This window comes from Chlorocebus sabaeus, chromosome 19, assembly GCF_047675955.1.
Source record: "Chlorocebus sabaeus isolate Y175 chromosome 19, mChlSab1.0.hap1, whole genome shotgun sequence".
Classification (NCBI taxonomy): domain Eukaryota; kingdom Metazoa; phylum Chordata; class Mammalia; order Primates; family Cercopithecidae; genus Chlorocebus; species Chlorocebus sabaeus.
Window position 1 is genome coordinate 3,066,029 of NC_132922.1, and position 288,358 is coordinate 3,354,386.

General features: G+C 45.2%; 1 long non-coding RNA gene across 1 annotated transcript; it reads left to right on the forward strand.

Annotated features, from left to right (window-relative positions):
* Positions 1 to 279,015: 279,015 nt before the first annotated feature.
* LOC119627123 (uncharacterized) lies at positions 279,016 to 280,972 on the forward strand. Its single transcript, XR_005243163.2, has 2 exons — positions 279,016 to 279,088; positions 280,440 to 280,972. It is a non-coding gene; the product is annotated as an uncharacterized lncRNA (long non-coding RNA).
* Positions 280,973 to 288,358: the final 7,386 nt, after the last annotated feature.

Here is a 288,358-nt window from a genome sequence, read left to right on the forward strand (position 1 = left end):
CATGGGTTAGATGATACTTATTTCAGAAACATTTCCATGATTTGTGAATTTTAATTTCATTAATATTTTTCAGTTATTCAGAAGGTTAAATATTTTGAGGCTAACCTATTTTAATTTTCTCCATGATTTCTTGAAGAAATTTATTTCTTTCAAATGCCTTTTATACTCTGATATCAGCTGTTTATTTGCATCCATATTTTACTCACATTTCTGTTTGCTTTAAACATGCTCCATTTTTAATACATGTGTATGTTTTGCTGCACAGTGTTGAGCTAAGATTATTTCTTTCAACTAGCTGTTCTCATCAGTACCATTTGTTGTTTATCTGTATTATGGTAGTCACCTCTTATCCACAATGTAAGAGGTGACTTACATGGTCCAAAATATTACATGGAAAATTTCAGAAATAGACAATTCCTAAGTTTTAAATTGTGCACAGTTCTGAGTAGTGTGGTGGAATCTCTCAATGTCCCACTTTATGCCTCCTGGGACATTAATTATCCCTCTGTCCAGCATGTTCATGCTATCCACCTGTCAGTCATTGACATTGTCTGCTGCTACCATCCAACCATGGATGTTGTCTTGGCTCAATGATCCAGGATCACCTAAAGCAGATGATCCTCCTGACATCAGGTCAACAGTAGCCTAACACGGTGTCGCAATGTCTTCACCATTTACTCGCTTCCTCTAATCACATAGACATTTTATATCTCACCTCATCATAAGAAAAAGAGAGTATAGTACAGTAAGATATTTTGAGAGAGAGACCACATTCACATAACTTTCATTACAGCAGATCACTTTAACTGTTCTATTTTATTATTATTAATTTCTTATTGTGCCTAATCTACAAATTAAACTTTATCATAAGCATACATGTATAGGAAAAAAACATAGTATCTGTAGAGTCTGTGTTATCTGCAGTTTCAGGCATCCACTGGGAGTCTTGGAACATATTCCTATAAATAAGGAAGAACTACTCTACTCAGATTTTCTTGCAGGAATGTTGCTTGACATATATCAGTAGCCCGAATATCAGTAGCCTGAAACAACAAACATTTATTTCACATCAACTTCTCAGCTCCAGGCAGAGGTGAAGTTCAGGCACGCTCCACGTGGTTTTTGATTCTAGGACCCGGGCTGAAGAATCAGACACAGTCTGAGCTGTGATATTCTTGTGGTGGATGGTAGAATACAAAATAAACACTGGAGACTTGTAAAGTCTCTTTGAACCTTTGTTTGGAACTGCCATACTGTCATATTTGCCCACATTCTACTGGCCAAAATAAATCAAATTACCAAGTCCAATATTAATGATGCAGGAAAGTATACCCTTCTGGGGCAGGGGAGTGGAGCAGAGTGCTGGAAAAAGAGAGTGCGTATTTTCTGAACAGTCACAAATAAGCATTTTCCTTTCTCCCTAACATTTCAAAAGAATCACCCAATCAAGGTGCGGCAATTGAAAGCTCAAATGTTACAATTTTTTCAACCGGTCTCGGTGGGACTTCCCTTGGTCTGGAGACCTAAGGATTTTTTCAAAGATATGTTCCTCTCACAGAGCTGAAAAACAATGGTGGCATCGAGCAGGACAACTGCCTTGAACATTTCTATTGGAATGGGGAAGAATAGGGAGGACCCTGCAGTCGCTGGCCCATAGCAATTCTGAAACCCAGTTGGCTGGTGTTCCACAGTTCCCTATTGTCAGGGAAAGAATGTTGGTGGGTTAGGCTGAGGTTCTATTTCACTGGTCTCCATCGCTCCTGACTTCTCTTTCAAAGAGTTCCTTCTGTTATTCCTTCCTTCCTTCCTTCCTTCCTTCCTTCCTTCCTTCCTTCCTTCCTTCCTTCCTTCCTTCCTTTCCTTCTTTCTTTCTTTACTTTCTTTCTTTCTTTTTTTTTTTTTTTAGATGAAGTCTTGCTCTGTCACCCAGGCTGCAGTGCAGTGGCACAATCTCAGCTCACTGCAAGCTCTGCCTCCTGGGTTCACCCCATTCTCCTGCCTCAGCCTCCTGAGTAGCTGGGACTATAGGTGCCCGCCACCATGTCCAGCTAATTTTTTATGTTTTTAGTAGAGATGGGGTTTTACCATGTTAGCCAGGATGGTCTCGATCTCCTGACCTCGTGATCCACCCACCTCGGCCTCCCAAAGTGCTGGGATTACAGGCATCAGCCACCACGCCCAGTCCTGTTATCCTTATCTTTCTAGGCCATGTCTGAAGAAGGCGTTTAAAAACTATCCCTGAAGAAACCTTTGGAAACTATGCCCTTGATGGTGGCTAAATAGCTTTCTTCTCCTTCTTTCTGCCTTTAGAAATGTGGCTCTTAAAGGCCATTTTACACCTCAAATCTTACAGGAGGTACTTTGAACTTATCTGGCATCTCAGGAATCACACTCTTGAGACATTTATTCTAACTGAAAGAATTCATCAGGAGCCACTTTTACCCAATTGAATATCTTAAGAAAGATATGAGATCCATGGCCTTAATGACTGACTACTCTTGATGTGGTCAGAAAGAAACCCATTCTCTAAACTTGTCAAGTCCAAGAACATCTTAGATTTCTCTGTTCTCTTCCTTTTCTGCTTGTAAAATGGCCATTTGTTTCCTTAACTCGTAACTTCCTAGTAGAACCCCGTGAAATGCAACTCATGCTTAACTGACACTAGTATGGTCTGTCCTGAAATATCTTTGCCCAGAGTCACAAATTCATTAGGTTTTCTTTTTTTTTTTTTTTTTTTTTTTGAGATGGAGCCTCATTCTGTTGCTAGGCTGGAGTGCAGTGGCGCCATCTCAGCTCATTGCAAGCAAGCTCTGCCTCCTGGGTTCAAGCGATTCTCCTGCCTCAGCCTCTCGAGTAGCTGGGACTACAGGCGCCCGCCACCATGCCCAGCTAATTTTTTGTATTTTTGGTAGAGACGGGGTTTCACCTTGTTAGCCAGGATGGTCTTGATCTCTTGACCTCATGATCCACCCACCTCGGCCTCCCAAAGTGCTGGGATTACAGGCGTGAGCCACTGCGCCTGGCCCCATTTTTTTTTTTTTTTTTTTTTTGCCTTATAAATTACTACAGGCTAGTACTTTGCCAAATATTTTACTACTGCACAATATAGGTTGTAATTTTTCAGACTAATTTTATGGTTCCCATGCTACCTGCTGCTCTGTCTGCAAAACAATACCAAGAAACAGTGTATTTTAGGTTTCTGTTACAGTAGCACTCCATTTCTTTATCCTAAATTCTGTATCAGTCAGCTTTTTCTTCAACAATGCTTCATAATGAACAATTCCAAAAACTCAATGACTTAAAACCATGATCATTTTTCACTCTTGGGCCTGTGCATCGGCTCTGACTGCTCGTGTCTAGGGTGGTGTCAGTTTCAGCCCTTCCCTAGAGTCCAGGGTACAGACTGAAGATTTAACCTGTATATTGCTATTCTCATGGTAGAGAGAGGAGCTCAGAAGATGTGGAGTGAGCTTAAATTACATTATAAAGCCACTGTTTGGAGCTGGTATATTGTTGTGTTTTCTCACATTCCACTTGCCAAAGGAAATCATATGGCCAAATCCACCATGAATATATCTATAAAGTCATTTCCTCCCAGAGAGGTGAGAACGTTAGAACGCATATTGTTAAATAGTAAGACAATCTACTGCAGTATCCTTTTCTTTTTGGTTTTAGGCAAAGGTTTTTATGTATAGCATACAGAAAAGTCATAATCAAAATATGCCCTTTAATGAATACTTACAGACTTCTGTAAACAGACTTACGAAGACACCACCTTATGCTATTTCTGTCATACATTTTACTTCCATATGTTACAAACCCCACATGTTTGCTTTAAAAAGCCAATAATCGGCCGGGCACAGTGATTCATGCCTGTAAGCCCAGCACTTTCAGAGGCCAAAGCAGGTCGATCACCTGAGGTCAGAAGTTCAAGACCAGCCTGGACAACCTGGTGAAACCCCATCTCTACTAAAAATACAAAAATTAGCTGGGTGTGGTGGTGCGTGCCTGTAATCTCAGCTACTCGGGAGGCTGAGGCAGGAGACTCACTTGAACCCAGGAGGTGGAGGTTGCAGTGAGCCAAGATCATGCCATTGCACTCAAGCCTGGGCAACAGAGTGAGACTCCATCTCAAAAAAGAAAAAGAAAAAGGAAGAAAAAAGCCAATAATCTGTTAATAAAATGTAATACAATGAAAAAACACTTTAAATTTAGGGCAGATTTACTATTGTGTTGCTCTTTATCTCTTTATGCCAAGTTTTAGTATTAGTTTCCTTCCTGCTAAAGAACTTTCAATAAAACCCCCGTGGTGTGGGTCTGCTGGAGATTATTAATGCTTTCAGTTTTTCTTTCTTGGACAAAGTCTTTGTTTTGCCTTCCTTTTAAAGCGTATTTTCACTGCATGTAGATTGTATTCAAGATTACATTGTTCTTTCTGCATATTAAATCTGTTCTTCTGTTGTCTTCTAGCTTGCAGTTTCATGAGAAATCTGTGATTTTCTTATCTTTATTGCTCTATATTTCATTGGCCTTTTGTGTCATTGCTTTTAAGCTGTTTCTCATTATAACTGTTTTTTTCCAACAGTTTTATTATGATATGTCTTGGTGTGTGTGTGTGTTTGGTGTGTGTGTGTGATTGGTGTGTGTGTGATTGGTGTGTGTGACTGGTGTGTGTGTGTGTGTGCACACTTGTATTTTTCATGTGTCGGGTCCACTGAGCTTCTTCTTCTGAGAGTTTATCATTTGCATCAAACCTAAACAATTTTTGGCCCTTTTCACCTCAAATTTATTTTTGAACTTCCACCCCTTCTCCAACGCAAATTTACATAGTTTAAACTGCTTAATATTGCCCCTAGCTCAATTAGGCTCATTTTCTTTCTTTTCTTCTCTCATTACTTCCTTTTGCATGTATTCTATGTCTGTCTTCAAGTTCACTGATATTTTCTACTGTAGTCTCAAATCTGTTATTAATCCAACCCACTGAAACACTCATATCAGATACATGTTTAGTGTTTAGAAGATTCATTTCATTTTTATATATCCCTTTTTTAAAAATAATTGGGTATATTTATGGTAGGTGTTTTAATGTGCTTCTTTTCGACTTTTATCGTTTTTGTAGTGCCTGGGATTGATTTATGGACTTTTTACTTCATTGTGTGTCACATTTCCTGGCTTTGGGGGATGTTTAGTCATTTGATTGAATGCCTGACATGGTGATGTGTGCTGTCTTCCTTCAGAGAATATTGAGCCTACTCTACTCTGCAGAAAATCAAGTCAATTGTAGTCCAGTCTGATCCATTCAGGTTACATTTTAGGCTTTGCTGGGGATGGTGGAGAGGAACCTTCAGTACGGGGATAGTTCCACCTGACTGCTAAGGTGTGACTCCACAGAGCCTTCCACTGAATACCCCAGGTAACCTCTGAGGGCCCTCCCTTCTAGCTGGTTGGAGCTTGAATGTCTTCCTCCCCCATGTGGGTTCTCAGAAATGTTAATGTTAATGTCCTCAGGCATCCTTTGCCTGGCTCTATGAAGTTGCCCTCTAGGCATGCATGACTAGTACTCAGCCAAGACCCACGGTGACTCCCATATAGACTCCTGGGCACTTTTTCTGCTTTTTTCTATAGCACTTCCCTGCAAAGTTTAGATGCCTCAGCCTTTCGCTGACTTAATTCTGACACTCCCAGACTCTTTTGCATTTGTCATTACCACATCTGCATAGCAGGAATTGTCTTCGGGAGGAAATACGGCACATGTGAGACTCGCCTTTACTTCTCTTCTCTTTGAAATCACAGTCCTGGGCTGCCTGTTGTCCAATATTTGGAAAGAGTTGTTTCAAATGTTAAGTTTTCAAATTTCTACTTACTTTTAAATGAGAAATTAGGTCTAATCCTTGATATTCCATCCACAGGAAGCAGAAGTATTGGTGTACGCTTTAGGTGGAGTCAATGTATTTGCTTTAAAATGTTTTCTTTGAACTGAGCTTTCTACTTCATACTTTTAGTGAGTATAGAATTTATCCAATGTTTTTACTGCATCGAACAAGATGATCAAATGTATGATATCCTCTTTATTCTATCACTGCGGTGAACTACGTTAGCTGACTCCTGAATGGTAATCCAAGGTCGCACTGCTGGAAAAATCCAACTTCATGTTACATTGTACTATTTAGATTTTGCTATGTTTGGGTTACTAATATTTTGCTTAGAGTTTTTCATCTAAGTCTGAGAAATTTGCCTGTAATTTCCCATTCTTGTAAAGCCCTTGTCGGGTTTTGGAAACATGGTTACGTTGACCTTATTAACTAATTTGATGGTATTTTCTTAGTTTATGTTCCCAAGATGATGTTGCAAAAGTTTTCTGTCATTTCTTCCTTATATTTGTTCCATTTTATAAGTAAAACTATGAGTTCATAGAGATATGAAAAAAAAAAATAGTTTAAATAGGCTGGGCGTGGTGGCTCATGCCCGTAATCCCAGCACTTTGGGAGGCCAAGGCAGGAGGATCACCTAAGGCCAGGAGTTCGAGACCAGCCTGGCCAACATGGTGAAACCCCATATCTACTAAAAATAAAAAAATAAAAAAAATTAGCCAGGCGTGGTGTGGGCGCCTATAATCCCAGCTACTATGGAGGCTGAGGCAGGAGACTTGCTTGAGCTGAAGAGGCAGAGGCTGCAGTGAGCCAAGATCACACCACTGTACTCTAGCCTGGGAAACAAAAGCAAAAATAAACTTAGTCTCAAAAAAAAATAGTTTAAATAATTTAATAGATACATAAATATTAAAATATTCCATTTCTTTTTAGTCAGTTTTAGTAAGTTTTGTGTTTTGTAGAAGTGTCCATTTCATCTAAATTTTCATATCAATTTTAAAAAGCTGTTTATAATTTTCCCTATGCCTTTTTTATATCTATTGGACTACAGTGATTATTTCTCTCTCTTTTCCAAAATTAGCGATTCGTGCCTTCTCACCTTTATTCTTTAGTTTTGCTAAGAGTTTATCTTATTTTGGGGATATTAGCTTTGCTTTCATTGATTTTCTTTGCATGTTTGTATTTTTAAATTTTAGTTTCTTAACTTCTCTCTTCTTATCATTGTTAGTTTCTCCTTCCTACTTTATTTGGTATTAATTTGTTGTTTTTATCCTTTGATTTTTAAATATTCATATTCAGATGAATAGATATGTATGTAGGTAAGTGCAAAACTGAACTCTGGTCTTTTTCGTATGCAGTGTTATGCAGTGTTCTATATGTGTCATTTAGATTGTTTGCTAATCATATTCAAATCTTCTGTATCTACATCTACATATCTCTATTTAGACATCTTAACAGTTGTTTCAAGTATCTATTTCTATAGCTAAATATAGATATGAATATCTAAGCATAAATATCTAGATATAGGCAGGTATCTAGATATGGATCCAGATGGATGGGCATAAGTTTCTTTCTAAGCACAGACTTAGCTGCATTCCACACATTTGTACGTTATATTTGCACTATCATTTAATTCAACATATTTCTGTTTCATTTTCAAAGTAATGTGTTTTTTGTATTCATGGCTATTTAGAAGTGTATTGTTTACATCCCAAATATTTAGCATTTCCTGGTCACCTTCCTGTTCATACTCAAAATTATGTCAATTCTTTGAGAAATTCTGGACTTGCTTTCTGTCCCAGCTGTAGTCAGTGTTTGCAGATGAGCCGGGTGCACTTGAAAACTGTGAGTATGTCATTGCTACAGGCAGCGTTCTGTGTATCCCACTCAGGCCAAACGTGTTGACCTTGTTGAAATCCTCTGTATTCTTATTTGTTTGCTTATTTGACTCATTATTAAATAACTGTGTAAATCTTCCACGATGATTTCTGCCTTATGTATTTGATCCTTTTATTGGTGAATGTTGCTGTATTTTTTTGAAACTCTGTTATTAGACACTAGCAATTCAGTATTTTTACCACTCCCTTGTGGGTTAACTCTTTCACCATTATGGAAACAATGCCTTTATATTCCTAATAAATGTTCTTGCCCTAAACCCTACCTCGTCTGTGTTCTGCTCTACCAGCTTTCTCAGTTATTCTTGTGAGACAGGTAACTCACTCCATCGTTTTACTTTTAACCTTTCATATTTAATGTGTGTTTTTTGTAAACATTCTATATTTACGTTTTACTTTGTTTTGGTTTTTATCCAGCCTGACAATGTAGGCATTTTAATTGTTGCTTTTAGTTCCTCTACATTAAAAGTAGTTGCTGACATGTTTGATTTTGTGTCTACTATTTTTTTTTATTTTTCCACACATTCTATTTCCTTTTTAACTAGCCTCTTGCCTTCTTTTGAATTAGTTAAATATATTTCACCATTCTTCTTTCCCCCTCTAGCTTTTTCCCTATACTTTTAATTTAATTTCATTATTTACTTCTAGAGTCAAATTTAATACCGTAACACCTCTGAGAAAACGCGAGACCCTCGTAGCCCTTTAATTGCATGTGACCTCCTTCTGCCTCATGTTTTGTCATTTATGTATCTCGATGACATATATATGGTGTTAAACAACACAGCCCAAAATGAGGATTACAATAGAAGATTACTACAGTTAAAATTGTTATTACAGCAATAACAACACAGAATAACCAATTAGTATATGTCAAGTATGGTTCTAAATGTTTTACATCAATTATTTTATTTCTTCCTTGCAGCCAACCTGTGGTATAAATGCCATTATTTTCCCAATTTACATACAAAATAAATAAGGCACAGAGAGGTTAAGACATTTTCTTCAGGTCACACAGTTGGCAGAGCAGGGATTTGGAATGAGAATCTGGCCTGACTCCAGGTTCTCATCCTCTGGCTCTGCTGCCTCCCATGAGCCCCAAAGGCTGAAAACTCATGATGTGCTGAAGATTCCAATTTTGAAATATGGTCTTGGGTATACTGGGAAGTTCATGGAACCAATTTTCTAACCAAGATGATACCTCTATATAGTCCTGCTTTAAGTCCGAAAATATAAAATGCAAACATTTACTAAACACATTTATATGCAATCATAGTTTTAAAATAGAGAGTTTAATGACAGCCAAAGTTATTTCTAATCCCTGTCCTTATTGCATTGACCATCAACGGAAAGACTTTCATCACAACTTTGACCTGTAGCTTTTAATTGCAGTTGTCTTTAAGCAGGACCTGCTAAGGAAAGAAGAGCATTCCAGGTGCCATCTTGGTCTGGACAGTCAGAGACAGCTCTCTGAAGGCCGTGACGCTGCCAGGCAGCCCTGGGTGGGAGGCGAAGAGCCATCGGTTGAACTGGCCTATGCGAGGGATATAAGGCTGGAAGGACCTGGCCCATCTGGGAAAAGGGAGGAAGGTCAACTGATTGCTGGCGCCACATCCAGAGGAAAACATGGGGCAAAACGGAGGAAAATTTAGCAGGGGCCAGGTCAGGCAGGACGGTCCAGGCCAGGCTACAAATCTGAGATTTAACTGAGGAATAAAGGAAAGCTCTTAAGGGATTACAAGACAATAATAGCATGATTCGAATTGTTGAATTCCATTTTTAAAAAGATCTTCCTGACTGTGTTATAGAAAATAGTTTAAGGAGACTCAGAGGTGAAGCAGTCAGTGGCCCCAGAGAGCTGGTTTCCCCAGTAAGGAGTCAGGGTGGCTTAGAGTAAGGCATTGGCAGTGGTGATGGAGAGAAGAACTGTGCAAGAAAAGATTTGGGAAGGAAGTATTGACCGTGTTGAGTAATTGAATCTGAGCTTTAAGGAGAGGTTCGTGTGAAAAACCCTCTCTAGTTTTTGGCATAAGCAACTGGGAAGTGGGGGGATATTTCTCCAGGAAGGTGAGCCTGGGTTTCAAAGGAAAGTCTCTAAGTTTGTGACAGATTGAGTCTATGCTATTTGGGAGGCATCCAAGTGGAATTTTCTACTAGGCAGCTGCAAACACCTGTTTGGAGCTCACGGGAGAGACCTGAGCCAAACACAGACATTCAGGAGTTGCAAGTGCAAAGACTGTAATTTAAGCCGTGGGAAACAAGGAACTGTCTCAGAGAGTCAGAAGTGGATGCAGGAGTGCGAAGATACCAGCAACCTGAGAAGATCAAACTCGTCCTTTCATCTCGGGTCAATGGCTACGGCCGCTAATCAGCGTCACCTCTGGGTATCTTTCTGCTATTTTTTTTTTTTCTTGGTACTTCTTGAGGATGAAGGACTGGGGCACATTATTTTATCCATTCTTCCTTAACTCCTCAGTGACCCTTCCCTGAAACATTCCGGCATCCAATTTGTCTCCCGAACTGAAAGGTTTTACAGCCATCTGCTCGTGTCCACCCCATGGTCCCTAGATTTATACCCCAAATCCAGACACCCTTTTCCTTTACAAGAACTTCTGTGTTAGGCTCCTAAAAAGCTCGCCACCTCCAACCTTCTTCATACCTCACCGCCAGAATTCTCATCCTTAGATCAAAACAAGCCACACCTTCCTCTGCTCCAACACCTTCGTTGCCAACTACTTACTGCCTAGAGGAAAAGCCCACAGGGTCTGTTACTTTCTGAGAGCTCTGCGCCCTCCTCCTCCTCCAGTCCGTCTTCCTCTTTTCTCATTCAACAATTACCATCTGCCAATCAGCACAGCACGGTTCCACCTACACATCTGGTTCTTTTGTGCCCCTGAGTCTTTGCCTAGTTTGTTCCCTATGCTTGAAATGCTCTCCCTGACTTTTTCAGACCTAATGCCAAGCACATGTCTAAATTCTACCACCTCCAGCTCTGGGCCCACAGGAAGAACACATTTCACACTCAGGGCATCCACGTGGGGCCTCGTGATCACCTCTGACCAACAGGACAGACATAATATGACTCTTCCATGGCCTCCCTTACAACAAAGCTCCACGTCCATCCTCCTGCCTCTGCCCCTTCCATGGCAACCCTGGAGGCTGTGTGTTGAAACTAGCTCCATCCCAGGAGGACAGAAGGAACCCTGGTCCCTGAATAGCTGCCTAGAGGACTGTCCACTGCTTCTACCCACCAACTGCTTGGGGTATGATGTAAGCAGATCAATTCTTTTTTGTGCCAAGCATCTAAGAGTTTATTACTTGTCACCACAGCACAGCATCCACACCCTGACTGATGTATCTATTTTCTTCACCTCTCAAACCTCCATTCACCCTGCAGATGCCAAAGGAGTCACATTGCTCTGTGAGCAAACCTCCCAGCTCCCCCAGTTTCTCTTCCTTTTGCTTCTTTTTACTCAGGGAGTCTTTTAAAATAGCCTTCAGGCCAGGCATGTTGTCTCAAGACTATAATCCCAGCACTTTGGGAGGCCAAGGCAGGCAGGTCACGTGAAGCCAGGAGTTCTAGGCCAGCCTAGCCAACATGGTGAAACTCTGTCTCTACTAAAGATACCCAAAAAAAAAAAAAATTTAGCCAGGCATGGTGGGTCGTGCCTGAATCACTTGAACCCGGGAGGTGGAGGTTGCAGTGAGCCGAGATCACACAACTGCACTCCAGCCTGGGCAACACAGCGAGATTCTGTCTCAAAAACACAAACAAAATAGCCTCAAACCTGTTGTTTAACTCTTTATGTTTATCTCTTCTTATAGGACGCAAAACCCCGAATAGGGAAGTGTCTTCAGCTCCTTTACCTGCAGATCCTCAGTGCTCAACTCACTTCTCTCCACAGAGCAGCTGCTGCGGCCTGCAGAGGCGCTAGGGAAGTGGGCATCTGTGGTTTGATTTGCCGAAAAGCCTCCTGCCTCTGATTCTCTGCTTTGGTGCCTACAGGGAAGCAGGAGCCCAGGAGAGTCAGAGTGACACCATTTTAAGATTTTAAGTTCAGCTCCATCTTGTACCTTTTTTTTTTTTTTTGAGATGGAGAGTCCTTTTTGCTCCTGTTGCCCAGACTGGAGTGCAATAGCACCATCTCAACTCACTGCAACCTCTGCCTCCCAGGTTCAAGCAATTCTCCTGCCTCAGCCTCCCGGGTAGCTGGGATTACAGGCATGCACCACCACACCTGGCTAATTTTTGTATTGTTAGTAGAGACGGGTTTCACCACATTGGCCAGGCTGGTTTTGAACTCCTGACCTCAGGTGAGCCACCTGCCTCGGTCTCCCAAAGTGCTGGGATTGCAGGCGTGAGCCACCACACCCAGCCTTCTGTCTTGAAACTCGCCAAGGCACATTCCTTGCCAGTCACCACCCATGGTCCTCAGATGTTGACAGCTAAGGAAGCAGCTTGCTAATGCTTACAAGGACAAAATCCTCCAACAACAGAAAGTCCAGATGTCCCAGTACCCGTAACAATATACGCTTTCAAGATAATTACAGTTATGCTTTGATGTACTTACACACTAGAATGTCAAGGATAGTTTTCTTTACATTAATAAACTACTAAAGTTTGTCATGCTGCCTGCCCATCCACATATAGGACAGTTTAGTTTATTCTTTACATAGACAAGACTCCTACATAAGGAGATCTGAAGACAAAGATGGTGCGTTTCTCTGCTTCTGTGGATGCCTCTCCTCTGTAATGGAATCGTTTTTAACACACCATCTCTTCTCACTGCACTCCACAACTCACCTTGAATTCCTTTGCATGCAAGATCCAAGAACCCTCTCTTGGGGTCTGATTCTGACCCCTTTTCTGGTAACAGTGCTTCTGCCAGGGCTGTGAATTCCGCTGTGTCCCCTCCCTACTCAATGGTCCATAGAAGCACGCAGGGGACCCATGCTGTCTGCCATAACCCATATTCCTCCTAGACATATGATCAAAGCAGCTCACAGGAAGCCTCCTCCAGCCCCATGACACACTGGAGAAACATGTGTTTTTCCCCGCTCGTGGGCTGTCCCGTGCTACCCCAGTGCTGTCGGTGGCCCTGTCCCCAGCAAAAGGAGGAGTCAAAGAATTGGGCTTGATCCCATAAAGAAGCAAAGATGATGGTGGTGAGACAGTCCCAGTCGCACAGTTTTAGTCTTGGAACCCCTGCTGTCTTCTCCAGGTATCTAAGAAAATGCTTCCCTCCCCTCCCCAAAGGCAGTCAGAGTCAGGTTATTTACAACGCCGAGTGGGCCTGTTTGGATTTTGGAGGCAACACGTTCCTCATTTGGGTGTGTTGCTCCAGCCTGTTTATTGAGTGACCTGAAAGGCTGCCAGTTTTGAGTAGGGTCTGGAACAGAAGGCTCTGCAACAGGTCCAGGCTGCTGTGCAGGCTGCTCTGCCACTTGGGCCGTATGACCCAGCAGATCCAATGGCGCTTGAGGTGTCAGAGGCAGATAGGGATGCTGTTTGGAGCCTTTGGCAAGCCCCCGTAGGTGACTCACAGCAGAGGCCTCTAGGATTTTGGAGCAAAGCCCTGCCATCTTTTGCAGATAACTACTCTCCTTTTGAGAGACAGCTCTTGGCCTGTTACTGGGCTTTGGTGGAAACTGAGTATTTGACTATGGGTCATTAAGTCACCATGTGGCCTGAACTGCCCATCATGAACTGGGTGCTTTCTACCCATCTAGCCATAAAGTGGGTCATGCACAGCAGCATTCCATCATCAAATGGAAGGGGTATATATGTCATCGACTCAAGCAGGACCTGAGGGAACAAGTTAGATGAGGAAGTGGTTCAAATGTCCATGGTCTCCACTCCTGCTACCCTGCCTTCTCTCCCACAGCGTGCACTGATGGCATCATAGGGAGTTCCCTATGATCTCTCTCTCTCTCTCTCTCTCTCTCCCCCTCCAGTATTCCCCAAATATTTGTATGGACCTGGAACTCTCATTATTCTTTTTCCATCTAGACCTCAGGGTGACTTCTCTCTGGACATACATGTCTTCCTTCTCTACTCCTTCTCTAAAATCCATCACTTGGCTTAAGTTGGCAGAAGACACACGTCCTTCCTCCTCCCCGTGGTCAGTGTGGTAGACACACAAGCGTCCTACCGTTCCCTCTAAATGAATCTCTCCTTTTAATCTCTCACATGGCCCATCATCCTGAGTTCTCTAGCCTGGAGATGGATAATGGATGCAGGTGTGTTGAGAACCGCTTCTCAGCCCGGTTTTCATGGTTGGCTGGTACCTCTGAATGCAAGGTGGAGGACGTAGCACTCTGAGTTCCTGGCTGCCATTCTGGGAGAGGACACGTCCCATTTGAGTATGGGTTACATGCACATTTGTACCAAGCTTCCCACTAAAGAGCAAACTCCTCCGTGCTGGAGGACGGTGTTACTTCATGCTGGTTTTTATGCTGTGTCCCTCGTTCACACAGTGGGGCATTCCAGACAGGGAGGCCTAGATCTGAGTGGCTGGTGTATTGGGTTGTTATGAGCACAATAATGTGGGCGGGAGGGGCCTGGTGGTTCTGACCTCTGAGCCCCTGTTTTCAGAGAGCACAGGTAGTATTGTTCAGCATCCCCATGTGAAAAGTATTTTTAAATGTACTGGGTGAGGAGTACAATTGTTATTCAGACATAGTCTATTTTCCCCCTTGAAAGACTGCCTCTGAACACTGAGTTATTTTCCTGCTCTTTTTCAGTAAATCAAAGGTTTCGCCATCATGTAAACCCTTGGGCGACAGAGTCTCCCTGTCTCCCCCTGATATTGTTCTATGAGATTTAGATGCTATCTTCGTTGCCAGCAGCCCTGACAAAGATGCATTGCAGACGGTTAGCCTCCCAGGTGAGATTAGATTGAACCCTCCTTATCTCTTCATTGTCGTTTTATCACTTTCCGGAGAAGCTCTGTGGTGAGGCTTTGCATTGTGGTTGCTGTTCTTAAAGGGAACACTCCCTTTGTTAGGAAAATCTGACAGTTGGAAGCCGTGAACTCCTGGCCCCTTGCCCTGAAGCAAGAGTGACCAGGCCTCTCTCCTGGGGGACGGCCTTCCCAGGTGGGGACATGGGCCCTAAAGTGAGAACTGAAGCGTTGTCTACTCCCTCTTTCACGACACGTGGACGGTTCAGCGAATGTCACGGGAACTCAGCTGTGCCCACCCCTGCTTTGTCACCCCGGTGCTTTGGGAAACAACAGAGTCCAGCAGAAACTACTGAAGTTTTGGGCTCAGAGGAATTCCAGTTCAAGTCCTGGCTTCACCACCTACAAGTTTCAATTTTGGTCTAGGAATGGAACCTCTCTGAGTCTCAATTGCTGTCATCAATATTATGTTACTGTCATCATTATTTATAGTAAAATAATCACCTCTCGGACTCGATAAGTCTATTTGCGTGCCTGACACAGTGTTAGGAGTTTATGCCTTACTTAATGCCACCATCCCAGGTGGGTAAATTAGTATCATCTCATTTGGTAGTTGAAGCAGCTGAGGCTCAGGGAGATTAATAATTTGTTCAAGACACCACAGCTAACAAGTGGTGGTTCTAGAAGGAACCCAGGGTGGCTGCTCCAAAGCTGCCATCAGTCTGGGCATCTGCCAAGGTGCCATCTCTACTGGGGCAGCCGCCACCTCCCAGCACCTGGAGAAAATGTAGCAGGCTGGTGTGTGGGGTGGGAGGTGGGGCCGTGTGGCTCACTCCGCACATGAAAAACCTGTGAGTGACAAGTGCATATGAAGCAGCGCTTCTCACCCGGCCGGCCGTCACTGTCCACAGATCGCCTGGCATTCACCTTCTCAGAAGAATGAGTCTCAGGCCGCAGGGTTCTGAGGTTCTGTGTTGATGCGGTGGCTCAGCTTTGCTTGGGAGGTTGCAGAGGCTCTCTGTGAGCCGGGCACTGCACACTTGACACGTTTATGTATTTAACACTTGTGGAAATCCTTTGAGGATTGAGGTCGCTGGTCATCCCTTCTGAGTGAGACCTTTGGGGTGAATTTGCTCCAGTTGTTTTCAACCTTGTTCCAAAGCCCTGCAGGGAGAGGCTGAGTTCAGTCAGTCCCAGAGGGAGTGGAGCTGGGGGCATCAGGCATGGGCCTGGCAGAGCAGTGGGTGTGGAGGGGCAGGTCCGGGGGAAGCCGCTGTGGGGCAGGAGGTTGGGCGGCTCGGGGCTCCTCAGCTTCCTCCCACCCAGCTCCTGCAGATGCCTCCGTGGCAGAACTCCCGGGTATGATCTGGACCTGCTGGAGTCCAGAGAGGCCAGAGTGGTTTCCCAGTCTGCAAGGCCCAGCCTGAGGTGGGGGCGGATGCTTGAGATTCTGCACAGCTGACCTTCTCCAAGGTGGCTGGGGCCGTTGAGCCCCTGGTGGGGCACTGGGGGTCTCTACGGGCTGACCAGCTCTGCGCCCACCTCGCTCCACCCCACAGCTGTGCCTTATCAGGACAAACTGCTGCTAGCTCCCGAGATGTCCTTGGGCCTGTGGCCTTCTCGCCCCACACTCCCTATTCTGACTGTGTGGAACCCTCTCTGTCATTCCTCCCTGGGTCAGTTCCTCCTCCTCCAAGTCTCTCATGGAACAATTATCTACGGAATGCTCACCCGTTCCAGTCATCAGGATGCAGTGGGAGTAACGCAAGCAGTGGCCTCCAGAGCCCGAATCCTCCAAAGCTCCTCACCCAGTCCAGTGCCTCCTGGCTGTAGGTAGGGCCAGGGCCAGCTCATCTCTGTGCCCCACAGTGAGTCTTGCTTGGAGCCTGACAAACCCTCCGTGAAGGTCTTTGAGTCCAATGGGGCTAATCCTCAGCAGGCAACCCCCTGCTTCCTGAGAGCCGCACCATGCTCTAAGCTCGCTCTCTGCAGCCAAGCTCGCTGAAGGTCTAGAAGGATGGCCAGGACCCATCCCAGATACCCAAGTGATCCAAGAAGACCCCTGTGGGAAGTGAGGCTGGGCCAGGAGGTGCTTTTGCACCTGCAAACTCAATGTGCAGCTGTGTCTTGGCAACTCCTGCCTGATGCTGCAGAGCCTCGGCAGCTCACCCGCCCCCGCCCATTCTCTACTTTCTTCCCACATGGACCTCTGTGTGTGACACGTATATGTGAGTCCAGACACAAGCGGACTCTCCCGCAACACCTGTGCTGGGCAGGTAGCAAAACCTCCGAGGAATGTGCAAGTGTCTTTTTTTCAGTGTCTCCTCTGCTGACTACAATTCAATGTCCACGTCCAAATAGAGCAATGCCGTTTTCTCTTCCTTCCAGCCCTCCTCTGAAGAAGAAAGCTTTTTCCTCTTCCTCCCTCCTTCTCACCATTGCTTCCCTCCTATGTGTAATAAGCTAGTGGGTTACGTACTGCAACCACCTTTTGTTTCCTAACCAGAATCCATTTTCTTTGCTTTTCTCTGTTCCCATTAATTGTGATTCATAGGAACTTAAAAAGCTCTCATAGCAGCATTTATATTTGGAAGCTGTAAATCTCAGAAACTAACTTTCTCTTGGGATACACACAGACACACACACACCCTCCCTGACCTGTGAACAGCACTTTCGAGATTACAAAGCCTTTTGGCAGTGACTGCCACGTGTGAGTGTCCCCAAGCCCTGGGGAGGGGCAGGGCAGCTGTTCCTCTCATTTTCTGAATAAGAAGAGAGACCTCCTGTGTGTGGTGGCACAAGCTGGGGCGTGAGCCTTTCAACTCCCTGCTTTCCTCCTTCTGCCCACAAACCCGGCTGAGAATTAGCAGCAGGGTAGAGGGCTTCCAGCTGAAGATGGGATCCAACCTCCTCCCCTCTTAGTTCCTTGAGCACAGCCAGGAGCTCCTGGGACTATCACACAGGTGCCCATTTCAGCAGCAGAGCTAGGACTTTGTTGAATGGACTTGAGGAAATGACTCCTGTTCTGAGAATTTGCAGATGTAACAAGACCATCAACCAGCCCAGCCCACGGTGACTGGACGCACGCCATATCCCCGAGGCGGTCAAACTCCTTCAAGGACTGTCACAGCATTTTGTAGAAGGTGGAAACAGGATTGGAGATGTCAGGTGTTTTCTCTGAGGTCACACTACTGCTGCATCTCAGCTCAGCCTTAGGGCCTGGGCCTGTCCTGCTCTGGAGCCCTTGCCCTTGAAGGGCAGCTCGGTAACCAGTAGCACAGGGCTCTCCTCCAGCTGTCCCCTCCTGCTCCTGCCTGGGCTGGTTTTTTTCTGCCACGTGGAAATTCTGGCTTGCAGATTCCTTCCTGCAGCAGTCCTGCTCCACTCGGAGCCCTCAGACAATCTGCTTCTCTCACAAAGACCCTCTGGGCAGCCCTGAGAGACGGCTGCCCCTCCAGAGGGCCTTCCCTCTCCCACTGGACTCTGGTCATCGTTGGCATGTGTGTTGTTCACTGTCAGGCCTGTATTCGCCCCCACTGTCTGTGCTGTGAGCTCCAGATGGCAGGGCCTGAGCCCATCACCACCCTTCTACCTTTGTAGGGCTGTTTCATATACGGATGAGTTAATATATGTGTATCAGTCAGGGTTCTCCAGAAAAACCTCTCCCTCTGTCTATGTTCCGAGAGATCTATCTACATATATAGAGAAATTTATTTTAAGAAATTGGCTCGGCTGGGCATGGCGGCTCATGCCTGTAATCCCAGCACTTTTGGAGGCCGAGGCAGGTGGATTGCTTGAGCTCAGGAGTTCCAGACAAGCCTGGGCAACACAGCAAAACCCCGGCTCTACAAAAAACACAAAAGAATAACCGGGCAGGTGACATGCACCTGTAGTCCTAGCTACTTAGGAGGCTGAAGTGGGAGAATGGCCTGAGCTCAGAAGCTTGAAGCTGCACTGGGCCATGGTCATGCTACTCCACGCCAGCCTGGGTGACAGAGTGAGATTCTGTCTCAAAAAAAAAAAAATGAAATCACAGGATTGTGGGGCTGGCAAGTTTAGAATCTGGTGGGCAGGCTAACAGGCTGGAAATTTGAAGAAGAGTTGATGTTACAGTCTTGAGTTTGAAATCTGCAGGCTGAAAACTCAGGCAGGCTTCCTATATTGTAGTCTTAAAGCAGAATTTCCCTTCAGGAAATCTCAGTCTTTGCTCTTAACTCCAACTAACTGGATGAGGCCCATCTATACGATGGACAGTAATCACGTTACTCAAAAGCTACTGATTTAAGTGCTAAGCACATCTGAGAAATGCCTTTACCATAACACCAGGACTGGTATTTGACCAAAGAACTGGGCACTGTGACCCAGCAAAGTGCACACATAAAACTTACCATCTCAACAAATGAAACCGTTAGAATAGTGTGGGGCGAATAGGGCACGTTCAGTAATTGTAGCAATTATTAGCTATCAGCAAGTGAATACTCAATGTCTACCGAATCACTTAATAGATGTAATAATTTTTAGAGTTCAGAGAATTATTTTTTGACACGGAGAACCTGATACAAACTTCGCACAACGTTGTACGGCATTTCAGAACATTCGAAGACTTGTCGAACCACAGGGTTCCATCTGAGTAGAGAACTCATTCAGGTCCCCCTGGTTTTAATTTCTATGATGTCACTATTTTATTAGTCTTCTTAGGCAAAACAAAAAATGTTGTTTGCCTTTTTGTAATAAAGTAACACCTAGGAAGCTATGAGATTATGAGCATAGTTGAGGATTTCTATTTGGAATCATTTTATATTCATGCACTTTAATTAGAAAGCGTGTAGCTACCTGGCTGGAGGTTTATCTCAGCCGGCTTGATACATTCTCTGTGGTTATGAGCAAGGAAAGCCGCCTGGAGAAAGCCTATTTTTACAGAATGTGGTTTTTCATTTTATCTTTTCACAAAGATAAAATAATTGTGGTGAGATGGACAGAGAGACTCCCGCCTTTTTGTTTTCCGTTTTCAGGCTTGTTGTAGTAGACTCCTAAAAAAGTCAAAACAAATCACCCATTTTGATATGTTTATTATACTTTTTCTCATATTTATTGAGAGAAAACACTTTTCTTTTTAACCTGAAGAATTACACGGGCAAATTTCCACAACAGATGTTTACTAAGAAAGTATGGTACTGACACATTCTAGAATAATGGCTTTTACTAGATGAGTGGTTGATGGCACTTGGAGTTGGCATGGTGAAAATGGGCCTTTCTAACCGGTCAGATGGTCCTCCAAAATGCACAGAGGCAATTTGGGAACTATTTAATATTGTTGGAACCATTGTAGCACTTAGAATAAACAAATGCTTGCTTAAATTAGACAGAATTTATTTTTTTACCAGTCATTTGTGGACATTTCATAAATACATTTCACGTATCTGGATAACTTCCTTATTCCGATTATATTCCCTAGCTCAAGATGAAGGCTTTGCATGACTCTCAGACTCCTTTGAAATGGATAGAAATGCACCATTATTCTTTGGAAACTTTAGCAATCCTTAGGACTTGTACAGACACGAGCACATTCTAGATCTGTTTCCATCACAACGCTAAAGAGTGAAATGAAACAGTGAGGAATTCTGGTGGGGCTTGAACCAAAGAGGTCTGAAATCTCTAAAAACTATACTTGCATTAAATAGTTGAATTTTTATGCTGTGCACATTGTACATTTTGTAAATATGTCTTTAATATAATTTACTGAAATACAGCCTGACAACCACAGAGGACACACGGGACCGGATATCCTGAGCAAATGCTGTGCTTTTTCTCATCTGATAATTTTATTATGCGCTATTATGTGTACATTTATGAGAAATCTCAAATCACTTTTTTTTTTGAGACTGAGTCTCACTCTGTTGCAAGGCTGGAGTGCAGTGGCATGATCTCGGCTCACTGCAACCTCCGCCTCCCAGGTTCAAGCGATTCGCTTGCCTCAGCCTCCTGAGTAGCTGGGACTACTCAGGCACACACCACTATGCCAGCTAATTTTCGTATTTTTAGTAAAGACAGGGTTTCACCACGTTGGCCAGGATAGTCTCGATCTCTTGACCAGTGATCCTCCCACCTCGGCCTCACAAAGTGCTGGGATTACAGGCGTGAGCCACTGCGCCCAGCCTGGATACATTCTTTTAGTAGAGAAGGGGGTCTCACTATGTTGCCCTGGCTGGTCTCAAACTCCTGAGCTCAAGTGATCCTCCCACCTTGGCCTCCCAAAGTGCTGGGATTACAGGTGTGAGCCACCACGCCCGGCCTGGATGCATTCTTTTAGTAGAGAAGGGGGTCTCACTATGTTGCCCTGGCTGGTCTCAAACTCCTGAGCTCAAGTGATCCTCCCACCTCGGCCTCCCAAAGTGCTGGGATTACAGGCATGAGCCACTGGCCACACTGCCTGACTTGCTTCCTGACGCTCTTACTCAAAGTTTATGCGTGGTCCCCAGGGTCTCCCTGACCACAGGCCAGAGCCTCGCCTGCCCTGCTCAGTGCCGCCCACAGACCCAACCTCCCTGCATCCTTGTTCTCTCTGTTTTACCTGAATTTCTAGAAATCTAATTCAGTTTTCACTATTCAGTTATTTTTTTTTCCTAAATGCAACCTAAGTGTGACTCACGCCAGCAGTAAATTGAGCTCGTCTACTTGGAGATTTGTCCCTTAATTTATCCTCCTGACTCACCCAGAATTAAAAGGCATAGCTCAGAGACTACCCTAACTCCAGCAGGGAAAGTGGCCCACCCATCTCTCCCTGGAGCTGTGACGTGGCTGCCAGGACAGAGCCCGGGAGAAGGAGGGCATGGCTCAGCACCTGCCTGCTGCTGCCGGAGCCTGACTGGAGGATAAGCTAAGCAAACTTCTGTGAAATCACTCTTATTCTGAGAGGAGACTGGGATCCTACATGAGGCAAACTGCCAAGTGGCTGGAAGCACCCGGGAGTGTGTCATCCTTAATTCTGCACCTTCATGCACGTGCCCAGCACCGTCCTGCTCAGCAAACCACGCCAGCAGGTTGCTCATCTCACTCTCCAGGGAGAGTGCTCAGCAGGGTGAGTTAGGGTGAGAACGCTTGTGTCTTTTTATTGAGTACAAATGGAATATTCCACTTTCTCTGGTGCCATGAGGGAGGAGCAGGTGTGAATGTTTTTCTATCAACACCTCAAAAGCTCACCTCCTGGCCCACCTGGAGTACCTGGTTTCAAATGATTGCAGCGGGGGGGGGGGGGGGGGGGGGTGTGGGCAGCTGACAAGGTGGACGTTACCTCTCATTTCTGAGATGGAGCTACTGAGAACAGAGATGGTGAGGAAGAGGTCCAGGTGGCCACAGGCTTCCCTGCCTGTCTCTACCTAGGCTAGCCCTGTGCTTCCAGGCAGGACCACAGGCAAACTCCAGTTTAGTGATTCTGCCTTGTCCCTTGTTGACAACTGAAGGGCTGGCCAAGAGGTCCAAATTGATTTGAATGGGTTCCCCAGCCGCATCCCCTGCCAATCAGTCTCATACCTAACTGTCCAGATGGTGATGCCAGCCTGGATGGATTTTAACAGACCCATCTGACCCCCAGCCTTTGTTGTCCAATTTTGCAACCAGGTCTTAGGCGACACCAGGCCCCCACACCCCTGTCCTTTTGCAACGTGCCTGTGCTCCAACTTGGAGTTCCCTCACCGGATCCGTCTACCCGGAAAACCCCTTTGCATCCCCTGAGACCCAGGGTCGATTGGGTGTGGGCCGTGTATTGTCAAATGAAAATGGAGCATGAGAGACAGCGTCCAGGCATGTCTGTAAGGTACATGTAGGGTGAGCAGGTGACTCCAACTCACCCAGCACCGCCTCCTGTGGCACTGCCTCCCCCCACCCCAGGAGCCATGCCCACAGCTTCTCAAGGTGTCTCTTACACCAACTGAGGAAGAACCAACTTCAGCTGAACACACTCATGGAGCTGCATGATCTCCTGCTACCCCTGAAAGTGGACAGCTGGAGCACAATTGCCTGACTCAGGGTGACCCGGAGCACAGTGGGGAAGGAAAATCATTTCCGTGGGCAGAGCTCCGAGCACTATGTAGGTTTCAGAGTGAGAACTGGCTAGAAACACAGACCCACACTAAGGTGTGTGCATTTGCTAATGGTTTGGAAACAGCAACACTGGAAGATTGCTGGCTATGAAGAAGTTTGTGGATAGACCTCTCAGAATGGAAACACACTGTGAAAATACGTGTGTCCCATGTGAATAAACGCCCCCGAAAGAACAACCACCTGGAAGAAATTCTTAATGCTCGGTGGACAAAATAACCTATTCTGTGGATACCAGGCAGCCACCTTCCCAGTCATCCCTGTCATTGTCCAACGGGCTCCTAAACAACGTGGCCATGGTGGCAGGGATGGAGGCTGTGCCAGCACTTGGCATGGACTTCCCTCATCAAGTCTGGCTTGGCTCAGGTCACTTCTGGGTGCCCAATCTGCCGGCAGCAGAGACCAACACTGAGCCCCCATGTGGCACCATTCCCCGCGGGGAGCTGCTGGCCATCTGGAGGCAGGTTGATGACACTGGACTTCTCCCATCATGGACAAGACAGAGATGCATCCTCACAAGAAGAAACACCTGTGGTGGACACGGATGTGCCTTCCCTGCCTGTGATGCTTCCACCATCACCAACATCCTGGGCTCGTAGAATGTATTCTCCACCAACATGGCGCTCCCGCCGGTGCAGCCTCTGGCCAGGGAACTCATTTCACAGCAAAAAAGGACAGCAAAGGACTCCTGCCCAGGGAATTAGCCGATCTCACCGCATACCCCATCACCCAGAAGCAGATGGCCTATTCGTGAGGTGAACTAGCACGCTGAAGACTCAGTGACAGCACAGAAGGTGAAAACGCCCCAAAGAATGGGTTAAATCTTACAGGGTGCATTAGATGCTTGGAATCGGAGACTGCTGTGTGTGGGTTTTTCTGTGTTTAGCCAGAAAACGTGGGTCTGGGGGTCAAGGAGTGAAAGTAGGAGAGGTTTCCCTCACTATTACATGGAATCATCTGAAGTTATATTGAACAAACTTGTTTACCTACAAGTTCACTGATGCTTGATATTGTCAATAAAAAAATCGCAAAGCTGTTGAGCTAAAATGTTTCATTAGTATTTTAATTCTCATGTCCATGGCTATTCATAATAGTGACCTTTTATGTTATTCACGATTATTTTCTGTTTCTTCAAATGAAAATAACCTGGCCAAAGGCTTTGCACATTCCCAAGGGGGAAGCCTGTTCCTTATTAGTGAAAAGGTAGTGTGCTTTTTACATCCCATAGAATAATCATTTTCTCACAGTTTGAAACCTTCTTTAAATTTTGTTTATGATGTGTTTCATTATTAAAGTACTTTATTTGTGTTTCAATTAGGTCAAATATCTCTGTATTTCTTACTTCCTCATGGCTTCCAAATTCCGCACCTTGTTTTGGAAAAGATTTTAGATACCAAGTGATTATCATAAATTCATACTTTTTTCTAATAGATCATGATTTAATATTTAGCATTTACTGTTTAATGTCACCTATTATGATATTATGCTTTCTTATATGGTTAGATATTTGTTCCAATATCATTTCCCTAACAATCTATTTCATCATGAGTTTGAAATGCCTCTCTTATACACTTACTATATGCTGAAATCTTACGTTTACATCAATGTGTTTTCCCCCTTATTTATTCAATTTATTATTATTTTTTTGGCACCAACAGTATGCTGATTTAATTACTTCAACACCACACTATAATTTCATGTCTTGTGGACAACTCTTCCCTTGTTTTGCTTTTTCAAACAAAAAAAATGATTTTATATATTCTTCTTTTGCAAATTTTCTTCCACACAAACTTTAAAATTAGTTTGTCAAGTGGCACAAAGATTTCACTGGATTCTTTTTATTGAGACGGAATTTTGATCTTGTTGCTCGGGGCTGGAGTACAATGGTGCAATCTCAACTCACCACAACCTCCACCTCCTGGGTTCCCGCAATTCTCCTGCCTCAGCCTCCCAAGTAGCTGGGATTACAGGCATGGGCCACCACATCCAGCTAATTTTGTATTTTTAATAAAGATGCGGTTTCTCCAGGTTGGTCAGGCTGGTCTCGAACTCCCGACCTCAGGTGATCCACCCACTTCAGCCTCCCAAAGTGCTGGGATTACAGGCATGAGCCACCGTGCCTGGCCAGATTCTTTAGGGTGAGTTCATTGATTCTATAGATTACATTATGGAGCATGTACCCATTTGAAATAGGGTGATAATCATTTAATCCTGGTCTAACTTTCATTGTTTTTATTATCCTGTTTTCGTTGGTATTAATTTTTTCTTCTTTTTCTAGCTTCTTAAGGTAGACCATTAGCTTTAAAACTTTCTTCCCTCCTAATTACACATTAAAATTTATGGATTTCTTTCTAACCATTATTTCAACTCCAGTTCATAGTTTGTATATGCTTTTATTTTCATTTAGTTCAAAGTAGTTTCTAATTTTCACTATGATTTATTTGACTCATGGTTATTTTTTTTTTTTACTTTAATTGCCAACTATTTGGGGTTTTTTTTTTACTAATTTCTAATTTGTTTGCAGTGTCTTTATCAGGCTTTGCTCTCATAATATCAGGTTGGTACAAAAGCAATCATGGTTTTTGCCATTAAGAGCGAAACCTGAAAGTAATGGCAAAAACCGCAATTACTTTTGCACCAATTTATTAAAACGACTTGTAAGGTGCTCCCTTCCTCTATTACATTTGATTGTGACCAAGAAACATATCATTCAAATTTCACTCCTACAGAATTTACTGAAATATATTCTATGCTACAATGTATGATTGTTTTGTCATGGCGAACTTTTCCTATGCACAGGGAAAGAACGTGTATCTGCAATTGTTGAATACGGTGTGTTACAAACGTCAGCTGCATCTGGTTTGTTGATAGATTTGTGCTCATCTTCTGTGTCCTTAAAGATTTTGTGGCTACTTCTGTCACACCAAAAAATGAGTGTTATCACCACATATAATTTTGGGTCTATTTCTCCATTTAGTTCTGCCAATTTTTTAATGTATTTAATTTGTAGACAATATGATCCTATGTGCTGAAACTCCCAAGGAACATCAGAAACCCGACAGAGCAAATCAACAGATTTAGCAAGGTCATACAATACAATTTCTGATACAAAAGTCAAGTGTATTTCTACATGAGTAACAAGCTAACTAAAAATGAAATTTAAAAACACTAATTCCATTGAAAAGTAGCATCAGTGAGAATAAAATACTTAGCAATACATTTAATTAAAAAGTGCTAGACTTGTACACTGAAAATTATAAAGTACTCTGGAGATAAATTCAGGATCTATATAAATAGACATCCACGTTTATAGATTAAAAGACTCAACACTGTTAAGATGGTAAGTCTCCCCTAAATTGATTCATAGATCCAATGTAAGCCCAAACAAAACACCAGCAGGTTTTTATTTATATGATGATGTATTCATCTTAGTACGTGTATTTAACTACAAAGGCCATAGAATAGCACAAGTAATTATGAACGAGAAGAACAAAGTTAGAGGACTTAACTCTTCCCGGTTTCAAAACTTACTTTAAAGCTACAACAATCAAGGGAATGTGATATTGGCAGGAGGATGGACATATAGATCAGTGGGACAGAATTGAGAGTCCTTAACATTTATGATTCATTCAACGAAGGTGCCAAGACAATTAAATGGAAAAAGGAGAGTTTTTCCCATAGATGGTGCTGAAACAATAGAATATTCACAGGAAGGAGGAGGAGGTAGAGGAAGTGGAAGGGGAACACAGGCGGAGAAGGAGGACTTAGAGCTTTACCTCACACCATATACAAAACAAATTCACTCAAAATGTGTCATAGACCTCAATGTAGTAATTATAACTTTAGAACTTCTAGAAGCAAAAGGAGAAAATCTTTGTGACCTTTGGTGAGACCAAGATTTCTCAAATACGACACCCAAAGCATGAGCCATAAAAAAGAATTTGATAAATTGGTCTCCTTCAAAGATAAAAATATTTGCTTTTCAAAAGGAATCATGAAGAAAATGACAAGACAAAGCAAAGGCCGGAGAACATACATGCAAATCATATATCTGATAATGGACTTGTATCTAGACTCTATAAAGAATTTTTGCAAATTAATAAGAAGGAAAACAACCCAATCTTAAAAAAAAAAAAAAAACAGGAAACATTCAAATAAACTGTTCACCGGTACAGATATGCACATGGTTTAAAGCACGTGACAAGATGCTCAACATCATTAGACATTTTAACAGTGAAAATTGAAAACCCCAAAGAGATACCATTTCACACCTACGAGAATGGCTCCAATCAAAGGGGAAGACAATAACAGCTGTTGGTGAGGAGTGAAGAAATGGAACCCTTATGGGTAACTGGTGGGAGTATAAAATGGTACAGCCGCTTTGGAAATAATTCTGGCAATTTCCTAAACAGGTAAGCACAAGCTTACCACAAACCCAGCAATTCCACACCTCAGCATCCACTTAAGAGAAATGCAAACATGTGTCTACACTGGGATGTGTGTTAGAATCCTCACAGTTGCTCTGTTTGTAACAGCCACAGCTGGAAGCAACCCAAACGTCCATCAGCCATTGGATGGATAAACAAAATGGCATCTCTCTGAAAAGCAGAACATCTCTCAGCAGTAAAAAGTGTCCCTAAGATTATTCTTTGCTCTCAATGTTTCATTCTGGGTAGTCACTATAGCTGTGCCTCAAGATGACTAATATTTCTCCTGCAGTGTCTGCTCCGCTGTTCATCCCATCCTGCGTGCTTCTCATCTTGCACATCACACTTCTTATCTCTGGACGTTTCTTTTTTTGTTTTTTTGTTTTTTTGTTTTTTTTTTTGAGACGGAGTATTGCACTGTCACCCGGTCTGGAGTGCAATGGCGCCATCTCGGCTCACTGCAACCTCTGCCTCCTGGGTTCAAGTGATTCTCCTGCCTCAGCCACCCGAGTAGCTGGGATTACAAGTGCCTGCCACCCTGCCCAGCTAATTTTGTGTATTTTTAGTAGAGATGGGGTTTCATTATGTTGGCCAAGCTGGTCTCGAACTCCTGACCTCGTGATCTACCTGCCTCAGCCTCCCAAAGTGCTGGGATTACTGGCGTGAGCCCCCGCACCTGGCCTCATCTCTGGATGTTCCATCTGCGTCCTTTTCCTATCTTCTCTGCCTCTGCCTTACCCTTTTCAGCATAAGGATTTCAGTTGTAAAACTGTTTTGATGCCCCCATACCTACCATCTGCTGAGGGACATCTCATTAATGTTTCTCGTTAGAGCCAACAAATGGGCACAGAAAGCAAGACATCAGTTCCTGGCCTGCAAGCAAACCACACCACATGTCTTTGTAAATCATCTCCAGATTCTGTGGAGCCAAGTGTGCTCTTCCCGAGATCACACTATGAAAGAATTCCCTTGCAAGTGAGCTTTGAACCCAAAGTGGTTGGACTCACATGGAGATCTGTGGCCCGCACTTTGAGAAGCACTGGTGTAAAGCAGCATCTTCATATTCATGCATTTACTACAGGTCTAATCACTCAAGACACACACTGCCGAGCACCTATGCTGTCTATCCCACAGGCAGGATGAGGTGCTAGGCATAGGCCAGCAACAGTGAAACAGGCAGGGAGGAAGACACCTGACTTGGACAAGGCCCAGGAAGACGTCTGAACGAGGGGAGGCTCCGAAACTGAGTCTGGAAGGGGAGTGAGAGTTCGGTTGCCCACAGAGGGTGGAGGGGTCCCTGGCAGAGGCTACAGCCTGAGCAATCCTGGGGCCAAGAGAGCACACCAGCTCTTCCAGGAACTCTCGATCAGAGCTTCTCCCAGTGTGGTCTGCAGACCTGTGCCAGTCCAGCCTTTGTTGCAGTCCTCGATGAGATGAAAACAAAAACTGAAAGTAAGTGTTTGGAAATGTTTGTAGAAAACTGACAGAGTAATTTTATGTCTGTTGAAATTAATAATAAAAAATGAAGTCTGGGCCGACTGTGGTGGCTCATGCCTATAATCCCAACACTTTTGGAGGCGAAGGTGGGAGGATCACCTGAGGTCGGGAGTTTGAGACCAGCCTAACAAACATGGCGAAACCCTCTCTCTACTAAAAATACAAAAATTAGCCGGGGTGGTGGTGCAAGCCTGTAATCCCAGCTACTCGGGAGGCTGAGGCAGGAGAATCACTTGACCCCAACAGGCGGAGGTTGCAGTGAGCCGAGATGGTGCCACTACACTCCAGCTGGGGGATAGAGCAAGACTCTGTCTTCAAAAAAAAAAAAAAAAAAAAAAAGTGGCGTCTGTATTTTGTATGCTGTTTGCTTTCAGTTTTTGAGTAACTTCTTTTTCGCTGTAATTTTCAAAATACCATCTGTGATGGACAGAAAAATACCAATTCCATCACCACAGATGATTAGAGATGCACCAAATAGTTCCATCTGGAGGGACACGGGGACAGGGTGGGAGGGATGAGGTTGGGCAGTGAGAGCAGGGGCAGGAATCAGGCCAGGAGGCGTCACATGGACCTTGTCAGGAAGTCTGAGCTTCCCACCAAAAGCAAAAGGAGCTGCTTTAGGCTGTCCAGCAGGTGGACTCCACCAGGCTTGCCTTTCAGGCGGTCTGAGTCCAAGAAGACTCCTGAGGAGGGAGTGTTGAAGTTGGGTTTTGTAGTATAAATAGGAGTTTGCCAGGTGTGCACAATTATATTGGGTAACTATATGAAGGATAGGCTGTAAGGAGGGAAACTAGGGGTACATGGAGAAGTGATACTAGTCTTAGGAGAAGTCAGTAACATTTTCCAAGAGTCCCTGAAGCTCCTTCCCGGCAGCTTAGTGGGAAGAGCTGCTGCCACTGCCTGGTCATGAGGGCAAGGGCCTGAGCCCAGGACCCCAGGCTCTGGAATTTCTCTACTGCAGGGATACTGGACTGCAGCGGGATGCAGATCTGTAACAAGGCCTGGTGTAGACAGCACACTTCACCCACACCAGAAAGGAAATGAGAAAGAAGTTCCTTTTCAGTTTTTTGCATTTGAGGTAAGTTTTTGTGATTTTTTTAATTCTTAAAAATCAGTGATTTGGCAGTGGCGTCCAAAACAGCCAGGCCATCTGTCAGTCACCTGGTGGAGAAAAGCTCGATGGTGAAGGGAACATTTGAACGGGAGGCTGCAGCAGGGCGTTTGGTGGCGGGGGTCAGGCGGGGGAGGTGACTAAGTGAGTCACTGCAACACTCTGCTGGCTACAATTTAAATTTTAAAATAAACACCTTCTTTGCAGCCGTAGAGATTTCAAGGGAAATAAATAAATACGTAACAAATCCGTCCTGCATTACTATGTGCTTTAACTCTCTGCAAAGTCAAGACTGGGGAGTATGTGGGAGAAAAATAAATGTCAGGTTCAATCTCAGAGTGAAGCGTCCTTCTTCCAAGCCCCCAACACTTGCCCGGACCTTGCTGATGGCTCCGGGGTTCAGTCAAGAACAGATGCTCTGCAGGCTGTGCCTCCTCTCTAGCCAGGCACAGCATGGGGGGTACATCAAACCCAGGACCCCAGGACACCCAGCCTGCTTCTCAGGAAAGGCTTCTGTCCACCCACTCAGAGTGGGGATTGATTACAATCCAAAGGGCAACAGGAGAAAGGTTATGAATTCTGCCTCTTTGGGTCCAAGAAGACTCTTGAGCAGGGAGTGTTGGAGCTGGGTTTTGTGGTTTGAATAGGAGTTTGCCCAGTGTGAATAGCCAGAGAGGAAGTGCCAGCTGAGGGAACAGCATGGACAAAGACACAGAAGTATGCAAGGGCATGGCATCCAGAGACACCTGTGTGCAGTTCAGGGTTCTGGAGCACAGAGAGGGAGGCTGGCAGGAGATTCGGCCTGAAGAGGTCATCAGAGGGCAGAGTACAAAGCACCAGGATAGAGATTCTGTCTTCTAGACATGGGAAGCCTTGGGCTATTGTAAGTAAAAGCGCAGTGATGAACAGGGTGGATGTGTGTGCCTGTGGCGTGGGGCAGATGAGGCAAAATGGGGGGCCAGGGTGTTTGCCTGACGGTGATTTCCATCCCTGAGAGGAGTGAGAGGCGTTCGTGCACCAGGGGCTTTTCACGCAGGCAGGAGCAGCGTCCCTCTTACCGATCTCTGCTGCTGGACCCACACAAAGCCACAGTGACTCAGGGAGGAGGTGGACAAAGGCTTTTGGGACTAAAATACTCTGGCCTGGGAGAGCCCGTGCCTTTCCGAGTGACGCAGACCCTGCAGGCTCCATTTCCGAGATGCCGGACGGCTCCTCCTCCCTTCTTCTGCAGACGGGCACGCCCAGGCCACAGGAGGAAAGGACCCTGGAGGACCCCCCTGTGCTGGAGTGCGGAGGAGGACCGGACCGAGGGCAAGAGGCGCAGCTCCAGTGGCTTCTCCAGAAGCCATTCCCCACTGTTTCACACGGGCCTGGAGCCTACTTCTCAGACTGGCTTTGGATTTCTCCCCGCTGACCCTGACTGGGCTGGGCGCCCATCACCCATAAACCCCAAACCCAAACAGCCAGGGCCTGAACCTGGTGGCCTGCAGAGGAAGGGCCTCGATGCCGGCTGTCATCATGGCTGCACCTGCCCAGAAGCCTCTAAGCACGTCCACTCCAGTCGGGGCCACTTTCAGACCTTGTGGTCCAGCCTGGCTGGGAGTCCTGATAGTGAGTCTGAGGCCAAGAATCCACCCTTCCTCTCCCGCGTACCTCGCTGCCCCCACACACCACGCTTACCTCCACACACCCCCAATCACAAGTCCCCTCCTGGCCCCTGGTGGCAGGCCCCGCTCCACCAGCACACCTGCCTTCAGTCCCACCCCTCCAGTTCCCTCCGGCCACACCCATGCTGAGAAGACCCACAGAGTCCCTTCCCAGCCTCCACATCAACACCTCTGGTGGCTTCTCCACCCTCCCTTCTCTTCCAATCCCGTTACTCACACGAGGACACCCCCTACTCACCGCACACTGGTCGGAGGCCTTGCCCCAAGGTGCAAACGTGGGTGGGTGAATGGACCTGTGACCTCACACTTGCTGGCCTGGTTTAGACGCAGCTTCTGCCTGTGATTGTACTGGGTTCCTGCCTCACCCGCGTGTCCCATGGGCCACACCCCCAACAGAGGGCTCCCGGCTCCCCAAGGCCTGGACACTAAACCCCCACCTTTCCCAAGGGCTGGTTCTCCTTGTCTCACCCCCAAACAGCCCCTGGTTCCTCGACCTGCCTGCACGAGGCCTCCACCGTGCAGGCACGAGGGGCTCCTCCTGGGAAAGCCAGTTCCCACCAGAAGCCCCAGCCTGGCTCAGAGAACGTTCCCTGCACTTCCACTGAGCCATATGGATGCAAATGATGGAGACACTGAAGCTGAATGATAACTAGCAAAAATATTTTTTTAACATCCTTGCACATTTTTGTTTCTTTCTGAAATTAAATTAAAATTAAGCTTCTTTGGGAGGCAACGCTATAAGAAAATCTGCTGTCCTTTCATTCCATCCTGTTAGTTCAGTTTACAAAGCTATTATGCCCTTTACAGACGAGGAAACCAAGGCTCAAAGAAGGATTAAAACTATTCAGAATTCAGCTTCCAGAAACTTCCATGCCACCATCCGACTTAAAAGAATTTCAGTAGTGAAACTTGGTAACTCAGAATACTGCATTTTACACATAAGACCGAGTTGGTAAAATATTCACTCGTCCAGGATATAAAGTACCTGACATTTTATGGGAACATTTTCTCTAGTTCAGAATCATTTCCTAATTACTCCAGATTTTCCACACGACTGATGTTGGTGGACATCTGAGCACATGATCATTAGGGTTCTCAGTCTGCCAAGTTCTGTGGTTTTTTGACACTTCAGTGTCCAGGCCTCAGGAGGAACAAAAGCCAATCAGGGGACCACTTAAAGGGACAGTTGTTGCTGGTCAGGACGATGGCACCACCTAAGGGACAACTGTCGCTGGTCAGGACGATGGCACTGCCTGAGGGACAGCTGTTGCTGGTTAGGACGATGGCACTGCCTGAGGGACAACTGTCGCTGGTCAGGATGATGGCACTGCCTGAGGGACAACTGTCGCTGGTCAGGACGATGGCACTGCCTAAGGGACAGTTGTTGCTGGTCAGGACGATGGCACTGCCTAAGGGACAATTGTCGCTGGTCAGGACGATGGCACTGCCTAAGGGACAATTGTTGTGACTAGGACGGTGTCATTGCCTAAGGGACAATTGCTGCTGGTCAGGACGATGACATTGCCTAGGCAAACCTCCCATTCTTAGACTCAGGATTAGAACTAAGGAAAGCATGTCCCCTCAATGAGAATGTGATGCCAGTCCCACGGCAGCAGTCACGGAAATCCTTATAGGATGGGGACAGAGTCCAGGCCTCTGGACACCAGCAGGATTTGAAATACCACCTGGAATTGAAGGAGAAATGGTGTCTCTCTAGACAGCCCATGCCCCTGATGTAAGGGACACCCCTTCCCCCCATGCAATGTGCCCCAGCCCCCAGTGCTAATGTCCCCAGGTTTCATTCACCTCTGGCCTGCTTACTTCTACGATTGTTCCAGGAATACCGACTACTGCTCCACCCTGGAGATAGCAAATTCCACCTCCCCAAGAAGACACAGCCCAGGCCGGGAGCTGTGCATGCAGCTGGGAAAATCCAGCTCCAGCGGTGAAAGGAACACAGAAGCTTCTGGTTTCCAACAAATGACAAAGCAGCCCAGGCCTGCCGGCAACCTGCCCTGAGCCAAGCCCTGTAGGCACCATAGCGGCCAGAGAGAGGTGGGGGCTATGCCGGGTGACCACGCACAGGCCCTGAGGGGCCCTGAGGTCGCAAAAGGTGTCTGCTTCCTAGGGTGGAAAATGCAGCCGTCCACAGTGGAGAAAAGTGAGGGTTTGCAGGGGGGTGTGCAGGCAGAGAGGGGAGCATCCTTTCTTCCCCTTTCTTCCCATGTTGTGTTGAGTGAGCCAATGCCAGACAAAGACCTATGAGGGAGAAAGGCAGCTGCTATCACCTCGGCGGAGGCTGGGTCTCGGTGACATGGGGACGGCTTTCAGCAGACGTGCAGGGGAGCACGCTAAAGAGCTGAAAGCCTTCCCCGCCCCAGTTCCCACACGCCCAGCCTCTCCTACCCTCCACTCACTCTGCGATGGAAAGTGGCTGGGCCTGCTAAGCTGTGCCCTTCCTCCCTGGGATGCGGCTGGCCCATGGAGGCCACAGGGAAGAAGGTCCCCCTTCTCATGGGTTCAGCTTGCAGGTCCCTTTAGAGCTCTGGCCTCTAAACAAGCCTCTAACATGAAGGCAACGTTTTGGTCTCCATCTTTACCCTTTCTCACCTGTCTAGGCCTGGGGGCCACAGGCAGGGAGAAGAGTGCTGTTCACTGGAGACCCCATGGAGACCCCAGGAGGGAACAACAGATCTGATGGTCCTGCCAACCCCACGGTCTCTCCCCTGCCCCACCACCCCCAGATCTGGAAGATTACATGATTAACACTAAGAGTAAAATGAAAATCTTTTTCAAAAAGCAGTGCAGGCTGGGCACGGTGGTTCACACCTGTAATCCCAGCACTTTGGGAGACCGAGGCAGGCAGATCACCTGTGGTCAGGAGTTTGAGACCAGCCTGACCAACATGGAGAAACCCCGTCTCTAGTAAAAATACAAAATTAGCCAGGCGTGGTGGCAGGTGCTTGTAGGCCCAGCTACTCAGGAGTTTGAGGCAAGAGAATCGCTTGAACCTGGGAGGCGGAGGTTGCGGTGAGCCGAGACCACGCCATTGCACTCCTGCTTGGGCAGCAAGAGCAAAATGCTGTCTCAAAAAAAAAAAAAAAAAAAAAAAGGCAATGCAAGGGCGAGATACATAGACTAGCCCTGGAGACTCCTTCCTGAGGCATCTCTCCTCTGTGTACAACCCAGGAGGAAAGCCGAAAGCCAGGCCGAGCTGCCATCACATCCCCAGGGACGCATCCCTGGCCACCGTGCTTAATGTCCTCAGGGATTCTGAGCTCACTCACAATGCAAAATCATGGCATTTAGGGGCTCTCATCAATATGTTTTAAACAAAACTATATCAAAGTAGAAAGGAGAGATATTATAAAAGAGAAAAGACAAAGACATGCAGCTGAAGTAAATTATAAAGAAGACTACATTGGAGATGATACATTTGGAAGAAATAATAGTTGGTGTTTAAAACTGAGTGGATGAGTTGAGTGACAGAATAGGTACAGCTGAGGACACATCAGTATGTGGAAGAGCAAGATGGGGCCAGCACCAGGAAGCACGAAGGGGGAATGGAGAGACAGAAAATGCAAGGAGGGACCTGGAGGACGGAAGTGCCAAGTGCATGCAACAGAAGTGCCAGAAGGGCAGAGAAATGAACAGAGATTAGAGGATGCCCTAAATGAGCAAGAAATAAAGAAAATGCAAGACCTTGAATTGAGAAGCCTCCAAGAGTCCAAAAAGAAAGAAAGAAAGAAAGAAAGAAAGAAAGAAAGAAAGAAAGAAAGAAAGAAAGAAAGAAAGAAAGAAGCAAAACTAGACAAAGGTAAAATAAATTTTTAAAACATCAGAAATAAGGAAAAAATCTAAAAGTTATCAGGAAAAAAATGCCAATAAATATAAATAAAAATCAAGTTGGCATCACAATTGTCAACCATGGAAGCCAAGCGATAGTGTAACAATAATTTTTAAATATTAAGAAAAGAATGATGCCCACATTGTTATATCAAGCTAATATATTATTTAATACTGGGGTAAAATAAGATTTTCTCAGGCATAAAAAAAAATGGATGAATTTGCACTGCACTGAATTTAGAAGCCTCTGGTCATCAAAAGACATTAGGCGAGAGTGAGAAACGAGACACAGAGCAGGAGAAGGTAATTCCAGCATTTCCAACCAAAAAACAGAGCTCATCTCCAAAGCACATATATGTGGTTTTGTTTTTGTTGTTTTCGTTTTGAGACAGGGTCTTGCTCTGTCTGCCAAGCTAGAGTGCAGTGGCATGATCACGGCTCACTGCAGCCTCAACCTCTCATGTTCAAGTGATCCTCCCACCTCAACCTCCTGACTAGCTGGGACTACAGGTGCACACCATCACGTCTGGCTAATTTTGTTTATTTTTAGTACAGATGGGGTCTCACTATGTTGCCCAGGCTTGTCTTGAACTCCTGGACTCAAATGAGCCTCCCTCCTTGGCTTCCCAAAGTGCTGGGATTACAGGTGTGAGCCACTGCACCCAGCCAAGCGTTTTATTTCTTTAACTCACACGAATCAATAAAAAGACAAGCAACCCCAAAAGGTAGACAAAAATATGGGAAGAGATACTTAGAAAGAGAGGATAAAAATGATTAACAAACTAATCAGGGAAGGCAAAATAAAGTCATGCCAAGACGTGCCTACTAGACTGAAAAGCAAATGAATGTATTTGTAACTTATTAGCCCTTTAGTAAACAACTGGAAATATGAATATCAGTGTGGTCACAGAACAATCACAGCTCACAAACTGTGGTGGTGAGAGATCTCATTGGAATGTCAACTTTGGGACACACTTGATATTATTTAGTCAAGTTGCAGGTACACAGCTCCTACCCAGCAATGCACGATTAAGTACAAACCCTAGGCAAACTCACTGGCACACCCACTAGGACACGTGTGAAACCTTTCCTGGCAACCGGGCCTGTAACTGCCCCAAACTAGAAACCAACTCCAGTGTCCATCGACTGAACTGTAGAAAATTAAATGGTGGTACAGCCATACAACAAACCCTAGGCTGTGCAAAAATTAGTAAAGTACAGGCGCATCCAAAACTATGCATGAAACCCAAAACATCAAAACATAATGTTGAGTGAAACAGGACAGGTACAGTTCCACTGATGTGAGACTCACCTATGATTTCATTGCATGAAACAGCACAGGCAGAACTGAATGTCCAAAGCTAAAACCATAAAGAAATGCAAGAAAATGAGTCCACGGTGATGATAGTTGTTACCTAGAGGCGAGTGAGATAGAAAGGACTGCAGACAGCTGGGGGCACACAGGGCACCCCAGGTTGCTGGTAATATTCCATTTCATGACCTGGTGTTGAGGTCATGAGCACTTACAGGGGAGTCTCCCTTTCCTTACTTATCAACAGGTGCAATGTTTGTGCCATTTGCCATATGTCTGTATTACCATTCAGAGAAGGAAAAGAAGTAACATTCAAAGAAGGAAGGAAGGAAAAAGGGAAAGAGAGAGGGAGAGAGGGAGGCAGGCAGGTTGCAAAAGGAATCTGCATCACACAGCACTGGGGAGAAGACAGGGGGCTCTTCCCCTGAGGTGTGGCAAAGTTGAGTCCTCATCACGGATGCAGACCTGGGTCTCTGCAAACTGAATTCTCGGCACACAAAGAGCAGAATCTCTAGTCCAAGAGTTAAATTCAGAATACCAATTTATTGATTGATGATGAGAAATAAAAATGGCTATGAAAACTTACATAAATTAATACATGAAATAATGAAAAGGAAAGTATGTGTGTAGTTTCCAAAGGTTGTTTCAATAAGAATTTTTTTCGAATACAAGGTAAAACTTTTTAGTATTGGGCTAAATGGGTTTTAAGGTGAAAAACATTATGATGACAAAAAGCAGTGTTATATACTGACACAACAGTGTGCTAGATCAAGAAGATATAGTAGTTATGAATATATATGCCCTTTAAAATAGCCCATCACAATATATAAAATAACAACTGACAGCATTACGAGAGAACAGAGACAACAAAATTTATTGCCCAAGATCTTAACAAAGCCCTATCAGAAACTGGTAGATTAGAGGGACAAAACAAAACAAAACAAAATAAAAAAGCATAAATACATATAAAATTTGATTGACAAGATTATTAAAAATCCCAGAGCAAAATATACGTCGGTGTGGAGGGCAGCTTTCACAACCAAGGACGATGGATGAGGTTGGAAGCTACAATCAGCCCAAACAATCCACCCAGCTTAGTCTGTTCCCTGAGCACAAAGCAATGAAATTAGAAACCAATAACAAAAATGATTGCAAAAAATAAAATACCATATGTTCAAAAACTAAAACGTCATTCTGCTAAAAAGACTTTAAGATACAGAGTAAAAAATAAGAGAATTACAAAATAATGGAGCCACACTGTAATGATAGCTGCATATGTTTAAATGTATTTATCAGAAAGTAAGAAAAAATGAGCTAAGTATTCAATTCAAGCAGAAAACAAACAAGAAACAGAAGCAACCCAAAGGGGAAAAAGAAGAAGAAAATAAAATAGATAAGGACATAAATCAATGAAATAGGGAAGATTAACAAAACCAAAAGCTATTTCTTTAAAATATTAATAAAATATACAAAAAGCTCTGGCAAATCTAGTCAATACAATAAGGGGAAGATGCAAATTTAAAAAACAGAATCCAAAAGAGGAAATAACTGCACAAACAATGTAAAATCTTTTTTATAAAGTCATCAATTTGAAAACACAGGCAATATGGACACATTTTTGGAAAAGTATAATATTCCAAATTGGAGCAAGGATAAATAGATTTTCATTTAAAATTCATAATGGTAATTAAAACCTCCCCCAAGAGGAAAAAAAAAGGCAGTAAAAAATCAGGCCAAAAACATTCCACAAAAAAAGTTACATCAAACTTTTAAACAAGAAAGAATCTATGTCTTACACAAATCACAAGTTGTCCCAATGACAGAGAGACAGAGAGCTTCTGTTAACTATAAAATTGTTTGCCTGATTCCAAAGCTGGTTTAAAAAAATAAAAAAACACTTTAAAATGCGAAGTATAGGCTCTCTTCATTTATGAATAATCTTACATACATATTTGCTAACTGACTTTAATGTTGTGTTAAAATAATACATTATAGAGTTCATCAAAAGAATGAAAAAAATTTTAACATCAGAAAACCTATGAATTTAATTCACCACTTTAAGATACTAAGGTGAAGAAAGAAAAAAATATTGACTAGGTCAGTAGAAGCAAAAAAAAAAAAAAGCCCTTATAAATATCCAACATATTTTTAAATAAAATTATTTACATCACATTATTATTATTACATACAGTATTTCCAGAAAACTACAACTAAAGGAGAATGTTCTTTATCTGATAAATAACTATGCTTGTCTTTGACAAATACCATATTCAGAGGATGGACTTGAAGCATGGCTCCTTTAAGACCGGAAACAAGAAAAACACAATGTTATGGCTACTGACAAAGCTGTCCAATGGACTCATCAAGAGAAAGATCAACAAGAGGTAGAAGAATGTATCAAGACAAGTCAAGGCTATCCTTATTTGCAGATGGTATGATCACCTAAATAGAAAATGCCTCAGAATCAATGCACGCAATGTTGGAATTAAGAGTTCTACAAAAATTAAGAGGTGTGATTTCAACTGTACCATGATGTTTCTTCACACTGGTAATTTCTAATTAAAACATATAATAATAAAATAATATAACATTTACAATAACAAGAAAAACTTAAATATATCTAAGAATAAATCTAACAAAGAATTCATGATTCTTTAGAAAGTTTTAAAATTAAAGGATATAAAAAAGATTAGAATAAAGAGAAAACATACCATATCCCATAATGAGATAGTTCAACATTTGAAGAAATGGCGGTTCTCCCCAAAAGCCATACTTAAATGAGATTCTGATAAAAAAAATTTAGGAGCAATTTTTGAAGACTTCAACAGTCTTATTCTGACATTTACATGAAAAAATAAAATTCTTTAAAAAATAAACAATTTCAGAAAAAGGGAGAATAAAAGAGACTTGGCCTATAAGATATGAAAAAAATTCCACAAAATACTGCTTTAAGAAAAAGTGCAGTTTTAGTATAGAAATATTAAATTCATAAGTGGAATAAAACAGAAAGCTCAACACCAGACCCATGTGTGTTTAAGGATCTGTTTTATGAGAGAAGTGATACACGTCAGCGAGACAGCAATAGACTTTTTTTAATAGATGGCTTTGGGTACCACTGGCTTGCCTGATGGGTAAAATTAAAATTGGAACTCTTCCTTACATCTTAAATAAAATGATCTCTAGATTGATTAAAAACTCAAATGAAAAGGAATAAAAATAAAGCTAATAGAAGATTGTTGGAGAAAACTTTTTATCTTGAACTGAATATGCGCATTTTATGTAATACCCCAAATGTACAAAATCTAAGGTGAAAAAAAATTGGATTTTACCATAGCGATGTGGAAGGGGGGCAGGGAAGTGTTCGGTAGAGTAGGGGGTGGTCCCTGGCTATGGCTCCACCCCAGGGCCTGTGCCCATGGACCTAGGTGGGGACAGGCATTTCTGTTTTCCTGCCCAAATGTTGCATTTCCTAAGACCACCCTGGCCCACCACACCCCCATCTATGCCTATGACCCCATCGGACACACACACGTGGCTGGACTTTAAGAGGAACATATCAGTGGAAGAAGACACAACAGCTGGATGTCAAGAAGGCCCCAGCGGAACAGCACACTGACAGACACAGGCACAGGCTTGGCAGGCCATTGACCTGCAGAATGACGTGGAGTTCATGGAGTTCAGCCAGGGAGGTCAGAGGAGAGCCTGGGCCGCTGAGCCGCCTGACTCTAAGGGAAATCCATCTTCCCACTCGATCTCCCTTCTGGCTCCCTATCCATCTGCTGAGAACTTCCACTCAATAAAACCTTGCACTTAGGCTGGGCACGATGGCTCACGCCTATAATCCCAGCACTTTGGGAGGCTGAGAAGGGTGGATCATGAGCTCAGGAGTTCAAGACCAGCCTGGCCAATATGGTGAAACCTCATCTCTACTAAAAATAAAGAATTAACTGGGCGTGGTGGTGAGCGCCCATAGTCCCAGCTACTCAGGAAGCTGAGGCAGGAGAATCTCTTGAACCCGGGCGGCAGAGGTTGCAGTGAGCCGAGATTGTGCCACTGGACTCCAGCCTGGGCGACAGAGCGAGACTCCATCTCAAAAAAAAAATAGTAATAATAACAAAAGAAAAAAAACCTTGCACTTATTCTCCAAGCCCACGAGTGATCCGATTCTTCCAGTACACCAAGGCAAGAAACCCCGGGATACAGCAATCCCTGTGTCCTTGTGATAAGAAAGGGTGTCTAATTGAGCTAACACAAGCTGCCTATAGATGGCTGAACTAAAAGAGTATCCTGTAACACACGCCCGCTGGGGCTTCAGGAGCTGTAAACATTCACCCCTAGACACTGCCATGCGGTCGGAGCCCCACAACCGGCCCATCTGCACGCTCCCCTACAGGTGTGAGCAGCGGGGCACTGAAGAAGTGAGCCACTCCCCCATCACACGCCCTGCGAGAGGGATAAGGGAACTTTTCCCCTTTCAATAGCAACATTAAACATCTGGGTTTGAGATAAAAAGGCATCATTAAAGTAAACAAGTGACAGACTCGGGGGAGAATGACTACATCTTTTAAAATCAACCAGATATTGGCATCTAGAACATGCAAGGAAATGGTGAAATCTGACAAAATAAAAACAATAGACTATTAAACTGGTTAAGGTATATGAATAAGAGCTTCACAGAAAGGGAAACGTGAATGACTGCTAAGTGAGGAGGAGACGCACAACTTTCTTGGCAACCACAGAGGTGCAGGTTAAAACGATGAAAAGATTACATTTTGCACCCATTCGTCTAATTGACAAAACTTTCAAGGAGTGTAAAAATGCTGGTGAGGGTGTAGTAAAACGAACCCCTCACGCACTGCTGATAGGAATGTGGTCTGCCACACAGAGCAAACTGTCTGTGCCAAGTGGAATTAACGGGCATCTCCTAGGATCCAGCAGTGCCACTCCTGAGTGAAAACCCAGGGAAATCCATAAAGACCCCAGTGTGTGGATGTTGCAGTAAGGTGTGTGGTGGGGGGAGCCAGAGGCAATTCAGGGGCCCATGACAAGAGGAACGGGGTAGGTGAAGGCACGGTGGATGCACGCTGTGAAGCGAAGGTTGGCAGAGGGTCATACAGAAATGTCAGTGCGTTTGCACAACAGTGGTGAGTGAAGAAAATTAGGAAACAAATGAGATCTATACATAGTAAAATAACATGTATGGAAATGTAAAACGAACACATAACCCTTGACAAATTAGATTTTTCAAAGCTACACAAATATTTAGGTACAGATGAAAACCCATTAGAAAGAGTGATTCTGTCGGAGGAGTGGAGAGGGGATGGGAGTTGGGATCCAGGATGAAGGAGAAACAGAATAAAACAACCAGAAGTCTTGTAGGGCATGATGATGAGAATGGATTGTCAGTGACGAGTCGGATGAACAACTCTATGAACCTGTGAAAGAAAAGTACAGCTACGGTTACTACTAAAACTACTACTAATGACAATAGTGTGTAAGAAAAGCGTGGACTTTGTTCAGAACTTTAATATGCCAGCCAGTGAATGCGTGACCCTGGGAAAGTTACTTGCCCGTCTGAGCCTCAGTTTTCTCAAGCATGGAATGAAAATGCGAACAAAAACGTCTTCGTTTTTCCAAACTCAAGTCCAAAGAAAGGTCCAAATTCAAGAAGACTCTTTAACCATGACAAAAAGTCACTACCAAAACTGATTTTAAGCCCTGACACATTGAGACAATTTTTTTTTTAATCAGTAATCACATTTCTGAATGACAGCCAGTCAGTGGCAGCCTCACGGTCCCAAGCCCGAGTCCACGGCCAAAGTCATCCAGTCTCTAAATGTTCCCCCTCCCAAGTCTGCCAGTCTTGGAGCTCCACGAGCAGTCTGCTCTGTTCAGGGTGACCACACTCTACAACCACAGCTCTCCCTTACTTAGCAAGAACTACCTTTCAGATTTTTGGTTTCAGCATTTCGTTTGGCAAGGATAATCAAGTCCAGCTTCTGGAGATCATGTGATGATCAAATGAGGCCATTTAGTAAGGGCCATTGAGAAGCAGTGTCTCAGCAGCCAGCCGGTCAGAGTTGGTCAAGCCTGAAGCCTCATCTGTAAACCACAGAAAGGAACAAGAAAACTGAGAAAAGATGCCTGATAATGTAATGAATTGTTCTCATATGTGAATATACCTTTGTTGGCAGCCCAAGTCATGCCCGTCTTTGTATTGACAAGCAAGTGGAAAAGTATACATTTAAGAGAGCCTCTCTAGTGCACTGAGCCCCAATGTAACTAATGAAATAATAATAAGGAATGTATAACTAAAAGCGAATAGAGGTAGGAATAGGAAACGTGACGGTTATCTGATTATCACTGTCACACATTGAAAAGAATGTGAAAGGCCGGCAGGGGGTGGCTCACACCTGCAATCCCAGCACTTTGGGAGGCCAAGGTGGGCGGATCACCTCAGATCAAGGGTTTGAGACCAGCCTGGTCAACATGGCGAAACCCCACCTCTATTAGAAGTACAAAAATTAGCCGGGTGTGGTGGCGGGCGCCTGTAATCCCAGCTACTCCAGAGGCTAAGGCAGGAGAATCGCTTGAACCTGGGAGGCTGAGGTGGCAGTGAGCCAAGATCATCCCATTGCACTCCAGCCTGGGTGACAAGAGCAAGACTCCATCTCAAAAAAATAAACAAATAGTATAAAGAGAAAAGAATGTGAAAAGTAAAAATAAAAAATAAAGAATAAATGGAACAAATAGAAAATATAAGGTAACAAATAGAAAATTTAACTATGTTACCTTAGTTAAATACCTAAGAATAGAATTAAACTTTCCCCTCATTCTGAAAAAGAATGTATTTAAAAAGAAAAGTCACATAGCATCATACTTTTTGAGAAAATATTGCAAAATATTTTCTCAAAATATTGTAAAATATTGTAAAATATCAGATTAAATTAAAAGTAATGGGACTGTGTTTTCCAAATAAAGAGTAAAATTGTCAAATTGAATGATAAAGGAAAATTCAAATATATGCTACCTAAGAAAGACACATGTTAAAAATAAATATACAGATTGCATAAAATATAGTGGGAAAATATACACTACACGAATGTTAACTGATAGAAAGCTGGTATGCTTATCATTAGACAAAATGGAATTTAAGATAAGAAGCGTTACTAGAAAAAAATAAGAAATATTACTAGAGAATAAGGAGAAACATTTCACAACACTACTAGAATTAAATCTCAATTGGAAGATGTCACGATATAAGCAAGAATAAAAAATATTCAAATAAAAAGGAGACTCAGGCTGTGCATGGTGGCTCATGTCTGAAACTGCAATACTTTGGGAGACTGAGTAGGGAGGATTGCTTGACCCCAGGAGTTTGAGAGCAGTCTGGGTAACATAAGGAGGCTACATCTCTTACCTAAAAATTATTTTTTTAAACTTTTTTTTAAAAAGGAAACACAACTACAGATTAGATAGGTCTTAAAAGAACAATAAGAAATTTTGAATTACTTTATGCCAAAAAAATTTTGAAACTTCAAATGAAATGTACAAATTCCTTGGAAAACACAACTTCCCAAAAGTTACACAAAAATGAATACCAAGTCTAGTCATTAATGTATTAGACAGTTTTAATCCATAGTTTTAAAAGTCTCATGCACACACACACAAAATTTCAATGGCTTCCTGGTAAATTCTTCAGAATACCTAAAGGTGATACAACACCACTGGGTACAAAAAGTACAAAGGATAAACATTAACATTCATACATGACACAACTAGCACCTAACTAAGAATAGAATTAAACTTTCCCCTCATTCTGAAAAAGAATGTATTTTAAAAAGAAAAGTCACATAGCAAGCATCATACTTTTTGAGAAAATACCGTAAAATTTCTTCTGAGATCAGGAAAGAGAAAAGGATTTCTGTTTTTTTCTATAAGAAAGAAACAAGTAAGTAAATGCATAACAATTGGAATGAAAAAATTAAAAATGTCATACTTATGTAAGAAAATCCAAAATCAATAACTGAAAAATTTATGAGTAGTATTAGATTTACTAAGGGATCATGGCAGAATTCCTTAATTTTAAGTCAAAATACTGAACAAATTACGTTTTTATCTCTGCAACAATAATTAGAAATTTTTTTTTAAATTACCATTTAAAATAGTACCAGAAAATAAAATCTAGGACCTAGGAAATAAACCATTTACATAAACTGCATTAAAAACTACTATCATTGTTGACAAATATTTCAAAGCAGACCTAAACAAATGTATTTATAGATTTAAAGACACAATACTCTAAAGATATTAGTTTTCCCCAACTTTATCTAAAGATTCCATGTAACTCCAATCAAAATATCAGGGGTGTGTGTGTGTGTGTGTGTGTGAGAGTGTGTGTCTTCTTCCTCTCGTCACCCGGTATTAGGAACCAATATAATCCACTGTCTAAATAAAAGACAGTATGAAAGAGAATTCTTGGAAGATGTCCAAGTAGAAGCACCAGGAATCCACTTTACCACAAATTGTCCTGGCAGAATCTGTCTGGTGTAAGTATTTTGGAACTCTGAAGTCTATTTGAAGGCATACAAGTTTCAAGGTAAGACTTGCACAGTAAAATTGCAGTCAATTTTGGTCAGTTTCAGCTCTAGCTTAATGGCAAATACCTGTCTTCCACTCCCCATGCCTATGCTAGGCATCCATGCATGTGTTCCTGAGGTAGCTTGTGTGTAGCTTGTAGGAGTCAGAGTGAGCAACAGGGATCCTGCTCTCTAAATATGAGGTATCCGTGTTCTGATTGCTGATTGCTGGTTCTGATCACAGAGGTGCAGACACAGAGGAGGGCAGTCATTGTCGCACAGCTCTCCCACCCACTGCGTTGCTGCGATCCTCTTCCCCGTTGGCTGAAACAACTTTCAGGGGATTTAAAATGGGGTACCTTTTATTACTCCTCTTTATTTTCCTATTTTTCCCCTTTGGGGAGCCAGCAATCTAAGGACTAGGACATTCAAAGGCAATCATATATACAGGGGAATTCAGAAAATCACTATGCAGGCCCAGGGAAAGTCACAAGTTCAGAACAGAGATACCTTAAAACAGTTTTTTAAAGCAATTGCTGGAAAAGCGGGGGATTCAGACCTCTGACAATGCCACAGTATAAGATTAAAATGTCTAGCTTTAAAGAAAAATAGGCCGGGCGTGGTGGCTTATGCCTGTAATCCCAGCACTTTGGGAGGCCAAAGCAGGTGGATCATGAGGTCAGGAGATCGAGACCATCCTGGCTAACACGGTGAAACCCCATCTCTACTAAAAATACAAAAAACCTTGGCCAGGCGTGATGGTGAGCGCCTGTAGTCCCAGCTACTCGGGAGCCTGAGGCAGGAGAATGGCGTGAACCCGGGAGGTGGAGCTTTCAGTGAGCTGAGATTGCGCCACTGCACTCCAGCCTGGGCAATAGAGTGAGACCCTGACTCAAAAAAAGAAAGAAAAAAAGTATAAGACACAAAAAGAAACAGAAAAGTATGGTCTATTCAAAGGAAAAATAATCAACAGATATTGTCCCTGAAAAAGACCTGGTTGCAGATCTACTAGATAAAGACTAAATGACTGTCTTAAAGATGCTTGGCATTAAAAGATATGGACAAAGATAAGAAAATTCTAAAGCTGAAAAGTACAATAACTAAAATAAAAAAAAAAATCTAGAGCGATTCAAAAACAAATGTAAACAGGCAGAAGAAAAAAATAAGTAATCTTAAATATATGACAACTTGAGTGATTGAGTCTGAGGAACAGAAGAAAAACAAATGAAGAAATGGGAACAGATCCTAAGGGACTTGTGGGTCACTACCAAGCAGACTAACATATGTATTGTGGGATTACCAGAAGGAGAGGAGAGATAAATGGGCAGAGAAATTATTTGAAGAAATAATGGCCAAAAACTTTTCAAATTTGATGGAAGATACGAATATAAACATCCAAGAAGCTCAATGAACTTCAAGAAGTATAAACTCAGAGAGATTCATATTGAGGCACATTATAATCAAACTGTCAATAGACAGAGAGAGAATCTTAAAAACAGCAAAAGAGAAGCAACTTAACACATGCAAGAGACTTCCAGTAATATTAATAGAAGATTTCTCATTAGAAACCTTGGAAACAAGAGGCAGTGGGTTTATATATTTCAAGTGCTAGAGGAAAAAATCATCAATGAAGAATCCCATATATGGCAAAACTGTCCCTCAAAATGAGAGAGTAATTAAGACATTCCCAGATAATGGAGAAAGTTCCTTCACTAGATCTGCTCTGTAAGAATTGCTGAAAAACTGCCAGATGAAAAGAATGAACCCTGGATGGTAACTTGAAGCTGAGTGAAGAAATAAATACCTCAGTAAGGGTAAATACACGTGCAGTTATAAAAGCTAGTTTTACTGTAACTTTGGGTTGTAACTCCACTTTTTGTATTCTACATGGTTTAAGAGAATAACACATTAAAAATTATTAGTTTATGTCTTTGGACACATAATGTCTAAAGGTGTAATTATGTGACATCAATAACTGAAATGATAAAGGACAAAGATGTATAGGATCAGACATTCTTATGTTATTGACATTAAGTTGGTATAAGTTCAAATTAGGCTATTATAATTTTAGGAGTTAAATGTAATCTCAATGATTTTGAGAAAAATAGCTATAGAATATACAACAAAGGACATGAGAAAGGAATTCAAACGTTTTACTAGAAAAAAAATCAAGTAAACACAAAAGAATTAATGCAGGGAATAAGGGAAAGAGAAATTATAAGGCATATGGAAGACAAAAAGCAAAATGACAAAAGTAACTTCCTTTTTATTAGTATTACTCCACAAGAAAATAGATCAGACTTTCCAATCAAAAGAGATAAGCAGAATGGATAAACAAATAAAAACAAGCATGATCCAACTGTATACTGTCCATAAGACACTTACATTAGATCCCAAAACACAAATAGATTGAGAAAGGATGTAAAAAGATATTCCATGCACATAGTAATCAAAAGAGAATAAGACGGCTATACTAATATCAAACAAAATAGACTTTAATCAAAAAAGTTTAAAAGAGACAAAGAAGGACAATATATATTAATAAAAGGCTCAATATAGCAAGAAGATAAAATAGTAAACATTTACACACCTACTAACAAACCATGGAAATACATGAAGAAATTCAGACACATACTATAAGTTGGTTATTGAACCTGGAAGAAATTATGCTAAGTGAAATAAGTCAGCCACAAAAGAACAAAGATGGTATGATTCACTCACATGAGGTCCCCTACAATAGTCAAATTCATAGAGCAGAAAGTGTTACAACTAGTTAGACTGGCATGAGTGGGGGCAGGAGAGGCTCTCCCCAACCCACTAGGAATGTCAGGTGACGGTTCAGCAGTGGTCACCTTGCCTCTCTAAAAGTGATAAATTGGCAGCTGGTGCCACGGAGAGGCTATTTCCTGATATCCACACCTATTGCACTAAAGTGAGAACACAAGTGCCAGAGAGAAACAACTTCCTGGGCATGCACAGTAAGAGACAAAATGGCGGAGGATGATCTTCCGGGGCAGTCCACAGGAAAAGGGAAGAAAGCCTCAGTTGGGCGTACACACAGCTTCCCCAACACACTGCACATGCTCATTTCCCAAGGTAAGCCGCGCACTGCGCATGTGGGCAGCCCAGCCTAAGGGAAGAATCGAGGGAAAAGGATGCAAGACGCCGGCCTATAAAGTCCTAGGATCACAGTTAAGCAGGGAATTTGTTCTTCAAGTCCCCCGCTAGGATCTCTTCCAAGTGTTATTTTCTATTCTAAAGCCTTTTTAATAAACTTCCACTCCTGCTGTGAGGCTTGCCTCAGTCTCTTTTTCTGCCTTATGCCCCTCAGTTGAATTCTTTCTTCTGGGGAGGCAAGAATGGAGGTTGCTGCAGACCCGAACGGATTCACTGCCGGTAACTCAGATACTTTCCGCAGGTAACAAAAGTGGAATGGTGATTGCCAGGAGCTAGGAATAGGGAATCAGGGGTTAGTATTGAATGGGTAGAGTTTTACTTTGGGAAGATGAAAAGTTTCTGTGAATGATGGATGGTGGTGATGGTTTCATAATCGTGTGACTATGCTGTAAACCAAAAATACAATTACAAACACTCCAACTGACTGATGGGTCCTGCTGTCTACCAAAGACACTCGGAAGAAACCTGCCATGAGAGGAAGTGGAAGGTTGGGCGTGCCTCATTTTACCCTCCTCCCTTTGGAGTTCAGACACAACAGACCAGCGATACCATGAAGACAGAGACCTGAAGAATGAAAAAACAGACTCCTTGTAGCAATAGGACACCAAATTCCAACCTTACTGCATCACATGACGAACCGCAGGCTCTGAAAGAAATGGAAGTGTTTTACCTCAAAATATATTTCTTTGACATATTTTGCAATGACCCTGCAAAGCTGTCTCTTGTGGGGGACATCTGCATTCTGTAGAGAATCCCTTTCCCTTTCCTGGTCTTTTCTCTGATCCTGGACAGAATTAACTAAGAGTCTGGCACCTTTTTAAGTCTGATAAGAAAGACTCACAACCTGTTGTATCTGAAGCCTGCTCCCCACAGCTTCATCTGCATAATAAAAACCTTGGTCTTCACAACCCCTTATCTTAACCCAGACATTCCTTTGTATTGATTCCAGATCTTTAGATGATAACTTAACTCTTTCAACCAATTGCCAATTGGAAAACCTTTGAATCCGCCTATGACCTAGAAGCTTCAATTGTCCCACCTTTCTGGGCTGAACCAATATGCAGCTTACATTTATTGATTAATGTCTACCTGTAACTTCTGTCCCCCTAAAACGTAAAAACTCCAGCTGTAATCCTTGGGCACATGTTCTCAGAACCTCAGAACCTGTGTCAAACATCATGGGCCTTACATTTGGGTAAAAATAAATATCTTTTTTTTTTTTTTTTCTGAGATGGAGTTTTACTCTTTTTGCCCAGGCTGGAGTGCAATGGTGTGATCTCAGATCACCGCAACCTCTGCCTTCCGGGTTCAGGCAATTCTCCTGCCTCAGCCTCCTGAGCAGCTGGGATTACAGGCCTGCACCACCATGCCTGGCTAATTTTGTATTTTTAGTAGAAACAGGATTTCTCCATGTTGGCCAGGCTGGTCTCGAACTCCCGACCTCAGGTTATCCTCCCACCTCGGCCTCCCAAAGTGCTGGGATTACAGGTGTGAGCCACCATGCCTGGCCCAAAATAAATCTCTTTAAATATTTTACAGAGTTTGTCTCTTTATGTCAATACTGCCTAATGATACTGAATTTTACAATTAAAAATGATTAAAATGGTTACATCTATCCATGCATATTTACCATAATCCTAAAAATTGTATATATTTTTTAAAAGATCAGTGATTGCAAGGAGTTCAGAGAAAGGGGGAGGGTTGAACAGGTGGAACAAAAGGGATTTTTTAAGGCAGTGAAACTATTCTGTATGATCTGTAATATATGAAATGATGCATTTGCTAAAATCCATAGAGTGTATAACACTAAGTATAAATCCTAATGTAAACAATGGACTTTAGTCAATAATAATGTACCAAAAGCTAAAAATGAAAACAAACAAACACAAAAGACTGTGGAACAAGCATAGGAGAGAGAGAGCACTGGAACAGAACAGAGTCCAGAGGCAGACCCCATGTGGCCAGTCACAAACCTGCCAGGGTGCCATGGCAGTGCAGGGAGGAAATAGCTGAAATTTTTTTGGCACATTTGGAAAATGTGTACCATGTAGAAAAACCTGAACCTTGATGCTTAACTTACCCCATCCACAAACATCAGTTCCAGGTGGGTCACAGCCAAAGTGTGGTTGGAAAAATGCTAAATCTAGAAGCTGACATAGAAAAATATCTTCATGACCATAGGAAAACGGGGAGACTTCTTAAAGAGCACACAACAAAATGCTAACTACAAAGTAAAGATCAATAAAATGGACTGCATTAAAATTAAGGACTTCTAAGTATCACATAAGAGCTTCTTTCATCAAAGGATAACTTTAAAGGAGTGAAATGGCAAACCACAGTCAGAAGAAATATTAGCAGTATGCTTGCAATATGCATGGCTAATATATAAAAATAAGTCTGACCATTTTCTTAATAGAAGACAAATAGCCTAATAAAAAATAGGCAAAAGACTTGAACAGATACTTCTTCATAAAATTAGATATCAAAATGGCCAATACATATGAAAAGATGTCCAATTTTATTAATCATCAGGTAAAAGCATTTTAAAACCACAAAGAATTATGAGTATATAATCACTTAAGTGGCCAAAATTTTACAAACTAACCATCCCAAGTTGATAAGGTTGTGAGGATGCCCAGACAGTGCTTTTGAAAGTAGAAATTGGTGGCCAGGCACAATGGCTCATGCCTGTAATCCCAGCACTTTGGGGAGCCAAGGAGGGTGGATCACCTGAGGTCAGGAGTTCGACACCAGCCTGGCTAACATGGTGAAACTCCATCTCTACTAAAAGTACAAAAATTAGCCAGGTGTGATGGTGGCCGCCTGTAATCCCAGCTAGTTGGGAGGCTGAGGCAGGAGAATTGCTTGCACCAGGGAGGCAGAGGTTGCAGTGAGCCAAGATCCTGCCATTGCACTCCAGCCTGGGCAACAAGAGCAAAACTCCGTCTCAAAAAAAAAAGAAAGTAGAAATTGGCACATAACTTTGGAAAATTACTTGGCATTATCTACCAAAAACAAACATATACATATCTGTATCTATTCAACAGAAATCTTTGCATGTGTACAAGAGACATGTATACCATTGAAGCAGTCTTCTCATGGCCAAAGACCAGAACCAACTGAAGTGTCCACCAACAGTAGGACAGACACATGGATTACAGTAGATTCCCACAGTAGAATACCATCTGGCAATGAAAGAGGGAACCAGTGCTTTGCCCGACAGTATGAGTGAATGTCACCGACATACTTGTCTCATTCAAGGGGTCTTGGATGGTCCTAGTGAACTACCTTCCCCAGGGGAGATGTCTCCCTTCAGTCTGGGTCAATTACCAGGTGTTTCTTTCATAAACGGAGTTTAAGCTATTCTTGTAAGGGTAAGGTTGGTTTTAAGCTTCAAGAAGGTTGCATATGTGCTGAGGAGGGCTTGTCTCTAGGGCAACCAGATTTTTTACGTCCTGTTGTCATGGAGACCTAGTAATTCCCCAGACCAGGATTGGAAGTCTCCAGACCAGGTTACAGTATCTTGCTAAGTGATACGTAGTGCATCAGCCCCGAGGGATGTCAGAGTGGGCCTTCTGGCTGTCCTTAAACTTATAGCCACAGTCTGTATCTTAGAGTAGAGGCCTCCACCCCCAGACCACAGAACGGTACTGGTCCACCTGAGCTCTGCCTCCTGTCAGATCAGCAATGGCATTAGATCCTCATAGGAATGTGACTCCTATTGTGAACTGTGCATGTGAGGGATCTAGGTTGTGTGCTCCTTATGAAAATCTAATACCTGATGATCTGGTCCTGTCTCCCATCACCCCTAGATGGAACCGCCGAGTTGCCGGAAAACAAGCTTAGGGCTCCCACTGATTCTATGTTATGATAAATTATAGAATGACTTCATTATATATTATAATGTAATAATAATAGAAATAAATGCACAACAAATGCAATGCACTTGAGTCATCCTGAAATCATCTCCCACCCTGGCCCTGGTCTCTAGAAAAATTATCTTCCATGAAACCAGTCCCTGGTGCCAGAAAGGTTGGGGACCACTGCCTTAGAACATGCTATGGTACACTATTATCTGAAAGAAGCCAGACTTGAAAGACTGCTGACTGAGTGATACTATCTACACAAGTTTAGGGGGAAACATCTATGGTGATACAAGTAAAAAGAACAGAAACTTTTGCAGGTAATGTCTGGGGCAGGCCGCAAGGGAGGCTTCTGGGTTAATATACTTCTGACTTGAGTTGGTAACATGAGTGTATCTTCTTTCCACAAATCACTCATTCATTCATTAATTCCAGCCCTACACTTTAATATTAGTTTCCAGCATTAAAAAAAAAAAAAAAAAAGCTTATCTTAAGAGGAATAGGAAAATGTTACTAAGCTCACAAAGTATATTAAAATCCAGAGAATTAAAGATGCTTCATATTTGTTAGCTTAACTTATTAGATTTACAAGCACTGTTTAAATGCTTGGAAGGTCTGTTTGCTAGCCAGACAATTGAAATACCAAAAAAAAAAAAAAAAAAAAAAAAATCAAATATATTACATATATTAATTCCATTTAAAATACTTGAGGGAATTTCATGGTCTAAGTTTATAAATAGGATCAAACATTAATCAAAGTTGAATTCAAAGAGATAAGGAAGTCATTTTTTAATGTGTGATTTTCATACATCAAATAATATTTTTTAAATGTAAGTTCCTAAGTGACCCTTGAATCATCTTTTCACTGGACAAAAGCCGTTATGCAAGGTATTGAAAGTATCGTGGTGACACCATGCGATGCGGTCAACGCAATCCCTAGGATCAAATAAACAAGGAATGCCAGGTGTCATCATCGTGATAATTCTGTTTGCCCTTGCTGCAACTGTTGTCATTTGTCATGCTGTGTCAGTACAATCTGCAACACAGATTCTTTTCTGCTGGTGGTGTCTCTCAGCCACGCAATCCTACTTTCCCAACCCTGCAGTGTAGACAGACACCACAGAACCATCATGGTGCCCTGGGGCGGATGGATTTGTGATCAAGACCTTCAAGGCCAACTCCGCCCTGAAGCCACCCTGATACCCTGGGGGTCAAGACGTGTGCTGTGGCAGAACTCGTGACTCCTGCACCCACAGTGCCTCTTTATCCCCCACCCCAGGGGAAGACGTGCTTCTGCAGACCCTCTGGGTCTATGTGAACAAAAACACATGTGTGAGCATGGTCTCATGTAGAATCAGTTGTGTATACGGAAGCCCAGCAGGTTCCTACCTTATGGAGAGTGTCACTGGCCAAGGCAGCCCCCTGAAAGGGACTGGGGGCTGGGGCGAGTCGCAGCTGCTTCCCCATCCACAATGCTAACAAACACCTGTGACTTTGGATAATGAAACCAGGAGCTCAGTGGCCTCCCACAGTGGACAGTCTCTTCCCACTGAGTCCTGGAGGAGAGGGAAGTGCCTGATGCATCTCTATACCCCACAATCCCTGGTAACTGAGGAAGTAAAAAAAAAAAAAAAAAGAAGAAGAAGAAGAATTAAAAAGACATGGCTGTCAGTCAATGGGGTGTTGAAAACACTCAAATAAAATCAGTTCCATGTAGTGCAGTGGTAGAACCAGGGAGGATGCCCAAAATCTAGACACATGTTTTACATCAAGTTATTGCAGGAGCCTGAGTGAGAACAGTAACCTCCCTGGCACCATTCTCTCCTCTGTGGTACAGGGGTTTTTCCTCTGCTGCCCTCTTATGCCCTGGGTCACACGGGAGGTAACGTGATCAGGATGGTGAGCCAGGAGTACCAGGCTCCTGCAGAGATGCCCTGGAAAGACCCCGGAACAATGGAGGAAAGAAAGTCTGAGAGCACATGGGTCAGCTGTTCATGCACTCACCAGCACCCTGCAAAGACGCCTCATTGTGCACAGAGAACGCAGAGATGGCAGATCCAATGCAGAAGCCGATAGAAACGCCCTACAACCAGGGACACCGTGGAGGGGATCAGATGTGCTGCTGCCTCGGGGGAACAAGTCCCAGGGGGGAGTCTCCAGGAGACCTCCCTCTGCCAGGTCTGGAGCAGAGAAGGGGCCAGGCCTTGACAGGTATCTCTGATAAAGCAAGGACTGGAGCCTCCTTGCCCTTGATGAACTGTGGAGGCAGCTCTGAATGGCTGGAAAGACTGAGGCTCCAACCCCCTGCCCAGAAGGTCTGTGATGTGGAAAAAAAGATACATCACCGCGTTTCCATCACAACAGCAGAGCGAAGCTACAATCCTTCCACCGATATACTGCTGATGGCTGAATCTTCACCCAAAATGCCTTTTACTTTCGTTTTATGTCCAACTCCATAAATACTCACTGAATATGGACAACATGCAGGATACCAGACCTATGTGCTTATTTGTAACTAAAGAGGTATTTTTACAGAAAATGCATAGGCCGCCCGGGATGAGTCAGGGTTTGCCAGAGAAACAGACCAGTGGGCTCTATATGGTAACACAGAAGAGATTTTCTAAGGGATGTGGAAATCTTCTCTTCTGTATTACTTTTTTTTTTCCTTTGAGATGGAGTTTCGCTCTTACTGACCAGGCTGGAGTGCGACGGCATGATCTCAGCTCACTGCAACCTCCGTCTCCCAGGTTCAAACAATTCTCCTGCCTCAGTCTCCCAATTAGCTGGGATTACAGGCAAACACTATCACGCCTGGCTAATTTTGTATTGTTAGTAGAGACAGGGCTTCTCCATGTTGGTCAGGCTGGTCTCGAACTCCTGACCTCAGGTGATCAGCCCGCCTCAGCCTCCCAACGTGCTGGGATTACAGGTGTGTGCCACCGTACCCGGCCCTCTTCTGTATTACTATACAGAGCCCACTGGTCTGTTTCTCCCTTTCCAGCTCACAGGATCATGGAGGCTGAGAAGTCCCAGGATAAGTTGTCTGCAAGCTGGAGCCCCGGGAGAGCAGGTGGTGCACGCTCAGTCCTGGTCTAAAGGCATGAGTACTGGGTAGGGTGGGCGAGGATGGGGGCCAGGGCAGTAATGTGAGTCCTAGAGTCTGAGGCCTGAGAACCAGGAGCACAGGTGTCCAAGGGCAAGAGGAGACAAACGTCCCAGCCCAGAGAGGAAGAATGTGCCCTTTCTCTGCCTCCTTGTTCTACCAGGGCCCACAGTGGATTGGACGACAATGCCCGTCCACACTAGGGAGGGGTCTTCTTGAGTCAATCTGTGGGTTCACATGTGCTCTCATTAAGAAACACCCTCTCAGACACACCCAGGAATAATGTTTCACCAGCTGTCTGGGCACCCCATGGCCCAGGCAAGTTGGCACATGAAATGAACCACACCACACACTCTGCCAGCCCAGGAATCTTCTCCACAAAAAGAGGTTTGCCCTCCTAAGAAGGCTGCTCCAGGGCCTGGACCCCTCAAACTGGCTCCTGAACCCCGACACACAAGGAGAAAGCTTCTCATCAGTGCAACCTCGGTGATGATAAAATCACAAATACCATGTTTATGTTTCTGGAGAAGGGAAATAGGCCGGCTAAGACTTGTGGACAAGAAGACCATGCACGAAATGTACAGAAACATGCAAGCATGGCTGTTCTGGGCAGGAATGCTGGGCTGGCTTTGCATGGCTCGTGCATCCTGATCTCATCCAAAGCTGCTCAGGACAAGAGGCTGGGTGGGACCTGGAAGTGGATGCAGCTGGAGGCCTCTCAACACTTCTGATGGGATTTCATATTGGATGGAAGAGTGTCTCTGTCTTTCTGAGCCATGCACTTCGTTCTCACACAGATGAGAAGACCTGTGAGTAGGGCTGTCGCTGCTCTCTCTTCTCTGACAAGTTCAATCGTGATATTTATTTGGAGTGATTAGCAGTGGAAGAACAGAGCTTCTCTCTTAGAATTAGTCTCCCAGGGTGGACATCCTAAGGTGGTGTTTTTTCTTGTTTTTTATTTTGTTTTGTTTTTAATTTTTAAAAAAGGAGCAAGATTGGCTTTTGCTATGGTGTCATTATGTCATGTTTCCTTCAATATAATCTGTAGGAAATAAGGACAAACCAGATCTCGGTGAACCTGGCCCTCTGGAAAGCCACTTTGAGGGGAAGGTTTGAGCTCCTTACACAGAAGTGGTTCCCAAGCCCCCCACTGCTGGGGCGACACTGGGTGTAGCGTGAAGCCTGGGTGAGCCGTGCACCATTTTGGCTGGACTGTTTCCCTCTCAGGAATGCAATTGTTCATTTGCTCAGTGGTATCAGCAAACGAGCAGCATCCCGTGGGTGAAACCCTACACCCCTGGCAAGGCCTCCAGCCCATCTTCTAGTAAGTGTGTGAGTCTCACGCTCAGCTCACAGGGTCACCACTCAGGAAGGTCAGGGACAGGGCCTGCAGGGCTCTCGAGCCCAGTGGAGCTGGGGAGGGAGGGAGGGATTGACAGAGAAGGAAGCTCAGTCACACAGCCAGGTGCCTCAAGCCACAGAAGCATGGGGTGCACATGGCCAGTGATGTCCAAATCCAGGGGACCCTGCTGTCTTGGAAGTTGAAGAAAGCCACCAACAGGTTCTCCACTTACTCTCAGGGCCAGCCATCAATGGTCCTTAAAACCCCTTGACAGTGGGTCCTTTGATCCACCCCTTGCCAAGGCCACAACCTCATCCCTTCTCCCACAGCAGGGGCTTCAGCCCTCCTCCTGCCTCCCAAGCCCTCAGCCTGGCCCCTGGTTTTGGCAGGCCCTGATCTTCTACTTCAGTAAAGAGATGAAGGCATCAGGCTCAGCTCCTTCCACCTCCTATTGTTTTTCCAACTCAGATCCACTGGTCTTGACCATCCAGGCCCATAGGGAAAAGCATCCTTAGCTGTTGTTTGCAGCAACCCTTTGGATAAATCATACCATCTTCCTGACCCCCTGTTCCTTATCTCTAAATATCAGAGACACCCACACTTACCACCCAGTGTGATCTCATCCCAGGTAAGTCCAAGGTAATTGGGGCCAAGGGCTGTTCTGAGGTTAAATAATGTAATCTCTATCAAGAATATGACAACACGAGGCTGCAGTGAGCTGTGATGGCACTGTCGCACTCCATTCTGGGTGACAGAGTGAGACCCTGTCTCGAAAAAAAAAGAGAGAATACAACAACAGCTCCTTTATCCGATAAACACAGAGTTACTGTATGACCAATTCTCCACTCCTAGGCATGTACATAGGAGACTTAAAAGCAGTGTTTAAATACATATTTGCATAGGAGTGTTCTAGGCAGTATTATTCATAATAGACAAAAAGTGGAAACAACTCAAGTGGTATATCACAAAATATGGTAAAATGTGGTATATTTATACAATGAAATACGGTAGTGTTCCTCCATAAAAAGGAATGAAGTTTTGTTTGCTTGTCTTTTCGTTTGTCTAGACAGAGTCTTGCTCTGTCGCCCGGGCTGGAGTGAATGGCGCGATCCTGGCTCACTGCCACCTCCAACTCCCAGGTTCAAGCAATTCTCCTGCCTCAACCTACTGAGTAGCTGGGACTACAGGTGTGTGCCACCATGCCTGGCTAATTTTTGTATTTTTAGTAGAGATGGGTTTTCACCATGTTGGCCAGGCTGGTCTTGAACATCTGACTGCAAGTGATCTGCCTGCTTCAACATCCCAAAGTGCTGGGATTACAGGTGTGAGCCATAGCACCCAGCCAGGAATGAAGTCCTGGCACAGGCTACCGTGTGGCTGAGCCTTGAGAACGTTATGCTCTGTGAAATAAGCCAGACACAAAAGGCCACATGGTGCCAGATTCCATTTACATGAAATGTCCAGAATAGGCAAATTCATGGAGATGAGAAGTAGATAGATGGTTACCAGGGGCTGGGGGAGAAGGGTATGAGGGGTGATTGCAAATGGGTGTGGAACTCCTTTTTATAGGGACATTATAATATCCTACGATTAGGTACTGTTCACCCATTGCCAACATACTTAATGCCTCTCGGCTCAGCCACTTTAAAATGACTAATACCATACATTTTATGTTTTGTATATTGTTAAAACAATTAAAATGGAGGCCCTCAGACTAAGGGCACCCTAATGCCTTGGGTTCTTACATAAGCAAAATTAAACTTAAGGCCAGGTGTGGTGGCTCATGCCTATAATCCCAGCACTTTGGGAGGCCGAAGTCAATGGATTACTTGAGGCCAGGAGTTCATGACCACTCTGGCCAACATGGTGAAATCCCACCTCTACTAAAAATACAAAAAAATTAGCCAGGCATGGTGGCGGTCACCTGTAATCCCAGCTACTCGGTAGGTTGAGGCAGGAGAATCACTTGAACCTGGGAAGCAGAGATTGCAGTGAGTCGAGATTGTGCCACTGAACTCCAGCCTGGGCAACAGTGAGACTGTAAAAAAAAAAAAGAAAGAAAGAAAGAAAGAGAGAGAGAGAGGGAGAGAGAAAGAAAGAAAGAAAGAAAGAAAGAAAGAAGGAAATGGAAGGAAAGAAAAAGAGAGAAAGGAAGGAAGGAAGGAAGGAAGGAAGGAAGGAAGGAAGGAAGGAAGGAAAGAAAGAAAGAAAAGAAAAGAAAAGAAAAGAAAGAAAGAAAGAAAAAGAAAGAAAGAAAGAAAGAAAGAAAGAAAGAAAGAAAGAAAGAAAGAAAGAAAGAAAGAAAGAAAGAAAGAAAGGAAGAAAGAAAGAAAGAAAGAAAGGAAGAAAGAGGGAGGGAAAGAAAGAGAAAAAAAGGAAGGAAGGAAGGAAGGAAGGAAGGAAGAAAGAAAGAAACTTAAGCTCAACCAATCACAGGCAGCCAAGTAAGCATGAGTTCTATTACCAGGAACTCCCCCTGGCTGGAGAGTTCAAATGAAAGGACTGTTCCACTTTAACCAATTAAATACTTTCTTTATTCTGCTTCCACATGCACCCTATAAAAGCTTTCCCTCCAAGCCCCTGCAGCAGAACTCCCAACCAGCTGGGATCTGAAGCTGCCCTATTCATGAATAGCTTTCTGCTGACATAAACCCTTTAAAGTTTTGATGTGCCTAAGTTTATCTTTTAACAGTATCTTACCACAATTTTTTAAAAACAAAGCAATCTCTGGTGATTCAGCTCCTTCCTGCCCCTATCCAAGGTCTCCCATTAAACACAGATTCTATGACATCCTAATTACTGGCTTTTCCTTGACCATTGTGGTGGGCAGAATACAGCCCTGCAAAGATGTTCATGTCCCAGTCCTTGACCTAGTCCACATCCCAGTCCACGTTCCAGTCTGCATCCCAATTCCTGGAACCTGCAAACATGCCACCTTACATGGCAAAAGGAACTCTGCACGTGCAATTAAGGAACTGGAGATGGGCGTTGATCTTGGGTTATCCGGGTGGGTCCAAGGTAATCAGGGTCCCTATACAAGGGAGGCAGGAGGGTCAGAGGGAGAGATGTGTCCTTGGAAGCAGAAGTCAGTCTGAGAGAGATTGGAGGATGGCATGCTGCTGGCTTTGAGGATGAAGGGGACCATGAGCCAGGGAACACAGGCGACCTCTAGAAGTTGGAAAAGGCAATGAAATGGGTCCTCTTCCAGAGCCTCCAGAAGGAATGCAGCCCTGACCACCTATTTTGCATGTAAATCTGTATAATTTTAAGTCACTACGTTTCTGAAAATTTCTTGCAGCAGCAATAGACAGACAAGTCATATGCTCTTCCGACATGTTTGGTCCCACCACTATTAGTCTATACTCCTCAGCCTTGATCCCGCCATCCAATCTATCTTTCATTCCCTCTCTCCCTCATCCTGACCAAGAAATTCCTAGGGTTGTTCTCCCGCCCTCACCTTCAGGGAAATCACCTTGGACCTTATGTGCGTGGACACAGCCACAGTGAAGCTGCATTTTGAACACTCTCGCAACAGAGAAGAATTCTTGCCTTTCCAATGGCTCCCAACAGGAGGGCCAAGGAACGGATGGTAATCATGCTCCATTGCTGCAGAAGGCATTATGGAATCTTCCAATTAAAGGTATTTTAATTACTCCTAGTCCCACAGCCCCAGCTTGGTCTCCCCGCCTTCTGATAAGGATGTTACAGGAGTGTGAGAATGGGATTCGTCCCAAGACGAATTCTCTAAGGCCTACCTGAGCCGCTGTCTTTCCCTCTGGAATGCACTTTAATTACGCGCTGCTGGTCACAACACTTTACATCTGAGGAGGAAATTGTATAATCCCTTTAGTGACAATTAAAAGGAAGGATTTGTCTGCAGGTCATCGAGAGCATCTCAGAAACATTGCCTGGTTGTTCTCTCCTTTTCTCACTTTAATCCCGTTATCTTGTTTCCTTGGGGCATCTTCTTTTATTACTTTCAAAACCTTATCAGAGAGGAAGAAAAACAATCAGAATACTTACACGATGGTTATCTTGCAGTGGTTGGAATCCATGTAAGGCATCTCAGAGAACTTTACACCCAGAAGGGTCCTCGATATAGAGAAGAGGCACTGATGCTCATGCCCCTGGCTTCTCCGGATCCTGAATCAGAAGGGCCTTGCAGGCACAGATGGCTCTTTGGAAACTGGTTCTGTGATTGAGGGCTGACGTCCATCCAAGGGCAGGATCAGACAGGCAGATACCACGAGGACCACCTGGCACCCACCCCTCACTTCACAATGGGATCTGAAACCCAGAGAAAAGGAGAACTGGGCCCAAGCTTGAGAGTCCAGGGCTCGGGATCTGTTTGCTCAGAGGGGCAGCCTCTGTGTGGAGATCTCAGTGTCCTTTTAAAAATTCATAAAGAAGGGAGGCTTGGAGAGAGAGAAAGAGCACACATAGGAAGACGATGTAACTACAAAAGTCAGTACTCAAAGGGGCTCAGGTGAAAGTGGAAAGCAGAACAAGGAGTGTTTGCCTGAATTCGGAATGAACATCATCCATCAGATGTGCATGCTCCAGGAGTTTGCAAAGTGCTTGTCCACACAATGGGCACCTTTCTAGGGGGTCCCATGCCTCTCTCCTTGCCAGAGAGTATTCATGGCCATACCTCAACGTCCCAGCACTAAATACAGACACTGTGGGCAGCAGGTGCTCCATCAATGCATAGAAGGGCAAATCCATGATCTCAAAGAACCCTTAGGGTTCCCCCGCCTCAGCTGCCTGTTTTGCAGAAGAGAAAAGGCCACTGTCACACAGGGAAGCTTCCAGTCTATTCCAAATGCCTTCTCATGGACCTAACTGCCCAGCATGTTGAGCTGGATGGGACTCTGCCAGGGCTCAGTGAGGTATTTGATATGGTTAGGCTTTGCATCCCCACCCGCATCTCATCTTGAATTGAATCACCAGGTGTTGAAGGAGGAACCTAGTGGGAGGTGATTGGAAAATGGGGATGGTTTCCCCCATGCTGTTCTCCTGATAGTGAGTTCTCATGAGATCTGATGGTTGTATAAGTGTTTGGCAAGTTCCTCCTTCACTCACTCTTCTGTCTCCTGCCGCCATGTGAAGGAGGTACCTTGCTTCCCCTTCCCCTTCCACCATGATTGTAAGATTTCTGAGGCCTCCCCAGCCTTGTGGAACTGTGAGTCAATTAAACCTCTTTCCTTAATAAATTACCCAGCCTCAGGTAGTATCTTTATAGCCATGTGTGAACAGACTAATACAGCATTCTATGTATTTTTTTCATCCTCTGAAAACCCCAGCACCTTCCATTGCCTTATTCATATCAAGTATCAGGCATGAACTGGGCCGATGTCCAGATGGGTCATTCCAGCCCCTTCAAATGCTTCATGAAACTGAAGGCACAGACCTGGCCTTGAAAGGCCACATGATCTTGGACACCTTTTTAACCTCAGTTCCTCCCCTGCAATGGACTGACAGTACCTGCATCTCAGGGCTTCTATGAGCGTTACCCAAGACAACAAATCGGGCTCTGCCTGAAAACTGAGGTGTGGGGTCATTAAAAACCTCTTTCTCCCTCGATGATGTGGCCCCTTCCCTCAAGGAGCTCAGTCCCTCAGCATGCTGAGACAGTGACTCTGCAAAAACAAACAAACAAACAAACAACCAAACAAACAAACAAAAAACCACGTTGAGAAACCTGCGTTTGAGGCATCTATTGACTCTTGGGTGGGGAGAGGGGAGAAAAGTAATCTCACCCAAAAGCTTCACCCCCTTTAAGAATTATTTTGCAGGAGAGCACAAAACTCAGAGGTAGGCAACAAATACTGCATGATTCCACTTAGGTGAGGTCCCTAGAGGAGTCAAATTCACAGAGACAGAAAATAGAATGGTGGGTGCTAGGGGCTGTGGGGGAGAAGGGGAGTTAGTGTTTAATGGCTATCGAGTTTCAGTTTGTGAAGATAAAAAAGTTTGGAGATGGACGGTGATGGTGGTTGTACATGAAGGTACCAAATGCCACTGGATTTTATATTCAAAAACAGTTAAAATGGTAAAGTTTTTGTTATGTATATTGCACCATCAAAAAATGGATGAATAAATAAATAATAGATAAACAGTGGTAGTAATTACATGGTAAGAGCTACCACTTATGTAAGGTTTCTTGTGTGGCTTTTGGTTACCAACTCATTAAGTTCATGAGAGACAGGAAGCTGTTAGGAAGAGGAAGCAACACCAATGGGAAATGTGAGTATTTGTTAGCTAAGGCTACGTAACAAATTACCACTGAGTGGTTATTTCCTTATGTTCTGGAGGCTGGTAAGTCCAAGATCAACGTTCCAGCTGTGATTCCTGATGAGGACTCTCTTTCCAGCTTTCAGGTGGCAGCCTTCTCAATGTGTCCTCATGTGGCAGAGGGAGAGCTCTGATGTCTCTTCTTATAAGGATGCCAGTCTTATCAGGTTAAGGCCCCACCCTTAGGACCATGTTTAACCTTAATTATCTCCTTAAAGGCCCTATCTCCAAATGTAGTCACTTTGGAAGCTAGACTTTCAACACATAAATAGAGAGGAGTGAACTTTGTTCCTAACAGAAGGGAAAGACGGATGAGATATGGGTGGAGACAAAGACTGGCTCCACTTTGCCATGTCAGGGCTCAGGGAATACCGAGGCATTTGAGAAGCAGAAAAAATAAGGAGGGAAAGTGGTGTCTTGGGGGATGAGGGGGCAATTATAAGCTTTCTTTCCTATGCTGAGTTTGAAATAAACCCAGGACAGTCAGTAAGACCACCCTGGAGCTTTGTATATATGCCAGGGCTGGACTTGAAAATGGGGAGCCATACATTCATGAGTTCACCCAACTTTGACTCTGTGCCTGAAGAGTAGCCCATAAACAAAACAAGAGGGCTAAGCTCATCAGGCTTAGAGTCAAGGGAGAGGAGGGTCACTGACTACAGCTGGGCAGGGATAAATCAGCAGAAGAACATTGAAAAATGGGAAGGAAGCATTTAGAAAGGAGGGTGGGGAAGGAAGAGGGAGGCCCAGATGCTGTGAGCAAATACGTGATGGCTGAAAAGAGACTGAGGCTGCACAGCTGATGTAAATTACCTGAAAAAATATATAACACTAAATGCTGGAGTCTTAAAAAAAAAAAAAAAGTACTGGTCAGACTTAAACAGGCAAGGAAGATTTTATCCAAGACTAGTGCAACCTGGGAGAGAGATTGAACTCAACTCAACTGAAACAAGAGGTGGGAGGTTTTTGAAGCTTTGGAATGAGATAGGGGTAAAGTTCTGGAGGACACGGAGGGAAGGTGGGCTGATGTGACAGGGTGTGTGTGTGTTTGCCCGTCGCCTCTCATCAACATCAGGCTCCCCTCCCTCAGGGACTGGAAGCTGGGAGCACCATCTTCCTGATGATCATGTTTTGAAGGAACCACTCCCAGGTCCTTGAGAAATACATTCCTGGGTTGTAGAGGGTTTCCATCTCAAAGGGCCAGAGAGAGACTTACAACTGCAATTTTTCTGAAGCAATGCTCTGAGCAAAGGGAGGTCAGGTGCCTCGAGTCAGGAAGAAGCCTGCCCAAGCAGCATCAGCCAAGCTGATGGGAACATTCAGGCCGTCCTGGCCAAGTCCTAGAATCATCTGAAGGATGAAGAAATGGAAGCTATGAGAGGAAGAAGGAACTGTGCACCCCTGAGCACTTGTGGCTCTGTTTGCAGCGTCCTGGCGCACCAGCTCCTGAAGTCAGGAAGGAAGCAGCCGAGCAGCTCCAAGGCTGAGCAGTGGGCCCAAGGGGCCCTCCCTACACAGGCACAGAGAAGGGCCATGGGAGGGTTCCTGTCCTGTGCACCTGCACGTTCAGCCCTGCAGCCACTGCACTGACTTCTCACCATCACAATCTCCATTGTACAGATGAGGAAACAGCAAAACAAACAACTTTCCCAAGGCTCCCAGAGCTAGAGCCATCTGCGTTTTCCTCATTCCTTTGCTGCCCTCTCTGGGAATATCACTCTTGCTTGGATCAACAAGGATGACCCAGTAAGGAGCAGCCTTCATAATAAGCCCACATGAAAGCCTTGTGCTTACAGGAGAGTCTGTGTGCAGCTGTTCACATCTGGAAGACTTTGAGATTTGATCCCAACTTTTTTGCCCTCTTCCTTTCTATGCAATTAAAATCAATACCATAAAGCCTCAATAGCACATAAGGAAGCAGGAAGCCCTCACCCGATGCTGAACCTGCCTGGTGTCTTCTTTTTGGACTTCCAGCCCCGAGTTCGTGGTATTTTGCTATAGCTGCCCAAATTAAACCAAGACTGCCAGGGTCCTCTTGCCAGAGCCAGCAAGCACCTGGGTTTACAGGTGAGTGGGAAGAGAACCAGGAGGGCTGTCTGACGAATGTGTCCTCCAGGTCCAGGGCTGTGGGCTTAGAGAGGGGAAGCAAGCACCAGGCTTCTCCCAGGCTGCCCTGTGGGATAGAAAGGGTCATGGCAGCTGCCCCTTGGGGCAGGGGGAAGGCGGATTGGGCAGCTCTGCCTTGCTTTGAGTCTCAGGCTCCAGGCATGGAGGGAAGAGGCCCCATTAGGGAGGAACTGGGCTTGCTTTCCTCATGAGGGTGAGAGCAGGACTGCTTGGTGCCCATCGGCAAGGGTGGCACTTGACTTCCCTGCATCCAGAGTGCCATCAGGGCAGCCTGACTCAGCACGGCTGCACCGAGGGCCTCAGGTGAGGCTCTTCAGAGATGCTGGCAGGATCCGGGGGACATGGGGCTGCTTAGAATACATGGGCTGCCTTCCAAATCACGGAGATTTGAGTGGACAAGATGACCAGGCTCCAGTCCAGTGCCAGACGGCATGCGTCTGAGAGGTGACTTGGCAGGCAGACACACCGACGGATGGTGACGGCGACCAGGAGTTGCCACTCAGAGCCCAGAATGCCCAGCAAGCCCTGTTCTGGAGGCTGTCATGCCCCGGAGGCAGGAGTAGCCACTGGTCCCAGGACAAAGACTCCCTGAGAGCAGAGGCCTGGATAGGACAAGGTGGTAGGAAGGCCACCCAGCCCCATGCACCTCGCTTGGTCTCCTGTCTGCCTGTCCCCTGACACTCTGTGGGTTCCAGCTCCACTTTATCTCCCAGATGCCCACCATGTCCTGCTGAGCACGCACCTGACCACTCAAGCCTGCTCAAACCAAGCATTGCGGCCAGAAGCCGCAGCCTCTGAAGTAGAGATGGTAGCTGCCTCCCCTGCCAGCTCTGAGTTTTCATCGATTCATTCTATAAATGGGAATCGATGCCTTTTATGGCCCTTCTCCCATCACTGCCTTTTCCGTAGCTTTGGCTTCAAGCCAGCGGCTATGGAAAGTCTTCGTGACGCTGAGACTTGCCTGCATTAATATTCAAATGTTGTTGTAATTACCCCTGACACTTATTGAGTTGTGGCTGGGCCAAGCACTTCATATGTAGACTTCATTCGATCTTCGAGACTGACCTGCGATGTATGCACGATGACGGGCCCATCCCCTGTACTCATCTTCAGATGAGGAAGCCCAGCTCAGAGCAGGAAGAAGGGGCAATCCCACAACCACCTGCGAGAGGCAAAGGTGGGATGTGAATGTGACACTGCAACTCCAGAGCCTGCCTCTGTTTTAAAAAAAATCATCCAAGACTTGCAGATAAGCAAAAGGATGGCTTCTGACGCCACATGGGGATACTGTCTAGCAGCCCACACATGCAAGAGTTGGTTCTTTAGGGATGCTCCTTTCCTGCTGTTGTTTCCTACTGATTCGTTCCCAGACTCTGAAATTACTTGTCAAGCTGTGGATTTCTGCCTAGCAAAGATGCAAATGACTTCTACCTGGTGAAGAAGATAACCCCACAGGTGATGACTTCATTGCCCCGGAGGACAGCGACCAGCTTTGCCTTTAACGTAGCAACCCGATTTCAGTTCGCCTTCCTGGCTTAAGGTGTGAGCACCTGTTCCTCAAATTCTCCTTTGAATGGGGTTCACTCACCTGCCAGCTCCCTGTTCAGTGAGGTAAGTTAATCTTTGAGGAGTGTTCATTCCATATTCGCAGGAGAGTCCTATTTTTAACTGTTCAGAGGGATGTTTTGATGGCTCTGAGCTCCGGCTCTGCTGGAAAGCCTGCCCCTCCTCAGAGGTCTGGCTCCAAAGCCCCTCCTCTTTAAGCTTTCTCAGTCCAACTTTATCCTCTGACTGTTCCACCCAATGACACTCTTCCTTAACTGCACCCCCACCTCCATAAGGTGTGTACTGTAAAAGAAAAGAAAATATCAGGACCCTCTAAGTGTATTACGCCAAGGGAGAGGTTAAGCCCTAAAGACTGAGTTATGTAGTATGTTCGCAATTCTGCTTCTTAGATTATAAATGAGGAGAGATGAATTATCTTCCTCATTACTCTTGTACCAGACCTCCCCATTCCAATCCAAGACTTTGCTATGGATTCACTGCCTCCTTTATTGCCCTGTACCCAGCTCAGCCCAGATGGTGCTCAAGACCCCATGATCATTACATCTTCTATGTAGAATGTTAAATATACCTTTTCTGAAAGAAAAAGACTAAGTCAACTAATCAGATTGTTGTAACTATACATTTAGCCTTATATAGAAAGATAATGAAATTCTGTTAGTCTTCCCTGAACTTTGTTTATATATGCAGTCCCAAACTTCTGCACTTTGGAATACTGACTTCCATTCTTTGGAATCTGTGTTTCCCGGGTGGCTCATCCTCAACTTTGCAATTGAATGAACTCTCTTTAAACTAGATTCTGACCCTTTTGTTTACCTTAGGTTTACAGTGCTTATAGCACATGCACAGCCCGGCTCACCCCCACCCCCAGCCAACAATGGCTTCCAATTAGGTGACTTTCACTCATCTTCTCTCCTGGAGTCCCTGCAACCCCAATGGAGGATATATATATATATATATATAGAGAGAGAGAGAGAGAGAGAGTTTCATGCCTTTCATTTCTACCCACATGCAATCACAGGGACGGCACACCTCTCTCGGCTTTTGGATGGATGAACAGATGGATGGATGTTGAATGTTGAATGGATGAATGGATGTGTGGATTGATAGACAGATGAAATGGTAGATAGATGGATGTGATTGATGGACGAATGGATGGATGGATGGGTGTGTAGATGGATGGATGGATGGATGAATGGTGAATAGATGATGGATGACTGGATGGTGGAGAGATGGATGATGGGTGATGGAGTGATTGACGGACAGATGGTTGGATGGACAGATGGGTTATGATAGATCAGAAGACAGCTTGGCCATTCTAAAAAGTTGCAGCTTAGCCTCTGAGTCCGTGAATGACCTTGGGCAGACTACGTCTTCTCTCTGGGCCTCAGTTTCCTGATCTATTAACTGTGGGAGCAGACTGGCTGATTCCAGAGGCCTCTCCCAGCTCTCAGTCTCTGATTGTATTATGTATACTGTAAATTGATTCACAGAGAAATCTTTGAACGTCAAGACTCTCAATGACAGTAAGTTTAGAAAGAAAAAATATTAATGACGTGAAATTCAAAAACAAAACAAAAACTCTCCCATCACAATCAGAGTTCTGTTTGCAGAAGCTGAAACTGACAGGGTGGAATCATCCACCTGCTCATTATTTATTCATGGGGTGAGCTCCAGCAGCAGGGGAAGCCTCCTCTCCACCAGTGCTGGCTGGGAGGGCTAGAAAACAGGGAAGTTTCAGGGCTGTTCAAGCAGAACTTGACCTTTCCACCTTCTCCTTCCCTGAAAGGAGGGCAGGTGGCCGGAGCCGGCTGGGCATCTGTGAGCAGGGGGAAGGGGTGCTGGGCCCCTGCAGATGACTGAAGAGAGATGAGCTAAGAGGTTGGGTAATTTGACAGTTTTGACAGAGAAGGGAATTTCCCCTTTTCCTCAGCCTGGGAACTTGGCTTTCCAATACCTAGGCGGTGGCATTTATTCCCATTTCAATGCAGACTGATTTTCAGCTGCCAGGGACCCCTGCAGCTCTTTTCTATCGAATTTGCATTGCAATGATTGGAGACGGCAGGGGACTGGGAGCCAATTTTTTAGCTGTGAGCTTATCAATGCAGGAGTCTGCCCAAAGTTAACTTCATCTTGTCCCAGGAAAAGCACCTGCCTCCTACTCCACACCCAATCTGACACCTACTTCAAAATAAAAAGAAGAAAAGTTAATAAAAATCAGAGGGTTCACTAGACTAAATACTTAACATCACTGCGGTGATAAAAAATGTGTAAGGATATCTCACGGAAGATGTACATGGAGTTCAGATTAAGAAATTCCATCCCTGAGAAACAGGCAGCTTTCTTCTTCAAAGCTCCTGTGTATCAAAGTCTCCTAGAGAGAGAGAGAAGTGGGTGGGAGATGGAAATTGGGTTTTGAAGACTCTTCTAGGAAAACAGAAAAATGCCCTCCTAAGTGATAAGGAGTTCTCACAGAAACAGCAGCTTCCCGTTATCTGCAGTAACAGAAGGCCCTTGAAGGTCAGGACTGCAGAGTGCTGGGCCCAAGTTCTCACTGAATCTTGGGTGAAGAAACAGGCACGACAGAGTGGGGGACCGACCCACAGGGAGAGTGCCGGATGCAAACCCTGCCAGGGTGTTCATTTGCTGATGAGGCAATTCGGCTGAGTAGAGACACTTCCTGGATGTCAACTGATACTCAGAGCAAGAGGGAGATCAGTACATTCAATCCAAGAACAGCAGCCAATGCGGGGAGCCCGGCCGTCCTGGCTCCGGCAAGTAACCACACAAAGCTGTAGGCAGAGCTGTCCATGGAATCTGACTAACTCCAGACGGCCCAGCACTCTGTGCAAATGTATAATACAGCAAGTGAGAGATGGCCTCAGAGACAGGCCAGGTCTAGGTCTTGGGTCAGCCAGCCTCCAGTCAGGTGACTTTGGATGTACTTGAACTTCTTCTCCCCGGTTTTCTCATCAGTCATCACAGGTTATTAGCTCTCTATCAGGAGTGCTGCTGGGATTAAACTCTAAAAATATGCACAAAGGTCGGGCTCAGTGGCTCACGCCTATAATCCCAGCACTTTGGGAGGCCAAGGCAGGTGGATCACCTGAGGTCAGGAGTTTGAGACCAGCCTGGCCAACATGGTGAAACCCCGTCTCTACTAAAAATACAAAAATCAGTCAGGTATGGTGGTGCATGCCTGTAATCCCAGCTACTCAGGAGGCTGAGGCAAGAGAATTGCTTGAATCTGGGAGGAGGAGGTTATAGTGAGCTGAGATTGCACCACTGCATTTCAGCCTGGGTGATAAAGCAAGACTCCATCTTAAATAAATAAATAGGCCAGACGCGGTGGCTCACGCCTGTAATCCCAGCACTTTGGGAGGCTGAGGCAGGTGGATCCCAAGGTCAGGAGATCAAGAACATCTTGGTCAACACGGTGAAACCCCGTCTCTTCTAAAAAGACAAAAATTAGCTGGGCATGGTGGTGCGCACCTGAAATCCCAGCTACTCTGGAGGCTGAGGCAGGAGAATCACTTGAACCCGGGAGGCGGAGGTTGTGGTGAGCCGAGATTGTGACACTGCACTCCAGCCTGGTCAATGAGTGAAACTCCGTCTCAAAAAAAGAAAAAGAAAAAATAGATAAAATAAGCATAAAGCATGTAGAACACCTACCACGTCTGTGAAAGAAGACAAGCCCTGCTTGCTCACGCCCTAAATCCAAGAGACAGGAGCAGGCCATGGCAGGAGGGGCCCACAGGGTAGCTTCTGCCCCTGCAATGGAGCCACAGAAGGTCTGGAGGCTTGGGGGCCCGGGGCTCTCCAGGCCGGGCTTGCACCTACTCACACTGACATGGAGGGGTTTGTTGGGAGGGGAACCCTAGCTAGTCCCAGAAGGGAGAAGAGGGGACATGCACTGCCCCAGCTGCCTCCGGCAGCCACACCAAGCACAGAAGGCTGTTGATGCTCCACAGATGCGGCAAAGCTTGCAGGCCCCACCCAGACACACACTTCCCAACTTCATACAATCTCAATCAAAACCTTATCAGACTATTTCTACAACCTGACAGAAGATTATTCAAATTTACCTGGAAAAATAAATTGCCAAGAACAGCCAATAGATACTGAAAAAACAAAAAAAAAAACAAAAAAGTGGGGGTAGGGATGGAGAATAATGGAAAAGAGTATTCCATGTCAAACACGAGGTTATATTATCATTCAAAACAATTGTGACAAAGTAGTGGTGGGTGGGACAAGGATGCATACAGATAGGAATAAATCTCCCAGAACCAGATCTAAGTAAATGTAGAATTTCAAGGGAGGGAGATGGTTTATTTGATAAACAGCAAGGAAAATTTGATGCTTAAACATTTCAATAGAAACAAAATCCAAGCTTTACTCACAGTGCACACCAAAATTACTAGAAGGTTAAAATTCTGATAGCAAAAATAAAATAAAATAAAATCATGAAACTTAAATAGAACAAAGCATACGACACTATTGACCTCATCTCAAAGGAAGCCAAGTCATCAGGAGCAAAATAGAAAGAATAGCAAATACATTTGGAGGAAAAGTTTGTATCTTAAACTGCATAAAGGTAAAAAAATAAATAAATAAATTTTGCTAGAAAATTAACACTAACAGAATTCAGAGACAAAAAAAAAAAACAAAAACAAAAATTTCATCACAATATGTGACAATGTCCTTCATACATAAACTGCTCTTAAAAAAAAGAAAAAGCTACAAGAAAATAAAATAATAGCCCAAATTGAAAAATGGGCAAGGAGGATTAGCTGGTAATTCATCAAAGAAAAAGGAAAAAATACCAAAGAAAACATGTAAAACAGTAGCTTCAAGAGTAATCGAATGCATGCTACTTACCACAATGAACTATTGCATTTTTATTTTCTTGATAAGGATCACTTAGCTTAAATGAAGCTTCTAGAACCACCATGAGAGCAGCCTGTGAAGGAAAAACCAAAGGGTAGAGAAACGGTCCTGCTGGAATGGAGCTGTTACTACCAGCCAGCCCTATTACCGTTTGATGATGGAATATACTTCATCCTAAATGACTATGTGATGCTTATCTCAAATCCAGATGTAACTGGGCACCCTTTATTTCATCTGGTAAGCCTACGCGTGAGGCTTCTGGATGATATCCAACCAATGGGGTCCTCCTCTGTCTTCCAGGAAGGGGAGTGAAGCACTTCCGTGACCCAGCTTTCGGGGGAGCAACACGCTTTGCAGCATCTGCCCGGACATCCCCTGCAGACTCCCGGAATCCCATGCCTTCCCTATCAGGGCCCCGACCCAGGGGAAGCAGACTCTCGAGGTTTGATACTCTCGTCTTCTCTCAAGTCCTCCCTTTTCACAACCACGTTGGGCCTGATCTCCAGCTCATTCTACCGCAGACGCGAGGATTCCTTTAAAGAGGGCCCCAGACTCCGGTGTTGCCTTAATTGGTGATTGATCAACTTGAGTCTGTCATTGTCTCTCTTCCGAACACATTTCTTTCACTTTCTATTTCTCGGTTCCGGGAAAATGGCAGAGGTATGACACAAGCCAGTATAAACCTGCTTCCGATCTCTGTTCACACAGGTGGAAGTTGTCACAACTGACAGTTCCCAAGCACTAGGGATGAAGGATTCCCCACCTCTCCCAGCAGTGGGGCCCCTGTGGCCAGACAACTGGGGAGAGAGACCAACTCCAGAATCCCATCCTCAAAGTGTGCATCCTGGGAGGCAGCTTCTGCAAACTGAGGGCGATTTGTCAGCAAAGAGGCACAGACACGGGCTGTTTGCAAACCTCCTAATCCCAGCAGCATGGGGGGTGAGTGGACGGCCTGGCTAAAAGGTCTGTGTGTCCATCACAGCATCTTCCACAGCCACTGGGTGAACAGAGGTGAAGATGATCGCGACGACATGACAGGGGCCCCATACATCATCATTAATTACGATCTTCGACGTCAGGCTTGATTTTTCTCAAGTGGGAGGGGGTGTCATGGCATTGCTATGGCATAAACCTTTATGTCCCCCCCACAAATTCGTGTGTTAAAATCCCAATCCCCAGTGTGATGGTATTAGGAAGTGGTCTTTGGAAGATGATGAGGGCGTGAGAGCGGAGCCCTCATAAATGGCATCAGTGCCTTCATAAAAGAGGCCTGAGAGAGAGACCCTTCCCCTTCCCACTACGTGAGGGCACAGTGGGAAGGTCCTGTCTCTGAACCAGGAGGCCTCACCAGACACTGCACCTGTGGGTGCCTTGACCTCGGGCTTCCTGCCTCCAGAACTAGGGGAAATGCATTTCTAGGCTGCTTTGTTGCGGCAGCCGAAACAGACCAAGACGAAGATCCACTGAGAAGCCTCGTGCATTTGTATCTTCACCTTCTGAGCATTCACAAAACAAACTCCAGATTCAACCCTTGGAACATCTTAGAAAACCTGGTGACAACCTCCTGGTACCAAGGTCTTCCTCAATCATGCAGAAGTCAAGAGTTCCTCATGGTGCTGGATCCTTTTTTTTTTTTTGAGATGGAGTCTCGCTTTGTCCCCCAGGCTGGAGTGCAGTGGCGAGATCTCGGCTCACTGCAAGCTCTCCCTCCTGGGTTCACACCATTCTCCTGCCTCAGCCTCCCGAGTAGCTGGAACTACAGGCGCCCACCACCACACCTGGCTAAGTTTTTGTACTTTTAGTAGAGACGGGGTTTCACCGTGTTAACCAGGATGGTCTCGATCTCCTGACCTCATGATCCACCCGCCTCAGCCTCCCAAAGTGCTGGGATTACAGGCTTGAGCCACCGCGCCCGCTTCCCCCTTTTTTTAAAATTAAATTTATTTTATTTCACTTTCAGTTCTGGGATACGTGTGCAGAATGTTCAGGCGTGTTACATAGGTACACATGTGCCGTGGAGGTTTGCTGCACCTATCAACCCGTCATCTAGGTTTTAAGCCCCACATGCATTAGGTGTTTGTCCTAATGCTCTCCCTCCCCTTGCCCCACAACCCCCAACAGGCCCTGGTGTGTGTTGCTCCCCTCCCTGTATCCATGTGTTTTCATTGTTCAACTTCCACGTGTGAATGAGAACATGCGGTGTTTGGTTTTCTATTCCTGTGTTAGTTTGCTGAGAATGATGGCTTCCAGCTTCATCCACGTCCCTGCAAAGGACATGGTCTCATTCTTTTCTGTGGATGCTGGATACTTTTTGCAGATGCTGGAAGCTGAAAACCACGCTGCCCAGACCCTCTTGCTAGCAGGCTTTTAGAATTCTGCCAAGTTGATCCTCATGTGAGATTCTGAAAGCAGACAGGAACACCCTGATTTTCCCGGGTGGAGGCAGATGTGTGGCTAGAGGAGAAGCCTGGAATCTGCACAGATTCAGGACAAGCTTCTGTGAATTCCCTGCTAGGTGCTAAGGGGAGCTGCGGTCACAGGTGCCAGCTTCGCTGCAATGCCTGCACTCCCTGAACTGCCGGGAGCCCGCAGTTCCTCCTCCTGGACTTTAGCCCCCAGCCCTGCAGACGGTTTGAAAAACACCTGATTTCGGCCGGGTGCGGTGGCTCACACCTGTAATCCCAGCACTTTGGGAGGCCAAGGCGGGTGGATCACGAGGTCAGGAGATGGAGACCATCCTGGCTAACACGGTGAAACCCCGTCTCTACTAAAAATACAAAAAATTAGTCAGGCGTAGTGGCAGGCACCTGTAGTCCCAGCTACCCTGGAGGCTGAGGCAGGAGAATGGCGTGAACCCAGGAGGCAGGGCTTGCAGTGAGCCGAGATCACGCCACTGCACTCCAGCCTGGGCGACAGAGCGAGATTCCGTCCAAAAAAAAAAGAAAAACCGCTGATTTCCAGAATTAAGCACTCGTCTCAAAAAACTTCAAGTCGTTTCTGTTTTTCTTACCCGACCCTGATAAATACAACCCCCAACACTCCTCTCCATTCCCCTAAAAACAGTAACGACCTTTAAGAAGGGTTATGAATTAAGAATCTTTGGCCGAACTAACTATGGGGATGCCAGTGATGTCTAAATAAGGTGGGTACATCCAAGGGTGTCCAGCCTCAAGCCAGAAGGCAGCAATCATCTGTGAAAAATGGAACATCCAACCAAGGGGGACGTGGCACTCTGTGTCCAACCGGGACGTGGCCCTCCGTGTCCAACCAAGGGGGGCGTGGCCCTTCATGTATTGGCTTGAGGGTCACACCCTAGCACGGTTTCTTGAAGAGGTCATCCCTTTTAGAATTTTGGGGGGGTCTTGAAATTAATAATCATATGATCATAAGTGTCACAAACAATGTACGATGATCACCCTGGCTGCAGCCAGTTCATACCTTCTGACCACGGCTACTTACAGCGACCCTGAACCATCCAGGCCCACACCATCATAGAGGGGCTGGCACACAGGGCACACCCTTGGAGCCTGTCGCTGCCTCAACTTCAGCTCTGTGATGACCTGTAAGTGCCAGCGTTGCTGCCTGGTCAGACACCCTGAAGTCTGAATGCTCCTGAGCTGTGTGCAGAGAAAGCAAAGCGCTCAGGCAGCACGACTGCTATGGCTGGCTTGGAAGGCACACCAGGTCCCCAGGGGCACACCACTGTGACACTGTGGGAAGTCACCCAGCGACTGGGAGCCCAGGCATCCTTTGTGTCCTTCCCAGGGCCTGGTGTGCCACCCACGGTGGGGACATGCTAGCCATGCCGGGCATAGGCCTGTCTGGCAAGCGGCAGTGCAGCCACAAAGCCGCTTCTGCTGTCCATGCCTAGAGGTGGCCTCCGTGTGTAAATGACCCCATGCAACTCCAAGGACAGGAACAAAGAGGGACCAGAACACGGAACAGGTTCTCCACAACGAGAAAGCATCTTCTCCATCAGACTCCGTTACAGACTTGGACTCAACTGGCCAGGCAGCAGGAACTGCTTAATGCAGGGCACCCAACACCACCTGGCAGAGCCCCTAACTCTAGTGGTGGACAGAGGTGAGAGCTGCAGACAGGGATGAAGCTGTTGTGTCAGCATCATGAGACCCCCTAATACTTTAAAACCCAGGTAATTATAAGATGTGTAGGGTGCAGTGGCTCATGCCTATAATCCCAGCACTTTGGGAGCCCAAGGAGGACGGATCACCTGAGGGCAGTAGTTCAAGAACAGCCTGGCCAACATGGTAAAACCATGTCTCTACTAAAAATACAAAAATGTGCTGGGCTTGGTGGCACATGCCTGTAATCCCAGCTACTTGGAAGGGTGAGGTAACAGAATCACTTGAACCCTGGAGGCAGAGGTTTCAGTAAGCCAACATCATGCTTCTGCATTCCAGCCTGGGTGACAGAGTGAAACTCTGTCTCAAAAACAAACAAACAAAAAAAGATGCGTAATATAAAGTGTCCAGCATTTAAAAAGAGCAGGACATTGCATCAGGTCGCAGCTGAGACTGGGTGGTCTGAGGATGACACAAAGGATTTAAGCAGGTGGCAGGTGCTGTGGGCTGTCCCTTGGGGTCTCTGTGGATAACCCACCCCCAGCACTGACCTGTGAGTCTATAGCACCCAGGAGTTGGTGGGATCCAGAGGCCATTATTATGTATTTAGACAGTAGCATCCGTGGAATCCTTGCACATGTCGGTTGTGTATCCTTGGAAAAGTCTTGGTGCCTTGCTGGACACTGGAAGGGGTCTCAGAACATAAGATTTGGACTATTGCTGTAAGAGGCATATTGTACTTTCAGAACCTGTGGAAATAGGCCAGAGTATTGTTCTTGGGTGGGGAGATGCCTACGCTGCTACTTTAATGACTCCAAGGACCATAAGCTCCCTTCCCCTGTCATAACCCTAATCAAGGATGCCTGCGGCTCTTCACATATTCCCTTCATGTATACAAAGGGTGCGGCAGGAGACAGGGCTCCTGGTGCAGTTGGATGTCTCTGGTCCATTTGTACTTGCCATTGTGATTGACTTGATGACTTTGCCTGCTTCCTAGATTATAAGATTCTCCTGACTGTTGGAACCACGCATTGATTTTTTTTTTTTTTTAAGATGGAGTTTTGCTCTTGTTGCCCAGACTGCAGTGTAATGGCACCATCTCGGCTCACCACAACTTCTGCCTCCCAGGTTCAAGCGATTCTCCTGCCTTAGCCTCCTGAGTAGCTGGGATTACAGGCATGGGCCACCACACCCAACTAATTTTGTATTTTTAGTAGAGACAGGGGTTCTCCATATTGGTCAGGCTGGTCTTGAACTCCCAACCTCAGGTGATCCGCCAGCCTCGACCTCCCAAAGTGCTGGGATTACAGGCATGAGCCACCGGATCTGGCCATGCTTTGAAATTCACTTAGTGTACACCACCATTATCCAACACCATCACCACAACCATCACCATCACTACCACTATCATCAGAATCAGAATCATCAGAATCTTTGATTTTTACCTTGAGTTTTTCTGCCTTCCAGCATTCTGTTTCCTTCCTGTAAAGTCTGCCATAGACAAATGACACCCTCACTGAGAACAGGAGTTTGTTGTAACCTGCACTCTTTCAGGCCACCAAGGTCAAAGCCCACTGCTCCTACATTCTCCGTGTCTAACCAGCCATCAGCCATGATGCCGGCTTTTCTTTTATCCTTATCTCTGTGTTTCTCTCTTTCCTATGACTTCTGCCACATTTGTTTTGTATTTGTTTTTGTCTTTTTTTTTTTTTTTTGAGATAAAGTTTCACTCTTGTTGCCAAGGCTGGAGTGCAATGGTGTAATCTTGGCTCACCCCAACTTCTGCCTCCCAGGTTCAAGCGATTCTCCTGCCTCAGCCTTCTGAGTAGCTGGGACTACAGATGCCTGCCACCACATCCAGCTAATTTTTTGTATTTTTAGTAGGGATGGGGTTTCACCATGTTGGCCAGGCTGGTCTCAAGCTCCTGACCTCAGGTGATCCACCCACCTCGGCCTCTCAAATTGCTGGGATTACAGGCATGAGCCACCGCGCCTGGCTTGTTTTTGTCTTTATGTGAACACTCTGTTCCACAAAGGATTTGAAGTCCGAGCCCATGGTTTGACCAGCTCATGCCTTGATCTTCCTGACCTTCTCTCCTCAGAGACACTGCTTGTTTTGCCACTGTCTGGGCCCTCCTATGTTCCTTCCCCTTTGGGACCAAGAAAGGCAACAGAAAAACTTCAATGGCTTCTGCTGTCTCTGGGGAGAAGGATCTGACCTGCGAGAGTCCACATCATACCATTAGTTGTCCCTAATCTGCATTCGCAGCACAACTAACCTTCTGCCCATCCACACCTGAGGACCTCATAGCACACAGGACTGGGGCACACCCTGATACGGTTTGGCTGTGTGTGTCCCCACCCAAATCTCACCTTGAATTATAATAATCCCCATGTGTCAAGGGTGGGCCCAGGTGGAGATAATTGAATCACGGGGCTGGTTTCCCCCATACTGTTCTCGTGGTAGTGAATAAGTCTCAGGAGATCCAATGGTTTTATAAATGGGAGTTCCCCTGCACATGCTCCTTGCCTGCCACCATGTAAGATGTGCCTTTGCTCCTCCTTTGCCTTCTGCCACAGTTGTGAGGCCACACCAGCCATGTGAAACTGTGAGTCCATTAAATCTCTTTTCTTTATAAATTACCCAGTTTCAGGTATGTCTTTATTAGCAACATGAAAACAGACTAATATAGGTCCTTAGGAGATCAGCTACCCTCCCAGACCAGTTCCTCCAGGGCCACTTTCTTCAGATACGGTTTATTTAAAGGCTGTTCCCTCTTCAAGCGTGGCTTGGAACATTGCATCTTGCACATAGTGGGTACACGCCTTGGGACATGCCTGACCAGATTTGGGGGCCAGTTGTACCATTTAAGAACTGGGTGACTCCAGTGAAGTAATGAACCTTTCTATGCTAAAGTGTCATCACCTGGAAAATAAGACTCACCATAGAACTAACAACAACAAGTTTCAGAGGTTGTTGTACAGAAACCTCTGTTACTTTAAAAAGCTTTGACATATTTCTGCCATGAAATTAACCTTTATTTGATCAATGGTACAGGAGTGGCCTTGGGTTTTGTTATAATGAATTCCTAGACCATCACTGGCTGAATTATTCTCAGCCTCCCACCGACCACCTGGAACAGGTGTTTATTTTTCACATTGTGGCACTATTGACCCTGAACATTCTAAAGAGTTCCCTGAGGGCAAGAAGCCATGCATTGCATGGCCTCCATCATCATTCCTCACAAAACCTCACACATATTAGGATGCATAAATATTAGGCCTCTAGTTCATCATCTATCATGGTGGCCCACCCTGGAGACGGCAGAGAGAACATCTGGGTGTGTATTTTGGGATATTTGAGGTGGAGTATCCCTGAGCAAGAGTCTCAGGAAATCATGTTGATGACTGGTGTTTTCTCCTGAACTTTATGGTCTCCACAGTTGATTACAAAAGAAAAACAAACTAATTAACCTTTTGAAAACATTCCTCTAATCAATGACATATTTTATGGTTTCATTAGCTATGGGCCCAAACTCAACACGCGATCATATTTAATTCCTTGCATACCAATTGATAAAGGATTGTTTATGGCCACCTGTTCACAAGCAGTGTAAAGTAGGATTCTCACTGCAGGTTAATCCCCTTTTATATTGAAGCAACATTAGGACATCCCAAAATATCACAGAGCCCTTGACGTCCTGTGATGAATGGGAGGTCTGCTTATGGCTTAGAACGTTTGGAGAGGGCTGCTTTCCCCTTCATCCTTTCCTGGGCAGTCACTGGAGTTTCATTAGTGGCGGCTGTCTTAGTCCATTTGCTGTTGCTATAACAGAACACCTGAGACTGCGTAATTTACAAAGAAAAGAGGTTTATCGGGCTCATGGCTCTAAAGGCTGGAAAGTTCAAAATCAGGCCGCTGCATCTGGTAAGAGCCTCGTCCTGTGTCATGACATGGCAGACAACATTGCATGACAGAAATGCAAAAGGCAGCTTCGGTTTATAACAACCAACTGTCATGGTAACTAATCCAGCTCTGCAAGAGGGAGAACTCACTCCCTTGAGAAAAGCATTGATTCCTCTTAACGACCTAATTTCTTCTTAAAGGCACCATCTCCCAGTATCACCACATCGGGGATGGAGCCTCAACATGAGTTTTGGTAGGGCCAAACCACATTCAAGCCATAACAATGGCTTTTCTTGAGTTGTTGAGCTTTCTCAGGCTGCCAATGGAGACTCTTAATTAGGCAGTTGTTGACAGGCTCAGAAACACATTGCACATTTAAGCAGAGTTTTCACTGAGGATAAAGCACAAAGCTGGGGTGCATGTTATGATTAGAATCTTCTCACCCTCAGCACCCTCAACATCAGGTTTATCACCATCATTGCCACCATCTAAAGGCCAATGACTCTGCCCTAACTTTGATACCATCCTATGACCGTCATCCATCATCCCCACCACCTCAACTCCAGGCACAAAAGTGCTGCTTCCAGTTGTATTCTCATCCAGCCGCCTTTTGCTTCCCTGACTCCTCTTTGCATAAGAAAAACAGAAGAGACCAGGCACAGTGGCTCATGCTTGTAATCCCAGCACTTTGGGAGGCTGAGGCATGCAGATGACTCTGTTTCAGAAAACAGAGAAAAGGAAGAAATCTTCCAGATCACTCCTATAAAGGTGGAATTATAATAAAACCAAAACAGTACTAAGAAAACACAAGAAAGATACTAATCAGGAGTTTGAGACCAGCCTGGCCAAAATGGTGAAACCCTATCTCGACCAAAAATTAAAAAAAAAAAAAAAATTAGCCAGGCGTGGTGGCAGGTGCCTGTAATTCCAGCTACTCAGGATGCTGCGGCAGGAGAATCACTTGAACCCGGGAGGCAGAGGTGAGGTTGCAGTGAGCCGAGATCATGCCATTGCACTCCAGCCTGGGCAACAGAGCAAGATTCTGTCTCAAAAAAAACAAAAACAAAAACAAAAAACAGAAAAAGGTAAAAGCAGAAGAGTAAATTCATCCCTGCTTTGGTTTTAAAATACTAGAACAGGAAGGAAATTTAGAGGGATAGAACTCCAAAATAGTAACCAGGATTTCCAATTGTTTCATATCCCTTTAGATGGATCTTTCCCTGTGTTCAATCAGAGGCAGCCAATTCACTGTGGGAGAATTAGGGGTTTTTATAGCTTAAATTTTTTAAAAAAATTAAAACCATAGTAAATATCAAAACCTTAAGAAAAATGTCTTTTGGAGTTGTAAGAACTGGCATATTTTAAGTACAAAAAAAATTTAAAGCATATGGATGCTGTTAATTTAGGAAGGAAGACTGATTCTATAAAAACTTGTTTTCCTACCAAAAAAGAGATAAAGTTCATCAAGTTATGAGAAGGAAGAGAAGAAACAAACAGATGAGAAACGGGGCTCAGAAGCCTGTGTGTGGGTCCCTAAGTCACCCCGTCTTCATCTCCCTTGTACCCAAGTCACACGTAATCAAACAGCCTCGCACCTGGATCCTCCTAAAGAATCCCTGGCCAAGAACAGCTTGTAAAGTACCAGGTGACAAACCTTCCTGCTTGCCCAGAAATGAGAGGCTTCCCAAGTTACAGGATTTCCTCTGCTAACACCAGGAAAATCTCGGATGATCAGGAGGAGTGGGTCACCCTTTAATAGGACTCACCTCATGAAAAGATGATTCGTTTTTCACAAAGGGAACTGAGCAGGGTGTAGACAGAGCAGAAGAAGAAGAAAAAAGGAAGGAACAAGGGAAGCAAATGGAAGATGAAATGTCATAGATGTGTCGCCGAGGGCCTTAGAATCGTTACCTGACCCATCACTATGAATTCAGAGAACATGACGAACAAAGAGCTAAGTCAGAGCGCAGGTGGCTCAGGAAATCCACGGAGGAGCACAGAAAGGGGAATGAGACTGTGGCTCATAGAATCCAGAGAAGTAGTTGAGGAGGAAAATGTTTCCATCACCAAAATGAATGCCAATGTGGAAGCAGCACGAAAACAAACACTCCTGGGAATCGGTATGGGGCACACAGTGGATATGGCCGAGAAAGCAACATGAAGTGAAACTGAACGAAGCCAAGAATTTAAGGTGATTAGGGAGGAAATAATAGACAATAAAAACAAAACAAGGACCAGGCAGGAGCATAACTGTGTTCCTAAAGAACAGGAGAGAAATAGTACACAGACCTAATTCAAGAACATTTTTCTGAGATAAAATAAAACTCAAATCTAAAGACGAAAAGCCTCACTATATTCCAAGGAAAAAGGACCATCTATAACAATCAACACCAAGATATAGACTAGACTAGTAAAATTACTGGAGTTGAATAATCACAAACAGATCCTTTGAGCGTGTAGGAAAACATACCAAGACACTCGTAAAGGAAAATAAAAATCCTAGCCAGCCTTAGCCTTCTCCAAAATATTATTCAAAAAACCGTTCCTACAAAATCTTCAAAAAATGTTTTTTCTCAACTGAAAACATTCAGCTATCAGAGCAAGAGACAGCTACTTTTTGTACATTCAAAGATCAAGGAATATAATTTTGGTAGGTAGACAGATAAAGTGCAACAAAAGAATGGACGTAAAAATTGAATGTGCTCCGTTGCAGTTTTAAGACCAAAATAAGTGTGGGAATTATGTCTCTATAACAGGAGGCAAATATGATCAATCATGTCAATACAGAAGTAATATAACCAAGAAAGGTGATAGGGTAAGAGAGAGAGAGAAAAGCCTACTGAAAGGAGCTGTTTAGGGTGCTAAGTGGGAAAAGTACATTCTAGTGTTTCCATATTATTGTTGTTGGGCTCAAAAGATATTTAAGCTGATGATACAAGTAAAAATATAGAATTAAGCACATAAAGTAAAAGAGCGAACCCATAAAAGGACCAGGTCCAGTCAGTTTCAAAGACTGATTCTTTAAACTCTGTAAGGTTACATTTTTATGACACTGCTTTGACTGTTTCAGAAAACAGAGAAAAGGAAGAAATCTTCCAGATCACTCTTAAAAAGGTGGAATTATAATAAAACCAAAACAGTACAAAGAAAACACAAGAAAGATACTAATCTCACCTATGAATACAATAGCCATGTAAATATGTTAGAAGCACCGTAAATATCAGAAAACAGGGTCCAAAACAAAATAAAAGAACCCCACAAAAGGACAAAGCAGAGTTTATTCCAGGAATTCAGTGATGCTTTCACAATTGGAGAATCAAATAACATGACTCGCCATACTAATTGATGAAAAGTGAGAAATCATATGATTAATTCCAAAGATGTTGAAAAGTCATTTAAGTATACTTAATTCCATTTTTGATAGGTAAAGCTCTTAATAACACAGCTGTTAATGAATACTTTTTTGCCATGATTTTGTTCCTTTATATGTATGATGACAGGAAAAAAAAAATCTCCTAGACAATTCATTTGTTAAAAAAAGAAGATGCAGAAGAGTGTAGGTTTTATAAGAGAGAAGTGTAGCCAAGTGCGGTGGCTAACGCCTGTAATCCCAGCACTTTGGGAGGCCGAGGAGGGCAGATCACCTGAGGTCAGGAGTTCGAGACCAGCCTGATCAGCATGGAGAAACCCTGTCTCTATCAAAAATACAAAATTAGCTGAACTTGGTGATGCATGCCTGTAATCCCAGCTACTTGGGAAGGTGAGGCAGGAGAATTGGAACCTGGGAGGCGGAGGTTGCGTTTAGCCTAGATCACACCATTGCACTCCAGGCTGGGCAACAAGAGTGAAACTTCATCTCAAAAAAAAAAAAAAAAGAGAGAGAGAGAGAAGTGTAGTGAGTGGTGGGCTGTGTATGTGTGAACATCTCTGTGAATACAAGCAAGCAACAGGTGTGAGTAATAGCCTTTTGGAGCAGAATAGGGTAAAAAGAAATACTTTCTCCTGTATTCTATTCAAACATTAAAATGCATACCTTTTAATAAGTATATTTTTATAGATATAACTAGTTTACAAAATTGTTATTTTAGAGCAGTGACTTTCACACTCAGGGACATTGGCAGTGTCTGGAGACACTTTGGGTGGTCACAACTTGGGGGCAGAGGGTAGAGGTCACCAGGTGCTGGAAGTCAGGAATGCCACTCAACATCTTGCACAGCCCCGGAAGCCGCCTACAACAAAGATTTATCTGGTCCCAAGTGTCACTGTTGCCAAGGTCAAGAAACTCTGTTATAGAGTGATAATTTCTACCACAGAGGTAACTACGAGGCAATCAAAAGTGTATGGAACTTAAATCAGGAAATCTAAAGTTTCCTCTGTCATTTATTAGCTATTTGACCTTGGGTAAATCATTCCCCCATACAAAGCCTCACTCTCCTCACCTATAACCGTAAGGTGATAGTGTAAAAGCAAATGATGTAATATCTGGGAAATGGCCATGTAATGCCAAACAACTGCATTCAGCGAGCTTGGCTGGAGCAGAAGGAAGGTAGATCCATTAGAACCCTGTCCTGGGAACTCACCGCCTAGTGGAAGCGATGACAAGTAAACAGAATTGCAATGTGTATTTACGTGATAAGACAGAGACTTGCAGGGAGCTTTGGAAGCAAGGCTTGGAGGCTACTTCAGGCCAATCGGATATATGCAAATTAGAAAGCCTCCAGCATACTGGGCACCTCCAGGTACTCATCACCTCACATGGGACAAGAGCAGCTGTCCACTAGCTAGGGCAGAGTCCTCAAGCAGGTTGCCTGTTTATCATGCACAAAATACATTTTCTATTCCGTATTTGTCAGTAAACACACAAATCATACACACACACACACATTTTTTATATACATACTGGCATGCCTCAGAGGTATTGTAAGTTTGGTTCCAGACCCCCATAATAATAAAGCAAATATTGCAATAAAGCAATTCACACAAATATTTGGTTTCCCAATATATGTAAGTTATGTTTACACTATACTGTAGTCTACTGAGTGTGCAATAGCATTATGTCTTAAACAGCAATGTACATACCTTGATTAAAAAACACTTTATTGCTAAAAGTGCTGCAATAGAGATGGGAAGTGAGCACACGCTGTTGAAAAAATGGCACTGATAAACCTGCCCAATGCAGGCTTGTCACAAAAATTCATTTTGTAAAAAAGTACAACATTTGCAAAGTGCAATAAAAGCAAAGTGCGATAAAATCAGGTGTGCATATAAATATTTAAAAGCTTATGAGCAAATACTTCCCTTTACTACAAGTTTACACTTATGTATCCTATTCAGTGGGATGACTTTATCTAGAAAATGCTGATCTCAGCCCCCTCAAATGACCTCAAGATCCATCAACGAGCCACTGCTCAAGTTTGACACACATGATGCTTCTTCCCCAATGTGATCACCACACTGCAGCGAAGCGACCATTCTGGGACACAGATAGGAAGTGCCAGTGCTTAGAGAGACATCCTTCTTGGCTCCCTGTTGCCATAAGCAAAAGCTGAGCTTCACCTCCCAGCACACAACCTCCCTGTTTGGACCCTGAGCACCCACCAGGACTTCCCCTTCTCTCCAGCCCTCATTCTGCAAGCACAACCCAGGACCTGGTTTAACCCAGGATTCTGTCATGGAACACACTCGAGTGGAGCCCAGCAGGACAGGTGTTCCTCTTCACCTCTATTTTGCTCTTCTTCTAAAATTGAGATAGAAGAGGCTCTTTTCAGGCTGGAGCCATGCAGAATCTCAAAGAGGAAAAAAAGAAGATCTCTGCTGTGATAGAAACCCTTAAAAAAAAGTGAAGGAATTTCACAGACCTGAACATCAACTGCCGGAGAAAGAAGTTTGCCCAAAAAGTGCTTCAAAAGGTAAGGAGGAAGCTTATCTATGAGAACACTGTGACTACCACAAAGAACACAGAAAGAGGCACAGAGCTGGGGTCTGGATGGCTGGGATGGCAAGGAAAACCCTGTGGGTGCCTGCAGAAGCCAGGCTGGCCTTTGTCATCAGGATCAGCAGTGTCAGGAGTGTGAGCCTGAAGGCCTAAGAGGTGCTGCAGCTTCTTTACCCTTTTTTTTTTTTTTTTTTTTTTTTTTTGAAATGGAGTCTTGCTCTGTCATGAGGCTGGAGGGCAATGGTACAATCTTGGCTCACTTCAACCTCTGCCTCCCAGGTTCAAGTGATTGTTCTGCCTCAGCCTCCCGAGTAGCTGGGATTACAGGCACCCGCCACCATGCCCAGCTAATTTTTGTATTTTTAGTAGACATGGGGTTTCACCATATTGGCCAGGCTGGTCTTGAACTCCTGACCTCAGGTGATCCACCCACTTCAACTTCCCAAAGTGCTGGGATTACAGACGTGAGCCACTGCGTCCAGCCTAGCTTCTTTACCTTTGCTGTGTCTTCAAAGAACTGTTGTTAAGCTCCGCAAGGCTTCAGTTACGCTGAGACTGGAGGGCTCAGATGCTGTCTTGCATGGGGAGACCTAAACGCAGAGTCAGTAAATGAGCTGATCTATGGGCATGGTTATGGCAAAATCAATGGGAAGCAAATTACCTTGACAGAGAGCTTTTTGATTGCTGGACCTCGTGGGAAATACAGCACCATCTGCATCGAGGGTCTGATTCCTGAGCTCTATGCTGCTGGAAAACGCTTCAAAGAAGCAAACAACTTTCCAGGGCTCTTCAAGTTTTCTCTATGAGCTGGAATGAGGGACCACCTACTTTATGGAAGGAGATGCTGGCAGCAGGGAAGACCAGACCAACAAACTCATTAGAAGGATGAGCCAAGGTGCCTTCCGTGGTTATTGTAAACTGGTCAGTTAGAAAACAGTGACTACTTTCAAATCGAAAAAACATTGAGATGCAGGAAAATACTTGGGTTCTAGTTAGATACATTAGCTTTGACGTAGGTGTGTACTAATTAAATTAATAGCTATGCAAATATTATTCTTAAAGTTTATCTTTGCATGGAGAATTTTTTTTTTTTTTTTTTTGAGACGGAGTCTCGCTCTGTCGCCCAGGCTGGAGTGCAGTGGCCGGATCTCTGCTCACTGCAAGCTCCACCTCCCGGGTTCACGCCATTCTCCTGCCTCAGCCTCCCAAGTAGCTGGGACTACAGGCGCCCGCCACCTCGCCCGGCTAGTTTTTTGTATTTTTTTAGTAGAGACGGGGTTTCACCGGGTTAGCCAGGATGGTCTCGATCTCCTGACCTCGTGATCCGCCCGTCTCGGCCTCCCAAAGTGCTGGGATTACAGGCTTGAGCCACCGCGCCCGGCCTGGAGAATATTTTTAAATAGACTTTTAGCACCTAGATAAATTTTTGTTATTCCTTCAAGACAAGAATTCTGTTGTACAAAAGTCTCTGTCCACAGAAGCATTGATTTGTCACCAAAGTGTAGCAATGTTTTTGCACTGATGTCAAGATTATGGAGCATGGCTTCCTTAGACACAAAAATTGAACAATAATCTCTCCCTTGTTTATGTTTAGGAGTTTTCAGTTATATGTGACTTTGAAGTAAGCCTGTAAGGCAGTCAAGTCCTCAAGTCTTACTTGCCTAATTTTTTTCAAGTGAGGAAACTGCATCTGAGAAAGCTGAAGTGGCTTTACTGCTGTATCATAGCTCCCTTGGTGACCTAAAAGTGGACTCCAAAGTTAACATTCAGATCGGAAACTCTTGGCTCAGAGCAGCCCATGCAAGTACCTGAAAATGTAATATTCAAAGACATTTAACATTAAAGTATGTTCAATAAAGCCAGTCGAGAATATAGAACCCATCTAGACATCATCTTCATCAGACAGTGAAATTAAATTAGATTTCCCTGATAACCAGCTTTAGTAAGCCCATTTGCATTACGAATGTGAGATTAGAAATGGAGTAATTCAGTAATGAATCTACCTGCAGAATTTCTGAGCATGCATTTGGGTTCAAGTCAGTCTTCATTCCAATTCAGAGTAATAAAGTTTCAGCTTTAATGTGGACCTGAAGGTCACACGGTCTAAATCCAAGATTCAAGTCTAAACCACCGAGCTTCCTCCAAAATGGCCATCCAGCCACTCTCTGAGCAGTCTTCTTCCACTGCCCCTGGGAAGGGAAACTGACTGTAGTCCAAAGTATCCCTTTCCACATGAGATTATTCTGTTCCTGAAGACCACACAAGACTCCTTGATCACCACTTGACAGCTCTGTATATTTTCAAAGCTTGCATCCTTTTCCCCCTTTGACTCTTACCCCCTTCCTGTGCCTGTTAATCTAGCTTCTATTAATTGTAAAATAGTTTGCTCTTGATGAATGGGAGTTGATAGATTTGTTCCGTTCTTAACAGAAAGACACAGGTCAGGCCAGGTGGAGAAACTTGCAAGAATGGAAGTGCCCCTAGGATGGGGCTGAGGCTGTACAGGAGGGAGAGTGGGGCTCTGAGTGAGAGCAAAAACTAAGATCAGAGCATTTGAGTCCAAATCAGACCTTGCCACCAAGTTTGGCTCCAGAGGAGGCTGAAGTCAAGAAGGGATCTCTGGCTAAGGTAATGTGAAGCCTGGGTACTGCAGGACCACAGGCATCTCCTGAGGACCTATGTCTCCCAGAACTCGACATTTTTGGGGTCACAGGCCATCTCAAGCCAACATTTTTCTGTTATCCTCTCACTTCTCCTCAACCACTGCCACCAGATCTCAGCAGCATCTTCCTCATAATTATTTTGCCAGTTTAATCAAATGAACTAAAAGCTATCTTATTGAAATATTCTAGTGTGTATTGCCAGAGAGAGGGGGGAAAGATATGAAGAAGCAGAAAATTAAGGCAATGAAGAAGATGAGGGTGAGGAAGCAGGATGAAGAGGAGGAGTTGAAGGGGATGAAGAAGACGAAAAGGAGGAAGAGGAGGAAGAGTTGAAAGTAATTAAGAAGGAGGAAGAGGAGGGGGAGATGATTGTGATGAAGGTGAAGAAGAGAAAGAGGAGGAGATGATGGCAAGGAAGTTGAAGAAGGAAGAGGAGGAGGAGTTGAAGGTGGTGAAGATGAAGAGGAAGGAGGAGAAGGAGATGAAGGTGATAAAGAAGATGAAGAAGGAGGAAGAGTAGAAGGAGAGGAGTTGATGAAGGTGATGAGAAGGAGAAAAAGGTCATGAAGATGAAGAAGGAGGAATAGGATGAGCAGATGAAGGTGATGAAGATGAAGGAGGAAGAGGAGATGACAATGATGAAGGTGAAGAAGAGAAAGAGGAGAAAATGAGGGTGATGAAGGTGAAGGTGAAGAAGGAAGAGGAGCAGGAGTTGAAGGTGATGAAGATGAAGGAGAAGGAGGAGGAGATGAAAATGATGAAGAAGATGAAGGAGGAAGAGAAGAAGGAAGTGAAGGTGATGAAGATGAAGAAGGAGGAAGAGGAAAGAGGAGGAGATGAACTTGATGACAAGGAGGAGAAAAAAGTGGTGAAGATGAAGAAGGAGGAAGAGGACGAGGAGATGAAGGTGATGAAGAAAGTGAAGATGAAGATTAAGGGGAGAAGAGATGAAAGTGATGAAGAAGAAGGAGGAAGAGGAGAAAAATGAAGATATAAATGAGGAAGAGATGAGGGTGATGAATAAGGAGGGGAATTAAGAGAAGAGTTCATTTCCAATCACTACTTTTGTAAAACTTCCAACTGCCTACAGCCTGCCCTAACTGGGGGGGTCACCACACCCTCACTGGATATCCTGAGTGATCCTTGAAGAGAGGCAGAGTGGAGTTCTGCTAGCCAGGCTTTTGTGAGCCCTTCAGAGAAGAACAGTCCAATAGACTGGGCCCAGACCCCCATCCACCAGCACAGTAGTCCTGAGCTGCTCCTCGCTCGGGGCAGGATTAGCTGCACCCCAGAGGGAAGCTCATCATGCCAACAGAGCCTGCAGGAAAATGAGCTTATGTTGATCTTCTTTCTTTAAATAAATGCACATTATCTACACATGTGGAAAAGATAGGCTAAGTATTTATTTAGCCAAGAAGTCCATATGCAAAGCGCAAGCAGAGCCAACTCCTGAGTAACAACCACAAACATTGTTTATCAAAGCAGTCAATGAGTAGCCACTTGACTAGAGTAGTTACATCCTAAAGGAGAGGATAATAGAGTTCTCCAGATGCATTGTTGTTCTTTAAAGGAACAATGCCCTTTCATACTCTCCAGGGAGCATTTGATAATCCACTCTCCTGTAGTGCTGGCCTGCTGCTAGTTCAACCCAGGGAGGAGGATCCAAGGGCACACAGCTGTGCGGCTCTCCAGATGCCATCTCTCTTCTATGTCAGGGAGACAGCAGGGTGTGCCAGCCTGGCCCTCAAATGCCCAGGAGCTCTGAGGTTAGGGGAACACCTGATGAAGAGGGATTCAACTCTTGGGATGCAGAGAGAGGACAATACAGACTGAGAAGCTGCAAGTATTTATTTAGCGTGAGTTTTCTTTGCCATGGTGCAGAGGACTCAAGAGCTGGGATGTAGAGAAATGGACCTTGCCCAAGACCATGGGAACCCACCTCTTGCATCAGTGTGACATGGATGTGAGACCTGGAGTCAAAGGAGATCATTTTGAAGCTTTAAAATTTGACTGCCCTCTTGGATTCCAGACTTGCAGGGGCCCTATAACCCTTTTGTTTTGGCCAAATTCTCCCATTTGGAATGGCTGTATTTACCCAATCCCTGTACCCCCATTGTATGTAGTAAGTAACTAGCTCGCTTTTGATTTTATAGGCGTGTAGCTGGAAGGGACTTGCCTTGACTCACACAAGACTTTGGACTGTGGACTTTTCAGTTAATGCTGAAATGAGTTAGGAATTTGGGGGACTGTGAGGAAGGCATGATTGGTTTTGAAATGTGAGGACATGACATTTGGGAGGGGTCAGGGGGTGGAATGATATGGTGTGGTTGTGTCCCCACCCAAATCTCATCTTGAATTCCCACATATTGTGGGAGGGACCTGGTGGGAGGTAATTGAGTCATGGCGGCAGGTCTTTCCTGTGCTGTTCTTGTGATGGTGAATAAGTCTCACGAGATCTGATGGTTTTGAAAAACAGGAGTCTCCCTGCACAAGCTCTCTTTTTGCCTACTTCCATCCATGTAAGACGTGACTTGCTCCTCCTTGCCTTCTACTATGACTGTGGGGCTTCCCGAGCCACGTAGAACTATAAGTCCAGTTAAGCCTCTTTCTTTTGTAGATTGCCCAGTCTCAGGTAGGTCTTTATCAGCTGCATGAGAACAGACTAGTACAGACCTCTACAGGCTTATCCATCATCATGATCATAATTATCCATAGTGTTACCATGGGCTGGCACCGGTGTTCAAGAGGCTACCATCAGCACCTGCCACTCATCATCCCAGGCAGTCCCTAGCAACTCCAGGAGAAAGAGGCAGATTCTGTGTCAGAGACAGCAGGGTGCTCATAGCACGATGTGGGCAGAGTCAAGAGAGTAGATGTAGCAGACAAGGAGTCTGAGATGGACCTGGCCATGCACAAAGGGGCAAAGGCATTCCTGGTGGAGGGAGCAACTTGTACAAAGGCTTGGAGGTGGGGGACAGTGCCCATGCAGCCCGATCACTACTCTTGGCTCCATATGTTCACCTCCAGATCTAGACTCTGTGCAAGGGCGAAGCCCTCCCTGAGCCATCACATGCTGCAGGAAGACTGCCCAGCTCTGGGCCGGCTGGCCTGGCTCAGACCCACCACCAGCTGTGTCTCCACTATCTCTGAGGCTTCATTTTCTCCCCTGTAAAATGGGAATAATCTTATCTACTGTAAAAATTAAGGAGTAGAAATAATGCCCATTAAGAACGTATTGGCTACAACCAGCAATGCAGCAATATTGTTTTTCACCCAACCAGGAGAGGAAAAAACAATCGAGGCATAGACTCATATTCAGAAAGCCAAGAGAGGAACATAGGTGCAAATCTGTTAATGTTATGATGATGATAATCACCCTCCATATCATCATCTTCTCTATCAAATATCAGTTCATACATTATAATAATATATATTATCCCTAGTAGAGCTGAGAGGAAATTATAGTGGGATTCCTGAGGATAAATTAGTTTTCTTTCCAGAACACTATGCTTAACATAGAAGTCATTTTGCATCTACGGGTAGAAGCATTCCTTAAATATAACCCAGTAAATATATGTGATGTTCTCCATGGCTATTAATAGCCTAACTCTATTTATTAAAGGAAAAAATGAAACAACAAGAAAGAAAAGGTAATTCTAGACTAGCAGAGGGTTGATGCACTTAGGCAGAAGCCTGTTTATAAAAGTCAGAGAAGCCCCACTTCGGAGTATAGCCCCTAAGGGCCAGGCGCCTCCTGCTGACCCTAGACCTGGCCTCAGCTCAGGGTCAGGTGAGTGGTAAACCACCAATAGCGGTCAGATAAAACCTCCACTGGAAGAAAATTCCCTGCCACCCCTCTCTGCACAGGGCCTGGCACAGAGACAATATTCAATGCATGCACATTAAGTTAACAAACATTTCTGGGAAGTGTCTCCTGTCCTCACTCTGTCTTTGGCTGGCATAGAATCCTATGTAACTCCACAGCACACAAGGGTAACCTGGGGGCCTGTGACAGCAGAGGGGAGAAGCAAAGGGGTGAATCTTCTTTCCCAAGAGGAGTTTGAGCCACTTTCCCTTCCAAGTTAAAGGGAAGGGAGGGCCTCCCAACCCCCAGTTGGGATCCCTATGCTCCAGCATTTTTCATCACCTTCCTCTTCCCAGGATGGGCCCCCGCATGCCTTCACGAAAGGGCAATATTGTCCACCTGGTATCTGTAAAAGCCAGACACAATGGCGGGAGCCCTGCCCCGGCTCAGTTACTCCTTTGTGGCCAACACGCCCACACCTGAGTCTCCTACACTGTGGAAGTGGGGAGTGGAACAGGAGACCCCAAATCCTACTCTTGCTGTGACATTCAGGACTCCCCAGCAAGGATGGCTGTATCGATCCACCACTGAGTTGAGCTGCGGAGACAAAACTCCTGCCACAGGTGCTTCAGCCATGTGTTTGGCCTCCTTCATGATTCTCTGAAGGGATGTTCTCCAGATGGGTCTCCCAAGTGAGTAAGCAAGGGTCACCCAGTTGCTCACCCTTCTCAGAGGCATGGCTGCACATTCTGTCCTCAATTTCAAGGCATGGCTGCACATTCTGTCCTCAATTTCAGGATGTTCATGAAGAGAGGACAGAGCAAAGGGTCCAGCAAGCGCAGAAAATTACACCCAGCTCTAGTTCAAGCTGAGAATAAGCATTCATGAGTGTTTTTCACAGGGTGCCTTTCTAGCTATTCTGGGCATTTCCGTGCATGTGTGCGTGTGTCCGCTGATGATTCCCTTCAGTGATGATAGTGATGACAGTGAGGGTGGTGATGATCATGGTGGTGGCGATGATGATGGTGGTGATGATAGTGATGATAATGATGATGGTGATGGTGGTGATGATGATGGTGATAGTGATGATAGTGATGACGGTGACAATGATGGTTGGTGATGATGATGTGATGGTGGTGATGATGGTGACAATGATGGTGGTCATGATGGTGATGGTGATGATGTGATAGTGATGATAATAATGATGGTGATGATGATGGTGATAGTGATGACAGCAATGATGGTGATAATGATGGTGATGATGGTGATGATGGTGGTGACGATGATGATGGTGATGGTGATGATGGTGATGGTGATGGTGATGATGGTGGTGATGGTGATGATAGTGGTGATGGTGATGGTGATGATGGTGATGGTGATGATGGTGGTGACAATGATGATGGTGATGATGGTGATGGTGATGATGATGATGGTGATGGTGATGATGGTGGTGATGGTGATGATGGTGGTGATGGTGATGATGATATGGTGGTGATGGTGATGGTGACGGTGATGATGATGGTGACAATGATGATGGTGATGATGGTGATGGTGATGATGATGATGATGGTGATGGTGATGATGGTGGTGATGTTGATGGTGTTGGTGATGGTGGTGATGATAGCTAACATCACTGAGATTTTTTAATGTGCCAGGGACTCTGCTAAGAGCTCTACTTTCAGAAACTTATTGAAGTACATAAATTTGATTTTCACTTGTTTAAAGAGTTTTTCTTTGAAAAAATTATACTGAAAAAATATGAATACACTTTCCTAACTATTTAAAATATTCTTTGAAAAGCGGAAATCACCTTAGACCCATTCAGAGATTTGGCCCAATTCCCTGGGTGTTTTGAAAAAATGTGTTAGGATATTAGAAGCAGTACTGTCACTGTTCCTCTCTCTCCTCTGTGTGTGTGTGTGTGTGTGTGTGTGTGTGTGTGTGTGTGTGGTGCAGGTTCTCTAGTGTGAGTGCCAGCTCTTCTGCACACCTGCACTCTGGTCCACGTGCCTGTGCCCCTTGCAGGTGTGTGGCACCAAATCCAGATCTGCCTGAAAGCCTTCCCTCCACTCCCTTTTCTTTTCCTCTGCTTAGTTGGGAAGGAGGAATGGCAGGCCTGTGTGTTCCAGGAGAGACAATTTAAAGCAACGCTGGCAGAACAAAACCCTGGCCTAATACCTTTCCAAAAAGCATATTGCTTTTTGTAGCTGCAGCAGCTGAGAGTCCAACAGCTATTCCCCAGACAACCGAGCACAGAGCATGGCTATTTTTAGACTGTATCACACCTAAGAATCTGTGCAGAAAAGATACTGCGCCAAGCAGGCATGCTCTCCCTTCCTCCAACAACCACTTAGCCTGATGCAGAAGGAGCAGGCTGCCTGCATTTTTTCTTAATATATCAGATTCCAGCAACAATATGCCATTCTCTTTGAATTCTTTTCAAGTGTCTGGTATATGTTTGTACCTCTTGATAGCTATTATTACAGTGCCGGAGTCAGTCCAATGCCAAATGACAGAAAGAAAACTGAAAAAAATATAACCATCACGTGTACTTAACTTTGTGGGCAGAATATCACTACATCTGGATGTCTGAGCGCATTTTGATGTTTGACTGCATTTTCAGTTTTCACTGAGATGTTTGGCATCAAGTGGGATATTCACACCCAAAATAACATTAACATGGGGATGTGCAAAAGCTCTTTACATTATAAAGTAAAAAGCACTGGCACTTTTCAAATGTTGGAACCAATACAATTTTTCCAGGGATAGGATGCACTTGCTGGCAAATGTTCATTTTTGTTAACTTTATTACCTTCATCACCATCGCCATCATCACCATCACCATCAACACTATCATCGCCATCACCACCATCATCATCATTACCCTCACCATCATCACCATCACCACCAACATTATCACCATCGTCATTGCTATAATCACCATCATCACCATCACTGCCATCATCATTCCACTATCACCGTCATTATCAACACCATCATCCCCATCATCGTCATTACCACTATCACCATCACCATCATTATTATCACTATCACCATCACCACCATCACCATCACCACCACCATCATTATCATCACTATCAATTACACCATCATCCACACCACCATCATCACCACCATCCTTATCACCATCATTATCATTCTCCTCACCATTAATGACTATCACTATGACCACCACCACCATCATGACAATATCATCATTACTATCTGCAGTCAGTAAATGGATGCCCAGTTCTGGGCTCAGTATGTTCCACAAATTATCTCTAATCCTGACAGCAACCTTGCATCATAAGCACTAGATCCTTTTTATGTATTTAGTTTTCAAATAAGGCTTAGAGAAGTTATCGTGACTTTTTTTGAAACTAAATAGCTGTAAGTGGTTGGACTGAACCCAGTTTTGTGAAACTCCATAGCCCTTTCCATCACATCGGCTTGTTCTCTAATATGCTTAACTACCTCAGAATCATGGACTGGACAATGATGAGGCACCTCAGTAGCCAGCACCCTCTTGAATGAGGCACCCTCTTGAATGGCTGAGGGAGTTGCTTCTGCATCAAGTTCTTCTCCCAGCCCTGTCTCCCCTTCTTCACAACATAGCCTCCTGTGAGTGTCCCTGCAAAGCCAAGCCTTGTCTGGGATCTGTCTCCTGGCTGTGGACTCTGGACAGCCTCGGGCCAAGACCTCCCAGCTTCCTGCATTGGCATCTGGCTCTTATAGACGCTTAGCAAGTATTTATTGGCATAAGCCTGTATTGACCTAATCTCAGTATGGAGCATGCTTTGTATGAGGAAATAGCTGCCTCTGTGCCAGGGAGGCCATGTCTGAAGTAATGCTCCACCACAAACTGTCCAGGTGGCCTCAGAGCCCTTGACATCTGGGAGTCCAGTTGGACCCCTCTCATCCCTCACCAAACCCTACTGATATTACCACTAAAGTATTTCTCAAACTCACACTCTTCTTTTCCAGGTTGTCTTGGCATCATTTTTTCAGAATACATATACCAATCTCTAAATATGTGCCTCGCTTGGTCTACCCCATCTATGGAAATGGCCTCACTTTGGACTCAGCTTTTCACAGGAAACAAACACATGAAACCTTGCAACTGTCCTTGACTCCTGCCTCCACTTTTTAAATTTTTTTGAGATGGATCTTGCTCTGTTTCCCAGGCTGAGGTGCACACTGGAGTGCAGTGGCACCATCACTGCAGCCTCAACCTCCCAGGGTCAAGTGACCCTCCCACCTCAGCCTCCCAAGTGGCTGGGACTATAGGCACACACCACCACACTCAGCCATCTAAAAAAAAATATTTTGTAGACACAGGATCTCTCTGTTGTCCAGGCTGGTCTCAAACTCCTGGGCTCAAGAGATCCTCTCATCCCAGACTCCCAAAGTGCTGGGATTACAAGCATAAGCCACCGTGCCCCATGGCTCTTCCACTCTTTCCCCAAGCCCTGTACACAAGAACCATCAGGCCCTATTAGTTGCAGCTTCACCATAGAGCCTGACCTACTGCTTCTCATACACTCACTCTGCTGAGGCATCCAGGCACCTCTCTGTCCCCTGGCCCGCTGCAGTAGACTCCTGACCAGCCTCCTGTAGTGCCCTCCAACATCTCTGCCATCTGTCCTCCACCTGGCTTATAATTCTCCTGCTTAAAAGCTGCACATGTATATTCCATTGCACATCATATCAATCGCAAAACAGCAAATACAGTCTCCAAGGCCCTCAGTGGTCCAGCCCTTCCCATCTTCTTCATGCTCTTTTTGGCCATCCCCACTTCCTTCTTTCAGCAAATGCCACACACGACTCCAGCATGCAACCATTCTTTCCCCACTTGGAGCTTCACTGCTGCAGCCATGACAGCATGGAACTCTTTCACATCCTGCCTTGCCTGGCCGTCTCCCCATTGTCCCTGGGTCTCAGTTTGAAAATCGCTTTCCTGCCCTGGGCATCCCAACCCCCACCAAGCTGAAATCAGGTTCCTTTCTCATCAGTGGTCACAACATGCATCAGAATGTGTACATGTGTATCTACTTGTCTTTTCACTTCTCTGTCTCCTTCCACCTCCACCTGGACTGGAAGCTCCCTGGGGCACAAGCCTGGCCTTGCTCCTCGCAGAGTTCCCAGCCCTGATGGCAGCACCTGGGACCCAGCAGGACTCAGTGCATATGTGCTGGTTGGATGGATCAGCGACACAAGGAAACAGTCCCTGCCCTGCTGTCCTTCCAGGTCTCTCTGAGGCTCATGTCAGGGATGTTTGTCACATTAAGGCAATGTGTGGTTCTAAACCGGTGAGGAGTCAAACTCTAGAGCTAGCACCCACGTGAGGTCAGATCTGTCCCGCTGGCTAAAAAGAAAGGGACCTAAAGTACACCACACATTACACACAAGTTCCCATGATCAATGCCTTCACCAGCTTCTGAGATGGTATTTATTTGTACCAATGCATGGATGAGACACTGAGGCTCAGGCGACAATTTCCCCGGGGTACAATCCAGCAGGAAAGTGAAGAACCAGGACTCACAGTGGGTTCAGCCTGGAGTCTGGGCTGCCCTCCTCCCTTGGTGTACATCTTTTCCTTTCCAAACTGTCTCCATGGGCACGTGGAGAGAGAGAGGCCATGCACAGCTCTGCTCAAGCTGCCCTTTCTAACTGCAGGTGCTTCACTGAGACATCACTGCAGCCTCGTAGCCTCCTCGTCAAGGGCAGCACCTATCCAGCATGCTCACTGGACATCTCTGCAGCACTGGGACTCATAGGTTCTGCTTGAGAAACTTCCAGCATCCTCCCCGCAGCTCCATCCTGGACCTGCTGCTCCCTCCCTCCCAAGGTAGGCCTTGGACCCCTCCCCCCCCACCCCCGTGTAGGGCGGTTTGCAGGCAGATTGCTCTTCCATGTGGTTGGCTCCCTTGGAAGGCCAGGGAGACAAGCAGTCCCTGAGAGGCCCCCGGGGGTGGGTGATGGACAGGGTCTTGTCAGTCCTACGGTCTCCCACTCCACAGAGGCGGCCCTGAGTGCAGAGCAGGAAGCCAAGAGGATTTCAGGAAGCCTGTCATTCACCCAGAATGACAGCTAGAGGGGTCTGCCTATATACACAGAACCCGCTCTTTTGTGAGGCCTTCATGTGGGGCACTTCACTCAGCAACTTTGGATACAGGAGCTGATTTTGCCTTAACAACAATGCATTGTAGGAAGAAACATTTACGGAGCTTCCATGGGTGCCAGGCATCATGCAGGCACCATCGCAGGCAAATGCGCCGAGGCGTTTTAATTCTAAAGTGCAGGCTCTGCAGCATGAGCCCTGGGGGTGGAATCCCACTGTGCAACCTTGCAAAAAGATTATGATGATGACGATGATGATTGATGATGATGACGATGATAACGAGAATGACACTGAGGACATCAGCCCCTGGGCTCTGCTCCTACATTGTAAAATAGCATTGCACTTCCCTGCCAGTGCTTTACCTCACAGGGAAGTTGCTGACACTGCACAAATAATTCAAATAAAACCCTTAAAAGAGTACCCATCACATACTGAGGACTGGATCAAGGTTAGCAACGAGCAGTTTCTCCTTCAAGGTGAAGACTCTGGGTCCCAGAGAAGTTTAAAATGCACCCAGAGTCTGTAATCCCAGCACTTTGGGAGGCCGAGGTGGGTGGATCACTTGAGGTCAGGAGTTCAAGACCAGCCTGGCCAGCATGGCGAAACCCATCTCTACTAAAAATACAAAAACTAGCCAGGCGTGGTGGCACGTACCTGTAATCCCAGCTACCGGGGAGACTGAGGCAGGAGAATTGCTTGAACCCAGGAGGCGGAGGTTGCAGTGAGCCAAGATCATGCCACTGCACTCCAGCCTAGGCAACAGAGCAAGACTTCATCTCAAAAAAAAAAAAAAAAATGCACCCAGAGCCCAATGCCGGGAATGGTGCAGAGCCAGGATTTGAACTCTGGTTCTCTGGAGAGCTCTGTCCCCACTTCTTCAGCTCTTCTGACTGTAGGCCCAAGGGACAATGTCCTGAGAGCATTTGTAAAGGTCATGTCACAGCAGAGACTAGGAAATATAAAATATAGGAACGTCAGAAGAACATACTGGGGGGAAATGGAATAAAAAATTTATTTCTGAACACGTGGATCCTACTGCAGAAGTGGGTGGCCGTGCACATTTGTTTAGCGTGGTGATGGGAGGGTGGAAGTGGAGCGGTGACCCCACAAACCCTGAGTTCCAGCCCTTCCCCAGCATCGGCTGGTTTTGAAATCTAGGATGGAGTCTCTGCTCTTCCGAAACAACCACAGCTGCATGAGAGATCTCTAAGATCCCCCTCTCACTTAACACCCTGCAGAGTTCCCTCTGATCTATGCGCATTGGCCCCAAGGCCCCTCCCGCCAGCCAACCCCGGAAGGAAGCCCCTGCCCTCTGATAGGACAGGACAAGACTGGAGAGGAAGCCTCCACCCGCAGAAAGGCTGCCACCCAGCACCAACCAGCCTTGCCCGTGGCCTTGCACAGGGGAGGATGACATCACTGCTGATGACCTTCAGTTCCAGCTGTCCCATCACCCACGGGCCACCCTGGGACAGGCTTTGGGGCACATCAGGCCTCCCATCGCAATGCCAGACCCAGGTGCGGATTCCTTACTCCTGCTAAGGGAGCTGTCTCCACGGGCCTCCTCTGGTGACTGTCCTGGCGCCAGCCCTGTGGCCCTCCCGGCTGGCAGCAGGTACTCCCACGGAATGCACTCACCTTCCCCCTGCTGGGGCGGGAGCTCACTCCCAGGGCTTTCCACCATGGCCCAACCCGTGGTTCTCTGGCTGGAAGAAGGAAGCAAGTTCTTCTCTTTAAACCTTTCAGTTTCTCCCTTTAAATCAATAGAAAGGTGATTGCTAGATTGTTATAGAAGATATTGATAGATAGATAATAAAAATGATAGATGAAACATAGACAGATAGATGATAGGTAAATAGGTGATAAATAGATAACTGATGGATGATAGATTGACAGATGAAAGAGATGATAGGTAGATAAATAATAGATATATAGATAATTGATAGATGATAGATACATAGAGATGATAGGTAGATGATAAATATATACATAATTGATAGGCAATAGAGATGATAGGTAGATAGATGATAGACAGCTAGGTGGATAGATGATAGACAGCTAGGTAGATGATAGAGATGATAGGTCGATAGATGACAGACAGACAGATGTTAGAGATGACAGGTAGAAAGATAGATGATAGACAGCTAGGTAGATAGATGATAGAAAGATAGATAGATGATAGAGATGATAGGTAGATAGATGATAGATGATAGGCAGATGATAAGAGATGATAGGAAGATGATAGAAATGATAGGTAGATAGGTGATAGGTACATAGATAACAGAGATGATTGGTAGATAGATAAGATAGATGATAGATTAGATAGATAGATGATAGATCGATACATAGATACATAGACAGATGCATAGATACATAAATAGAGATAGATAGACAGAACAACTCATACATCCATATGCCAATAGCCAAGCCAGCCAGCTCTTGGTCCTGTGCCCTTTGACCACCCTACCACCCTGTTCTTGCCCTGGCCTCCTGGAATCCATTTCCCCATCCACACATTTTTCACCCAGCTCACTCTGGCTCCTGCCCTATTGCTCCACAGAACTCACCGTCACCATGGTCCCTGTGGCCGCTGAGTTGCAAATCCTAGGGTTCTTTTCAAGCACTCACATGCATGGCATGTGGCCTCTGGCCCTGCCTCACCTGCTCCTCCTTCCCCAGCAGCTCTGCACCCGCCTACTGTCCAGTCCTGGACTTCAGCAGCACCCCTTTAAGATGCCCAGTAAGTCTTTCTCCAATTTCTTATGAAAAGTCCTGGAAAGATGTGAAAATGTGAAAACCCATATCACCACTGAAAAACAAAATTGACTGTCTGGCAAGAAAAGAAGGACTTTAGACAAAGTTGCACAGAAAAACAGTCATGGGATGTTTGTGGAAACAGAAGGAGCCTGCTCACATGGTGCGGGTGGGACGCGCTAGCAACAGATCATACTGAACCACCTGTGTAGGCCGCACTGGGAAATTCATTTTTCCAACACTTCTATCCATCAAGCACTGTTATTATTTCCATTTTATAGAGGAAGAGACTGAGGCTCAGAGAGGTTAGATGCGTGGCCCTAGATCACATAGCATGCAAGGACTGAGGCAGGGCTTGCTTGGAGAGCCTGTGTCTTAACTCTTGAAGCACCTGCCATCTGGGCCATGAATGGCCATGTGGAGAGGGGAGGTCTGATCCCTCCACCAGCTTTGAGTCTTCACCTCAGGTGCCCCTGATGCAGAAATGCAGCATTTCCACCATCACAAAGCCACACCCCTCTGCTATGCTTACCATCCACCTTCTGGGGCAGCCAGACGTGGGCCTCCTAACTCCAGCACAGAATTGTGTTTCTTTCATGGCCAGGTAAAAGTTCCCAGGCAGAGGTGGGGGAGGCACAGCTGGTAAGGGCTGAGGACTCAGGAGACAAGGCTTTGTGCGGTGCAGAATCTGGATGGGCCTCTCTCCTGCAGAAGGCAGCCTCTTGCCTTCCTTTTCTTTCCTTTCTTTTCTATTTCTTTTTCTTTTCTAAAGTAAACACTATTTAATATCATGTATATTTTACCTATAAATATCTTACTGTGCATCTCCAAAAGAAAGATCTTTTAAAAAGCATATCCACAATATCATCCATATCCAATAAATGCTTGCGTGTTACCAACTATCTACATTTTAATTTTGTTAGTTCACATCTGAATCCAAATAAGACCCATATTTTGAATCTGGTCGATACGTCTCCAAAAGCTTTTCGTTTTTTCAGTCCCGAAGTCTCGTACTCATGCCCTTTCTTCCCTTTGTGTTACAGGGATCAACAAAGCAAGGTGGTTTTTCCTATAGAGGCCCCTGAAGTCTGTATTTTTAGTTTTACTGTCCCAGGGCTCCTGCAAACTTGGAGTTAGATCTGGGGGCTTGATGGGATTCAGGCTTTGGGTTTTGGCCAGACGACCTCCTACGCTGTGCTGTGCCTCCATGGGGGATTTGCAATGTCTGAGGAGCTTCTGTTTTTGTAATCTCAGCAGTCACTGAGGAGTATAACACGTCATTAATACAGTAAGGGTGGAAAAGGATGATACTTTGATTCCAACATTAATTCTTCATGTGGCAGCTGGACTATTTATGTAAAAAGAAACCTCCCATTTCAATTATCTGCTTACTTAGAAATGAAGTTCTTATATATAAAGCAGGGAGAAACACTTATTTATTTCCAAGTTTTTACAATAATGAGTAGTTTCCCTGACATACTCCAATAGTGACCAGTTTTTTACTTTTCATTTTAATAAATGCAAGGATTAAACCATATTTAATGTGTTGTATCCATTCAAGGCAATCAGGCTAATGATGCTAACATTGGCCTATCTTTGGTTGAGAGAATCTCTTCAAGTCTGGCTGAGTTCTTTTTTTTTTTTTTTTATTCATTCATTCATTCTTTTTTATTTCTTTTTCTTAGGTTTTTAAAAATTGTAGTAAAATACACATGATGTAAAAATTTACCATGGTAATCATTTACAATTCAGTGGCACTAAAGCAAATGCACTATGCCATGTGTCTATCACCATTACCTAATTCCAGCATTTTTCATCGCTCCAAACAAAAACGTATACGCACCTGTTCCTAGCAGCATTGTTCCCAATAGCCAAAAGCTGGAAACAGCCCAAGTGTCCATCAAGGGATGGATGGAGAAATAAAATGTGGCATATCCATGCTTTAAGAAGAATGCAGCTCTGACACCTGCTGCAACATGGATGAACCTTGCAAACATGCTAAGAGAAAGAACCAGACATACAAAGCCATGTGTTTTCGGAATCTTTTCGGCACGGCCCCAAGAGCTACGGCAGCTTCCTTACTTTCTGGTACAAGATATTTGGGTCTCATGTTGTACATTTTCTAATGCATACCCAGAACTAACCGTTTATCCAAGAATCCCTGGTTGCTTTCAGTGGTAAATTGGATTTAGCAATCACAGCCTGGGGATAAGGGTTGTTCCTTCACACGGAGTTGTCATTTGCCTCCTTGTTTTTGAAGAAAGTTTTTTTTTTTTATCCTTGTTGCTGTTATATCATCAGTCTCCTATAGGTCATATTAAATATCCTATGTCCCACGGCCCACACAACTACTCATTTACTTTGCCCCATCTCTCTCTCTCTCTCACACACACACACACACACACACACACACACACACACACACAGGTGTCCGAGTAATAGCATCACCACCTCCACCAACACACTGATGGCTGAAAAAAGCTTGAGATAACTCATGCAGCTTATTTTGTGTTTCTGGTACCAACCCCTAGCAGTGCACCGTCAGATCAGGGTTCCCTAAAAGTCACTGGATGGAAATATTTCTCTGTGTGACTTCCTCATCCACTGCATACGCAGCTAACTTCCTGCATTCATTGTGTCGTTAGGTCTGGTGATGGCCCTGTACATTTATCTTCATGGTAAGTGGGGAGGTTCGAGGGCTGTTTTTATTTCTTTTTCATTGGATTATTCATTTATTTGTATTGCCCATTTACTCATTTTCCTGTTGGATTGTTGTATTTGGGGCCGTATCTATAGAAGATGTGCTTTAATGTTTTGCGTGGCTGGCACCCTCCCCTTGTTCTTTTTCAAGGGTTAACTGGCAATTTGTAGTTACTCTTCCCACTGTGTTCTTCCTAAGGAAATACATAACCAAGTGATTTAGATCCAGGGAAAATGTATTTGGACTGAGATACTTTAATATTATGGAATAACTTAAGGAGGCGTGGCCAAAGCCTTCCCATCTAAGAACACAGCGTGTTTTTTCCTTTGTTCAACTTTATTTTACTGTCTTTAAAAGAGTTTTACAGTTTATCGCATATAATTTTGGGACAATTTTTAAAAAGTCTATTCATGGAAAATGTGTGTGTGGTGTGTGTATGTGTAGTTTGAGTGTATGTGTTATTTTGTGTGGGGTGTGTGAGTGCTGTGTATGTGTGTACATATGATGTGAGTCTGTGTGTGGTATAGGGAGTGTGTATATGATGTGAGTGCATGTACATGTACATGTGTGTGGTGTGCGTGTAGGTGAACATGTGTGTGTGCATATGTATATTGTGTATGTGTCTGTGGTGTGTGTATGTGTACATGTGTATAAGTGTCATATGAGTGTGTGGGGGGTGCATTTATGATGTATGTGTGTTGTGCATATAGTGTGAGTGGGTGTGTGTGGTGTGAGTGTGTCTGTGTCTGTGGTGTGTGTGTATTGTGCATGTATGTATGCCTGGTGTGAGTCTGTGTGTGTTGCATGTGTGTTGCATGGGTGTGGTATGTGTGCTGTGAATGTGTGTGCATATATGTATGTAAGCATGTGTGTGTGTATTGCACATGCCTGTATGTATGGTGGGAGTCTGTGTGTAGTGTGTTGGTGTGGTATGTACAGTGTGAATGTCAGTATGTGCGTGTGTGTATGTGAACATATGTGTGTGTGTATGTATTGTGCATGCCTGTATGCATGTTGTGTAGTGTGTGGGTGTGGTATGTGTGGTGTGAATGTGAGTATGTGCATGTGTGTATGTGAGCACATGTGTCTATGTATTGTACATGTCTGTATGCACGTTGTGTAGTGTGTGGGTGTGGTATGTGTGGTGTGAATGTGAGTATGTGCATGTGTGTATGTAAGCACGTGTGTGTATGTATTGTGCATGTCTGTATGCACGTTGTGTAGTGTGTGGGTGTGGTATGTGTGGTGTGAATGTGAGTATGTGCATGTGTGTATGTGAGCACGTGTGTCTATGTATTGTACATGCCTGTATGCATGTTGTGTAGTGTGTGGGTGTGGTATGTGTGGTGTGAATGTCAGTATGTGTGTGTGTATGTGAGCATGTGTGTGTGTGTATGTATTGTGCATGTCTGTATACATGGTGTGAGTCTGTATGTAGTGTGTGGTGTGGTATGTGTGGTGTGAATGTGAGTGTGTACATGTGTGTATGTGAGCATGTGAAGGGTGTGTGTGTGTGCGGGCATGTGTGTGTGTGCATGGGATGTGTATATGGGATGTGTGTGGACACTGGTGAGCAGCCTCTAAGATGGCTCCAGTGATCCCTGCCTCCTTGGAGAATGCTCCTCTTCTAAATGCAGGTGGAACCCAGTGACTTGCTTCTAATGAATAAAAAGCAGAAAAAGTTGATGGATATCACTTCCAAGATAAGGTCACAAAAAGATGATGCCTTCTGTCTTGGGCGCTCCATCAGCCTCTCCACCTCAATTGCTCTAATGGAAGCCAGCTGCCACACTGTAAGGTGCCCTGGGGAGGGACAGGTCTACGACTCTCCAGCAGGCAGTGAGGACCCGAGGCTCCAATAACCATGTGATTGAACTTGGCAGTGGGTCCCACAGCCCCAGGCAAGCCTTGAAGTGCCAGCCTGCCCAGAGCCTGTGAGGGCTCTCCCTTGAGCCAGGGTGCCTGGTTCTGCCATGGCCAAATTCTTGACCCTTTAAACTGTGAGTTAGCAAATGTTTTGTTGTCGTAATTTGGTAAGTTTGAAGGTAATTTGTTACAGAGTGATAGATACTCTAACAGGTTTTGGCTTATATCCATGGTAATTATTGATTTTGTCCCTTTCTGTTTGGAACTGGGCTTTTAATTCTGAGGTAAGTACAGATTTACATGAAGTTGTAGGAAATAATACACAGTGACCTCATGTGTCTTTTACCAAGTTCCCCTCCATGGTAACATCTAGCAAAAATATGTATACACTCCACACAATGCAACAAGCATATAGTAAAGTGTAACAATCAGGATATTGATGGCAACATATGCAAAATACACGCTAGTTCCATCACTACAGGGATCCTTCCTGTTGCCTCTTACAGCCACATCCATAATCACTGGCAACTAGGAGCCTTCTCTCCATTTTTGTAACTGTGTTGATTCAATGTTATAGAAATTGAATCGTACAGTATGTAACCTTTGGGGACTGACGTTTTTCACTTACACAACCCTCTGGAGACTCTACCAGATGGTTGCATAGATCAGTAGTTTGTTCTTTTATTGCTGAGTAGTAAGTGTTCCATGGCATGGTTATGGATGGACCACAGTTATTTAATAATCCACCCACAAAGGCCACGTGGGTTGTTCCCAGCCTTACCCATTAGTATGACTATTATCAAAAATGCAGAAAATAACAAGTGTTGGCAAGGATGTGGAGAAGTTGGAACCATTGCACACTGTTGGTAGGAATGCAAAATGCTGCAGCTGCTATGGAAAACAGTATGGCAGTTCCTTAAAAAATAAATATAGAATTATTATCATATGATCCAGGGATTCCACTTCTGGGCATATACTCCAGAAACTGGGAAAGAGGGGGACTCAAATAGATATTTGACAGCCATGTTTATGCCAGGACTACTCCCAATAGCTAAAAAGTGGAAGCATCCCAAGTGCCCCTCATTGGATGAGCGGAAAAACAAAATAAGATACACAGACAACGAAATACGATTCAGCCTTTGAAAAGGATGGACATTCTGGCACACGCTACCACATGAATGCACCTTGTGAACGTTACGTTAAGTGAAATCAACCAGCCTCGAAAAGACAAATATTGCATGATTCCACCTACCTGAGGTCCGTAGAGTACAGAAGTCCCCTTTTATCTGCTGTTTTGCTGTCCACGGTTTCAGTTACAAGCAGTCAACTACAGTTGAAAAATACTAAATGAAAAATTCCAGAAACAGGCAACTCAGAAGTTACGTGTGCCATTCTGCGTAGCATGATGAAATCTCATGTTGTCCCAGCCCAGATGTGAATCATCCCTTTGTCCAGCATAGCCATGCTGTATATGCTACCCACCTGCTAGTCACTTCATATCTGTCTCAGCTATCAGATCGAAGAAACGGTATACATACATAGGGTTTGGTATTATCTGTAGTTATAGGCATCTACCAGGGATCTTGGAATGTATGTCCTTCAGATAACGGGGGACTACTGTAGTCAAATTTATAGACAGAAAACAGAATGGTGGTTGCCAGGGGTTGGGGGCAGGGAGGATTCACGAGTTGTTGTTTCATAGGTATAGAGTTTCAGTTTTGCAAGATAAGAAGAATTCTAGAGATTGGTTGTACAACAATGGGAATACAGTTAGCACTACTATACACTGGAAAGTGGGTAAGATGGTACACTTTATATGTTTTTTATCACAATTAAAATGAAAAGAAAATTGGATAGACTTGTTCCTCTCACTTTGTTCCCCTTTGTAAAACTGTTTTAGCAATTTTAGTCTTTGCTTTTCCATATATATTTTAGAATAATCTTGTCTATATCTACAAAAAACATTGCTGAGATGGATAGGCATTGCATTAAACCTATATATCAATCTGAGTAAAATTGATATCTTTACTACATTCCACTTTTTAAAAATTGTTGCTCTTATCTTCATTAGTTCTTTCTGTGTGTGTGTGTGTGTGTGTGTGTGTGTGTGTGTGTGTGTTTCTCTTCCATTTTTCAGTTCTTGAGCTAGGAGCTGAGGTTACTTATTTGAGATTTCTTGTCTCTGTTAACATATGCATTTAGTGTTATGAATTTCTCTCTTATAACTGCTTTAGTTTTCCCCCAACAATTATATTTTCATTTTTATTCGGTTCAAAGTATTTTTATTTCCCCTGAGACTTCTTTCACGGAAGTATGTTGTTTTGTTTCCTAGTGTTTGGAGATTTTTCTGTTATTGTGCTATTATTCATAATCTAGTTTGATTCCACTGTGATCAAAGAACAAGTGCATGACTTTAATTCTTTTTAAAATGGTTGAGATTTGTTTTATGGTGAAGGATACATTCTATTTTATAACCTGCCCATATTCAACCTGCCTATATTACAGCATTTGAAGTGAGTTTCTTGTAGACAACATATAATTGGGTCATGCTTTTTAATCCATCCTATCACTTTCCATACTTTAGGGTATTCAGATTATTTACACATTAATATAATTATTAATCATTTAAGGCTTAACTTTGCCAATTTAATTCTTTATTTTTTTCTTTCCTGTTTTCTCTCTCTCTTCTGGGTTCATTTACATTTTTTTACCTTCCTATGGGTTACTTGAAGATTTTTACAATTCCATTTTGATGTATCTGTAGTGTTTAAAATGTGCCTCTCTGTACAGTATTTTTAGTGGTTGATGTAGGTACTATACTATATTTGCACAATATCACAGACTATTGGTGTTATCCTTGTATTAGGTGGAGTGAAATAAAGAAATCATGCCTATCTTTAAGACTCTTCATTTCCCCAGTTTACATTAGGTTGGTGCAAAATAATTGCAATTTTTGCCATTACTTTCAATAACTGTCATAAATATATCCTCTGCATATATTTAGGACCATATCAAATGATATCATAATTTTTGCTTCAACCATCAAATGTAATTTATAAGACTCAAGAGGAAAAAGAAAGCCTACTATATTTATTCGTATTTTTGTTTACTTCACTCATCATTTTTTCTTCTTGATGTTGTAAGGTTCCTTTTTATCATTTCCTTTCTGTTTAGAGAACTCTTTTTAGCTATTTTATTAGGATAGGTCTGCTGCTGATAAATTCTCTCGGTTTTCCTTCATCGGAGAATGTCTTCATTTCTCCTTCCTTCTTGAAAGATATTTTTATGGGTATAGAATTTTGGGATGACAGTTCTTTGCTCTTAGCCGCTGAAAAATATTGTGTCACTTCCTCCCGGCTTCCACGGTTCCTGATGACAAATCCACCGTCATTCTAATTGTTTTTCCCTTCTAGGTTGGGTGTTCTTTTCCCCTGGCTGTTTTCAAAATTTTTTTCTTTGTTTTTTGCCGTTCAGAAGTTTAATTATGATGCATGTTGGCATAGATTTCTTTAGGCTTATCCTGTTTGAGCATCTTTCAGCTTCTTGAATCTGCAGGTAGGTTTATGTGTCTTAACAATTTGGGTCATTTTCAGCCATTATTTCTTCATGTACTTTTCAGCCTCTCCCCCTTTCTCCTCTTCTGCAGGGACAAAACGACACCAAATTTAGACTTTTGTTATAATTCCAGAAGTCCCTGAGGCTCTGTTCACTTTTTGTTGTTGTTGTTGTTGTTGTATTCTTCTTCTTCTACTTTCTCCATGTTGGTTGGATTGGGTTATTTCCATTGTTCCATCTTCCATTTCACAATTCTTTCCTGTGTCCATTTCATTCTGCTATTGAGCTCATTCACTGTACTTTTAAAATTTCAATTATATTTTTCAGTTCTAAAATGTCTATTCGAGGGTGGGTGTGGTGGTTGATGCTCATAAACCCAGCACTTTGGGAGGCTGAGGCAGGTGGATCACTTGAGGTCAGGAGTTTGACACCAGCCTGGCCAACATGGTGAAACCCCGTCTCTACCAAAAATACAAAAATTAACTGGGCTTGGTGGCGGGTGCCTGTAATCTCAGCTACTCAGGAGGCTGAGGCAGGAGAATCGCTTGAACCTGGGAGGCAGAGGTTGTGGTGAGGCAAGATCACACCACTGTACTCCAGCCTGGGCAACAGAGGGAGACTTCATCTGAAATAAATAAATAAATAAATAAATAAATAAATAAATAAATAATAAAATGTCTATTCATTTTTTTTCTTTATAACTCCAGCCTGGGCAACAGAGGGAGACTCCATCTCAAATAAATAAATAAATAAATAAATAATAAAATGTCTATTCTTTTTTTTTTCTTTATAACTCTGTTGCCTTGCTGAGGTTTTCTATTTCTTTGCTGAGGCTTTCTTTGTTTCCATTTATTTAAGTGTGTTCATAATTGTTTATTGAAGCATTTTCATCACTGCTGTTTTAAAACCATTGTCAAATAATTCCAACATCTTTGTCAATTTGTATGCCATGCAGTGGTTGTCTTTTCATCCATTGTGTGATCCCCTCCATTTTTAGTAGAATAAGTGATTTTCTATTGAATCCTGGACATTTTTGTATTATGTCATGAGATTCTGGGCCTTACTTAAGCCCTCTGTTTTCGCTGTAGGGTAGATTTGCTGGTGATAAATTATTTTCTTTGTCCCAGCGACATCACTCTGGCAAGGAATGGGAAGGATGGAGACACCACTCTTCCCTTCCAAGTGACACCCAGGTTTCGCACTCACTCACCCTTGATGCCCACAGTGAGGAGGGCTCCTTGTTACTGCTGGGCAGGGATGAGGATCCCAGCTCCCATACGATCTCTGCTGGCACTGTGGTGGGTGGGGCTCCATCACTGCTAGGTCGGGGTGAGAGTCCCTGCTCTTCACTAGGGCTCCCTTCACTGCTAGGTAAAGGTTGTCTTTGCTGATGTACCTGGGGTACAGCCAGATTCTTCTGTGGTACTGCTGGAGTGCAGTGGTTATTTTTTAAAAGCATTCTGTCTTGATGGACTTCCCCTTTCCTTGTCCTCTGGCTGGAGCGAACGGGCTTTTGAGGTTGTTTATTTGTGTGCATCCACCGACGTTTCCAGATTGCTTGCTTCCTCAGTTTCAAATCTAGGAACTATGAAGGCAAAAGAAAACCCAGGAAACTCACCACCAAGCTGTTTCTTGGGTGCTGAGGTCAGTCTGGTTTTCCCTCTGCACCTTGAGAGCCTTCCTAGGTTTGTTCTGTGTGTAATGTCCGCAGTAGGTAGTTGAAATGAGTAGAGAAATAGGGAAAATTATCCATCTTTCTGGAAGCATAAGTTCTTACTGACTTGCAAATCTTGATTTTATAATATGCCATTTTTGGCAATTCGCTCTCTCTCTCTTTTTTGGGAGTGGTAATAGTTCCCCTTTGATTTTGGGGGGGGGATTTTCAAGATGTATAATTTTCTCATCTGCAAACAGAGATGGTTTTATTTTTTCCTCTGCTTTTCTAGTACCTATTCCTCTGATTCCTTTCTCCTGGCTAATTGCACTGTCTAATATTTTCAATACAATCCTAGATGGCAGAAGAAACTCGGGCATTCTTGTTTTCCTCCTGTCTTTAGCCAGAGGACATTTTTGTTTGCCATTGAGTAGTATGCTAACTTCTGGATACATCAATTGCTATTTTTATCAAGTGTTTTTAACATGAATATGCTTGATTATGTAAAATGCCTCTTCTATTTTTGAAGTGACCAGATGACATTTCTGCTTAGCTATATTCATTTGATGGATTATATTAATATGTTTTCTCGTATTGAACCCTCTTCCTGTTCCTGGTGAAACAACCACTTGGTCTTGATGCATTATTTTGTTACCTGCTGTTTGCTTCTGTTTAATTACATTTTAGCTAAGACCTTTGTGCATCTATGCTCATAAGCGAAGCTGGTTAGTACTTTTGTTTTATAGTAAAAGTTCTGTCATATTATAGAGGTTTTACTTGCTTCATAAAACGAATTTCGATGTTCTCCATTTTTCCCTATACTCTGGAATTATTTAAGTATCATTGCTATTAATTGATCTAATTAAAACTTGGTATGTTTCCTCTGTGGTAATGGGGTCTGAAAGGAGTTAGCAACTCTGTAACTACCTCCTCTGTTTCTTTAATGGTAACTGGCCTGTTTAGATTCTCGCTTTAATGGGGTCAGTTCTGGTACTTTGCAGTGTTCTAGAAAATTATCCTATCTTGGTGTTTTACTTTATTTACCTACAATTCTACAAAGTAATCTTATGATTAAAAAAAGTAAATTCTTCTGGACTTGATGCATTTGTCATTTCTAAGTTTTTTGTACTTGTGCCCTCTTTCTCCCAAACCTCACCAGAATTTTTTTAGATGGCCTCACAGTTTGTCTACAGACAGATTTTGGATGTATTTGCTAGTTCTATTGCATTTGTACCAACTCATTTGAACTCATTAGTACTTTTGTTACTTCTTTTTGCTGCTTTCTTTGTGTTTACTGTGTTGTTTCTTTTCTAGCTTTTTGTGTTGGATATTAGTTCATTTATTTTCCTTTCTGCATTTTTAATAATATTCATTTTTATTTGTCTAAAATTATTCTTTTATAACTGCTTTAGCCATATTCTATAAATTCTATTTTATGAAATTCTGTCATTTCATTCTTTATTTTGTTTTTTATTCTTTATTTTGTTTTATTGTTCCAAGAGTTATTTAATAACATGTTTAGTGGGAAAATCTTTTTGTTTTGTTAATGCTATAATTAGCTTCTAGTTCTATTGCTCGTGGTAGAAGAAAGCTGATTGTATTATTTCTATGCTTTGGATTTAATGAGATTCTCTTTGTAGCATAAGATATGGTCAATTTGGGAGAAATTTCATGTGCTTTTAAAAAGAAGATGTATTCTCAATTATCAGAGTTCAGAGTTCAATATACTTCTGTAGGATCTGCCTCATTGGTCATGTCATTGAAGTCTTCTATCTTCTAACTAACAGTTTGTCTTGGATAGAGTGGTGTGGTAAATTCTCCTGTCCTGAGTGTATTTTTATCCATTTCTCATTGTATCTCCTGCACTTTTTACTCTTTGAAAGTGACTATATTATTGAGCACATGTATATTAATAACTGTGATGCCTTCATGTTGAATTGTAGCTTTAGTGTGATGAAAACGCCTCCTTTTAAATCTCTTTCAACGCCACGTGCTCCAACATCTACTTTGTCAGAGAGCATGGCTGTTACACCTGCTTTCGTTTTGTTTGCATTTTTCCCGGATATCTTCATTTGTACTTTGTTTTCTGAATTTCTTTATCTTAGGCAGGTCTCATGTATATAGCATAGAGTTGGATTTCACTTTGTTCATCAATCTGAAAATAATATTTCTTCCATTTATTTTAAGCCCACTTTGTGTATTATTTATCACTGTAATCAATGTCTTTGCCTTCAGTCTGCCACAGTCATATGACACACGCCTATATATGGCATGTCACACACATACGCAGATATTCACTCACTGCGTACAACACTCAACTTGCTTTTTTTCTCACATGTCTTTCAGTATCTAGAAGGGCAAGAATTTTTGTTCTAATGGACATCTTTACTCTAGTAACTTTGTATTTTCATCATCCTCTCTTTTCTTAAAGAATGGCTCCCGGGGTTCCCTGCTGTCTTTCTACTCTCCTTCTCCCAAAAGAACCAATTTGAAGTTACTTCTTTTTTTTTTTTTTGAGATGGAGTCTCGCTCTGTCACCCAGACTGGAGTGCAGTGGTGCAATCTCAGCACACTGCAAACTCTGCCTCCTGGATTCACGCCATTCTCCTGCCTCAGCCTCCCGAGTAGCTGGGACTACAGGCACCTGCCACCACGCCCAGCTAATTTTTGTATTTTTAGTGGAGACGGGGTTTCACCATGTTAGTCAAGATGGCCTTAATCTCCTGACCTCGTGATCCGCCCTCTTTCTCAGTTAGTACTTATAATCAGTCAGATTACTCCACTTTTTACATATTCTCCTCTTCCTTTCACCCCCAGTTTTGATAATTTTTCAGGTATTACATTGTTAAAGCATATAGCCATTATATACCGCACTGCTTTCCTCAAAGTCACCATTCAGTACTAGTTCTCTGGGTGCTGTTACACCATGCTAAGTAGTTTTCTGGGTGCTGTTACACCATGCTAAGTAGTTCTCTGGGTGCTGTTACACCATGCTAAGTAGTTCTCTGGGTCCTAGTACACCATGCTAACTAGTATCTCTGGGTGCAAGGACACCATGCTAACTAGCATCTCTGGGTGCTGGTACCCCACCTTAACTAAGAAACAGCTTCATATAACAAAAATGAGGGCAAAGTGGTGGCAGAAGTATAGATAGTTAGTGTGGGGTACTAGCCATTTCAGGAGGGCTTCATAGTAATAATATTCTCTGAGTTTTTATATGGATGTATGCCTGAAGGTCAGTCTGGCTGGTTGGCTCACATTGTCTTTCCTTGAGTATCTTAAATCTTTTTCTCCATTTCTTTTTCTGGTATAAAGACTTGCTGTCAAAAAGTCTGATGCAGTCTGATTTTCTTTCCTCTGTAAGATTCTGGATCTTTTTACATGAATGCCCAAATAATTGGATTTCAATCTAAAGCCCAATAATTTCCTATAATATGCTTTTGTATTGGCCATTCAGGTGGACTTTCCCAAATGGGGTATGTTCTTTCCCAATATTTAAGTCTTTTTTTTTTTCATTTAAGGAAGCTTTTTTTCGTAAGTACTGGCTTTAGTATTCATTCTGTCCTGTGTTTTTGCTTCTGTCTCAGCATCTCCAATTATACATATGTTGAATCTTCTAGTCTATATTATTACTTTCAAATATTTTCAATGTCTTTCTTAATTTTCCTTCTTTTAAAATACTTCAATTTTTACATTTTATATGTATCTGTTCATATTATATGTGATGGTTATTTATTTGTGTATTTCCTCTGATTTCATCTCTCTTGTTCTAAAACGATGTTTCTTTTATTTCTAATCATTTACTAAATTCTGTGAGCTCTATTTGTCATCTACTTATCCAGTCATCTTATTTATGTGTTATTTTAATTCTGATATATGCTATTCTTTCACAAATTCTGTTATTTGTCATAGAACAGTATATTGTTTTTGAAAGATTAAAGTCTTTGGTTTATTGTGACCATATCTTTCTGTTGTGCCTTAGCATTTGTAGGGATATTATTATACTAATTGTTCCTTTTTTAAATGCTAACTTTGCATTTAATCACAAGCTTTTATTGCTAGTTTAAGTGAGATGATTTTCCAGTATTATTAGAAAGAAAGAGTGGGTCAGAGTACCTCTGTGGCTTCACAGCTCCAGGGTTTCCCCTTCTGAGGTTAACATCCAGCGTCTAAAATTACAGCCTCTTTCTTCTGAAGATCTGCTTTCCCTACTTCCTTCCTTCACTTTCATCTGGGCCATCTTTCTTCTTCTCCCCTAGAGTCCTGTCTTAATCAGTTGAGGCTGCTACAGTAAGACAATACAAACTGGGGAGTTTAAACAGTGGAAATTCACTTCTCACCATTCTGGAGGCTGGAAAGTCCAAGACCAAGGCATCAACAGGCTTGGCCATCAGGTGAGGGCTCCCTTTCTGGCTCACAGACAGTTGCCTTCCTGCTGTGTCCTCACATGAAGGAGGGAGAAAGGGTCTTGTCACCTTTCAGAAGGAAACTAATCCCACTATGGGGATCCATCATGGGGACTCTACCCTCAAGACCTCATCTAAATCTGATTATCTCCCAAAGACCCCTCCTCCAAATACTGTCACCTTGGGAATTAGTGCTTCAGCATATGAATCTTGGGGGAGACACTCACAGTTAGTTCATAGCAATTCCCTTTCCTGCTCCATTTATGTTCCTCTCTGTCTTAGTCAGTTCTGGATGCTATAACAAAATACCATAGACTGGCAGCTTAAACAACAACCATTTATTTCTGACAGTTGTGGAAGCTGGGAAGTCTAAGATTAATGTGCCAGAAGATTCAGTGTCTGAAGAGAGCCCACTTCCTGGTTGATAGATGGCTGTCTTCTTGCTGTGTCTCCACATAGTGGGAAAAGGGCTAGAGAGCTCTCTGGGGTCTATTTTACAAGGGAGCCAAACCCATTCATGAGGGCTGCACCCTTATGACTTAATCACCTCCCAACCCTTCTACCACCTCATATATCACTTTGGGGTTATAGTTTCAACATGCGAATTTCAAGGGACACAAACCTTCAGACCAAGCACCCTCCCAGCAGTTTCCCTATAGTGGAGTCATCTTTAGCTCTGGGCTAGAGAGGAAAGTCCGCCTTCCTTCATTCACACCTGTGACCCCGGAGCATGAAGTCCAAGGTGCAGGGGAACATGCCACCCAGAGCCACAGCTCCTCTCACAGCCACACTCAAGCTGACCTGGGACTCTCATTCACTGCCAAATAGCCGTCGATCACTGCTTCGCCACCTGGAGACAATGATCAGATCTAGCTCGTGGGGACTAAACTGAATGATGACTTTGAAAATTGTGTAAAGCGTCGTAGGCTGCTCTGTCTACGTCGCTTATCACTGATGCCAAAGTACAGCTGTGACTTGGATTTTGACCCTTGGGTCCTCTGTACATTGAGTTTTGCCTAAGATCTACTATCAGAGTATTGCCACACAGGGCAATGCACATCTAAATAAATGGATGGAGAAAGCCAGGCCGTGCAACCCACTAGACCCACCTGTCCATCCTCTTACACAGGCACTCAGCAAGCATCCACAGAGCACTCTGTATGCACCAGCCTGCAGTGCACCACAGCAGGCTCGATCGGGAAAAAGAGAGGCTTAATATACAATTGCAAATATTAACAAAACACAAAAGTGCCTATAAGACAAATGACTCCAAGGTGGGGAAGGTGCTTTCGACAGGGTGCCAGCAGAGTGCTATGGGATCCCACAAAAATAAAACATGCCCTTCACACTGAGTGTAGACTATGCACCAGGCTTGTGCTCTGTGCTTTTCTTCATTATCTGGGTGAGTACTGAACTCCAAGTCATACTACTCACTCCAGATGTGAAAAACAAGATGCAGAGAGGCTAAACGACCTTGCACGTGACTCAGCTGGGACTTGAAGTTGGTCTGACGGAGCCCCAGACTCATTCATTCATTCTGCTACACTTTGACTCCCTGAGCTATAGCTCTCTATCTCTCTCTCTCTCTCTCTCTCTCTCTCCCCCCCCCTTCCCTCTTGACAATAATTCATTTATTTGCATCAATTCCAACAGATATGGAATTAAGTATCTACTATGTGCCAGGTGCTAGGTTCTGTGAGCTGACATTTATCTCAAGAAAACACATTTAAAAAGGCAATTTAGTCAGTAAATACATGACACGTTGGAGCGTGATGAGCACATTAAAGAGACAATAGGTAGGAGCTGGGGTTAGGGGTGTCTGCAGGGAGAGCGCTGGGGCTAGGGGTGTCTGCAGGGAGAGCGCTGGGGCTAGGGGTGTCTGCAGGGAGAGCGCTGGGGCTAGGGGTGTCTGCAGGGAGAGCGCTAATCCATTGAGGTGGTAGATGTGAGGGGCATCAGGGCAGAGGGCCCAATAAGAGTTGCTTTGCATTACATCCTGATCACATGTCCTACGGCCCTGAGCGAATTACATAAAATGTCATTCCTTCAAACTCCCTCATGGCAAAACTTGGAAATTGGCACCAGCAATTTTTTTTTATTTATACTTGCAAACATGAGTAAGTTAGTATGTTAATCCAAATCTATAAATGTGAGAACGTGGTGGATTTAGTGCATGCATTCAGAATGCCGGGCATCGTATCATCTGCATGTGTATTAGTCAGGGCTCCCCAGAGAGGCAGCACCAAAGGGATACACGGAGAAAGAGAAGTTAAGGAATTGGCTCACACGATTGTGGAGGCTGGCAAGTGTGAATCTGCAGAGCTGGCCAGCAGGCTGGAAATTCTAGCAGGAGCCGATGCTACAGTCTTAAGTTCAAAGACAGTCTGAAGGCAGAACTCTTTCCTCCTAAGGCACTTCAGTTTTTTTCCCTTGAAGAATTCAACTGATTGGATGAGGCCCACCCATATGACAGAGAGTAATGTGCTTCATTTAAAGACTACTGATTTAAATGCTAATCACATCTGAAAATTGCCTTTACAGCAGCATCTAGATTTGTGTTTGACCAACCAGCTGGGCACCCTAGCCCAGCCAAGTTGACACATAAAATTAATCATCACAGCATTAAAAAGCGAATGCCAAAATGACAACAGTGGCATTCTAAGACCAGGACGAATACGAAGCAGGGGCAACTCACCTGCTTAACGTTTCACAAAGTCATCTTTCCGCTCATTGCGATGCAAGGTCATTTCGGTGGTGACAAAGCTGACATTTGAAGATGTCAGTGATTTCATCTCTAAGTGACTGTCCCTACCCCAGCCAGACAGAGTTGGGCTGGCCACCTCCCAGGCTCTGCAGCAAGCGTGGGGGGCCTATACTTAGAGGCAGAGGAGCGGGAGGAGGCGATCCTCATCTTAAATGTCACAGTGATTTATAGACTATATTTCCCAAGAAAAGTGCAAAGATTTATTTCCAGGAGACAGGCCGTTTGTAAACATGCAACTCACAGGTGCAGCTGGTGGGTCGTGAGCCCACAGAGGCCTCTGCCTTTTGCTAGGGAAAGGAACGCCAGTGGGTCCTGGAGGCAAGAGCAAGGGCTCGGACCCAGCAGAGTCTTCAGAATAATGGCTCTCATGTTCTTCATCTCCCCAGAGGAGCTAGGATTAAATCAACTTGCGGTACCCTACGCCACCTAGCTGAATGAAAAGTGATGAAATTATGAGCAGGTAAGGTGATGGACACGTTAATTAATTTGAGTTAACCTTTCTCCAGTGTATGCACATATCAAAACATCCCACTGAGCCTCATAAATACATAAAATTATTTCTGAATCTAAAATACTGCTTTTAAGTTTTTTAAAAGTGAAAGGATGAAAAGAGTATTTTACCGGGGAGATGAAAAATGATCAATTTGTATGCTCATAATAATTTAGCTTAAAAATACATAAAGCAATCACCAACATTAAGCAAGAATAAGCTAATACATCTAAAATCAACCGTGGAAATAATATTTCTTTCCCAGTCATTCACAGCTGGACTGGAAATTACCCCCCACGAAGCCAGGAGTCGGGAAGGGCTAGAGAGAAGGAAAAGATGAGTGGGAAAGGAGGAACGGTCCGACAGAAGCAGAAAGCCATGAAAAGTGTCTTTCTCAGCCCTGGATTTGGCACAAGCAGAAAATTCTCCCCAAATATTTGAGGCCCTGTCATGTCCTGAAAAAGCTTGCTTCCCCAGAGAACTTCCATAGATATCAAATCCATATGAGTTCATAACTAAAAAATCACACAATTGTAGAAATAAACTAGCCAGCCAGACACAGCAAAACTCAGCCAACACAGGAAACAAGGAGAAAAGAACAAAGTCAGACTTCAGATATGTGGGCTGTCGTGCACAATATGTATAGCAAATATTTCAAAAATATGATGGAATCAAAGACTTGCCTGCAATAAAATGGATAGGTTCAAATAAGAATGAAATGGAATTTCAATGAATGAAAAATCTAAGCAGTGATCTCTTACTACTCCTACGGATTTGTCTGGAGAAGTTTTGGATTCTTGCATCATCATATCATCTACACCTCGTGAAGTAACACGAGAAACTCAGGTGTCAGCCAGGGTCTTTCTGCCTCTCTGAATTTGGGAGACATTGTTCAAAGCCCCTATTCCTGGCTGCCTCTCTGCATTCATGCTCACAGGCATGGTGAGACATTCATGCCCCCAGCTACACCCGAAGGCTGGAGCTCCCACCAGTTTCTCTGCAGACCCACTCATGGCCAAGCAGGCTGGAAATTCGGCAGCCTCACAGATATCGGGTGTGATAGAAGGGGTGACTCTGGGGTGTCGGTCACCTTCTGCCACCTCTGGCTCCCCCTGCCCCCATGTCTCCTCCTCCCTCCAGAAAGATGGGTGAGTTGCTTTCTCATCATCTCACACAACAATCCATGCAGAATTATGCTCACACCTGTACCCTTCAGATCCCCACATTCTGCCCCAAGTAGGCTGTCAAGAAACTTCTGAGCAACAACAACGTCACCCCTTCGTCACTTCGCCTGGAAAGAATTCAGGAGATTGTGAAGAAGGAAACTTCTCTACCTCATTTCAATAGATGCCCCAGCAAATCTAGGTGCTTTTCCTGCCGTGCCGTGGTAAAATAGTGCCTGCTGTGATGAGAGGGTGTCTCATCATCTCTTTTCCTGTCTGTCTCCCTGCAGGCTGTGGCTCCGGGGGCCAGCTCTTTGCTGTGCTGGCTGCCCCAATCCAGAGGATAACAGAGGCGGGTGCAGGAAGCTTGAGGCCTCCTACAAGCAGCTGCAGGTTTTACCTCCTGTGAACCCCAGTTCTGATGTCCTCAGGTTCCCTCAGCTACCTGCTGCCATGGAGCTGCGGTTAATGGCAAAGCTCTCCCTTGGTGCCATAAGGCTCCTGGAGCAGTCGATAATGTATATGTAAAGCAGTTGCTTTTAAAATCTTTTATGTGCCTATCATATTAAAAGCAATCCTTTGGAAATTACCAAGACATGATGCACACCTGCCTGCAATTTTTATGGCTCTGTTTTCCCCCCAAGTGAAGAATGCAAAATACTCAAAACTGAGCTTGTTTCTTTTCTTTCACAATGGGTCCTGCAGGTTCTTTGCCCTCACAATCTCTCCAGCTGGGCCTGATGCCTCCACCTCCAGGATGACTTCCTCAGTTCGGATCCTTACGGTCACTTTCCTGCGCTCAGACCTCCTGGAAGGTTTTCTTTCTCTGATTTTGCTATTTACCCCAAACTTATTCAGTCTCTCCTTGTCCTTTCCACCAGAAGCATTTTTTCTAAATGTAAGCCCACTGTGTCATCCCTTGGCTTAAAACCCCGAAATATCCTTGGTACTCCCAAAGCTGGCCCCAGGCTACTGCTGTTGCTGCGCACCCTCTGTAAGCAAACAAGCAACACTGCTGGTGTCCTCCTCCTTCCAGTGCTGTGCCGTCTGGAGGCACCAGAGACTGGGAGGGAGAAGAATCTGCAGGATCCATTCCGAAAGAAATACATCACAACCACCCACCAGCCTCCGGCTCACTCCCGCGGATGCTGGAAACATCTGATGCTGAGCCAGCTGCCTCCTTCCGCACCTTCAGTGTGGCCATCCTAGGAGGCTCTGACACCCCACGGACGATGGGTCACTGGGCTCCATCATCGTCATCAAACGCACACACACTCCACCCATGCACACGCACGCTGGCACAAGTTCACACTCACACTCGCACGCTCACCTCACTTTCAGCTGAGGCCACACTTCAGGTTTCCGAGAGAAAGCAGGCGAGGCAGCAGGAGCTCTGAGGGGTAACCGGCTTGTCAGCTTGCCTGTGCCCCAGGGCACCCGGAGAGTGGGTACGTGACTTCCCGAGTGTCTGTGAGGGCGTTTCTGGAAGAGCTTAGCGTTTGCATTGGTGGACTGAACACAGCAGGTGGCCCCTCCCCAAGGTGGGTGGGCCTCGTCCAATCTGTGGAAGCCTGAATAGGACAAAAAGGTGGAGGGAGTTTGGATTCTCTCTGCCTGACCCAGGGGAGACATGCATTTTCTCCGACCATTGGTACTCCAGGTTCTCAGGGCTTCAGGCTCTGACTGGAGTCCACACCACTGGATCCCGGCCCTCAGGTCTTGGAACTTGCAACACCAGCATTCCTGGGTGTCCGGCTGGCAGACAACAGATCATGGGACTTCTCAGCCTCCAGAATCGCATGAAGTATCTTCTTACGAATCTCTTCCTATGCAAGTTTATCCTATTGGCTCCGTTTCTCTACAGAACCCTGACTAATACAAACCCCCTCATCTCACAGCAGTGCATGTACAAACCCACTCACCTCTTCCCCTCCCCCAAGCTCCCTCCGACCAGAGGCCAATCCCGCTGTGGTGCCCAGGACCCACCCTCTGCACCAACCTTCCTTCTTGTTTTCTAAAAGCTCGCCTTTTCTGTGGGCTTCCAAGGCTGTTCTTCAGCATCCTTACATCAGACCCTTCCAGCTCCTTCCCATCTCTCAAAAGCATTTTCACGGGGACTGCAGGCTCCTTCTCTCCCCTTAATAACCAAGTACTATACCCCAGGTCCCTACCTCACAGCCCAAAGTTGTCCTAGGTCGGGTCCCGACCTCAGTGTCTTCAAATCCAACAGGCCGTCTGCTCTCCTGTGACATGCAGCATCCCATGGCTTTTCCTAAAACACCCCCTCTGTCAGCCTTGCTGTCACCCACCCTCCAGGGCTCTCTCTCACAGGCCCGCCCTTTGCTAGCATCTTAGCCTCTCCACCTCCTGGTGGTCCTGTCTGTGATATCCCCTCTGTGTATCCCAAGGCCCTCCAAAGGAACAGGTCTGTATCAGGTACAATTAGATTGAGTTACAATGCAAGGTCTTGAGTTGCAAAGAGGTTCATTTTTCTTTTTGTAGAAAAGTCTGAGACCAGCTGTCAGAGTCTGGTTTGGCCACTGCATGGTCACCAGGACCAGGCTGTGTCCATCTTTTCTGTTCTGACCTTTTTCACATGGGCCGTTGTCCACGTCACCTCTGGCCACCAGCTGCAGCAGTCACATTCTTGCTCCAGGCAGCAGGAAGAAGGTGAGACCAGAAAGCAGAGGAGGCTAGTCCTGCCTGGTCAGCCCTCAGGGGGCTTTGCCCAGATAGCCCTTCCCCACCCATGACTCTGATGATTTCTCTATAGCTGCCACCCTCTGAAAGGGGAGCTGGCAGAGTAGTTCTTGGGCATGGCATGTGGCCATCTCTGTGGCTGAAGAAGTGGGGGATTGAGAATTGGGGTACACATCTGACTGTCTCCATACAGTGTCCCAAAGTGGACCATGGACTCCACACCACGCTGTTCTCTGAGTTTTCTCACCTCTGTCCAAGTGGCTGCAGAAGCCAAAAGCCTCAGAGCCCAGCTCCCCTTCCCTCCTTTCTCCCAGATCCCATCTTCCATCCTTCTGTCCTTGCATGAGCGTGCCCCTCATCCTCCTCAGGACTGGAACTGGCTGCCGGATTCCTCGCTGGCTCCATGGGGGCTGGCTCGGGAATCTGAGCTGCTGATGGCTCTGTGGGGCAGCTGGGAGGATTCACGCCCCATTGGGGCTGAGAGGAATGAGGTGAGGGCTGTGGGATTTGCCCAGGATCTCCTGAAATGTCAGGTCCAGGAACCGCAGCAGGACTCTCATTCCGCCTTCTGGCCACTGTTGGGAGTGACGCTGGCAGGATCCAGGAGCTCTGGAAAGCTCCAGGGGAAAGTTAAGGCATAACCCAGCTTCTCTGAGAGGGAACTCAGGGAGCATCTAGCTCAATCCTACGGAGGCAACCCCAAGGAAGGACCTGCCCAGGGTCACTTGGAGAGCTGGGTGGGAGGAGAGAGAGACTTTCCCGGTTCAGAGTGACAAAGACCCCTGCCCCAGGGATGGCTGAGATTCAAGTCCTCAAAAACATGCCACCATCTGGAGGGTGTGAGAGCCAGGTTCGTCCTCAGCATCGACGCTGTAGTGCACACTGTTCGGTGCCAGATGCTGGCTGACCCTGCCCTGGGGGAGGTGGAGAGCCCCGCAAACAAGGGTCCCTGTTACAGCAGAGAAGGAGAGCGCCTGATAGGACGCCAAGCACCGTGGCCGGGCTGCAGAGAGGCCTGCGAGTCCTGTAGAGAAGATGCCATGGAGACGGTGGAGCTCCCAAAGGCCTTGCAGGTTTCAGCAAGCAAGAGTGGAGAAGACACAGGCTGGACAAAGGGAGGTGGATGGGACAGCCAGCCATGCAACAGCCTCACAGGACATAGCTATGAGTCAGGGAGGGGAGCCGTGCCTCCGTTTGCCCTCCCAGGACCCTGGTGTAGATGAGTGGGGACACAGCTCCAGACACCTGCACAGGCAGCTGTGCCTGAAGTCCTCCTCACCCATTTGGGCACACCCAGAGCATAGGCTGCGGTGCAGAAGCTCACAGGAGGATCAGTGCATCCAGAGTCTCCCCAACCTTGAATACGCACATCACACACATGCACCCATGGGCCAGAGTCCCTGGTGGTGAGCACAGACATGCCTGCACATGCAAAAGCACACAAGCACACGCAACTGTGCAGGACCACACAAGCTCAGTCACACACACGGTCACACACACACACTTAGGCACACTTATACACCCTCCACACGCACTCTCACATACGCCCACAACACACACGCTCACATGCACACACTAACACACACGTTCACATACACGCACACTTATACACCCTCCATGCACACACTCATACACCCCAACACACATGCTCACGTGCACACACTAACACACGTTCACATACACACACACTCATGCACGCTTATACACCCACACTTATACACCCTCCATGCACACACTCATACACCCCAACACACATGCTCACGTGCACACACTAACACACGTTCACATACACACACACTCATGCACGCTTATACACCCACATACACTCTAACACACCCCCACAACATGCATGCTCACACTAACACACATGTTCATCTACACACACTCATGCATGCTTATACACCCTCCACACACACCCACAACATGCACGCTCACATGCACACACTAACACACATGCTCACATGCACACACCCTTCACACACACACACCCACAACACACTCATATGCACACACTACACACACGTTCACATACACACACCCTTCACACACACCCCCACAACATGCACACTCAGATGCCTTCAGACACACACCTCCACAACACACATGCTTACATGCACACACTAACACACACATGTTCACATACACACACCTTTCACACACAACATGCACACACTAACACACATTCACATACACACCCTTCACACACACCCACAACATGCACACTCACATGCACACACTACACACACGTTCACATACACATACTCATGCACGTTTATACACCCTTCACACACCCACAACACACACACTCACATGCACACACTACACACATTTACACACGTGTTCACGCTCACGCATACATGCCTGCACTCCCTGTGGGGTGGTAGGCTCACCTGTCTCTCTGCGCCTACCAACCTGTGGGAGCTGCGGGGACTCCACCCAAGTCCCCCAATTACTCTCTTCAGAGAACCTTTTATTAAGATGATTTGCCAGGCCCATCTCGAATTTCACGGGACTAACTAGCCCCGTCTCTGACACCTCTCAGGCACCCTCTGATCTGACAGAAAGGAATATGCGCGCCCACCCCAGAGCCAGCAGCTCCCCAGCGCCCTCCCCGCGCCGCCCACAGAAACCAGGACTCCATCTCTTTGATGTGTAGGTCGCTTACCCTGGCACCCAAGCTTGCCTGAAAGTTGGGAATATGATGACTCACTGTATTTGGCAGCTCGTATGTGTCTATATTTCAAGACATTCATGCTCATGCTCATTACAATTAGGGCTGGAGAATCAGCGCAGTCAGCTGCCAAAATCAAGTGCACAATTCACATCAACCTTTCAGACCAGACAGAGAGCACCGGCTGACATTCATTCCTCCAGCAGCGGGAAATGCCACAGCAGAAGGGGGCCTTCGAGATGGGCCAGCTCCACTCCTAGCATGGTTGCTGGGCGTCTGCACAGGCCAAGCGTTTCTCTACGGGTCAGGGGAGCTGCAGCAAGATCCCAGGTCCTGACCCAAGGCAGTCCTGACCCATGGTCTGTCCCCATCGGCCATTCCCTGGAGCTGTGCCTCAGCCGCGGAGGTACTTCTGGAAGGCAGGTGGAGGAGAGGAGGTAAGGCTCCTTCCCAGCCTGCAAGTCTGCGGTTTAGGTGGCCTGTACTAACCGACACTCGTACAGGTGCAATTGAGAACTCAAACCCACAGAAGTGACAAGTCCAAGTGCAGACCAGGCTTCAGGTATGGCTTGACGGAGGCACACACAGGCTATCTTTCCAGCTCCCAGTGCAGGGTGTCTGGGTGCCCACAACTGACAAGATAGCAGTAGGAGCCAGGGACCTTCTGTCCTCTCAGTAACAAGTTCAGAGGGAAAGCCAGGGTCCCCGCCAACGTTTCCTGTCCCCTCTGTGTACCTGGTCCTCAGGTTCATCTCTCTGTGGCTGGAGGAGTGCAATGCCCAGAGCTGCTCAGGTCTAAATCACTCGGGCCTCACCTGCCAGGAAAAGTGCTCTCCCCAGTTTCAGGGACCAGGACGAGGGGGAAGGCTGTCCTGGGAAAATGTGAGTGGAGGTGTCCAGCAAAGGGTAACCAGACACTGGGGCAGCAGGGACCTGGGTTCACCCCAGAAGGCTGGCTTCCACCCAACGATGACATCACCACGGGAGACAGAGACAGACTGGGAGGAGGTGAGAGGACAGAGCCCAAGGGTCCTTTCATGGCCCCAGGGGGAAGGGAGCACTGAGTCAACAGAAAGGAATAAAAAGGGAGTTCAGAGGAGATAGGGCTGCACCGGCAGACATGTGGGGGGACCCCAGGCCAGCGAGGGGCTGGCAAGGCACGGGGGAGGGAGGCTGTGGCCAGAGTAAGCAGGGCCTCTTCCCCTCCTGGGAGCTCAGCCCGACTGCCTGTGTGCCCTGTGGGGACTCCGTGGGGAGTGGAGATCATGTCATGAGTCCTAATTTGGGCACTGCACCCCTAAGTCGCTCTGATCGCATCTGTGTGTCCTTATTTGGGGGCTGCCCCACCCCAGTCGCTCTGATCACATCTGTGGCTGCTTCTCCCACAGGCTCCCACAGGTTCCTGTGATTAGGTCATTTGCCACCAGGAGAGCTTGGGACCCTCACCGTGCACCCCTGCCCCCTTGCCACTGCCGGTGGAGTGCACGGCACAGCACCCCTCGAGGGGCAGGTGTTGAACTAATATGCACTTGAGGGGTCCTTGACCACGGGAGGAGGGAGGGAGGGACAGGCAGGCAGACACCAACAGCCGCTGGCAGTTCCCAGGCTCTCACCTGAGACAGGACAGGGAGGTAGGGCGAGCCTAGCATGAACGCTGGGTGGAAATGCTCAGGGGGCCACAGGGAGCAAGAGATGGACTCCAGGAAGATGGTGCTCTGGTGGGTGGGAGCATGGAGCACAGAAGGCAGGGCGGCTGGGCTGGACCCTCCCCAGCGAGGGCTGTTGCAGGGACGCAGGGCGAAGGTGGGACAGGGAGATGGTGGCTGTGGAGGGACACGGGCAGAGAGCCAGGCAGCCTGCGGCAGGCTCACCCCCAGACAGGCTGGCAGAAGGGGGTCACCAGCAAAGCGGGAGCGGGCAGAGAGGCGAGAGGTGTGGAGGGTGGAGCCGTTCCACCACAGTGCAGCGTCTGATCAGCAGCTGGCCAGCAGCTGGAGGCTACTCTCCTCTACTCCGCAGGTCCAGTTCCTCTCCAGAACTCAAAATCCCATCTCTGCAGGTCTCAGCCAGTCCTGCTTCTGCCTGTTTTTATTTCCTGCCCAGAGTGAGTACAGAACCAGGGGCCATCGATGGGTGAGAAATCACCATGCCTCCAAGCCGTATTTTTCACAGTAACAAGTCATTACTTTGTGCCTGGAGTCATTTCTCAGGATCTTAATGCATTCGTTTATCAATCAATACTTAATTGACGTCTATAAAGCATGTTCAAAATCAGAGGTGAGAGCAGCTCGCCAGGTACCGACTTCGTGTCTGGAGCCGCCTTGTTAAGGAGCAACCCCTGGCACGGGTGCCGTGTCTGCACCCTCAGTAGCTCTGGGTGGGTACACTGGGGTCCGCACAACCCCTTCTCGCCACTGCAAATGGAAATCTCCATCTGGGAGAGGGACTCAGCCGTGCCCATCCGGGAGTCTGGGGCCTACCAGCAGCAGAAGGTGCAGTGTGGCCAAAGGCAGAGACATTTCTATCATCAGACCTGGTCCCCAACCCGACTCTGCTGCCCACGTACTCCTGACCAGGGCGAGTTCATCAACCGTGTCGAGCCTGGCTGCTTCTCCAGCCTACCAGGAGTCCCAGTCTCGACAGGACTGAGTGGGGTGAAGGCGGCCAAGTGCTCAGCAGGGACCGTCCCTCCGGGAAGTTTTCACAAATATGGGCTGTTGAACCTGCTTTCGTTCGATCTAGATCCAGTTCTGCGACCACGTTCATGACTGAGATCAACACTGAAGTGCGGGTCAGCTGAGGCCGGGCCATTTAGGGGTTTGGCTGCTAATGCAAGGACACCTGGGTTTGGATCCCAGAGTTGCCTCCAGATCCAGATGAGGCCTCGGGCAGGTGATGGGCCTGCAGATGCTGTTTCATCTTCTGCAGGGTGGTTAAGGGAGATCTCAGGCTTGTAGGAGACAAAGCACATCGCCCCGAGGAGTTCAGGAGGCGCAGATTACAGCCACCCTCCTTATCCACCCTGTCTCCTGTCACCGCCCTCACGAGTGCTCAAGCAAGGCTCAGAGCCTGATGGACGTGGCTGCCTCCTCCCAGAGGACAGGTATGTCTCGGGTGCCTGCACCAGCCAGCGGCCCTTATCCCCGGCCAGGAGATCCTGCAAGGAAGGCCAAGGGCTGAGGAGTTAGGCTAGGGATGGGCTCTGGTACATGGGCCCCGTTCCCATGATTGGAAACTTCCCAGGTGCCATTTGTCACCTTGACACGCTGTTTCGAGTCTGGCTCTCCCCAGGGCGCCAGGAGTGGGCCCAGGCCCTTCCGAGAGCCAGCCCGCGGCCGTGCCGGTGACTGACTGGGGATGAGGCCGCTGTCCCTGCCTTCCTGGGAGTCAGAATGTTGATTGAATGGCCATTTCACTCTCTCCAACAAGCAAGTAACAGTATAAACTGGGGTCTAATTTATCAAAAACAGTCACTTGTATTCCGCGTGGCCCATGTTCTGCGCTGAAATATAGCCGCTGCCCAGCTCCTGGCCCATGCGCGTGCGATTTCATGATATTTCAGTTTTATGGAGGACATCTCACTGATGAATGTCTCTTAGTGAACGATCATTCTGGAATCTATTTTGCCTTCAAAGAGGCTTCTCCTGGAATGGGCTGGGAGGGGCGGGCACCGTGTTATATATAAATTCACTGCCAGGAGCGCCCAGCAGGGGAGGGAATGAGATCGGCAGGAGACGAGAATGAAATGTGTGCGGCTGCGGCCAAGCCTGTCCTGCCTGCCACCGTCCGAGGGCTGCTGGGATGGGCGGGAAGTCCGGATGTGGGATGGGTGGCCCAAGTGGTGCCCCCAGCTCCACCACCTGCCACTGCCTGGCCTTGGGCAGTTCACTCCCTCTGGGAGCCTGGGCTTCTCACGGGGCATAATTATTTACAAATTGCTGCCACTTTGCTGCTTGTTCTCAGCTGTCATTATATGCCAGGTAGGGCTGGGACTGGGGGCTGAGCTGTGTCCCAGTTACAGGTGACCGTGCCAGAGCTGCCAGGGATCCTGAGGCACAATGAGAGCCTTCCCTCCACCCACCCTGTGCTTTCTGCCTGGCAGGTGGCCGAGACATTGCAGGCTGTCGGGTCCTCAGCACTTAGGCTCCCTGTGCTCTCTCTCCCTGCATACCTGAAGCTCCATTCTCTCTTGCTGGTGGCCTAGAAAAAGTCTCTGGAATGGAATCACTCAGACTCTGGTGCTGACGCTGGCACCGCCTGTCCAGGGGGCCCCGGATAAGTCCCTCCCACTCTCTGGACTTGGAGGCCATGTCTGCAAATGAGGCTGGAGAATGAGGTAGTCCCTACAAGGCCTTCTGGTACCTGGAGGGACTGAGTGTCCTGGCCTGGGCCTTGCAGCAGCCCTTCCATATCGTGTAGACCAGGAACCCTGAATCCTATCCCAGCACTAGGAGGGCTGCTCTCAGCCAAGAACAGGATCGTCATCCCCTCCGTCCCCTGCACAACGGAGCACAGTTGCCCCTTTCTAACACCTTTGCTCTGGGTTGAGGTTCTCAAAGGGGAGTCCCCGGCCGGCAGCATCAGCCTCACCTTGGAGTGTGCTAGAAATGCAGATTCTCAGGCCCCTCTGCCGTCTATGGAATTCAGAAGTCAGGTGCTGGGGCCCAGGAATCTGTTGTAACAGTGCCTTTTCTGCAGCTGCTGGAGCAGATACCACAAACTCAGTGACTGCAGAGTGCACGCGCTCCCCACCTTACAGTTCTGTAGGCTGGGATCCCACTGGGCTAAGAGCAAGGTGTCGGGAGGCTGCGTTCCTGCTGGGTGCTGCAAGGAAGAAGTCATTTCCTTGTGGGTTTTTTTTTTTTTTTTTAATTTCCTTGGCCCATGGTCCTTCCTCCACCTTCAAAGCCAGCAGCCCCGTGTCTTCTGACCTTCCATCGTCATATTGTCCTCTGACCCATGTAAGGACCCGTGTCATTAGGGTGGGCACGCCTGGGCGATCTTCCCATCTCAAAGTCCTTGACTGAATCACATCTGCAAAGTCCCCTTTGCTGTGTAAGGTCACATGTTCACAGGACCAGGGATTAGGACTTGGACACTTTTGGAAGCCCATTGTCCTGCCAACAGCACAAGACCTCCAGGTGACCCTGCCGTGTAATGCACAGTGAGAGACAAATGCTCTAACGGACCCCCAACAGCAGAACGTAAGCAGAGACAGGGACCCCGCCTTCCTCCCCAGTCTGGCCCTGTGCCTATCAAATTATAGAACTTTTGTAAGCAGACAAGTTCATTGGTGAATAAGTGAATGACTGGTGAGATGAAGAGCTGGGAGTAGCGGCCACAGGTGGGGCTGCCAAATAAAATGCAGGATGCTTGGTTAAATCTGAATTCCAGATAAATAACAAGTAGTTATGTTTTTTGGTTTTTTGGTGTTTTGCTGGGTTTGTTTTTGTTTTTGTTTTTGTTTTGAGACAGAGTCTCGCTCTGTGGCCCAGGCTGGAGCACAGTGGCGGGATCTCGGCTCACTGCAAGCTCCGTCTCCCGGGTTCACGCCATTCTCCTGCCTCGGCCTCCCAAGTAGCTGGGACTACAGATGTCTGCCACCACGCCCGGCTAATTTTTTGTATTTTTAGTAGAGATGGGGTTTCACCGTGTTAGCCAGGATGGTCTCAATCTCCTGACCTTGTAATCAGGCCGCCTCAGCCTCCCAAAGTGCTGGGAGTACAGGCATGACCCACCGCGCCTGGCGAACAAGTAGTTTTTTACCACCAGTGTGCCTCTAACAGAGATACACTTTTTTAAAAATTATTTTTTATCTGAAATTCAAATTTAGCTGATATCCTGTATTTTTCTTTGCCAAATGTGGCATCTCTAAGCATCAGTCCAGCCACGGCGCAGGTGGTAAACCTGGGAATTCGTTGCTCCCTCCAGAACTCTGTTTCCCTGTTCAATGTTCTAGAAAGCATCCTCTTCTCTTGCAAACCCTGTTCAATTTCTCAGGGGGGATGAGGCCTCCTTCCTCTTTCTGTCCTCCATCAATTGATATTCCCAACCCACCGCCCTCCTAGAATATGGTGATCTGGAGTCTGAAATCTTCTACCAGGAGTTCAGGCCGTGATGGGCTGATGAGAAGCCTGGTTCTCACATGAATTCTGCACCCCTCCTTCGGGAACAAGGAAGACCCAAGCTTGCTTCTCTCTAGATCCTGCGAGGGGGTTTCAAGAATCCCTGGTTTTGAGGCTGCAGGATGGAGCTGCACGGGAGAGCCAGGAGGAGACCCTGGCACAGCGCGCTCTGAGTGCAGGGTTGCTGCTGGCCCACTCCATTCCCTCCACGCTCTGGATGATGTGGGGTGGACACCGTGAGGGTGCAGCCACGTAGAATGGCTAGGTCTGTTCCTGTGTCCTCATGCGCAGAGCTCTGGGAGGCAGGCAGACGTCCTCACACATCTGTGAGCCAAAAGGTAAAACAAAAAACAAAAAACAAAAAACAACCAAAAAAACCCACTCCAATGTTCTTATGCTTATGGGTTCTACAGACTTGTACATATATATGCATATACATAATGTAACAAAAATTCTTGATTTCATCTTCAGAGACATAAATGGAAGAAAATGTACATAAAAGAGAGTCCACTTAAACGTGATCCTCTCAAAGGAAGAAAAGAACGGGGCTCTCTCATCCACATCGACCCGGCGAGGCCCAGACACCCCCACCTCCTCCTCTTAGAGCTCTATTGTCCTTTGATCTTCCTAATAATGTGTTTCTTCCCTGGTAATAGGTTTTCATCATCCTCACAGCCTATTGATTAGAACTCTTTTCCAGGGTTTTGAGATATTGGCTAAAATAAGGGATGAAATGATTCAGTCTTCAGGTGATGTTTCAAAGGAGGCGTGTTGGTAATGTCCTCCCGCGGCGAGGGACCTGGCCAAGATAAACCACGCAGGAGGCCCGGAAGGCAGAGCCTGCTCCGGGTCAGCCTCACTGCTGTCCCTTCTGGCCTCTTGACATTTTGGTTTTGGCATGGTGAATGGGGCTACCACAGTGGGCGGGCCAGCACGACCCCCTGGCCAGACCTAAGGGCAGGCAGAGGGAAGGGGAAGGCCAGGGATGGGTGGGTGGCCGTGTGTGTCCCCTTTGCTGAGGTTGGGGCACTGTGGTTCCTGCAATCCTTAGCCCAGGGACTTCTACACAAGATCTGCACCTTTAAGGGGGAAGGAATGACCCATCACAGGCTGTCTTCGACTGTCGGGGCTCCCATAACAAAATGCCATAGACTTAGGGGCTGATAACCAACAGTCATTGATCTCCCATGGTTCTAGAGGCTCCAGCAGAACGTCTGGTGAAGGCCCTTCCCTGATTCCTAGACAGCACCTCTTTGCTGTGTCCTCACCTGGTGGAGGGCCAAAGGATCTCTCTGAGACCTCTTTTTAGAGGGCACGCTCCCCATTCATGAGTGTTCCACCCTCAGGACCTAATCACCTCCCAAGGGCCCCACCTTTTAATACCATTGCATTAAGGATTAGGTCTCAACATGTGAAACTGCAGGACACACACACTCCGCCCACAGCAGAGGCCCTGACGGGGCTGTGAAGTGTCATGAGTAGAGCCCCAGCAATGGTCTGGAGGGGTCTGGAGGGGCACATAGGTCCAGCAGAGCGCAGGGACAAGGTGAGAAGCCAGAGGGGGCTGTGTGGGCTGCACTGGGTTAAATCAGGAGGCCTGGAGATGCCTGGTGAGGAGCCCTGGTCCCACAATGTGGGGGAGCCTGTCGGCACAGGAGTGTAGGCCACTGGCTTGTGGGCAGCCTCCCTCAGGAGGGTGTGGAGCTGATGAGCAGGTGTGGGAGCAGGTGCAGGCATCAGGAAGTGTCCCCTGCGGAAGCAGCTCCCGTAGGATCACTTCCCCCACCAGTGGCCAGGAAAGGCATTGCATTCGGACTCTACACGACTCCAGCTTCACTCATCGCCAGCTGAGGCCTCATTTTCTCATCTAAGACACAAACACCCACACCCCTCTTCCTAGGAACACACACACACACACACACACACACACACACACGAGATTCTGCCGCTCATAACTAAACGCCGTGAAAGGTAAACGAAAGTGCCCCTCCATGGAAATGGACCCCAATTCAGCCTCTAATCCTGAGATGCAAGATTCAGCACCAATATGTCAAGGAAAAGTGTTCCTCTGCATTGATCCTCGAGGATACTAAATGCATATTTTAAAAAATAAATTCTGTCTCCAAGTGTTCGGTGAGACAGAGAGAGAAACAGCCGCTCCTGACACGAGCACAAGGACGCGGCTTTTCTGGAGGCTTCCTCACTGCAGGGCCCATCCATCACCTTCAGGGGTTCGATGAAACCGTTGCAAATATGATCAATCATCTTTTTATTGAATTAAGACAAATGGCTGGTTATTAATAGTCTAAGACTTAATGAGGAAAATGGATAATGCCGCACAGGGAAAAGGCAAAGGACTGAGCACACAGCCTCTGCATTTTTTCTGGAAAGATCTGGAAGTGTCTTCAGTGAGAAAAGCCCCGGGCTGGATGACCTCTTTGATTCCCACTAAGAACTCAAGGAAGCAAAAACTCCTAGGTTGACCCTTTCTCCACCGCCTTCTATCTGTGCGATCTCCAGGCAGTGACTTGACCTCACTGAGCTTCTGTCTCTTCATGAAGGTGCTTGGCTTATGATGTTGTGCCTGGCAGACACAGAACGAGAGAAGCAGAGTCCTGGCCTCCAACATCTGAATTGTGTATGGGACAGAACGGCATGCGTCACCTGCGGTTCTGAGGGGGCCGACGGGATCAGATGCTGGCACAGGACATGGGAAGAGGGGTGCATGTGAGGCAGAGCCGTGCAGCAGGTGCACAGCTGTGCAAGGTGCCCTGATGGCCCTGATGGGCCCTCTCTGCTCCGTGTTTCCAGAAATCCTTGGAAAGGAGCTCAAGTGGCGCAGTATCTGGAGCGTGTTGTGGACTTGGTTGGGATGCCTGGTGTCTGTTTATGGCAGCACTTCTGGGGAAACAGATTGTGTTTATGTCAGAAAGAAAAGACCATGTTTCGGGGCAATCCCTGCAGCTTGTTAGGTCAAATCAACACCCCCAGCCCATCTGCCTCAGCAGGGTGCCTCGGCCCCACTCAGTGCCGGCAGACAGGAGCCTCCCAGGGAGCAGCCGAGCTCCAGGGAGGGGGAGCCCCACCACCGAGCACAATGGTCAATCAGCCCCTTCCTAGAAGCAAGTCAGGCTGCCCGGAGTGCGCTCTGTCCGTCGTTCCTGCAGCCTCCACGGGCACCAACCCGGGTGGTCCCTGGCTGGATGGTCAGAACTCAGAGCCCTGAGCTGTGGCTCCTGACTCCCTCCTGAACAACAGGGTCCAGGGAGACAGGCAGACATGGAAACCTCAAGTGTAGTGGGGGCTGCGGGCTGGGGGTGCCGCATTGGGCAGTCAGGGGCACAGCAAAGAGGACATGACCTCAGGTCCTTGGCAGCATGGAGGGAAAGCATGGAGTACAGGCTGAGACAGACGCAGGAGAGAGCTCCACAGAAGGGCCCATCAACAACAAAAGGGTGTTCATTCTCAGACCGAGGGTGTGATGGATCCCCCCGTAAACAGCTTGGATGAGAAGATGCAGACCCCCTGCTTAGGCCTCGGGCATCCATCCACACTCTGCCCAGGCCCCTCCCGTGAGCTCTGTCCTCAGCACTGTGGTCAGGAGCGCCCACACTCCGTGACTATGTGTGCCCGCCTGGCCGCATGCAGCCCTCTGTGCTGGGGCGCCTGCTGTATTCTTTCTGTCTTCCTGGGAGACACCTCCTCACTCTGCAGGAGTCAGCTCAGAACATCCCATCCAGAGCAGGCGTCTGCTGTGATGTACCCAGTGCTGTCTCTGCCTCCCGCAAGAACCAGCTCCTCCTCTTCTGAGAAGGGAAACAGCTTCTGCACTCCATGGGTTAGCCAAGCACAGAACCCTGCCCTGGCTGCAGCCGAGTGACCCCAGAGAGCCAGCGGATCCTTCCAGCGTCTTTTTGCACCCGAGTCAGAAGACGGACGTTTCCCCTGGTGGCAAAGCTGGATTGCGGGGGCTGGGCCCGCTGCCCATTCCAGTGAGGAAACGCGGCCACACAGGCCCAGCAACTGAGAAAAGGCAAACTGTGCACAAGGCCCTGAAGGTATAATTTATCCACTAAAAAGGTTGTTTTTGGCCAGGCACGGTGGCTCATGCCTGTAATCCCAGCACTTTGGAAGGCTAGGTGGGCGGATCACAAGGTCAGGAGGTCAAGACCATCCTGGTCAACATGGTGAAACCTTGTCTCTACTAAAATACAAAAAATTAGCTGGGCGTGGTGGCGGGCGCCTGTAGTCCCAGCTACTCGGGAGGCTGAGGCAGAGGAATGGCTTGAACGCGGGAGGCGGAAGTTGCAGTGAGCCGAGATTGCACCACTGTACTCCAACCTGGCAACAGAGTGAGACTCCGTCTCAAAAACAACAACAATAACAACAACAACAGAGGTTGATTTTTTTTTTTGCTTTTTTATATAAGTGTTTTAAATAAATTGCACAAGAATTGCATATCTCTCTTATTCCATAAAAAATTCAAATAACGCCTTAGTCTGTAGAATAAAATATACTAACATCAGCTGGCAACCCACCCCTTTCCTCCACTTACACATACATAGATGTGCACATATTTTCACATCACGCAATCCTGCTGGGTGTGTTATTCCCTGACTGGCTTTTCCATATAAAATCTAGTTTGGAGGGTTTTGCTTATTAGCACACATTAGTCTCCCATACTCTTATGAGCATCGGTGTCATGGTGTGATCGGATGGTTTTTCATGGCATCCCTCCTGAACAAGGTCTAGGGAGACAGGCAAACACAGAAACCTCAAGTGAAGTCAGGGCTGCGGGCTGGGGCTGCTGCACGGGGCAGTCAGGGGCTCAGCAAAGAGGACGTGACCTCAGGTCCTCGGCAGCAGGGAGGGAAAGCATGGAGTACGTGCTTTCCTCTGGGAAATATTCATGTCTGATTCACGTGATATTGTCCGCAGTGCTGAGCCTGGCAGATCTACATATTCATCTTTTTGGTGTATTAACTAGGATTTTTATTTCTCCTTTAATGATCAATTCCTAAAATTATAATACTTAGGTGAATGGTACCAATTCTTAATATTCTTGATAAAAATTTAAAAACTGAGCTCCAAAAGGGAGTCACCAATTTATATTTCCATCATCATTATGCACAAGTCGCTATTTATTCACATCCTTAATTACATAGGAAAGTATCAATGAGTGTTTACCAGTTTAACGACTCAGAAATATTGTCATATCTAATTTGTATTTCTCCAGTATTAGTGACATTGTGCATTTTTGATTATGTGTATTGACGATTTGTACTTTTACTCTGAATTTCTTTTTCTTTTCTTTCTTTCAACTTTTATTTTAGAATTGGAGAGGACATGCGCAGGTTTGTTACACAGTTCTATTGCGTGATGCTGAGGTTTGGAGCATGAGTGAATCTGTTATCCAGGTACTGAGCGTAGTACCCAACAGGTAGTTTTTTTTTCTACCCTTCTCCCCCACCCAGGAGTCCCCAGCATCTATTTTTCCCATCTTTGTGTCCATCTGTATTTAATGTTTATCTCCCACTTACAAGTGAAAAAACATGGTATTTGGTTTACTGTTGCTGCATTAATTTGCTTAGGATAACAGTTTTTAGCTGCATCCATGTTGCTGTGAAGGGCATGGTTCCATTCTTTTTTATAGCTGTGTCATATTCCACGGTGTCTGTGGATTTTTTTTTTAAAGGTTGTTTTTGAAGAATATTTGACAACATGCAGAAATTCTCAATGCATGGAAAAAAGTAAAAGGGAACAGAGGTATATTTAAAGTAGGTTCCAATATTGTCCAAAAATATTATGATTGATTATCTGGGAGAAGTTATGGGTATTTATGCCTTTTTCCATCTTTGAAAAATACTCTGAGAATAGACATTAGATTTACGAAGAAAATGCATGTTCTAAAGCCTAAAGATAAATTGTGTCTCCCCACAAAAGATAGGTTGAGGGACTCAGTCTGTGGCCTGATTTGGAAGCAGGGTCACTGCAGATGGAATTCGTTGAGGTAAGGTCGTCCGGGAGTAGGTGGACTCCAATCCAAGATGACTCATGTCTTTGCCAGAATAGCCATGTGGAGAGAGACCACAAAAGTAGCCACATGAGGATGGAGGCAGAGACTGGAGCCACGCAGCCACAAGCCAGGAGCGCCGCAGATGGCCAGACTCTGCCAGGAGGGCTCCTCTCCACAGGATTCCCAGGGAGCACAGTCCTCCTGCCCCTGGAGCTTGGACTTCCGGCCTCCGGTACTTTAAGACGATAACTTTCTGTTGCTTGAAGCCACCAGTTGTGGTTCTTCCTGACAGTGACCACTTTCCAAGGAGTGGCTCCCGGTGTGAGGACACAGCAGCCACTGAAGGAGCCAATGCCGGCTTGCAGGGTCGTCCTACTGACTGGACGTTTCACCACTGAATCCAGAAGCGACCTGCCTGGCCTCGCCCTCTGTGAAAGGCCACAGGCTGCTCGGGAAGGAACCCAAGGGTGCCCAGCAGGAAAAGGCAAACGGGGAAACGGGGATGGGCTTCCAGGCACTCTCCCCTAGGCCACCTCAGCCAGAGCCTCCAAGGGCAGGACTCAGGGCCTCCAGCTGCTCTCAGCACCACCCACCCCCCATGACGCAGCACAAACCCACGGACACCCGTTCCTCAAAAACTGTCTCCTGGCCCATCCAGGAGGAACCATCAGCTTACTGCGAACATCGTGCTTCAAAAAAAGCCTTTAAACGGTAGAACCTTTTTATGTTTTAACTTTTTAACCCAGCAGCCGCTGTGTGATATTGTACACTGTCACAATGTACAATAGCTCCCCCTTATCCACGGGGGACACATCCCCAGACCCCCAGTGGGATGCCTGAAATCTCAGACAGCACCGCACCTGACGGCCACCCACGGGAACATGGTTCATCACAGCTTCCGCCCACAGATTTCCTGTCTTTCCCATTTTAACTGAGCCCGTATCATGCTCCGTGGCCATAACTTTTGCAGTTTGAGGTGTGACAGCAAAACTAGCACGAATTTCTTTTTCTTTCTTCACAATTTCATCAATAGAAGATTCCCTCTGACCCTAGTTCTTAGCAGCCTCAGCAAACGATTATTTTATATCCCTGTAAAGTGTAGACCTTTCACCTTCTCATTTAAGGAAGCACTTTATGGCTTCTCTTTGGTGTCCCCGAATTGTTGGCATCGCTACTCTGGTGTTTCGGGGCCACGGTTAAGTGAAATAAGGGTTCCTTGAACACAAGCACACAGAAGCCACAACCATGGATCTGATAACCCAGATGGATGGCTGCCAAGTGACGAGAGGACGGGAGCGTCCACAGCCTGGAGATGCTGGGCGAAGGGAGGAGTCCCGTCCAGGCAGGATGGGGTGGACGGCACGAGATTTAAGCATGCAATTCAGAATGGTCTGCAGTTTAAAACTTATGAATTGTTTATTGCTGAAATTTTCCATTTGATATTTTTGGATCTTGGTTGAATATGGGTAACTGAAACCAAGGAAAGAAAAACAAAGGAGAAGGGGGAACAACGATTGTATCAGAAATACGATGGTGGACGAAAGAGACGGCATCTCTCCTCTGATGCCGTGAAGGGGGTTTGCGTCTGAAACTCATGCCCGTCTCTTCCCCGCCATCTCCACGGGCCCGGAGAGGCTCCTCACGTCACAATTTGGAAACTATTGCTCAAGTCAAGGGCAGTCCCCACCCGGCCCCCTCTTCAGACTACCAAGGTCTGATGGCAGCCCTGAGTCCCCTCCTCTCATCCCAAACTGTTGGCCTGCGGGTCCTCACTCTGGCCCCATCGCCACTGCCACCCTCAGAAGCTGGGGGAGTGTGCTCAGAGTGGCCTCCAATACACTAGCCCTGGGCACGGGGGACATATGTGGCTCTGCCCAAGTCACATCCCACAGTCCACCTGGGAGACAGCTCTCATCAGGACATCTCAGCAGTGAGTTGGAGACCGGGGAAGTGGGTAGCACCTTCTGTTTTCACAAAACGGTGCTCCAGAGGCGAGTCGTATTAAATCAAGACGCTTCCTCTAAACGGCTAAATATTCCCCGGAAATGGAGGCTGGCAGCGAGCAAGTCGGTATGTCAGCCTGAGTGGAGGCCCAGCCGTGCCCCGTCTGTGTTCCAGCCTGACGTACGCGGCCTCCGCCGTGAGAGACTGATGGGCGACATCGTCTTCTGTCCTCATTGCATGCAGGTCCAAACCCTTCCGAGAAGTCCATAAGCAAAGGTACCAGCGCCGTGGCTGCCCCCGCCTGCCCCCCGCCCGGCTCGCTCCAGGAAACCGTGGCGCAGCTGTGGGCTTCATCCTTCCTGACGTTTCCGATTCCAGACAGGCAGCTGCTGGCAGCGTTTAGCGAGCGATTTAAAAGCCCACTAACAAGGAGTCTTGGGCTATAACACAGAAACTCACAGAATGGTGCTCTCGTGGGCAACTTATTCATTTTAGTGCTACTCAGAGAGGCCCAAAAAGACCTGATAAATACTTAAAATCAGAATGATCCTGTGAGCGTTTCACGACACAACAGGTATTTAATTAGCCTCAATTCCGTGTTAGGAAGGTGTGGGAAAGGCGCCGTTAAGCCATTTATATACCCAGATGGCTGCCCCCCTCCCCATGCCTACCACGGAGCCTGGCTACCTTGTTTCTTAGCGGGGAATAAAGCAAATAATTTTGCAAGAGGCAATAAAGTAGGATTGGGGAGGGAGAGACGGGACCTGATCCAAGGGCGGCTGCGAATGTCAAAAGGACACGGCTTGGCTTGGTCTCTCCATTGACAGCACCTCAACTCGTCTTTAGAAATTAGCTCCCTGCAGGCCTGGTGTGGGGAAGGGGCCTTCACTGCCTGGGCAGCCTCCAGGGGCCACGGGGGAACTCCGAGAGGCGTTTTCAGGGTTTCCCATCCAGCAGGTGATGCTGGGCATTGGTGTATCCGCAGAGGGCGGCACTCACCAGGGCTGGGTGTCTCTGCTCCCATTTCCTGTGTGGGGATCCTCCAAGGCATGGTAGCCAATTCTGCGTCTTTCTGCCTCCTCCTGTTCATCTCTGGCCTAGCTCAGAATTGTGTCTTTTCTTCCATGTACAACACATGCAGTTCAGGGAAGCTGACTCCAGGTTGGCTGTGGGGTCTGGTTTGTCTGTGTAGACCCAACTCTCACATCAGCAGAGACCTGAGTCCCCCAAAACTACACCTCGGTTGTAACACAGGTCACAGTGGCTGACCAGTCTCCGGGATCCAGGGCTCCAATCCCCGCTCTGAGATCCATGCCCCTGTGACAGGCTGCTAAGGGGCTGTAGCATGACCTTCTGTGTCCACATCTACTGAGGGTGTTTTAGGAACCAGGCACTGTTCTAGGTGCTGAGAGACGAACCGCCCTGCCCTCAGGGAGTTTCCATCCTAGTGGAGGCAGATTAATCACAAAAATATAGAAAGACAAGTTACACAGGGCATCAGTAGGTTACACGTGATGAAGAGAAGGAGCCAAGAAGCAATAAGGGGATGGTGTTGGCAGCACAGTGGGAGGGCAGGGAAGGCCCCTTGGAGGTGATCCTCCAGGAAGGACTTGCGGTTGTAATGAGCCATGTGGACAGTGGAGGGACACTGTCCTGGGCAGCAGGAATGGCCCATGCTAAGGCCCCGGGGCAGAGGGATGTCAAGAGTGCTCCAGGGACAGCCAGGGCTGGTGAAGAGTGAATGAGGGGAAAAGTACAGGAAATGGGAGTCTCAACCTTGCAGATCTTCACAGACTGGTGTGAAGCTTTCACTTCCACCCTGCCTGAGATGGAGACTCATAGGAAGCTTTGAGCAAGAGGCCGTAGGATGTGATTTAGGATTTTAAAAGTCCTGGAGGCTCTGGGGAAGAGTCCAGGCCGAAGTGTGGGTTCAGTTGGCCGCCCGAGTCCGGGTGCCTGAGGCTGTAGGGCTGAGGTCCCCACTTCCTTGCTGGCAGTCAGCTACGGGGTGCCCTTGGACCCTAGAGATCACCACAAGGGCCCCCATCTTTAAGGTCAGAGCCCTCTCAGGCTTTGAACCTCTGGCTTCCTCTTCTGGGACCAGCATGAGAAAACTCTCTCCTTCTAAAGGGCTCACCTGACGGGGTCAGCTCGTCAGGATCCTCTCAATAGCTGAAGCTAACTGACTTGGGACTTCAATTACATCTGCAAAATCCCTTCCCAGCAGCAGCTAGGTTAGTGTTCGTGGTATAACGCCTAAAATCAAAGCCAAATATTAGGTGTGCCTTGACCACCGAGGAAAACCAGGGGGGCTTCGAATGCCCCCCGCCTGACGGAATGATCTAGAAGGTGGAGAGAGAGTGAACATCGAAGAGCACCCGTCAGGTGGCCGCCAGCCTCTGGTGGGGAACTAAGCAAGGATAGGGGTTGGGGCAGAGGTGGGTGGGGGCCGCCCTTTCCTGTAGAGCGCAAGCCTCCCTCACCACTCAGCTCCCTTGGAAAAGACCCCCACCATAAACAACCCTCCCTATGACGAGGGCCAGGCACGGCTCTGCTTATCCCCGGGTAGCGGGTTTCCGTTCCCTGCCAGCCCGAGAAATTATTCAGATAAGTCAACCGCCACCCCTGCAGGACCAGGGACACGCCACCCTCTTCCTCTACCGGGTCTGTCGCACACAGCACCTGGCTGTCATCGGCTCCTGAGAGGGCCTCCCTGGGTGGCCCTGCATGGCAGGTGGTGTCCCCTCCGGGACTGTGAGTTTCTGTGGCTAGTAAACTGCAGGTGATCCCACCTGTCCAATGCTGTGTGTTGTGTTCACCAATCCCCATAACCCTAGCATGGGAATCCTTACCTTCCCAATGGATTAAATGGAGGCCATTTACAGGATGTCTGAAAAGCCCAGGCATCAGAAACTCTAGTGGCCATTTTCAAATTCTGTCTATCCCCCCACCCTCCACCCCCAGCTCATTTTCCTTCCACAGCTGGGGCAAGGATTTCAGCGCAGAAAGCAGGCCATGAGGCTCCCTCCTTAGCCAGCCTCTTCCTATGCCCACCACACCCTTAGCAGTCATGCCCCAGTTATTCCCCTGACCTCATTCACAACTGTACACCTCGCTCACTCCATTCCAAACACAGAGGCCCCTTGGCTGTGCCTCAGATACACCAATAGCCCCTGCCTCCCAGCCTCTGCACTCACATCTGCCTGCTGGCATATTCAACACCCCGCCCGCCCCCAGACACACCCACAGGGCACGTTCCCACCTTCTCCAGCCTCTGCCCTGAGCCTGCCTTCCCTGACTACTCTACAGGAAAGGGCGGCCCCCACCCATCTCTGCCCCAACCCCTATCCTTGCTTAGTTGCCCACCAGAGGCCGGCCGCCACCTGACGGGTGCTCTTCGATGTTTATTTTCTCTTCACCCTCCAGATCATTCCGTCAGTTGGGTGGTACTGCGTGATCCCCACAAAATTCCCAGCACCTGGGATGGTGCCCGGCCCGTGGTGGATGCCCAGGACACGCATGCGGAATGTTTGAAGGGGGAAGGAGTGAGCAGCCCCCAGCCCTGGAGCTGGCTTCATGCCACTTGCACAGTTCCTGGAATGCACCAGACCCTCTCCCCCTGCCTCTTCCTACCTGCCGTGCGTGGAGACAGCAAGAGCTCCCTCTTCTCCAAGACTCCCCGGTCCGTCCCACAGCTGTCCCCCGCTCCTTGTCGGACCCGCACTCCGGGGTCACGTGTTCAGAGGAGGCTCTGGGCTTCTCTAAGAGTGCCCTCGTCACCCTTACCCAATTCGCCTGCTTTATTCTGCAGGGCAGCACTGTCCGATGGAAACATAATGCAGACATCATGTGTGACCTTCAGTTGTCCAGTGTCTAAATGTTTTACAAGGTAAAAAGACTAGTCACAGTTAAATGCAACGAGTCATCCTGTGTCACATCCTGGAGGAGAAAAAGACCTCTTCAAAAACAACATAAAAATTAAGAAAATCTGAACAAATTACCAGTTTGACTTTTAAAAATGTATGTTATTATAACTCAAGTATTATGACTAATTTATATTATTATATATTATATATAATATATAACTGTTATATAATTGTATAAAATATATAATATGTAGAAATATATAATTATATATAGCAATATATAATTATAATATATGTAAATTATATTATTTATATTATTTTATATAATTATTTTATATTATATTTACATAATTATACAATTTTAATTATATAAATATTATAATTATATGTAATTAGTTTATATATAACAATGATATATGAATATATGAATAATATATGAATATTTAATTTTAATAGAAATGAATAATTTCTATATGATATAATATAATAATTATATCTTAACATAATAATATATAATGACATCAATAATATACTATTGATATAATATAATAATTATATCTTAATATAATAAAATAATTATATCTTAATATAATAATTATATAATTGTATCAATAATATATTATTGATATATTATTAATTATTATTATATTATTGATATTATATAATGATTATATAATTGATAAATTATTAATTATAAAATAATTATCAATAATTATAATATAATAATTATACATAATTATTTTATATATAATTTTATACTATTTATATATAATGTATATATAATTATCTTGTAATTAATAATTTCTATTATTAAAATTAAATAATATTCATAAGTGAGTGAAGCCCAGCTAGGGACTCCCAGGAGGCAGGGGAGGTTCTGCCTCCCTTCTCTGCCCTCGGTTCTAGAACAGAGCTCAGCAAACACGCTGAGGGGATGACGGAGCCCAGAGCGGCTTCCTGCCCCTCCCAGTGTTCTCTCCAACCCTGGCCAATGCTGACTCCCTGACCAGGCACACAGAGGGCACATTGCTCTGATATCAGGAGGGTGACCCCCATCCAAGGCTGCTGCAGGTCTCCGAGGTGCTTCTCCAGTAACCGGGTGCCTTCCCAAGGAGGGCTCCACTCTGCTAGGCAAAGCTCCACAATGGCTTTTAAACTCCAGGCCATTTCCTGCTGTCTTTGGCCAGCATGCACTCTGTCTCTAGAGTCTGATTCTCAACTGGGCATGGTGGCTCACACTTGTAATCCCAGCACTTTGGGAGGCCATGGTGGGCGAATCACCTGAGGTCAGGAGTTCGAGACCAGCCTTGCCAACATGGTGAAACCCCCCCTCTCTACTAAAAATACAAACATTAGCCAGGTATGGTGGCGTGTGCCTATAGTTCCAGCTATTGGAGAGGCTGAGGCAGGAGAATCGCTTGAACTCAGGAGACAAAGGTTGCAGTGAGCTGAGATTCCGCCACTGCACTCCAGTCTGGGTGACAAGAGCAAGACTCCATCTCAAAAAAAAAAAAAAGAAAAGATTGATTCTCACCCCTGCCTGATTCGACCCTTACTGCCCTGCCCATGTGGGAGAAGATGGCCCTTGCCGTCTTACAGGGAACACTCCCAGCATCGCCTCCACCAGGGCTCGCTGACTCCCCCGGGCACAAACCCCCACAGAGCTGGATCCTCCTGGCTGCCAAGGGGCAGCAGCTCTCAGTTACCTAGGTCCTCTATTCCCAGATCTCAGGCCAAGGAGGAAGAGGCCAGGGTTGCCTGTCCCGTTAGACAGACAACCAGAAATCAAAGCTGTGAGATGCGGCAGCAGCTCGCCCAACCTGCATATTTAATAATAAAAACCTGCATATTTAAAAATAAATAAATAATAAACTGAAGTTTACAGGAACACTTGAGGTCACACGGCAAAGGAAAAAGGCAGGTGTGAAAATCCCACGGCTTTCCTTGCACACCCAGGAGGATCTGCAGTTCTCTCTATTGAAATGGCAAACCCACACAGGAGCGAGGGCTGGAGACACATTTGCAGGCTGCATGGCAAGAACCAGGAAGTTACTGGTCTGATGAGAGCACGAAGAATGTTGAACCTCATTGTCTGCTAATCCACATATGCAGCAAAACGTTTTTTAAAACCTCCCTACTGTGGAAAACAGTGATTTCTGTAAAAAAAAAAACAAAAAAAGCAAAAAAAACCCAAAAAAAACAAAAAACCAGGCCAGCGGCCTAACGCCTGGCTCCTTACAGGAAAATCTTATTACTTGAAAGTGCAATTTGTTTGGTTTGTAATAGCATTGCCTACAAGGGAAATTCTGTTACTCAGGTTTCTTAGCCAGTCGCAACAGAGCTGGGGATAATTTGCAGAGAAGAGCTCTGTTCTCTTTGCAGTGGGGCCAAGTCTCCCTCGCAGGACTGTGTCACCATGCACACACACCCATCTAGGGAGAAAAGTGGCCTACTTCAGCCTGAATAGTGGCTGCTGATTGCGTTTAGGCTAATCCACTGGTTGGGGTCCCAAAAACATGTTTTGACTTGATTTGGTCAATTTACAGGAAAAAAAATGAGAATTATTCAGCTAAATTCTTGCTTTCTCATTTCCAGGTAGTTTTCACATTCAAGATCCAGGTGTGCTCCACAGAGAGCCCGGCGCTGGGCTGCAACAGGAGAGCTCATGGTGGACTGACTCCAACCCACCTGGCTAACCGCTGGCCCAGGCACTCAGGGGAGCTCATGATGGACTCCAATCCACCTGGCTGACCACTGGCCCAGGCACTCAGGGGAGCTCATGATGGACTCCAATCCCCCTGGCTAACCGCTGGCCCAGGCACTCAGGGAAGCTCAGGCCAGAGCAGTTCCGTCTTCCCTCCCTCAGATACAGGCAATGAACTCTGCTTCTTCACCAGAGAAAGCCTCTCACCCCATCGCACATAAAGAAGGCATGTAGCTCTCAGACTCTGGCAGTGCCTTGCCACCTGTGAGAACCAGGGGCCGGATGATGGAATCAGCTCTGAGGGTAGCTCAGAGCACAAAGGCTAAAGGCGCCCAGCACTGCAGCCCTCCCCGCTGCTCTCCCTGCCACCCTCACTCCCTGCATCCACTCTCCTGGCACTGCCAGAATGGGATAGTGTCCCCATTTACCAGAAGCCCTCTGCTCTCAAGAGAAAATGCTAAGGATGCAAGGGGCCATCCTGCCCGGCCATGCAGGCTTAGCTCGCAGTGACACCTGGCCCACCCGTCCACGCCGAGCTCGTCTGTGAGCCTGCACACCTGCTCTTCTTCCTACCTGGGAGGGTGGGGCCCTGGCTGCTCCTCCCTCAGTGGCCCTTGTCACCCACTTTCTAGCTCCCTCTCATCCTTTATGTCTGAGTTCAAACATTCCTTCCCAGAGAGGCCCTTCCTGACCTCTCCTCAGTTCAAATGCCCCCAAGACAGCGGCTGCAGATCACTCCAGCCCCCAGCTCGGAGCCATCACTCTCCACGCACATTGCTTTGTGCACCAGAGGTCTGGCTTCCTCCACGCTCCCAGTGTCTGGCACGCTGCGGAACCTGCTGGGTGCTCGGTAAACCTCTGGGTAATAAATCAGTGAAATGAAATGTCCAGATGTCGGAAGGCATTTGCCTTTTCATCTGTGAGAGGATGACACTGATGTGGACCAAGATACCTGCGTTGTTGGGATGCAGAGCTGCAGCAGCTGGGAGCCTGTCTTTGTTTTGCATAATGTGATTAAGGCACATTGGCCATCGCCAGGCGGCTGTGCAGCGCGGCCGCTCACTCATGAGGTGCATGTGTTTCCCCTGTGCCCCTCCATCAGCTCAGGCTAATGCTGATTCCCTCGACAGAGAATGCTGATCATAAAGACAGACTGTCCTGTCCACGGGCCGCAGTATGAATATTTATTCCTTCCACAAACTCTACGCTTGCATTTCATTTGCTCATCAGTTTAACTTCGGGAGGGGATAGCTGGGATCGCTGAATCTGTCCACGTGCAACTTGGAAGGTGACTGACTTGATGGGACAATCTCATTTGCAATTTGAAATGTGGACTCTTCCCTGCGCGCTCCCCCTAGCTGGGACACTTTCTGCCTCCCTCCTCAGCAGTGTCTTCAGAAGAGGCTGGGTCATGTGCTCACCTTACCATCTCTGTCTGACCTTCTGGTTATTTCTTAAGAAAAAAAGTCTAGAATTGCTTAGCCAAAAGGTATGGTTTTATAATAATATTTATCAATTTTTTCTTGACTATATGACTTCATGCTTATCTTGAAACGTTATAGAACCATGAGAAATAAAGTTAAAATCTCACATGGCCAACCACCCAGAATTAATTACCATTAAGATTTTAGTAGAACCCCTTCTAGTATGTTTTCTGTATTCTTGCCTCAAACTAACGCCAGATTCTATCTGTTCCTGTGCTTCCCGCACCTAGCACAGCACCTGCTCTTGGGAGGTGCCGGCAGAGGCACGGCAGGGGAGCTGCCCCTGCTGCCCCTGCTGCCCCTCCTGTCCATCCATCATCCTCACAGCAGCCAATAGGAACACACTCTCCCTGATTGCTTAAAACACATGGGTTACTCTTAGGGAAAAGGGCAAAACTCCACAGTGTGTCTCAGGAGACCTGTGTGGTCTCGGCCTTCTTAGTTTCTCCAGCCTCCTCCTGCTCCATTTCCATCCCTCCAAACCTTTGTTCCAACTTCACTTCTCAAGAAAGCCTTCCTTAGCCCCGACACCCATGGGCTGTCTGCCTCAAGGGCGAAATCTTTTGTTATTCCCAATACTTCCCACCCACCTCTCCAAAATAAAGCATCTAATTCACAGAGACTGCAATTCCCGGGAATGCTTTTTGCCTTTTAAAATATTACCCAGGGTTTGTTGGTAACCTTCCAATCTACCGGTAATTCCTGTAATTCAATATTTTCCAAAATGGTAAATTGCTACCTTGCTGGAGTGTTTGTGATTAAGAAAAATAGGAAAAAAGAATTGGAATAAATAAATGTTTTTTTTTTTTACTACCGAATGCTCAGAATGTTTAATATATTAAAATGTATATAAATGTCAACAACAATATCCAGCAGAAAAGCTCTGCCCAAGTATTTGACCACAAAGAAAGCCCCTGTTAATACCTCCATCAAAAACCAGCGGGCACCCCGTTGTGTCCTAGTGTTATGGGCTGAATGTTTTTGTCCCCCTGCAATTTACACGTGGAAACCTTAGCCCCCAACATCATGGCATTTGGAAGAGGGGCCTTTGGGAGGTGATTAGGGCTAGTAGGCTCATGAGGGTGTAGGCCTCACAATGAGATTAGTGCTCTTATAGGAATACACCAGAGAGTTCTCTCTCTCTCCGCCTTGTGAAGACTCAGGAAGAAGGTGGCTGTCTGCAAGGGAGAAAGAGAGACCTCACCAGAGACAAAACACTGCTGCCATTAATCCGTTCTCACACTGCTATAAGGAAATATCTGAGACTGGGTAATGTATAAAGTAAAGAAGCTTAACTGGCTCACATTTCTGCAGGCTGTACGGGAAGTATAGCAGCTTCTGCTTCTGTGGAGGCCTCAGGAAGTTTCCAGTCATGGCAGAAGGCACAAAGCAGAAGCAGGCAGGTCTTCCAGAAGCACAAAGCAGCATCAGGCAGGCCAGAGCAGGGGCAAAAAAAGAAAAAGAGGGAGTTGGTGTTACCATCTTTTAAACAACCAAATTTCATGAGAACTCGCTCACTATACAGTACCAAGGGAGGTGGTGCTAAACTTCATGAGAACTTCACCCCCGTCATCCGGTCACCTCCCACCAGGCCCCCACCTCCAACATTGGGGGCTGCAATTCAACATGAGATCTGGATGGAGACATAGACCCCACCCATATCATGGCTGGACCTTGATCTTGGACTTCCAGCCTTCAGAATCGTGAGAAATAAATGTCTGTAGTTTAAGCCACCCAGTCTATGCTATTTTTTTAATAGACACCCAAGTCAACAAACACAATTGATGAGATATTTCTGTCCATTTATGAGTAACAACAGCAACAACAGCAACACACAGTAACTTCACCAGAGGGTGTTTATCTTTCTCGCCCAATGAGAGGTTCACGGGTAGGTGGCGTCTGGCACTGGCCCAGCAACTCAGAGATGTCACGGCTTTTCCCTCCAGGCCTCAAAGTGGCAACTGTTGCTCCAACCATCCCAGCTACATCTAACAGGAGCAAAAGAGAAAAGTGACAGAGCAAGGAGATTTCCTGGAATCCCCGTGTGATGTCTGTTCACCTCTCAATGACCGCATGGATCACAAGGTCAACCCTATCTGCAGAGGGACTCAGCAAGTACAGCCATTCTGGCAGGCTCACTGCTTCTCCCAACACACACTTCTGTTAGCAAGAAAGAACAGAAAAATGAATATCTGGGAGGCAAATAGGAGCTTCTCCCACAACTAGTGGCACATATTCAGTTAGAATCTAAATACAGTTCATTGGTAGAAAATAGATATATATTATATTTACATAATATAGATATTTTACATTTTGTATGTGATATATATACACATATGTGTGTATATATACATATCTATGTGTGTGTATATACGTATCTATGTGTGTGTATATATGCTGTGTGTGTGTATATAAACATTTTCTCCTTGTTAGGATCAATTATACAGTCCTACAGTTCTGTTTCCAAATGATAAATTCTACAGCTTTTAAGAACTTTTTAATGAGAGGCTCCCAAAAAAACAAAATTCTGTATTTCCCTCTTAGGCCTTTGCATTGAATAGTATGGTCAGGCATCCCCATGCAGATTGCTTTTTTCAATGTGTAAATGGTTTATTGTCAATGGGAAATGTGCTTCACCCGTCTGGGTTGTAAAATCTCTGCTTCACTCCAGGGTCTCAGGACTCCACATACTGATGTCCAATCAGGTTTCTTTTGTTTTATTGACACAAGCACAGAGTTGAGGGGAGGAGAGTACAGTCAGGAAATGCCCTTGAACATCTGAGCCATAGAAGTCCCAGAAGAACCAGTGGCCAAGACCGTGATTCAGGTGGTTTAGAGGAAACTTCTCTGCCAAAGACCAAATGGCGTTTTGAGTCGTCCACGGATTGAACCTGAGTCTCCTGGTCGCCCAGCTGATCACATCAGGGAACTTGAGTTGCGCTTACGGACATCGGGGATGTCTCAGGCACACGAGGCTCGGGAAGCGCATCTTCTAAGAAGGGAACGGATGGGTGAATCTGCGGGGGGCTGAGGGCACGGGTGAGCGGGAGGACTCGGTGTTGCTGGTTTGGGATTTTTGGTGAGGGGAGCTGGGGCCGGGAGGGAGGGTGGTGAATGGCCCCATTAAGGCCAAGGGCACTCCCAGAAGAGTGGAAGGTGAGGCTGAAGGAGTGGGGCTGAGGCCTTCCCACTCCGCTAAGGGGAGCCCAGGGATGGCTTTCCCATCGAGCTCAGCACGATGGAGGAGGAGGAGGAGGAGGAGGAGGGCAAGTGACTCCAGGGACAGAGAGCCTCCAGGAAGACACAGCAGTGGCCCCAGTTACAGACCAGAAGACCCTCAATTCAAGCAGGAGATGGGGAGATTCCAGCGATAATTGAAGGTGGAGTCAGCAGAAACAAAAGCCCACAGAACATTGTTTGTGAGGTTAACAGAGGCACCGACAGCGGCTTCCCAGTGTTCCACCTTTGGCAGCTTCCTCAAAGGAGAATTCCACTAATTAAAACAGAAGCGCAGAAGCATAAGGTGGAGAACTAGCCAGTGGGCAATTTGCTGCATGGATCTGACGCCGAGTCTCCAGTAGAGGTGGGGTGGCCAGGAGAGAACTGCACAAGCGAGGCCTCAGTCAGAGCCTGGGAGGGGCAAGAGAGTGCACAGGGCAGTGCAAGGGACGCCCAGAGGCAGTAGTGCTCAGAGCCAGGGTTCAGAGAACAAAGAGGAGGTCAGTAGGAGCAGGAAGGCTGTGCAGTGGCTGAGGGGGCAAGAGGGTACACAGAGGCTGGGAGGGGCAGGGGGTGCGCAGAGGCTGAGAAGCAGGGGGTGTTCACAGAGGCTGGGGGGTCATGCACAGAGGCTGAGAGGGGTGTGGGGTGCACAGAGGCTGAGAGGGACAGGGTTTGCACAGAGGCTGAGGGGGTGGGGGTTTCCTTATTAAGACCTTATTCCCTCCTCTCTGAAAACAGCCCTGTCCTTCCCTTCCTCATTTCTGCTGAGAGGAGATTTCCTTGTCTATACCATCATTTTAAGAACAAATTTCCAGTTAACATGAAAAATGAAAGACATATCACACCTAGTTTCCCTTTTTGGGAAAAGTACACTCTGCAGTTACTCAAGGGAAACAATTAGAACTCAAAATTGACAGACATGACTTGAGATATGAAAAACATGGACTTGATTAATGAAAGTCTGGAAATGCTGATTGCCCGTCTGCCTGGGTTGTGCACCCAGCGTGTGTGACGGCGGCGCCTGCTGGTCATCCTCCGCCTCCCAACCCCACCCAGATCTCTCTGTGCCTGCATCGGGTGTGCAAGGAGCTCTTTTCTCTTGAGCCGATACATGTCAAAGGCAAGGTAGAGCTAAGCCAGTGTCTGTGACCTGGACCTCTCTGAGCTGTGCTGTGAGTGTTACAGGCTGGACTGTGGTCCCTGTCCCTACCCATCGTAGCTCAGACCGAGATAGGAAGATTGATGTTTGTGAGTGTGATGCAGATGCAGAGAGAAAGGGAGGCAAACACAAAGTGTGTAGAAGCCCAGAGCGTGGGGATTCTACCAGGCTAGGGACAGGGAAACTTTCAGGGAACTGGTGAGAAATGCTTCTAAATGCCCTACATAATTCGTATTGCTAATTCTTGGGGGCCTTGACAGCAGTTTCGCTTTTCTGGACATTTACCTACCTGGCAAGGTTCCGAGTAAAGTTGGTGTCAGAGTAGAAGACCAAGACTGGCATCCCCTCTTCCCTCCTCTCCCACGAGGCTCGTTTCTATCAGACCCACTCGGCTTTGCTTTCTGCCTTGTTTCCATGGTTATTTTATGATGGTCGGACTGATATAAGTATAAAACACTTCAAAACCCACATTGGCAGTAGCCCTAGGGCACACAATGCCTCAAAAACTCCCTCTCCTTTAACAAGGTATATTTTAACTTATTGTCGTTGAAGTGCATTCTGGAAATGGCATTCGAAGCAGAAAGGGTCATTTGTCTTCAAGGCAGATAAGGAGAGAGATGTCTGACCGCGAGGGCTTAGAAATGCTGCTCCCCTCTCCTATGCACCTGCCTTTTCCCAAAGAGTCCCTCCTCTGTCTCCTCCTTAAGGCAGCCAGCCTTGTTCAGGAGGAATGTCCTGGCTGGCGTGGCTCCTGCTGTGTGATCAGCGGTTGTCATCCACTCTGCCTGCCACGTGGAGAGGCCGGGCCACTCTCTCCTTGGAGGACCTGAGGCCTCTCCTCAATCCTGCATGCATTTGACACCAAATACATGCTGAGCTCCTGCTATCCTACTGCACACCAGGTACCGCACCTGAGCAGGTACTGCACCTGAACACTCAGATACGGGGAGGCAGGAGCATCTGGGAAAATGCAACATAGCAGAGGCTGAGAACCTTCCTTGCTTGGAAACATGTGAATTTCACATGTTTTGCTTCCATGTGCCTTCCATGTGCCTCCCTCCCCTCTTATTTTTTAAAATAATGGGCTTTCTTTATAAAATAATACATTTTCAGGCTGGGCGTGGTGGCTCATGCCTGTAATCCCAACACTTTGGGAGGCCGAGGCGGGTGGATCACCTGAGGTCAGGAGTTCAAGACCAGCCTGGTCAACATGGTGAAATCCCGTCTCTACTAAAAATACAAAAATTAGCTAGGTGTGGTGGTGGGCGCCTGTACTCAGGAGGCTGAGGCAGGAGAGTTGCTTGAACCCAGGAGGTGGAGTTTGCAGTGAGCTGAGATCACGCTGTTGCACTCCAGTCTGGGTGACAGACCAAGACTCCATCTCAAAAAAGCCATAATAAATTAATTAATTAATTAAATAATACATTTTCAGTATAAAAAAGTTGAAATGCACATAAATCCAAATAAGAACGTAAATGTCTCCCACCCAGCATCAGTCGCTATTGACGCTTAGTCTGTATTGAGGATCCCTGGGCGAGTTCACTAAACTTTCTGGACCTCAGCACCACAGACACGTGGGGCAGATACTTTGTTGAGGCAGCTGTCCTGGGCCTAGGAGGATTCTGAGCAGCATCCCTGGTCTCCTTCTGGTGTCCACCACCAGAGGCCAGTAGCACCTCCACCAGGTGTGGCCATCAGAAATGTCTCCAGACATGGCCAGTGTTCCCTGGGGAGTCACATCGGCATACTCTTGTGCTTTCTGTCACTTACAACCAACAAGGCCTGGTTCGTTCTAGGAACGCTGGCCTGGCGTGTTTAGGTAATTGCCCTAGAGGGTCTGTAAGCAGGAAAGGCTGGCGGTTGGGGATGGCGGACAAGCCCTTGCTGCTGCTCCCGTCAAGTGAACAGGAAATGAACGCAGAATTGATGGAAAATGAAAACGACAGATTTAGGGAGCAGATGGCTTGAACTATTTGGATTCTGCCATTCATCTGCCTGATGCAGCCCAAGAACACACCAAATAGGAGGGTTTAATTAGCAAATCCTTAACAAGCCAGCACTTGGTGATGCTGGGAAGAAGGATGAGCTTTGGTGCCGCTGCTTGTCCTGGACGGGGCTCTTCACGCTGTGTGGCCGTGGGCAGGTCGCTCGCCTAGAGCTGGACGGTTACTTCACCTTGTTCTTGGGCAGGTCACTTCATCTCAAAGGACCCTCGTCTCCTCTGCTGTGAAACAGGGATCCTCTCATTCAAGGCCGTTGTAAGAATTCATGAAAGGATAGAAAGTGCCCAGGCCAGGGCCCAGTGCAAAGCAGAAGTGGAAGACATCAGCACTGATGGTGTCACCATCATCATTATCATCAATTTCCAATCACGTTAATAGCACTAAAACACAGGGTAACCCGGGAAACCTCCTCAGCACCCCCACAGCTCTGCCGGCTCCATAACTGTGCCTGCTGCCGAGAGGGCATTCGGGCGTCAGGGTGTCAAAATTCTGCACATTTGGGGTTCAAATGAAAACAAATGCATATTTTGGGTTTGACAATGTCTTTGAAAAAAAGAAGAGAAAAACTGCATGAGGCCAGAGGTTCCACTCAGAGGGAGCTGGCAACCTTTCCCTGGCCAAGCAGCTCCCTACCCAATGCAGCACTTTGGGAGGTCAACCATGGAGGGCCAGGGAGCTGACCAGAACCTGGCAAGCACCGACCTTCCAATCACTTGGAATTCTGCTGGTCTGGGAGCATGTAGAGCCCTGTGCCAGCCGTGTGGAGAATGCAGGGACAAACCCCGTCCCCAGGGTGCTCTGAGCTGCACTTCAGAGAGAGCAGTCGTGGGGAAGAAGGGGCACTGCTTCTTCCAGCCCAGACACCAGCTCTGCACTGCTCCTCAGAGCGTGTCCAGCACTGAATGACCTACGGTGTGGCATCGCGGTGCTGTCACCAGGACCCTGTGCGTCCTGTATTAATTCAGGCTGCCTTAACCTGGCGCCACCGGGCAGCACAGACAACAGGGACTCACTGTCTGACAGTTTTGGAGGCTGAAAGTCGGAGTCCTGGGAGTGGGCAGGGTTGATTTCTCCCGAGGCCTCCTTGGTTTGTAGATGTCGCCTTCTCCCCGTGTCCACACACAGGCCACCTTTTGTGTGTCTGTCTCCTAATCGTTTCTTCTTGCGAGGATTCCAGGCAGACTGGACCAAGGCCCACCCTAACAACCTCATTTAACCTCAATCACACGTTATGTGAGGCTGCTTTTGTAATGCTATGAAGGAATACCTGAGACTAGGTAATGTATAGAGAAAAGAGGCTGAATTGGCCCACGATCTGCTGGCTGAACATGCATGGCGCCGGCATCTGCTCCTGGTGAGGCCTCAGGGAGCTTCCACTCACTGCAGAAGCCAAGGGGAAGCCAGTGCATCACATAGCAAGAGCCAGAGAGGGGAGGGAGGCACCACACTCTTGGAAACAACCAGAGCTCACGTGAACTAAGAGCCAGAATTCGCTAATGGCTGCGAGGGCAGCACAGAGCTGTTCATGAGGAATCGGCCTCCATGATCCCATCACCTCCTTCCCAATAGCCGATTCACCAGGATACTGAGACCGAGAGATGTTAACAATAAGAGGCGTGGCCTGGAAGCCCCATCTCAACACTGGGAGTCTCATTTCAACATGAGACTTGGAGGGGACAAACATCCCACCATATCACCCCGGTGAAGACCCTGTCTCCAGACACAGTCACCTTCTGAGGTCCTGGCGGTTATGAATTTTGGGCGACGCAGTTCTGTTCATCACAGGTGGGTTTATGATTCCAAATTTACGAGGCAGAAACAGCCTTGTGCTTCCAGGCCACGCCTCTTACTCTTAACATCTCTCGGTCACGGTATCATGGGCTGTCAGAACCTTTCGTCCAGCTAGGACGTGTTGCAGTCACGCAGTGCAGTGGCCATTGGGCCATTCCCTGCCCATGGAGCTTGCATTCTCCTGGGGTTAATAAGGTCTTCCTCATAAGATGACCAGGTTCCTGTGCTCAGGGCCATGTTTGTGAGCTCTCAGGGGCACTGGCCGACTGAGCCTCTCCCTCACCTGTCTTCCAGACAGATTCCCGGCCACAGCCTGATGCTCCATCTCTATGGGGGCCCGGGGAGTTCCACGTGCTACAGAGTTAGAGCTTGAGGACACGGTATCAGAAAAGCATCGGGCCTTCCTTGAACTTCAGAAGCAGGGAGCCTCTTGCTATCAGAACTGAGGAGGTCCCTGCAGAGGCAGGTCCAGGTGTATGAGGACACAGAGCAGTATCAGCCAATTCTCCCAAGAGGTCAGGAAAGACTCCAGGCTGTCAACATGGAAATGGTCCACAGAGGCAGGGACGGGCACGGTCACCTACGATGTCCAGGACACCGCAAGTCATTGTCCATCTGAGCTCCAGAAGCGGCAGCTATCTCTATAGTTGTATTAGTTCATTCTCAAATTCCTATATAAAGAACTACCTGAGACTCAGTAATTTATAAAGAAAAGAGGTGTACAGCTGGGGAGGCCTCAGGAACCTTTTTTTTTTTCTTTTCTTTTCTTTTGTTTTTGAGATGGAGTCTCACTCTGTCACCCAGGCTGGAGTGCAATGGCGCAATGTCGGCTCACTGCAACCTCCGCCTCCTGGGTATAAGCGATTCTCATGCCTCAGCCTCCCAAGTAGCTGGGATTACAGGCACACCCCACCATGCCTGGCTAATTTTTGCATTTTTAGTAGAGACAGGGTTTCACCATGATGGACTCGAACTCCTGACCTCGTGACCTGGCCACCTCGGCCTCCCAAAGTACTGGGATTACAGGTGTGAGCCACCCCACCCGGCCTGGTTTATTTTTCCCTTTCTGTTCTGTCTTTTGTTACAGGCATCACAGCTGAAAACTCAGATGGGTAGAGGGAAGATTATTCTTTTTCCTAAAATCTTACATCGTGTCCGCAGCCCGTGGTTAGGCCAGAGTTGCTCAATGAGTGAAGGAAGGACTGAAACACTGGCTGTTCACCGGACCATCGGCAGCCCGTGTGGCCCCTTCCCTGGCCATGGTTCTGAAATGCTCCGTCTTAGGAGACGACCCTCAGTGCTTTCATTTCCTTCGGGCGACGGTTCTTTCATCCCCTCCCTGGGCTCACTGTCACACGACGGCATGTTTGCTCTGCTGGGCAATTAGGTGTGAGGGTTTCTAATTGCATCACTTTATGTCTGACATGAATCAGGGCCTGATGGCTCCTAATGGGGGAAGCTTCTCAATGACTCAAGCGCCGCTTCCATTTCCACTGGAAATCCGATTACTCATGGCATTTTCCTTTGGATTAATCTGGAATTTTAATTTCAACAAGGGGATCCGTCAAAGAATGATATCTATTCAATACAAATTAATCCAATTGGTTACCATAATGTGAAAATTAACACGGTGCCTGGAGTGCTTGTTCCACACGTTAGCCAAAGAGAGTGGGCAGATCGAAACAGCGTCACCTGCACCAAGGGCATTCCCCTCACTTCATTGTTACAAATCTGGCAGCCCCCCCGCCTGCAGGGATGGCCCAGAGTTGAACAAGGACTCAATTTTGTGTGGTGGGCAAATTACCACGTCTTCTCAATTGTTCTGGGGGAAGAAATCCATATGGACCGTATGTTTACGTGACTACTTATCAAATGCACCAGGTTGAGGATTTCTAAGGGAAACCTGAGTCTTCTCGCCTGAACCCACAGCTGAGGCCAGGCCCTGTACATGGTGCCCAGTGAAAGTTGCACCGATGAAGGGGTTTTAATTAATAAGCCATGGTGTAGTTTGGCTTACAGACCTGGCGTTCTGCTCAGACCCTCTGAGGCCCCCTCTGCCCAGCATTCCGGGCCCAGTGACTTGTGGTACCTCCCCTCCCAGCTGGAGGGTGAGCGCCAGGTGAGCAGGGCTGGCAGGAGCGTGAGGAAGTTTTACACTGGTTTTATATTTTCCTCTGAGTTGGTTAGGAGGCTCCTCTCTGGAGGGTGGCTGTGAACTCTAGCCCTGCCCTGATGGAGCTCGAGGGCAGGTGGCTGTGGGTATCACAGTACCTCTCTCAGGGATACTTCTTTATCTTGACAGACGGTCTGATGCCTCAGTGTCTGACTGTGACCAGGTGTCCCTCTCACAGGAAACTCATTTACCCTGGCAGACACCCTGTGGCTCTTGTCGGACCCGTGTCCAGTTTATTCCCACCAAGACAGACACTCCCCAGGAGAGCCCTGGCCGGGAGAGAGTTAGGTCTGGGTGCGTTGGTCAGGTGGGCCATGGGGGAGACAGCACAACAGAACACACAAAATAACAGAAGAGGTTTATCACTCCCAGGTCCACGGAGAAGAGGGTCCCGCAAGGAACCATGGAAAGTCTGGAGACAGCAGGGAGTTCAGCCAGCAGGTGGTGGGGGATGGAGAGGTAAAGAGAGAGACCTGCGAGACTAAAGCCTTGATTGGAACCCCGGGCAGGTTTCCCATCGGGAGTTCTAATTGGTGGGTTTGGATCAGGCAGGAGTTCTGTGGGATCAGGCGGTGGCAGGTGGGGGACACTGCTGTGTAGACCTGCGCAGTGCACGTGGGAGTGGGGGATGCTGCCGTGTAGACCTTCGCAGTGCACATGGGGGTGGGGGACGCTGCTGCGTAGACCTGCACAGTGCATGTTGGGGTGGGGGACACTGCTGCGTAGACCTGCACAGTCGATACGGGGGTGGGGGTCCTTGGGTTATATCCAGCTGTCCCGTAGGGCAGCGCCCCTGGCAGGTGGTGGTATAAGGCCGACATCTGCATCGACTGCCTTGAGGAACTGGGAGGAGGTGGAGAACTGGGAACCCAGGGCGAGGGTGACTGAGCTTTGCTTCTAGTGTGAGAGTTAAACCTCTATTCAGAATGCATGCTTAGACAAGGTAAAATCACAAGAATTCACTGCAGTTGGCCTCATTGGATCAACTTTCCTAAAGAGCTGAATGGACAGCGTCTTGCTTATAAGAGCCCTGGGAGGCTGGAGGACAGATGAGGGTGGTTCAGCTAGGTGTTGGCAGGACAATGGAAGGAGCAGGATCTGGCCAATGCTTCGGGACAGTGCCGTCAGCATTGCTGCTAGATTCAACATGAGTGAGAAACAGGGAGGAGACAGCCGACCCCCAGGTTTGCTTCTCAGAGCTGAGTGGAGAAGTCTGAAAGGAGAGTGGGTTTTGTCTGGGCAGGGTCGTGGCCTCACCATGCATGCCTTCAGCAAGATGGGCAGATTCTGCGGCAGAAATGGACAACTCAGCATGTCAGCGCCAATGTGACAAGACTTACTCCTCCCCACGACGTCCACTGGGGCTGGTCTGCCTTCACCTCTTGCCCTCCAGAGTCAAGGTCCCCAAAGTCCCACTGCAGGGGAAGCCATGGGGGAGGAGCGGCCCCTGACTCCCTTAGGGCAAAGAAGATTGGGACTCGCAGGTGGCACCTGGGCCATTTGCTGAGTGCTCTGGGCTCACTATGGGCTTGCCCTGCCAGTCTGAAAACATGCCCAATGGTGTGAAAGCCCCCAGCCCAGGACAGAGGGGAGTGCTGCAGGAATCTCGTGTGTCAACTGAAGAACCATGAGGTTCAGAGATTTGGAAGGGAAAGCTTTCTTTCTCATAAAGGGCTGCAGCCTGCAGGTGGCCATCCCCGGGCTGGGAAGTGTGGCCTCTGACATAAGCTAGAAACAGGCACTTGGAGGGAGGGAAACATAAGACAAGAATGTGTGGTGAGTGGGGAGACTGAACATGCATATTCAATAAGCTATGAGAGGAGGCATGAATATTTATGAGAGCAGGAGATACATGCCCATGTCCATTCGAGCTTCATACTTCTTCATGGGTCACATGTTCAACAACTCGCAGCATTAACATGACCCGAAGGTGGAGATTATGGCCCTCTAATGTCAAGAAGTGAAACAGCACACAGAAGCTGTCACTGGGCATCCCCTGAAGACCAGCCCGAGCCCCTCCATTACTGCTCGTCTCTCATCAGGAAGGGATGCGTTGTGAAACTGGCCAACTGTCACATCTGCAAAGAGGGAGAGGAGCTCAGGTGCAGACTCAGAGGACTGGCTAAAGGTGATGAAAGAAGGAGTCGTCCGTTCCTTGGAAAGAGTCATCAAGATTTCGTAAGGAGTGGCCGGGCGCGGTGGCTCAAGCCTGTAATCCCAGCACTTTGGGAGGCCGAGACGGGCAGATCACGAGGTCAGGATATCGAGACCATCCTGGCGAACACGGTGAAACCCCGTCTCTACTAAAAATACAAAAAACTAGCCGGGCGAGGTGGCGGGCGCCTGTAGTCCCAGCTACTTGGGAGGCTGAGGCAGGAGAATGGCGTAAACCTGGGAGGCGGAGCTTGCAGTGAGCTGAGATCTGGCCACTGCAGTCCAGCCCGGGCTACAGAGCAAGACTCCATCTCAAAAAAAAAAAAAAAAAAAAAAAAAAAAGATTTCGTAAGGAGTAACCTTAGGAAATCATTCTGGTTAAAGGTTAATACAGAAAGAACACACTTCGGCCTAACAGACCCTCCTGTCTCTTCCCGGCTGGGAACTCAGTTTTTAAGGTTTCCCTGGGGACTCCTCGGCCAACAGGGGGATCTGTTCGGTCAGTTGAGGGGTTTAGGATTTTATTTCCATTTATCAACTGGGAGTGACTAGGGTATGTGGAGCCTGAGGACGGCACCCAGGGGTCAGCATCAAGGAGGGAAGCCCATGGACCAGGCCCAGGGCTTCAGTGTCCAGGGCTCAGGGAGGTGAGAAGGAAGCAGCGATGGTGGCTGGGGAGGAGCAGGTGGGGAGGCGAGAAAAGAGTGGGAGATGGCAGGACAGCGATTGCAGGAAGGCCCCTGCCTGGCAAATATCACTCTCATGATCTCAGGGCCTCAACTGCATTATGACATTGAATTTGTCCTCTTCTGTCACCGTCTTTTAATATGGGCATTTAAAGCCTCATTAACTTGGTTCTTAACATCCTAGAGATCAAGGAGCTTGGACTGTCCAGCAGCCGTGGCGAAAGCCCTGGATCTGCCTGGACCTCGGTGGCCTTGGGCAAGTCACCTCCTCTCTCAGCCTACATTCAACTCCAGGGCACACCCTCGCAGCAGGCACCCCAGGCTAGCAGTAGAATTCACAACCCAGCAAGTGGCAAAAGTCTTTTGTTAACTGGAAAACCCTTTGCAAATATGAACTGCTATTATTCTATTTCTTCCCCTGGCACCAAGAAGAACTTTGCAGAAACCACATAAAATGCTAAAATAAATGAGGTTTTCTCCTGCCCTTCCATAAGCGAACAGAGTGTAATTGAATTTCTGGACTTTCCTCCAGCTGTTTTGAGTGTAGGTTCCTTTTGAGTCCCTTCATTATTGTGGAAGCATTTGAACCATCATCCTTTAAGTTTATAGAGGGATCCCTCGGGACGAGGCATTCCTACTGGCATTGTTTTGATTGGCCTTCACAAGATGTCCTGAGTGCGCAGCCTGGTGCTGTTTTGGGGACAGCTCAGGATGCTGAGGAGTCCCGTTTTGGGCGGGGTTAAGATGCTAGACCTGTCATTCGTGCCAGTGGTTCCTCTGGGTTTGGAAGGTCCTTCTGTGAGCAGCCTGGAGGGTGAGATATACAGGTGAACTTCGAGACATTAGGTCTGAAGACAGGGAAGACATCACAGCACCCCCTGCATGGATCAGTGTCCCAGAGGGGGCTGTGGGCTCTCCTGCTGAGATCCATAAGGTGACCAGTTTTTCCTACTTCTCCCACATGCTGGGATATTTCAAATCCTGCTGTGGACATCTGGAGTATAGTGATGAGTTTAAAGCCAGAAGTGTTCTCTACAGTGTTTGTATCTTCAGCTGATGGTTGTCCGTGTGTGCAACAGCCTCGTGGATAAACATCCTAGCACAGCAGAACTGGAGGGACCCTCAGAGGCCTTCCATGTCCAAATTACAACCCTCATACGTCAGGCAGGACTTGAATTCCCCCAGAGAGGGAAAAACGGAGCCCCAGGACAGCCAGCAGGAGAGAGGCCAAGCCACAGAGTGAACCTGCCCTCAGCCAGCCACCTGCCTGCCTCACTGTGGGAATGGTGATTAAGTACACAAATCAGGGACCCCCTAAAGCCACATTCATGGTCTGTCCAAGTCAAAATAAATAACAAAGAATGTGGGGCTTGAAGAAGGGAGGTCCATGTTCGTTATTTTTTCAACTGCTCAGCCTACGTAGAGCTCCCACTTTCCCAAGTGCAAAAATGAAAAGCAAAACCAGGAGGCACTTCTTGTCACACAAAGGGCTCATGGCAGGGTAGTTTTTTCCCCACTTCTACCCCCTAACTAGAATTAAGCAGAAAGTCCCAGAGAAAAATTGAAGGAGAGAACAGCAGACCCCAGGATCACCTGCAACGTCTGCAATGTTGCAATTTAAAGCAATTTTGCCAAGTGAGCCAAACAATCAGGGAAGACCAGCTGAGGGTGGGTGGTTGAAAAGATTAAAAAATAAAAATAAAAAATTCCTTGGGCAAATGGTTCACACCCTATCAGCATGACTTATTTTCAGTTCGATATTCCCCAGTGGCTATTCTTCATTCATGGAAAGGAGGAGAGAGTTGGCAACAGCCCAGAGATCTCACCAAGCATTTTCTCTATTGATTTGTTTTGGAACTCATTGACTAATGGGGCCATTTGGCATCAGGATCACGGAGAATTGGAGAGAATCTCAAGTCTGGTGTGGACTTGGGAGCTGAAATGTCTATTCCTGGAAGGGGGATAAGGAAGTGTCCAAATTGATGTCTTCTTCATGCAGAGAACCACTCAATCCAGGTAGGATGCCTCACTCCACACCTAGTGCATGACCCATGGGAGCATTTTAGAACTATCTTGCTGTGGTTTATTAACAATATGTATTTGATCTTTGTCCCTGGTTCCCAGCAGAGAGCACCTAAAGCCCTTGGAATTTCCTGAGTGACAGGAGTGTCTTTTGTTATTCATACTCATATCAGAGTTTTTGCTAATAAGGTGACAAAGGATGGGACTCCTAGATGGCATCAGGATGGGCTGGTCACCAGGAAGACCAAGGAATTAGAAGTAGGGGAAATCTTTCAGCCCCACCCTTCCCACACTCTCTGCAGTGCCCCTTCACTCCCAGGGGAAGGAGGCTGGAGATTGAACTCTATAAAAGCAATTATTTTTTCTTTTTTCATTTAATAAAGAAAACTAATTTTGTAAAACTAGTATTTTTCTGATGGAAATTTGTTTTTCTGGTTGACAAAAATTGTATGTATTTGTGAACCCTGAATATCTGAGACAGGTCTCAGTTACTTTCGAAAGTCCATTTTGCCAAGGTTAAGAATGCACACCCATGACAGCCTCAGGAAGTCTTGAGACATGTGCCCAAGATGGTCACAGCACAGCTTGGTTTTATGCATTTTAGGGAGACATGAGTTATCAATCAACATATGTAAGATGAATATTGGTTCCATCCAGAAAGGCAGGACAATTCAAAGCAGGTAGGGGGCTTCCAGGTCACAGGTAGATGAGCGAAGGTTGCATTCTTTTGAGTTTCTGATTAGCCTTTCCAAAGGAGGTAATCAGATGTGCATTTATTTCAGTGAGCAGAGGGATGACTTTGAATAGATTGGGAGGCAGGTTTGCCCTGGGCAGTTCCAAGATTGCCTTTTCCCATCAGCTTAGTGATCTATTTATTTTCCTTTCATATTTCCCCTTTTTTCTTTTTAAACTCTTTTGGAGAAAGCATTTTAGAAGAAAATGAGTCTCTAATCTCAGGCTTCATCTGATCTCTCATGGCTAGGACAGTTTACTCCTACATGGGTAGGTTTCAAGTTACTAGAAAAGCTCATTTGTAGCAGGTTGTGAAGTCTCATGTCCTACAAAGAGAAAATAGGGGGAGGAAGGGAGAAAAATAACAACAAATTAAAGAGTAATCCCAGAAAACTGATATAGGCCACATTACTCTGAAGTTCATAATAATCAGTAGGCATGTGTGAAAGTGACTTATGTATGTAAATAAGTTGCTGTTATTTTCTTCTGAAGTTTACATTGTCTGGCTTCAGTTCAAGGGGCTTTAAGAAAGCACAGCCTAGTTTTCAGTGATTTCAAGTTAGGAAAAATGGAGGAAAAAGGAAAAAAAAGAAGAAGAAAATGAAAATATTATTTTGGAGATCTGTAGCCAGGAAAAATTAGAATTCAGTCCAAAGTATAGAAAATAATAAAAATCGAAAAACATAAGGCAAGACTAGAGTTTAACAACAGGTGTACTACAGTTTTTGAAACATAATTTTTCTCTCTCCAGTTTCCCATTTTTACTAAAGACAAATCATGGTAGGATTGATTTTCTTTAGTATACTTGGCCAGATTATTTGTATAAAGTGCAGCAAGAATAATTATTTTTCACATAGCCTTTGTAAATTGGTTTTGATGGAACTTTGTTCCAAAGAAGAAATCTCAGATAAGATTTTTTTTTTAAAAGCTGAGCTCAGCCATGGCTTTGTATCATCAAATACCTGTGAGTTGGGTAAATTCCTCTCCTCTTGAGGTCCCAAGATAACTTAGGGCTCCTGGGCCTGTCAGAAAGTGACATTCTTTACTTACCACAGGTTAGGAACCCTGTACAGGGACTGTGTAGACAAGGTATGCAGCTAGTTTCTCCAAGGGGTTTTTGTTGGCTCTGTAAGTCAAATTTGATTCCTTAAAAGAAAGCACACCATTCCAGTCACAGCCTTGGTAAAATAACCAGTTTCTCCAGTGGTGTCTTGTTGCAAAAGAAAACACTCTTATTGCGCTTATGCAAATAACTATATTGCCATAAGTTAAGAATACTCACAAATAGTTTCACAGTTCTGGAGAAATCAGGTAGAGAGAAACAAATATGCTACAAATTTTTTTTCTCAGGAGTATACTTTACTCAATTGCTACATGCTATAAACAGTTCAGAAGAAAGGTTTCTTGACTCAGAAAAACAAAACAAAGGATTAGCCATGTTTTAAGCAAAAAAGTCAATAGATTACTGTAGAGTTTATCACTCTAACAGTTCGTAGCTGATTATAAAACCACCTTTGAAACAGGACCAAAACAAGGCAACAATTGTTTGACAAAAAATTTTAGGAAACCCATAGCCAAAGAAACAATGTGTTACCTCTGTAACAAGGAAATGTGTTACCTCTGTGGCACACAATAGTTTAACGTAACAGTTATAATTACTACTGATAACATACACTAAGTCACGTCGAAATTATAGGAGTTTCCCATAATTTTGGAACACATACCAGTAACATATTTATACAAATACAGCCCAAAGAAAGCCAAACACCATTTCATATTTGACAATGCTTCCTGTATCATTTTTATACCAAATAAGCCAAATATATTATTTTTGGACTTTAGGGAACCTAATATCTTAAAGGATTAACTAGGTCAGAAAAAGACATAATTTGGCTAGGCGTGGTGGCTCAAGCCTGTAACCCCAGCACTTTCTAAGGCTGAGGTGGGCAGATCACTTGAGGTCACGAGTCAAGATCAGGTTGACCAACATGGTGAAACCCCATCTCTATTAAAAATACAAAAATTGGCTGGGCTTGCTGGTGTACACCTGTAATCCCAGCTACTCAGGAGGCTGAGGCAGGAGAATCACTTGAACCCAGGAGGCAGAGGTTGCAGTGAGCTGAGATTACGCTACCACACTCCAGTCTGGAGTGAGAGGGAGACTCTGTCTCAAAAAAAAAAAAAGAAAAGAAAAAGACATAATTTATAATTTGGTTTTGAAAAGTTTGTCAAATATCAAAGGTTTAAAACACTTGATATCATAAAATAGGATCACAGGTCATTATAAAATAAATCATTGATTTAACCAAAGTGATAACTCAAGGATTTCAAAAAAAGGTGAAAACATTCATTTTCTGAGAGAGGAGACTTAATTTTCCAAACAATAAGCCCTAATAAGAGTAGCACGATGCCAATTAAATTTGTTTTCAAAATTTTATAAACAGTCTATAAAATTTTAATCATCTTGACTGTAAGATATAATTTCAATAAGCCTTTTATAACTTTTATTAAGGAGTTGGTTAATGCTTCAAGAAAACCTTGTTAATTGACACAGTGGCCCATATACTGATCTTGTATCAATGTACCTTTGACATCAATGGTTAATTTATAGAGAAACCGAACTTGTTTTATCTCTCAAAATCAGCCCTTACAATCTCACATGCCCACCTCTCCTGTAATAGTCCCTGCCTTGAGGAGTTGAATAGCTTTAATTTCAGGCCCTGCATCTCACAAACCCAGCTTACTTTGATTGGCATCTTCTACAGGGTCTGTAGACGAGGCTTTAACTACTGTCAATGTTAAGATTTAGCAGGACTTGGTGTCCTTCTAGACCCAGGAGTCAAAACCCTGTAACTTAATGGCACAATGGACTTTAAAATTGACTTTTAAAATGGACTTTAAAAGCACACACAGTAAGTTACACACATGTAATAACCTTAATTTTAAAAAAGTAATCTCATTTTTTTTCTAAGTAAACCAAAACTTAGTAATAATGTCATGGGAATAATTTTAATAAAACATAAAATCTATTATAATATATTGAATCAATGCCTTAAGAAAATTTCATTGTCTAACCAGTTCTTTAGTGTGTAAGTGTATTTTTCACATTTCTGGTTTGTCCTGAACATCCCTCTTTCTTAAGCAACCAGTCATTTTATTCTATGACTAAATTTGCCATATAAAATTATTTCTCATATAAAATTATTTCTCTTTAAGCTTTCTTACCAAAAAATACCTCTTTATTTCTATAATCTTCTTTACATCTCTCTTATTTCCTGGTTCCTTTTACCTTATTTTAAACATAGCCTTTAGATAAGCTTTGGATTCAACAAAAATTATTCACTTTTTAAAAAAGGACACACATGCACACATATATATACATAAATATATATATTTAGAATATATATTTTTTAGAAAGAATGTTTTCCTACAATATATTTTTATTGGAAAATACCCAAATAAGGAAACATTAATTTAATATAACTTTAGATTCTAAATTATAACCAGTCTGTCTACAAGTATTCATCCCATTACATGTACCTATTTTAATCATTTACCTAGATTAGTTATGAAAACTGCAATAGTCATCATCTAAAGTTATGAAACCACCATTGCAAAATAATAACTGAGACAGTGAAAAGGATCTGACCTAACAGATTCCATCTTGCTTCTAATCTCTAAGCTGTCTTTGTTCATTCCGAGGTGTAGGCCAAGCTAACTTTGGGAGGAACTTGGTTTATAGTTTAGCTTTGAATCAAATGTTTACCTTACCAAAACAAACCCCCTTCCTGCCTAGGAACTAGACTGCCTAAAGCCACAAGATTAGAAGTTATGGTTATTTTACTAAATAATTCAAGATTTGGCTATTTTCATAACCAATGTCAATGTCTTATTTATCAAAAGTTATGCAAGCAAAGACCATTCTGTTTTGGGCTTGGTTTTATAGTTTTGTAACCCCTATGCCAAATTTTGACACCTTACGGTATTTGGCATGGGTAAGCATGAAATTGCTTGATCAACAAATGCAACTGAAAATGTATGCTGATAATTCTTAAGACATTTCTAACATTACTTTACCGGTAATTTTAAAGCTGGGTTATTTATTAAAGGTTTTACTTAGGTCACATAAATATGAAAAAGGATTTGACTAGTCTTTCCTTTTTTCTGATTAAATCTGTCATTTGAATGCTTTTATTATTCTTTAAGCCAATCAATTAGAGCTCTTTTATATAATTTTACTAGTGAAGCATTGTGCACACAACACATAAATATGTAGACATATTAGGTATACCAATAGAAGCACGTGTTATAGTTCATAAGACCTCCTTTGTTTTCCTATTTTAGACTAGCAAACTATTGATAACCTGTTTCATTATCCTGGTAGTTGTCAGCTAAATAGCCCCAAATTGGCATATTGAAGGAAACAACTCTTAGGTGAAAAATCAAATACCAAAATGAACATCTCAAGGTACCCAGAGAAAAAGTCTGGTGGTGCTAGAGGGAGATTAAAGACGGATGCCAAATCAAACATAAAATTATTAGAAATTGATCATAGGATTGTGTAAGGGGACCAATTTATTTAGATAGGGACTACTTATCTTTCAACTGGATCTAGGCAGAGCCCACACGGAATCCTAGGTCTCCAAATAGGGAGAATTATTATGAGGCTAGACCACGTGATGCTTTTACAGGCACATAAAAAATTTTCTTAAACAAAGACACTTCTAAGTGTCTAAACTACACTCTTCCTTAAAAACCCAAGAGTAGCCTCTGTTGCACTAACTATTTTAGTCAAAAAATCAAGTAACACAATATAAAAGCAAATAGTTTAAGAGCTGAGACAAACCTGTCTGTTTACATTCCTGGGGTTCCATAAGAAAAAACAGAGGTTTCTCCCCAAAATGGAGTCTGGCACCTTCTCTATTTTTTGAAGGAATCCCAAGCTATCATAAACTATTTTGGTTCCCTCATGCAGCAGGGGGTGCAAGAGAAAGGAAGGACAGCAGAAGTAAATAAAGAAAACAGAATTCAGTCAACTAAGAAGAAAAAACTTTTGCTCAAAAAAGGCAAGGTCCTAGGAGACCCAAAAAAACCCTAAAACAACAACGTAAAATCCTTGCAAATGCAAGCACACCCACACACACACACACACACATCTTAGATTTTAGCTTTTAATTAAGCTGACTTTTAACCATCGAGCTCCTTCAAAAAAAAAACTTTTAAAATCTCATTACCATATTTCTGCTAGGAAAAATTGCTGCTATTTTAGGAGTACCAAGTATCAAACCAGGAAGGGCTTGGTTTAGGAACCAAACCCAGGCTATGCTGGTGAAGAAAAAAAAAAAAATGCAGAACCTTAGCTATAGAACTTCAGCATGGGGCCACAGGTATCGTTCTTTCAGAATGCCCTGGCTCAGAAGAGGTGGCTTCGTTATGTAAATAAAGCCCCTTACGCGGTCAAAATAAAAAATCTTCCTTTTATTTTTCCTTTTGCTGCCATTTTTCTCTTCCCCACCACACCATCTTTGCATGTGTGTGTGGCGGGGGTGGAATTAGGCCTCGTTCCCCATAATTTAGAACTTTCCTTCGGGTTCGATCTAGTCAGATAGAGTTGGTCAACCCCAATGAGAAGAAGATTGAAAGAACTACAAAACAGAAGCAAACAAATAACAAAAAAAGGTAAGCAAAACAATTGATCGCACAACTTATACAATGAGTGAGCATTCTAATGGTAAGGAGAAACTAAGTCCAGCTGGTTGTTAATCTTAATTTTAGCCAAGACAAACCCCAATTCAGTTTCTTACCTACAGATGGGTCTCAGGCTGAAGACTGCTCTCTACCATCCTAGAAGTGGTGAATAAAACTCCATAAAGAAGGTAACTGCCTTCCGTCATCATGGAAGCAGGAAAAACTTGCCTTCCTTGTGTTGGAAGCAAGTAAAACTCAAAAAAAAGGAGTTGTACAGCAAAATAAACTTTAGATCTCAACCAAATTTGGGAGGATTAGGGATTCTCTGGAGGGGGCGCTTCCAGACGTCAGCAAATTCTCCTATTGGTTTGAGCCATGAAGTTAGCTCATGCTGGTACCAAGTACTGATAGGAGATTGGCCAAAGGTCAAGGGCACCCCCATCCAGAATCCCTTTGTTATTCCCAAAATGTGAACTCCTATATCTGAGACAGGTCTCAGTTAATTCAGAAAGTTTATTTTGCCAAGGTTGAAGACGTGTGCCCATGACATAGCCTCAGGACGTCCCGAGATGTGTGCCCAAGGTGGTCGGGGCACAGCTTGGTTTTATACATTTTAGGGAGACATGAGACATCCATCAATGTATGTAAGACGAACATTGGTTCCGTCCAGAAAGGTGGGACAACTCAAAGCAGGGAGGGGGCTACCAAGTCACAGGTAGGTGAGAGACAAATGGCTACATTCTTTTGAGTTTCTGATTAGCCTTTCCAAAGGAGGCAATCAGATATGCATTGATCTGAGTGAGCAGAGGGGTGACTGAATAGAACGGGAGGCAGGTTTGCCCTGAACAGTTCCCAGCTTCCCTTTCCCCTTTAGCTTAGTGATTAGTGATTTGGGGGCCCCAAGATTTATTTTCTTTTCACATATTCATGATGTACGCATGATGTTTTGAAATATGTGCACATTGTGGGTTGGCCACCTTGAGCTAATTAACATATGCATTATCTCACATAGTTCCCTAAAATCCCAATGAGAAATTGCCTCACGCCTGTTAGGATGACCATCCTATCTAACGTGGTGAAACCCCATCTCCACTAAAAATACAAAAAATTAGCTGGGCGTGGTGGCACGCGCCTGTAGTCCCAGCTACTTGGGAGGTTGAAGCGATTCGTCAAAAAAACGAAACTAAACATTGGAAAGGATGTAGAAAAAAAGAGAAACCTTGTACACAGTTAGTGGGAATGCAAATTAGCACAACTATTTTAGAAAAACAGAATAGAGGTTCCACAAAATGTTAAATATAGAACTATCATTAAGATCCGGCAATCCTAGTTCTGGGTATTGAGGAATAGAAATAAAATCCTAAGTCCCCCAACCAACCCAACAGACCTTCTCTTGGACAAAGGAACCCCAGGGAAACCTTAAAACTGAGCTTGCAGCCATGATGGCATGGAATTGGCACACATCTCAGCATATCTTCCTTATTAACCTTTAACCAGAATTCTGTCCTGAAGAGGAAGTAGAAACAAACTCTGGAAAACAAGAAATGGTCTTCCTTTATTCCTTTAGCCAATCTTGTGAGGTCGAGACTGGACTCCCCCTCCCTCCCCACCTCTTTCCTGTTCTTGTTTTTCGTTTTTTGTTTTTTTATTGAGACAGAGTCTCACTCTGTCGCTCAGGCTAGAGTGCAGTGGCATGATCTTGGTTCACTGCAACCTCTGCCTCCCGGATTAAGCGATTCTCCTGCATCAGCCTCCCAAGTAGCTGGGACTACAGGCACACGCCACCACACCCAGCTAATTTTTTGTATTTTTAGTGGAGATGGGGTTTCACCACATTAGACAGGATGGTCTCGATCTCCTGACCTCATGATTCACCCTCCTCAGCTTCCCAAAGTGCAGGAATTACAGGCATGACCACCACGCCTGGTCCTCTTTCCTGTTTTGGTATGACAGCTCGCCAGTGTCCCAATGCATTCCTTCCTAAAAGCTGACCACCATTTCCACACGAGTTTTGTCTGACTCTCCCAGGATGCAGTGAGGGTTGCTGTGTCCCCTGCTTCACCTTTTGATGTCAGAAGGCTGAAAACACCACCAATGGGTCATGCTAATGCTGCCATTTTTTGCACATGCAACCCGTAAAGAGACACAAACTCAATCGTGCATGTTTCTCTTCATAAATATTCACAACTCCCCCTTTAGTTTATTGCATATGTATATTCAGCTTCCCCAATCACCATACATTTCTGTTCCCTTTACCCCTCCCTGAAGTGCTTACTGTCAATTTCTGCCAGAGGCCATAGTTGCCAGCCTGCAAGGCGCAACCTTTTGTGAGAAATAAAAGGTCTCCTTTCCAAACTTATGATTCTTCTGTTGACATGATGTATCCAAATGATGTGAAATCAATATGTCAAGGAGATGCCTGCACTAGGTTTATTTTAGGATTATTCACAATAGCCAAGATATGGAAACAACCTAAGTTCCTGACCATGGATGATTAATTGGATAAAGAAAATGTGGGTAGGCACACAGTGGAGTACTATCTAGTCTTCAAAAAGAAAGAAACACCATCAACATGGGTGAACAACGTGGATACCACATGGTGTTTGCCACAACGTCGATGAACAGAAAGGACATTACGTTAAGTAAAATAAGCCAGGCACAAAAGGACAAATATCAAATAATCTCACTTTATGTGGAATCTAATAAAGTTGAATTCACAGAAGCAGAGAGTAGAATGGTGGTTTCCAGGGTCTGGGGTCGGGGCAGGGGAAGAGGATGTTGATCAAAGGATAAACAAATTTCAGTTCAAGAGGAGGAATAAATACAAGAGATTCTCTTACAACACGGTGTCTGTTGTTAATGATAATGTACGTATATACACTGTCCCCGACATATTTGACACGTGGTTTTTTTACTTTAGGAGGATGCTAAAGCAATGCACATTCAGTAGAAACCTTACTTTGAGTATCCATACAATCACTCTGTTTTTAATTTTCAGTATAGTATTTGATAGACTACATGAGCTATTCAGCACTTTATTATAAAATAGGGTTTGTGTTAGATGATTTTGCCTGACTGTAGACTAATGTAAATGTTCTGAGCACATTTAAGGTGGGCAGGCAAAGCAATGACATTCAGCAGGTTAGGAGCCTTAAATGCATTTTTGACTTACGATATTTTCAATTTACGATGGATTTATCCAGACATAACCCCATTGTAAGTCAAGGACCATCGGTAATTACAAACTCTTAAACAAGGATATTCTATGTTCTGGGAGGGTGATTGTGCTAAGGAAGGGTATGGAAGCTCCATGTCCCTGCCCCAAGTTCCATCCCCACTCCCCAAGTTCCACCCCCACGTCCCAAGTTCCACCCCCATGCCCCAAGTTCCACCCCTACGCCTGGTCTCTACACCTCTTCCGTTTGGCTGTTTCTGGGTGTCATACTTTATAACCAATGGATCATAGTAAGGGAAGCACTCTCCCAACTTGTGTGAGTCACTCCAGCAAATCACTGAACCCGAGAAGGGGGCATGGGAGCCCTTGAATTTGTAGTTGTCCAAGCAGAAGTGTGAGTAGCCTGGGCACCCCATTGGTAGCTAGTGTGTGAAGTGGGGGCAGTCTGCTGGGGCCTGACTCTCAGTGGGGTCTGCATTTACTCTAGGAGCTGGTGCAGAATTAGACTACACCCACCTAGTGTCTAGAGAGTTGAAGAACTGGTGTCAGGGAAAGAAAAAACATACTTAAACAATTGTGAAAATGAAAATACATGGTAGTATGATAGTCTACCAAACGTGATCTTACTGTGCTGCTGGATGCTCCCCAGAAAGCCGGGGCTGCCCATTTCCTGGGCTGATCAGAACCCCTCTGGCTCTGTGTCCACTTGGGGCGTTGTATTTGAAGATCAGTATTGACACATGGGGAGGTGGCAGGGCCTGAGAGCCTGAGCTCTGAAGGCAAAGGGAAGGACAGGGAGGAGGGTGGCCCTTGCAGCCCGGCAAGGCAGAGCATTGTAAGGTGGCGGATCTCAAGTCAGCCTGGGGAAGGGAGGGGACGAGTGTCTCAGTCGGAGCAGGCCCCAGATGAACCAAGCTGTCGGAAGAAAGGGCGAGCTCTTGTTCCTGGAAATTGTTGACCATATTTGGAAAAGACTAAAACAAAAACAGTCCTGGCTTATCCGTAAAATGTGAGTTGTGACTGGAATGAAGTTACTACCGTTTCTTCAAGGAGTTCAGTGACTTGTCCCAGCCTTCCCTTTAGAGGACCCATTATCATTGCCTGCCCTGAGTAAATGCTGCGCCTCTGTCCTCTGGGGCCGTTCTAGCTCTGTGTTCTATGCTCCCTCCTCTCCTCAGCTCCAGAGGAAGGAGGGGCCCTATAGATCTGCCCTGTGTCCTGGGAGGGATTTGCTGTCCCCCACCCCCACCAACCACCTACAGACTAGAGTAACTTCACGACGGATTTGCACTGAATTTGCCTTTCTCATTTACAGAAGTCCATCTGTTCTGCAAGGGGTCATTGCAGGCTTGGGAGTCACTGGTGAGCCTGCAGGTAATGCCTCCATGTTCTGATGGAGCTTCCCAGCAGCCACCCCGGTGGGTGTTCGGCTCAGCCCACTGATGCTAGACCTAGGGGTGAAGCAGGTCCAGGGAGAGGGTGAATCCAACCCACCGTCTGGGGGCCCAGAAGGACACATGGGTCTTTCCTGCTGCCGCCACCCCACCCCACCATGAGAAATCCTTCCATTAGGAAGGAGAAGGCTGGCTGAACAGGGGCACCTCTCTCCTGGGGACAGCCTGTGCCCATCTGGCCACTACAAACTCTATGAGAATGACTTGAGAAAACAAGTGCTTTTTATGAGCTATTCTCAACTAATAGGCAATCAATATGCAAGGACACCAGATTGTGGGCTCAAAGGAGTAGGGTCTTCTGGGGGGTGGTAAGTTTTTCTGCTGTAAAGCATCAATGATTGTCTGTTTCCTTCCTCTGCCTGCCTCATCACCACATGCCAACCAGGAAAAACAGACAGACGCACAAATACCTACACAAGCATACATATGCACACACACTGCACACATATGCGCTGTTCCATGGTGAGCAGGCCTATGCAAACTCACATCCAAAGGCCAACAGAACTGAGAGGCTGAAGAGAGGCTGTCAAATCCAGTTTCTCAGAAAGAAACATTTCACAGGGACTTAGGAACGGAAGCCATGTCTCGGGTGGCCACAGTGTACCCCCAGACCCAGGGCTTAAATACCACAGGGAAAGGGTAAATGTGCTTCAGAAGGAATGTGGCACCAAGGTTGTTTTGACCAGATGGCAGGATTTACTGTAAGTACGTGCTTTTCAGTAAGTGCCTCTTAAATCTCAGAGGCACTCCGGAAATGGGGTTAATCAGAAGTCAGTACAGCAGATTAGCATCCAAAATGGAGATATTGTCGCCTACACACACACACACACACACACACACACACAGAGCACACATGCACACACAAGCACATGTATGCACACATACACACATCATACAAGGCACACACATAAATGCATTGCATCTACACAGGCACATGTGTGCACACACATGAACACATATGCACACACATCACACAACATGTACACACATGCACTCACACATTACACAACATGTACACACATGCACACAGGCACAAAGACACACAAATGCACACACACATATCACATGATGCATACACACATATGCACTCATGTACACACATGCAAGCACGCACACACACATTCAAAGCAACTACATTCCCAACTACCTCCAATTGCCCAATATGTAAAATATACCCAAAATACAAAGGGAAAAATAGTGTAAATCACCCGTTTCTTTTTATTGGATTCAGAACCCTTTCCTAACCACCAGGGACACTGAAAACCTCAGACAAGCTCAGCTTTCAGTCCAAAGGTTGATTTCCAAACTCGGAATTAGAACATTGAAATTGGCCCGAAGCGTCTCATCCCTGCAGAAAACAGGCGAAACTCTTCTAAACGTAAAAACATAAGCTGAGAACACACACCACACAACGCGTGCTGAGAATTAAATAAAGATACATATGAAAAACGAGCCAGGAAATAAAAATATGTCACACACTTTATATTCATGAGAGACCTCAGAGTGGGTGCTCATGGGCGGAGTGGAAAGTGGGTGGGTGGAGAGCTTCCAGTGACAGCTCCCAGGGGTGGGGTCAGGGTAGAAAGGCTGTGGTGGGGCTTCCTGGGAGACAGCGGGGGAAAGAGAAATGGGCAGTCCAGTGAATTTAAAGACAGGGAGAAATATGTGGCACACGTCCAAGAAACATGTTAATACTGCATGGCTGAGGAAATATTCCATAGTTAATTTAAAAGACCACCGAAAATTCTTTGCTGTTCTGCTTGGAAAGATAAATTATAATGGATTAGCTATTCGCAAACTTAAAAAATTAAAAGAAATAACAAGTTCATGTTGTAGAGTGGAAATCCAATGTCCATCAGATCCCCCAAGCTCTCCATCACGAAGTGTTTGAAGCTGTCCAGGAGCTCGGACAGGCAGTCCTCAGGCAGGCAGCCGGCCCACAAGGCAGCATGCACTTCCTGTGCTCAGTGACCACTCGGGTCGTCCAGGAAAGAGCAACGCTTCACAGATGCAGAGGCCATACGCGCTGTGACGAAGCCTGGCGTTTGGAATCTCTCCAGAAAGACAGGGACTGGCCACAGAACTTGAGTGTGAACCACTGATACTCACCATCCTTTGGTTGATCTAGGACCAGCGTTCAGGAAAATGCCCACATCACACTGAGGCATTAGCAACCCACCACCTTCTCCAGAACCTCGCCCCTGGGATTCTGTTCTTCGATGGGATGGTTGTGAGATCATCTTGCTCTAGTCCTAAGGCTCTTGAGAATGTCAGAGCTTCAGAAGTGAGAGGAATAAATTCTCAGTTCATTAAAGATTTAATCAAACCATTTACGTGATCAGGGGTTCCCAAACATATGGGAAATTTGATGGCACGCTGGTTGCACAAGCTGGTGTGAAGATCTGGTGTGCGGTTTGTGTCGGCCACACAAGGACAAGGAAAGGAACATATTGCAGTCCATATAAACAATTATTTTCTCGTAAAACAATCAGGGAAATGAACTGGAAGTGGGATCGTGAAATGGACTTGTCACCCCATCTAATTACATTCTGCTGGTGGTGACTGGTACTGGCATGGAGGTCGGCCAAACGTGAATTAGTACTCGCTGCTAAGCTGACAACTGGGCATTTTTCTGATGCACTGGGTAGACAGTGGCCAAGGGTGGGGAACAGGTTCGGGGCCCAGTGCGATGGCAGGAGGGAGGCAGGGTAAATACATGGGGGGCTCAGGATTCAGAGGCACAAGGTGGTCAGCACAGTTGTGCCCACTGTGTCTTGGCATCCCTCTGGTGGCAGCTGAGGCCTGGCATAGGGGGAGATACCATGGGGCTCCAAGAAGGAGGCCCCCCTAGGCTTCTCTGCCACCCATAAGGAGCTAGTGGTGGTAGGGCCTTGCCAAGCATCAGGGTGACCTTGCTATGCAGCGAGCCCCCGTACTAGGTGGCCACTGTCACTGCAGCCCAGCATTACCGCAGCTCTCCTGTGAGGCTGGTATTGAGGTCATCTGTCCCGTCCCTCTCACTGGGGGAGGAGGAGCCTCTGGTCCCCACTTGCGAGTAACCGAGTACCCAGAGACAGCAGGGTGGTGTTATAACAATTTTCTCTCTCCACACTTAAGAGAAGTCCTGGGTTCTAATATCAAAGAAATGGAGGGGCTGAGTGCAGCGGCTCACACCTGTAATCCCAGCACTTTGGGAGGCTGATGTGGGAGGATCACTTGCGGTCAGGGGTTCAAGACCAGCCTGGCAAAACCCCGTCTCTACTAAAAATACAAAAATTAGCTGGGCTTGGTGGGGCGCACCTGTAATCCCAGGTACTCAAGAGGCTGAGGTAGGAGAATGGCTTGAACCCAGGAGGCAGAAGTTGCAGTGAGCTGAGACTGCAACACAGTAACTCAAGCCCGGGCGATACAGCGAGACTCCATCTCAGAAAAAAATAAAAATAAATAATAACAATATTAAAGAAATGGAGGAAACTGACTGGATCCAGGGATCGTAGGAAAAGAAGATAGGCCTGGTTTTGCCCAGCAGGCAAGAGAGGTGCAGATGCAAATTCGACACGTGTGTGGAGGACCTGCTCTGCTCCAGGGACTTCCAGTGACTGCTAAAACCTCCTTCTAAGGATGCATCTATTCCTATGGTTTATCACTGCACCCAGGAAGATGCTGAGGGTCACAGAGGCTGGCTTAGTCCTGCCAGCCTAGAGCTGACAGGCAACGGAGCTTGAGTGTGAACCAAATTCTCAGGTTCTAAATCCACCATTCCTTAGGACGCCCATAGCCCCCAGGGGGGAAACTGAGTCATGTTTCCATCGAGGCCCACAGAGAGCAGGAGCTGGAAAGGGAAGCAGTGACAAGCAGTGAGAATGCAGCCTGTCCATCCTCGCAGACGCCAAAACACAGGAATGTCTGCCAGACAAAGGAAGCTCCTGGACATGTTTCTGCTGCAACAAGAGGAACGGTGGAGTTCCTAGGACATGTCCAGTCCGGCCTCTGAAAGTGGAGACAGAGCACAGATGTCAGAGGAATGACAGTGGACAGGCCTGGGAAGCAAGCAGGACCCACAGGCTGGGGAGACTCCGAGCCGCACACCAGCCGCTAAGAGGGAAGGCCCCAGGGTGTGGCGGCTGCAGACGCCGCCTCCTTGCTCCGCCTCCCACTAGCTGCACCTGCTCGGGCAAATTGTGAATGTCCCCCCAGCTTGTCTCCTCATCTGCAAGATGGGAGTGAATGCGAGGTCTGTGTTAGAAGAAATGTCTGTGATCACGAAACAGGTGTGTAAAAGTTTTAGTAATAAACACAACGCCACATGAACCCGTTGGCCGGACCCCGAAGACGGAGGATGCTTGTGAGATGCACACAGCCACTGGAGAGCAAGGGCAGGTTGAAGAAATGAGATGGGTCGACCACCCAGTGCCCACCACAAGGGAAGCATGCAGAGTCCTGGTTCCCACCGGGCCCGAACGCCATAAACGCAGACAACAAGACCATTAGAAACGCGGCTGCTCAGCCCTGTGCTGCAGAAGCGGAAGCTGCCACCTGCAGATTGACAGCTTCCCACCTTTGCTGAATCCATCCCCAGAGCAAGAAGCGCCCAAGCACCAGCACGGGACACTCAAGGTGACACTGACCCAAAACGAAGGCATGCCAGCCTCCAGCCACCACTGGGCCACACGGCCCCACTCCTGCTGCACCAAGGCCAGTCTTTCCATCAGGGTCTGCATGGGCGGGGCCAGCAGTGACCCACACAGCCACTACCCCGGTCATTCCCGTACAGATCAGCTACTGAAAGCTCAGCCCTCCCTCCCGTGACTCCAGGCACTGGGATTCCGAAGATGAGAGCTGAGAGTGGTAGAAGTAAAACTAAATAACACAGAAGGAGAATGGTAGCCAGGGTCCTGGTTAACCAGGGCACAATGGGAGGCACCAGAGAAGAGAGACTCTCTCCACACAGGTGCTGAGGGTGTGCAGTGTCCTGGCAGGGGAAGCCCGCTGGCTCTCACAGGTGAGAAAATGCCTGGCTGGCATCAGGACCCCAAGAGCATTTCAGACCACCGCAGCCTCAACAGAGGCACGAGGAGTGAAATTCGCTCACAGATCGGGGCCTCCAGAGCTGAGGAGATGCACACCAGGCACGTGGCCAACGTGGACTTATTCCGTAGACCTGGGATCCATCATGGGGCTCAGCAGGGAAAGGAGAAGGTGAATATGGTGAATATTCAGATGCTTTTTCCTGGAATTTTTTTCCTGGCTACAGCAGACGGGAAGGAGGAGGTCAGGCTGGAAGAAGGCCTCAGACCCAAAAACATCTTCACGTCTAGGAGAGAGGCGGGGGAGTTGTGAGTGGCACTGAGTTCGTCAACCTAAATGACAGACAGAGAGAGGCTCTCTGAAAGAAAAGGTGTCCATTCAGGAACAGGCCTTGCAAGGGGAATACGTGTGCCACAGTGAAACTAGGTGTGTATGCAGGGAGGTAGAGGACAGTAAGGGTTTTTCAAGAGAAATGAGGGTTTTGTAATTGTTTTGATATCATTGTCCTTGGTGATATGGTTTAGCTCTGCATCCCCATCCAACCTCATGTTGAATTAATTGGAATCCCCAGTATTGGGAGCGGGGCCTGGAGGGAGTGATTGGATCATGGGGCTGGGTTTTCCATGAATGGTTTAGCACCATCCCCTCGGTGCTGTTCTCATAACAACGAGTAAGTTCTCACGAGGTCTGGCTGTTTAAAAGTGTGTGACGCCTCCCCTCACCTTCTCTGCCTGCTCCAGCCACGCTAGACGAGCCTGCTTCCCTATAGCCTTCCGCCATGATTGGAAGTTTCCTGAGGCCTCCCAGGAAGCTGAGGCCGCTCTGCTTCCTGTACAGTCTGCAGAATCCATGAGTCCATCAAAACCCTTTTCTTTATAAACTACCCAGTCTCAAACTTTTTTTTTTTTTTGAGACAGAGTCTCGCTCTGTCACCCAGGCTGGAGTGCAGTGGTGCGATCTCGGCTCACTGCAACCTCCGCCTCCCAGGTTCAAGCGATTCTCCTGCCTCAGCCTCCCAAGTAGCTGGGATCACAGGTGCCCGCCACCACACCAGGCTAATTTTTGTATTTTTAGTGGAGACGGGGTTTCACCATGTTGGCCAGGCTGGTCTTGAACTCCTCACCTCAGGTGATCCACCCGCCGTGGCCTCCCAAAGTGCTGGGATTACAGGTGTGAGCCACCACATCCGGCTTCAGATATTTCTTTATAGCAGTGCAAGAACAGACTGATGCCCTCATCTATGAGGATCAGTAACAACGGTGGCACCAGTCCAAGGGTGGACAGGCACCTGCTGGACAGACGTCCTCACACAAGTATTTTTTGTGTAAGGTTGTGATGGCCTTTGGACAAAGTTGTGGTTGTTGCAGTGTCTTCTGTGATAGATTTTGTTGTCTGGCTGGAGAACCCTCTCTTTGTGGCCTTCCTTGGCCCTGTTTTTCAGAGTTCTTTTTTAATTTTGTTTTTTAAACTCCATTTTGATTCTAACAACTTTCACCAGGCCCCCAAGGAGCGATTGTTTCACTGGGGTATGGGTCAGGCTTCTCTCACCCATATGTGCTCTCTGCGTCACCAATTTTAAAAATGCCTTAACCGGGGGCGCGACTGGCATCGCCATTCCTGGGCCAGAACTGAACTGAGCCTCTGGCTTTCCAGATTGTTCTCCCCTGATGCAGCCTTCCGCCTTGCCCCAGAGCCACTTGTTTTTCAGAGTCATCTGTCGACGGCTGTGTGGCATCAGACAGCTGTTGCGTGTTCACCCTGAAGCGAGCGGCACTTCATGGCGAGTGAAGTAATTTCTTGATGTGGCTTCTGTCACATTATTTATTTTTATGATGTACTTTTGATGGAAGGCATCATCCCTGTGGATATTATTGATGACTTGTGTGAATTTGCATTAAGAATATCTATGATCTGGAAAATGGAATTTGTGTTGGCCCAAGCTTGCCAGGCCTCCATCACAGCCTGTGCCTCGCGTGTTTATCCCGAGCAGCAGAAAATGCGACTCAGCCGCACTGTATCCCCGCGTGGGCACTGAGGGCCACTCAGGGGAGAGTGGGACGCACACCCAAGCGTCAGGGGCTCCCAGGCTCACAGCCCTAGGCCACAAGGTCCGGAGAAAACCAGTGGCCGGGTCGACAACAGCCCAGGATGGCACAGAACGAAAACAGCAGAGAACACAGATCACTATGATCAGGGCTCAGAAAAGGCTTTGCAGAGGGCAGATGCCTGGGTTGGTTCCAAAGCACAACTATGTGGGATTTTCCTGAGCTGTTTACAAGTGTGTGACGCCTCCCCTCACCCTCTCCTCCTGCTCCAGCCACGTAAGACGAGCCTGCTTCCCCCTCGCCTTCTGCCATGATTGGAAGTTCCCTGAGGCCTCCCCAGAAGCTGATGCCGCTCTGCTTCCTGTACAGCCTGCAGAATCACGAGTCAATCAAAACCCTTTTCTTTATAAACTACCCAGTCTCAGATTTTTTTTTTTTTTTTTTTTTGAGACAGAGTCTCCCTCTGTCACCCAGAGCGAGGGGCCCGAGAGCACTGGGCAAAGGGACAGCCTGGTGCGCTAAAAGGAGTATGGACAGGAGCTGCAGATCCAGGGGACCTGAGCCAGGTTCATTGTCTCTTACCTGGACTATTGAAGCCTTCACTTATGACCAGCTTTAGTCATGGCCCACACTGCAATCACGGTGTCCTTTCTAAAATATCAACGGATGTCACAAAGTGCAGACTTCCTGGGTCTACCCCTACAAGCTGTATGGCCTAGGCAGTTTCTCTAACCTCTCTGGGCCTCAGTTTCCTCATCTGTAAAAGGAAGACTAATAATAGTGTCTCTCTTGTAGGCATGTTGAGGGTTAGGTTAGTGAATATGTGTAAAACTACTTAGAACGGTGACCGGCATAGGACAGTCACCAATAAATGTTAGGATTAATCATAATAATTACTGCTCATAATAATTGTTATTTTTATGAAACTCATAATTAGCTGCCCCCCAACCTGTGCCACATAAAGACCACATTCTTCCTGATGGTGTGGTCGCTCTGTGAATCTCCAGCCGCACCTCTGCTCCCGTGCACCTGTGTTCTCCCCCAGTGCGTTCAGTGGTAACACATCCCCGAGAAGAGCACGCTTTCTGCAAACTCTTCTCTATCACTTAATTTTCAAGCCACACCAACTCTGTGAATCTGGTCTACAGAAAACGTCACACATACTCTAACATTTACAAATCCACGCACACAAACGTCCATGGAGTAGCCAGACCCTGGGAGTAATTGAAATGCCTCTTAAGAGAGGAGTAGGCACAGGAGGTCCACCCCATGGCACGATGACTACTCCACAGCTGGCAAAATGAATGGGATCAGCATGGTGACGTGCTGTGAATTGTGACGACAGGCTCTCCTGAGAAGATGGGCAGATGACTTGCAGTGTTTGTTGGTTTCTGTTGTGTAAATACAGTCTCTCCACCACGACAGACCTCAGGATACCAGTCTGATGCCCATCAGCTCACACAATTCCTGAAACCTTAACAACGAGCTCTCAGCAGCCCACGTGAGCCAGCTCTGGGCACCACCAGATGGACCTAATGACAGGGAAACATCTTAAATCCCTCTGGTTAGGAGCAAAAAGCAACTTGTGAAGCCGTGCATTCCGTAGGATCTCCTGCATATAGGACCCCATTTGGGTAGAAACGCATAAGCTGGGCTTCCGTGTAAACGAGCACGTTTCCCCTCATTGCAGGAGCACCTTGTCACTAATTAAGACAGCCCAGACACCATTGTTCTGGAAGTTTTCTGGACTCTGGGGCCAACCTCCATTTAGCATTAATTACCTTTGTCTTTCCTGCCATGGATCTGTACGTTTCCTCTGGACAAGCACGGTGGAGGGGCAGGTTGTTTCTTACTGAATTCTCAGAGCGTATCCCAGGGCACAGCCCCCAGGAGACCTTCCTTAATATGCTGATGAATGCAGCAGCCAGCATTCACTCATCAAGCACCTACCCATTCCCAACCCCGTGATGTCTCACCTTCGGAAAACCATCACCATTCAGCATCAACCCAGAGTCACACCCCTCTCTGCTTGCTCACTTGGCCACACCCTCTCCTACCTCTTCAAGCGTCTCCTACCACAGCTCCTGGACAAAGTCCCCAAAGGGAAACACATACATGGTCTGACTCCTTTGACAGCCAACAGGGGACCCACCCTGCTTCTCACACCGACCATGACCCAGCCAACGACAAAATCCCAGGAGCCCATGCGTTCAGACAACTGGGCCTCTCCAGTATCTCTCTCTCTGGGGGTGCTTCATCCACAGAGACCTGGCCTCTCTTCCCTTCTCTGGCAGCATTCTGAGAAGGCACTGGGTGCGTGGGGACAAAGGAGGGTCACTTGGGGCCAGGAAATTGGCCCATCAGAAATGTGGCTTTTGCATCTTACAGGTTGGATACTCCTATGTTGTCACACTCCTTTTGAACATTAAATCTAATAAGCTGATTTGTCTTCCAAGATGAGCATTTGGAACTGACCCACGAAAGACGGCGGAGGAGAGGAAACTCTACCCAGAAAAAATCATTAATTCTCTGCAGCCACAGCAGGCTCCCTCACTTTCTCCCTGGCTACAGACACAGATATAAAGCAGGCGGTAGTTTCTCCATTCCACAAATTAGGGGGCAAAATGCCATAGAAGATGCAAACAGCGCTCTGACTTCTAATTTCATGCTCGTTATAAACATTGCAATTTCTCTTCTACCCTGACCCCTCAGCACCCAACACAGGCTCGAGTGGACAGTCCCAGCTTTCAAAATGCTGGTAGATTCGAATTTAGCTGGTCAGCTCCGGGTTGAGGTCATCCCACCGCAATGAAGCTAATCAATGTGGATGCCCACACTCGCTATTTGGAGCACCCTGAGGCAAAGTGCCCTGCAATATTTGCTTCTACCCATGATTCCAGCTTGGACAGGGCATGTGGTGTGGTTGGTTTCCGTGCTCTCCAGGCACAGAAGTGTACATGGCAGACAGGCACCTTTCGTGACCCCTGCTTCCTGTGTCTGGGTGCAGAGGATGAGCAGAGCGGTGGGTGTGCTCATCTGGATGTGTGTGCTCACACCCATGACGGCCTCCACTCCCTCCCTTTTCCAGCCGTTGCCTCATCCATCAGCAGCACCCCAGGGACCAGCTGCAGCTGCTTCATGCAAACATCCCTCCTTTCCTCCTAAGAGCCGTTTGATCATTATCCTGTGTCATGATTATTTTGACAGGATAATTTGAAAGATAACTTATTGAATACTTAGTCGTATTTGTCAAATAAACAATTGAAAACCGTCTGTTTCCCCTCAGTCGCTGAGTGCACACCCGCCCACCGACTTCAGGATTCATGGCTTCCTCCCGCTGAAAGCAGCAACTGTGGGCGAAGACAGAAACTGGAGTTGGCCTCAGGCTGCATTTCGGGAAAGTGAGGTTTGTCTTCCAAATAGGTTGTCCAACACTTCTGGAGCCCCTTTTCCTAGACAGATGTCGCCTTTCTGGGCAGTTTGAGCGTTTGCGTATTTCTCACCCTCACTATGAAGGCAGCCTCTGGGTCACCCCCTTTCCCACTTGATCCAGGACGTGCTGGCCCCCTTTACTCTCCGCATGTGCAGAGATGCACACAACCCTCCCCACGCACCCCTCTCCCTCACCCGCTCCGAGTCAGGAATCCGGACCCACCCTGCAGTCCTCCTCGGTGCATCGTTCTGGCTTCCACCAGCACCTGCTGGGCATGTGCTGGGATCACCTGCCAGGCCAGACACTGGGGCTTCAGGGAGGAAACGAGGCCTGCCCCAAGCAGCCCACCTGCCTGCTGGAGGGAGGCAGAGTCCATCTCTTATCCTGAGAACACGGCAGCGCTTGCATCATGAAGTAGACCTGGGGGGCAACGAGGGGGTCAAAGTGTCTGTCCAGGAGGCCCGAGTGCAGCCGAGTCCTGATAGGCAGTGTGGATTGAGCTGAATGGGCGAAAGGAAAAGCCACCCAGGTGGGAGGAACGGCCCCTGCACCTGCCTACACTTTCTCCTCTAGCTCTTCTCGTCCCGCTCCCTCCTGACCCCTCTCCAGCCAGGGCTTGGCCCCCAACACCTTCCCAAACAGCTCTTGTCAAGTGACCCATGACCACCATGTCCAATCCGGTGCCTGTCCTCAGCCCCCACCGCGCTTCATCCTCGGCAGCGTTTTGACACTGACTCCATCGTCCACCCTGCGGAAGTCCTCACCTGGCTCCCAGGCCTCTGCTCTGCCCTGGCTCTCTTCATCCTTGTTGACTGCTCCTCATCAGTGTTTGCCTCCTCCCCAGCTCTCCCTGGGACCATGGACAGCCCCATACGCCTGGCCTCTTCTCTGTGCAAACTTGCTCCCCTCCGAGGCTTCGCCAGCCACATGGCTGTAAGGGCCACAGTGCTAACCACGCCCAGGTGTCCCTCCTGACCGTGAGACCCATGCATCCACTCCCTACCTAACATCCTTCCCCACACACCCAGCGCCCCTCTCAGAGCCTGGTGCGTAGTAGGAGCTTAGCAAGTGTGCAGTGAATAAATACACAGTGCAGGGGCCGATGATTTTTTTTTTTGTCACCACCCTTCAGTTTGCATACGTTTTATGGTGTCTGCAATTCCCTGGACAACTAGACAGACCAAAAACAATAGGTGGCTTAGCATTACATGGAGAAGACATCCAAGCCTGGAATGATATATTTCACAGGAAAGGGGAATATGGATTACCTTGAAAATTAATGAAACATATACAAAAAATTAATGATATGAAAAATGGTTTATGAAAGCAGCAAATAGCTTCTATTGACCATATGCTAAGCAATTCTCTGCCTCCTGAATCATAATAAACCATTGCTCAAAACATTATATACCTTTGGTAGAGACCAAGTGTGTGTGCCTGCTCACCTAGCTTTGCATCTGGCCTGCCTCTGCCTCCCACCAGTGACACCTCAAGCCCCCAAGCTCCGGTTTTTCAACCATAGGATGCAGATGACATAACTCTTGTACCATCTCAAGGGTCATATGGAAGACGAGATGAGTGGTACCTGCCATTAGGTAAATTATTGTAGAGATGGAAACACTAATTCAACATTTAAGTTAATTGGGAGGTGTACCTGTAATTCACTCAGCATATGTTTGGCAAAACTGACCCAAAAGCCTATTATCTAAACAGGATGGTAGGCCCTCTCCTTAATCTAGTACAAACAATAAATAAAGAAACTTGGTATCAAATCTTTAAAAGCAATCGTTTAAATATAATAGATGATGCCTACTTCATAAAAGCGCTTTACAGTGCTAATCTGTTCAAGAACACATGGTTTGCAATACTACATCTAGTAATAATACAGTTCTTATTTTAAAAAGTGACCATTTAGATTTGCCATGGGTCTTTAGACACCCACCATACACACACATGCACACATGAGAACACACACATAAACAGATTAATCCACAGTTCCCTTAATGCAGGTGGTGATCGCTGCTGTGGAAACCCCCAAGGCCCCCTGTATCAGTCAATTAGTCAGGGCTCTCTAGAGGGGCAGAACTAACAGGATATATAGACAGAACCAATAGGATATATAGACAGAACTTATAGAATATATACACATATATGTGTGTGTATATATATGTATGTATATATGTGTGTGTGTGTGTATGTGTATATATATGGGAGTTTATTAAGAAGTATTAACTCACACGAGCACAAGATCCCACAATAGGCCATCTGCAAGCTGAGGAACAAGGAAGCCAGTCCAAGTCCCAAAGCTGAAGAACTTGGAGTTTGATGTTCAAGGGCAGGAAGCAACCAGCACAGGAGAAAGATGTAGGCTCAGAGGCTAAGCCAGTCTAGTCTTTTCACGTTCTTCTGTCTGCTTTTTGTTTTGGCCACGTTGGCAGCTGATTAAATGGTGCCTGCCCAGATTAAGGGTGGATCTGCCTTTCCCAGTCCACGGACATTTCAAATGTTAATCTCCTTTGAAAACACCCTCACAGACACACCCAGTAACAATACTTAGCATCCTTCTATCCAATCAAGTTGACACTCAGTATTAACCATCACACCACCTGAACAGAGTCCTTGGCAATGTCCAGTCACCAGGCTCCTCTGGCCCCTGAGCTCCCAGGGGCAGCCCCTTCCCTCCTCTGCTTCGTCACCCACTACACATAATCCCAAGATCACAAACTGGGTGGTAAAGTCAGGCCAGGCTCTGGGAGAGGAGGGAGATGTCAACAAACACGCAGGGTCCTCATCCTTCCTTTGGTTGAATCCCCAGGTAGGTACCCAGTGCCGGTTGGCACCCTTCCTCTCTGGTGGGCAGCAGGGACTCTGCAGGCTGAACAGGATCTGCCTCCTGGGTCTTCCCAGACAATGAGGAAGTCACACCCTGGGCATTTCCACAAGCACCCAGCTCACTCCCGACCTCTGGTGGTGTCCAATCCTCACCTCCTCTGCTTACTGGAGTGGGGGCCCTCGGAAGCAACACATGGACTGCCCCGTCCCCACAGAGGGTCACATTCACAAGTGGCACCACCAGTGCTGGTGGACCTGCGGGCCATGCAGAGACTCTTCTAGTACTCACTATCATGGCTCCAGGGCTCCCAAGGCCACTACCACCCTCATGTCCCAACCTAACCATGGCCACCACCTCTGCAAGGAAGCAAAGACACTGGCCCCATGGCACACACCTGGGTGCTGCCAGCTTTCTGTGCTTTGCAGTCTCAAAAGCCTGCATTGACAGAGAACCCTACTCACTCCTCTGGCCCAGTTCAGATCCACAGGCTCATCAGGATAGAGAGTGTGGACCACCCACCAGGCACAAGCTCGGTAGTGCCTCCCCGCTTCCCTAGGCTGCTCTGGGGATAAGGGGGCACCCCAGAGACCCAGCACAATCGACCTGCAGACACCCTGGCTCCTTTCAGGCAGGGGCCCTGGGGGCCTCTCCTCCCTTTCACCACCGGCTATGACCAGCCCAGCTTCCGTGAACTTCTCTTCTTTTCCCGAGGCCCCTGCATACCTGGCTTCAAACATGAATCCTTGCCATTCCTTGGTTCCTCCCTAAATGTGTCCTCTCCACACCCAACTGCTTCGCCTCTGGGCTCAGGGGAAGGGGTGCCCACCTGCTCATCCAGCCAAACCCTCTCCCTTGCCCCCTCAGGACCCTGCTGCTTCTGTTGACCCTGCTTCTCCGTCTCTTAAACCTTCAGCTTCTTCCCTATTCTAAACACTGCCCCTCCCAGGACCCTCCTCACGTGGACCCTTCCTATTTGAGGCCACATTTCTGGACAATTCCGGAAACAGGTGTCAACATTCATTGTCTTCTCCAGTCCTCAGAAAATGCACCCATGGGACTCACCGCAGGCTTCCCAACGTTCACCAGTGCCCCTGATGGAAATTCGTGTGCACGGACAGCTGCTGTGAGATCCCAGAAACACACACATGTGTTTGGATGAGATGCCATTGTAGGTGCTATGGGCTGAAGTGTGACCCCCGAAAAGTCATATGTTGAAGTCCTGACTGCCAGTACCAGGGAATGTGACTGTGTTTGGGAGGAGGGCCTTTGGAGAGATGAGTAAGTTTAAATGAGGTCATGAGGGGGTCCCTGCTCCAGGGTGATGGCTGTCCTTATAGGAAGGGACGATGGCACATACACACACAGTGGAAAGGCCAGGAGAGGACACAGGGAGAAGACGGCAGCTGCACAGCAAGGAGAGAGGCCTCAGAAGGAACCAGCCCTGCTGACACCATGACTGTGGACTTCCAGCCTCCAGGGCTGCAAGGAAATTAATGTCTGTTGTTTGAGCCCGGGCTGTGGTGCTTTACTATGGGGCCCTAGAAGACTAAGACAGTAGGGCACTTTTTTCAACCCTTGAAGGCCCATATTTCCTTTTAGATGATCATACAAATAGCGTGTCACCCTCCTTCCAACCAAGGCTCTGCTCCTCCAGCTCCCTCCCCAACTCAGGCAGAGGATCCCCACAACCACACTGACCTCACTAGGCCTGGAGCCCCCAGTGCAGTGGTGAGGTGTGATTCCGTCTGCCCTGCCCCATGCTTTTGATGGACGCTCCCCTACCCACACGATTGCAGCTGTTTTGGACAACATGTCACTCACTGGCTCAGGAGTGGTCGCCGTATCCACGCTGGGCCAATTGGAACCTCTCCCTGATTCTCGGCTTTAGGGCCCAGAGAGAGTTGAGGTCATTTCTCTGGAGCTGCTAAGGGTCTTATTTTCTGCCTGGAAGATGAATCAAGGAGCAGAGGAGGCCAATCTGCTGGGCTGGGCAGGTGAGCCATGCTGTTCAGAGTGGGAAGGCTGAGCAAGAGGGCCCTGGAGCACGTGTGTGTTTGTTAAAGCTGTGTGTCTCTGGAAGGCCATCCCTGATCCTCCATCCTTACAGAGAATCCCACCATAGCCAGGCATCAATGCACTGAGGACCCAGCCAGTCTTCCTGCCCCCAAGATCTCCCTCCTGCTTTTCATACCAGGTAGAGTGGTGGTGCCCCAACCTTTATGGCACCAGGGACCAGTTTCATGGAAGACAATTTTTTCCACAGAGGGGTGGGGGATGGTTTCAGGATGATTCAAGCGCATTACATTTATAGTGCACTTTATTTCTATTATTATCACATTGTAATACATCATGAAATAATTATGCAATTCATCATCATGTAGATCAGTAGGAGCCTGAGCTTGTTTTCCTGCAACTAGATGGTCCCGTCTGGGAGTGATGGGAGATGGTGACAGATCATCTGATATTAGATTCTCATAAGGGACGTGCAACCCAGATCCCTCGCCTGCACAGTTCACAATAGGATTCATCTTCTGATGAGAATCCAGTGCCGTCCCTGATCTGATGGGAGGTGGAGCTCAGGCGGTAACGTGAGTGATGGGGAGCGGCTGGAAGTAGAGATGAAGTTTCTTCACTCGTTCACTCACTAGTTGCTCACCTCCTGCTGTGTAGCCTGGTTCCTAACAGGCCATAGACTGGTATCAGTTCGTGGCCTAGGGGCTGGGGACCCTTGAGGTAGAGGATACCAGAGTTGTCCACACCCTGAGACAAAAATCAAGGGGCAGTCCCAGCCACTCCTCTACTTCTCTCTACCTCAATCCCCATCTAATCCATGCTCGGGTCTAGAGATCTCATGCTTGGCTCCTGTTGACTTTGGTGCTCTCTCTCATTCTCTCTTTCCCCCATCCCCACCACCTTCCCCGCCACTCCTGGCCTTGGGTAGACCCTTTTTATCTCTCACTGAATAATTCCAACGGCAGCTCCCTGTGTGGTTCTCCAGCCCCTAATCTCGGGCCTCTTCAGGCCTTTTCATGATATCACCAGAGTGGTCTAACTAAAGGCCGTGACCTCGTTGCCCTGCAGGAAATCTTCAACGCCCCCATCTCCCACCCCTCGGCCAACTGAAAACTCTGGATGCTCAGCTTGGCGTCTGGCTCCACTAAACAGGCTGCCGTGCACTTCGCCAGCTCCTCCAGCCTCAGTTCCCACCACTCCCCCACCCCCGAACACCAGCAAACCCAATTAGTGGCAGCTCCCCACAAGCCCTACGTCGGGAGTGTGCCTCTGAAGTCTTCACACTCCTCCCTCCCCCAGAAAGGCTCTTTGCCATTTTATTCCCTAGGCTAATTTCAACCCACTTGAACCCTATAATATTTTGGTGAAATATCACTTCCTTTAGAAAGACTTTCTTATGTCTTTAACAACAATATTATTCTCTTAAATGCTTATGTTCATAAGTGGGCAGATGTAATCAATGCCGTATTGTTCAAGATGTAAATAAAACTGGAGATAGTCAAGGCACCTCGATGGCCGCCCATCATTTGTGGACTGATTAGCAGTAAAATTCTGGTGCATACACAGAGCAGAACAACATGCAGCTGTCACGGAGAAGAAGGCAGAGATTTTTACATACTTTACCTACTTTATAACCGATTTTTTTTTTGCATACTTTACAACCAGTAAAGCCAAGTAAAAAGCAATTCCTCCCAAATGAAAGCAAAATGAAACAAAGAATGTAGCTGTGTGTAGAAGCTGGTGCTCAACCACAAAGAGAAAAATTATTTCATGTTTCAAATTATGTAAAACATGGTTCCCCTCTTCCATCTTGCAAAGACATAGTACTTATTACACCTAAAACATCGAACAATAATCCTTAAGATGATCAAGTAACCAGTGTTCAAATTTCCCTAATTAAATGTATCCTAAACACAAAAATGGTGAAACAAATCTTAACCATTTTAGAAATCATATTGCTAATAATGACACACGGTTCTTGCTATTTTGAAATAGTTTTGACCCGTAAGATAAAGCAAAGTAGTAACTGTGTTGGTATTATTAGAAACCAATAACTTCAGCATGAAAGAAAAGAGATCAAATATAAAGGAAAAGATGTCAAATAAAAACTCGTGACCTAAATTTGAATTGGAAATATCAGTACAAATACTTGGTATCATGCATTTTCTTTGAGAAAAACACAGATCCCAGATCTTCAACTGAAAAGCTACAGGATCAATGATCAGCAAGGAGCAGCCTAGCGTCTACGAGGGAGCCTCAGAGGCTGTTTTTTCCTCTAGAAGGGACCAGGGAGGTTCAGGGAAGTGTTTGGTACACAGGAAGTACGCGTTGAGCCCAAGATGTCTTGCAAGGGCAAGGGCAAAAGCAAAGAACAATGGGGATATGTCCCAAGGGCACAGGTGCCTCTTAAAAAGCTCCACTCGCCAAATTTGGAATGATTTGAGCATTAACTTAATGATAGTAAAGGATTAAAGGATTATAGCTCATTGAAAGCAGAAATTCAAGTCCATACTAAATGGGTGAGTGAGCATATAAATAGATGGATGGATGGATACATAAATACTTACATACACACTCATACATACACACATACAAACACACATACACACATGAGCACACATATGAAACCACATACAAACACACATACACACTCATACACACACATACTTCACACATACAAACATACATACATACACACATATGCACACATACACACAAACATATACAGGCATACATACACACATGTATATGAAGGCATCCATACACACAGCCATACACACACATACACATACATACATACACACTCATACATACACCCACATACATATACACATACAAACATACACACACACATACAAACACATATACACTACACACACATACATATACAGGCGTATGTACACATATACATATAAAGGCATACATACACACATCCATACACACACATACACACATATATACATACACACAGATACATACACACATACATATGCATATGCACATATATGCATACACACATACATATATGCATACACACATCCATACATAGATCCATACACACATCCATATGCACATGCACATGCATGCACACACATACACATACATGTGTACACATATATATACACACATGCACACATCCATACACACATATACTCATATATACATACACACATACATAAATATATCACATGCATACATACATACATACATGTCTCTTTGGGACCTTACCTGCGAGGCCCAGACCCCAAAGGGGAGCAAACCCCGGGCCCCAGGGACCCTAGGACATGAAGCATGTGCGACACAGGGCAGCCAGGTGCCCCGACTGGTGCTCTGTATTGTCTATCTATCTATCAATCATCTATGTATTGCTAGTTACCCTTTTCACAGTAAAGGATACGCACACACGCATACACACATACACATACACACACACACACACACATATACACACCCATGCATACACACTCATACATGCACGAGAAGGCTCCAAACAGTAGAAAGCCAACTGATAAATGTAGAAGGACTATGTATGGAATTAGAAAATCACCATTTGGTAACCATTATAATAATAATTGATTCAGGCAAGAGTCATCAAAGGATGCTAAAACTAATGGCGGAAAGTTTGAGGAATGACAGCACTTTTCCATAAACTGAAATGACCCCCTTCACGTGATACTTGATAGTTTCAGAGGGGAAATTGGAGCTTTACAGTGCGGAAACCTAGAAGACACCCCTTCCCCGAGTGATCAGCAGCAGTTTCACGACGGGGCAGGTCGACACCGTGTGCCTCCTCCCATGAGGCACGGAGAAGAACATAGCATTACTTTTGGGCATCTCTGCCAAAACTGCATAACCTGAATTGAATACTGAGGAAACATCAAATACATTTTAAAAGGGAGGCATTCTACAAAATTCTAATTAAAAAGTCAGCGTCATGAAAGACAAACATAGTCTGAGACACTTTTCCAGATTAGAGGAGACTGTGAAAGGCAAACATGGCTGGGCTTGCTTTAGCTATAGAGACACTTGTTGGGATATTTGGTGAAATCTGAACGTCTGCAAAAAAGAAAATAAGGTTTCACTGCTCACTCTCTTATACCTAAAAACAGAATGTTGTTGCTTTTAGGAAATACCCACTCAAGTATTTGAAGGTAAAGGAGCATCAGTCTACAAATTATTCCCAAATATTTAAGTACACTATGTCCTAAAAACATAGTTAAGTCCACATAGGAATCAGCAAAATTCCAAATATAGAAAAATCTCTAGGACAAGAAACAGATAAAAATATAAGAAAAAAAAAAGAGGGCAGAAAAACACCTAGATTAAAATAAATTAAGAGACACCCATGAGCCAAAGAAAGAGTAAAACAATCATAATACAAACAGAGAAACTTGAACACAGATTATTTTACATTAAGGAATTATTGCTAAATGTTTCAGGTATGAATTTGCTTTACCATGTCCTCCCAGCATGACATGAAGGGAAGAAGAGCAAAGATAATAGTGGAAGCTGGAAGATGGCTACATGGAGTTTAATTATCCCACACTTTTACTTTTATATATGCTTGGAAATTTCCAGAATACAAAACTTAAAAAATAATGAGACAGATCTACATGTTCTGATATCGGAAGATGTGTAGGGCACATAAAGTGAAATGAACAAAGTGAATGATATGTACAAAATGACTCCTTTCCTGTGAAAAGGATAACTAGTGATACATAGATGATTGATACAGCAATAGATAGATCATAGATATTAATAGATAATAGATACATAATAGATAAATAGATACATAGATTACATACATACATACATATATACATACAAGAAATGTACTGCTCCTCTCCTCCTGCTCCTGCCACGTAACATGGGCCTGCTTCCCCTTCACCTTCTACTATGATTGGAAGTTCCCTGAGGCCTCCCCAGAAGCTGATGCCGCTCTGCTTCCGGTACAGCCTGCAGAACCATGAACCAATCAAACCCCTTTTCTTTATAAACTACCCACTCTCAGATATTTATTTATAGCAATGTGAGAACAGACTGATACACTTCAAGAAATGGACTTTCTTGAATTATACAGATAAAAATAATATAGATATAGATTAGATTAGCTATAGGTATGGGTAGAGATTAGATATTGCTATAGATTAGTTATAGATATAGATTAAATACAGATCTACATCTGCATATAGAGATGATATAGATTAGATATAGATATAGACTAGTTATAGATATAGGTATAGATTAGATATGATGCAGATATATATTAGATATATAGATATAAGTTAAATATAGATATGGATATAGATGAGACATAGACATACACAGATATAGGTATAGATTAGATATAGATGCTTGTGAATGCATGAAAACTTTCTAGCAAGGTACTATTAGCTGTTGTTACTTCTAAAGACCCGGGTGAGGGGAAAGGTGATTTTTTTTTTTGCATACTCCCTTCCGCACTATTGATATTTTTTCTATGATCAGTAGTAATTTTACAATTTAAAAGCAATTTGTATTTCAAAATAATAATACCTGATACAAACTGGAAAAGCTTAAATATCTTACTGATTAAAAATAGAGACTGATTGAACAAATTAAATGAAAAGAGACAGCTGAAGGGTCTGAGTTAGCCACTTAAAGAATGATATGGGGCCAGGCGCAGTGGCTCATGCCTGTAATCCCAACACTTTGGGAGGCCGAGGCGGGTGGACCACTTGAGGTTAGGAATTCGAGAATAACCTAGTCAACATGGTGAAACCCTGTCTCTATAAAAATACAAAAATTAGCTGGGCGTGGTGGCAGGCGCCTGTAATCTCAGCTACTTGGGAGGCTGAGGCAGGAGAATCGCTTGAACCTAGGAGGTGGAGGTTGCCGTGAGCCAAGATCTCACCATTGCACTCCAGCCTTGGTAACAACAGCAAAATTCCATCTCAAACAAAAACAAAAACAACAAAAAAAGAATGATGTGGATCTGATTTAATTGTCATTGAAGATGGAAGGAAAACAAAAGGACACGTTGCAAAATGACTTGTATAACCAGGTCCTAATTTTCGCACATCTGGACCTATGTCCACCAAACAACTCTTTCCAGATAGACTGCTTGTGAGTGGCATCTCTTTTCTTTTCACTTACTTGTAGTTTCAAAAATTTCCAAATGAATACAAACTAATTCTGAAATTTCTCCAGAGGGGTGGGGGCCAGGAGGCCCTGGGGTCATTTGCCTTAGTGAAGCATCTGGGCGCTGCCCCTTCATAATGACAGATCCCCGGGAAAAGCATCTCAACTCTCTGGGCCTCAGTTTCCTCAATTATAAAATAAAGACAAAATAATCTTACCAGCCGTAGAAGGCTCCTGTGAGAATTGAGTAATGTGACTTCGGAGAGCTTATAAAACCTTCCTCGCTAATGAAACCTGGGGAGGCTTTGTCATCATGATCACCCTTTACCCCCACCTTGCCGCTGGCCGACCGCCGGTCCAGAGTTCCACGGCTTTGCCAGGCAGGAAGCGGATACGAACTTACAACCTGTCAATGTGGTTTTGGAAAGTTGTCCTACCCACTTCCAATGAGAAGCATAAATGCCAGGGGTTTCACAAGCCACTCAGGCTACATGGCCTTCGGTCTGATGTGAGGATGCATGGGAAGGTGCCAGCCCACGTGGGTGTCAATGCCCAGCCGAACCTCTGGCCTCTGCAGCCGGGAAGCGGGGATGTTCTGGGAATGGAGGAGGTGCTTGGGAGTCCTGGACCACACTCAGAACTGGGTGCCCCAGGAAGGGGCTCTGGGATGTTGGTCACTGGGGTACATCCTTGCCTGGACACTTCTCCACTCTCTTCCTGCCCTTGGCTGGAGGCTCCACCAGGGGACCTTCAGAGCCATTTCCCTTGAGACACTTTACACACAACTTCAATGGGCAGGTTAGTGTCAATGTCTCTTATTTGCTACTGTGTATTTCGGCAATCACAAGGTGTTACTGATTGGCAAATTCAAACGCATATTGTCCTTAATTTGAGGTTAATTATATATAACATTTCAAAGCAGGTAATCTCATTAATTTTGATTTGCTTCTAACAGTATTAAAGCACGCACTGGAAGACTGACTCGATTAAAATGGAGCACATTGCGGGGACGTCGGGCTCTTCCGAGACTGTTATCTGCATTTTATCAGCCACGGCGAGCTGGCGAAACTTCTCCGAAAGCCACAGACTGCGTGAAGCCACCCGGCCATCAGGCAGCCCCGCTCACTGTGCACGCTCCCAGTTCCTTGCCTGATATATATCAGAGGCTTCCTAGACATTTGTGGATGAATAAAGGAATGAATGGGAGACCCCAGCGGGGCAGTCCTGGCAGGATATAAAAGAGAACTGGGATGATCTGTGTCATTCTTTCATGCATTGACTCAACCAAAATAAAAGCACAGACACTGTTTACATGCCAGGTACAGTGTGAGAGAATCACAGCCCATTCCCTGGAGAAGGTCACAGTCTAAAAGGAAGGTGTCCCAGCACCCCGCTCGGTGTGAGTCCATAAGAATTCACTGTGTGCCAGGCACAGTGCGAACCCTGGGGGAACAGTGGCAAGTACAACTGGCCCTTCCCTGCCCTCGTGCCGCTGGCGGCTCGCCTGACCGATAGCACAGGTGAGATTCCAGGCGGAGGACAGCACTGTGATGAGGAAGGGTCCCAGCAGGAGTTGAAGAAAGGGGTTTCAGGTGGCAGAGAAGTTCCTGTGGGAAGAGCAGGAGCCAAAAGAGAGAACAGAGCGGACTTACAGAGGCCAGGAGGCAGAAAGTACCAGCCCCAGGAGTCAGAGAACAATCTCCACTCGGAGGACTCCGAGGACACAGCCCATTCTGGGGCTTGTCTCAGCAGACACAGTGCAGGAAAGGAGGGGTGGCGTAAGCAGCACTGTCCCCCAGAGGTGTGGCACTGTCCCCCGGAGGTGTGATACTGTCCCCTGGAGGTATGACACTGTCCCCCAGAGGTGTGGCATTGTCCCCCGGAGGTGTGACTCTGTCCCCCAAAGGTGTAAGTGACACTGTCCTCCGAAGGTGTGACTCTGTCCCCCAGAGGTGTGGCACTGTCCCCCAGAGGTGCAAGCGACACCAGAAGAAAAAGACACAAATAGAGGAGGTAATGATGGCTGACTCTGAATTAGAAAGGTCCCTTGGTATCTGAATTGATGGCATAGATTTTTCCGCTTTATTTTGTTGGAGAGAAGTTTATTTTATGCCTTTCCATGTTCACCCCAGAGGAGTCCCAAGAGGGGAGTGGGTCTTCCCAGAGGCCTTTGCTCCTGATTGCGGTGAGTCAAACTTTGTGAGAACATGGTGACTGTCTTAGTCCACTTGGGCTGCTATAACAAAATTCCACAAAATGGGAAGTTTATAAACCACAGAAATCCATTTCTCACAGTTCTGGAAGCTGGAAGTCCAAGATCAAGGTCCAGCAGATCTGCTGTCTGGTGAGGGTTTCCTGGTTCACAGACAGCACCTTCTCTGTGTCCTCACGTGGTGGACAGGGTGAGCTTGCTCCCTTAAGTCTCTATTATAAGGGTTCGAATCCCATTCCTGAGGGCTCCACCCTCCTACCGTCATCGCCTCCCAAAGGCCCCCTCCTAACACCATCACCTTGGCGTGAGAATTTCAACATGAACTTTAGGGGGGCACAAATATTCCAACCATAGTAGCGGGGGTCAGCTCAGCTCCACCGGCAGCCACCTGGAGACTCCCCTAAGGAGGCTACAGTTGGTCTTGACTTGGGAAGATGAACAAGTGTCCGCAGGAAGGAGAGGCTGGAAGGGATTCCCTGCAGAGGGAAGAACATAAGCAAAAGACTGGCTTGGGCAGCTCGGTTTAGAGGAAGACAGAGCGTTGAGGAACAGTGTCAAGAGAGTCACCGCCAATGGCAGCCCTTAGCACTGCTCAGAGGATGTTGGACCTCATCATGCACTTATTCATTCCAGAACATGCCCTGATGCTCACCTATGTAGACGTCAGGTAAACTGATCAATATGGTTTCTGCCTCATGGGGCTTCAAGTCTAATTGGAGGAGAGGGGAAGTACCTTAAGAATGCATCATGCGACCGGGCGCGGTGGCTCAAGCCTGTAATTCCAGCACTTTGAGAGGCCGAGACGGGCAGATCACGAGGTCAGGAGATCGAGACCATCCTGGCTAGCATGGTGAAACCCCGTCTCTACTAAAAAAATACAAAAAATTAGCTGGGCGTGGTGGCAGGCACCTGTAGTCCCAGCTACACAGGAGGCTGAGGCAGGAGAATGGCGTGAACCGGGGAGGCAGAGCTTGCAGTGAGCTGAGATCCAGCCACTGCACTCCAGCCTGGGCAACAGAGTGAGACTCCGTCTCAAAAAAAAAAAAGAATGCATCATGCATATACATACTTAATCATAAATTGTGTAAGTGATGGGAAGGAACAGCACTGGGTGCTCTGGGAGAAGCAAAGAGGCCTCACATAGCTCGGGTGGCCGGGGAGGCCTTTCTGAGGAGGTGGAAATGAGAGCCCAGGCTTGGGGCTGGGCACGGAGGCTCACGCCCATAATCCCAGCACTTTGGGAGGTCGAGGAGGGTGGATTGCTTGAGGCCAGGAGTTCAAGAACAGCCTGGCCAACATGGTGAAACCCTGTCTGTACTATAAACACACGCAAAAATTAGCTGGGCGTGGTGTTGGGTGCCTGTAATCTCAGCTACTTGGGAGGCTAAGGCAGGAGAATCCCTTGAACCCTGGAGGCAGAGGTTACAGTGAACCGAGATCATGCCACTGCACTCCAGCCTGGGCGACAGAGTGAGACCCTGTCTCAAAAAAAAAAAAAAAAGAAAAAAAAGAACCCATGCTTAGGTGTGAGTCGCCCAGACAAGACAGGGGATAGAGGCCTCCACTGCTGTACAGAGGAAGATAGAGAAGCTGAGAGGAGCATGCACAACGTTAAATTTAAAAATAGATTTTTATTTCTACAAACCACACATTTTAGGGAGAAAGGCAGGGCCTAAGCGGACATGCAATTATGATTTCAATCAATTCATGAATCACAAAATAACATTCACTCTGGATTTTAAAGCCTATTACAAAGCTAAAATAATTAAAAGCATATGGCATTAAAATCAGGATAGAAAAGAAAAAGAAGAAGAAAGAGAGAGAGAAGGAGAACATAGGGTGATATTTCAAATCAAAGAGAAAAAAGAGGATTATTTTCCATCAATATAGTAATTAGTGTAATTAGCCATTTGGGAAAACATTAAGACAGATTTATCATTTACACTTACACCAAAATCGATCCCAGATGAATAGAAAATTTAAAACATTTTTAGCAGCTTAATCAGTAAGACAATATTTACTTTTATAATCTGTGAAGCAATCATATTTTTATAACCACTGGATGCGAAAAGCTTTTCTGTTCTTTACTAGTAAATCTATAAAGTAACACAACAGTAATAAAAACTATATAAGAAAAATAGAGACCCCTGACAAACCTAAAAGGCAAATAAACTGGTAGACAATGAAGTTTTATATATATATATATATATATATATATATATATATATATTTGAGAAGCTTTTACAAATCATTTATAACAAAAGAAGCCTCAATAGAAAAAGAAAAATTGAGCCAAAAATTAGAATATATAAAAATATGTTCAGCTTCACCAGAAGTCAGATAATTATAGGGTAAAACAAAGCAAGACACATGCCCATTGGGTTGGCCAATATTTTAAATAATTGTAATCTCCAATATTTGTGTGAATGTGAGTTACGGGTGCTGGCATTCGCAATTTGGAGACTTGTATGTTGGCACAAGCTTTCACAGAGCAACAGGGCCCCAGGCACCAGCATCATAGAAAATGGCCGCATCTTCGACTTACCAGTACATTCTTTAGGGATTTATCCTAATAAGCACATAGTATACCATAGTGTACACAAATCTATGCACAAGAATGCTTATGAAAGCATTTCTCATAGTAATAAGTTAAAAATAATCTACATACAGAATTTGTTAAACATATTTTTATGAATCCCCCAGGCAAGACAATACTATGCATACGCTAAAAATTAAAATCACGTGAGTGAAGTCTATAACATACCATAAAGAGTTTTCAAATCTCCTTATAAAACGATATGTTGTGCCACCATACTCATTTAAAATTTTTGTTAAGAAATTCTGTCTCTGACATCTATCTACCCATGTTACCTAAATAGTAATGTATGCCTTAAAAAAAAAATCTAGTAGGACAGATCCCAGCCAAATCCCAATCCTTAGAGATCACAGATTTATGGTTGAGTGTTGTTTTCTTCTTTAGACTTTTTGATATTTTATGTGATTTTTATGATAAGCATGTAGTACTTCGAGAATCAGGAAAAAATAAAGCTATTTCCAAAAAGAGTCCAAAAAATGCTAAGTTAGTTAATGGTATATCAAGGATGATTCCATTTTTTAAACTGTGTGTTTCTGCAGGGAAGAGTGAGTAGGAGGAATAGTCAACAGCCAACAGTGGCTTTGGAACAGTAGGGTGAAGAGCAAATTTTGCTTTGTTTCCCCTTCATCAGTTCCTACACTGGTTAAACTTTTTACAATGTGCACAGATGACTTTTTTTTAAAGATAGGAAATAGTAATAAAGGTGTGAAGAAACCCTTAGTCAGGGTAAAGCTAATCCCATGCACAAAGACAGCCACCATCTCTTAGAGAACCAGGAATTCGACTGCTCCGTGGGCTGCTCTATCTCTGATTTCGGGGACTTTCCGGGGTGGGAGAGGTCTCCCAACTGGTCCCTCTGCCACCCTCACAGTCGTGAGTGGCCACCTGTGAGAAGGAGGGGAGTCTGCCAGGGGCCTGGCTGTAGCTCAGACCCCAGGATGAGCTCACTCGGCCCTCCTGCTGGGCCCTGTGGCTGGAATTCAGTCACATGATCCCCTCACTGCAAAGGACCTTGGGAAATGTAGTCCAGTCGAGTGGCCATAAGCCTAGGTCCTCTGTCCCTGGGGAGACAGGGGAGAATGGGTTTCATCGAACAGCTGGCAGTCCCAGCCACCAGGGGCAGGGAGGGGGTCCCTCTGCTCCCCAGTTTGGGCAAAAGCTGGAGCAGGAGCAGCACTCTCAGCTCACCGCTGCCCTCACACCATGGCTTAGCCAGTAGGAGACTTGCAGAGCAGCTGAGTGAAGCTCTACTGGCACTGGACAATCACCATAGACATGGGACACATGCAGGGCAGTTGTGAACAAGGGAGAGGTCTGAGGTTACCCACCTGTCTTGTGTCTGGAGCTGGGCGGACTCATCGCTCCAGTTTAGGGCAACTGTCTGCAGGCTCATTTGGACCTAAAAGCCAGGCAGCTTGGTCAGCACTAAAGTCAGCATTTTACTCCCCAGCTGTGTGTCTTCTGAGCCTTAGTCCTTATTTGCTTCCAAATTTAAGAGAAGGAGAAAGGAGGACTGCCCATTGCTCAGCAGCCTACCAAACACCAACCATTGCCCCACTTGTGGTTAATTTCCAATCCCAAGATTTTGTTTGAAGACGGATAGACAGACACACACACACACACCCCGCCTGACAGCGTGGTAATGTCGGGGGCTGTTGGGATGGAAGGTGAAGGTCTTCAGTAGTTCCCACATCAGGGGCTTTCATACAAAATGAATGAGAGGCTGGCCCTGGCCCCTGCCGTGTTTAAAAGTTTCAAGCAATGTCCTGCAATGGCAGGATAGGTTTAATTTGGGAATGAGGATCTGTTTGAGCAGGAGATGCCAAGAGGCTCACTCTGAGCAGGGCATGGGTCCCAGCAAGGCTGAGGTCATCCTTCCTTCTGCTGACTTGTCTTTGGGAAGTGTGAGTGTCTCACTTGGAAGACTTCTTCCTTCCACTCCACTTTTGTTAACTCTTTCATTACCTGTGCCTTGTTAGTCTCCCACTAACTACATGTACTATTAACCTTACTCAGAAAGTAGAGCCTGGTTAGGCCTGGTCTAAGAGCTCCTTTCATTTTAACTTGGGGTCTGTGCCTCACAACCCAGCTGCAGGACTGACTAGGATAAACCCACAAATATTGGCCACTTCTTGCAGTGGCCATTGAGAAAGACAAGTCCTGCCATCTTCAGAAAGGGAAAGGTGCAGGACCATGGGAGCTTCCAGAGAAGAGAACATCCAAACCATAGCCCAGTGTTGCCAAAGGGTTTCCAAATTCCTTGTCTCACTTGTGTCCTTGGAGGCAAAGAATCACCCGTTTATCATGTCTACAGGCAACGAAGCTGGCAGTCAGAGAGGTTAGGTCACTACTAAAGATCACTCAGCAGTCAATGGAAGTTCTGTTTTTTTAAATTTAATTTCCAGGATACATGTGCAGGACGTACAGGTTTGTTACACAGGTAAGCGTGTGCTGTGGTTGTTTGCTGCAACTATATCCAACCCATCACCTAGGTATTAAGCGCCACATGCATCAGCTGTCTATCCTGCTGATCTCCCTTTCCCCGCTCCCCCTACCACAGGCCCCAATATGTGTTGTTCCCCTCCCTGCATCCGTGTGTTCTCATTGTTCAGCTCCCACTTATAAGTGAGAACATACAGTGTTTGGTTTTTTTGTTCCTGCATTAGTTTCCTGGGGATAATGGCTTCTAGCTCCATCCACGTCCGTGCAAAAACATGATCTCATTCTTATTTAGGACTGCATAGTATTCCATGGTGTATATGGACCACATTTTCTTTATCCAGTCTATCATTGATGGGCATTTGGGTTGATTCCATGTCTTTGCTATTGTGAATAGTGCTGTAATGAACATACACATGCATGTATCTTTGTAATAGAATGATTTATATTCCTTTGGGTATATACACAGTAATGAAAGTGCTGAGTCAAATGGTATTTCTGGTTCTAGATCTTTGAGGAATCGCCACACCGTCTTCCACAATGGTTGAACTAATTTACACTCCCACCAACAGTGTAAAAGTGTTCTTATTTTCCCACAGCCTCTCCAGTATCTTTGTATCTTGACTTTTTAATAATCGCCATTTTGATTGGCATTTTGATTGGTATGAGATAGTATCTCATCGTGGTTTTGATTTACATTTCTGTAATGATCAGTGATATTGAGCTTTTTTTTTCATGTTTGTTGGCTGCTGCATAATGTCTTCTTTTGAGACGTGTCTGTTCGTGTCTTTTGCCCACTTTTTAATGGTTTTTTTTTTTCTTGTAAATTTGTTTCAGTTCCTTGTAGATTCTGGATATTAGACCTTTTGGGCAGTATGGCCATTTTCACGATATTGACTCATCCTATCCATGAGCATGAAATGTTTTTCTATTTGTTTGTGTTCTCTCTGAGTTCCTTGAGCAGTGATGTGTAGTTTTTCTTGAAGAGGTCCTTCACTTCCCTTGTTAGCTATATTCTAGGTATTTTATTGTATTTGTAGCAATTGTGAATGGGATTTAATTCATGATTTGGCTCTCTGCTTGTCTGTTGTTGGAGTATAGGAATGCTTGTGATTTTTTCACATTGATTTTGTATCCTGAGACTTTGCTGAAGTTATTTATCAGCTTTTGGACTGAGACGATGGGGTTTTCTAGATATATGATCATGTCATGTGCAGAGACAGTTTGACTTCCTCTCTTCCTCTCTGAATACACTTTATTTCTTTCTCTTGCCTGATTGTCCTGACCAGAGAAGTCCTGGGTCTTTATCTAGGTCTGCTAATTGCTGCTTCCACACTCTGTGTTAATCTTTGCTGCATAACAAATTATCCCAAGATTTAGCAGCTTAAAATAAGTCATTTGTCATCTCTCCCAGTTTCTGAGAGTCAGCAATCAGAGGATAACTTAGCTGAGTGGTTCTGCCTGTCTCCCTGGAGGCGAGCCTGGGCCTGATACTAAATGAATGCAACTGATCGTAATTTTTAAAAGGAAGTGGCTACACCCATGTTCATAACAGCATTATTCGCAATAGCCAAGAGGTGGAAGCACCCCAAGCATCCGTTGACAGATGAACGGATAAAGAAAATGTGGTCCATCCATACGATGGAATATTATTCAGCCCTGAAAAGGAAGGAAATTCTGACATATGCTACAGCATGGATGAACCTAGAGGACATGATGCTCAGTGAAATGAGCCAGTCACAATAGGACACACACTGTGAGATTCCACTTACATGTGGTCCCTAGAGAAGGCAAATTCATGGAGACAGAAAGTGGAATAGAGGAGTGCCAGGGGCTGGGGAAAGGGGGAATGAGGAGTTTAGTGGATACAGAATTTCAGTTTCACAAGATGAAAAGAGTTCTGGAAATGAGGGTGGTGGTGGTTTTATGACAAAGTGAATGTATTTAACACCACTGAACTGTATACTTAAAAATTGTTAAGATGGTAGATTTCATGTTATGTAAATTTTAACAGAATAATAAAAGGGGCAGGACTCATACATAGAGAGAGTCTTTTCAGAAGCAAGAGTGGATCAGCCCTGGGATGGCTTACAATGGCAGGTAAGCTCATCACCTGAGATCCTTTCTCCTTGTGGGTCCTCTTTCCCCAACGACTTTGGCTGTAGAGTATTCCACTGCAATGCATTGTTCTCCTATGTGCTGCTGGGGAACCTCCCCACTCACAAAAATATTTTGGTGAAGATTCCGCTTGTTTTCATTTCAAAAGTTAAATACCTACCAGACTAACACTGATAGAAAAATAATGCAAGAGATGAAATATTACCTATGAAAAAGATGACTACAAAAGTCACTTGAAAATGAGGGGGAAAAGGTGCTAATTAAAATGTATTTTTATATAGTGTAGTCTACAAGTGTTTTCATTATTTGACCAGAATCCAAGAAGATAAGTTTGTGGATTTTTAACAGACACATTTTCATGATATGAAGTATAGTCATGTCTAATTCTTTAAAAAAAAAAATTAAAAAGAAAGCAATTTTTTGCAGTTTTTCAAAGTAAGTGGCTACACCCGCGTTCGTAACAGCATTACTCACAATAGCCAGAAGGTGGAAGCACTCCAGTCATCCAATGACAGATGAACGGATAAAGAAAATGTGGTCCATCCTACAATGGAGTGTTAAAAGGAAAGCAGCACAGCAAAGAGCCAGGCTGGCTGGAAGGAGGGGGTGGGTGCCCAGGCAAGGGAGGTGGCATCAGAGGTGGATGCTCCCATGAAAGGACGCAGGCCTGGGTACTGGCCGCCCACTATGCTCTGGCATCACAGCAGCTCTGCCCAAACATCTTGAGAGGCTGCTCGGTGTCTATAGGCAGCTTCCAAACCCTCTGTCTAGCTTTCCAGGTCCATGTACCCCAGGTCAAGTCCTCGGTGCCAAGCACCTGGTGTCCTCGGTCGGCCCCATGCTCAGCACTCTGCTCCCCACTTCTCACCGTGTCCCAATTCCGTAGGTGCTGCTGTGTCTCCCTGCAAATGTCCTGTCCCTTGGTCCTCAAGACTTGCTCATGGCACCCCCTGCAGGATGCTGCAGCCTGGCCCTGAGGGGCCATGTGTATTTGTGCTGTCTCTTAAGCAGCTCTCAGTGTCCAGGAGGCCACAGTCAACATGGCCATGGGAGGAGATGAGCAGTCGAGCTCCTCGATCCCCAGAAATGGAACTGGGACCCTCAGTCTTTGCCCTGGTAAGGGGCCTGCAGGGATGTCTCCTGCCCGTGATGGCTATGAGAGGTGTTGTGAATTGAACTGTGTCTCCCCAAGATTCGTAGGTTGAAGTGATAACCCCAGCACCTTGCAGACATAATTAAAGTTTAGATGAGGTCATAGTGGATAAGCTGGACCCCTAATCCAATACGTGTAGGGTCCTTACACAGTGGGGAAATTTGGATGCATAGACATACAGGCACGCAGGGAGAACCCCGCATGAAGATAAAGGCAGAGACTGGATTAATGCATCTACACAAGGAATGCTGAAGACGGCCAGCAGACCCCAGCAGCAGGGGAGAGGTCTGGAACAGATCCCCCCTCACAGCCTCAGAAGGACCCAGCCAAGCTGCCGCCTTGATCTTGGCCTCATGGCCTCCAGAATCATGGGACGACAATCTATTGTTGTTTCCGCCACTGGGTTCGTGGTTCTTTGTTAGGCAGCTGGGGAACTGACAGATGAGAACATCTGTCTCATGGACACAGAGAAGCTTTTGGTACCACAAATGTGGGCCTCGTTTCCCCAGCACTGGCCTACGGAGCATTCTCTCTCACAGACATGGTGAGAGCCAGGCCGGGCATGGCTGGCTTTGGCATGAGCCTAGCAGACAGGCCACACGCTGTCCTCCTGCCTGCCATGGGCTGCTCTACAGGAAGGTCTCAGTGAGGAAAGCGAAGACTACAGAGACCCTGGAGAGTGGCTTTCTGGGCCCCAGATGTGAACACGGCTTGCACCAAATAGGCCGCACATGCCCACGGGCAGCTGAAGCTGGCTTCTCCCAAGAAGGAAAGCCGTGCTAGGCGGCCACGTGTAGTGGACAATTCCAACCATGTCAGTAGCCGGCAGTTGACAAAATATAGCAAGTGGAGAACTCTGGAAACCATTCAGAGCTTGTTTGTTTCAAGAATTCTTTAGGCTTGCTGGGTTTTTTCAATCCATGCTGCTTTAGCTGAGACTGTCCTGTCAACTTTCTTCCTCCACCTGCATCTGACAACACAGAATAATTTGAACGGCAAACAGTCTTACTTGAATTGTTTCCTTTCTTCCCCCTTCTACCATCACCCCCCACCTCCTGCCGCCTCATGAGACATCTCATATGAGGAATAATGAGGCCAAGTCCACCTCCGCCTGTGTTGGGAGGCACTGTCTGGGGATCTCATTAGAACGTGATGCTTTTAGAGATGATGAAAAGACAGTTTAGAAAGCTTTAACTCCCAGGAATTCGCCAGAGCTCACTCAGAGGGGTGAGTGCCAGCCTCTCCTCTCCTCTCCTTGCCAACTGAGTGTTGAATTCAAATGCAACCTCCCCCGTCAGTGTAATTGTCATCTGCTAAATATAGGCTGATTACAAATACCAGTGATCTGGGCCTCCAAGGGGAAGTGCCTCCAAGGGAGTCCTTGTCGGTACTGGCAGAGCTGATGGCAGGCTCTTGGAAGATGTTTATGCAAAGGAAGGAGAAATCAGAATTCGACCTCTGGGATCCAGGACAGCTCCCAAGACGTATCTTCATCGAATGAAATGTCCTCCTATTGGCATGGCCCTTGAAGGTGCTTGGGGCACATTCACATCCTTCGTCCCACTAGGTCCCCATGGTAAATGCTATGCAATCTCCTTGTCACAAATGAGGACCAAAGCAATGACACTTTCCCTAATAAAAATGAAAATCCAGGCTGTGTGCGGTGACTCACCCCTGTAATCCCAGTACTTTGGGAGGCCGAGGTGGGCGGATCACCTGAGGTGGGAAGTTCGAGACCAGCCTGACCAAGATGGAGAAACTCCATCTCTACTAAAAACACAAAATTAGCTGGGCATGGTGGTGCATGCCTGTAATCCCAGCTACTCGGAAGGCTGAGGCAGGAGAATCGCTTGAACCTGTGAGGCAGAGGTTGTGGTGAGCTGAGATCGCACCGTTGTACTCCAGCCTGGGCAACAAGAGCAAAACTCCATGAAGGAAGGAAGGGAGGGAGGGAGGGAGGGAGGAAGGGAGGAAGGAAAGAAGGAAGGAAGGAAGGAAGGAAAGAAGGAAGGAAGGAGGGAGGGAGGGAGGGAGGGAGAGAGGGAGGGAGGGAAGGAAGGAAGGAAGGAAGGAAGGAAGGAAGGAAGGAAGGAAGGAAGTCAGTCCAGCCTCTCCAAGATTGGAAGGAACTCAACAGAGTCTCCAGGTGTGGACTGGTCTGTGGCTGGTGGCCCAGAAGTTCTTCCAATGATGCACCCCTTCCCGGCTCTCTCACTGAGTCCTTTGATACCAGTATCCTCTCATCAAGAGCATGCTGAACCCTCAGGCCCCAGTGCAACCCAAGACCCATCCTGTAGCCCAGCTCAAGCAGGTCGTAAATGGAGACAAGACTTCTCTCAAGGTTCAGGAAGAAGGATGGGAGAAATACCACATGACATGCACAATGGGCCTAATTCAATTTCCTCCAGGGGCCTCCTTCGATAGCTGCATTTTTACACATTTACCTGGTGTCCCAGTCGTGTAAGATCAGACCAATTATTTACATTCATTGTGACTGCTGGAAGGCTTCGAATTATTTCCGCTATCCTGGTGTGGTTCTGGTTTTGGTTTTTGCCACCATATTTATTCCCTTCTCTTACCTCCTTTCCTGTTTTCTCTTAATCTGATGTTAGTTTCTTGTTTCTCTGTTGTGGCAAAGATTCTTTGCTTGGCCAAACTTTAGTCAAACATTCTCCTAGCCCCATTTGTGTACTTCCCTGTAAAATACAGGTTTAGCAAAAGAACCCTGCAGAGTCAGTTCCACAAGAACCCCTAACCCTCTTTTTTTTTTTTTCTTTTTTGAGACAGAGTCTCACTCTGTCACCAGACTAGAGTGCATTGGCGCAATCTCAGCTCACTGCAACCTCTGCCTGCCAGCTATTCTCCTGCTTCAGCCTCCTGAGTAGCTGGGATTACAGGTGTGTGGCACCACACTCGGCTAGTTTTTGTATTTTTAGTAGAGATGGGGTTTTGCTATGTTGGCCAGGCTCATCTGGAACTCCTGACTTCAAGTGACCCACCCCCCTCGGCCCCACAAAGTGCTGGGATTACAGGTATGAGCCACTGTGCCCAGCCTCCCACACCCTCTTTATCTAACCATCCTCATTATCTGATCAAGTTCCTCACCTGCACCAACCCCGAGGTGATGTCGGCCACCCTGGCCTGCCCTCAGCAGGAATCCTATCGGATGGATTTGGCCAGAATTCCCTTCACCCCTGATGTCTCCTCTTAGGAACTGCCCATCCCCTTACCCCATGATTTGTGAACATTCTTATTTTATAGTAACATAGTTATTTGCATAAGTTCCATAATAATCTGTTCTCCTTATAACAGGACACAATTGAAAACACTGGTTACATCACCAAGGCTGGAATGTTATATTGGCTGGAATGTCATGTTGGCTGGAATGTCATATTGGCTGGAATGTCATATTGACTGGAATGTCATATTGGCTGGAATGTCATGTTGGCTGGAATGTCATATTGGCTGGAATGTCGTATTGACTGGAATGTCATATTGGCTGGAATGTCATATTGACTGGAATGTCATATTGACTGGAATGTCATATTGGCTGGAATGTCATATTGGCTGGAATGTTATATTGCTATTCTTTAAAGAGAAGGTCTTGCTCTGTTGCCCAGGCTGGAGTGCAGTGATATGAGCATAGCTCACTGTAGCCTGAAACTCCTGGGCTCAAGCTGTCCTTCCGTGTTAGCCTCCTGGCTCGCTGGGACTACAGGTGTGGTTTTAATTTGCATTTCTCTGATGACTAGTGGTATTCAGCATCTTTTCATGTTCTTATTGACTATGTTTTCTCTTACGAAGAGGCTTTTCAAAGCCCTCATCCATTTTCACTTGTTTTCTTATAATTGAGTCGTAGGAAATCTTTACGTGTCTTGACGCCAGGTCTCTGTCAAGCTGTATGTGTTGCAGATATCATCCTGCAGTTTGTAGCTTGCATTTTCATTTTCTCCATGATGTTTTGGAAGAGCAGAAGTTTTAAATTTTTATGAAGTCCAATTTATAAGTATTTCCTTTGATGTTTGTGTTTTTTGTGTCACATCTAAGACATCTTTGCTGTCTTAAGGTGCAAAGATATTTTCTGAGAGCTTTTATAGTTTCAGCACTTAATGTAACCCTATGATTCATTTGAGTTAATTATGTCAGATATAAGACTGCTGTCTGTGAAGGGGAAGTTTTCTTCTTCTTTTCCAATCTGGACGCCTTTTGTTTCTTCTTATTATTTTTTGAGACAGAGTCTCCCTCTGTCACCCAGGCTGGAGTGCAGTGTCGTGATCACAGCTCACTGCAGCCTCAACCTCCCAGGCTCAAGCGATTCTCCCACCTCAGCCTCCTGAGTACCTGGGATCACAGGCATGTGTCACCATGCCCAGCTATTGTATTTTTTGTAGAGATGGGGGTTCACCATATTGCCCAGGCTGTTCTCTAACTCCTGGGCTCAAGGGATCCTCCCGCCTTGGCCTCCGAAAGTGTTGGGATCACAGGCATAAGCTACCTCGCTTAGTCATGCCTTTTATTTTAATTTCTTGCCTCCTGGCATTGACATTGGCTAAGACCTTCAGTACAATGCTGAGCATAAATGATGAGAGCAGACATCCTTGCTTTGTGCTCAGTCTTGGGAGAAAACATTTTGTCTTTTATTATCAAATATGTTAGCCACAAGTTTTTGTTAGGCGCTCTTTATTATTTCAAGGATGTTCTTTCTATTCCTAGTTTACAGAGAATTGTTATTACAAATGGGTGTTAAATTGGGCCATGTGCTTTTTCTACCTCTATGGAGAAAAGTGTATCATTTTTCTCCTATATGCTGTTGGTATGACGACTCACCTTGATTTTTTGAATATTAAAACAACTTTGCATTTCTGGGATACACCGACTTTCATATGTTGGTGGACTTGACTCGTTAAGGGTTTTTACAACTGTATATATGGGAAATATTGTTGGGTAGTTTTTTTTGTTGCAATGTCTGTATCAGGTTTTAGTAATGGTTAGTGTTAACTTTATAAAATGAATTGAGACGTGTTCGTTTTTCCTTCATTTTCTGAAATTGTGTAGAATTCATTTTACTTCTTCCTAGCATGCAATATAATTACTCAGTGAAGACATCTGGGCCTGAAGTTACCTTTGTGGGAAGATTTTTAATTGTGATTTTAATTTCTGTGATCATTATAGGGCTATTCATATTTTCCATTTCTTTCTGAGTCAGTTTTAGCAATTTGAATATTTCAAGGAATTTGTCTATTTCATTGAAGTGGTTGAATTGAATGGCATAAACGTTTTTTCATAATAATCCCATATTATTATTTTAATTATCATGGGATCTATAGTGATGCCATGTATTTCATTCCTACAGTGATGTCATATATTTCATTCATAACATGGCAAATTTGTATCTTCTATCTTATTGTCTTCATCAGCTTAGCTACTTAATTGTTTCTAAGACACAGACACCGGTTTCATCGATTTTCTCTAATTTTCTTGTTACTACTTTATTTATTTTTGCTACTAACTTTATAATTTCCTTTCTTTTAATTACTTTGCTTTTAATTTGCTGTTTTTCTCAGCTTCTTAAGGTGCAAAACAGGCTTATCAACATTAGGCCTTTCTAATTTTCCAATATAAACATTTAAAGCTCTTAGTTTTCCTCTACATACTGCATTAGCTGCAACCCACAAATTTTAATAGTTTTCCTTTTTTAAATGTGGCATAAATCATTTTTCAATTTCCCTTCAAATAGCTTCTTTGACCCATGGGTTATTTTGATGTGTATCATTTAATTTCTAAATATTTGGAGAATTTTTCAAATTTTGTTACTGATTTCTAATTTAATTCTGTGTTTGTACAATTTTTGTTTTATTATAATTTCAAATTTTTTAAATATATTGAGATTTATTTTATGGTCTATCTTGGTGAATGTTCCATGTTTATTTGAACAGAATGCGTACTCTCTTGTCATCAGGTAGAGTGTTCTACAAGTGCCAGCTGGAGCCTCTTGGTTGACAATGTTATTTGTTTTAAGTCTTCTGCATCCTCACTGATATTCTGTCTGTTAATGAACATGAGAAGAGTCTTCAATCTCCAAGTATAATTGTGGTTCTGTCTATTTCTCCTTTCAGTTCTGTCATGAATTTTGAAGTTCTATTATTAGGTATATGTTTATACTTAGAATTATTATGACTTTCAAAAAAACTGACCCATTTATTGTTATAAAGTGTCTTCCTTTATCCCTAGTAGTATCCATATTTCCTATGTGTAGGGTTTTGCATGGCATATATTTTCCAGCTTTCTAATTTGTATCTTTGTGTGTATCTTTTTTCTTTCATGTATTAGTTCAGAATTACATATATATATATATATATATATATATATATTTTTTTTTTTTTTTTTTTTTTTTTTTTTTTTAACGGAGTCTCATTCTGTCACCCAGGCTGGAGTGCAGTGATGCAATCTCAGCTCACTGCAAACTCCACCTCCCGGGTTCATGCCATTCTCCCGCCTCAGCCTCCTGAGTAGCTGGGACTACAGCCTACCATGTGCTCAGCTAATTTTGTTTTTGTATTTTTAGCAGAGACAAGGTTTCACCATGTTAGCCAGGATGGTCTTGATCTCCTGACCTGGTGATCTGCCTGCCTTGGCCTCCCTACGTGTGCTTTTATATTTAAAGTAGGTTGTTGTAGACAGAAACCATCCTGAGTGGTTGGTTTAAATCTACCACTCTGCTATTTGTTTTTTATGTGTTGTGTTTTATTACTCTTTTCTTTTTTTTAATTGATCCTTTCTCCTTCTTCATTCTTTTGGATTATTTTTTATGATTCCATTTTATTTTATTCCATTTTATCCATTTTATTATTTTTTATGATTCCATTTATTAATTTTTTTTACTAAGACTTTAAAAAATTTTGATGGTTGCTTTAGAATTTATGATATGTGCCTTTAACTCATCAGTCTCTACCTTCAAGTAACATCATTTCACTTTACCTGTAGTGTAAACACTTTACAACCTTCCTCCTTCTGTCCTTTGTGCAATAATGGGCCTACACATTTTACTTCTACATATGTCATACATCTCCCAATATGTGCTTTTCCTTTAGACAGTCAGTTTTCTAAAAAGAAGAAAACTTTAAAATCAGAAAAAGATATTTTTCTGTCTACCCACCTATTTATCATTTCCACTGCTCTTCATTCTTTTGTGTGAATCCATGTTTCTGCCTGGCATTGTTATTATTTCACCTAAATAACTTTTTATAACTTTTTAAAAACTGTGCATACCTAGTGGCAACAAATTCTCCCAATTTTTATCTATGTGAGGAAGTTTTTATTTAACCTTCATTTTATAGGATTTTCTTACTGGGTATAGAATTTTAGGTTGTTTTTTTTTTTTCTTTCAGCATTTTAAAGTTGTCATTCTCTTTCTCTGACTTATGCAGTTTCAGATGATATGTCTGTTAAATTTTTTTTCTCTTTGTTCCTCTATATATAAACGTTTCCCCCACCTCCTGAATTTCCTTTAAGATTTTTCTCTCTCTCACTGGTTTTCAGCAATGTTGATTAGGTTGTGCCTTTGCCTGATTTTTTTCTGTTATATTGAGCTTTGTACATTTATAGTTTTCATTAAATTTGAAAAATGTTAAGACTGTTATTTCTTTAAGCAATTTTTCTTTTTGTCTCTGTTCCTCTTCCTTCAGGGTTTCCAACTGCTTATGTTTTCAATGATTTGATATTGTCTTACAGATTACTGAAGCTCTGTTCAGTCTTTGTTTGTTTTTAAAATCTTTTTCCCTCCCTGATTCATACTGTGTAGTTCCTATTGCTATGTTTTTGAGGGAATCTTTTGCTCTCCAGTATCTTACATGTTGTTAACCTCATCTTGTGAAAGTTTTATTTTAGAGATTACATTTTTTGGTTCTAGATGTTGCTATTGGCCCTAATTGATACTTTCAATTTTTCTCCATGTTCATGTTTTCCTCTAAATATCTCAGCAAATTGGGCCGGGCTCAGTGGCTCATGCCTGTAATCCCAGCACTTTGGGAGGCCGAGGTGGGTGGAGTTTAAGACCAGCCTGGCCAACATGGTGAAACCCCGTCTATAGTAAAAATACAAAAATTAGCTGGGTGTGGTGGCGGGCACCTGTAATCCCAGCTACTTGGGAGGCTGAGGCAGGAGAATTACTTGAATTCGGGAGGGAGAAGTTACAGTGAGCCAAGATCACGCCATTGCACTCCAGCCTGGGCGACAGAGCAAGACTCTGTCTCAAAAAAAAAAAAAAAAAAAAAAAAAAAAAAAAGAGCAAATTTAAATACTTACAATGGCGATTTTTAAGTTGTGTGAGGGACTGGCATGTTACTATGAATTGAATTTTTTGGTTTATTTATAGGTTGTAATTTTTGATTGGATACCAGGCAATTTGCTTTTCCCATCATTGATTGTTTCAGTTTTGTTGTTTTCCGTTCAAGAGCACTGAAGTTCATTTAGATAGGCAGTTAGCTTCCTGGTGGATCAGGTTGGTCTCTTTGAGGCCGTATTTGTGCTTTGTTAGAAGAGTCCAGTGCAGTTGTCACTCCAGAAACAAATGAGCCCCACACCTGCCGCCTCGCCCTTTCAGGGTCTCTAGTGATTGCTCCGTGTGTTCAACAAAGTCTTTCTACTCTCACAGGATGGAATTAAAATATCTTCCATCCCTGGGTGAGATCTGGGAATTCTTCGCTTCACAGTTCCCAAGCCCACTGGCTCTGTGTTGTTTCCCCTGATGTGTGCGTAGATTAGTGTCCAGCCAGGGTCTCAAGGAGAGCTCTTTGAAGATTTCTGAGCTCTCTCTCTGCATGGCTCCTTCTTCTTGGATCATCCACCTGCAGACTCCAGCCGCTGTGGCCTCCCCAGCCTCCCCCTCCCTCTCCTCACACCATCGAGACAGCTGTGGTCCACCTTGAGGAAGCCAGAGCGATTGGAGGATTTTCTCTGTGTGTTTGTTTAATCTCACTGATTACCTTCCTGCATGATCTTTCACCCAACACACAAAACAGTTGTTTTCTATATTTAACCGTTTCTAAGCGATTGAGGTGAGAAGACAAATTCTATTCCAGCTAATCTTTCACGACCAAACGGTGAAGTCGCTCTGGAGGATTAAAATTTTATTACTTTATTTTTTTTTCATCAGTTTGATGAGGAAGTGCTGAAGTGTGGCTTTCTTTGTGTTTAGCTTGATTTGGATTTGTTGAGATTCTTGCAGCTGTGGGTTGATGTTTTGGTCAAATTTAGACAATTTTCTACCAATATTTCTTCGTGTGTGTGTGTGTTTGTGTGTGTGTGTGTGTAGTCCTCATCTGCTTGCTTTTCTCCTTCTGGGAGACCAATTCCGTGTTAGTTTTTTCCTTTCTGATATTTTCACCCTCAATTTCCAGAGGCCCTGGCAGCCCAAACTCTGACGTCTAAGTCCTGCTCACTAAGATTGCTGTTCTCTGCATGAGATCTGTTTCCCACGTGTCAAAACTTAGGAAAAGCTGGGTACACGTTGGGCTCACCCAGCACGAGTCCATCTTCCACACGCGGGGTGCCTATTCAGTTCCTGGCTACCTGTCTTTGCCTTCCTGAGACTTAAAAAGGTTGCTCTTTACATTTTGCCCAGAGTTTATAGTTGTTATCAACAAGATGGCTGATCTGATCTAAGTGAATCTAGCACTACCAGAAGCTGAAAAGTATATATATAATACATATACTCTGTAAAAAAATTGCATTTATTTCTGTTTCTTGTTGTTAATATTGATAAAGCGGAATTTTTTGTTTGTTTGTTTTTTCCTATTTTTTTTTTTTTTTGAGACGGAGTTTCATTCTTGTCACCCAGGTTGGAGTACAATGGTGGGATCTCGGCTCACTGCAAATCCACCTCCAGAGTTCAAGCGATTCTCCTGCCTCAGTCTCCCAAATATTTGGGATTACAGGCGCCTGCCACCATGCCTGGCTAATTTTTGTATTTTTAATGAGTGGGTTCTGCCATGTTGGCCAGGCTGGTCTCAAACTCCTGACCTCAGGTGATGCACTTGCCTCAGCCTCCCAAAGTGCTGGGATTACAGGCGTGAGCCACTGCACCTGGCAAAAGCTGGTTTTTAGTATTGATTTATATGTCCTGCCATATTAGAAAACTTTTATATTGATTCAAATTACATATGTGTAAATTCCTTTGTATTGCCTATGTATTATATCCTCTGCATAGAATGACAATTCTGTTTATTTACTTTTTTTTTTTTTTTTTTGGCCAGTTCTCACATGTTATTTCTATTCCTTGACTTAATGCACCAGCTGGTCCTAACGTGAAATGTCAAATGGAATTATGATAATAGGTAGCCTTGCTCTATTTCTAAGCAAAGATTGGAAGAGGTCACTATTAAGAATGATACTTTATGTGTCTTTTAAAAAGATATGCTTCATCAGGTTAAGGTCCTTTTCTTCTATTTATAAATTGATTTAATTCTTTTTAAAATATCATGAATGAATATTCAAAAATTTAAATCAGAGCATCTGTATGTATTGAAACAATCCTATGATTTTCCTCCTTTCTCTGTTAATGTGGGGAATTATATTGATTTTCTAATATTAAAATACATTTTCACCCTTGTGATAAACAACCTTCTTTTATGATTAACTCAGTTTGCTGGTACTTCCTTTAGGATTTTGGCATCCATGTTTATAGTTCAGGTTTGCCTTCTAGTTTCTTTTTTTTCAATAATATCCTTGTCAGGTTTTGGCATCAGAATAATACTAGTCTTATACAATCAATTGGGAAATATTTCTCTTTTCCTCTTTTGTCTGAAAAATATTGTGTAAGTTTGGAATTCTTTCTTCATTAAATGTTTGGTAGAACTTCTGCTGAAAAATCTCTGCCTAAAGTTTTCTTTGTGGGAAGGGTTTGTATGAATGACTCAATAATTTTATCACTTACAGAAAAATTTTGATTTTCTTCTCCTGGCAGTTTTGATAAGCTGGTTAATTTCCTGGAAATTAGACATTTTTATTCAAATTTTCTCAAATTCTTATTCCAAAGGCAGAGTCTGTCTGCAAGCTCTATAGTGTCATCACTCTTTTTGTTCCTGATGCTGGTTTCTCTCTCAGTCTCTCTCTTACCCTGTCTCCCTCCCTCCTTCACCCCCACTCTTCTTTTCTGGATTACTCTCTCCAGACACTTACTGATCAAGGCTTTCAAGTTCATCAACCTAATGCTTCCGTATTACTCACTTTCCGCCCTGTGACCCTCTTTGTCCTGTGTTTGTCTGCTCTTCCCTCCCTCCTTCACCCCCCTCCTCTTTTCTGGATTACTCTCTCCAGACACTTACTGATCAAGGCTCTCAAGCTCATCAACCTAATGCTTCTGTATCACTCACTTTCCACCCTGTGACCCTCTTCGTCGTGCGTTCGTCTTCTCTGCATTGACTTTGCACATCATGTTACCCTCATGTCCTCGCCAGCCTATCCTCCTTGAGGTATCAATGATAATGTTGAAGGATTTACCATTTTTGTATGTTTGTCAATTTTCGCTTTGTTTCTGTCAAGGTCATGTTTTTAGGTGCAAACAAACTTAGGAATTATTATATATTCCTGGTGGATTAAAACTTTTATCAATATAAGCAATCACTATCTCTAGTAATCTTTTTGCCTTAAAACTGATTGCTCAGATACTGATTTTCAAATAGCAGTTTCCTTTTGATTGGTTTTGATGTTGGTATCATTTCCCATGCTTTCCTTCAAACCTTTCTTTTTTCTTATGTTTAGATAGGACTCACAGAAATAGCACGTAGATTTTTAAAACTCTTGGTTTTAAAAATTGGCTTTTCATTGAAGGATTAAGCCCATTAACATTTATTGTGATTACTGATGTATTCAAAATATATTTTTCTACTTGACTATGTGATATGTAGTTGTAGCCCCTGTTCTGGGTTCCTTTTCTCATTATCTTGCTTTCCTTTGCACTGACTGAGTTTTTTAAATCATTTCACTTTTTCTTCTTTTAGTTCAGAAATATGCACTCTTTTATTCTAGTGGTTACCTTAGAAATTATAATATACTTCATTGACACATCAAACATCAATGTTAATCAATACTTTTAGCCACCTTCTGGGAAAATGCAAGAATTCTGGAACACTTTAACTCTGCTAGCGTATATTCCAGAGTTGCTGGTTATAGATTATAAATGATATTTATTCTGATATGTTTAAAAACTCACCAGATATTGCATTCTACATTGATATTTAGTTTGATATGTTTTACATCGATAATTATTCGAATATATTTTAAATTCTACATCGACATTTGTTCTGATATATTTTAAACTCACCCGGCCTTACATTATTACTTTGCACAGTCATTGTGTATTAGAGTCTTTCCTCTATTTGCTGCTGATGATCTTCATAATGCTTTGATTCTGGGGTCATTTTCTCCTGTCTGATGAGCCTCTTTGAGAATTTCTGTTTGTGTGTGTTTGCTCTTGATGAAATCTCCCTGCTTTTGTTTGAGACTTTCTTTTTCTCACCCCGTTCTTGCAGGATGTGCTGGTTGCATGTGGATTTCTTGGATGGCAGTTGGCCTTTGGCGTGTGGACGTCTTGCCAGCTTCTTTGGGCTTCCTCATCTCTGGAGAGGTCAGCCTGAAGTCTGGGATTGCTCTTTCAAAGGGAACCTATCTTTTTATTTCTCTATTGTTAAAATTTTCTTTTTAAAAAAAAAAAAAAATTCTACAGTTTTTTGGCTGGGCACAGTCGCTCACACCTGTAATCCCAGCACTTTGGGAGGCTGAGGCAGGTGCATCAGTTGAAATCAGGAGTTCGAGATCAGCCCAGCCAACATGGTGAAACCCCGTCTCTACTAAAAATACAAAAATTAGCCAGGCGTGATTGTGCGCATCTGTAATCCTAACTACTTGGGAGGCTGAGGCAGGAGAGTCGCTTGAACCTGGGATGTGGAGGTTGCAATGAGCCAAGATCCTGCCACTGCATTCCAGCCTGGGCAACAGAGTAAGAGTCCGTCTCAAATAAATAAATAAAAATTCTACCATTTTCAGCACGAAATACCTAGGTGCATTTGTTTTTTACGTTCTGCTTGCAATTGGTTGGGTTTCTAGAATTTGTATGGTGATGCTCATCCGTTCTAAAAAATTCTCAGTTTTATTTTCTTTGATATTGCCTCTCCTCCAAGCTGTCCTTCCTCTCCTTTTGGCAGTCTAATTAGATGCAAGTTAGAGCTTCTCCCTTATATCATCTTTTACCTTCTTCCTGGCATAGTCCTTGTGTTTTTCTCTCCATAATTTCTTTTGGGTGATTTCTATTAACCTATCTTCCTTTTCACCATTTTTTCTTTATTTATGTCTATTTGTTTGTAAAGAAACCCTTCCACTGAGTCACCGAATACTTAATTTTTTTGTTCCTAAATTGGAAAAGTTCCATTTGGACTTTCTTTCAAAATCTGTTATAGTTTTTGTTTTGTTTTGTTTTCCAGTTCTTTTTGCTGAACTTCTCATGCTTAGCTTCTATGTTGAATGTAGAACGCACAGCTGTTTTACAATCTGTGACTGGTAACTCTAGTCTCTGGATGTGATATATGGCTGTTGCTGTAAACCGTTGGTTCCAGTGGCTTTTACTCATGATCTCTTGTATTGATGTGCCTGGTTGTCTTTGTTAGTTTTCTGGTCATTGTATGTGAACAAACACATTTCTAGAAATAACTTGGGGGTAAGGGATAATGATGTCGTCCTCCAGAGAATGATTTCTTATATTTTCTTCTAGGCTCCCATAAGGTGCCTAGGGATTTTCTTTTGTTGTATTCCTGCCCTTGGAATGTTGAAGCGCTTTAGGACAAGCTCCTTACCCCTCTCTTCTTTACCTGTGTTCACACTCTAGGTCATCTCTAGTATCATGGCTTTAAATAACTGGACGTACATATGGCATCCGTATATCCGTATCCCCTGTCCTGACCTCCCCTTTAATGTTCAGACTTGTACATTCATCTTCTTTTTGCAAATCTCCTCTTGAATGTCTAATAGTCATCTCAAACCTAAACTTTTGGAGACTGAACCACCCCCTGCCTTTTTTTTTTTTTTTTTTTTTTTTGAGACAGAGTCTTGCTCTGTCTCCAGGCTGGAGTGCAGTGGTGCGATCTCACTGTAACCTCCGCCTCCCAGATTCAAGCGATTCTCCTGCCTCAGCCTCCCGAGTATTTGGGTCTACAGGCACGCACCACCATGCCTACCTAGTTTTTAAAATATTTTTAGTAGAGACGGGGTTTCACTGTGTTAGCCAGGATGGTTTCTATCTCCTGACCTCATGATCTGCCCACCTCGGCCTCCCAAAGTGCTAGGATTACAGGCGTGAGCCACCATGCCTGGCCTGGACACTGAACTCTTAATCTCACCTCCTTATTGACCCACTTCTTCCCAAGTCATCCTTGTTAAGTCCAAAACATAGTCCTCAATTCCTCTTTCTCTCATACCCCATCTCTTTTCCAATAGCGAGTGCTGGGTGGTTCAACCTTCAAAACAGCCACCAAGTCAAGGCAGCATTACTTTCTGCTGGACTGGTGCAGATGCCTTTTAGTTGGCCTCCCATCTTTATCTCTTCCCCTGTGAAGACCATTCCCATCCAGCAGCCAAAATTAATATGCCACACCTCTGTTCCAGATGCTCCAACAATTTCAGCTTATGCCTAGAATAAAATCCAAAATCCCCATGATGGCTCAAAAGGTCCTATGCGAGTTGACCTTTTCTGTCTACCTTTTCCATCTTATCTCCTTTTCTTCCATCCACTCTACTCACACTGGCTTCCTTGCTAGTCATAAAAAGGTCATTGTATGCCCATCTCGGTGCCCAGGCAGGTCCACTTCCCTCTTCCTGGAATGCCCATCTGCACATCTTTACCTGACTTCCTCACTTCATTCACGTCTCTGCTCAAAAGTCAGCTGCTTAGAAAGGACTTTCTTCATCACCTAATGAAAGTAGCACCATCAATGTATGAGTTACCTACTGCGGCATAACAAGCAGCCCCAAAACTTAAAACAACGAGAAGCATTTATTATCTCACAGTTCCTGTGGGTCAGGAATTTGGGGGTGGCTTAGCTCACTCTCAAGGTCCTTTATGAAATTGTGCTGAAGACATCAGCCAGAGCTTGGGGTTGAAAGATCCACTTCGAAGAGGGCCACCTCCTGTGGCTGGCAGGCTGTGGTTGGCAGGAACCCTCTCCATAGGGATGCCCTGGTGTTCTCATTATGTGGCAGCTGGTTTTCTTTCTTTTCTTTTCTTTTCTTTTTTTTTTTTTTTTTTTTTTTGAGATGGAGTCTCACTCTGTCACCCAGGCTGGAGTGCAGTGGCATGATCTTGGCTCACTGCAAGCTCTGTCTCCCAGGTTCACACCATTCTCCTGCCTCAGCCTCCCCCCCGAGTAGCTGGGACTACAGGCACCCACCACCACGCCCAGCTAATTTTTTTTTTGTATTTTTTAAAGTAGAGATGGGGTTTCACTGTGTTAGCCAGGATGGTCTCGATCTCCTGACCTCATGATCTGCCCGCCTTGGCCTCCCAAAGTGCTGGGATTACAGGTGTAAGCCACCATGCCTGGCCATGTCAGCTGATTTTCCCAGAATGAGTGATATAAGAGACAGTGAGAATGGAAGCAACAATGCTATTTACAACCCAGACTCAGAAGCTATATCCTCTCATTTCCACAACATCCTGTTGGCCACAGGTGCCATTGCTCTTGCTATGAGAGGCGGGTACACAGGTATGCATTGCTGGAGGAATGTGCACGTCTGACATTCATCGGTCCCTCGCTCGTTGCCTGATGCACATGTCTGGGTGTTCATCTCTAGAAGGCAGGCTCCTTGTCTTTCATGCTCACTCCAGTGCCTAGGCCTGTGCATGTCCCATGGCAGGTGTTCCCTCATTATTTACTGAACAATTAAATGGGAGGTTTCCCAGGAGCCTGGAGGACATCAGTGCAAAAGGAAGAAAAGAGTCACGGAAGTGACAACCAGACAGGGAGCCAGGAGATGAGGTCAGGATGCAGAGCCAGAACGGGTGAATGAAGAGAGCTGGGACGAGGCTGTAGACAAGAGATTGCGGCCCCATTGCCATTGGGACTGAACGATTAGCTGAGTGCAGCTATGGGCCAGAAAAGGGATGATCATTATAGAAAAGCTTTGCTGTTTTCTTTAAGACCAAGTCAAAGTGCAGAGGTGTTTTTTTTTTTGGGGGGGGGGGTGCTTCATTGCAATAGTGAAACAGGCAGGCCGGCTGGCATTGGGGCTTGCGGGGGAGTGGCTCACGCCTGTAATCCCAGCACTTTGAGAGGCCAAGGCAGGTATATCACCTGAGGTCAGATGTTCAAGAACAGCCTAACCAACATGGTGAAACCTGGTCTTTACTAAAAATACAAGAAAATTAGCCAGAGTTGGTGGTGCATGCCTGTCATCTCAGCTACTCAGGAGGCTAAGGCACAAGAATTGCTTGAACCTGGGAGGTGGAGGTTGCAGGGAGCCGAGATCGTGCCATTGCACTCCAGCCTGGGCAACAGAGTGAGACACTGACACACACACACACACACAGAGAGGCAGAGAAAAATTGGCGCAGAAAACTTCACCAACAAAAAACCCTCTCGATGAAGCTCACAGTCTGTGACGTCCACGTGGAAGGCAGAATAGGGCCAGCAGCTATGCAGAGAATGGGATTTAGAGATTTGTGACTACCTGGTGGGCAGGTGAGATGCTTAAAAATGCAGATTGTAAAGCCAAAGTTCGGATGGCTTTGGTGCTGAGCTGCTGATTGACATGAGGATAAGTATTTAGGCAATTTTGGTTAAGTGTTTGCTTCTGGTTTATGTCTGGGAAGAGCTTTCTGAAAGCCATTCTTGATGATAACAAAAGTATCTATTTCTCTTAATTTCCAGAAATCAGTATTCAGCCTACTTCAGAGGGCTCCATGCACATGGTGAGCACCGTCTCAGGAGCGTCCCTTGCGGGTGAGAACCCTGACTTGGCCTGGCAAACTGGTTGCAGAGGGCTAAGGGGTTCACACAGTTTTGTGCATTTTAAACTAGTGACTCAAACGAGACTTTTTTCCCCCATTTAACCAGAGAAAAATATGTCTTTGGGGGAGTTATGACGTTACTAGAACTGGTTAAGCGCGGTGGAGAGATGATAGAGCCTCGGTTCAGGTTCCAGCTGCTTGGCTTTCTGGCTGTAGAAATGTGGGCACGTTTCTTAATCTCTTTTGCCTCAGTTTCCTCACCTGTGAAATGGGATCAACAGATTACCTTGCAGACTTGTGAAGTAAATGAGTTGTATACATTTAAAGCTCTTAGGATAGTACCTGGCCTATGGGAAACATAGAAATAGTGAGGATTATATGCCTTATCTATTTTTTAGAAATTTACAATTTTCATTGCTAATTTTTTTGAGGGTCCTCATGGAAGCACTGAGACACCAGATGGAGGGTGTGATCAGAACCAGGACATCATCCACCCTAGTTGTCTTCAAATTACTCACATGATCCCACTTTCTTATCAACAGAACTCAGAACCTGTTGGGGGCAGGTGCATCCCAATTGAGAACAGCAGTAGCAAGAGCAGTTCGTTGGCCAGCCCCGCTGGACTCAAGTTTTCTCCAGTGAGACGTTCCCAGAAGTTGCTGGCTGGGGCTTTCAGGAAGACGTTTCAGATGGAAGACGGCTCAGCGAGCAGGTGGGCAACTTCTTTGCTTTGTTTCCCTTTCTTCCTACCTTGAAAGCAGAGGGAATGCTGGAAGTGGGGCAGTTGCTTTGTGACCAGTGGACAACAGTCTGTGCTGAGTGCATCCATCTCCTGAGGTAGCTGTAACAAAGTACCACAAACTGTCTTGAAACAACAGACATTTACTCTCTCACAATTCTAGAGGCCAGACATTTGAGATTAAGCTGTCGGCAGGGCCATACTCCCTCTGAAGGCTCTGGGGAAGTGCTGTTCCTTGCCTTTCTCTCAGCTCTGATTCCACCTGTAGTCTTTGGCGTTCCGCGGTTTGCAGCTGCCCAGTCTCTGCCTCTGTCTTCACAGGGCCTTCTCCTCTTTGTGTGTCTGTGTCTCTTATTCTTTTCTTAAGAGGATACCAGTGATAGTGGCTTAGGACCCACCCTACTCCATTCTGACCTCATCTTCACTAATGAGACTGTCAGCGGTGACCCTATTTTTTTTTGTTGTTGTTGTTTTTGAGACGAAGTCTCACTCTGAGTCTCGCTCGGTCACCCAGGCTGGAGTGCAGGGGCGTGATCTCAGCTCACTGCAAGCTCTGCCTCCTGAGTTCATGCCATTCTCCTGCCTCAGCCTCCTGAGTAGCTGGGCTTACAGGCACCCGCCACCTCGCCTGGCTAATTTTTTTGTATTTTTGGTAGAGACGGGGTTTACCATGTTAGCCAGGATGGTCTCGATCTCCTGACCTCGTGATCCGCCCTCCTCGGCCTCCCAAGGTGCTGGGATTACAGGCATGAGCCACTGTGCCCGGCCAGCGGTGATTCTATTTCTAAATCAAGTCACATTCTGAGGTCCTGGGAGTCAGAGCATGTCTCTTTGAGGGACACAATTAAACCCACAGCACTAAGGATGGCTGAGCAGAAAGGTGGAAGGAGGCAGAGGCCCTAATGGCATCAGAGCCACCAAGGGAGCCCTGGCCTGCCCCCCTTGGGCTTCCAGTCATCCCAGCCACTGTTTCCCATTTCTCAACAAGCAGTCGTAATTCCTAACAGATACAGCATCTCACTGAAGTACCTGGAGTTTGGAGACTGCAACCACAGTGGAAGGGTGAATGTAAACCCTGGCCAGTTGTCCTCCAGCCTGAGCCCTTCCCTCTAGCAGTCTGTCCCCTGGGAAGCCACATTCCAGCCTGAGTTGTTCCCCACAATCTGTTGTTTGGAACACTTTTGAGGCCTCTCCGAGGCTCTTAGATGGTGAAAGAGTCTATGCCCTACTTGGTAGACACCTACTGGGCTGTCCTTTGCTTTCTTCTAGGGGACCTTCCACCTTGCTCTTGGCTGTGGCTCCTGGAGGCCCTGTTTTCAGTTTGTAACTCTGCCCTCTGGACAGAGCAGATGGGCACCTGGGTGGTCATCCCACCCAAGCTGGGCCAGTTAGACTCTCCGCGGGGTTTGGAATTTGTGGGAAGGGACATTGTGTCTGGCAGTTACTATCACATAGTCCTGTCAGGATGGAGTCCAGTGTGGTGACTTTCAAACTCCCGGGCAGGTCTGGGTCACTTAGGGACTTCGTTACAGGTTTCCAGGTGAGCCATTAGCCATTATGGAACACAGTACGGAGGTTCCTCAAAACATTAAAAACAGAAGTATCATAGGACCCGGCAATCAGCAATCCCGCTTCTGAGTCTGTATCCTGTGTTACTTGGGTTCCACCCCCGCCCCCCGCCAGAGAAACACCAATAGGATATATACATGATATATACATAGATAGATATCCATCATGTATCAGTGGTCCCCAACGGTTTTGGCACCAGGGTCAGGTTTCGTGGAAGACAATTTTTCTGCAGACCAGGGTGGGGGATGGTTTCGGGATGAAACTGTTCCGTAAGGAGAGCACTATCTAGATGCCTCGCGTGTACAGCTTGCAATAGAGTTCATGCCTCTGTGAGAATTGCACGCAGCTGCTGATCCGACGTGAGGCAGAGCTCAGGTGGTAACGCTCGCTTGCCCACCACTCACGTCCTGCTGTGCAGCCTGGCTCCTAATAGGCCACGGACTGCTGCCAGTCCACACCCTGGGGCTTAGACATATATGATGTAGAGAGCACTATCTAGAATGAGAGGAATGATAAGAAATTGACTCACAGACTCATGGCTAAGAAATCCCATGATCTGCTGTCTGCAAGCTGGAGACCCAGGAAAGCTGGTGGTATAGTTTGAAGGCCTGAGATCCAGAGGGCTGATGGTGTGGATTCCAGTCTAAATTCGAAGGCCTGAGAACCAGAAGCACTGAGGGCAGGAGGACATGGATGTCCCAGCTCAGTTCGGCAGAGGGAATTCAAACCCTCTTCTACCTTTTTGTGCTATTGAAGTTCTCAGTGGATTGGCCTTCGCCCACACACGTTGGGGAAGGCCACCTGCTTTACTCAGTTCCCCAATGCCAATGCAAATCTTGTCCAGGAACACTCTCACAGACACACCCAGAAATCACGTCTAACTGCCATCCGGGCACCCTGTGGCCCAGTCAAGTTAGCACATAAAGTCGGCCATCACATAGCAAAAAGAATTAAAAACAGGGTCTCAAGAAATATTTGCACATCATGTTCATAGCACATTATTCATTATAACTCAAAGATGGAAGCAAGCCAGGGGTCCATTGACAGAGGAACAGACAACCAAGATCTGATCCACCCATACAGTGGAATGTCACTCAGCCTCAGAAAGGAAGGAAAATCTGATACATGCGACAAAACAGATGAAACCCGAAGACATCATGCTAAGTGAAGTAAACCAGTCACAAAAAGACAATTATTGTAGTATTCTACACACATGAGAAACCTACAGAAGTCAAATACATAGAGACGGCCAGGTGCAGCGGCTCATGCCTGTAATCCCAGCACTTTGGGAGGCCGAGGTGGGCGGATCACTTGAGGTCAGGAGTTCGAGACCAGCCTGACCAACATGGTGAAACCCCATCTCTACTAAAATCACAAAAATTAGCCAGGCGTGGTGGCGGGCACCTGTAATCCCAGCTGCTCGGGAGGCTGAGGCATGAGAATCACTTGAACCCAGGTGGCAGAGGTTGCAGTGAGCTGAGATCTTACCACTGCACTCCAGCCTGGGTGACAGAGCGAGACCCTGTCTCAAAAAAAAAAAAAAAAAAGAAGCATAGAGACAGAAAGCGGAATGGTGGGTGCCAGGGCTGGGTACAAAGAATTATTGTTTAATGGGGACAGAGCTTCCGTTTGAGAAGATGAAAAGATTGTGGAGATGGATGGTGGCGATAGTTGCACAATAATGTGAATTTTATTAATGCCACTGACCTGTACACTTAAAAATGGCTACAATGGTAAGTTTTATGTTGTGTGTATTTTGCCACAATTTTAAAAAGTTTCCAGGTGATTTTGATGTGGTACACGGAGGGACAATCCATAGACTGTCATAGCCCTGGCTGCTGAGGTATTGGAAGGTGATCCTGCTTTTCTGCTCCCTGAGGAAGGTGCTTGTTCAGTTCTTCTTGAGACCTGTGAGTTCTTCCAACACCTTCAGTGACTCCACCCCAGCCGTTACTTCTTGTTTCTTTTTTTCCCCTCCCTTCCCCTTCTCTGCCTTCTCCTCTCCTACCTTTACTCTTCCTTTTTCTCCCTTCTGCTCAAACTAGCTTAGTTCTATTTCTGTGACTTGTGGCCAAAGCCCCTTCACTGTTGCTCTCACCTCCTGGGTAGGAAGCTCCCTGAGAGTGTGGACTGGGAGTTAGTCTTCCTCCCCGCCTGGCGCACAGGCCATGGTCCCAGAAGGACAGCTCGGGCAGTGTGTGTTGACCATGCCTGGTCTTCCTCCGGCATGACTCAGCCTGGAGTCTGCACATTGTCTGTTCGGGGAAATGTGCCTTTGATTCTGTTCCTTGGTGCTTATAATTTCGTTATTATTTCCGCAATGACATTCCATTGGTCCTCAGTTCCTCGGTCAGTCCTCAATTCATTCTCATTTTACTTGAGTCATGGTCTAAGTTGTTCTGTAGCATACAATGGCCTGGGGACTTTCAGTCTTTCCATGAGTGACTATTTTTCTCTAGGTTGGGATCGTTCTATTTTCCATTCATTACTTCTTTTCTCTTGTATAGCACGTTTGCCTAGTCGTGCTTTTGTTTTTTTCATATTGTTTATGCCTGCACCATTCTGACAGGTAACTTCTTGATCTCTTCCCAACAATTTGTGACCAGGCTATTTTGGGCCCAAGCTTAGGTGAGGAGCTGGGATAGCTTATGTTCTCTCTACTTTTCTGCAGCCTGAGGGACTGTCTCTGGGTGGAGAATGAGGAAGTCTCTCTTCCCTGAGATTTTGTTGAACATCCTGATCCAGGGTGCCCTTCTCCAGGGTTGAGAGTGTGGGTACTGCTCAGTGGGAGACTCCCCTGGGATTTTGACTGCTCCTCTAATTCAGAATATTGTCTTGGAGACTTTGCTTCCATCAGATGGATTCTGTCAATGCTTCAGGTTCCCTGGTTCACCCACTTCTCTGAGCATCAGTGTCCATTGTTTTGCGTTCAGAAGGAGGAGGAGGAGGAAGAGAAGGATGAGGAGGAAAGGGTGGAGGAGGAAGAGGAGAGGCAGAAGGAGCAGGAGGAGGAAGGGGAGGGGCAGAACAACCATCACCATGGCCACCACCCCCAGAGCACCCACCCTGCTTGCTTTCCTCTCCTCTTGGTGTCTGTGAGAAAGCACAGGATTTTGTCACCTCCCAGCCCAGTCTCTGGGGTGAGGAGCCTCGGTGGCATGGGTGCTCCAGAATCTTCTGAGTCTTTGATCTTCAGTCGGTGTGGTTTATAGCTTTAGGATAAGGCCCTTCCCTTGTTTGGGTGCTGGGGGTAATGGGGGTGAAATGGCAGTGGGGAGGTTTGTTGCAGCGTTTTACTGGAGTTTCTCGTGTGGTTGGAGTTTGGGGCCAAGAACTTCCACAGGGACAGTTAGTCGGCTGCCTCACTGGGAACTTCCATCCTGGCAGTACCTGGCTCCTCAGGAAGACAGTGGTCAGCTGAGTCCTTGCCAAGCCAGGCTGGCTTCGAGAAGGAGTGATTGAGGTGATTGTTCTCAGTGACTTTGCTACAAGATAAGCGGCCTGTTCTTAAAAGGGAGGGTGCGCTGAGGCTGCTGGAAGTGCTCAAGAGTTTGTGTGTGCACATGTGTGTATGCATGTGTATGTGTGTGTCTGCACATGTGTGCCTTGTGTGTTTGCACTGTGTGCATGTGTGTATGCTTGTGTGCATGCACGTGCATGACTGCATGTGTATCCATGTTTGTGTGCATGCATGTGTGTGTGCCTGTGCTTGTGTGCTAGTAAAGTTGTCAGAGTGCACTACTGAGCACTTTCAAGCAGGTTCATGGAGGGCAGCACCAGCCAGTTCTCGGCTGCTCTGTTTCCTCCTCCTGTTGCCCCTGCTCCCAGTGCAGCTCAGGAACGGGGGCTCTCTGGAGCAGCTTACTCACCTGCTAGGTGGTCTTCCTGCTCCTATATGTTTACCTTGCTTTTCTCCCTTCCATCCTCTCCTTTTCTCCCTCTTCTTCCCCAAACATCAGACTGATGGGCAGAGATAAGCTCTCAGCAATATGGCCTGGCCCTGATGTGGCTGGCTGACTTCCCTGGACTGTGGCTTTACATGGGTGGGGGAACAGCGAGCCCCTGGAAATGCAGGGATGGTGGCCACTGAAGTGAAGGCCCCCTGGGTCATCCCTGGACCTGCTCCAGGTATTTGTAAAGACCCCAGACCACTGTGGCTTTCAGGGCCCTTGTTACTTCCTTAGACTTCAGTGTTAAAATCTTCTGCTTCCAAAAAGCTAAATAAGCCCTGACTTAACTTATTTAGTTGGCTAATCTATGTTAAAGCCACCAGAAGTGATTTATCGATTTGTTTAAAAGAGAAATCCCAGAAGGAAGATAACTTTCACATTTTTTTTTGGCAAATCCCACATTCAGCCTGATAATGCAGACTTTTCCAAGGTAAGATTTGACAATAAGAATTTAATACTGTAGCCAAACCTTCATTAAGTTTGAGGAATAAAAGCTACTTCATGTAAGTTTCAGTGAGACCAGCACCTTTGTGCCTGCACCCCCATCCGCGTCTCGGAGGCCTGGCAGGTCCCAGCCCAGGACTGGAGACAGGGACCCAGAGTAGAAACCCACAGAGGCACTCAGGTCTGGGAGCATAAGCCTGGCCAGCTCCCAGCTACAAGTGTGCTCTGTCATGTCTGTGCATTAAGTACCATGAAAGCTGGGGGAGGGAGAGTGAGCTCAACCTGGGGACTGGGGGCAGCTTCTGCAGGGAGTGACATTGACCCAGTCCTGAAATGCATGTGGGTACGGGAGTTGTACTAGTCGGGGTTCTCAGAGAAACAACCAATAGAATATGTGTAAGGATACGTAGATAAGTACATATGTGTGTGCCGTGTATACCTAGACACATACGCATACACACACACATATGCCCCATTCCAGCCCTGGCTCTCTCTCTTTATATGTACGTATTTTAAGCGATCAACTCGTTTGATTGTGGAGGCTGGCTGCTTTGAACTCTACAACTCTAAGAGCAGGCCAGCAGGCTGGAGACGCGGCCCTGAGTCTGAAGGCAGGGTGCTGGCCGAACTCACTCTTCTTCAGATGTCAGCCTTGGTCCTAGGCAGGCCTGCACCTGATTGGACAAGGCCACGTCAAGATTGTCATCAGCTTTACTCAAAGTCCACTGATTTCAATGTTGATCTCATCCGAAAAACACCATCACAGAAACAGCTAGGATAGTGTTTGACCAAACTGGGCATCGGAGCCCATGGCTAAGCTGACACAAAAAGTGAACCGCCCTGGATGGTAACTGGGAGGGATTTTGGGACGGGGGTCCGGGCCACATGAATGTGTTTGTGGGTGAAGGGGAAGAGCCCAGAGTGGGAGCAGAGGAGCGAGAGTCAGGAGGCCTGATTCCAGCCCTGGCTCTGACCCTGGTAGAGGAGATGGAAGCCGAGGCAAGTCTGCAGAGGCCACAGAGAGGACCATGGCAGTGGCGTTGGTGATGTCCCTAGGGGAAGGGCAGGCAGGGCTGCTGGATGGTGGGGTGTTCAAGGAGGGGATCCTGGAGGCTGGGGCACCAGGCATTATGGGAGGGCTGGGTGGCATGTGGACGGGCTTGGCAGTAGGTGGGAGTCTAGGGGTCCGTGGGGAAGGGATGAGAGAGCCACTCCCTCATCCTCTGGGTGCCCTGGCACCATTCTCTCTCCTAGTACCTGTCCATGCCCTGTCCCACTGCAGTTATTTCTGAGAGTGCAGGAGCCCCTCCCCTGGCAACTGGACTAGAGCAGATTGAGTTCCAGTCTCAGCAAGTCAGCAGGTGTCTGGCACACAAAAGGGGCTTGGGGCCTATTTGCCAATGAATGAGGAATTAAGTAACTAGGTCAATGGATCACTGAGTCTACCGACTCCCTGGCTCGGGACCCCTTTCCATGGGTGGGACCCCAAGGGGCTTGGCATGGCTGTGTGCTGAGCACTGGAATGGGAAGACCCTGTGAGCCTGACTGCTGGTGCCCTGGTGATGTTCCTGCCTAGTAGATGACATCAAGTGTTTAATAATCTGTCCCTGTTTTATTTTTCAATGGTGATAAGGCTGCAGTGAACATCCTTGAATATTAATCTTGATGCACTTCTCTGATTATGTTCTTAAAATAGAATCCCAGACACATGTAAACAGGATTAAATGTTTTCCTAAGGGATCAAGTTAGGATTTTGGCAGTGTTTGGTAGTGTTGTAGCTAAGAACCGAGGCATGCCTACCGCTCTGCCTTATCCATCACTCCTCCATTCTGCGGAGATAACTCAGGAGCTCCAGCCAAACAGGAAATGTCTTAAAATAGCTGGCCAGTGCCTGATGTACCAGTGCTAAGGTTCAGGCAGGGCTCCCTGTCCCACTTCAGCCATTGTTTGGATCTTGGGGTCTTTTCACCCACAGTCTGGCTGCTGGACAGATGAACTAGAGGCAGTGGCCTGAATGCTGCAGGCATGTGTTGGGTGTGGACTTGTTGGTTATAAACGGGGCTAAAGAGGTGACTTCTTAGACACAGCCACTCTAGGGCAGGAAGAGGGGATGGGAGAGAAAGAAGATGGCCAGCCTGAGCCTGGGGCCAGCATGGGCTCTGCTTTCTTTTCTATGCCTGGAGAAGAAGACGGAGAGGCAGAGCCAGCATGGCTAATTGTTCTTTAGAAACAGTGACTTCCCCTACTAGTGATTCCACATGAATCAGTTAGCTTTTTCAGGGTTGCAAACCACCCCAGAACTCAGTGGATTAAAACAACACCCAGATGTTTAGTTCATGACAGGGAGGGCCAGTGATTTGGGCTGGGCTCAGCTGGGAGGTTCTTCTGTCCTTGATGGGACTCCCTCATGTGTTTGTGGCTGGCCTTAGGTCAGCTAGGCAGCTCTGCTCCTAGAGGTTGGTTGGCTGTCAGCTAGAGCAGGCAGTGACTCTTCATGCAGCAGGCTGGCCTGGTTTTGTTTGCCTGGTGCTGGGCAGGTTTCTGGGAGAACACATGATCTTTTGAGGCCTAGGCTTAGGTAGACACACACTTGTGCCATTTCTACCACATTCTGTTGGTCAAAGCAAATCATAAGTTCAGCCCAGATTTAGGGGGTGGGGAAGTAGGCTCCACTTCCTGTTGGGAGGAGCTGCAGCTGCCAAGTGACATTGCAGAGGAGCAGGGATACGGGGAGGGGAATAATTGCAGCTCTTTTTGTAGATGGTCTACCATATGGCCTAATATATGGCTTTGAATCTCAGCAGTCAGACTAGCAACTTGTTCTTCTCTGTGAGATAAAAGATAATAAAAAGAGGGCAGCTCATGCAAGAGAGTGGCAGGCACTGTGTGTCTACCCCTTCCTATAAAATCTTCTGGGCATCATTTCTATGAGGAAAAGGGGAGCTGTCCTGAAGTCTCTCTCTGCTTGCCTACTAGTCCTCTCCATGCCACTATCTTTCCACAGCCTCTGCAAAGAAGCTCCTTTCCTCATCCGCACCAATTCTAAAATAAATCGGAGTCACTTAGAAGCCAAGCTGGAAGCACATTCAACCTGCTGGGACCCACCACCCAGGAGCGAGGTTCTTAAATCAATTTGGAAATTGTTTCCATGTAATATGAATGGACTTGGTAAGGGAATAGAAATCCCTGCCAAATCCCTACCTTGAATAGGATGAAAAATTAGATTAATCTGAAAAAAGCAGTCAGCAGGCACTTACTTACCCTGTTTTAGCTATCCAGGAGGACTGGGAAAATTGCGGCATGGTGTAGCAGAAAGAGCAGGGCTTCAGAGTTAAACAGACCAGGCTTTGCGTCCTGGGTCTGCCACTTAACAGTTGTGAACTTTGGCCACGTGCCTCATGCTGCCCTAACCTGTTTCCTTAATTCTGGGGTAGGGATGACAATGCCTGCCTTGCTGGGCTGCTGGGAGCATTAGTGACAGCAGATGTGAAGCATCTCACACAGACGGGATGGATAAATAGTGACTACAGGCACCTACCTCCTGGAAAAGGGCTGCTGTTATATTTGAGGCACTCTCAAGGCCGCTGGGCCAGCTTTCCTGGGCACGAGGGGCATTCCCACGGGTGCTGCACATTGACCTTTGGTCTCATGTAAAACTCATTCATAGATACAGAGTGTACAGATATTTGGGTAACCTGCTTTATTTTACTTAACGCCATAGGCATTTTCCACATTGCCAGAGCCTGCATAATTAAAATGTGTGATCGTTGTGAACAGTAAGATGTACACGTCAGGAAACTTTCTTGATATTTAGGTTGTTTCTGGTTGTTTATTGGTAGAGACAATGTTACAGTGGGGCAATGGAGACCCCCCTCCTCCAGTATTTTAGGTTCTGATTACTTTTTATCCTATTTCCAGAAGTGGGATGAAGATTCCCCCCAGGTCTTGACTTATTTGTCCACATTGCTTTTCAGACGTCTATACCATTAATACTGTCACCAACAACATATGACTGCATCGATTTTTATCAAACTCTTGCCAGAATTAAAATCACTTCTCAATGTTTTTAAAGGGGATATAAAACGTGGCTACGTTATTCTTTTTTAGAAAGTGTGGTGCCTCTGTGATGTGTCAGTGTGGCTGGTGGACTGCACTTCCCAGGATTCCCTCTGTGTGTTTCTGGCTCATGGGGCCACAGGAGGGGTTCCTGTGTGGGCCTCAGAGGGCAGAAGTGAAGCCGCAGCCCTCAGCCACACATGTGTGTTGACCTCAGCTCCCGACCTGTCTCAGGGGCATGAGACAGGGCCGGGCCTCAAACTGCAACTTGTTCCCCTGGATCCTCCTACTTCTGGGTAGGGAGTGTGCGTCTAAGTCCATGAGGAGGAGCTGGCTTCGAGGACACCAACATCTCAAGGCCAGAGGGACAGGGGTTTGTCCATCCTCTTGGGTTCCATTCATGCTGGGGCTCCAGCCTGTTCTTGCTTTCCTACCTGGCAGCCGTCTTCTTGTCCCCACTGACTGCCCTGTGGACTTTAAGCTCCAGCGCCAGATGGAAGGACAACAGCCCTGGGAGATTGCTTAACAAACTCCCCAAAGTGAGTGAGGTTAAACCTCTGTAACACATTTATCTCCATCTCCATCATCTCCACCTCCATCATCTCCATCTCCATCACTTTCACCACCTGTGTTATCTCCATCTTCTTTATCATCTCCATCTCTGTCACCTTAACGTCATCTTTTGTAACTCCATCTTTATCACCTCCATCATCTTTACCATCTCCATTATTTCCATCACCATCTCCATTATCTTCATCACCTCCATTTCTATTGCCTCCATCATCTCCATCACTTTCACCTTCATTACCTCTGCCATTTCCATCATCTGCTTCATCTCTGTCACCTCCATCACCATCTCCATCATCTTCATCATCTCCATCACTATCACCTTCATCACCTCCATCATCTTCATCACCTTCATTTCTATCACCTCCATCACTCTATCCCCATCTTCATCTCCAGTATCTTCATCATCGTCTCTATCATCTCCATCTCTGTATTTATTTATACCAGTTGGTTCTACTCTGAACCTTCACTGATATGAGTATCACTTATTTGTGATCAGCTAATACATAGAAAACTAAATAATACATACAGAGAAGGGAGACTGTCCTGACCAGTCCTGTCCCCAGTTTTTCTCCTCAGAGGCAACTCTACTTGCAGTTTCTTGTGGATCTTGGAAAGTGAATCCCGCACAAACAAGCTCGTTTATACATGGTTAATTTTAGCTTTTACACAAGTAAATGCTTTGTCCAAGAATGGTAACATGTTGTACATACTGTTTTGCTTTATTCACTTGACAATATAGCTTAGAAATGGGGCCATAGCTGACATACAGAACTGCCTCGTTGTTTTCAGTGCACACCTAGCATTCCATCATATGCATGCATTATAACTGACTTTGCCAGTCCTATATTAATGGACATTTATGGTATTTCCAATCTTTTAATATCGCAAACAGTGCTATGAATATTCTGGTGCACATGTCATTTTGCACATGTGCTAAACACCTATCAGATAAATTCCTATTCCTGGCTGTGTAATTCCTGGTACAAGGGTAAATCTGATGGGTGCCATTACCTTTACCTACATGAATCGTACCTAGTAGCCCACTTTTCTAGATGATCTGTTGTGATCTTTCTTCATTATTCCTTCTCCCTTTGCCCTGTCCCTCTGTATTGCAGGGGTCAGAGCCTGGAAACAATGTTCCTTCAATCCTTTGCCAGCAGGGATCTTTAGTTTCTGCCAACAAGGGCCACTGGTGTAAAATTTGGAAACCTGACAAAGAGAAGCTGACTTTTGGCGATGGCGTGAGACGTGGGTGTCAATAAAGGATGGGTGAGCTCTGCCAGTGGCTTTCAGGCATGAGTCATCTGTTCACACAGTTGAGATCTGCAGTGGCTGTCCCTGCAGTCTCCACTTCCTGGATTCCTGAATGCTTCTGAAGCGTCCCTGACTTTGACTCTCCCCAACAACTTTGTAAGCCTGTAATCTCCTGCATTAATCTCCTCTCCGTTGAAGGACCTGGAGGGTTTCCATTTTCCCAGCCAAACGCTGTCTGAGACATATCCCCACCAGCACTGCATAAGAGCTCCCAGGGCCCCACCTCCTCAACACACAGTGCCTGTCAACGCTTTGGTCAGTTGCAGAAGTGAAAAATGGTATCTCGTTGTAGTTTTAGTTTCAGAATTGTGTATGGAGAATCGATGTTTTGTTTGTATGTTTAAGAGCCATTTGCATTTTCTTTTTTATAAACCGGGTTCATATCCTTTGATTATTTTTCTGTTGTGTTATTGGTGGGTGTTGTCACTTACATGGATCATACCTGTTAACACACTTAAACATTTTTTTAAAAAATACCTTTTTAAAAAATTAATAAGAAATAGCACTGTATGACATAAATGGCAAACTTTTTCTCTAGTTTTCAGTTTGTCTTTTGACTTAGTTTATATGTACTTCTTGACATGAAGATTAAAACATTTTAATGTAATCCAGTGTTTTTTCTTTTATGGATTTTTTTTTTTCTTTTTGAGACAGAGTCTCACCCTGTGGCCCAGGCTAGAGTGCAGTGGTACGATCTCCGCTCACTGCAACCTCCACTTCCCAGGTTCAAGCGATTCTCATGTCTCAGCCTCCGAGTAGCTGGGATTACAGGCATGTGCCACCATGCCTCACTAATTTTTATAGTTTTAGTAGAGATGGGGTTCCACTATGTTGCCCAGGCTGGTCTCAAACTCCTGACCTCAAGTGATCCGCCTACCTCAGCCTCCCAAAGTGTTGGGATTACAGGTGTGAGCCATCGCACCTGGCCTGTTTTATGGATTCTGTGTTTTGAGCTGTACTTACCTTGGTGGGGCAGTTATCACTCACAATTATTCCGCGGGCTTCCCTCTGCTTCCCAGGCTCCCTGGCAATCTGTGGGTCTTTACATTCTATTTTTAGGCTAAAAAACCTTCCTCATTTTTCTACCTTGATCCATCATGGCCTGAGAAAGATGAATTGAAATTTCCTACTCTAAAGCATCCCTGCTTCTTCTTATATTTTCTGAACTTGAACACTATCAAAGTGGGTGTTACATTATGTTGTGCTAATACCTGTAATTGCTAGACTTTGTGGATTGCACCCTTTATCATTCTAAAGTGACTTTTTGTTTTATTTAACGCCTTTTGTCCCAAAATACAGCCTGTCTGATATTGATTGTTGACCCTGCATTTTAAAAACGCGTTTGCCTTTCATGCTTTTATCTTTAACCTCTCTGAGTTGCTTTGTTTTGATATACCTCTGGGATACAGTTCACAATTGGCCTCTGCCTCCTGAATAAGTTTAACTCCTGAGTAAAGTACAGATATGTTTGAAGTTAGTTCTGTTGTTATTACACTACTTGCTACTTTTTTTTTTTTGAGATGGAGTCTCGCTGTGTCGCCCAGGCTGGAGTGCAGTGGCACGATCTTGGGTCACTGCAACCTCCGCCTTCCAGGTTCAAGTGCTTCTCCTGCCTCAGCTTCCTGAGTAGCTGGGATTACAGGCATGAGCCACCATGCCCTGCTAATTTTTGTATTTTTGGTAGAGATGGGGTTTCACCATACTGGCCAGGCTGGTCTTGAACTCCTGACCTCACATGATCTGCCTGCTTCAGCCTCCCAAAGTGTTGGGATTACAGGCATGAGCTACCATGCCTGGCCTATCGTTTCTACTTTTAATTGTACTTCAAGAACATCCTTCACTATAGATTCTGTGTATCCTTTACTTTGCTTCATCAGTTTACTTTTGTCATTTGGCAGAACCGGAAGTTTGCTTTAGTGGCCGTCTTCTAACTCTAACTTTATCCACCCCACTCAATCCTCTACTGACTCTACACATCGAACAATGACAGCACAAGTCTATCTCAACTTCCTCAGACTGGCTTCCTTGCTCCTCAGCTTGCAGATGGCCTATTGTGGGACTTTACCTTGTGACCGTGTGAGTCAGTATTGCTTAATAAACTCCCTTTCATATATACATCTATCCTATTAGTCCTGTCCTTCTAGAGAACGCTGACCAATACACTGTGTTTCACTGGTGTCTGTATCTGTCTCTGTTCTGCTTTCAGCTGGGTTTACCTTTCGGACATGGTTTTCTGGTTTCCTCGTATGTTTTCTCCTGAGCTTTGTCACTTTTTGTTCTATCTCTATTTTCCCTCAATGCTTTTTTCTCTCCTTTGAGTTCTAAACTTTTCTAATCATGGTGAAATGTTTGGCGTGTGACACCGGCTGTTTGCGGTTGTGTTATTTTAGTTTTACTTCTTCCTGCTCATGCTAGCTCATTGCTGAATTCACAACGCAGCCTCTCTCCTCTGTGGGACCCCTTAGAAAACTGCTTCCTGCAAATATGGCTTCTCTGTAGTTCCTGGTTCAGCCCCACCTTTCCTCTCTGGATGCTGCAAACTTGATCCATGGTTGCTTTTGTCACACATCTGTGTACCGTTTCTCTGGCCTTAATCAGAGATTGTCAGTTATCATTCTGGTTTTGTCTTTTTCCCCTTGACACCTGCACCACAGGCATGCTCCCGTGGCCCCTTTCACATCTCTGGTTTTTATTTTGTATGGTAGCCATTCCTCATACACTGATGTTCAGGGCTACAGATACCTTTCATTTTTATTTTCTTTTCTGCTCTTAGTTAATGTCGAATAGGAGGAGGGAGAAATCACTGCCTTTCTTTTGCCATGTAAAAACTGCTCTAATTGTTTCAATTTGCATTTCTTTATTAGTGAAGCTGAATATTAAAAATCTATCCTAAATCAGGAATTTATAGTAAATCCAATATAATGCACAGTGTAGCCAAATAGAGATTGACCTTGTTTATGCCCATTCTGCAAGTCCTGAAATTCCGACCCTGCCTGCTCAGGGAAACAGAATTCTGGTGGGTCTACTCAGACCATGTGATTACTTATAACAAATAGAGTTCATTTGATGGGGAATTTATAAATCAATAACACTGAGCTTTGTAACAGTGACTAAGCCACACTTGAATGAATTAAATACAATGTTCTGGCAGTAACTTAACATAATTGCGCATCTATTTATATACACACACGTATATAATTGTGTATATATACACAGATAATTGTGTATTTATATGCACACAATTTGTGTATATTTTCATAATTATATACACAAATAGCAAAACAGGACAAAGATGCAGAATTGTGCCTGGAGCCTCCTGATTCCTAGATGAGAAGAAACAGGCGATACCTTGAAAGTTGTCGAGGTTGTCACATACATGTGTGTGACATAAACAAGGTCAGTCTCTATCCAGCCACACAGTGCATTATACTGGATTTGTTATAAAGTCCTTATTTAGGATACCTCTTCAATATTCAACTTCACTGATAAAGGAATACAAATTGAAACCATTAGAGCAGTTTTTACATGGCAAGAGAGAGACAACGATTTCTCCCATCTATACATGTGACAACCTCAACATTCAAGGTACTTCCTCTGTTCCTTCTCATCTAGGAATTACGAGGCTCCAGGCACAGTTCTGCATCTTTGTCCTGTTTTGCTATTTCCCTGTCCCTGCCTTGACTGTGAATCACAGCTTCCCTCCACGGCAGGCTCTGCCAATGTCTGGCACTGCTCTTCTCGGATCTCGGCTGCAGCTGTGGGAGGGACTTTTAATCTGCCCTAGCTTTGACTTGGCAGGTGAATCCTAGTGACCCGCCTTTATGTTTCCTGACAAGCCTCAGCGTGGATGCTGCCTCCTAATGGCATTCATGTATCTCACGGTCTCCACGGCCCCGGGCTGCAGCCATGGGGTTGGTCACTTATCCACCTTGTCTTGAGATGTGAGCCTCACTAGTCAATGGCTGCTGCATCGCCCAATGGCCTCTTGGTTTCCAACAACTGCCCTAAATATAATTAAGCAAAGCCAAGGAGTTCTATGCTTTCCTCCCACCCCAAATGCAAGTGTCTAAAATCATCTTCCATAGAAGTCCAGACAGCATGATGCAGACACTATTTTGCAGGATTCTTTCAGGATTTGGAGCCCACCTGTGCTCAGAGCAGAATTCGAGAGCTGGCTGTGCTGGAGGCTGAGATGTAGGACTGAGAGTCGTGGGCCCGGTGGACAAGGGGTACCTGCTTTTGGGTAGAGCTCCATCCAGCAGGGAAGGCAGATATCAGAAAGAAGATTAAAGAGGCTCCTAGTTACATGACACTGTGCAGCCTTGCAGGCATCTACAGACCTGGGATCTATCCCAGGTGATGTGAGAAGCCACCCAGAGTTTTGGGAGGAGGGCAGATTATGGGGTGGTCACCGTTGCTGGTGACACAATCAGGCTTGTGGAGAAGGAATTGGAGGGAGCAGGCAGGAGGGCGCTGGTTTTCAGCAGTGTTTGTAGAAATGGAAGCCTGAGTCAGGGAGACACCACGGGAGATGTGGAGGGGCTGCGGAGGCCCAGGCTGGGGGCGGCAGTGCTGAGGACCCAAGTTGGCAGATCTCATGCTTGGCTGAACGGGGAGGGAATCAGGTGTAGCAGATTCCTTCAGTTTCCTCCTAGCCCCAGGTTTTGAGTCACAGACAAGGATCTGAGCCCCCAGCATCCTCTCTAGCCTGCTCCACCAAAATGGTGCACGAAGGAAACTCTGCTAACTTTGCAGTGGACAGATTTGAGGACCTCAGTCTTTTGTTAGGTGGTAATGATCTGATAGAACAAGCTGGAAACTTCGCCCTTTGCGTTATAAATGTCATTAGCAGGGAGAGATTCCACAGATTTACCATAAACCAGGATGAAGAGGGTAAAGAAACACCCTATTCATATGCTTGTGCCAAGGCCCCAGTATACTGGAGAGCAGGGCAGGTCCGGGAGAGGTCACGTGGGGCTTGATATTAATGAAAATGAAGGGAGGATTAGGAAGATGTCCATTGGGCTCTTTGAGTAAAACAAACTCATTTTTTCCATCACTGCAGAGCCTTCAACCTAATTTATTACAATTAGAGGGAATGTGCCAGTTCTCGCACATGCGAGATTAAAGGCTTGGCAGCAACTGCCCGCATGGGGGAGCCCAGGATGGAAAGTAGTGGCACCCGATGGCTTCTATTCCCGCTGGTGACCACACCTGCTGACGTCTTGACCCTGCTCATTCTCTGGGCCTGGCTCCAATCACACAGCTGTGGGTTCTGGGCCTGGGGCTTCAGAGGAGCCCCTGCATGGCTATGGTCAGGCCACACCATCCGCCGGGCCCAGCTGTCCTCGTTGGTATCACGAGTTGTCTGGGCTACATTCTTCCACTTGCTTTTTCACCAGTTGCATGTTCTGTCTGTGTTATGGAGGGGACTGAAAAGAAATATTTTAATCCCTGTCCTACCCGATTCCTGCCCTACTCAAAATCTATGGCCTACTCAAAATCTATGCCCTACCTAATCCCTGCCCTACTGAATCTCTGCATGCAGGAAGAATTGCTTGAGGCCAAGCCAGGCTGCCCAGGAGAGAATGAGGGTACCACGCCATCCTCTGCCTCCTGTGCACACAGCCTTCTCCTCGACTCTGTTCCGCTTATAAAACATCAGTCATTGGGTTTAGGGCCCACTCCTGATCCACAAGGGTTTCATCTGTGATCGTTAATTACCTCTGGAACACTCTATTCCCTCATAAAGTCACATTCCAAGCTTCCAACTGGACTTGAACTTTTCGGGGGACAATATTTTATCCCTTTGAGCTCTGAGCTTTGCACCTATCAAGTCCTCAGATGTGACTCTGATTTCCCTCATTCCTTGCTGCCTCTGCCCGCATTCCCTTCCAGAGCCTGGTATCCCCTCTGGCACCCATCATAGCCTCCACACGGACCTCCCGCCTCCAGCCTGTCCCCTCCAGGCCAGCTTCCTCCTGGTCAGGGAGAACCTGGGCACGTCACCCTCTGTCTTGAAATCACCCGAGACCCCACTGTCCCCTGGATAGAGCCTGTGTGTGCCACCGTCATGGACCAGGTCCTTTGTGCCCAGTGGATGGGTGATGCACCCCACCCCCACCCAGCTGGTGATCTCTCTGGGCCCCTGGTGTACATCCTCTTGGAGGATGCCTTCCTCAGGCTGCAGGCTGGAGGACATCTTCTTCCTCTATCTGGAAAGCCTGTCCTTCACGGGCTTTGGTGCATCCTCCAGCCTCGGCTCATCCCTTCTGTAAAGGCTGCTTCTCATCCCTGCCTGGTCTCGTCCATGGAAACACGTCTGCACTTACCTAGCACTGCTGACGCTGGCCAGAGTTACCTGTTCAGGGTAGGTCTCTCTGGTTGCCTGGTCTCCCATCTCAGCCTCTTGGGACTGACTGCGGAGGGAGTGAATGAGGGAGGGGTGGGTGGCTCCAGGGCCCAGCTGGACTGTAAATCCTCACTGTCCCCGGTGGGGCCTCATGAAGCCTCCTCCAGTCACTCCCTTCCCTGACAGGACAGCATCCTCCCCCTACTGCAGAGCAGTTAAATCCCCTCCCAACGTTCCCTGCGAAATGATGAAAAACTCCAGCAAAGGGTCCCAGGAGCACGAGCAACCCTATCTCGCTATTATCTTTGGAGATAAATCTTTCTCTCCGACAGCAAACCTTGTCTGCAGTATTTCATAATTGGTGAGATGAAGAGCCCCTATTTTCCAAGATATTGAGGAATAACTCAGCTTTAAAGACCATGTCCTAACAACTGGAATGGGCCGATTATTCCGAGGGAATCTGCTGAGAATCGTTGCCGGACGAGGCAGGAAAATGCACCTGAATTATCACCGAAACTTTGCTAAGAGGTTCACATTTCCCATCGCCTGGAGAGACGTTAACACCCATTTGTTAAAGATGTTTTTGAGGTTTATTTCCAATAGAAGGATTTGTTTTATTTAAGTGTGTCTTCTGAAATGCTGACAGTGACAGAGCCATTCCTCTGTCCGTTCTCTGACTCTGCAGGGCCTCAGAGGTCAAGCCAGGAAGTGTGGCAGTCAACAGAGGGCCTGTGGGCTCCCAGCTTCATGTGGGGTGTGCGGCAGAGGGCCGGCTTGAAGCAAGACACACAGCACTGGCGAGAAGGCAGATCAGCAGCCTCTGGGACAAGAGGAGTCCTTACGAAGTGCGACTGGGCATTTGGGTAGGAGGGAACATTTGTGCTTCCGTCATCTGTGATGTGGAGCGTTCACTGTACCTGCCACAGGTCAGTGGGGATCATGGCTTTCATGGATGCAGAGAAGAGTTGGTAGATGAGGAATGTGAGACCCTGAAGGGACCTCCAGGACGATCTGCCATCGTCTCATCTTTATGCGGTTCTCTGGAGATAAGCCAGGCTCAGAGGCCATACCATTTCAGCATGAGCTGGGGACGTCATCACAACCACTGGCTCCATGGCCAGTGTCCTTCCTGCCACAGCAGAAGCTCCTCAGTGTGTTGTCTGAGTCCTGGATTTGCAGTGTTGGCCAGAACAGCCTGCCTGGCCAAGAAGTTCTCCCATCCCAACCACCAGTGGTTCTCCTGCTGGGTGGGCGATATGGTTAGGCTTTGTGTCCCTACCCAAATCTCATCTTGAGTCATAATCCCCAGATGTTGAGGGAGAGACCTGGCGGGACGTGACTGGACCATGGGGGCAGTTTCCCCTATCCTGTTCTTGTGATAGTGCGTTCTCACGAGATCTGATGGTTTTATAAGTGCCTGGCATTTCCCCTGCCTACTCTTTGGCCTGCCACCATGTGAAGATCCTTGCTCCCCTCCATACCTTCTGCCATGACTGTAAGTTTCTTGAGGCCTCCCCAGCCATGTGGAACTGTGAGTCCGTTAAACCTCTTTCCTTTATAGATTACTTAGTCTCGGGTAGTATCTTGATAGCAGTGTGAGAACGAATGAATACAGTGGGTATCTCCCCTCAGCCTTAAGCCTCCCTCCAATGCCATCCTGGTCCCAGCGTCCCCACCTCCTTTCCACCCTAGGCAGGCAGTGGTGGGTCTTTCCCATGGCCCCCATGTTTCCCTGAACTGCTGTTTTCTCCCTGCCTGTTAAGAGGCAAAGGGAGAACATTTTTCTTCTATGGAGTCCTCCGTGCCTAGCAGGGCGTCTGGCCTCAGGCGCTTAGCACACAGGGTGTTTTGGGACAGGGTGGTGACCACAGACCCCACCTCTCTGTAGCACCATGCACTTCCAGGAGATGCTGCCTCCTGCCTTCCCTGTGCTCGTTGTTTATTGCCTGATTGATTGTGAGACAGACTTCAAGGCATATTGAGGAGGGAGAAGGGAGCAAATGCATTGATTGTGGACAGACTTCAAGGCATATTGAGGAGGCAGAACAGAGCAAATGCTTCTCAGGAATCACATCCCCCTGGCAGACTGGAGTGGCCCCCAGAGCCTCCCTGATGGAGTTGAGCTGATTTCCTGTAAACTTGTTATCCAAAGGATTCCTGCCAGCTCCGAGGCCCCTCAGCTGAGGCCCGGAAGTGCTGCAGTAATTAACAGCTTTATCTCGAAGCTCCATCCTCTCTTTGTCCAAGCCGGGAGAGCATCTCATACATTCTTCTCAAGAAAACATGAGCTTTTGCACTTGAAACTGAATGTGATGCTAGAAAGTAGACGGGAAGCCTGGGGAAAAGACTTAAAACATATAAAGGAGAAGGAAAGGGCAGGTGAGATGTTCGCTCTGGCCAGCAGCCGCTGAACCCCTGTCCTGCAAGGCCCATGTGTGCTCACAGCATAGATGCAGTGATCCAAAAGCATCCCTCCCCTTGGGGACCTGGGTCAGGGCCTGCCTGTGCCCCCCTGGTCTGGGCACTGCCAGCATCTGCCTGCCTCCCTGAGCACCTTTCCTTGGCAAAACATCTTTAGAGAGATGGCACCTTCAGGTCCCGCTTGCTCAGGCATTGCCGCCACTTACTTCTGCACATCACCCTCCATGGTGTTGGCCGACCAACAATGGAGGCTACACGGGGCGGCTCTTCTGCAGACGACCTTGTGTGACTTGCAAAGTGTTGTAACAAAACCTCAAAGCAATTTCTAAAACCTAAGAGAAATCATCTGAACTCTGTATTTCTGTTTGTTTTTTCTTGGAAACATTAAGAGTTGGCCACACTTGGCCTGGATTTCCATGGGGTGATGTTCCATTGGAAATAAGTAGGCCCTTCCCAGAAGGGGCCGATGGTCTCCTGCCCTTCACGATCTCACTGCTCTCTGCACTCCTGGACCTGGGCCGGTTGCTGTGCCATGCTCTCTGGTCCACCTGCCCTCCTCGGGGACCTCGGTGGCCAGCACCTGAGTCAGTCACTCTGGGATTAGGCAGGTCGAGCCTGGGGCTACAGAGTAGCCACAGAGGGCATTTGGGGGAGAGATAGGGGGTGGAGAGGGTGGACTGAGAGGGGGTGGGGACTTCTTGGGAGAGGGGAGGCAGTGGTTTCTTGGCAGCTCTGAGGTGTGACAGGGATGGTCGAGGACAGTGTGACACTCTGATGGGTCCCAGGGATACTGGGTCAGGCCAAGTGCCTGCGTCCATCAGCTTCCCTGATGCACGTTGTCCTAGGAGTCACTGATGTGATGGCAGGGGCGTGTCACTGGGGGGCGTGGGGACAGGTGGACCTGGCAGCAAGTCTCTAGTAGTTCCCGTCTGCTTGCTGTGGACAGGTATTTCACCTTTCCTGAGTCTCAGCATTGTCACCTATGGCATGGGGTTAAGAGCTCTATGTAGATTATTGTGAAAATCGAAAGGAGTGGTGTGTGTAAAGCCCCAGGCTGAGTCCCTCACAGTCTAAGCACTCAAAAACAAGCATTTCCTCCCTCTGCCCTCTGTACCTCCATCACCTCCCTTTATACAGTGAGATCCAGACTGTCTTGTGGTCTCCAGATGGTCAGGACAGACACAGCCACAGGCTGGCCCCTGCATAACCACCCTGGAGCTTCCTTAACCGTCCGCCACGTCCCTCTGTGTTGATGTAGTGGCCATGATGCTCCTGCAGGCTTGTGCTCACTTCCTTTCTCATTTGAAGCCACGGCAGATGCTCCTGCTATGAGTACACTGAGCACTGTGGACTCACAGACTCAGAGAGGTCTGTCACCCCTGCAAAGGCACAGAGCCGGTGGCCAGCAGCGCCGGGACCCAAGCCCTGTGCCCAGGTGCCCTTCCTCAGGCTCCTACCACGACAGCACCTTGCGGGCATTGCTGCCCCGCCCCATGAGCAGCCGAGTTGACATGGGGAGGATCACTCCCTGGCTGCTCTAACCCCATGGCTCCTGGACCTACAGGGGACAGACCCCGCCCCGCCAGCTGCCACTTTCTGAGGCTGCCGTTTGTCCATGCATATGGCGCCACTCAGAGATGGATTGGCCCCAAAGCCAGAGCACACAACAAATAAATATTTGTTCCACAAACTCCTGTGATGTCAAGTTTGACTGTAAGTACATTTGGTGCGTGACAGGCTGATAAGTCTTGCCAGCATTAAGATTCTCCCTGCTCCAAGTCCTTACTCCTGACTGCCTGTTATTCCATAGTGTGTGGCCCTGTCACTGAGACACTGCCTGCTCCGTCTGTGCTCAACACCCAGCACGAATCTCAGGCCTGGGAGAGACCCATCCCATCTGCCCCCTCCTGCCTCAGCAAACACCCCTTTTCTCCACCCCTTTCAGCACAAGAGTGGAGCTGCTTTGGATCAAACACCACCGAGGTGGGGCAGTGTTTGCTTCTGAGCCCCCTTCCAAACCTAAGCTTGAGCTGACGGCTAAGATGCTGCTAGGTCCTGGGAGAAGGGGGCTTTCCCATGGCAGGCTCTGGGGATGGCAGGCTTGTGGAATGCCCACCACTGCAGACATCCACGGTCCTCTGGCCTTCTCTTGGGGATTCCTGGCCTTCACTGCACCCAGCAGGGTGCAATTCAGGGAAAACACTTAGGGAAAGGATGGACTGTGCACACACGGTTCCTGGTCTGGGGTTTAGGAGACCCACCCTGTAACCATCAGTGCTGGTTCACCTCTGGATCTCTTGTTCTTCCTCTGCAGAGTACTCAGGTGAGGGGAGCAGGCCCATTCATCCATACTCTGGAAGGATTTATTGTGGGCCCTTGAAATTCTAGGCTTTTGATCCATAGACTTTCATAAGTAGGGATGATTCACTAATTCAGCAAATGTTTGCTGCGTACCTACAGTGTGGCTGGCAGGTGCCATCATGCTGGTCCAGGCTGGACTCTGCTCCCCTCGGCTTAGATGCATACGCCGGCCCCGTGGCCAGGCTCTGCTCCCCTGGAACTTACTTGTGTGTGCCGGCCCTGTGGCCAGGCTCTGCTCCCCTGGAGCTTACACGCAGGTGCTGGCCCTGTGGCCGGGCTCTGCTCTCCTGGAGTTTATATGCAGGTGCTGGCCCTGTGGCCAGGTGCTATGCTGGGGTCCAAACGCTGGACCATTGTGGGCCATGCCTGCCATGCACGTGGCTGCCCACGTCCCTGTGAATGTATGCAGTAGAATTCAGCCATGGGAACATCTGGACATGGAATGGCTGCCTGTCAGGTTTGTGCCTCTTTACTAGAGACTGCCAGATGATCCCAGCTCGCTCTTACTGGGTTATCTTTACATGTATGATGTGCATCAACTCATTAACCTCCCAGTGGTCACATGACGTATAGATGCATAGACAGCGACTCTCCCCATTTTACGGATGAGGCAGTAGAGGCCCATGGAGACTGAGCACCTGGCCTGAGGTCACACAGCGGAGAAGCGGCAGAGCCAACACACAAAACCCTGCCAGTGTGGCTCAAGAGACAAGCAATAGCATCACCTTCCTGGGAGCTCTCCGGGGTCTCGGACCCATTTTCTGTGCCGCTGGTCAAGAACGCAAAGTCTGATCCCTCGATCCCTTCAACAACACGTGGTGTGTGGTGTGGGCAGACTCACCCTCTGCCCATCTGATGTGACGTCACAGTGGACTCAGAGTGCATTTCCCCAACTTGGTGGTGACGAATGTGTTTGGTGCTTGGTGGCTGTGCTGGCCAGTTTTCCAGGGCTATGCTGTAGCACCTGTTATTTAATCACATCCTGGCTGTTGCTGCAAAAGTGTTTCGTGGGTGTGGTTACCATCTACAATCAGTTGGCTTTAAGTAAAGAAGATGACCCACACTAGGGTGGGTGGGCCTTACCCACTCAGGTGAAGACATTATGAGCAAAATGGAGGTTTCCTGGAAAAGAAGAAATTGTGCTTCGAGACAGCAGCACCGACTCCTGCCTGAGTTTCCATCCTACTGGCATGCCCAGTGGATTTCAGGCTCGCCAGCCTCCCCAGTTGTGTGAGCCACTTTCTTAAAATAAATCATCTGTTTCCCGTCGGTTCTGTTTCTCTGGAGGACTCTGGCTGATACAATGGTCACTTATGTTTTCTCTTTGGTGCTTGTCTTTAGATACATTTAAATAGTTCAGACACTGATACTTAGTCAGTTATGTTGCTTGAAATATCTTCCCTCCATGCTGTGATTTACCCCTCTGCTATCTTTTTCATAAACAAAACTCTCTTCCTTTATTGCTTGTGTGTGTGCCTGTGTGTGTGCTTGTGTGCATATATACATGTGTGTGCATGTGTGTGAATGCATGCATGTGTGCATATGTGTGTGCGTGTGTGTGTACACCTATGTGTTAAATCGTTCTCTGCTTTGAAGCCTGAAAGATACTGTCCTGTGATTTCTTTTAAATAGTGTGTAATTTTATTTTTGCCACATAGGCCTTTTATTCAATGAAAGTGTGTGTTGAATGGAGTAGAGGTAGCGCTGAGTGCTGGGTGCAGCTCCTCCCCAGTGTAATAGCTGACCCATTCCACATGTCCAGGGTTAGCCATTGAATCGAGGCTGTGCACTGTAGATGTGTGGTTGTCATTACATATTTTGTAGAGAGTGCAGCCAGGTAGGTGTGGTGGTAGAGGAAAAACACTGCACCAACAACAGCATATTAATTTATGCTGAAGTTTCAATGTGACATGATAGGAGATACAAGAAGCCTTCAAAGGACCTTGACAACATGGTAGGTCTTGCCCTGACCCAGAGAAATGCAATCTGCCCCTATCACCACTGGCCCCAAAGCATCCAGGAAGCTGGAGACTTGAAAAGTTGTGCTTAGCACACACATTACAACCTGACTGGTCAATAGGCTCTGCTGAGAGTATAGCATTTGAACTGAAGAGAATATCCTGTTACTGCCACAGAATATTTTAGCTGAAGCTCCAGCCCAGTGTTCTGCAGGACGACATCAGAGATCAAGTTTTATTTTGTTTTTTTGTACATGAATATTCATTCCAGCACCATTCAGAGAACCATTCATTCATTCTCTATCCATTTTTGTTCTGCCTCTCTGTGTGCTTGGCTGATGTGGATTGGACATTGGAAATTGTATATGAGAAGTTGCAGAAATAACTTTAAGTGTAGGATCTTGTTATCATCCTCTGGGGAAGGTTTATTTAGTTTCTAGCTGGAACCAGGTGCACAAAGAGTCCAGGATCACCTTAATCCACTGGGGAGACTGAGAGGCTCAGAGCTGGCCTTTGACCCTGTGAGGGCTCAGCCTTCTTGACTCTCAGGGAGGGGCGGGAAGGGGTTGATCCCTGCGGAATTAATGCCACTCTTTGAATAACAGGTTTTTGTTGATGGGTGGGTCTGTATCTGTGCTCTGTCCTGCTCCATCGGCTTATTTTTCTGTCTCTGTGCTAGTATCACGCTCATTGAATTGCTTCTGCTGTTTGGTGGAATAGGTTCCATCCCTTCGTTTTTACTTCAGTATTTTCCTAGCCATTTCTGAGCCTTTGCTCTTCTAGATGGATTTAGGATGAGTTTATCAGGCTTCATAAGGCACCCTGTTGGACTTTGGCTGGAATTTTGATAAAAGCATAGTCAGTAATTTTGATAAAAGCATGGCCAGTCAGGCTTTGGAGCAATGGCATTTTCACCAGGTCAGCTCTTCCCTTGTAGGGTGTGGAATACTTCCCAGTTTGATCACATCTTCCTATGTATTCTGCACGTATCTTCCTTTTCTATTAATAGACTTTATTTTTTAGAGCAGTTTTAGATTTACAGAATAATTGAGCAGAAAACACAGAGAGTTCCCATATATCCTTCCCCTCACTTCTATTATTAACATCTTGCATTAGTGTGGTACATTTGTTATAATATTAGTTCAATATAATGAACTAATATTGATACATTATCATTAGCTAAAGCCCATAGTTTGCATTAAGGTTCATTCTTGGTGTCGTACATTCTCTGGGTTTTGACAAATGTATAATGTTGTGCGTCTCCCGTTTCAGAATCATGCAGAAGGGTTTCACCACCCTGAAACACCCCTGCACTCCCCCTGTTTATCCTTTCTCCCTGTCCCCCCAACCCCTGGCAACCACTGATCATTTTTCTGATTTTCTGGTTTTGCCTTTTATGGAATGGTATATAGTAGGAATCATTTAATACACTGCTTTTTCAGACTGGCTTCCTTCACTTAGCAATATGCATTTAAGTCTCTTTCATGTCCTTTTGTGGCTTGATAGTTTATTTCTTTTTATTACTAAGTAAGATTTCATTGTATGGATGTCCCACAGTTTTTTTTAAAACACTAACCTACTAAAATTGGTCACTTCCAGTTTTTGGTGATGATAAATAAAGCTCCTATGAACATTCTTGCATAAGCTTTTGTGTGGATATAAATTTTTATCTCAATTGGGTAAATACTAGGATCACAATGGTTGGACTGTATGGTAAGAGTGTGGTTAGCTTTCTATGAAACTTCCACACTGTCTGGGAAGTTGCATTCCTGCCAGCAATGAATGAGAATTTTCGTTGTTCCACATCTTCACCAGCATTTGGTGGTATCAATGTTTTGCATGTTCACGATTCTAGTAGGTGTGTGGTGGTATCTCATGTTCATTTCAGTGATGTTTTATGACGTTGCACATATTTCCATAAGCTTCTGTGCCTTCTGTATATCTTCTTTGGTGAAGTGTCTGTTCTTCTGCCCATTTAAAAATTGTGTTGTCTATTGTTGTTGATTTTTAAGAGTTCTTTGTATAGTTTGGATACAAATAGGTCTTTCCGAAGTATTCTATCCACATCTGTGGCTTGTCTTGTGATTCTCTGAACAGTATCTTTCACAGAACAGAAATTTTCAATTTTAATAAAGTCAAACTCATCAATTTTTTTATGGGTCATCCTTTTGATGTTGTATCGAAAACTTTTTGCAAATCCAAGGTCACCTAGATTTTTCCCTATGTTACTTCTAGGAGTTTTATAGTTTTGCATTTTACATTTAGATCTATGATCCATTTTGAGGTAATTTTTGTGAAAGGTGTAAGGCCTGTGTCTAGAATATGTTTTCTTTTCTTTTTTTTTTTTTTTTTTTGTATGTGTATATCCACTTGTTCCAGCCCCATTTGTTGAAAAGACTATTCTTTCTCCATTGAATTTTCATTGTCAAAGATCAGCTGACTATGCTTGTGGGGGTCTACTTCTGGGATCACTATTCTGTTCCATTGGTCTATTTGTGTATTCTTTCATCAGTACCATGCTGTCTTGATTACTGTAGCTTTATAAGTCAGTCTTCCCACTTCGTTCCTCTTCATTATTGTATCAGTTCTTCTGCATCTTCCACCCTTGCATAAAAACTTTATAATTGGTTTGTCCATATCCTTAAAATAACTTGCTGGGATTTTAGTTGAGATTGCATTGAATCTATAGATAACATTGAGAGGATGTCAATGTTAGTGACATCTTAACAACATTGAATCTTCTTATTCATGAACATGGAATACCTCCCCATTTAATTATATTTTCTTTGATTTCTTTCATCTGAGTTTTGTTGTTTATCTCATATAGATCCTGTACATACATTGTGAGATCTACAGTGTTTACTTTTTTGGTGCTAATGTCAATGATATTATGTCTTTAATTTTAAATAAAATTGTTTATTGCTGACATATAAGAAAGCAATAGACTTTTACATATTAACCTTGCAGCCTGCAGTCTTGCTTTATCTATTTATTTATTAGACAGAATCTCACTCTGTCACCCAGGCTGGAGTGCAGTGGCACAATCTCAGCTCACTGCAACCTCCACTTCCCAGGTTCAAGAGATTCTCATGCCTCAGCCTCCTGAGTAGCTGGGATTACAGGTGCCCGCCACTACACCAGGCTACTTTTTGTACTTTTAGTAGATATAGGGTCTCACCATGTTGGCCAGGCTGGTCTCAAACTCCTGACCTCAAGTGATCTGCCACCTCAGCCTCCCAAAGCGTTGAGATTACAGGCATGAGTCACCACACTTGGCCCAATCTCGCTATAATCACTCAGTTCCAGGAGTTTTTTGTTGATTCTTTGGAATTTTCTACATAGCAATTATATCATCTGCAAACAAAGATGGTTTTATTTCTAGGAATAAATTTTGTATACTTTTCATTTCCTTTTCCTGTCTTATTGCATAAGCTAGGACTTCTAGCACAATATTGACTGTCTCCTGTGAGAAGGAACAGTCTTACCTAGTTTTTTATCTTAAGTGGAAAGCACTCATCATTAATATGTCAGCTGTAGGTTTTTTTGTAGATATGTACAAATATTTTTGTAAATGTTTTCAACTTGAACATGTTGAAAATATTTTTTACTCTTACTTTTCTGAAAGCTTTTCTCATAAATAGCTGTTGAATTTTATCAAATTATTTTTCTGTATTTATTGATAAGATCATTGTAATTTGTCTTCTTTAGCCTGCTAATTTGATAGATTTCATTAATTGAACATATACCTGGAACAAATCCCACTTTATTGTAGTGTATATTTATTTTTATAGATTGTTGAATTCAATTTGCTAATATTTTGTTGAGGATCTTTGCATCTTCATTAATGAGAAATATTGGCTCATAGATTTCCTTTCTTGTAATTCCTTTATCTGGTTTTAGTATTAGTAATGATAACCCCCTAGAACAAATTTAAAAAATTATTATTGTGCTCTACTTTTGGAAATAAACGGGAGAGAACTGGTATTATATTTGCTTTATTTGGTAGACTTCACCAGTGAAGTCATCTGGCCTAGTGCCTTCTGTTTTTCAAAGATTATTAATTATAGATTCCGTTTATTTAATAGATATAGATCCAGACTGTTTATTTTCCCTTGTGTGAGTTTTGGTATTTTTTTTCCCCAAAGAATTTTTCCATTTCATCTAAGTTATTAAATTTTGGAGCATAGAGTTGTTCATAATATCCCTTTATTACTCTTTTATTATTCATGGTATTAGTATTGATGCTTCTCTTTTATTATTGATATAAATAATTTGTATATCCTCTTTTTTTTTTTTTTTTAACTTTGTTAGCCTGACTAGAGGTTTTTTAGTTGTAATAGTATTTTAAAATAACCAGCTTTTGGTTTCATTGACTTTTTATTTTACATCTATTGAACATTTTAAGCAATTTCATTGTTATATTCTCTAATTATTATTATATTTTTCTTTTGCTTACTCTAGGTCTATATTGCTCTTCATTCCCTAGGTCCTTAAGGTGGAAGCTTCGATGACTGATTTTAGATTTTTCTTCCTTTCTAATGTATACATTTAATATTACAAATTTCCTTCTAAGCACTGCTTTTGTTGCATCCCATAAATTTTTGATAAGTTGTATTTTCATTTAGTTCAAATAGTTTAAAATTTCTCTTGAGACTTCTTCTATGACCCATGTGTTATTTAGAGGTGTTTTATTTAAGTTACTTTATCTCCAAATATTTTGAGATTTTTCAACTTTCTGACATTGATTTCTAGTTTGATTCCATTGTGATCTGAGAGTATACTTCATAGATTTCTATTCTTTTTTTTTTTTTTTTTTTTTTTTTTTTTTTTGAGACAGTGTCTTGCTCTACCACCCAGGCTGGAGTGCAGTGGCATGATCTCAGCTCACTGCAACCTCCACCTCCTGGGCTCATATAATCCTCCTACCTCATCATCTGGAGTAGCCGGGACTACAGGTGTGTGCCACCATGCCCAGCTAATTTTTCTATTTTGTTTTAGTAGAGATGGGGTTTCACCATTTTGCCCAAGTTCGTCTTGAACTCCTGACCTCAAGTGATCCGCCTGTCTTGGCCTCCCAGAGTGCTGGAATTACAGGTGTGAATCACTGCACCTGGGCAATTTCTGTTCTTTTAAATTTCTTGAGATGTATTCTATGGCCCAATGTGTTGTCTATCTTGGTGAATACTTCATGTGAGTATAAGTAGAGTGTGTATTTGGCTGTTGTTGGTTGACATATTGTATAAATGCCAATTAGATCCAGTTGATTGATGATGATGCTCAGTTGGACTGTATTCTTACTGATTTTCTGCCTGCTGGATCTGTCCATTACTGATACAAGAGCACTGGATTTTCCAGCTCTAGTGGTGGATTCATCCATTTCTCCTTGCAGTTCTATCAGTTTTTGCTTCACATATTTTGAAGCTTTGTTGTTAGAGGCATACATGTAAAAGATTGTTTTGTCTCCTTGGAAAATTGATTTCTTTATCATTATGTAGTCTCCCTATTTATCCCTGATATTTTTCATGTTCCGAAGTTGCCTTTGTCCGAAATTATATAGTTACTCCAGTTTTCTTTTGATTAGTGTTTGTATTAGTCCATTGTTGCATTGCTATAAAGAAACACCTGAGATTGGGTAGTTTATAAGGAAAAGAGGTTTAATTGGCTCATGATTCCACAGGCTGTACAGGATGCATGATGCTGGCCTCTGCTCAGCTTCTAGGGAGGCCTCAGGAAGCTTACAATCATGGCAGAAGGCGAAGAGGGAGCCAGCACTTCACATGGTCAGAGAAGGAGGAAGAGAGAGATGGGGGAGATACTGCACACCTTTAAACAACCAGACCTCACGAGAACTCACTATGGTGACGACAGCACCAAGGGGGATGGTGTTAAAACATGAGAAACTGCCCCCATGATCCAACCACCTCCCACCAGGTCCCACCTCCAACATTAGGGACTGCAGTTTGACATGAGGTTTGGGCAGGGACACAGATCCAAACCGTATCAGTGTTAGAATGGGATATCCTTCTCCACCCATTTATTTGTAATCTATCAATGTCTTTATATTTAAAGTGCACTTCTTGTAGATAACATACACACATAACATATACACACATACAGAGTGTGTTTTTTTACACTCTGAAAGTCTGTCTTTTAATTGGTATGTTTAGACCATTCACATTTGAAGTGATTAGGGATATAGTTGGGTGAATATCTACCATGTTTTTTAAACTGTTTTCTATTTTCACTTGTACTTTGTTTCTTTTTTCCCTCTCTTTTTTCTACATTCTCTGGTTTTAACTTAGCATTTTATATCATTCAATTTTGTCTCCTTCTTTAGTATAGCAATTATACTTCTGCTTGAAATTTTTGAGGTGGTTGCCTGTGGGTTTGCAATACTCATTTGCAACTAATCTATGTCTACTCTCAATTACACTAGACTGCTTCATGGGTAGTTCAGGTACATTTTAACAGAACCTTTTGAATTACTTCCTCCCATCCTTTATAACATTGCATCATTCACTTCAATTATCATATGCTATAATTACCCCATACGTTTTTGCTATTGTTATTTCAAACAGTTATTTGTTTTAGCTCAGGTAAGATTAAGAAAAATACAGATTTTATTTTACTTTCATTTATTCCTTCTCTGAAGCTCTTTCTTTCTTTATATGATCCAAATATATGGCCTATATAATTCTCCTTCTTGGTAAATAACTTCTTTAATATTTCTTGCAAGATGGGTCTATTGGCAACAAATTCCCTCAGTTTCTGTTTGTCTGAGAAAGCCTTCATTTCCCCTTTATTTTTGAAGAACAACTTCACTGTATACAGAATTATAGGTTAATGTTTTATTCTTTCAATGCTTTAAATATTTATTTCATTTTCTGCTTGCGTGGTTTCTGGTGAGAACTCCAAGGCAATTATTATTCATGTTCTCCTACAGGTTAGGTATATTTACTCTCTGGCCTCTTTCACAAATTTTCTCTTGGTCTTGGTTTTTCTTTTTTGGTAGTTTGAATATCATATGCTTAGGTATACATATTTTTGATATTTATACCAAACATAGAGTATTTTTGAGACAGGTGATATAAATTATATTTATATCAATATTTGTCGACATTTATCCTGCTTGGCATTTTCTGAGTTTCCTGAATATGTTGTCTGGTGTCTGTTAATAATTTTGGAAAACCCTCAGCCATTATTGTTTCCAATATTTCTTTGGCTTCTTTCTTTCTTTTCCTTCTGGTATTTTCATTACATGTGTTACAACTTTTGGAATTGACCCACACTTTTTGGATGTTCTGTTCATCTTTTCACCCTTTTTTTCCTCTTTGTATTTCAGTTTGGCAGATTCTCATGCACATGTCTGTAAACTCCATGATTCTTTCCTCAGCTGTGTCCAGTTTACCGATGAGCCCTCAAAGGTATTCCTCATTTTGGTGACAGTGCATTTAATATCTAGCATTTCCTTTTGATTCTTTTAAAGTTTTTATCTCTCTGGTTACATTTACATGTCATTTACTTTTTTCATTAGAGCCCATAACACAGGACTCATAGATATTTTAAGTTCCTTTTCTGATAATGTTCAAATCTTTGTTATATCTGAGCCTTGTTCTGTGTTTTTCTCTTGCCTTTTAATTTTTTGTTAGAAGCCAGACATGGTGCATCAGGTAATAAAAACCTAGGCAATTAGACTTTTGGTGTGAGGTTTAATATTAATCTGGCCAGGAGTTAGACTGTGTTTAATGATTGTTGTTGCTGTATATGCCGGGGGCTTTAGTTTTTTTGTGTTCCCCCCCTGCCCCGCCCCCATTTTCTTCAGGTTTTCCTATGAACTTCTTATATAAAAACCTGTGTCTTACAGTTCTCCGGGTTGTAACCCACTGTTACTATCCTGGAACCCTATTGACGTGCTGGTAAGGGGAGGGAAAGATTCTGTAATTATTATTATTATTATTATTATTTTGAGATGGAGTCTCACTCTGTCACCAGGCTGGAGTGCAGTGGCGCAATCTTGGCTCACTGCAATCTCCGACTCCCTGGTTCAAACAATTCTCCTGCCTCACCCTCCTGGGTAGCTGGGACTATAGGCACATGCCACCATGCCCAGCTAATTTTTGTATTTTTAGTAGAGACAGGGTTTCACCATGTTGGCCAGGATGGTCTCTATCTCTTGACCTCGTGATCTGCCCACCTCGGCCTCCCAAAGTGCTGGAATTACAGGCTTGAGCCACCACGCCCAGCTGAAAGGTGAAGACAGAGAATCACAACCAAGATTAGTTTACCTGAGACTAAAACCACTGGCGCCTGTAAACAGCAGGGCCACTTTAATGCTTCCCCTTTTCTAAAACACTTTTCTCTGATCTTTACGGCAAAGGAAATTTTGGCTTCTTTTTGTCTCTCTTTATATGAGACATGAAAGCTACAGGGGGCTTGAGCGGACCAATCGCTCTTCCTCCAGGTCAGACAAGAGGAAACTGTTGGAAGTCAGGGCTTTGTTAAGGATAATTCTCTGGTCATATTTCAAAATGGTTCTTTTCCCCTCCCCTTTCTAAAACTCTTTTCTCTGATCTTTATGGCAAGAACCTGGTGGGGTTTCTGGAGGTGAAATGCATGAGCCTGTGTCAGTCTCCCTAAGACTGGGCCCTAAGACTTTTTAACTCTCAAGCTAGTCCACACTCAGTCTCTGGTAATTTGTCAAAATTAGCATTAAAGTGGCTCTGCCATTTACAGGCTCCAGTGGCTTTAGTCTCAGGTAAACTAATCTTGGCTATGATTCTCTGTCTTCACCTTTCTCTGCAAACTTCAGAGAGGCTGGTTTGCTCTGTGATCTCAATTCTCTGATGGATCTAGGTAAAGTCATTGATTTTCAGTTCGTTCAGTGTTTTTCCTGATGTGAGGATGAGAGTGGATGATTTCCAAACTGTTTCCATATTGGGGCTGAAACTGGAAGGCCCACCTATGTTCTCCATATGTGTTGTGCACATACACTGTTAGATGCATTCCGAGTTACCTTAGAGGTTTTTGCTATTAAGTGTATTCATCATCTCTTATTCCTTCCATTATAGCTTCTCAGTTGTTACTGGAATACAGGAGTGGACTTGAATTTTGTATGTTAATGGCATAGGCTCTGAAGCCAGGCAGTCTGGATTTATACCCCAGCTCCTCCACCTATTAGCAGTGATACTTCAAGCAACTTAAGTACTATACTTAGATTCAGTGTTCTTCTGTATAAAACAGAAATAATAGTAGCTACTTCATAAACTCGTTATGAAAGGAGAACAAAACAGAATGTTTAGAGGACATAGAGCAATTCCTCTGTCTTACTGCACAGAGCAGCCTTGACATAACTAACTCCATCTTAGAAAAGGACTCTATTTTATATTTCATAGGACACTTTGCCAGCAAGGACAAGATGATTTGCTTAACAAAAAAAAATAAAACAAAGACTGCATCCAAACAGATAAGGACATAAACAAGCACGCTCCTCCACTATCAGTCCTCACCAGAGGACTCTGTGGTCATAAACGACTCAAAACTGCCATCTTAACAGACTCAGTCTTGCTGTCACTCATGATAAGAACCCAGCATTGGCTATCAAAGGCTCTGCCACATCAAAGACTCTTCCTTGCAGGACCAAAGGACTGCCTGGCCCAGACCGGGAGATTCTTTTTGGCTTCATTGCTCTCCCTGGACTGGTTTGTTAAACCTTTCTCCTATCTCTATTCTCTTGATGTTAAATGTTACTTTTTCGTTTGTTTGTTTGTTTGTGGAATGTTTAATCTATAACATTTATGTATTGATTAAGTATACTATTATGTATGGCTTGCAGTATTGACTGACATTGTGGAAGGACTCACATGTGCGTAGACCTGGTTATCTCTAACTTTGCACTGCTCATGAGACTTAGCAATCCTTCGATGAATATTATCTGCTATTAGTGATAGAGATAGGAGGCAGCCAAGGATCCCTGGTGAAACCCTGCCTTCAAGCCTAAAACAGCCTGAAGGTTGAAAAACCAGACTACCAGTCCTGGATGAAGCCCATCCTTTCCCGACTGATTCCTTTTTTTTTTTTTTTTTTTTTTTTTTTTGTCTGTTGCCCAGGCTGGGGTACAGTAGTGCAGTCTTGGCTTACTGCAACCTCTACCTCCTAGGTTTAAGCAATTCTCCTGCCTCACACTCCTGAGTAGCTAGGATTACAGGTGTGTGCCACCATGCCTGGCTAATGTTTGTATTTTTAGTAGGGACAGGGTTTCACTATGTTGGCCAGGCTGGTCTTGAACTCCTGACCTCAAGTGATTTGCCCACCTCAGCCTCCAAAAGTGCTGGGAATAGAGTCATGAGCCACCATGCCCGGCCCTGACTGATTCTATCAGAATAATGCTGACCTGCACACTGGGAGGACGGGGTGGGACCTCAGGAAGTTGGTCCCGTTTGCAGTGGGGAGGAGCCTGGCATTTTCTGTTCCTGTGTGGTAACCTGGGATTCAATCTGTGAAATGGGGTCCTGTTAACAGGAACTCCTCTCGCTTTGCTGATAATTTTTTCCTTTTTGCCCAATAAATCCCACTCCTTACCCTTCCATGTGTCCATGAGCCTAATCTTTCCTGGTTGTGTGACAAGAACTCATTTTTTTTTTTCTACAGCAATAATATTATGTTATTTTACTATAATTATCCCAAATCTTGCTAATCTCTCTTTTGAAACATGTCCATTAAAGACATTGTCTTAGTTTTTGGCTGCTATAACAAAATACCATGGACTGAGCAGCCTAACAACAAACATTGATTGCTCAGAGTTTCTGGAGGTCAGGAGGCCACGGTCAAGATGCTGGCGGAGTCAGTGTGTGGTGACAACCCCTGTCTTGGGTTGCAGACAGCCTTCTTCTTGTATCTTCACGTGATGAAGAGAGGGAAGTTGTATCTCTTTGTCTCCTTATAAGGACACAAATCCCATTCATGAAAGCTCCACACCTATGACCTGATTACCTCCCAAAGTTCCCATTTCCAAATATCATCACATTGGGGATTTAGGCTTCTATATATGAATTTTAGGGAAACATAAATATTCCATTCATAGCACATATCATTAACACATCATAGAATTTACTCATTTAATGTGTAAAATTCCATATTTTTTAGTGTATTTAGCTTTGTACAATCATACAATAATCTGTGCATTTTTTAAAAAATTATTTTAGTCCCTACTGAAAGGAATTCATATCCATTTGTAGTCTATTCCCATTCTCCCTAACTTCCCCTGATTCCTAGTAATCACTAATATACTCTCTGTGTCTGCAGATTTACCTATTCTGGAAATTTCATGTAAATGGACTCATACAATATATGGTCTTGTGTGACTTGCGTCTTGTATGTAGCATAATGTTTTCAAGGTTCCTCAACATCATAGCATGCATTGGTACTTCATTCCTTTTTATTACCAAGGAGTATTTCATTGTATGCCAACATTTATCCATTTGGACGTTCAGATTGCTTCCAATTTTTCCTTTTTTTTTTTTTTTTTTTTTTTTTGAGACAAAGTCTCACTCTGTCGCCCAGGCTGGAGGGCAGTGGTGCGATCTCGGCTCACTGCAAGCTTTGCCTCCCGAGTTCACACCATTCTCCTGCCTCAACCTCCGAGGTAGCTGGGACTACAGGCGCCGCCACCACACCCAGTTAATTTTTTGTATTTTTAGTAGAGACGGCGTTTCACCATGTTAGCCAGGATGACCAGGATGACCTCCTGATCTGCCCGCCTCAGCCTCCCAAAAGTGCTGGGATTACAGGCGTGAGCCACCATGCCCAGCCTCCAATTTTTTTTTTTGACTACTGTAAATAATGCTGTTAAAAATTTTGTATAAGTTTTTGTGGGAATATATGTTTTCATTTCTCTTGTGTATGTACCTAGATGTAATATTGCTGGGGTGTATGTTTGACCATCTGAAGAACTACTGGACTGTTTTCCCAATATAATAATGTTAAGCATCTGTTCTTGTGCTAATGGGCCATTTCTATGTATTCCTGGGAGAAATGTTTATTGAAATCCCTTTCTCATTTTAAAAATTGAGTTATCTTTTTTATTGAGTTCTAAGTGTTTTCTGTGTATTTTAGAACAAGTCCCTTATTAGATACATGGTTAGCAAATATCTGATACATTGTCTTTTCACTTTCTTAATGGTATTTGAAGTAAAATATTTTAAAATTTGATATAGTTTAATTTATCTAACTTTTCCTTTTGTTACTTGTGATCTTGATGTAATATTTAAAAACTATTAAGTAATCAGAATCACAAGGATTTGATTCTATGCTTTCTTCTAAGAGTTTTATAGTTTTAGCTTTTACACCTAGGTCTTTGATACATTTTGAGTTGTTTTTGGTGTGTAGGAGGAATCTAACATCATTCTTTTGCATTAGATATCAAGTCTCTCAGTACCATTTGTTGAAAATCTTATTTTCCCCATTGATTTTTCTTGGGATTGTTTTCAGTAATCAATTGACCACAAGTCTGAGTGCTTATGCCTGGACTTTCAATTCTATTCCTTTGACCTACACATTCATGCTTATGCCAGTATCACACTGTCTTGATTACTGTGCTTTGCAGTTAATTTTTTAAATTAGAAAGTGTGAGACCTCCAACTCTGTTGCTTTTTCAAGATTATTTTGGCTATTATGGGTTCTTTGAATTTACATACGAATTTAAAGTTCAGCTTTTAAATTTCTGCAAAAATGCGTGCTGGGATTTTTATGGGGATTGTGTTGAGCCATTAGATCAATTTAAAGAGTATGACTATTTTAACAATATTGTCTCTCAATCATGATGTCTTTCTAGTTATTTAGGTTTGCTTTAATTTATGTCACTGATGTTTTGTAGTTTTCAGTGTGGAAGTCTTACACTTTGGTTAAATTTGTTCCTAAGTATTTTATTCTTTTTGATACTATTGAAAATAGATTGCTTTCTTAATTTTATTTTTGGATTATTCAGTACAAATGTATAGAAATGTACTTAATTTTGTGTATTGATCTTGCATCCTGCAATCTTGCTGAGCTGGTTTATTAGTTTTAATAGTTTTATGGTGGATTCCTTAGAGTTTTCTATATTCAAATCATGTCATCTGTTCATATATATATATATACATATATATATATATATATGATTTATATAGTTTTACTCTTTCCTTTTCCAATTTGGATGACCTTTATTTCTTTTTCTTGCCTAATTAGGTATGTAGTATCTCTTCTACCATGTGAAATAGAATTGACGAGAGCAAATGCTTTGTGTGTGTATCTTTTGAGATAATATTGTGACTTTGTTTCTCTTTTTTTAATATGGTGTGTTACATTGATTGATTTTCAGATGTTAAACCAACCTTGCATTCCTGGGATAATCTTACTTGATCTAGCTCTCCATATGTATGTTTTTTTCACATGATGCTGGATTAATTTGCTAGCATTTTGTGAGAATTTCTGCATTTCTAGTCACAAGGCTAACTGGTTTTTAAGTTTTCTTTTCTTGTAATGTATGGTTTTGGTATCAGGATAGCACTAGCCCTATAGGATAAGTTGAGATGTATTCCCTGTTCTTCTATATTTTGAGAGTTTATGAATGATTGACATTAATTCTTCTTAGAATGTTTGGTAGAATTCACCAGTGAAGCCATACGAGCCTGGAGTTTTTGTTGTGGGGAGGTTTTGATTATGAACCAACGATATCTACGAGACATGTACAAACCACTCCACCTAACAGCAGTGAAATACACATTCTTTTCAAGAGCATCTGGAAAATTCTCTGATTGATCATATGCCAGGCCATAAAACAAGTTTCAGTAAACATTAAGGAACTGAAATTATACAAAGTATACTCTCCAATTGTACTGGAATGGAATTCGAAATCAGTAACAGCAAGAAATTTTGAAAATTTACAAATATGTAGATGTTAAATAACACACTTCTAAGTAACTGATGTGTCAAGAAGAAATTGCAGATAAATTTGGCAATCCTTTGTGGTTAACACAAATGAAGATACAAATGTACCAAAACCTCAGTGATGCGGATAGTGCAGTGTTCAGAGGGGACTTCGTAGCTGCTCATATATTACAAAAGAAGACACATCTCTAACCAAGGACTTAAAATACAAATTCAATTAAATAAAATGGAGGGGACTTTGTTGCTGCTAATATATTACAAAAGAAGACACATCTCTAACCAAGGACTTAAAATACAAATTCAATTAAATAAAATGGAGGGGACTTTGTAGCTGCTCATATATTACAAAAGAAGACACATCTCTAACCAAGGACTTAAAATACAAATTCAGTTAAATAAAATGGAGGGGACTTTGTAGCTGCTCATATATTACAAAAGAAGACACATCTTTAACCAAGGACTTAAAATACAAATTCAATTAAATAAAATGGATTCTTTTAAGAAGATTAACAAAATCAACAAAAATTAGTGATATTAAGCAAGAATATATAAAGAAGGCTCAAATTACTGAAATCAGGGATAAAGGAACATTGTGGTTGACCTTTTGGGGAAAAAGGGGATTATTAGGGAATACCGTGAACAAGTGTGTGCTAACAAATTTGATGACTTAGATAAATTGGATGAATTTCTAAAAAGACATAAACTGTTGAAACTGACTCAAAAGAAATAGAAAATATGAATGTACTTATGGAAAGTAAAATAATAGAATTAGCATTAAAAAAATACATACAAAGAAAAGCCTACGCGTAGATGACTTCTCTTTGAATTCTACCAAAAATTTTAAAGAAGTAATACCAATGCTTCACAAACTCTTTCAGAAAATGCAAGAGGAAGGAATATAGTCTAATGCATTCTATTAGACCAGTATTACCCTGACTTGAAAGACATAAAAAAAAAAAAAGACTAATATAGCTTATAAATACAGACATAGAAATCCTAACAAAATATCAGGAAACCAAGTTCAGCAATACATAAAGTGGAATAGAGATCATGACCAAGTGGGATTTTTTTCCCCAGGAATTTCAGAAAATCAATTAATGTAACACAAGATGTCAACAGAATAAAAGATAGCAAGCAAAACCCATGCGATCATCTTGACACATAAAAAGAATTTTACAAAAATTCAACACCTTTGCATTAAAAAACCCTTAACAAAGTAAAATTAGAAAGGTCAATTCTTCAACCTGTTAAAAAGCATCTATGAAAAAATTCATTGCTAACACTATAATGGTGAAAGGTAAAACGCTTTTCTCCTAAGTTCAGAAACAAGACAAGGATATCTGCTCTCACTGCTTCTATTCAGCATTGTACTGGAAGTTCTTTCTAGGGCAGTTAGTCATAAATAAATAAATAAATAAATAAACAGCATCTAAATTGTAACTAAAGAATTAAAACTATCTAATTTGCAGATGACTTGACCTTGTACCCAGAAAACCATAAGGTTTAACCAAAATACTGTTAACCTAATAAGTGAGTTCACCAAGGTTATAAGAGGCAAAATCAATAACAATCCAAAAAGGAAACTATGAAAAATAATTCCATTAAAAATACCGTGAAAAAGAATAAAATACTCAGAAATAATTTAATGAAATAAACACAAAGCATACTATGAAAATCATGACATTTTGAATAATTAAAGATCTAAATAACTGGAAAGACATCCATGTTCATGGGTAAAAAGCATTAATATTGTTAAGATGGCTACACTCCCCAAATTGTTCTGCATTTTCAACACAATCTCCGTAATAATCCCAGCAGGCTTTCTTACAGCTATAGACAAGCTGATCCAGAAATCTGTATGTAAAATCAAGGGACTCGGGATAGCCAAAACAGTCTTGATAAACGAACTCCAGCCTCAGCAACATACAAAGACCCTATCTCTCTCTGAAAAAACAAAACAAAACAAGACAAAACAAAACAAACAGCCATGGTGGCACATACCTGTGGTCCTGGCTCCCCATGAGGCTGAAGTGGGAAGATCACTTAAGCTTGAGAGGTTGAGACTGCAGTGAGCTGTGAACACACCACTGGACTCCAGCCTGGACAGCAGAGTGAGATCCTGTCTCAAAAACAACAAAACAAAAAAACAAACAAAAAAAAAGAGGATGACAAAGTTGAAGAACTCACACCTTCCAATTTCAAAACTTACTACAAAGTCACTATAATTCAGACAGGGTGGTACTGGCATAAGGATAGATGGGCATCAGCAGACTAGAATTGAGAGTCCAGAAATAACCCCATACATCTATAGTTAATTGATTTCTGAAGAGGGTGCCAAGACAATTCAGTGGGAAACAGAATAGTCTTTTTCAACAAATAGTGCTGAGACAATTGTGTATCCACATGCAAAAGAATGAAGTTAGACCCCTACCTCACAACATATACAAAAAATAACTTAAAATGTAGCACATACAAAAATTAGCTCTTAAATGTAAGAGCTAAAACTATAACACTCTTAGTGAAGAATAGGCATACATCTTCATGATATTCAATTAGGCAATTATTTCTTAGATATTACATCAAAAATGTAAGCAACAAAATAAAAATAGGTTAATTGACCACCATCAAAATTACAAACTTGCGTGCTCCAAAGGACACCATCAAGAAAATTGAGGCTGGGTGTGGTGGCTCACTCCTAGCACTTTGGGAGGCTGAGGTAAGAGCATCACTTGAGGCCAGGTGTTTGAGACCAGCCTGGACAACATAGTGAGATCCTGTTTCTACAAAAAAATTTTAAAATTAGCCAAGTATGATAGTGCACACCTGTATTCCTAGCTACTCAGGAGACTGAGATGGGAGGCCATTTGAGTCCAAGAGTTCAAGGCTATAGTGAGCAATGATTGTACCACTGCATTCCAGCCTGAGCAACAGAGTGAGACCCTGTCTCAAAAAGAAAAGAAAAAAAAGGAAAATTAAAAAAAATTAAATTGGCTCATGCCTGTAATCCTAGCACTTTGGGAGGTTGAGGCTGGTGGACTGCCTGAGCTCAGGAGTTTGAGACCAGCCTGCGCAACACAGTGAAACCCCATCTCTACTAAAATATAAAAATTAGCCAGGCATTGCAGCATGCACCTGTAGTCTCAGCTACTCAGGAGGCTGAGGTAGGAGAACTGCTTGAACCTGGGAGGTGGAGGTTACAGTGAACCGAGATCACACCACTACACTCTAGCCTGGGCAACAGAGCAAGACTCTGTCTCAAAAAAAAGAAAAAAAGAAAAGAAAAATTATACAACTAAAAGACAACCCATAGAATGAAAGACAATGTTTGTAAACCATATATCAAATAAGGGACTTGTATCCAGGATATATAAAGAACTCTTGCAACTCAGTAATAAAAAGATAATGTCCCAAGTAAAAATGGACAAGGATTCTATAATAATAAACATGGTTCCCCAAGAGGATAAACAAATGGTCGTTCAGTGCACAGAAAGCTACCCAGCATCTGCAACCATCAGATAAATGCAAATCAAAGTCACGAGTTACCTCTTCAAACCCACTAGGGTGGCTATAGTGGAAAAAGTAATTACAAGTGTTGGAGACAATGTGGAAGGATTAGAACCTGTGTACACTGCTGGAAGGATTATAAAATGGAGCAAGACACAATGTGGAAGGATTCTAACCTTTCTACACTGCTGGTAGGATTATAAAAAGGAGCAGGAGACAATGTGGAAGGATTGGAACCCATGTACACTGCTGGTAGGGGTATAAAAGGGAGCAGGAGACAATGTGGAAGGATTCTAACCCTTGTACACGGCTGGTAGGATTGTAAAATGGAGCAGCTTCTTTGGAAAACAATCATGCAGTTTCTCAGAGCATAAACAGAATTGTTCCATGACCCAGAAGTGCACTCCCAAGTATATTCCCAGGAGCCACAAAAATGCATGTTCACAAAACAACTTGTACACAAATCTTCTTAACATCATTATTCATAATACCCACAAAGGAGAAACAACTCACATGTAAAGGGAATGTGTTATATTCCCACAATGGAATTTTATTTGTTAATACAAAGGGATGAAGTATTGCTATATGCTGCAGGTGGATAAATCTTATAAACATTATGGTAAGTGGAAGAAGTAAGACACAAAAGGCCAAGAGTTCTATGATTTCATTTAAATAAAATGTCCAGAATAGGCAAATCCCTAGAGACAGAAAGTAGATGAGTTGCTGCCAGTGGCAGGTGGAAGGGAGGAATGCAGAGAGGGGGCACGTGGGAGCTGGCTTCCTTCTCACCATGATGAAAATGTTCTTAGATTGATGGCAGTGGTGGTTGCACAGCCCTGTGAATATACTAAAACCACGGAATTGTTCACTTTACCAAAGGGAACTGTGTATACTAAGTAAATTATTTCTCCAGGAAGTCTCCATAAAGCTGTTATGTATAAAAAAGAGAAAATTATATGGTTCCCAAATTATGAAGACTTCTGGTCCTTCCTTCCCCAAATTTGTTTTTCATTAGTTTTTCTTTCTCCCTTTTCCGCTTGTCAAAGACCTAATACAGATAGAATAGTAGCAGTGAAAAGCAGCCTCCTCGCCTGGTTGCCAACGTTAATGAAATGGCTTCTAGAGTTTGCTGAAGGGTTCTGAAAGTCTTGATCACATCAAAAAAGTTACTTTCTATTCTTTGCTAAGCGTTTTTATCCTGAATGTGTATTGAGTTTTATGGAATGCCATTTTGTATCTATTTAGGGGATGATACGTGTTCTTTTATATTCTGTTACTTTTGTGTATCACAATAATAGATTTTTCTGATGTTGAACTGTTTTAGAATTCTTGTGTGAAACCCTACTTGGTAATGATCTCCAATGCTGGATGTGAATTGCTGGGGTTGTTTTTTTTTTTTTTTTTTTTTTTTGTATTTCTGTATATATTTTTATGCAAGATTACAGAACGATTTTCTTTTCTTCTTCTCTCTTGTCCACTTTAGGTGTCTAAGTTGAATATATTTCCTTCCTTTAAAAAATGTCTTTAAAATTTTTCACCCAGTAAAATTTACTCTTATTGTGTAGAACTATGAGTTTTGGTAGATGGATAGTCATTTAAACATTACAATAAGGATATCTTTACAGAAAAGTTGCAACATCTCCCAGATTCCTTTGTGCTGTCTTTGGTGATCATCTCCCTCCCTACACAGGTCAGAATGATCTGTTCTCTATCCTAATAGCTGTGTTTTTTCAGGTGTCAGACACATTGGCACTCTCTGTAAGCCTCTTGCATTAGGCGTCTTGTACTTAGCATAATGGATTTGAGAGTCACATTTGTGTGACTCAAGAACCTAACATTTTTTATGGCTGAAACTATTCCATTGCATGGAGGGTAGCTGACTTAAGTGAGGTGGCTTCTGAAGCTCGCTGCAGGTTCCTGACCATCTTGAGGGGGTCAAAGAAGTGACCTTTGTGTCTTTACCTGTTCATGTGTTGAAGAGCATTTGGGTTGCTCTCAGCTTGGAGGTGCTATAAAGACACATGTTCACATTTTTGTGTGACTGCAAGTTAATTCCTTCTGATACCAAGGGAATGGGATTTCTGGGTCCTTTGGTACGTGTACATGGGGCTTTATAAGAAACTGTCAACTCCTTTGTCTCGTGACCATGCCATTTGCATTCCTGCAGCAACGCATGGGAGATCCAGCTGCTTCCTCTGCATCCTAAGTGGTACTCGCTATTGCAGGTTTTATTTTTGTTGTTGGTTTAAGTTTCAGTTTCACTCATAGTTTTTGCGATTTTAGTGGGTGTGGTATTATCTTATTGTGGCTTTAACCTGCTTTTCCCCAGTGACCCACAATGTTGCACACCTTTTCGCGTGCTTTCACATCCATATATCTTGTTTAGTAAAATGCCTGCTCAATTTTTTTTTACCTATTTTTAAACTGGAGCATTGTTTTCTTATTGCCGAGTCCTGATAGTGCTTTATACATTGTAGATATAAGTCTTTCTTGAGATGTGTGAATTGCCAATATTTTCTCCAAGTCTATGGCTTGTCTTTCTGCCTCCTGTGTCTTGCACAGAGCGAAATGTTTCATTCTTGTGGAGTCTCACTTATTTATTTTTGTTAGGAATTGTGCTGTTGGTGTTCTGTCTAAAACTTCTTTGCCTCATGCAAGGTCACAGAAGTTTCTCCTCTGATTTGTTTTAGAAATGTTATAGTTTGCATTTTACATTTAAGTCTGTGTTCCATTTTTAGTTACTCTTTGCAAAAAGTACAAGGTATGGGCCAAGGTCTCGCTCTGTGTTCCTCTCGGTTTTCTGGCCTATGGATGTCCAATTGCTGAAAACAGTATTTTTCTCCAGTGGATTGGCTTTGCACTATTGTCAAAAATCAGTTTACCATATTTGTGTGAGTCTGTTTCTGGACCCTCTCCTTTCACTGATTTTACAGGTCTATCCCTTTGCCGATACCACGTCGTCTTGATTATTGTAGATTTATGGTAAGTGTTGACATCAGTGTGACTTTACTTTGTTCTTTCTTCCCCCACAATTGATTTGGCTCTTCTAGTTCCTTTGCTGTTTCATTAACTAGATCCATTTTATTTGTTTGTTTGTTTGTTTGTTTGTTTGTTTATTTATTGAGACAGAGTCTTGCTCTGTCACCCAGACTGGAGTGCAGTGGTGTGATCTCGGCTCACCGCAACCTCTGCCTCCCAGGCTCAAGTGAATCTCCCACCTCAGCCTCCCAAATAGCCAGAACCAGAGGTGTGCATCACCACACCCGGCTAGTCTTTTTGTATTTTTAGTAGAGACAGAGTTTCTCCATGTTGGCCAGGCTGGTCTCGAACTCCTGAACTCAAGAGATCTGCCCACCTCAGCCTTCCAAAGTGCTGGGATTAAAGGCGTGAGCCACCGTGCCTGGCCTTTCCTTTGCCATTTCATGTAAATTCCAAATCCTTATTAACCTTTATTTGTTTGATAATTTCTTATAGACTTAAAAACACGCTCATTATAATTATGGCTTTGGAAAATTCTCCTGCAAGTTCATGGTTTTTGGTTTATTTTGGTTTATTTTTGGTTTCTTTTTTTAGTATGCAAGGTTTGCTTTTAAATCCTATTGAAGCTATTTGCCTTATATTCTCTCTGTGCCTTTGCTACATCCCTTCCTATATGTAGTAGTTTTCGTATGTGTGTATATATATGTGTGTGTACATATATATGTGTGTGTGTGTATATATTCCATCTCTTTATTTTCAACTTTTCTGCATGATTTGTTTTCAGATGTGTTTCTTGTAACAGGAATTAGTAGCATTTAAGAATCCAATAAAACCTTATTCAAGGCTGCCATGCCCATCACAAACTCAGAGTGCCAGGGCCTTGGGGGAGAAACTGGGAGGGGCTCAGGGCACCCTGGGGACCTTCAGATTCACTGCCCAGGGTGCCTTAAGTCTCTGCTCCCCACACTCTGGCACAGTGCTCCTCAGCCTCCCCAGCTGTGGCTCAGCCAGGTCTAGGTGAGGCGTGGGATCCTGCCCCAGAGGGTGCAATTGGTGAGCCCTGGTGCATGCATGTGGGGAGGATTCTGTAGGCACACAGTGCATGAGCTGTGGTGCCAGGGCTGCCTCTACCCAGATGTCAAAAGATGTTGTAACCGCCCAATGGGTTCACCTTGCCTGCTGCCTAGACAGAGCCAATTTATGAAGACAGGGGAATTCAATGGAGAACGAGTAATTCTCACAGATCCAGCTGTGCGGGAGACTGGAGAGTTTTATTATTACTCAAATCAGTTTCCCCGTGCATTCGGGGATCAGAGTTTTTAAAGATAATTTGGCGGGTAGGGTCTTGGGAAGTGGGGAGTGCTGACTGGTCAGGTTGGAGATGGAATCACAGTGGGTTGAAGTGAGTTTTTCTTGCTGTTTTCTGTTCTTGGGTGTGATGGCAGAAATGATTGGGCCAGATGACTGGTTTGGGTGGTGTCAGCTGAACCATCCAGGGCAGGGTCTGCAAACTATCTCAAGCCCTGATCTTAGGTTTTGCAATAGTGATGTGATCCCCAGGAGCAATTTGGGGAGGTTCAGACTCTTGGAGCCAGAGGCTACATGATCCCTAAACTGTAATTTCTAATCTTGTAGCTAATTTGTTAGTCCTGCGAAGGCAGCAGACTGGTCCCCAGGCAAGAAATGGGTCTTTTGGGGGAAGGGTTATATCAATTTTGTTTCAGAGTCAAACCATGAACCGAATTCCTTCCCAAAGTTAGTTCAGCCTATGTCCAGGAAAGAACAAGGACAGCTTAAAGGTTGGAAGCAAGATGGAGTGGGTTAGGTGTGATTTCTTTCACTGTCATAATTTCCTCAGTTATAATTTTGCAAAGGTGGTTTCAACGTGGGGTCCAGGCACAGACCTGCTGCAGGGCTGGGGTCACCCAAGAGAGACTCCACAAGGGCAATTTCCAGCAAGGCTGTGGAGTGGGGCTGTCAGGAGCCTTGGACGCCCAAACCTCACCCCCGTGTGTCCAGAAGGAGGGGCATGAAATCAAAGATGACTGTCAAGATTGAATGTTTCTGCCCTGTTGGGTGTTAGACTTACTTAAGGTCTGTTATCTCTGTCTTCTTGCCATGTGTCCATTTTGTAATAGAATTGTTTGCGCTGTGCCTGTCCCACAGTGTGTTTAGAGGCTCTTAACTTGTTTGATTTCACAGATTCACAGCTGGAGGAGAATTTGCCTCAGGACAAACCATGCTTTGAGTCTCATCCATATGTTTAGACATGTTTCCATATGTTTAGACATATATCCATATGTTTAGATATGTATCCATATGTTTAGACATGTATCCATATGTTTAGACGTTTCCATATGTTTAGACATATAGCCATATGTTTAGATATGTATCATATGTTTAGACATGTATCCATATGTTTAGACAGGTATCCATGTTTAGACATGTATCCATATGTTTAACTATGTATCCATATGTTTAGATAGGTATCCACACGTTTAGACATGTATCCATATGTTTAGCTATGTATCCATATGTTTGGACTAAGACTTTAAAGTTGATGCTGGAACAAGTTAAGACTTTTTGGGTCTATTGAGATGAAACGAATGTATTTTGTACGTGATAAGAACATGAATTTTGGGAGGACAGTAACGGAATGCTATGGTTTGAATGTGTCCCCTCCAAAATTCAATTGTTGTCAATGTAATAGTATTAGGAGATGGGCCTTTAAGAGATGATGAGGCCATGAGACTCCTCCCCATCATGAGTAGGATTAAGGCCCTTAAAAAAAAGGCTTTAGGCTGGGCGCTGTGGCTCACGCCTGTAATCCCAACACTTTGGGAGGCTGAGGCAGGTGGATCACGAGGTCATGAGTTTGAGACCAGCCCAACCAACATGGTGAAACCCCATCTCTACTAAAAATACAAAAATTAGCCAAGTGTGGTGGCATGCATCTATAATCCCAGCTACTCAGGAGGCTGAGGCAGGAGAATTGCTTGAACCTGGGAGACAGAGGTTGCAGTGAGCACCACTGCACCCCAGCGTGGGCAGCAAGAGCAAAACTCCATCTCCAAGAAAAAAAAAAAAACAAAAAACAGGAGGCTTCACACAGCATTCACCTGCTGTGCTGTGAGGACACAGTGTTCCTTCTCTCTGGAAGATACAGCAACAAGGCGCCGTCTCGGAAGCAGAGAGAAGCCCTCTCAGACACCAAACCTACCAGTGCTTCCATCTTGGACTTCCCAGCCTCCAGAACTGTGAGAAAACAAATTTTTCTTCTTTATGAATTAACCAGACTGTGATATCCTGTTACAGTAGCACAAATAGGTAGCGACAAATATTTTTTGACATTTATTCCGTGATTCTAGTCCTTTTGCCCTTATTGTGATTACATGCATGCTTAGACTTAGGTCCTGCTAACCCATGTTTTAAGCGTGTCATCCTTTTCACTTCTCTTCCTTCTTGTCTGGTACTGCATTAGCTGTACTTCCTAAATTTCTGCTTTGCTTTATTGGTTTGGAATTTATATGTTGTAATTATACGGTTGTAGTGGGTTTTCTCTACATTTTCAAACATTAAATATTTAACTCTATATGCTTTTTTTTTTTCATGAAATCCAAGTGCTTCAACACAGGTATCTATTTCTTCATGTCCATTGTCCACGAACTTCTGAAAATCAAAGGTTCTACGTCAATGTGCTCATGAGGAGTTTATTTCCCATATTTGAAGAGCAAAATATTTGTAACGCATTCCACGTCAGTCCAAAACTCTCAACCAATTTCCTAGAGTGTTTCTAAAACAGAAAAATGCCTAGATAAAACTAAAAACCTAGCATATTAGGATATAAAATGTTTAAGTATCAGTTCCAGATCACCAACACTTATTACGGTTGTTAACAAACCATTGCTTTGTAGGCAGCAATATATCCAGTTTACAAGCTGTACCGCAAACATTATCTTTGCCACACAGCATGGCAAATAAAAATGAAAGTAGATACATTTTTTAGAGAAACGTAGACTGCAATGGACTGAATGTTTGTGACCTTCTAAAATGCATATGTGAACCCCTAATCCCAATGCCATGGTTTTTGTAAGTGGGGTCTTTGAGAAGTAACAGGTCATGGGGTGGATGGATGCCCTTATAAGAAGAGACCAGAGAGTGCCTCAGCTGTCTTTTCCACCACGTGAGGGTGCACAGGGACGTTGATAGTCTGCCACCAGGAAGGAGCCTCACCAGAACCAGACCATGCTGGTACCTTGACCCCAGGCTTCTCAGCCTCTGTAACTGTGGGATATGAGTGTTCGTTGTTGAAGCCGCTCAGCCTGTCCCTTTGTTGTAGCAGCCCAATCTAAGACATAGACTAAAATGATAATAAAACTCAAAGCAAATTCCTGTAATGAACTAGGGCTCTCCAAGTAGAGAAGCGAGATTTGTAGCTCAAAGTCAGCTGAGAAGGGAGAGGGTTGAAAAGAGGAGGCGGTTTCTGTGTGTCTGGTGGTGGAGGAGGATGGGGAGAGCACCTGGGTGAGAGAGGGTTGTTTTTGGCGTTTGTCAGACCCACAAGGCCTGGGAACGGCTCTCCGTGGTTTGGTAGCTGCTCTGAGGAGGGGATCTGACAAATCTTCAGAGGAGCTGCTCACTACTCTCGCGTGAAACACTTGCAAGATGCAGTCTTCCTCTTTGTCTTGATGTTTCCTTTCATAAATTCATTTACGTGAGGTTTTAGGAGACATCGGGCTGTTTGTTTTCTTCCTCCATTTGAAGCTTCCCAATCTATCCCAGGCACATTCAGGGCTAATATTAACCCAGCACTGGCGTGGCCTCATGGAATAATGACTCCCTTGGGTCCAGCAACATCCCAGATGCACTTCCCCACCCTGAGATTCATGAGCTTTTCAAAATGTTTACACATGCAATTCTGCCAATATTATTTGGAATAGAACCTGAGACTTCCTCTATATTGTTTTGTTTAAAATGCTGAATTGAGTCTTTGGGACATAGACACAGATGTTTTCTACATAAATAGTTGGACATATTGCACTGAGAACTACTTAAGCTCCATGAAGTTAGTGTGTTAAACTCAAGAAGGGCTCTCCTGGGGAAGCGTCACGGAAGAAGACTTGCTTCAGGGGTTCCTCCTATTTCTGTCTTTTCCTACAACATGACCTGGACTGCAGCAGAATTTACCAACCACAGACCACCCTGCTATCACCCTTTCTGTTCCTGTTATCTGCAACTCGGTTTTGCTTAACAACACTTCAAACCTGCTATTATTATTTCACAAGTCAATATTTAATTACATTCATCAATCTATGAACCATCAATATCTAAGCTTACTCTTATTTGTGATATGCTATGAACCCTCTCTGGGTGTACTTTTCCTCTTGAATCCTTTCACAGTTCTTAGAGCAAGCATCTGTGGTGGTAAGCAAGTTCTTTTAGCCCTTGCAAGTTTTTTTTTTTTTTTTCTTGAATAATTGTTTATATTGGTATAAATTATAGGTTAATAATTATTTTTCCTCAGTCTTTTGAAGGCATTATTTCATTTCTTCTAATCTTTATCACTGTGGATAAATCTACTATCCATCGAATTCATGATCCTTTATAGGAATCTGTCTTTTCTGTCTTGTAGCTTTTAACATTTTCTTGTTTTATCCTGCTATTGTGTAGTTTCACTACTGTGTCTACATGTGGGGCTTGTTTGATTTGTTTGTTTATTCTTTTCTGTATTTCTACAGCAATTTTGAACTGAGGACTCCTGTTGACCTGGTTTGGCTGTGTCCCCATCCAAATCTCATCTTGAATTATAGCTCCCACAGTTCCCATGTGTTGTGGGAGGGAACTGATGGAAGGTAATTGAATCATGGGGGCAAGTCTATCCTATGCTATTCTCATGATAGTGAATACGTCTCATGAGATACGATGTTTTATTAAGGGGAGTTTCCCTGCACAAGTTCTCTTCTCTTGTCTGCTGCCATGTGAGATTCGTCTTTCACCTTCTGTCATGATTGTGAGGCCTCCCCACTCACGTGGAACTGTGAGTCCATTAAACCTCTTTCTTTTGTAAATTTCCCAGTCTAGGGTATGTCTTTATCAGCAGCATGAAAACAGACTAATACACCTATTTTTCTCTGAATCTGGAAAAATTAAATTACTAGCTTTTCATATAGAGCTTCTCTATTTTCTTCTTCTGGAATTGTTATTTCACAGATATAGGACCTCCTTGACTATTCTCCACCTCTGACCTGCTTGTGAGTGTGTGTGTGTAGATGTGGAGATAAACATACCTCAAGCAGCCTAAGAAGCCATCAGTAGAAGGAGGAACCATTATTTTCATGCACCGCTAAGAAATAAAGGTGTCACAGACAAGGTGTTTAGTGGAAGACTCCTACATAAGGTGAGGACCCCAAAGGGCTGCAGCCTTGCTGTAAGAAGAAATGAGAAATGAGAAATAAACCCACAGTGAGCAAAAGGCAGAAAAAAAAACCAGACAATCTCTCCTGAGATTTTAACCTCCAAACTTTACACACTCAGATTTACAGTTTAGATGTAAATCTTAACTATAGATTTTAGTTTTAAATGATCTTAGGTCAGTAATACTTCCAAGTGACTGACAGGGCAAATGAAGATTCTCTTTGGAAAATGTCTCTAATCTAGACCAAGAGTGGTTGTAAGTCACCTTCAGTTGTAAGGTGTGCTCCAATTTCAGATATATTAAAATGAGAAAATGGAATCAATGAAGTGCAGTGTACATGTGTGCATGCATGCACACATCCATATCTATCTACATAAGTCAGTTTGTCTCTCTATGCCATATTCAAGGTGAGTTCCTCAATATTGTCTCCAATTCACTAAATCTCTCTTTAACCCTGTTCTGCCTAACATGTGTTCCTGTTATCACATATTTTCTTTGGCTATATTTTTAATTTCTTAGTTTTCTAATTATTTATATTAAAGAAACTTATTTTTTGTTATTTCTTATGTGCCTGTTTTATTTTTCGATAGTTTCTTCTGCTTTTAAAAGCACATTCTCCCTCCTTCACCTCTGTTATCTCTTTAAACACCCTAAACATAATTATTTTTGTTGTAGACAAATTGTCCCCATGCAATTAATTATGTCTGGAGTTATTTCATGTTCTGAGTACTGATTTGTTATTTATCGTTCTGAGCACTGGAACACTCCTGTGTAGTGGGAGAGGGGAGTGTTTGGCTTTTCTTTCTGCACTCTATTTTTCTTCTTCTGTTTGTCCTTCCTTCTATAATGGCTTTGCCGTTGACCCCAGTGACCCCCAGGGCTGCCAGTGCTGCACCAGGTACTACATGGCTCTCCTTTCCTCACACCATCTCCCATTGCTTTTACCTGGGCTGTCAGCTTCTCAGTGGGCCCCACAGATTCTTCCTTCTCTATGTCTTTTTTCTCACTTATTTTTTCATTTGTTCAACAAATAACTTTGAGCACTTACAATGTACCAGACTCTGTCCCATTTTGTCTCCTTCTTTTAATGATCTGTTTTATGGAACTTGATTATATTCTATAGTGTGTTGTTTATACTAGTTTTAATGAGTTCTATTTTCATTTACAAGGAGGTGAGTGTAATGGTACATATTTATCTGAAGAATTCTTCTGGCTCCTCTGACCGTAAATGGATTACTTTATTTTCCAGGAATCACCGGCCTTCTGTAATAATACTATTCTTCACTTCTGTATAGCACTTTGCAATCCACATATGTTTCTTATCCATCAACTCAGCTGACCAGTTGTGATATGAAATAGATAGGACAGATATTGGTCCTGTTTTACTAGGGTTATGCCTGCAGCTCAGAGAGGTTAAGTCTGCTCCAGGGCCACGAGCCAGTAAGAAGCAGAGTGGAACCACACCTGAAACCAAATCTCATTATTCAGACACCTGAGTTAGACTCTTCAGATGGGCCTTAGAATATGTTCTGGGCAAGGGTCACATCTTACGTCCTGGTATCACTCATTGTACCTAGCACACTGCTGGGCATGGCATGTATTTGCATAAATATATTATTTGATGAAGGCTGTCTGGGAGAAAGCTGATTTTGCACATTTCAGGCAGAGGCTGTGGCTGAACTCATTCTGTTGGGACCCTGAGTGCCCTGCTGACCCCTAAGGGACACCAGCCCACAGGACCTGCAGGAAGGTCTGCACCTGCAGAAGTGTGTGAGGGAGACCAGGCTGCCTGAGGGCCCCTCATTCTCTAACGAAGGAGGATATATGACCCAGCCGCGGTGATGGGAATTCAAGACCTCTCAACATGTTCACATTCAAAAAATCAGTAGGTATCGATTCACATTACTGAGTTGACTGAAGGTAGAGGCAGTATTTATTCCGAGTTGTGTTCCTGATGTAATAGTACTTAGATTACAATATTTTCTGTAATTACTTAGAAATGACAATGCATATTGGGTTAGTGATAAATCACAGGCACTTTAAATAATGTCATCAGGAATCAAGGAGCATAAATTCTATGGATTTCATCTCAGCCAATGGGCCATTACTTTGAAGGGTGAACAGTGTCTCTGACAGCCAGCATTGCCCTGGGAAGGTGGGGTGCTGAGGGCCCTAGCTCAGACCCTGGCCTGTGGTGGCCTGTCATCCCAGCCCAGCAGCTCTGGGTGCATCTGGAGAGCTCTAGTTGGAGCCTGCAGCACAGATCATGCTGAGGGTGCAGTGGAGGCAGGACTGCAGGATGGACATGACCCCGGGCAGCAGCAGGTGAGGGAGGAGGGCACTCAGCCAGCTGATCTGCAACTCATGAAGGTGTAAGCACCTGAGCCTCCCGGCTGGTGCCCAGGCTCCATTTACGTCTCTCCTCTGCTCCCTCCCTCACTGCTGCAGGCTCTGGGTAATCTGCACACTTTTGCGGAGTCCTTGGAGCCACCTCTTACAAGAGTGCAGTTTCTTCAAAAGCTAGTAGGGCACAGAGGTTTGCAGGGTCGGTTCTGGAGCCCCATGGGAACCTTGCTCAGGGGCGATAGTTCCATTTAGGGCCAAGGTCACGCTGGCTGAGTGGTCTGATTCCAGTTGCTGGAAGCTGGAAGTGGGGTGTGGAAGGAGCTGTGGTCATTGAGCCCCAATCATGTGACAGGCACTCCACTGGCTGCCCTCTTTATGATGTTAATTGAAATCATCTGCTCACAAATAACAGAAACAAACATGGGTCCTTGGATCAGAGTAAAGGAGAAGTAGGAAGCAGTTATGGGGTTTGTGGAGTGTCCTATGTGGTGAGGGCAGGAATGTGGATGGGACCTCGGGAAGGGATGGGATCAGAATCAGAACTGACCAAAGTCTCTCTCCATATCCCTGCTCTTCCTGTACATCAGGTTCTATTCCTCCTTCTACTGAGATTTTCTTGCCTCTGTTCCCCTGCAGCCTCCTATGGCTCCTGATCCTATAGGTACAAGTCCAGCCTCTGGGAGACATGAACCTGTTCCTGGGCTCAATTCCACACCCTTTGGGAAAGGTGAGGGGCTCACCCAGCACTAATGGAGTAGTGTCAGGCACGAAATGATGACCTTTGTCCTGTCAGTGTGGACCAGGTGCCAGCTAAGAGGATTCATGTCAGTGTGTTATCCTGAGCCCATGAGGTGGTTTTCTTATGGGTATTGCCAGTGAAGACCAGAGAGCTGATTGCCATGCCCAAGGCAAGACCAGTAATGCCCCAGCCGGGGTTAACTCATGGCTACTGGCTCCAGGGAGCATTCTCTATCAGCCGTGCCCTTCCTTTCCCTGTTATTGCTCTGTGTTCTAGTTGGAGAAAATGGCACAAGCCAAGAGCTAGAGGGAAGCAGACTGGCACAGAGGGAATCATGTTAGGAAGTGTGTTGATGGTGTGCTGGTTGGGTAGGGAGGAACCTTGGCCCTGCTGGTGGGACTCTGAGAGTGAAGATGACGACATTCAGCACAGTAATAGGATGGGATGGGGGAGAGGGCGTGGGAGCCCTGGAGAAGGAAATAAGGTGGAAAATGAAGACAGGGACCCAGAGCAAGAACACAGCACTCGATAATGAGCAAGTGTGTTAGTCCGTTCTCACACTGCTATAAAGAACTATCTGAGACTGGGTGATTTATGAAGAAAATAGGTTTAATGGACTCACAGTTCTGCAGGCTTAACAGGAGGCATGATTGGGAGGCCTCAGGAAACTTACAATTATGGTAGAAGGCAAAGGGGAAGCAAGAACCTTCTTCACACAGTGGCAGGACAGAGAGAGAGAGCACATGAGAAGGAAAGTACCGCATACCCTTAAACCACTGGATCTCACGAGAACTCATTCGCTATCACGAGAACAGCAAAGGGAACTCCACCTACATGATCCAAGCCCCTACCACATGATCCAAGCCCCTCCCACTCAGCCCCTCCCCCAGCATTAGGGATTACTATTCGACTTGAGATCTGGGTGGGGACACAGAGCCAAACCATATCAAGAAATAGGAATTTATTTTATTTTTGCACCAAAGAGCCCGGTTTGGCTTCCTTTGTTCGTCCTGCTGGCCAACGCTCTGTGTGGCTTCCCTCGTAAATGCCCCCAGGCCTCAGAATTCTCACCCCAAAGGGTTTGAGACCGAGTCTGCAAGACACGGATCATCCAGATGAGTGTTTTCCTCTTTTCTCTGTGGCGCTGAGGGGCTAAGAAGCATCTAGAGATCTCATGCAACTCTCAGTTTCCCACCACAGCCACGGCCCCCACTCAGCATAGCCCAAAACAGGAGCAAAAAGCAGAAAACTCAAGGCCCCTCAGAATCAAGGTAAATTTTCTTTCTAAATAACTTGAGAATTTTTTTTCCCCTCTAGTGCTTGAATTTTCTAAGCTCTACTTGATGTTTTTAAAACGTTAAAATGACTCTGATTTTGAATCGAGCTCATTGGTCTTGCAAAGAAAATAACTGTGCTTTGAAAGGAGAATAAACAAGTCAGGAAGGGAGAGTGAGGAGATCCTCAGCTCCTTCTGGGACCCAGACCCCACCTCCCTCTGCACACTCCACGCTCAGGTGCATCTGGAGGTGGAAAGACCCAGGGTCAAATGACAGCTCTGCATCTTGAGACTGTATGACCTTTGGTGAGTGACCTCACATTTCTGGGTCTTGGTTTTCTCAATAAAAATAAAAGAGAGAGATAAACAGGTCTACATGGAACAATGCTTGGAACGAAATGGAAAAACATATGCAAAATAGCTGTGCACTTCTGAAAGTCCTCTGTAAATGTACTCTCCTGATTCATGTCACTGATAATTATTATTGCTAGTTATTCTCTCAACCTACTGTATGCAAACCCCCTGTGCTTCATGCCAGAGGACGGAATTGGGTTGAAATTGTCTACTTGCAAAAGTTACAATATTTTTCTTTCAGGCTTGTTCTCTCAGAACACAAAATCACTATTCAGTACCTGGGACATTACAATAATACATTTTAATGAAAACTTAATTAATTTGAAATGATTGCTTTGTTGTAAGTAGAGTGAAAAAAATCTTTTAAAATTGGCAAATGGAAGAGAAAAATGTTTTTATATAAGTACTTATGAGAGACATATTGAGGCCATGAGTATTTCTGAAATAAGAGAACATAAAACTTGAATTTGTAAAGTTGTTTTCTTAATGTGGAGGGCTGTTTCAACTTGTTTCCAAATGAAAATAAAAGAACCAAGTTCTGTAGCTTGTGCAAATGTATGAGGAAATCAATGTAAGCTTTTCTCTTCGTCTTCTTTTATCTTTTATTTTTTTATTTTTTGGGGACAGAGTCTCACTCTGTCATCCAGGCTGAAGTGCAGTGATGTGATCTCGACTCACTGCCACCTCTGTCTCCCAGGTTCGAGCAATTCTTCTGCCTCAGCCTCCCGAGTAGCTGGGATTACAGGTGTGTGCCACCATGCCTGGCTAATTATTGTGTTTTTAGTAGAGATGGGGTTTCCCCATGTTGGCCAGGCTGGTCTCGAACTCCTGACCTCAGGTGATCTGCCTGCCCTGGCCTCCCAAAGTGCTGGGATTACAGGCATGAGCCACTGCGCCCGACCTTCTTCTCCTTTTTTAAGAAAAGCTGTTTTCCAGTAGGGTTTAACAACATGGGCTCATTGGGGGCTTCAAGTGCTTATTGTTTGGTTTAGTTTTCAGAAAGACACGAAGCTCAAGACCAGAAAGAAGTACAACTGAGGGAGCATACCCTGTAAGACTGCCTCCCAGACACACCACTGCAACCAGTGAATTGCACTGTTTAGACTTTGACTTCAGGGTCAGTGTGAGCTGATAAGACTGGCCCCTTGATGAGGTGAGAGGCCACCAAGCAGTGAGAGCAGCTGAGTTTGAGCCCTGTCTCTGCCATCTGTAACTCTCTCATCTTGAGCAGGTCCAGCCTCAGTGTGGGCCTCAGATCTCCCATCCTTGAAATGAGAGAATTCAAATCCAGCTCCGGCTCTGCAGCCCACGCCCTTCCCTGCACTACACGGCATCCAATAGACTTGAAGAAGGAGTGAATGACATTTGAAGGTCACATCATCTAAGCCATACTCCTCTCCCATCCCATCCCTTGTTGTCGTTTACATGGTTCCCATTCATCTTTCTTCTCTTGGGCCCAGGGGTGTGCTGGTGAATGTTTAACAGCCACTCCGTGAAAAAAACAAAATGGTCTTGATTGATGGCATTTGCTGATTTTCTTGGTGTAAACACTCCCACCGTGGGCTGTTTCAAGCACCCACAGCGATGCTGCTGAATGCTGATCCTGGAAGAGCTGGTGCAAGCTGGTTCTGGTACAGTGCTGGCGAGGTTGCTCCAGGATAGGGGCATCACTCCCTGCTGGCTAAATGTGAAATCGGATGAGATCGTTATCAGCTAATATTCATTGCGTGCTTATTGTGAGCCGGGCTCTCTGCTCAGAGCCTTGCATAGGTTGTCTCGTGGAATCATCAACACGGTCCTAGGATTCAGTCCCTGGGTACAGATGGTTATGTAACCTGCCCAAGGCCATGCAGCCACAAGGAGGAGGAGTTGAACCGGCCATGGTGCCTGAGTTCGTAGCCCATGCTTTTAGGCAATATGCTATCCTAGATTTCAGCCTTGCTGCTCTCTGCTCTCGAAAGCCTGTAGAAAAATGCCGTGAGACATAAAGCAAGTCCGTTTGCACTTGGTTCCTTTATTTTGAGCTTATTTATCAAATCTCCTGATGATCCTCATGCATCTCTTTATTGCACCTGCCTATTAAGACATGTATTGGTAAACATACTTTGGTGATATTTATCGTCATTCTAAGAACTCACAGATTTATACCATTTAGTGTTCTGTGTTTTGTTTTGGGGTAGGCCTCATTAACAGGGTAGAGTTCAGACATATGGGTCTTGTATAAAAAAAGTGACTTTGTAGCAGCTTTTTTTGTCGTGTGTGTGTGTGTGTGTGTGTGTGTGTGTGTGTGATTATGGAAAGAAACAGCCTTAAGTAAAGGGAGCTATTTGGAGCAGAGAGGTTTTTAATTAGGGTGATATTCCAGAGCTGAGTGACAGTGCTTCTTGAATAACAGAAGCCTGGAGAGCTCTCCCTTGGAAGGGCATTGCCATTCACCAGCCGGCCAAACTGATTTTTCAGGGAATTAGGCCCTGCCTACCCAAACTGGCAGAGGCATGAGGCTTTTGTCTGGCTGAGCATGGTACAAAATGGTTTGGAACATAAACAATTATCTGGAGAACCAGGGCTGCATGGATTGCCAAACTGGGCAATTTGTCCTCATCAGCAATACAATGTCCACCCAGGGTATGATTCTGTGGGCCGCTCCCCTTGGCCCCGGACTGACTGCCTCCAGGGGGATGTCAATCTCATGCCACTGCACCTAATTTTAAGCAAACTCAGAATATGAAAATGTGGATTTCAAGAGGCGTAACTTGGGTGAAATCAGCTCTGTAGTGTAGAGCGCGACGTAGCAGTAAGAGCATTTGTGATAAGCAATGGTTCTGTTGTGACATATAAATGCTTGCTACTAATTCCTTAAAAATTCAGGCCGGGCACAGTGGCTCATGCCTGTAATCCCAGCACTTTGGGAGGCCAAGGTGGGCGGATCACCTGAGGTCAGGAGTTCGAGACCAGCCTTGCCAACATGGTGAAACCCTGTCTCTGCTAAAAACACAAAAAAATTAGCCAGGCGTGGTGGCGTGTGCCTGTAATCCCAGCTACCCAGGAAGCTGAGGCAGGAGAATAGCTGGAACCTGGGAGGCAGAGGCCACTGCATTCCCACCTGGGTGACAGAAACCATCTCAAAAAAAAAAAAAAAAAATTCAAAAAAAAAAAAATCCTGCCCTTCAGAAATTGTATTAGCTAGCTCTCATGTTACTAATAGAGACATCCCTGAGACTGGATACTTTATAAAGAAAACGAGTTTAATGGACTCACAGTTCCACATGGCTGGGGAGGCCTCATAATCATGGCAGAAGATGAAGAGTAAAGGGGCGTCTTACACAGCAGCAGGCAAGTGAGAGCATATGCATTGGAACTCCCCTTTATAAAAAACCATCAGATCTGGTGACTTATTCACTATTACGAGAACAGCACTGGAAAAACCTGCCCCTGCGATTCAATTACCTCCCACAAGGTCCCTCCCACAACACGTGGGGATTATTACAATTCAAGGTGAGATTGGGGTGGGGACACAGAGCCAAACCATGTCAGAAATCATCACATAGTTGGCGACTTTTCTTGATATCTGCTGCCATGTAACAGAAAGCCCTGAATGTCCTGGCATTAGGCAAGAACTGCCTTGTAACGGTCATAGAATCTGTGGGTCAGAATCTGCGTGTGTCTCCTCTCCACAATCTTGGCACTAAAGGTCACTGAGAAGCGTGCTGTGGCCAGCACACTTGACTGGGGTCTAATTCACCTGTCCCCTTTCCTGGCTACACTTTGAGGGTGGGCACTGCCTGCTTTTCTTTTCTTTTCTTTTGAGACAGAGTCTCACTCTGTTGCCCAGGCTGGAGTGCAGTGGCACAGTCTTGGCTCACTGCAGCCTCCGCCTCCTGGGTTCAAGTGATTCTCCTGCCTTAGCCTCTTGAGTAGCTGGGATTACAGGCATGCGCCCCCATGCCCGGCCTATGTTTGTATTTTTTAGTAGAGACGGGGTTTTGCCATGTTGGCCAGGCTGGTCTTGAACTCTTGACCTCAAGTGATCCACCTGCCTCAGCCTCTCAAAATGTTGGGATTATAGGCATGGGCCACCGCGCCTGGCCTGGGCGCTGCTTTCAAACCAGGGCTCTGTGGCTGGAGAACAGGGGGGCCAGTGAGGAAGCAATAGCTGCCCTGAGAGTGGTCCGGGGTTCTCTTTCCACGGGCAGCAGCTCATTTCCACTTGGGTCCGAGTTCCTGCCTGTCCTAGGTCCTCAAGGTGCTGCCTGCCCAGGGCTGTCCAAGCTCCCTCTTCAAGCCCACTTCTCTGGATTCTGGCCGTGGCGCTGCTTCTGCGGATGGGGCTGGGAGGAGGGAGTTACGAGTGTCTGAAGCTCTAACCCCCACAATCCTACCCCAAGTCTGTAAAGGGCAGGCTCCACAGAAGATCATGTGAAACTTGGAGTAAACCCCTAGCTTTGGTCAAGCGTCCCTTTGCCTGGCTTGTCCCTGTGGACGGTGTGGTCTCTCTGGGGTCCCCGGGGTCCTCTGGACACTGACGCAGGGCAGGACGTAGAGATCCCAGATCCTCTTCCATCTTAACTTGCCCTCGGGGTGGATTTAACGTTCTACTTTTATACTCCTCTGTGCCTCATTTCCTCCTTTGTGAGAGGGAAATCTTCTCACTCCCCACCTCAAAGGGTTGTTGCAGGCGTCCAATGAGGTGCTGCATGGAGGGCTCAGAGCCCGTCTGGTGCAGAGACGAGGTACCTGAACGTTAGCACCCATGACCGCTGGGGCTGTTACATTGTTACTGTAGTTGGGGTGAGGAAGTGCCCTGCCACAGGACACTGCCACCACCAACGAGGCCGCTGTCCCCTTCCTCCTCCTCCTGCTTTTCCCAGGCTTTGGCTCTGATGTGGTCATCTATGGGGCCCCTTCTCTCCCCAAGCCTCTCTCCCCAGCTGGACTGTGGGGGCAGAAGACGGGTCAGCTGTCCTCTCGCTGCGCTTCTGGCCCTGTTGTTCCTGGGCTCCCCGCTTTCGCTGGGTTGCCTCTGCTGGCATCCTCGGCCTTAGACCCTCCCCAGCACCCAGGGGGCTGCCCAAGGAGGCCTGGCTCTTCCTGTCAAGTTCAAGGCATTGACGGGATGCTCAGGGCCCACAGCCTTCATCATCCCCCACCAGCAGCAGTAGCCTTATTGCTATTTAAAATGATTTTTACTAAGCGGCTCTAACTGGCTGCCCATAAAATAATGAAAGGAAAAGTATTCTCATTAAAGAGGAGTTTATTTAGATTGTAAACTCGGGTCCGCTAATTGTGGTCTCATGCCAGGAGCCCAGTGAGGTTGTCTGTCGTGGCTGATGGAGAGGCAGTGGCGGTGACTGCTTACCCTGGCTCCGTCTGGGCACTAGGAGGGGGTGCTCTTAAGGGAACTGGGGCGGGGCCTTGGCTTGGGAACACGAAGGGCTATGTGTGCTCTCTCAGGAAGCAGCCTCTCTGTGAGGCTGGGAACGGGCCCAGACCACAGTGAGGAGGCGGGGGTGCTGGGGCTGGCCTGGGCCGGGACCTCCCCGGGGCTGTCTCGCCCTCATGCCCAAGGTGTGGGTTGCAGGCCCAGTCTGGGGAGCCACAGCGACGACTCTTAGTGTGATGAATCACGAGCCCCACCCAGGTCCTCTCTTCTCCCGGAAGAGACAACATGGGAGCTTCTGCAGGTCTGCGGGGCCAGAGGCGAGGCCAGGTGCAGGGTTCAGTTCTCCACACAGCAGCTGTGCCAGCCCCCCGTGAGCCCTAGTTCCTTCTTCTACAAATTCAAATAAAAATACTGATCTCATGGAGCCCTCATGTGGGTTAAGGGGCAAATCCAATGCCTGGCAAACAGTAGGCACCTAATAACTGGCCCTTTCATGGTAGGTAGTGGCAGTTCCCAGGCCTTCATTCGTGAGGTGGTTGTAGAGCCTGTCTCAAGGGACAGATGGGACACCAGGTGAGTCCTTGCACTCTGGGTCGTGTTCCAGCAGAGGCTGCGGACAGGAAAGGGGCAACAGGTGAATGGTCAGAATGATTTCATGACATTGTAGGGACAGAAGGGAGTCCGGGGACTGAGGGCTATTTTGAGGGATTGGAGAGAGAACTCTAAGGAGGTAGCCCTGAATCTGAGAGCCCAAAGAGATATCGTTGCCACCGCCCTGTCCCTCTGCTTGGGTCACCCCCACTGACCACTGGAAAGAGCTTGGGGTGAGGCCCTTGCCGCATTCTGGCCCTCCGGCCCCTCCCCTGTGGCAGGCGAACTCTGCCTGGTGTCTGTGACAGGTCTTAGGATGGAGAAAGTTTTCTTTCTCTCCTCCAGAAGGGGGAATCACATCTCTGCCTTATGGGATTCTGGGCCGAGGACTTTTCCTGCCCCTCAGCCAATGGCAAATGAATGGCCTCCGTTCCTCCACTTTCCCCAGTCAGTGGATTCTTACCTTGTTCTTGAGAATGGGATGGGCGCTCTTGATCGCCGAGCGCAGAGGCCTGGGGAGACGACTGCATTTTGGTCTCGTCCTCTCCAGCTGTCTGTCACTGGGCTGCACCATCCAGGTGGCTCCCCTCGGCCCCACCCTTCTTGCTGGCACACACTGGGAAGAGTTTATGACTGAGTGCAGGTGCCATCTGCATCTGGAGTGCCCAGCAGTTCTGCAGGGATCCTGCAGGCCACATGCAGCCTTTGGCGGATTTCTTCCCATCCCATCCTAGGGTGGCCACGGCTTCCTCTCAGGCTCTGCCAAAAGTGGGACGGTTGATTCTCATTTTCTAGAATTGTCATAGTGGAAAAGGTTTGACATCGTTTCTTCCCTTTGAGAGCTGTGAAGGCTTTGTTGATGCTCCAACATGTCATGCAATTTTGCAGGTGTTTGATGTGAGTTCCTGAAAATATGGTTTATTTGTTGGGTAGTGTATTCTATATATATTTCTTAGTTCCATTTTGTTATTCATGTTCTTCAAATTTCCTCTATCTTGACTGATTTTATTTTTCTGCTTGTTCTGTCAGTTACTAAGACATGTATTAAGAGATCCCAATTGACTGTGGGTTTGTTTATCTCTCCTTATAGCTCTATCAATTTTTGTTTTAAATGTTTCGAGCATCTGTTACTAGTGCACATAAATTTATATTTTTAAAACCTTCTCAATGCATTGAAAACTTTATTATGAAGTATTCCTTTTTATGCCCCTAAAACCTATTTTATCTAATATAAACATAGTTCCACATCTAAAAGAAAAACCAACTTTGGTAGGTGTTTACATTTTATATATATGTGTGTGTGTGTATTTTTTTTCCTTGATCTTTGTCATAATGAAATGTCTTTTGTCAACAGCATATAGTTGAGTCTTAAATTTTTTTTTTTTTTTTGAGACGGAGTCTCGCTCTGTTGCCCAGCCTGGAGTGCAGTGGCGTGATCTCTGCTCACTGCAAGCTCCGCCTCCCGGGTTCACGCCATTCTCCTGCCTCAGCCTCTCTAATAGCTGAGAGTACAGGCACCCACCAGCACGCCCAGCTAATTTTTTTGTATTTTTAGTAGAGATGGAGTTTCACTGTGTTAGCCAGGATGGTCTTGATCTCCTGACCTCATGATCCACCCACCTCGGCCTCCCAAAGTGCTGGGATTACAGGCGTGAGCCACTGTGCCTGGCCGAGTCTTGATTTTTTTTAAATGCAGCAGAGTCTTCATATTTAACTGGAGACGTGAGTGCTTATGCATTTGATGTAATGACTTGATGTCATGAATGACCATTTGGGTTTAAATATATGACGTGTTTCCTATTTGCCTCAATTTTCCCTATTTTGTTTTCTCTTTCTCTCTCAGATTGCGTTTTATGGGTTATGTATTTTATTATTTACTACCATTAACTTGAAAGTTTTAGACTATTTGAACACTCTTTTAGTGGTTGCCCTGAATATTGCAATAAGCATTCTTGACTTATTAAATTTTTTTGTTGTTATTTTACCCTCTTTCTGGACAATTAAGGGCTTAAAAACACACGAGGTCCGTTTATCATGTTCTTCTTGTATGGCATTGCTGTTGTATATTTTAATTCTCTCTCTATTTTAAGCCCAATGAGGCATTATTTTCTCACACACACACACACACACACACACACACACTCCTTTTGTTCCTTGTATATTTTGCATCTCTTACCTTTCACCTGGGATCATTTTTGTTCTGCCTATAGAACAAACTATAGTATTTCCTTTAGTGTGATCATTGGTGATAAATTCTCCGTTTTGTTTGTATGAAAATTCTCTTTACATAACCTTAATTTTAAAAGAGTATTTTCACTGGATATAGCATTCTTGGTTGGCACTTATTTCCTTTTCAGCACTTGATATCATTCATTGTGTTTTAGTTTTTATTGTTGCTGTTGAGAAGTAGCTATTATTTTAATCGTTGCTCTTTGAAGATAATGTGTCTTTTTCTCTAATTAAAAAAAATCCTCTTTCTTTATGGTTATCAGCAGTTTTGCTCTGCTATAGCTTTGTGGGGATTTTCTTTTATTTATTTGTTTGTTTGTTGTTTGATAGGAGTTATAAGATTCCTGGCTTCTGTGCTTGAAGTCTTTCATCTGCTTTAAAATTTCTCAGCCATTACCTTTTCAAATGTTCTTTCTGACCTACCTAGTTTCCCAGCTCCTTTTGGGACTGCAATCACAAGGCTCTTAAACCTATTCCTTATGTCCTTTCTATTTCATACCCATTCTTCTATGTTTTCAATCATGTTGTAGCTCTATTTTTTTATTCCATACATTTTATTTTGACTTTTTATTTCATTAATTTTCTCTTCAGCAGATTATGCTTTTAAATCCATCCACTTAATTTTATTTTGCTGATTTGACTTTTCAGTATTAGAATTTCCATTTAAAAAAGGAATTTTCATTGATGTACTGAAATTTCTAATTTTTCCTT